This window comes from Chaetodon auriga, chromosome 7, assembly GCF_051107435.1.
Source record: "Chaetodon auriga isolate fChaAug3 chromosome 7, fChaAug3.hap1, whole genome shotgun sequence".
Classification (NCBI taxonomy): Eukaryota; Metazoa; Chordata; class Actinopteri; order Chaetodontiformes; family Chaetodontidae; genus Chaetodon; species Chaetodon auriga.
The window spans coordinates 28,463,368-28,751,725 of NC_135080.1; the positions used below are offsets into that span (position 1 = coordinate 28,463,368).

General features: G+C 41.4%; 5 protein-coding genes and 1 long non-coding RNA gene across 16 annotated transcripts; 2 read left to right on the top strand and 4 right to left on the bottom strand.

Annotated features, from left to right (window-relative positions):
- Positions 1 to 26,925: 26,925 nt before the first annotated feature.
- nf1a (neurofibromin 1a) lies at positions 26,926 to 189,482 on the top strand. 8 transcript variants are annotated; one of them, XM_076734334.1, is made up of 57 exons: positions 26,926 to 27,220; positions 34,252 to 34,395; positions 36,096 to 36,179; positions 37,754 to 37,944; positions 45,783 to 45,889; positions 46,767 to 46,834; positions 47,098 to 47,173; positions 49,932 to 50,089; positions 50,182 to 50,355; positions 51,201 to 51,329; positions 51,453 to 51,527; positions 51,619 to 51,750; positions 52,453 to 52,590; positions 52,969 to 53,082; positions 54,072 to 54,151; positions 55,843 to 55,966; positions 56,299 to 56,545; positions 58,491 to 58,564; positions 58,937 to 59,020; positions 71,790 to 72,224; positions 72,834 to 72,973; positions 84,117 to 84,239; positions 84,563 to 84,646; positions 84,841 to 84,957; positions 103,877 to 104,058; positions 104,156 to 104,367; positions 106,122 to 106,283; positions 106,406 to 106,503; positions 119,056 to 119,191; positions 123,433 to 123,495; positions 131,657 to 131,815; positions 133,540 to 133,637; positions 134,857 to 135,003; positions 135,110 to 135,256; positions 137,520 to 137,630; positions 167,822 to 168,254; positions 168,624 to 168,964; positions 169,937 to 170,139; positions 170,897 to 171,090; positions 171,177 to 171,317; positions 175,283 to 175,562; positions 175,780 to 175,994; positions 176,511 to 176,572; positions 176,666 to 176,807; positions 178,051 to 178,152; positions 178,692 to 178,832; positions 179,952 to 180,078; positions 181,402 to 181,533; positions 182,014 to 182,149; positions 183,107 to 183,267; positions 183,387 to 183,509; positions 183,605 to 183,723; positions 183,851 to 183,951; positions 184,655 to 184,797; positions 185,034 to 185,080; positions 185,948 to 186,164; positions 187,827 to 189,482. In XM_076734334.1, exons 1-57 carry the CDS (start codon positions 27,161 to 27,163, stop codon positions 187,967 to 187,969), a joined length of 8,376 nt encoding a protein of 2,791 aa, XP_076590449.1. In that variant the 5' UTR covers positions 26,926 to 27,160; the 3' UTR covers positions 187,970 to 189,482. The 8 variants fall into 8 exon arrangements, 7 of the variants coding, with proteins under 7 accessions (XP_076590449.1, XP_076590450.1, XP_076590451.1 ...); XM_076734335.1 differs by having other exon boundaries at positions 71,835 to 72,224; XM_076734336.1 differs by having other exon boundaries at positions 71,838 to 72,224.
- On the bottom strand, positions 147,937 to 157,967 carry LOC143322907 (oligodendrocyte-myelin glycoprotein-like). 2 transcript variants are annotated; one of them, XM_076734346.1, is made up of 3 exons: positions 157,538 to 157,967; positions 151,413 to 151,625; positions 147,937 to 149,586 (listed from the first exon to the last, which is right to left on the bottom strand). In XM_076734346.1, exons 1-3 carry the CDS (start codon positions 157,540 to 157,542, stop codon positions 148,596 to 148,598), a joined length of 1,209 nt encoding a protein of 402 aa, XP_076590461.1. In that variant the 5' UTR covers positions 157,543 to 157,967; the 3' UTR covers positions 147,937 to 148,595. The 2 variants fall into 2 exon arrangements, with proteins under 2 accessions (XP_076590461.1, XP_076590460.1); XM_076734345.1 differs by lacking the exon at positions 157,538 to 157,967 and having other exon boundaries at positions 147,943 to 149,586; positions 151,413 to 151,696.
- Positions 160,189 to 161,713, bottom strand: evi2b (ecotropic viral integration site 2B). Its single transcript, XM_076734577.1, is given in 4 exon segments — positions 160,189 to 160,392; positions 160,394 to 160,713; positions 160,716 to 161,429; positions 161,432 to 161,713. Coding segments are annotated over 4 exon segments (1,425 nt in total). The 5' UTR covers positions 161,619 to 161,713.
- On the bottom strand, positions 164,648 to 173,402 carry LOC143322908 (uncharacterized). Its single transcript, XR_013077363.1, has 3 exons — positions 173,016 to 173,402; positions 167,167 to 167,340; positions 164,648 to 166,880 (listed from the first exon to the last, which is right to left on the bottom strand). It is a non-coding gene; the product is annotated as an uncharacterized LOC143322908 (long non-coding RNA).
- Positions 189,483 to 201,905: 12,423 nt separating the features above from the next.
- Positions 201,906 to 226,211, bottom strand: LOC143322906 (uncharacterized). 3 transcript variants are annotated; one of them, XM_076734341.1, is made up of 3 exons: positions 225,717 to 226,211; positions 212,741 to 212,874; positions 201,906 to 211,850 (listed from the first exon to the last, which is right to left on the bottom strand). In XM_076734341.1, the coding sequence occupies exon 3, from the start codon at positions 205,816 to 205,818 to the stop codon at positions 204,253 to 204,255; it is 1,566 nt and encodes a 521-aa protein (XP_076590456.1). In that variant the 5' UTR covers positions 205,819 to 211,850; positions 212,741 to 212,874; positions 225,717 to 226,211; the 3' UTR covers positions 201,906 to 204,252. The 3 variants fall into 3 exon arrangements, with proteins under 3 accessions (XP_076590456.1, XP_076590457.1, XP_076590458.1); XM_076734342.1 differs by lacking the exons at positions 212,741 to 212,874; positions 225,717 to 226,211 and having other exon boundaries at positions 201,906 to 206,190; positions 207,552 to 207,684; positions 207,780 to 208,807; XM_076734343.1 differs by lacking the exons at positions 212,741 to 212,874; positions 225,717 to 226,211 and having other exon boundaries at positions 201,906 to 206,190; positions 207,552 to 207,705.
- Positions 226,212 to 244,125: 17,914 nt separating this feature from the next.
- Positions 244,126 to 275,321, top strand: akap1b (A kinase (PRKA) anchor protein 1b). The gene is made up of 11 exons (XM_076734744.1): positions 244,126 to 244,261; positions 257,326 to 258,962; positions 262,124 to 262,248; positions 264,097 to 264,223; positions 264,335 to 264,462; positions 267,312 to 267,489; positions 269,296 to 269,446; positions 272,054 to 272,121; positions 272,429 to 272,502; positions 272,591 to 272,656; positions 273,313 to 275,321. Exons 2-11 carry the CDS (start codon positions 257,351 to 257,353, stop codon positions 273,373 to 273,375), a joined length of 2,592 nt encoding a protein of 863 aa, XP_076590859.1. The 5' UTR covers positions 244,126 to 244,261; positions 257,326 to 257,350; the 3' UTR covers positions 273,376 to 275,321.
- The last annotated feature ends 13,037 nt before the right edge of the window (positions 275,322 to 288,358 follow it).

The window sequence follows — 288,358 nt, forward strand, 5'->3', positions numbered from 1 at the left end:
TGAGATGTGCTGTAATCAATGGATATGCAACCACGGACGTAATATGACAACTGTGCCCAATACTACACTTTTGGTGCAAGAAATGTTAGAAACAAGTAAAAATGCTTTGCAATATTATTTATTGGTGAAAATGACTCTCTCCACACAAATATTTTCAGTGCACACACATGTATTTGGCATTTCATATAATATTAATAAATAAAATATATAAAAATACATATATTTGTGGATTCTTATTGCATATATTTAAAACAATAAATATTTGTGTGTGCATCAGAAATACATTTGTGAAACTTTTTTTGTTATTTGTGGATTTTTTTTACATTTATATTAAATATCAAATATATGTGTGTGCACTGAAAATATTTGTGTGGAGAGAGTCATTTATATATAAATCTTAACATGTATTTGTGAATCCTTTTGTGTGCATTTATTAATATTGAGACTAATCTAACTCCATATAAAACTACACTAAATCCTTCAAACGCATCATGTTGAAGCATAAAACCAAAATAATGAAACAAGTCACTTTTCAAAGACTTTTAGAGGTCACTGTGAATGAACAATAGTGTTTTGCCTTCAAAAACACATAAGAAACATAGTAAATTTAATTTATCAAGTCAACACATTAAATTAATGCTTATTTCTCTGTGCCATCTGCAAATTTTGTTACAGGATCTGTAGAAAGACAGCCCATAAGAGCAGGGGCATCACAAGGTCCATCAGGGAGGGCTCCATATTCTCTGGGTCACACATTCCGTTGCCAAGTTGGCTGACAATCATGCACAGGTCAGGGTCCTTCTCCGTGTCTGTCTCTCAGTGTATTTTTTTTTATGCTGTACGAATGTGGCCTATTATTGCTGACCTGTTAAGACCAGATTAGCATGTTTTATGTAATAATCTAATTAGATTCTTCATTGTTGTTTTGTGATTATAATCAGGCTGATCAGTTGCTAATATACTTTTTTTTGTCTTAGTTTGTCACAGGGTTTGCAAAAGCGGCAAATCGACCTGATAGAGGATGGAGTATGTGGGAGCAGCAAGTCACTGACTCGGGTGACAACACTCTTACGAAAAATATGCGTTAAAGCTGTCAGGCGACTGGAGAGAAGACGAGGAATGCGCATTGGAGGGAGGAGAGCTTTTGTCACAATTGATGAGAGCAAATTCAGACACAAAAGAAAGGTACTCTTTGTTTTAGTAAAATTGTAATTTATGCTTTGAATAGTAGATTACATGTGAATTACCATGGCAATATAAATACCTATCATCAGTCATTGGTATTGAGATATAAAAATTTCATACTGTTTCATCTCTAGTATGTAACATGACCATGAGGGTGAATCTAACATGCATCATCATCCAACATCAAATGATACATTTTCGGTGGAATACCTTTATATATGACATGCTTATTTTTCAGTACGGATGTGGACGACGAGGACACACCTGGCAAAGGCGCTCATGGGTCTTTGGCATGCTGGAGGTGAAGAGGTCCAGACGACGTCCCATCTTGAAATTGGTGAAAAATCGGTCAAGAGGGCGATTACTGCCAATAATACAAAGGTATATTAGACCGGGCACTGAGGTGATCAGTGATTGCTGGAGGGCCTACAATAGTTTGTCCAATCAAGGGTACATTCACTATCAGGTGAATCACCAAAGATATTTTGTCCACCCTGGGACTGGTGCACATACGCAACACATTGAACGGGCATGGCGAAATTATAAAGAGGACATCTACAGATACCGGGGCAACTTTTCAGAGGAGGCTTTGAGGATGAACCTAAGGTTCATTGAATGGAATCACTGGCTTGGAAAAAAACACAAAGAGGGCATTCTTGGACGCTTGTTTGAAGATATCCAAGCATGTTACAAAGTGTAACAAACATACATAATGTTTCAGCGTTTTTTCAGACTATTATGGTCTGTGTTTTTAGTTCCTGTTTTATTTTGAAGTTCTGTGCCCTGTTTTCCTGTGTCATGGTCTGTGTCTTTTGGTCCGTCTCAAGTTCCTGTTTTATTTTGAAGTTTCGTGTCCTGGTTTCCTCTGTGCTCCCTGCTCGTGATGAAATAAAAAATGATCATGTATTACATAGTAATATATCTGAGCCTACATGGTACACGTTTGTGTTTATTTACCAGTGAGGTGAGTTATCTATTACAAATTATATGTGTAAGAACATGGTAATTACATGGAAACAAACAAGGCTTTCTTTTACAGTACAGTTTTAGTTTACTTACCAGGTAAATGATCATGTATTACATAGTAATATATCTGAACCTACATGGTACACGTTTGTGTTTATTTACCAGTGAGGTGACTTATCTATTACAAATTATATGTGTAAGAACATGGTAATTACATGGAAACAAACAAGGCTTTCTTTTACAGTACAGTTTCAGTTTACTTACCAGGTAAATGATCGTGTATTACATAGTAATATAACTGAACCTACATGGTACACGTTTGTGTTTATTTACCAGTGAGGTGAGTTATCTATTACAAATTATATGTGTAAGAACATGGTAATTACATGGAAACAAACAAGGCTTTCTTTTACAGTACAGTTTTAGTTTACTTACCAGGTAAATGATCGTGTATTACATAGTAATATATCTGAACCCACATGGTACAAGTTTGTGTTGATTCAATGGCAAAGGGAAAGTATCTACAATCTTAAGTATAATTTACCTAGTATACCGAGTATTTCAGCCGTAGATTTGCTGTTTTTACCCACTTATTACCAGTAGTGATTACCAATAATGCTTTATAATTTAGTGGGTAAATACCCAGTACTTTGCCCATAGTTTCATTGTACTTACCTTCTTATTAGAGTGGTTAATACCTAGTAATATCTTTTTGTTACCATATATTCACTGGGTAAGTAGCTAGTAATTAGGGGACTGTAGCTACCTGCTTATTACCAGCTTATAACCCAATAACACACTAAAATTTACCAAACAGTTACGAGGTAAATACCCAGCAATTTGTCCATAGTTTCATTGTACTTACCTTCTTGTTACCAGTTGTAATTACCTGGTAACATGTTTTTGTTACCATCTAATTACTGGGTAAATACCCAGTAATTACTGTACCGTAAAAGAAAGGGTTACCGACTATTTAGTTGTTTCAGTTTGTTATTTGCCAAATAAATAACAATAACATTTTTAGTTTTAAACAAGTTTTTGAAAGATTTCTAAAATATTTACGTTTTCTCGTTTTTATGACAGGTGGTCTAATAAATTTGTTAAGCACTATTATGTCCCTTGGTCTAGGGGAGGACCAGGCATAACGATAAGGGGCGATTACTATCAGCCGGAGTTTAAGTAGCCTCTGCTGATTGGCCGCCCAATCTACTGGCTTCAGTCAGATTCAAACCCTCCAATCCCAGGACTCCACCTGCAACACACATTTACTGAAGGGGAGGAGAGAGAGAACCAAAATGAACACACACACACCACAAACCACATGATCCAGGGTCATAACAAGCACTGTGTGTGTGTGTGTGTGTGTGTGTGTGTGTGTGTGTGTGTGTGTGTGTGTGTATATATATAGATATAGATATAGATATAGATATAGATATATCTCTTCTATTCTTATAAGGAGCACCTGTAACAAAACAATTTTCCCGCGGGGATCAATAAAGTATTTCTGATTCTGAATCTGATTAGTTAGAGTCTGCGTTATTCTTTTCCGTTTCATGTCGGTTGTTTATGTTTTGTTAACCATTCTCTCCATGTCTGCAGTGGAGGCGTGGCTGGGTGGTGGAATAAGCTAACAGCGCACCTGAGGCTGATCTCCACTGATTGTCTCATGATTTAGGCGGCACACTGCCAGATTGTCAGAGCATCTAGCCGAGACTTTCCAGCCATTTGATCTTGTGTCCATAGCTTCCTAACTTCAAACTGCAAACTTTATTTACTTATATGGCACTTTTCATACTTAAAAAGCAACACAAAGTGCCTCACAGAGGCTAAAAACGACAGAGAAGAAAACCCAGCCCTCCCGCCCCCATAACTACATACAGAAACACACACACAGACACACGCACATGCACCCATACGGATAAGATAAGTAGTAAGCCACCTTTGGGGGCCATCCACACTGAGAGGGCCCCCGGCTCATGACCGGGGGGCGCTGCCCGAGACCACCCCGACCCAGGCAGACAGAAGGCCCCACACCAAGGTGCGGAGGCCTCCAGCCATCCAGGCCAGAGCCGTCCCCTCAGCAGCGCCCCCATCAGTAGGCCAGAAGCAGTTCCCAGTGAGGGGGGCCCCCATGAGGAAACGCTTGACCTAAAAACCAAGGACCCCCATGAGGAAACACTGGAGCTAAAAACCAAGGGACTAAGACATAAACATAAAATTAAATAAAATGAGTAAATGAAATAAATAGCAATTAAACATGTCGTTAAAACATGCAACCAAAATAACAAAGATAGACATGCTAAGAAGCGTGATTAAAGGAATAAGATAAATCAAACAAATCAATTGAAAGCCTGATTAAAAAGGTGGGTCTTGAGCCTCTTTTTAAAAACATCAACAGTCTCTGCGGCACTGAGGCTCTCCGGCAGGCTGTTCCACAATCGGGGTCCGTAATAACTAAAGGCCGCCTCCCCGTGTGTTTTTGTGTTTCCTAGCTTAGTCGCTTTTGTGCGGATCTTGTTCTTGCTTTGTTTGTCATAGTACTGAGTCCTCTGTTTGGTTTCATTATAGTCATGTGTTTTTTCCTTCCTACCCGCTTGCCACGGTGTAGCAAATGTTTTTTTCTTCTTGGGATGATTTTATGTTCACTGGTTATTCAGGGTTTTGCAGTGTTTTGGTTTATTTTGTTATTGTTAATAAACTGTTTGTTTAAACAGCTCCCTTGGTTCTCTTGCTGCTTATCTGCCTCTTGGGTCCTGCTAAAAATATATTGATTTACAAATCATTACATGATTCTGAAGTTCTTCACCATTTGATTCAGAGAACAGGACTTCTATCTATTTTTACCATCACTATCAAGTCTGTTTTACTCTCCATCTTATTTTACTTCATTTTTCTATCCCTGTTTTTATGTTCCCTCTGTCTTCTCATGTTAAGTATTTCATGCATGTAATTTCTTTGTTGTAAAGCACTTTGAGTTATATTTCTTGTATGAAAGGAGCTATACAAATAAAGTTTATTGTTACTGTCATTATTATAATTAGGGTTATTATTATTATGCTATTATAATTCATATTTAGTTACCATTTAACAATTTGTGAAATTATTTCTCAGTACAATGCTCACTTTTTCAAAATACTCCATGCAGGTAGTACAGCAGTGTTCTGTTGACCAAACTCTTCATATTTCACCACTTTGATGGAAAATTTGTGTGTTTATCAATCAGACCTCTCCCTTTCCTATCCTTTGTCACTCTCTATGTACTACAGGTTGCCCTCAATTGTTTGAGGAGCTGTTTTCCCTCTGACTTGTTCTAGTGTTCCTCATCCACCATACCTCTTGGGTCAAGAAGTCTGTTTTGACAAGGTAACACACAACACTTAATAACACCACATGCAAGGTGCATGCCTATTTACATTCCAGATTCTGTGACAACAATGTTGATGACATCCAAGAGAGATATGTGAACCTCCACGTTTGGCCATTCCAAGCAGGCTCCCTGCTGGGAGAGGGCCTTTTAGCTGTGAGGCAACAGTGTTACCACCGTGCCACCGTGCCACCCTAGCTGGGCACCGGTGAAGTACTGGGCAGTTTTCACCACCTGTAGCAGGGCCTTGTGCTCGGAGGTTGCACAGCTGCCGTACCATACTGAGATGCAGTTGGTCAGGATGCTCTCAATGGTGCAGTGGTAGAAGTTAATTAGGATTTGGGGAACCAGGTTAAGTTTCTTCAGTCTCCTCAGGAAGTAGAGGCACTGTTGAGCCCTCTTTATCAGGGCGGACGAGTTGAGGGTCCAGAGAGTTCCTCAGAGATGTCGATGCCCAGGAACTTGAAGCTGGAGACATGTTCAACCTCAGTCCCATCAATGTGAATGGTGGTGTGACTGCAGCTTTTAGTTTTCCTCTAGTCCACAATGACTATGTGATGATGATGATGATGATCACAATGACATGTTAACGTAAAGTATCTTTCTGTAGCCCAGACATTGAGCTGCTAACTGTGGGGATGTAGCCTTATTATTTGCCTCAGGAGGTCACGTCCTCCATCACGATCACTGTTTACATCCCTCTGAAGGCTGACGGGGAAGCAGCGCGTGACATCATCCACTCCACCGTAGCGGAGCTACAAATGCAGCAACCAAAAACATTTGTAGTCATTACTGAGGACTTTCATGACAACTCTTTGGACAAAACTCTGCCAACATTCCGCTATTCCACTAATTTATTAACTGCCCCACCAGAGACAACACCACACTGAACCTACTGTATGCTAATTCAAAGGATGCATACAGTGCCACAGCCCTTCCTCCTATAGGCAGAGCTGATCACCACGTGGTGTTGTTAACACATCAGTATGTCCCTCTTGTCCAGAGGCAGCCTGTGTCCACGAGGACAGTGAGGAGGTAGACTCAGCAGGTTAATGAGTTACTGCAGGACTGCTTTGAGACAACAGACGGGATGTGTTATGTGAGCCACATGGGGAGGACTTACAGCCTGACAGAGTGTATCACAGAGTACATCAAATTCTGTGAACAGAACACTGCCGGGTGGCACACTGCCTTTCCAACAACAAGCCCTGGATCACCAGTGACCTGAAAAGAAACAAGCCAGGTCATGGGACAAAAAGAACTGAGGAGTGTACAGCCCGAGCTGAGGGAGAAACTGAGGCAGAGCAGAGATGCCTACAGGAGGAAGCTGGAGGCCAAACTCCAGCAGAACAGACTAAAGGATGTATGGACAGGACGAGAGGGCCAATGAGCTAAACCACTTTTTCAACAGGTTTAGCTCACAGCCAGGAGTGGCCTCGCATTCCCCCGACCCCTCACACTTCACCACTGTCCACGATGGCCTCCATAACCTCCCTGTGTTAAAGCTTTCTCTCTCCAACCCTTGACCCCCCTGGTGATCCCTCCTTTGGACTCAACTCCCACAGAACTCCCCCACCATCCCCCACAGGACTCCCTCCACTAGCACCATCCGCTGCCTGACTGCAGGCCAGGTAAGAAGACAGAGGGAGATGCTGCACCTGGGCTGTAGTCATTAGTTCCAGAGTCCTGAGGACTTGTGCCAGCCAGTTGTCCGTTATCTTGGGACACCTCTTCAACCTGAACCTGAGTCCCAGTGCTATGGAAGATGTCTTGCATGGTTCCTGTTCCAAAGAAGAAGTCTCCATCTGGCCTTAATGACTATCGACCCCTTGCCCTTACATCACTCATGATAAAGGGGCTGGAGAGGCTGGTCCTGGCCCACCTCTGACCGCAGGTGAAATAGTCATATGATCTTCTACAGTTCGCCTACCAACCCTATCTGGGCGTGGATGACACCATCATACACCTGCTGCAGCGTGCTCACCTGGACTGTAGCGGCAGCACTGTGACGATCACTTTCTTTTATTCTTTCGTGCTTGAAGAGGCTTTCCCAAGCACTAGTGGGTACATTTACATTTATTTATTTATTTATTTATTTATTTATTTATATACTTAGTTATATTGTACTTTAATTATATTATAATTTTATATAATATGTATTATATATTATAATACATATTGTATAACTACTTAGTTATATTTTTAATAATTGTCATTATTCTTGTTTACATTCTTATATTGTAAGAATTGCTGATATTCCATATTTATATACTTAGTTATATTTTTTTGAAAACATTCTTTTCTCTTAATTTTTTTCTCATCCTTATTCTTCATTAGTGTATATATTCTATGCTTATGTGTTTAACCTACTGCAGCAACAAAAGAATTTACCAAATTGGGATCAATAAAGTGAAAGTCTAAGTCACACACCATGATAATATCACACACCTTGCATCCAGCATACCTTAGAGGACCTTTTTTACAAGCTCTGCGGCAGGGATTTCTTTCTTCCTCCAGCAATACTGGCCCAACAAACGCAGGGTAGTTGGGCCAGTCTATCACCGGTGTCATCTCACCACCTCACTTTCTCTTGACCTTCCAGTCGAGCATGAGGCTTGCCAGTAGACCCAGTCAGCAATGCCCACCTCAGTCCTTCTGAAATTGGTCCTACTCGATAGAGGAGTTCTGTAATTCTCTCTATGACTTATAAGGGTCCTTAAACCTTTTCTGCAGTTTTGCAGATTTTATTTTTCAATACAGGATGATTCCATATTATATGGGATGGGTGGCAATCCTACTTCCATCAACAGGGTTTGTTCCAATGCTGAGAACAATATTGCTCTCATCTTCCTTTCTTTTTGTTGGCATCCTCTGTTTGACAAGTGACCATTCTGGACTGCTTATTTACTATCTGTGTGTGCACAATGCAAGATTGTTCAAGGCTGGTTTGAATTACATTGACTTGACACAACTGAATTGTGTTAGTGGAACAGCTTGAGCCCTGTGTGGAGTCAAAGTTAATTCAGTTTGGGCTTTTTCAATCAAGCAAAGATTTTATTATCAGCTTTGATGGAATACCCCCCCCCCCCCCCCCCCCCGAAAAGTGCTGTACAAATGAAGATGATGATAGTGTCAGCTCCACAAGGGAGCACCAGGTGGCAGTGCCCCCTCACTTCAGCCACTGTGCCCTCTCAAGGTTATGTATGCATGTCAAAAGTTTTCTCAGTTATCTGTGAAAGGGGTGTGACAATCCCGCACAGGATTGGCAGCCACTTCACAAAATGGCTGCCATGAGACACACTACAACTCCCAGAATGCCTCACCACTCACCCAGGTATTTGGGAGCTTCAGGGATGGCAGAACAAAGAAAGGGCAAAAGAAAAGAAACACCCAACTGGAGGGAGTGGGAGGAATACAAACTCAGAAACTAACACCAAGATCCAGGAAAATAGACAGAAGAGTAAATGCAAAAAGACACCAGAAAATGGACATTTGATTTTGAATGCTTGTGTGAATTTCTATTTAGCTTTAAAGGACCTTTTTCTCCTCTGGGATGTTTTGAGTTTGTTCACGGACTTTGATTTTGGATTAAAATAAATTACTTAATTTGTCTTGTTTTGCCTGTTTTTCAAGATAAATTGCACTGCTCTGCCTTAGCCTGCCATAGCAACCTCTCATGACGTTACAGGCGGTGAAGAATGTGGACACTGGGGCTTAAGTGTGGATGATTGGGAGTGAATATATTAAAGACTTGCCTCTACTTTTTTCAGGACTTCATACCGCTGACCACCCAATCCAAACAGAGCAATCTGTGCAGAAGATGTAGCAACCACTGAAGTCTTGTTGCAACAACAAGTAAAGGTTTATTACCAGAAAGAGAAGAATCTTCAACAGCCACCAAGGCTAAGGCCCAAGGCAAGTGACTTCATCTCTAAACTGGGAGTGACAGATGATGTGGAAGCTTACCTTCATGCATTTGAAGCTACAGTTGAGAAATCTCCACTTTGGCCGGACATTTTAAAAATGATCGTTTTCCGTGAAAAGACTCAGTTTGCGTGTAAACGAGAGGCCAAACCTCATGAAAACATATGCGTTTTCCCTAAGTGTAAACGTAGCATGAGAGAGGTGGCTGAAGACTCCTGGGTTAGACTCCTGGCTCCCTTTCTATCGGGTGAGGTACTTAAGTGTTCCAAGATTTAGAGACTGTTAAGATCCTGAGTCACCCCTGTACAGGAAGTACTGGACCAGCTCTCCGTCTAAAGCAGGGGTGTCAAACTCAAATACACAGTGGGCCAAAATTTAAAAAAATTGTTCAAAGTCGAGGGCTAGACTGGTTCAATGTTTATTGAAAACTGATTGAAATGACCATATTGCACATATTGAACCTGGAACTAACACAGCCTATAAGTTACTGCCCATAAAACAACATTAATGATTCATTCATTCATTCATATTCTATACCCGCATATCCCTTTCGGGGTTGCAGGGGGCTGGAGCCTATCCCAGCTGGCTGCCGATTGCAGCAGTGGCGGCTGGTGAATTTTTGTCTTGGGGGGGCGCACTTAATTTACCAAAACCAAAAAGCGGAGTTGGCAACGCCGGACCACAAGAAGTAATGTATATTATGTTTACAAATAGACAGTTAAATGCAGGTGAATGTTACCAGTTAGTGAATTTGAATTTATCTCCCCAGTGTTTGATATGTTTTGCTCCAGATACGATGATATTGGCACACACAAACCCTTAAAATCTCCTTTTCCATCATTAAACAAACCAAGAATGTATAAATATATTTTTTACCTCAAAAGTAAAAAGAGAAACAATTCATTTTCACAGCTTCCAAGAGTACCAAGTGCTTCTTCTGTCCAGCTAATTGTTTGGAACAACATATTTATATTTACATACTCAAATAAAAAAAGAAATAAAACAGCAAATACATACGGATGAAACCAACAAACACTGGACATTTTGTTTAAAAAAAACAATCAAACCATCATCAAACCATCATTATGTTTTCAGTGACTTCACTGAATTTTCACTCTTCAGTTTCTCCTTTTTCGACTAGCTAATAATCTTGTTTGCTAATTACTCCGACACTCTGCACTCAACGTCACTCGCTTGGCTCGTGGGTGAACAAACTGCTCGCTCTCTGCTGCCACCCCATGGCCGGTGGTGTGTATAGCAATCAGTCTCGTATCTCTTGTATTGAAGAGGAACGAACTGCGCATGTCAAAGTTATAACGGGAGTCAATGGGGAAAGATGTGTGCGCCCCGTGGCCGGATATATGTCAACTATTAGTAACTGTAGACAACGTAGGACATTTCTAATCTGACTATTTAGTGCAGATTTTACATTTTAGTAACTCACTTCAGACTAATTTATTCATTTTGCCTTTTTAAAACATAGAATATACTTGTAAAATTGATTTTAAAAAATGTTTTATTAAAGGAAGGGCTGTGTGATTCTACATGATGTGAGACAGAGGGGGCGGCGCCCTAGCGCCCTCTATCGGCCAGCCGCCCCTGGATTGCAGGGCAGCATAGACAGACATACAACCATTCACACTCACATTGAACTCCTCCTCCTCCTCTAGTAGCTGGTTTCTGTCTGGGCTCGTGATTTTCCCATCTTGTTTTCTGTATTTATTTTACTTTCCTTAAACTTGAAAGTTTTAATTTTTGGCTGAATTGGACATCTAAAGACATATTTTATGGACAAATATTTAAAAGTTGTGGATGACCCTTGCGACCTCTGATATTTCACGAATACACTCTGCTCTGGCCTACTGACAGAAAAAGCCTGCTACGGCCTACCAACAGAAAAAGCCTGCTGGCAGCTAAAGCTAACTGACTAGCACCAAGATGCCTCCTTTCTCCACAGATAACCTCTACAAACTTCTGCAGCAGGTTGCAGTGTTGGAAACTAAAGTTCAGCGTCTGAAAATAAACGCAGAACTGAACGAACCTTGTGGAAATGACAGCACTTTGCCACTGACTCCAAACAGCGGACTGGAGAATGCTAACATCCAGCTAATTAGCTCTGATACAGCTGCCATGAAACTAAAGGGCTGTGTACCGGGCAATAAATCTGCCAGTATTAGTCCCCCCTGGAATGCTCTCAGGGCAAAGCCCAAGAGTAAATCAGCTGATATGGGGAGACGTCCAACAGGTAGAACCCAGCGCCCAGAGATCTGTGATGCGACAGGCTGGCCTGTGTTATCATCCTCCTCAACACCTGTGCAGAGTAAAGCTTGGTTTAGGCTTCTGCGTCGCGGCGACGCCGTACCTACGCCGTCGACGCAGACCCCTACGCGGACCCTACGCCGTAGCCTGACGCGCACCTCCAAAAAATCCTGACTACGCGTCGCGTCGACGCGTAGTGACGTGAACGTCGAGGACTGTGATTGGTCCGTTCAGAACGTAATTTTCGGTTCGGTTGCAGCCCTATGGTCGCAGCACAACAACACCGCCATTTTCAAAGTTTCTGTGGTGAGAGCTACAAGAAAAACTGGACCAAGCCGAAGAAAGAATTATCGAGGAGGTACGCAAGTACGACCACCTCTACAACTCCTCTTCGCGGCAGCAAGAGCCCCCCGAAACCATACAAAGACACAGCCGCACCCCCCTAGCGGCTTGGCGGTGAATTGCGGAGCAACGCGTTCCCTCGACGCAGAACTACGAATGCTCAGTGACGGCGTAGGGTGTACGCCGTAGGTACGGCGTCGCCGCGACGCCGAAGCCTAAACCAAGCTTAAGACACAGCTGTGGATAAAAGCTGAAGGGAAGATGAGCAACAAAGCTCCCAAACCAGCTCGTGTGCAGTTACAAAATCGGTTTGCTCCACTACTGCAGGACCCTGGATCTCCAACTGAAAACCTGGATAACTCCTTGGACTCACAGAGAAGGGTAAGGCCTGACAGGAAGTCAGAAGCTAGAAAGCTACAAGGAAAGCTACTGACTGGTCCTGAGACTCTGGTTGGTGGTGATCTGCTATTAAAGACATTGGAAGCATGTACAGCAGAAATACGAAAGTATTGTGCTTTCCTGATGATACGGTCTCCAACATGACCGACAGAATCCTCAGTATTGTTGCAGAAATTCCAACTTTGAAATACCTTGTACTGCACACAGGGGCAAATGATATTGCGAAACGACAATCTGAAGTGCTCAAACGAGATTTAGAGAAACTGCTAAATGCAGTGAGCTCTCTGAATGCTGAGGTCTTCTTCAGTGGGCCTTTACCACCAGTCAGAGGAGGAGGAGAGAGATTCAGCAGATTATTGACAGTAAACAGATGGCTTTCAACTGCATGTGATATCCACTCAGTGCATTTTATTGACAATTTCAACTTTTTCTGGGACCGCAGACATTTTTTCAAAGGAGGACTTTCCCTAAACAAGTCAGGAGTAAAACTTTTTGCCTCCAACCTATCTTTCTTCCTGCGTAACACTGTTCCCACTCCCAAGGACAAGAGACAAGAGGAATCCAAACAAAAGCAGCAAACACCAAAACATGAAGGAGAACCAACTCTCCCCCCACCTGTATGCTCTAACCATGAAGGACGCCAGAGCAAAAAAGGGGATGCCTCATGTCCTCCACCAGGGGCCACTGCTCGTGAGGATTCACCGACTCCAACCACTAAAACTCCACCTAGGTCACCATCTCCAACCACTAAAACTCCACCTAGGTCACCATCTCCAACTGCCCAAACTCCATCTAGCTCATCATCTTCACTGGGTATCCCATCACCCTCCTCCCCCCTGCTGGAGTTTACTGGCCAAATGAACAAACTTGTCAGCGCTGGTATCAGACTTACTCCTCGCCCATCTGGGATCTTGTCCCCCCAAATTCCACCCCGCCCCCTACAACCACCCTGTCCCCCTCCACCACCACAGCGCCAACGGGCACCACCTCCACCCCCTCCACGGCTTGATCTGAACCTACTCCAGTCCCCTAGTAAGAGCCCAGCACAGCCACCTATTTGTGTTGGTAACTGATGTGTTCCGGGTCCAGCTTTTAAGGCATAAGCCTGACTTTTCCAAGGAAAAGCCAGGGCCCATTGTGCCGGAAGCTTCATTGATTCATGTCTCAATAGGTAGGAGGAGAAGATCGGCCCATCTCTCCAGAAACATTACATCATCGAATTTAACATGTATTCCACATCAGCCACAGTATGTGTCACGGTGAGAGGAAGGAAGGCCAGGACCCAGGAGCAGAGGCGTAATGAACCAAGATTTTTTCACAAAAGATATAACAAAAAATCACCTGAATCAGGCACAAAAGCTAATCAGCGAGTAAAACTGAAAATCACTGTGAAAATGCGAAGAAGAGAAAAATCAAAAGAGCAAAAGTACCAAAACAATATAACGAAAATTCAACAGACAACCGGGAGACCGTCAAACAATTAACTAAAGGCGACTGCAAAAAAGGCTACAGTGATTATCACAGGCACACAGGAGGAGCGAGACGAGAGACGAGCGATCACACAGGAGAGCTTGTGCAGCATGGAACCAGGAGAATAGTCTGGCACAGGAGTGGCGCATGAGGTAGCTTAAGTAGCTGCGTTAATGGCTGATGAGGTGCAGATGTGGATCCTGAGTCTGCTCCGAGGAGATCGGTCCGCCTCTCTCCCGCTCCCTCCTGCTGCGTGAAAATGAGAGAACAGAATGCAGTATCAGACATAGGGAGAGCAAAACTGACCCGAGACCACAGCCGTCACAGTATGTTCTAAAACATGGGGATGTTGGACTTTTTAGCACATTTAAGATAGCTCTTTTAAATGTTAGGTCTTTGGCAGACAAATCATTTTTAATCAATGACTTTATCGTCAAGCACAAGCTTGATTTTATGTTTTTAACTGAAACTTGGTTAGGACAAGATAACAGCGCAGCAGTTCTCAGTGAGTCAGCCCCTCCGAATTTCAGTTTCATAAGTGAAGTAAGAATGCATAAGAGAGGAGGTGGAGTCGCCATTTCGTTTAATGATAGCATTCAATTCAATAGAGTCTCTTATGGTCACTTTGAATCTTTTGAATATGTTGCCATTCAATCTAAGTCTCCCTGTCGATCAGTCTTCATAACCATCTACAAGCCTCCAAAATATAATGCAAAGTTTTCCAATGAGTTTGCCAATCTACTGTCCGTTGTTTGTCTTGATTTTGATTGTGTTGTGTTAGTGGGTGACTTCAACATTCATGTCGATAATCTCAAAGATGGATGTGCTAAAGAACTTTTAAACATTCTGGATCATTTTGGCCTATCTCAGCACGTAACACATTCAACACATAACAAAGGGCATATCTTAGATTTGGTTATTTCCAAAGGGCTTAATATCTCTGAGGTTGTGGTGACGGATGTTGCTCTTTCCGATCATTACTGTGTGTCATTTAAAATGGCCACACCTGCTCTTCTTAACAAAAGTGGAACAGAGGTAATCAAAAAGCGTTATATTAATGATAACACCTGTGCAGTCTTCACTCAGTCTTTTACACCATCACCATCACTGCCCTCAGCTTCAACTGATGACCTTGTAAATAGTTTCAGTTCCAGTTATGACTATTATTGAATCCATCGCCCCAGTTAAGACAAAAGTTTTATCAGGAAGGAAAAAGACACCTTGGAGAAACACCACACTGGTCAAAGTCCAGAAAAGAGTCTGCAGACAGGCAGAGCGCAGGTGGCGAAAAACCAAACTCCAGGTTCATTATGAGATTTACAAAAACAGTCTTCACACCTATAACCATGAACTAAAGAAGGCAAGGCAAGCATTCTTCTCAGAGATTATCAACAGAAACTGTAATAATGCCCGCACTTTGTTTTCTGTTGTGGATAGACCGACAAACCCGACAGCATCAGTCCCTCCTGAGCTGCTATCCAACAAGTCATGCAATGAATTTTCAGCCTTTTTTACAGATAAAATTTCAAGGATAAGACAAACAGTGTGCAGCTCCAGCTCAGGCAAAATGATAAGTCCATCTGTGCCTTCTTGTTCTCCAGTTAATCTAGCACATTTTAACCTTCTAGATCATACAAGGCTGACAGAAACTGTATCACAGTTAAAATCCACAACATGCTGCCTTGATACTCTGCCAACAAACTTTTTTAAAAATGTCTTTAATTGCCTAGCTCCAGATGTGTTGCAGATAATACATAATTCTCTTCAGTCTGGTCACTTTCCCCGGGCCTTAAAAACTGCAGTAATAAAACCTCTCCTAAAAAAGACTAATCTGGATGCTTCAGCAATAAGTAACTACAGGCCAATATCAAATCTTCCCTTTTTAGGAAAAATTATTGAAAGGGTTGTTTTTCAACAAATGCATGCTTTCATGATGCAGAACAATCTTTTTAATGCATTTCAGTCTGGATTTCATCCACACCACAGCACTGAGACTGTACTTATCAAAGTTTTAAATGACATACTTCTGAATAATGATGCTTCCAAAACCTCAGTCTTAGTATTATTAGATCTCAGTGCTGCCTTTGATACAGTTGATCATGACATACTTCTTGACAGACTGGAAAAGTGGGTGGGACTTACTGGTACTGTACTACACTGGTTCAAATCTTATTTACAGGACAGAGACTACTTTGTGTCAATTGGTGAGCATGTGTCTGAACGAAAAAAGATGATGTGTGGGGTGCCACAAGGGTCCATTCTCGGACCACTTCTTTTCAATATCTACATGTTGCCCCTAGCTCAGATTATGGAGCATCATTATATTTCTTATCATACTTACGCAGATGATACACAACTTTATATTTCTGTGTCATCACATGATTACAGTCCCTTACTTTCACTGAGTGAGTGTATTCATCAAATCAATGAGTGGATGTGCCAGAATTTTCTTCAGCTTAATGCAGATAAGACAGAAGTGATTGTATTTGGCCCCAAAAATGAAAGGTCAAAGATCAGTGCTCACCTTAATGCCATGTCACTGACAACAACAGAAATCTTGGTGTAATTATTGATTCTGACCTGAATTTTAACAACCATTTAAAGCTCATTACCAAATCAGCCTACTACCACCTGAAAAATATAACCAGAATTAAGGGATGTCTGTCCAAAGAAGACATGGAAAAACTGGTTCATGCATTTATTTTCAGTAGGTTGGACTATTGCAATGGAGTCTTTACTGGCCTAAACAAAAAATCAATTAGGCAACTACAGCTGATTCAAAATGCTGCTGCACGAGTCCTTACAAACACCAGAAAAATGGACCATATCACACCAGTCCTCAGATCACGACATTGGCTTCCTGTGAGTCAAAGAATAGACTTCAAAATCTTACTGTTGGTCTACAAAGCATTAAATGGTCTAGGACCGAAATATATTTTAGATTTATTAACTCCGTATGAAGCATCCAGACCTCTCAGATCATCAGGGACAGGTCTATTGTGTGTTCCCAGAATGAGAACCAAACAAAGTGAAGCAGCTTTCAGTTATTATGCTCCTCACCTGTGGAACACTCTCCCTGCACACCTGAGGTCTGCACCAACTGTCAGCTCATTTAAATCAGGGTTGAAAACATTATTATTTGCTACAGCTTTTACTTAAAGTAATTATATTTGCTCAATGACTTTAATCATTCTTAATGCTAAATTATTGTCTTTTACTGGCTTCTGTTTTTAATTTTCCTTTAACTGTATTTTATTTTTATTGTTTTTATTCTCTTCTAATCTCTTTCTTTCTTTCTTTGAAATGTATGATTTTAATGTACTTTTATGCTTCTGTAAAGCACTTTGAATTGCCTGGTGTATGAATTGTGCTATACAAATAAATTTGCCTTGCCTCACACTCACACCTATGGACAATTTAGAGTCACCAATTAACCTAATGAGCATGTTTATAGTCTGTGGGAGGAAGCTGGAGTTCCCGGAGAGAACTCACGCATGCACGGGGAGAACATGCAAACTTCATGCCCAACCCAGGGATCGAACCAGCGACCTCCTTGCTGTGAGGCACACGCACTACCTGCTGCGCCACCGTGTCGCCCCATTAATGATTCAAAATATGCATTCATTTCTCATGGCTTTATCTGCAGCTTTTCATAGTAATTTCAAATGAAAACATTTTCCGACAGGCCAAGAACAGCCAAAAAATAATTTCCTTCAAACAAAAAACAGAAATGCCCAAAGAGTGCAAAAAGTCAACATATATTAAACCTGAGTGTGCTGCTCTCTGAGGCGCACGAGTCCAAGCCAGATATTTGAGCCTGGAACTAACACAGCTGATAAGACCATTTTTATCTATAAACAACAACATTAAACACTAAATACAAGAAAAATCAGTTGCATTCATTTATTCTGGCTCTTTATGCAGCTTTTCCAGAGTAATTTACCTGCCACAGTGTTTCATGTAATAGTGTCTTCTTACGTTATATTCTGTCATGACAGCCACACTGTCTCCACACAGAAGACAAACAGCTCTGTTCTTCATATCTGCGAACACATACTCTGCCTCCCACCTGCCTTGAAAACCCCTGTTTTCAAAGTCCACCATCCGTTTAGCCATTTGTCGGGGAGAGGGTAGCTGAAAGTTGACCACAGGTAATGAGCTCCATCAGGCTGCTGCTGAACGAGTGGAGCAGGGACTCGCGCTTGCGGGCCTTTGATTGACGTGCCATCGCACTGGCAGTGCATTGTGTGACTTGTAGTACTAGTGGTGCATGCAATATACTGGCAGGCCAGCTCTAATAATAATTAGATATTATCATGCAAGCCAAAGATAATTCCTTTGAGTTTGACATATGTGGTCTAAAGGGTCAGATTCTCAGGCCTACAGAGTTTTACCCTAATAGGTTATAACTAAGAACTATTTAGGCTGGTGGCAAGGAGACATGCCTAGCTTCTAACTACCTACATCCGGGCACCTACCCTGCATCCTCTGATACCACACCTGACCGAATAGCCCTTGAGTCAGGAACAAGATATCAGGCACACCCATTACTGGCAGCTCTCCTCTAAATGATCTGGGCTCTTTGTATGGTGCTAGGGTGAAATTTAGTGGCTAGGGATAAGCCCAGCCTAGGGTCTTTTAATTTCTTTAAGCTTGAATAATCTTTAAGAACTATTAAGATGTTAGTCACACAACCTACAACATTTTACTACGATCAGTGAACTATAAAAATAACCAATTATCCCACACCTCACATAGAGAGAGAGAGAGGGCAAAGAAACAGCATTTTCTGATTTAAATCTCTTAGTGAATAATAATTGAAAATCAATGAGTGAATAAATCAATTAGCTGTAGCTAAATCATTAATCACCTAATTGAAAGAGGGAGAGAGATTGGTTATCTGGCCAGTACAACCTGTCTCTTCCTGCTAAAGTGTCGAAACTAGAGGAAATCCACGACTCTACCCAAAGTCCCTCAGTTCCTTCAAAAATCCACAGAAAACTGATGAGGTAAGGAAGATGTTGAACATAATTGAGCCCTGTAAGAGCGCCTGGTCCAACACTTATCGTTCTGACGGACAAACCAGACAACACAGTACTTTTCTGTAATGATTTCAGGAAATCAATGGAAGTGTCTGAATTTGACGCGTATCCAATGCCTTGACTAGATGAACCAATAGAAAGCCTGGGCAAGGCAAGATTCTTAACCACTCTTGATCTCACAAAGGGTTTTTGGCAGGTTCCCTTGTTGGCAGAATCCAAGGAGAGAATGGCCTTTGCCACTCCTGGAGGCCTTTGGCAGTACTGGGTGATGCCCTTTGGTCTGTTTGGAGCTCCTGCCACATTCCAGTGTTTAATAGATCAGAAACTTAAATCCCATTATAAATATTACTGTGTTTACTCTTTTTTTTTTTCCTCAGTATATATATTTTGTTTTATATTTTGTTTTATATTTGTTGTATATTTTGTTTTATTCTCAGTATAAATATTTTGTTTGTATATTTACTTTATTTATTTATTTATTTATTTATTTATTTATTTATTTATTCTCTTTCTCTTTTCTTTCTTTTCTAATTTTATTCTTGCAAGGAGCACCTGCAACAAAAACAATTTCCCCTCGGGGATCAATAAAGGAATTCCGATTCTGATTAGGATATATAGGATAACCTGTATCTAATGTTATTAACAACAATTTACAACCATTTAAAGCTGCAGTGGGTCACTTGTATAAAAGTATTTTTTTGTCATATTTGCTAAAACTGTCCCACCTACTGCTCTTACTGCGATTTGCAAGAATCGACCACGCCCAATACAAAACAACCTATCAGAGCCAGAGAAGCGTCTGAGGGAGTGTCTGACATCTGTCAATCACACCCCCTGCGAACCGCCCCCTCCCTCTGCTCATGCTGCCAGCTGCTGCTCAGTCAAACAGCTGTCAGGAGGCTAATGAAAGCTATAGCGGAGCAACAGCCACCCGCAAAGGAGTAACTGCCCATACTGTCGCTGCCAACAACAGCATATACAACTAAGACAACAAATAACCATAAAGCTAACATGGTGATTGTTACAGTAACACTCCAGAGCGCATACGGTATGTTAGCGACTGTGATGTAGCAGCTGGGCAGAGGTAGCTTGTTTCTAATGCTAAGGCTAACGTTACTGGTTGTCATGGCAGCCGCGCAGATGCCGCAGGGAGGAGGGGCTTGGAGGCAGGGCATGAGTGCAGCGGAGAGGGAGGGGGAGTGATGTGGAACTTGTGTTAGTTCAAATTTTCAGGCTAAGTCTGCTCTCTTCTTGATCTTACCTACTGCAGCTTTAAGCATGTTTTACACTTCAGCAGAGTGCAAACATGAACACCAACAGCAACTACACAGTCAACAACCCAGAACTAATGCATGAGAACTGCAAGGAGACAAAGAGGGAAAGACAGCACCTGTTCTGTGGTTTTTCAATTAAGTGTATAAACTCCACTGCAGACTGAAGTCTCTGGTAACAGTGACAGACAGATCTGCATTTAGGCTTCATGATCAAAGTTTTTATGTCAACATTTCTGTCCATATTCTCTCTATCTGATGTTTTTTTTTTTTATATAAAGCCTGGTTTTAGGGGTTGCTGCAGCCATCAACACCCTTACTTCTCTGCATCTGTGATTATGAGTACAACATTTCGGTCAATGTAAAACCTGTGTGTTGTCACATTTGCAGTTAAGTGATTTCTCCTGGTTTTCAATCTGACTCTTACCAAAACAAGGAGAATGCACCATTTTTTCCCTAAATATTGTGTACTGAGGAGCATACCACTGAATGGATTCAGTTTCACTATGCACGACTTGTCCTAACGCCGACACGGATGAAGACTGTAGGTCCCTCATGACAACGCTTTCATTTAGCGTTTTATTTTGGAGAGTATAGCCGGAAGTTTCCTTGTGTTCATGCTAGCATACTTGACAGCGGTATACCACAAGTAATCCTACTGCCTGCCACGTCGATCTCCTTCAGGAACAGCAGGCGTTTAACTTTCAGCACTTTCTGTACCACCCAGCCTTACGTCTAGGATTCGGAGAAACACTGGAAGAAGCTGCAAAAACAAATTTATCAGCGTCACAACACTGACTCTACCTGTAAGATAACACTTAATGCCAGTCATATTAAATCGTCAGCAGTATTTTGTCAATGTTGTAGCTCACATTTCCTTAAGTTAGTAGACGCTAAGTAGAATTATGAGCCACCGGATACAGGACCGTTCTCCAACTTCCTTAACAGCATTTGTAACACATGAGAGAAAACGAGAAGCCATGTGGCTAACTCCCAAACCAGTACGTCATCGTATTTTGCTAGCATGCTCTTCAGCCTAACATAGTCAACTGTAACAAGTATTTTTTGTGTAGGTACCCATGTTACGGCGTGTAGTGTTAAAGGTTGGACATGACTGTTGCTGGGCCGCGGCACTCATTAATATCCAAACCCTGCCACCGAGTTTGGATATTAAAGTTCTTACATTTGTCTTGTTTTTTATGGTTTGCTAATGTACAGGAAAGGTTACTAATAGTATACGATATATATATAAAAAAAAAAAAAAAAAAAAAAAAAAGTCAGACGTCGGTTTCAAAGTGGGGACATTGCGATCATGGTGGTACTTGTGTGTAGTCGCTAGTGTGTTGTGGACAGTACTGTTTATATTAGACTCTTGAAAGAGTCGTAGCTGTGTACAAAAAAGGTTAACAAGCTGTATTGCTTGCCAAAGAATGTGTTACTAAGTACTGTCCATGCAGTACTTAGTAACATTTTGAAACTGTAAAAGACGGAAAGAAAAAATAAGTCATCTTGCATAAAATCTTATAAAAATGTGTTGTTTCAACTTTCATCTGTTTGGACACCGAGACATACTCGCTTTGCTGTTCACACTAACTGAAATTTTGACCAAGGGTACCCAGACCTTTGTGCGTGTGTATATCTATATATCTAATTCACAAAACTTTTTGAAAAGGAAATGATTTGTAGCTTCTGTCCTTCTGTTTCACTCAGTCACATGAGCATGGTGCAGTCCATTGCAGGTCGGAAGGTGATAGTTCCTATTCGGTTCAGGTGAAATGCATCCTAGTGTATCTTCTCTGGAATATATGGATGCCTAGGCTAGTACTGTGTGCTTCTATCAGACTTATATCATTTCTGTGGAAATGGTAAGTACAAAGTTGTTACACCACGTTTCGTGATCAATGAGATCTTCTTCAGCTGTCACAACTGGCAGAGGGAATTTTATTCTAAATAGTACCTTTGGACGATTACAATTAGTCATTATGGCAGATGCTTTTATCCAAAGCGAGGTAGATATGAATTTGCACACCAATGGCACAGCATTGGGGGCAGTCTTTGGGGTTCAGCATCTTGCCCAAGGATGCTTCGGCATGTGGACTGCCGAGGCCAGGGATTGAACCAAGCACTCTACCTCCTGTGCTACAGCTGCCCCTTAGATCCCCACTTGATTCATCTAATTCAGACTGTTAACGCCTGAAATTAACTTCAGCTAAATTTGAGAATACATTTTTGCGCAGAATGAGAATTGTGAATTTTGTGTTCCCTTATTTACATTTGAATCACATTGTAAAAGATCTTTTGATGTTAACTATGAACAGGAGGATTACAACAAGCAAAACCTGTTTCAATGTTCATATGGACACCTGACTAGAGTCTTAAGACAGACTGCTACAACTGTAAACTTTTCCTTTAATGCACCACATCATCATTCTCTCTCTTGCTAATTTATGGAGAGCTTCTGCAATGTGTTTTCTTTTTAAAATTTAATTATCATACTGGCATATGTTGGTATGGAAACTCACACTACAGTTTTCAAGAAAATTGTGCCACTCTGACAGCTGAGTCAGAGTGTGTCATTCTTCCTTTCACTTCTAGGTGTGATTTTTGTGAATAAAGCATAATTTGAGGGTGTGGAGTATGCTAACAAATCTTAAACCTCTCCATGAACAGTTGACTGAAATTAATGATTTACAACAAATTTATTCAGTTAAGAGAGTTTGCCAAAGCTGACAGAGGACACTTGTATGAACAAACGTGACAGAATACAGTATGAGAGATTTAGGAGAAGAATGGCAGTCTAAAATATAACTTGAAAGCTGACTTATTATAGTATGTTTCTGTCTTTTTTCCAGTGAGTACAGTGAAGACATCATGAGACAGCTCAAAGGCAAACCCAAAAAAGAAACATCCAAGGACAAGAAGGAGCGTAAGCAGGCCATGCAGGAAGCCCGACAGCAGGTGGCCACTGTAGTACTGCCCACACTGGCCGTTGTGGTGCTACTCATTGTTGTCTTTGTCTATGTGGCCACCAGGCCTGGTGCTATTGAGTAGACATTGAAATTCTACCAAGAAGATGAACCGCCAAACTGACAGGGGTCTGACAAACTGACAATGGCTATATCCAAAGGATTACCCCCATCACCATCCCTCTGCAGGCCAGCGACTGGCCTACCATTAGTCTTGAATAAACCTCCTCCAAAGTGTGTTTCTTTGTTTGAATCTGCAGAAAGAAAAACCAAACTAAGTGGAGAAAGAGTTCCATTGTGCCTTCAGATGAATGATGATGATCAATTTAGTCCTGTTCATTTTAGAGCAGATGGTTTCATGTGTCACGATGTCTTACAAATGATGCAATATCATGCATACCAAAGGGCACATACACCGCTTGCCAAGGTTGTCCAGAAGTGTTAAAACAGTTAAAGTTAAAAACAGAAACAGTTTTCCTATTGTGACTCTTTTAAATATTTGAAGCCAATGCAACATGAGCCTGATCTCAGACATGTGCCACTCTTTTGACAGCATACACACCTGTTTGTATCAATGATATGTGTCAAAAGTGTTTTAGGGAAAAAGAAGGGTTCAGTTTGCTCATGCTTTGTGTGAATAGCTGAGTACAACTCTAAAGTATCTTCTTGAATGTAATTGTAGAATATGCTGTCGTCCATTATGCTGAAATATACCTGAATTTCTTCATCTTAAATGTGAGTGCTATTCTGTTTGCTTCCATTAAGTTATTGACAACCATACCTTTGAATCACTAATGACATCTGTGCAGTATATGTATTAAGGTGCCTTAACTGATATGCAGCTGTATTATCTCAGTTTAATAAATACATTTTTAAACATAATTTTGAGTTTGGTCAGTGTGTAGAATTCTTGTTTTATGTGCAGTTATCTGTATTTCTTTATATCAGCTAAAAGTGTATCTCAGTATTTGTAAAAGACCATCCTTGTGAGAATTGGTGTATATGTGTTGCTTTATCTTATTCAGTCAGGTTCATGAGGGATTCAGTTGGTACTGCGGAGGTGGGGATGGTGTCAGAAATGTTCAGATCTTATGCATGGGCTTTAATAATATGCATATTGTTGGGATGGGATAAATGCAGTTAGTGTTTGGATTGGATGAAGTATTGTACCTTTGTTGTTGCTCAGCACAGGTCCAAGTCCAAGCCCATTGGTTTACACTGAAATGTACTGTAAATCTTTTAAAAAACAGTACACAAATATGTTGGGCCAGTTTTGAAAAAAAGACCTTAATTGTCTAAAACAGCTGGTCATTATAGTTTTCATCAAACATCACATAACATGAGGTAAAAGTGTATTTTTGGGGACTATTTTCAGCAGCAGATTTAGCCCCATTTGGTGCCCTAGTCAGTATTTCTGGCAGAAGGAGTGTGTATGTGAAATGCAGTCAAAAGAACTTTAGTGCGTGTTCATGTCAGTGATGAAACATATCACCTGGTGTAACAGTGTGGCACATTAATGTGTTGTTAACACTTTTTGGACAACATGGCACAGATAAAGAAGATATATCAGACTTTGAATCCATCTCACCAGCATGTGGTGATCCCTTTACAGCTGTGCTCCTCTCTTCACAATGAAGTCAAGCGGTTGTTCACACATGGACAACACACACAACAAGTATTGCAGTATATCAAGTCAAGGTTTGGTTCGGTACATGGGATTTATTGACAAGAAGGAAAATATATATCACCAGATGTATGCATTAAGCTTTGTATGTATAAGATAAGACAACACTTTATTAATCTCCAATAGGGGAAATTTGGGTGTTAAAGGCAGCAGCAGTAGTATCAAAAAGTATAAAAAGGCATAGAAAGGAATAAAATACAAAATAGAAAAAAAAAACTGTATAGATACATTCTATACAAGGGTTCTATACAGTGTTTTTCAGTATTGCACATTAGATAAAAAAGTATGTAACAGTATAAAAATTATTATTGCTATTACTAAAAAAATTAAACAATTGTACAGGGAATAGAGAACTGCACATGGGTTTAGACTTGCACATGGTTCAAGTACAGTGTTTTTCAGTATTGCACATTGGTTAAAAAAATATGTGGCAGCATATAGAAGAAAAATATGCATATGCATAGACGATACAAGAAGATAGGAATGTATGTATGTATGAATGTAGATTACATTCATACACACACACACACACATATATATTGTCACAGTAATATTTTGCTCTACACACATCATTGTACAATACAGAGTTTATTTTATTACATTATTATTATACATGATGTGGGTAGTGAGGTGGTTGTAGTCTATGCCTACACAGAACTATTGATGATGAAGTTCTTGCTGATCAGGCCTCTGGACTGGAATAACTGTAGCAGAAAGACACTCGAAACTGCCAGCAATCCCTGCACATACAGTACAGCTCCGTCTCCATCCTTAGAGAAATTTATCATAAATATTATCAGAATTATTTTTTATTCTGTAATTAGTGCAGTTGACCTCCTTTTCTATGGTCTGGGAATTATCTTCTTCCCCTCCTGCAGCAGATAGTGGACCTCCGGTCAACAATTCAGGGTCTGCAAAATATACCCATAAACTACAGTTTCCATCATCTCAGTATTGTAAAAGATAAACGCAGATCTGTAGGAACTATTGAGGACATGAAGGTCATCTGCTTAGGAAACGTGGGGGTAATAATGATGCGAAGAAAAGTTACTATTCTACAATTACACACAAAGTAATTGGTGCTTTTTAGACTGATTCTGATATTTTTAAAATTACATATACACAGCACATGTAATAGATGTGAAATTGACAGTTGTGACAATCCAGCATCAGTGATGATGGAAAATGATGATGAATTAGAAGTGCCTGATTCCTCAAATTACTCAATTTTACACTGTAAACTACTGAGTGTTCAAATAAATAAACAGCAAACAGTGAATTAGGGAATAAGGAAGTGGTTGCTCATGTGTAAACCAGTACAGAGGACATGAGCTCAGTGTCCTTTGTGATTTCAGTCCTCATCATGACTATTTCGTTTCATGTGATATTTCTTACATTGTTCCTGTTCCCTGTGTTTTCATAGTGTCTATGGTCGAAGGTTCTTAGTACTAGTCTCACTGTCATGAGTCAGTGTTAAACGTATTTATTCACTAAACATTTAAATGGGAATTTTTTCTTTATTTTCACCTTTGCTACATTAGAGTAATACATAAGAAAATAACTTTTAAATTAATTTACATTCTATACATATAAAACCGACTATACACACACACACACACACACACGCACGCACGCACGCACACACACACACACACACACACACACACACACACACACACACACACAGTAGATATTGTAGCGGAAGTAAAGGACTCTTCAAAATAAAAATAAAAACAATGGAAAAAAGTGTTCTAGCTGACTGCGCAGAGCATCTAATAAGGTGCTACGTGAGGTTATTGCTGTGAATCGCGATGTTTTTTTAGGTCCTCGTCACAATTTTAGGATTCTTATCAGCAGATAAAATATTCTGAAATCTACACAAGGGGCTAGAAATACAGAAGCATGGGGCTTTCCAGTTTCTTTTTTAAATAAAAATCCTGATTTGACTTACGGAATGTTCTTTATTTCACGTTTGCATTAGTATGTATTATTTCGAAAAATATTTAATCAACAATTGTTATTTTGAAGATTGTGCCTGGAAGTTGTCTTTTTCATTCCAGGTAGCTTGACCCTGGTCTCCAACACCTCCCATCAATTTCTCTGAAGAAGACTTCCGGCGGTGTGTCATGGCGGTGGCATGGTGAATTCCACAGAAAAGGAAAAATACTCTTCCCTTTCGCCGTATTTCATCGATTCAGGACAGATTTTCATGCTTCAATAATCCTGTCAGCTCTGGCTTTATACCTTGGATTAACCAGCGCAGCGTTGCGGCGTTCCTCCGCCCGGCCATGGCGGCTCACAAACCAGTGGAATGGGTCCAGGCCGTGATTACTAGATTTGATGAGCAGGTAAGATGGGTTGATTCAGTGCATGGGTGTAGCAAGCTCTGGCAGACCTATTGAGGCCCCACCATTCTGGCTAACATTACATCTACACAGACGAGGTCCTTCTAAAGAACGACGTCAAGGAGCGTTTTCCCTTTAGAAATAGTTTCTGGTCTGAAATGTGTTCTGTATTGCTTTTCCCGGTTAAACAACACCGAAGATGTCTCTTTTCAGCTAGCGCCGTCTCCACGGTCGATTAGCAGATGTATCCTACATTTGTCCTGGGATTTGTACGGACCTAACGTTAGTCAGTCAACCGCAAAATACCCAGTAAATCACCGTGTCAGGGACATTTGAAGTTGCACATGACCGTCTGTGAATCAATTACGTTAAAGTTCCTTAGCTAACGTTCTCCTTCGTGCCAGCTAGGTAGCTAACATTAGCAGGCCCAGCCATCTGATGTAAACAAATAAGATGTGACTGGGTTTGTACACTGCATTCATATGAACAAACTAATTTACTGGCGTGTGGGGAAACGTTAGCAGTAACAGCTATTGCTGGTCTCCAGTAGCTAATTTCTTGACCACCGTCGAGTTGCCTGCCTTGATATGTCAGGGGAAATTAAAATAAAGCTTTATTTTTCCTTTAATTTTTCATAAGAAATTTGTAGCTACAGTTGACGTGACTAAATATTTTCATGGGTTAATAGTAAAACAGTTAATAGTTACTAGTGTGTTGTTTTGATTGTGATGTAATCCAGAATTTGCACCATCTGTTGTAATAAATGAAGACCTTTGTGTAAAATTCAAGCCATATACAGATTTAATAAACGTCACAGTCAGAAAAAAGGCAAATGTGGCTAATGGGTCATCACAATCAGTTGGCATTACCAACTTAATTTTCTGCGTTGTTTGAAGGGAAATCTGGCATCCAGTTTGTGTTGGTGTTTGCCATTTGGCCACAGATCATGGATTGTAGCTAGGGTTAAGCAGCTCTCCTGATTATAACAGTAGGTTTCGGGTATTACATTCACTTCTTGGTGTTTAACCAAACTCTAATGCCCTAAAGTCAGTTTAAGATTTTCTCTAAATAAATACTCTGAGTACTGTTGATGCAAAAATATTTTCCTCTTGGTGCTTGTTGTAGTGATACATATACAGTAATAAAAGAGCAGTAGTTAATATTTGGAATGGTATTTTGAATGGGGTGGTCTTAACCTACTTCACGTTTTGTATTCACATAATTGTATTTTTTCTACACAAAACAGCTTCACAGTGCCTGATTAAGTTAGTAGCCCAGCATTAAAAAAACAAAGCCAATCCCCCTATAGAACAGCCATCTCAGGAATTCTTTATTCAGAAAATATAGCCTGCATCATAGCTGTCCATTAATGAGTGATTAGCGTAGTATTTTAAAATGTTTAGTATAGTATCTCAAAAGTTGAGTGGATCTCTTGTGGAAGGAAGATTTGGAAAGCCTCTCTTCAACCTTGGGATGAACAGAATCCTGAAGTCCATCTTCAGGTTTTAACCAACAGAAGCACTTTGAAGCAGTTATCACATGAGAAATGTCACTGAAAGAGAAAATTCTGGACTGTATGCTAGTTATTTTTATTTGGTTGGATTATGTTTACTTCAGTTGCTCACACTGCAGTATTAAGGAGACAGTTCTGGCCATTTAATGGGGTACATGGAGGCATTGAGAGCTGGTGTAATTAGACATAAATGTGTTAAAATAACAAAGAATCAGAAATTGGATGAGTTTTATACATTTAATATCATGATCAGGTTTTTTGTATCTTCATCTGGTCTCTTAACATTTGCTAATACTGTGTGTTGTAAGTCTACCTATCTATCACATTTGTATAGACATCTGCAAATGTAATATTGTGTGTAATACTTGACAAAATATATTTATAGCAAGTTCCACTTGCTTTCAGTCACATCTCGTGGCCTTTCTTCGTGAACGATTTTCTCAGTTGTCAGATAACATTATTATGGAATTCTATCTTACATACTGAATTTGATCTATACTGTATTCAGTGAGGAATGCTTCAAGATGTGGCTAAAATGTTTTGGAAATTCCAAGCAAGTTGACTTTGTGGTGAGGCTTACTCTTGTTAAGATTCAATTTTCAAGGTCAAGAATGCACCTTCGAGCCCAATCTAAATATATTTGATAATATATTTGTTGGTTTGCATTATTGAAAATATGTGTTGTTCTTTACTGTTTTATATGCTATCTGTGAAGAGATCCAGACTGACATTCCTCTTTTTGCAGATATTATGCAAAATAGTACTGGTGCAGCAGGAAGGTTTGGACAAGAAAGTTCACATGTTCTATTAGACAGCAGTCCTTAGAGTTGTGGGGCTGTAAAATGTATGCAAGATGTTATTTTGTCCCTTTCAATTGCTGTCATACATTTATATAAGTAAATTGTATTTAGTGGAAAATTTGAGTGCCAAGTAAAAGGGTGTGAAATTAAATGAAATCCTCACAGGTATAAGGAGGAGTTGTCTATCTGTATAGAAAATCTGATCCACATTGGAGAAAACATTGCAGATATGTGGCCCACTTCCTGTTTACGCCCTCCTTAATGATTGTGAACTGTTCACTTGCTCCTTAAAGACACTGATGAGCCTATTCCACTGTCTTTCATTGTGGCTCATGAACAAATGAGTTACTTAAAATATTATGGGCGTCTCGCTCCAATCCACAGATTTGGATCAGGCCTGAGCCAAATATTTTTTAGTGGATTGTTATTGGCTACGTGGAGCCTGATTTACATGTGATTTGATATTTACACTAATAGGGTTTGTCATGAAAAAACCTGGAAAAGTCATGGAATTTCAAAATAGTGTTTGTCATGTCTGGAAATGATCTGGGAAAAATGTCAAATCACAAAAGGCATGGAAAGGAATGAAAAATGGTTTCAGAATTATTTTAACACTGTTTGACAAATACCAGTTTTAAGCGTGAGCTGTGTATTTTTGAAATCACAAATGAACTGGTAAACACTCAGTTGTAATGGTCATAGGTATGACATCATCTGGAATGACATCAAGTGTATGTGGCAGAAAATGCATGGACAAAACATCCCATAGCTCTGAAAAGATAGCACAAAATGTGGATTGTGTGGAAAGATATTTAGCATTTGGACATGGGAGAGGCTGTGAGATGATTCACTGTGGATTTATTATCTTTACACGAAAGGTCCACTGTCTACTGAAAGGACTCCTGTGTTTCTGCAGACAGATAACGACCTGGTTTATTCATTATGTCTTGATTTTGTACTTCAGTTACAGATTATAAATCCCTTCAGAACTTTCTCTTTTTCATGCATGCACTTTTTTCTTTTGCTCCCCCCATAAAATAGACACCCCAGTGAGAACTGTATTGGTGTAACAAAGTCTTTAATGCTTTTGCATCTATCTGTACAGCATTGCGAAGTGCTATTAGGCAGAGAGTATCATTGCAGTTGTTACTGCAACAGTTGTTACTGTTGTATTAGCCTGCATCAGATTTAGCTAAGTGAACCTAATAAACTGGACACTGTATGTATGACCTTTAGAGGAATGGCTAGTCGTAACTGTATAAAACAAAGAGCTCACTGACTGCGCTGTGCTGCGCTTGACTGCAAAAAGGCGTGGGCTGTTTTATTTTGTGTATTATGTTCATGTGATGGTGTGACAGTGTGACTTCATGATGGAACCATGGGGCTGTATTGAGTCCAAGACTTTGAATTAGGAGTCCAATTTTTAGGCCCGAAGCAAACTATTTTTGGACATAACTTTGGAATATGAGAGAAATGTGAAAGAGTGAAAGTGAAGAAAAAAGTTTGAAATTTAACAAAGCTTTCATGTTTTGTCATCACAAAATAATTGATTTGTGTTTTTTTTTGGTTTTTGTTTTCTGTATATCAACCACACATTTACCATCACCATCTCCAAAACTGAAAGAAAAAAAAAAAAAAAAAATGTGATGGACATTTTTTGTAATTTGAGACAATTTGTAGACCAAATTAATATATACACACAAACATTACATCTGGTTGCACTGGGCTAATTGATAACTTAATCAGATTCAGCTATAATTAAAATAATTAGAAGTTGTAGGCCAGATTTTGCTTAGCAGACCATAATGTTTGAACTTACAGTGGCATGTGAAAGTTTAGGTACCCCCGGTCAAAACTTTGTTATTTTGAATTGTGAGTAAAGGATGACCTGATTTCAAAACAGCATAAAGTTAAAGATGATACATAACTTTTTCTATTTCCATCTTTTTAAAGTTTTAAAATAAAAATGGGAAAAGAGGCCCGAAGCAAATTTTGGATACTCTGCATAGTCAGAACTTAGCAGCACCCCCTTTGGCAAGTATCACAGCTTGTAAATGCATTTTGCTGCCACCTAGGAGTCTTTCAATTCCTGTTTAGGGGATTTTGCCCATTCTTCCGTGCAGAAGGCTTCTAGTTCTTAGAGATACTTGGGCTGTCTTGCATGTATTGCTCTTTTGAGGTCTATCCACAGATTTTTCTCAATGGCTCGGTGGGGGGATCGTGAGGGCCATGGTGACACCTCCAGCTTGTACGTCTTGAGGTAGTCCATTGTGGATTTTGACGCGTGTTTAGGATCGTTATCCTGTTGTAGAAGCCATCCTCTTTTCATCTTCGGCGACGGTGTGATGTTTGATTCTGGAATTTTTTGGTATTTAATTGAATCCATTCTTCCCTCTACCAGTGAAATGTTTTCCATTTCACTGGCTGCGACACAAGCAGAAAGCATGATTGATCCACCCACATGCTTTAACAATTCTTTTCACAAAGTTTGGCACCCTTTTTTCTCCAAACGTACTGTTGCCCATTGTGGCCAGAAAGTTCCATTTTAACTTCATCAGTCTACAGGACTTGTTTCCAAAATACACCAGGCTCCTTTAGATGTTCCTTTGTAAACTTCTAATGATTCTTCCATGAAGGTTATATATAGAGGTGTTGCTCTACAGGAGAACACTGCACCACCACTCCAGAGTTTGCTAAACTCTTACTTACTCTTACTGATGGATGAATGAATGAACAAAGGAACCAGCAACACAAACTGGCCTGGTGAACTGGGATGCCACACCACACCCACCAATTAGCAACAACCCACAAGGAACCCAACAAATATGGAGTGTATTTATGATAACACAAGCTTCAGAAACCACATGTCACTGCACACAAGGAATCCATCACGACTGCACAAGAAAAGGTGACCAAACAGAAAGTAGAGTCATCCCAAACAAAAAGATCTCAACCAAGTTGCTGTTCAGAGTGCAAAAAATACAGGGAAACAAGCTGGAGAGAGAAAGTCCCCAGTGGGTGGCTGAGCTCGAGGTGACTTTAAACGCTGAACTCAGTGCATTAACGAAGACCAAAGATGTGGTCAACTGCAGTACACTTATGCATGCCCTCATTCAGGATTACCACCAAAAATAAGAAAGGCAAAACAGCAAGATGGGAAGCTCTTCAAACCCTGCTAGGTGGTTAACTACAGAGTGGCAGCCAAGCCAAAAACACAACTGAACAAGCAGCAACAGCCACACCTCACTTTATGGATGTTGATCCTGGACGAGCCCCCATTTGTTAGATAGATAGATAGATACTTTATTCATCCCCAAGGGAAATTCACAAATGTATGCCGTACCCTGAGACAAATAATGCTCCACTTTTGACCCAACTCGACAAAAGCACGTTTAAAACCACCAAATGACAAAATTTGACTATTTTTCCCCGGTGTGGGATCAGTAAAGTCCTGTCTATCTATCTATCTATCTATCTATCTATCTATCTATCTATCTATCTATCTAAATCCATGGAATCTATTAACGTAAAGACATACAAACATTTAAAACAGGAAATCGAGGCTAACGAAAGACACAAAGTCAAAATACAACATTAACACACATTACTTCCAAGTTGTGTCTAGTTTTTAAACTTCTGTCAGCTAAATTTAACCAAAAATACTTTGTGCAGGCCTGCCATGTGAAAAGCCTTTCAGAAAAGCAAGGCACTGAAGAAGTTAATGTGAAGTATCAATCCAGGAAGTGTTAAGTTAGTAGAAGTAGAAGCAACTGGAAATAATAAGTGAATGAAAGTATTTATGTCAAATAAGTGTTCTCACCAGAGTGGTGAGTATGACATGACTGTTATACAAATGGAGTTAGGGCTGTGGAAATTTACTTTACACTTTCTATTGAGACAACAAGGAAACACAAAAGAAGTGTTACATTTGTAATAACAACTAAATACAAACAGAAGCAGATTTGAAAAAAAAAAGGAGGCTCTTACTGAAATATGATCAATTATACTTGATTGATGATGGAAAACAGGAGTAAAAGCCTGCCTCTCTGCATTTGCCTTAATCAAATGTCCTCAACCACGATTACATATTATGGTAATTTCTTTTCAGTTAAATTTATTTTCTCTCTTTGTATCATCACTATTTTCTTCACAGTCATCACTGCATATATTGGTTCTTTTCATTACCACTTGATCAATCTCTTAGAGATTTAAGAGTGCTCAAAAGTAACAGTTCTGAATGATTTTGTGTCTAGTAAAATCTGTCCTATTGGCAAACCGTCCGACTCTTAACAGTCATATGTGAGAGAGTGAGAGATACATGTATGAAAGAGAGAGAGACAGAGATCACAAAATCACAGCTTACATTACACTGAGTTGAGGTAGAAAAAAAAACTTGAAAAAAATAAATAAAAAAATAAAAGTAGCTTTAGAATTAAGATAAAAAATTAGCTATCATGGTGCAAATTAAAGTTGAATGCGCAAACTCTCTGAACAATAAAGTCAAGAAATGTATTGGACATATTCAGTATAATTTGAATGTGGTTGCCACAGGATGTGATGTGTGTGTATGTGATGATTGCAGCATAATAAAGCTGATAATGTTGACAAACACAGTACATTAATCCATAATGGTAAATTGACTTCACTGTAATGTAATACCATGAGCTAAACAGTATTTTGTGTGTTGTCTGCATAGTCATCCTTTTTGTCTTTTCTTTCAGCTTCCCATTAAAGTTGGACACCAGAACACTCACACCAAAGTCAGCACAGAGCACAACAAGGAATGTCTGATCAACATCTCAAAGTACAAGTTCTCCCTTGTCATCAGTGGCCTCACCACCATCCTCAAAAATGTCAACAATATGGTGAGTGGGGTTCTTCCTCTTCTGTATAAGAGAGGACAGTGGACAGATTCAGTAGTTTTGTCACTGTTGAAAGAGTTAATGGTTGCATTAGTCGTTCTGTGTCTTCAGACTGGTAGTGGAGCAAAACCTTCCTAGCTGAGTGGTCACATGTTGACTGCTGGCAAACCCTTTCTGGACAATTTCTCATTGAAGGTAGTTATGGTTCTCCACTCTGTTGTTCAAACAGAAAGTGACATAAAATTGAAAAAAGGAAGAGATGAGTTCAAATCATGCCGACTCTCACACCTCTGCACACGAGGTCAGTTGCTGTATAAAGTGTGTGATTGTTGAGTCGACCATTTCAGAAAGATACAGAAATTGTTGGATGCAGTTCCCCCTGATTTTCTGCAAGAAGGATTTTGAAGGCATCTCTAAGGAAGAACCTGCTTAAAAGAAACAAAAGGAAACGTGATAATAGTGACAGGGTTTAGGTTTTAGTCTGCTTGAATACAACACTCCCATGTCATATGAATGCTGAGAGTTTTAAAGGTGGAACATGCACTCAATGACCACTTCATTAGTCACTCCTGTACAATCCAAGGCTGTGCAAAACAACAGCTCTGCTATTACATCTGTCTTCATGAAGCTAATAATGTTCTGTTTTTGATGACATTGTCAGAAATGTATAAATTCAATTATATGTTTATTTCTGAAGTCATGGTTAAAGTGCTGTTGTACTAGAGTACTTTATAATAAGTTATCCCAATATATTGCTGTCTAGTTTCTATTTTTTTGTCCTTTCTATTTACATACACAAGGGCCAGAAGATTAGAACCTGTGAATTTAATATAGTCCCATACAACACTAACTATGGCCTCAGTGCTAAAGCATAGAATTGAATAAATCCCTCTATGACAGTGTCAACAAAAACAGAATATTATAGGTATCATAAAAGTTGTCTTTTTGTGGCAGTTGTATTGGATTTCATTAGACTTTACAGATGTACCTAATAACATGGCCATTGAGTAGATAGTTAAAAGTCGATAGGATGTGAATTTCCCTTGGGGATGAATAAAGTATCTATCTGTCTATCTATCTAGGATGTAAGAAGAATGGGAGAAAAAGAAGTGGGTAAAGAGATTATAGATGGTATTTTGGCTAAGGGTCTAGAATATATCAGTTCTTGTTTGGTAATTGTCAAACTTTGTTAAAAACAATTTATAGTTTTCCATACATTGTACTGCTCAGGACTGAAGTTACACAAAGTCTTTCTGGAGGTGTCACCTTTGTATTAAAAATGTTAAAATCTGATTAAGTTCATTTATGCCGTAGATCTTCCAGAACAAAAGTATTGAGGAGCACATAGTGTTTGGCTATCATGTATGTAATGTCAGAATGAGAATGTTGAATATGAAGTTTGGTTTGGTACAACAATGGGGGGGGGGGGGGATCAGAAACCAGTCCCTGTATTCTCTCTGCCCTGACCAACAAGCACAAGTGAAATTTTTAGGTTTGTTAAGTTTGTTGATAATTTGTTGTATTCTCAAATGAGAAAACAGGCTTTCGCATCTGACTTGAATGTGGCTAATGAAGTGATCCAAATTCATAATGTGATACTGATGTGGTAGGTATGACAACACCAGACCCTGAGGTTTCATAGTGTTCTGGCCTAATATCTAAATGCTGAGTGAATAATGTTTTGATTGTGACTGTCTTCACAGCGAATATTTGGAGAAGCATCTGAGAAGAACCTTTACCTGTCACAGCTCATCATCCTGGACACGCTAGAAAAGTGCCTGGCTGGGGTGAGTCTTCCCCTCTGAACACCCTGCTCTCTTTAGCTGTAGATAAAAAAATTGTCTTTGAATCCTTTAAAAAATAGATTTTGGAAATGATCTGATCTTGTCTCTTTGAAGATCAGTGATCCAAACCCTTCATGACAAACTTTTGTATTGGGAGAAGGTTATTACCTCCATCCATGTGCATTATGATGAACTCAAACTGAGAAATTATTTATTTTCTCTGCCACTGTATTTGTGCTCACTGAGACACAAACCACTGTTCAGGTACTTATTCTCCATCAATCATTCCCTCCTCATCTCTGGGAGGTACCTCTGTAAACCAGCAGGCCCGAATTACATTTGCAGGCATTTGGTGGGAACCTAACATCTGATGGGAATTGCTCTCAGCTTCCTATACAAGTTTTTGTCAGTAGTGTTTGCAGTCAGATGGAAGCCAGGTACCTTCCCAGTATTTGTGGTTGGGGTTGTGCTTGTGAATTGGAATAGGTTTCTGAATTCATAACATTGTAAAGAAAGCTGCTTCACAATACAGCTGATGGTCCTACTGCTTTTCCATTATGCCATATGCCCAAACATTGTGCCACTATACAACATCCGAATCCAGAAAGTTGGGTGTGGCTGTGTAAAATGGAAATAAAAACAGAATGCAATCATTTGCAAACAAACTGTGTTTACCGACAATAGCTGTATAAAATTTCTCCTTTATACAATCATGTGTTTCATAAATTACTGAACCTTTTGAGGATGCCTCTGTCATACCCAAGCAACTGCAATTCAAAATATGGATATATTTACAAAAATGAGTGAAGCTGATTAAGTTAAAAATCAAATATGTTGTCTTTGAACAGCTTTCAATTGAGTTTATGTCAAAAAGGAAACTGTGGTTGTATGTGGATATCATTACATGGCCTGTGGCTGTCAACATTGAGCCTGAATGATATTGTTGAAAACTTTATCACTAGGGATATTTTTAAATATCAGTACACACAATATGGCAAATGTATGCTACGCCACATGTAGATTAATCACTCTGAAGGCCAAAGCAATTAACTAATTCCACTGCCATGCATTATATGATACCAAACATTTGGTATGTGTTAAACAAAAACATTAATATCTCATTTGTTATCATTTGTTGTCAATTGCATCTTACAGAAGTTTCTGTAACAAAATTAGTGAAGCAGTTTAAATATTTTTGACACCTGAAAGTGTAATTTATGTAGCAGATATTTATCATTAAAATACACAGGGATTGGTCCTGCGCCCTATCCTGTGGTACTTAGTGAAGTGAAATTGAATGCCTCAGGGAATTTTACTAAGGAGCACACTTGGAAAAACTTCAGTGGTTTACTAAAGTTGTAATTGAATGTTCCATAACTGACGGGACATGATGAGTTGTCCTAATATACACATAAAAAAAATTAACAGACAAGGTGGAGGCACTTACATACTATTAATGTGTATTATAGCACTAATAGCAGGGTGTGTCGCTTGTCATAATCTGTTAGAAAACGTCAAATTTCCACACAGTCAAAGAATTGAAAAGGGTGTTCCTCCTTTCTGTCCTCCCTCTTCAGCAATCAAAGGACTGTTTACGTCTGGATGAAACCATGCTGGTCAAACAGTTGCTGCCGGAGATCTGCCATTTCATCCATACGTACCGTGAGGGCCACCAGCATGCTGCTGAGCTCCGGGCCTCAGCCTCAGCCGTCCTCTTCTCTCTGAGCTGCAACAACTTCAACGCTGTTTTCAGCCGCATCTCTACCAGGTATTTTTGAGCTCTTTTTGAGTGAGACTCCAAACCTCAAGCTGTCTCTTTGGAGCTGTCTCTGTGATAAACTGTGGCATGCTGAATTTACCGAGTGTTGTCCAGGAGAGCTGAAATGATTGCTCAATGAATTGATTAGTTGACAGAAATTTAATCGGCAACTACAACCCTGTTTCCAAAAAGTTGGGACACTGTGTGTAAATAGAAGCACAATGTGATGATTTGCAAAACCGTGAAACCCCATATTTAATTGGAAATAGCACAAAGACAGCATATCAAATGTTGAAACTGTGAAATTTCGTTGTTTTTGAAAATGATATCCTCATTTAGAGTTTGATGCCAGCAACATGTTTCAAAAAAGTTGGGACAGGATCATGTTTACCACTCTGTTGCATCACCTCTTCTTTTAACAACCCGTTGTAAGCACTCGAGAACTGAGGAGACCAATTGTTGTAATTTTGAAAGTGGAATGTTTACCTACTCTTGCTTGATGTACAATTTCAGCTGCTCAACCATCGGAGTCTCCTTTGTCATATTTGTGTTTCATAATACGCCAAATGTTTCCATTGGGTGACAAGTCGAGACAGCAAGCAGGCCAGTTTAGCACCAGGACTCTTTTACAACAGAGCCATGCTGTTGTAATACATGCAAAATGTGGTTTGGCATTGTCTTGCTAAAATAAGCAAGGCCTTCCCTAAGAAAGACGTCCTCTTCTTGGTAGCATACACTATCAGTCAGAAGTTTTAAAGCACCCCAATTTTTCCTGTTTTTTATTGAAATTTACTCAGTTTAATGTCTCATTGCACTCTGAAATTAAAGCATAGTACAAATATGCATTTGGACTTAAAAAATCAATTTATTGTCCAAAATGTATTCTAAATTTTTGACTCATCAAAGTAGCCACCTTTGGCAGATATAACAGCTGAACACACTTGTGGCATTCTATCTACACTTGAAATCAAATATTCTTCAGAAAATTCTTCCCAAATCTGTTGCAGAAGTTCCCATAAATCTGTGGCACTTGTAGGTTGCTTTGCTTTCACTCTTCTGTCAAGTTCATCCCAAACCTGCTCGATGGGGTTTAAGTCTAGAGACTGTGCTGGCCACTCCATGTTTTCAAGCTTACCATCTTGCTCTTTTTTCCTGAGGTAGTTCTGGCATAGCTTGGACTTATGTTTTGGGTCATTCTTTTGCTGTAGGATGAACCCCAGACCAATTTGGCGCATGCCAAAGGGTATTGCATGGTGCTGCAGAATGCTGTGGTAGCCATTTTGGTTCAGGGTGCCTCTCACTCTCTACAATACACTGAAAACAGGCCCAGACCATCATACTTCCTCCTCCATGTTTGACAGTTGATGTCACACAATGTGGAACCATCCTTTCACCTACTCGACAGCATACAAAGATCCGGCATGATGAACCGAAGATTTCAAATTTTGATTCATCAGTCCATAATACCTTCTTTCAGTCTTCAGTAGTCCAATGGCGGTGTTTCATGGCCCAGGCAAGCCTCTTTGTCTTATTCTGACGTCTTAGTAATGGCTTTCTTGCTACAACTTGTGCTGTCAGACCTGCAGCTCGAAGTCTTCTCTTCACAGTTGAAACGGAGATTTGCTTACTACGACCACTATTAAGCTGTGCTTGAAGCTGTTGTCCTGTGAGCTGCCTATCACGCAAGCTGTTAACTCTCAGAAACTTGTCCTCTGATTCAGTTGTGGCTTTGGGTCTGCCAGACCTCTTCCTGTCAGAGTTTCCCCCCGTTTCTGAGTGCCTTTTGATGGTGAAGAAACCTGTACTCACTGACACCTTGACTTTCTTTGCAATTTCTCTCTAGGAAAGACCTACATTTTTAAGTGTTATGATGGTCTGTCTCTCTTCCATTGTTAATTGCCTTTTTCTTGCCATTTTTGTAGCAACACACTACTTTCTGCAGTACAATACTGTTCAACTGATGCTCATGAGGGTATGGTACCACAGTGTGATCCAACACTGCTTTTATGCAGACAGAGATGGTTGTAAGCAATCAAGAAAAGTTGGAACACCTGTAGGAATTATTAGCACCAGCTTTCAAGGCTTGATCAACCTTCATTGCAGCAGAACAGCTTTAAATTGTTGACCCATTTCGTGGTCCCTGAAAAAGGCCTTTTTGTATAACTCTGAAATGTACATTATTTTTCAGTTTTGGGTAACCTAACCTTTTTTTTTAACCTCTGGCAGTTCAGCACTTACCTTGTACCATTTCAAGCTTTTCATTGGATGTGAACGACTTGAATTGCAATGAATGACTGGAAAAATTGGGATGTTCTAAAACTTTTAACCAGTAGTGTATGTTGCGCCAAAACCTGTTTATATCTTTCGGCATTAATGTTACCTTCACACGTGCAGATTATCCATCCCATGTGCACACTTTACGGCAACAACTCAAAACCTACAATAACGCAGTTAAACAGGCAAGAATTTCTCATTTCTCACAACTCATCATAGACCACAAAAACAACACCCAGTTCCTCTTCTCCACCTTTTATATTTTAACAAGCGCAAATTTTAATAAAGCTTTGAACGTGCCATCAGACGCTTTGCGGACCACTTAAGAACCAAAATCAAGGACATCAGATCCAGCCTTTTATCCCAACAAGTTTTATCTGTTAACACACCTGAATTGTTGTCCTTGCCTGAGGAAACACTGGAGAGTTTTGCCCTGGTTGATGCGAGGACACTTGGTCGAGTTTTCTCCCAAGTAAACCCAACAACCTGCCTTTTAGATCCAATTCCCACATCACTTTTAAAATCATCTTATGGATTCTTTGAGGAACAGCTTTTAAACATTATGAATTTCTCTCTTCAGTGGGGTGTCTTCCCCACCGCCTTTAAAACAGCTGTGGTGAAGCCCCTTATGAGGAAAAGCACTCAAGACCCCAACGTTTTTAATAACTACTGACCTGTATCCAACTTACCCTTTTTAAGTAAAATTCTGGAAAAACTGGTTTTGAACCAAATCGACGACTTTTTAAACAGAAACAACATTTTAGAGAGACATCAGTCTGGTTTTAGGATGAACCACAGTACTGAGGCAGCACTTTTAAAGATTTTAAACGACATCAGGTGGAACTTAGATAACAAGAAACTCACAGTCTTGGTTCTACTGGATCTAAGTGCCGCCTTTGATACAGTAGACCATCACATTTTATGACACCTGGTTGGCCTCTGGTACTGTTTTTAACTGGTTCCACTCTTATCTCACAGACCGATGTTTTTATGTAAGTATGGATACTTGTTCCCCAGGAACCCATGAAGTTAGGTGTGGGGTTCCCCAAGGCTCAATTTTAGGTCCAATTCTTTTTAATCTTTACATGCTTCCCTTGGGGGATCTGATCAGGAGACATAGCATTGTTTCCATCGCTACGCTGATGATACACAGCTGTACATTGCCGTGTCTCCTGATGACACAGGGCCAATTGATACCCTTTTTAACTGCATTTTAGATCAAGTCATGGATGGCAGGGAATTTCCTACAACTCAACCAGGACAAAATAGAGGTTTTAGTTATAGGTCCTGAAGGCCAGACTGAGAAACTTTAACCAAAACTACAAGATTTTAAACCAACACAATCTGTAAAACACCTGGGCGTTATTTTTGACTCTTAGCTGACTTTAATCCCACATCTCAAAAATTTAACAAAAATAGGCTTTTATCACCTTAAGAACATAGCCAGAGTCCGCCTGTTTCTCTCGCAGGCCAGCACAGAGGTGCTAATGCATGCTTTTATTTCCTGCCGTTGAGATTACTGTAATGCTCTGCTCTCTGGTCTTCCCAAAAAGAGTATTGCAAATCTCCAATTACTTCAAAATTCAGCTGCTCCCTTGCTGACGATGACCAGAGGGCGAGCCCACATTACACCTGTTTTACAGTCGCTGCATTGGCTCCCTGTCCGCTTCAGGATCGCTTTTAAGGTTCTTTTTTACTAGTTTTTAAATGTCTTAACAGCCTTGCGCCCTTCTACTTATCTGACCTGCTTTTACCATATCAACCCTCGCGGACCCTGAGGTCCTCTGGCACTGGCCTTTTATCAATACCAAAAGCCAGAATTAAAACCCACGGCGAGGCGGCATTTAGCCACTATGCTCCACACCTGTGGAACAGCCTGCTGGAGAGCCTCAGGTTTTCAGAGTCTGTTGATATTTTTAAAAGAAGGTTAAAGACACCTTTTTAATCAGGCTTTTAACTGACCTTTAAATTCTTCTTACGTTCTTATCATTTATCTTATGTTGATGCCTTTTATTTTGCTGTTTTATATTCTGTAGTATTTTATCCTAATTAATCTACTTTTTTTTATTATTTTATGTATTTGTCTTCCTTTAACTGTTTCATTTATTTTAGTTATCTTATATCATGCCTTGTACTTTTAACTGCAATGCTTCCTGTTTCCTCAGGAGGGTCCTCCACACTGAGAGTTGTGTCTGGTCTGCTGCTAGGGGTGCTGGTCCCGGGTCCCTTCGGCCCGGCTGGGCGGGGGGCTCCCCACCTTGGTGTGGGGGTCCACCTGTCTGTTGGCCCGGGTGCTGGCGCCCCCTGTGGTCATAGTCTGCGTCGACTCCTCCCAGTGTGGACGGCCCCAAAGGTGGTGTTTTTCTCTATCCTCAGTGCCTTGCCATGTCTCACTACTGTGTATGTGTGTGTGCACGTGTGGGTGTGGTCGTGGGTGTGCATATGTACATATGGAGGTTGAGAGGGATGGGTTTTTGTCCGTTTTTATGTTTTCCTTTATAATGTTTTTAACTGTTGTTTAGCACTTTGTGCATTTTATCATGCATGAAAAGTGCTATATAAATAAAGTTTGATTTGATTTGATTTGATTTAATGCACCCCCATACTATCACGTATGCTGGCCTTTGAACTGTACGCTGATAACAAGCCAAATGGTCCCTCTACTCCCAGAGGATGTGGGGTCTGTGATTTCTAAAAATCATTAAAAATTTTCATTCATCAGACCACAGTACATTTTCCACATCTCCTCAGACCATCTTAAATGAGCTCAGGACCAGAGAGGGCTTATATACGATTTCACCTAACACTAGAAAGGTCATGGATGTCATGTACTTGTTTCTTTTGTGTCTTAATAAATTAACACACAGTTAAGTTTCAGCTTGCATTTGTGAATGCAGCAACTGTGTGAACAGACAGTGGTTTATGGAAGTGTTCTGAGCCCATGTGGTGATGTCCACTGCAGAATTGTGTCTGTTTTCAATGCAGTACCGCCTGAAGTTAACAAACCCCATGCAGTCGACTTCCTTTCACTGCTGTCCTCATTCATCCTCAAACAGGTCTCCACTGCTCCCACATGCAAAGTGGGCAATACTCTCAACCTAATTGTGATTCGAAACTGCTGCACGGCTAAACTAACTGTCACCCCCTTACATGTATTAGACCACTTCTTTATTTAATTCTCTGTATCCTTACCAGATTCTCTGTATCCTTCACGCTCCGTCACAAAGGGTTTCCTTCAGACATAACCTCCGGTCCCTCACACCGGCTCAGCTATCCAATCAGGACTCGACAACCATGCCTCTTCAGTGTTTTCTCCTCACTCCCTGTGAATGAGGCAACAGACACACTCTGCTCCTCGCTTGCCGCCTCTCTAAACAATCTATGCCCACTCTCATCCAAACTTGCTTGTAAAACCCCCACTAGTCCAAGTCTCTGAATTCCTTTCTGAGAATAGCCTGCATCATCCTAGCCAATCCGGTTTCAAATGCAGACACTCTACGGAGACTGCGCTCTTATCTGTAGTGGAAACACTACAATCAGCTAGAGCTACGGGTCAGTCCTCTGTTCTATTATTGTTCGACCTCGATCGGCTGCTTTTGACATGGATGACCACCAAGTCCTCCTCTCCACACTCGCTGAGGATCTGCTCTCTGCTGGTTTGAGTCCTACCTCTCAGGGAGATCCTTTGCAGTGTCTTGGAGGGGAGAAGTATCTCAATCCCACTGCTTGTCCACAGGGGTACCTCAAGGGCCAGTGGAAAAAACAGATCAGTATCAGTTCTGCTCACTTCCGCAAAATCTGCCAGAAACTTGGGCGTCATGATTGATGACCAACTAACTTTTTAAGAGCATGTGGCCTCTGTTGCTCGGTCATGCCGATTTGCCCAGTACAACATCAGGAACATCAGACCTACCTGTCTGAGCTTGCAACATAACTCCTAGTGCTGGTACTATCATGCCTTTACTGTAATTCCTTACTGGCAGGGCTCCCAGCATGCTCGCTAAAACCCTTGCAGATGATCCAGAATGCCGTGGCACGTCTGGTCTTCCACCAGCCCAAAAGACCACATGTCACTTTGCTGTTCATATCCCTCCACTGGCTCCCAGTTGCTGCCCGCATTAAGTACAAGTCCTTGATGCTTGCTTACAAAACTGCCACCAAAACCACTCTGACCTGCCTGAACTCCCTCATTCAGGTTTATGCTCCCTCACGCTCACTAGGCTCTGCCCAGGAATGGCGCATGGTGTTGCCAACTCAAAAAGGCCCTAAGGCTACGTTTACACGGAAACAATCTGAACAGAAAACATAAAAGTGGCTTTGGGTTCTCACTTTTTATTCCGCGTTTAGACAAGCGTTTTTGGGGGGAAATCTGCATGCATACGCAAGCCTGTGACGTAACAGCATTCGCGAAGTGAGCAGATCCAGAGAATGTAAGGGATGGGCTCTGGCAGATCGGAGCACACTTTTGTGTTTTTACCGTTTAGATGGGAACGCAACGGTGGAGCGTTTTTAAGATTTCACTTCTTGCGTTTTAAGCCCCAAAAACGCCATCGCCATCTAAACGAAAGGCACATCCAATAAATATTTTAATGTTTTCACCCGCGAGCTTTGTCACGTGAACAGGGCCTAAGTCTCTAGCCAGACTCATTTCTTCAGTGGTTCCCCGGTGGTGGAACAAGTTACCAAACTCCATTCGATCTGCAGAGTCCCTCTCGATCTTTAGGAAAAGACTAAAGACCAAGCTCTTGACTGAACACCTTGTTTCTTAAGCTGATTCTTTTAATGACATTATGCACTGTAGATAAGGAAATCCCCAAATTCTTGACAATTTTAGGTTGGGAAACATTATTCTTAAATTGTTGCACTATTTTGCCAGTGCAGTCTGTCACACAGTGGTGAACCTCTCCACATATTTATTTCAGAAAGACACAGCCTCTGAGATGCTCCTTTTATATCTAGTCATGTTACTAACCTGTTGCCAGTTAACCTAATTAATTGTGAGATGGTCCATCAGGTGTTTTCTTTTTTGAAATGTGCTGCTGGCATCAAATTCTAAATGAGGTTATCATTTTCAAAAAACAATAGAATTTCTCATTTTCAACATTTGATATGTTGTCTTTGTGCTATATTCAATTAAATATGGGGTTTCAAGGTTTTGCAAATCATCAAATTGTGTTTCTATTTACATTTTACACAGCACCCCAACTTTTTTTTTTTGACTCTTTGGCCAAACATTCATTGAAATATGTAGTTTTGCACATATGAAGAGTTGAGTCTCAAGCAATGCATAACAACTGAGCTAATTGCATGTGTATATTCATTTGCATATCAGGAAATATCATTTTAATATCATGGTATTTGTTGATGTTATCAACCATATGGTCCAGCAGTACTGGAAGTACATGTTAATGTTGAGCATGCCAATGGTGGAAAAGAAGTCGTGTGCTCAGCTAAAAAAAAAAAAATTCACTTCCAGGCTAAAAAAAAAAACCCTGATTCAGATTCCATTTCATGATGTCTTTGACCACATTTAAAGCAGCAGAATTCATGTGTGCATTTGTGGGTCAATTCAGGCTACAGGAGCTGACAGTGTGCTCAGAGGACAATGTGGATGTTCATGACATAGAGCTGATGCAGTACATCAATGTGGACTGCTCCAAGCTGAAGAGGCTGCTACAAGGTGAACTTCTAATGTTCTTAAAGTTTACATTGTCAAGATCAGAAAATCTTAAAAGAAAAAAATCTTATCTGAAATGTTTGACAACTTACAATGTATGTTGGCTGTCTTATTTTCTAAGAGCTGGTCTTAGGTATCTTTACCCAGTCATTGTTACAATCTAATAAAACAGTTCAGACTGTGTAAAGGACTATATCAGTGCTGCTTCAAGAAGTCAAATTAAGCCACAACAGCCAGCAAGTACGACTAAAAGCAAAAACAGTGGTTCAAGATAAAAAGTACACAGGATAGAGAATAGAAAATCAACTGTGTATATGTACATTATGTACAGATTCTAAAAATACTAAATGGCATAAAAAATACAATTGCCAGTATGGATAATAAGAAGTGTTATTGCAAAGTTGAGAAAAAAAAATAAAAACTTACAAATTGAAGATGAAATGGATAATGCGAGCATTATTGGCATTGATCACAGTACTGTAGAAAACAAAACAATAGGTTTATGATGTAGAATTGGGAAAGATTGCATCAACGCAGTGCTACATTACACGATGCTGGAGTTAAACAGTTTGACAGTTGTCGGAATGAAGGACCTGTGGTAGTGTTCTGTCTTACACACTTGATGCAGCATTCTGTTACTGAAGGAGCTGCTTAAGCCTCCCGCATCCTCCTCTCACCCACCTCCTCGATGGTGTCCAGAGGGCAGTCTACGACAGAGCCACTCCAGAGCTCTCCTGACCAGTTTGTTTCGTCTTTTTCTGTCCCTCTGAGCTTCCACAACACCATGTGAATGCCAGAAATGATGAAGAAATTCAGATAGAGGTTTGTGATGTATCTGTTAATTCTTTTGTTTTCCTTTATGCTGTTTTTTTTCTTTCAGAAACTGTGCTGAAGTTTAGAGCTCTCAAGAAGCCTGCTCAGCTAGCGGTCATCAACAGTTTAGAGAAGGTACTTCTTCTACAACAACGTGTCTGTCCCAAACTATAATACTTTACATTTGAATGGCTCTTACAAAACTTTGACTCAACTGTTGTCGTGTACAGTTACAATAAATTCAGTGATTTATATGCACTGTGGTGATGAATAACCGAAATGTCAACAATAATTTAGCGGTAGTCATCATTTGTGAGAAAGGATGGGTGCTGTCAGTTGGCTTATTCTAAAGTGGATAGTTTGGCAGTGTACAGGTTCTTATACTGTTCTGTCTACAGGCATTTTGGAACTGGGTGGAGAATTACCCAGATGAGTTCACCATGCTCTACCAGCGACCACAGGCAGATATGGCAGGTATGAATGCATTCAAACCATTCAGTTTAACTTAGACTTGATTGGTTTCTTTGAGCAAAGATTCAGTTCACTGTCAGATCTCACATTCTGCCCATGGTTTGATTTGACTTGAGTAAGTTTGTTTTTGCAAACAATGTAAGAGCTCTACAGATACAACTTGTGAAAAGCAAACAAACCAAGCCAGTCATCAGTAATTGAACATATGGACTTTAAGCACTAGGTGAAAGAACATTTACCTTAAAGGCCTTAATTTTTAGACTAAAATCACAGCTAGTGTAATCGCATATTTTCTAAAACAAAACAAAACAAAAATCCATTAGAATGGTGTTTATAGATATATGTCTATGATAAGATCTTTTTTGAATAATCCAGGAAATACCCAATAAAAAATGATACTGCATCACATTGATTAAAAAAAATCCTAAAATCTAATTCTGAAAAAAAGTAGTCCCTGACCACAATGGCCTCATATTACCACAGATATTAAAGAAGAGCCGCCTCAGAATGAACGCTGTCAACAAATCTGTGATGGTAAACACATCTCCACATCTACTGCCAACCCTGGACTGTCATTCACTCTCAAATCAGTGTGATGTATTTTTTTTTTTTTTTCGTTGTACCCTCCATATGGACAGAGTTGAAAGAGGAAGCTAAGACCACATTTTAGCTTGAATGTGCTACCTTATGATTTAAAAAAAATGGATTAGAATCCAGACACACACACACACACACACACACACACACACACACTTGACTCGTCCTTCCCACACTCATCACAGCTCTGTAGGTTAGCCTCAAAATGCCCCCTCCTCTCTCTTATTTTTCTTCTTCATTATGGAGCACAAGCAGTATGCATTGCTAAATGTTTTCACTGTGTTTATGTGGTTAATATACCAGTGCTCTTTAAATGAGCAAAATATCCAGTTCCAGTTGCTTGTTAGAAGACTGTTGGTACATGTCTTTCAAGATTTTCATTGGTGCATGGTACTTTTTAAGTGTTTTAAAAGGCTACTGGACTTGCTTGAGGTTGTAGAAGCCATTTCGCCTTTCATCCATAAAGCCTGGTTTACGCTTCTGCGTTGCGTCGACGCCGTACCTACGCGGACCCTATGCCGTAGCTTGACGCGCACCTCCAAAAAATCCTGACTACGCGTCGACGCGTAGTGACGTGAACGTCGAGGACTGTGATTGGTCCGTTCAGAACGTAATTTTCGGTTCAGTCGCAGCCCTATGGTCGCAGCACAACAACACCGCCATTTTCAAAGTTTCTGTGGTGAGAGCTACAAGAAAAACTGGACCAAGCCGAAGAAAGAATTATCGAGGAGGTACGCAAGTACGACCACCTCTACAACTCCTCTTCGCGGCAGCAAGAGCCCCCCGAAACCATACAAAGACACAGCCACACCCCCCTAGTGGCTTGGCGGTGAATTGCGGAGCAACGCGTTCCCTCGACGCAGAACTATGAATGCTCAGTGACGGCGTAGGGTGTACGCCGTAGGTACGGCGTCGCTGCGACGCCGAAGCGTAAACCAAGCTTAAGGCTTCTTCAGTTCTAACTTCAGTTCTGACTGGGGGGTCCCAGCCATTAATCCTCTTGCAGGATTGTTCACACCTTGAGACTTGTTGAGGTCACATGTGAGTCATTAGGGTCACATGAGTCACGGTTTGATGGGTGTTAAGTCTCTTGGGGAGGGATTTCAGGACTGCATTCTAAGTGGCTTATAAGTGGGGTTGTAGACCACCTCTGTGGTGATTGTTGTTCCACTTCGTCATAGATAGCTTCTGTCACTCGTCTTTCAAAGTTTGGTGAGGTGAGTGAAAAACAAAAACAATTCAATTCAATAAATCTTCGCCTTTAAGATGTAGATGGACTGCCGAGTCTTGATCTGAGGTATTGGCTCCTCAGTATTATTAGTAAGGCCCTAAATATTAAGTGAGTAATAAAATAAATATCAGTAGAATAAATAAACAAACAAGTAATTAGATTTATCAACTAAGTGAAAGAAATATTGTTAGCATAATCAATTAAAAAAATAAAAAATATTGTTGGGTGGAAGCTTGAGATTATGTTATACCCAGAGCTAGTATTGCAAGAATTTGTGGAAAACTTCCAAAGGAAGTTGAGCTAGGCAAATTTTGCACAAATTCAATATTAAAATGAAGTGAACTTCAATATTGAAAAATAGTTTTATTTATGTCTTTGTTTCTGGTTTGTTTCTATTCACATATTCCCATAAAATCCCATTAATTCCCATGGGACGTTTCCAACTTGAATATTTCCAGAATTTTGCAACACTCCCCAGAGCCATGTCTCAGTTTGTCTCAGTAGAGCTGGTTATACCTAACAGGGTATCAAATTATTGAATTTAATAATGTTGCATTCTGATAACCTTACACAGTCTGTGTTGACTGTGAAATAGTTTGGATGAGTGATTCTTGAGAAATCTGCAAGCCACTATACTGGAGACCAAGTAATCAGCCTGTTCTGAACAGGCATGTTTTGAATGGGCACTGTGCTAGTTTCATTATAATATAAGAATCTACTTCCAACCTGTGAACTCAAACTTGGTTGAAATAGATAATCCATCAAAATTAACATCATGTTCGGTTTTATCTCCATCTGTAAAACCACTGTGGCAAGGCAAATGGCAAATTTTTAAACACGATATGAAGGGTTTCTGATGTTCAGCACAATTGTGATAGTTATCAAAGCTGTTATTAATTGTCTACCTGTATATTGGTCTTGGTGTGCGTTCAGAAGCTGCAGAGAAGTTGTTCGACCTTGTAGACAGTTTTGCGGAGAGCGCCAAACGGAAGGCAGCTGTGTGGCCACTGCAGATCATCCTCCTCATCCTCTGTCCAGAGATTACACACACCATCTCCAAAGACACAGTAGAAGACAGCAAGGCCAACAAGGTGGGAGGAAAGAAAACATGCATGCACACACAGACAGATCAGAAATTGAGTCCAATACTCACATGCCTTTTCCCGTCCTGTTGTATCTGCAGAAACTCTTTTTGGACAGTTTGCGGAAGGCTTTAGCTGGCCAGGGTGGCAGTAAGCAGCTGATGGAGAGTGCTGCCATTGCGTGTGTCAAACTGTGTAAAGCATCCACCTACATCAACTGGGAGGATCACTCAACCATTTTCCTCCTGGTCCAGTCCATCGTCATGGATCTAAAGGTCTGAGCAGTCACTGAAACTGACTTTCCTCTTTATGTCATGTTTTCTTTTCAGTGTTCCTTCTTCGTATCAATTTTGGTCACAACAGCTAGAAAATTAAATCTTTTCATATTGAAAAATGTTTAATTTCTCACAGCAGTCAAATTAATTCTTTAAACTCAAACAAAAGGAGACAGAAATTGTCAAAAACAAAAAAACCAAAAAATAAAAAAAACCCATAACTACTTCCTGAGCACTACGAATCACAAAGTTGCTCTCTGCCATATGGACAACAATCTTGTCTGTATCATGACTGTCCCTACAATCTGCCATAAGTCAGTTGGTCCCAGGAACAGAGGATAAGTGTGAATATTTAGAATTCCAGGTGTAGTCTTACCAGTACTGGATTTTTGGGGCCAGACAAATAACGGTATTTGAGTGGGGCAGTTTACAGTGTTAAAATGTGATGTAAATGTAAAAAGACTTCAAACATACCTCTGACATTATTGTACTACATTTTCATGTTACTTATTAGCTGCCATACCACCTGGTGCTGATACCAATATATCTACATTGAGCTTATATCTGCTGGTATACAAGTTTTGAACATCATTCGTTCATTAATGCATGCATGTTTTCAGTCTATAGAAGATTCATGCTCTGTGGCCTTGGGGAGGGTTTTGCTTTTTTAAAAAATGTGAAACATAAGGTTCCCTCACCCTAATTAATTCACCTAATTGTGTAATGATCACCAGTTATTTCTCTCTGTGAGAGTAATGTGACAAGTCTACATTACATCTCACTAGAAATGTCCTTTTGAATGACCTGTGACTGCAGTGTGACACATGACCCTCCCTTTCCCACAGGCTCTGCTGTTCAACCCAGCAAAACCCTTCTGGAGGGGAACAGGCAGCCAGAATGCTGATGTGGAGCTCATGATGGACTGCTTTGTCTCCTGTTTCCGCATCAATCCTCACAATAACCAGCACTTTAAGGTGGACTGAAAAGAAGTGATATTAATTTGTTGTTTATAATGTTTCCCATACTTAACGTGGAGCAGATATATAATATCAGTAACTCTAGTTAATTCTTGTGAGTGTTTTCTTTTTGTCCTGAAGGTCTGTTTGGCCTCGTCCTCCCCCTCTATCTTTCACTTTGTCCTGGTCAACTCGTTGCATAGAATAATCACCAACGTAAGTCTACAGAGCTTTTTCACATAATAGTGATGATAGAATAGTTTTCTGCATTATTTGTCATATCTCGTCCTGTGTTGTCTACTTTCAGTCCCATCTGGACTGGTGGCCAAAGATCGATGCAGTGTACTGCCACTCTGGAGAGCTTCGCTTTATGTTCTCTGATACCCTCAACCGGGTTGTCCAAGGTGTTGGCACCCATGCTCCATTACGCATGACACCGGTGAGAGGACAGCAACCTGTCACATTACTTTACTACATGCCATAGTCAGTGTAAAGTTTAAGACTGAGGGTTAAGTCCTCAATCTGAAAATGCATAGAATGGATAAAAAAGTATCTTAGAATTACAGAATTTACTTTTTCAGTCTTAGGTCATTATCAAGGCAAATATCAGTTCCAGTGGTTTTGCTCATTGCATCCTTGTTCCCAGATGTCCACAATTAACTTATTTACTATGACATTAATACTGCTGAGAGGAATGATAACTAAGCCTACGAAAATAAGACTCATGTTGTAATAAATCGTAATTGTCCTTTAGTTTACCTTCAGTTATTTAGTAATGTATGTTTTTGTTATAATGTTTTAAAAAAGACAACAATGGAGCTATAGGGCTAAGAGGAGCCCTGTGGAGCTTGTGGACACAAACACAGTGCTTGCAGTAGATACATTTGGTGTTGAAAAATGTAGAATATATATCAGTGTAACATTTCTTCATTCTTCAGTCACCACCTAAATCAAATGGGAACCAATTTTAACATAATCAAATTCTTCTTAGAATTTCATCTGACTGCATCCATTTATAGTGAATAATCAAAACCTAGAATTTGTCTTCTCCTGGTCACAATTTTTTTTGTGTGCTCTAATGCAGTTTGAAAGCAGTATGACTGAATCTAACTGGAGTTCTCCATGTTTTCTGTTCAAGCAGAGTCTTACATTCAAAGGGAAGATGACCACCAGCCTTAAATTCAAAGAGAAAGCCACAGAACTTGACACTCGAAGTTACAAGTGCCTCCTTCTAGCTCTGGTCAAACTTATCCATGCTGATCCCAAACTCATGTTGCATGTGAGTTTGCCACAACATTCATGCCATGTCATATTTTTTTGCATGCACCCATATTCGGCTGAACAATATGAAAATATTTTCACAGATATTATGATCACAATGAGTTATGATTTTAGTGGGAATGACAATGTTGCATTTCATTTTCACTGGGAAAAAATTATGAAAACGTGATCTCTGCTGGGGTCTGTACCAAACGAGCATGTTTGCTTGCATCTGGACAATGTCATTTGTAGGCCAGGCGTCTCTGTAGCATTGTGATGGGTCATTTATGCTTCATGTACAATAGTATGTCATGACACATTTTATCTTTATCAAAAAATGACAGCTCCTGCGTTTTCAGTCCTACTTGTTGTTTTGTTGTGTGTGTATTGTTGTCAGAACCCAGTGAAGCAAGCTCCAGAAATGCAGAGCAGCACAGCAGAACTCATCACCGGCCTGGTGCAGCTAGTGCCTCTAACCAACACCAACCAGCTCTCACAAGAAGCCATGGAGGTCAGACAACAAACCCACTGATTCACCAAATGCACAACTAATGCTTCTCATTTTTATGGCAAATCAGAAATCAGATTTTTTTTTCACAAATCAGAATTTACATTAACATTAAGGACCTTAAGAACATATTTGTACTATTCAGTTCAAAGTGAACTCCGGCAAGGTAGTTTCTGTAATATGTTTTATTTAGTGGATTCACAAGAGACAGATAAGAAAAAGACTGCAGTACATTGGAGAAAGAGGTTGAGATATCCTGGCTTTTCTTTCAACACTTCCTGCAGGTGTTTCAATTTAAAAGCCCATCATAACTGGGAAGAATCACGCCTTTTAAATTTCTGGAATGATTTTAATGTGAAACATCTGTGCAGGAAGTTTAGAGTTGCATTCACTGTTTAGTTTCATTGAGCTCAGTAGTGATTTGAATAACAGTGAAATTGAGGCAACTGGAAATATTTAAAAAAAAAAACAAAGGCAGCCTTTGTGTTTAGTAGAAAGTGTCCTCAGCAGTGTGGTGGGTTTGACAGTTTTTTTGTACTGATGCAGTTAGAACTGTGAAAATGGACATTATCTTGACTCTATCAAGACTACAGGTAAATATGGAGGTGTATTCACAACAAACAGCAAATTAAAACAGAAGAAGATCAGAAAAAATTCTTACCAAAATATGATGAGATATAAAACAGAACAAATCAGAAATAAAGATGTCTCTGTAAATAAAGATAAATAAAGGTTTGGTTCTCTGTGCCGTTGGGGTAAGTAACTGCATACTTAATCTGTGTATTTGAGACATCACATAGATAAAGTCTCTTTGAAATGCAATTTAAGATGTTTCATTTTTGTTGTTTTTCTTCTTTTGCATTTACTTTTGGCGTTCATTTATTGTTTACTGTGAACCTCTGCTAAGCACATACAGTTGTTTCTATCACCTCCTCCTGGGTCTTTCTCTATTTCTTCTCTCATTTCCTCTCCACTGTTCTGTCTGTTTCCAGGCTCTGTTGGTACTGCACCAGCCAGAGACCATAGAGCTGTGGAATCCGGATTCTCCCATAGAGACATTCTGGGACATAAGGTACTCAACAGTCTTCTCATCTTTCCAGTGAGAAATGCCTCAAATCCACAGCTATACCCATGGAGCCACAGTTGTCTGCTCTGACTCAACCATGACATGCTGGTTTTGGTGACATGGTAGTTTTGCAGAATCTTCACATCTCTTTCCATTTTTTAATATTTTGTTTTGATTACCTTACATTTGAGAGATACAATATGTATTTTTGGATTGAAGCCAGAAACCTAATTGGACTTGATCTCTCCCTCTGTGCTGTGCTGTGCTGTGCTGTGCTGTGCTGTGCTGTGCTGTGCTGTGCTGTGCTGTGGGGTCTGCAGCAGAGATGGTGGAGTAATGTCAGGATCAGACTACACAATTTTTTTCGTCTGTGATGAAGGTCATTGTGTCAGATGTCACGATCGATACGATACGGCGACACAGTGCCATAAACTCTTGCCATATCTTGGTCGGGTAACTGGCAAGGCTACGTGCATCACAGATGTCATCAGAGAGGCGGTGAAGCAGCTGTAAATCAAACTGACAGAAGCCTTGTGTGTGACGCTGGCGGTCTTGTATACCAAAAAAGGAATACAACGAAAAAACAGCTGTAGGTGCGCTATACCATTAAAAGCAAATGCAAGACACAGTGTTAATTTCAGCCCATTCGGTCATTATTTATACATCCACTGGGTAGCATTCAGATAACAATTACAACAGGTACAACGAGTTTCACATAATTAGAATTTTATTTTCATGGTTATTTATTCTACAAGGAGTGTGCTTGGCTGTGTTAGCCACATCAAACAGGCTTCTGTAACATTTGATCTGGAATTAGTAATGATAAGCAGATTTCTCTAGTTAGGACCAGGGGTCATTTTTTGGTAGCATAGCCAGCTGCTCCCCTGGCTGATGAAGTGCTTCTGCTATTTCTTGCCAGCATTTGTCTTTTTTGACTCGGTCATGGTACTCCCTTGAGGAAACATCAAATAGGCAGAGGTACTGCTACCACAGCTCAATTAACTTTTCCTTTCTTCCATTTTCCCACCTGACAGCAGCAACCTCAGCATCCCTTCTCCTCTCCTCCTCCTCTTCTCCTCCTCTTCGCCATGGTTACCTGACTGTGCTCTGGAGAGAGCACCTGATTGGTAAACGCTCAGGAACATGTTGTGGGAGATGTCATACCAGGCGTGTCAAGAAAAAAAATTCTGCACTGCTAGTCTTTTCATAGGGGTGTCGTGGAGTGTTGTGGGGCATCCCAGACATTGCACTGCAGTTCGTTTAGCATGTCACACCACGCGGGTATAAACGCAGGATTGTCGTTCACAATGACGTTCGTAATTAGTTGGCCTCGACAAAATCGTCTAAAAATCGGGCTAGGTTTGTGTAGTCTGATCCCAGCATAAGTCAGTACAGCTGATTTGATATTGTTAGTAGGACAGGGGTAATTTGTGTGTCTGATAAACATTTCTAAGTAGCAGTATAGAAGAGTATAGAGTGTCTTCAACCACATCTGGTTCATTCATTGAAGCATGAAAAAAAGAGTAAAGATCAGCACTGGTGTTTTGAGATTTTGTAGTAAGCATTCCTTGTCCAGTGATACAACCTGTTTCCCACAATTAATGTCATGATTGTGTGAGAACAGCAAATCTTCATGATCCCTGATCTAAACTTGTTGTTGAAGTTTACAGAAAGTTGAAGTTTGCTTCTTTCTTCAGTTCACAGGTGCTCTTTCTTATCTGCCGCAAACTGATTGGCCAGCAGATGGTTAATGGGACAGAAGTTCTCAAATGGCTAAGGGAGATCCTCATCTGCAGGAACAAGTTCCTGCTCAAGAACAAGGTGCAGTCCTGTTCCTAAACTGTTGCAACAAGCTTCTTTCTTAGTTACCAAGAAAATCAACAGTTAGAGGTAATGACAGACAAGCTGACAACTGAACAAATTACCCAGTCTCCCTTTGGCCCAGTCGGTAGAAGGCAGTGAATATTACACAGGTTTAGGCCATATGCACACTGAAAAGTATAGTCATCTTGGGGTCTGTTTTGCTGACTGAGAAGCAGATTTTTGGTGGTGTGAAAGCTCAGAAACTTTTAGTATTTGGTATGACACCCTGTCCGTGAGAAAAACTGTGTAAACTATATTTATTTACTGTGTTTGGTCCTCAATCATTCCAGGAGTGTGCCACGATGGGTGGTGGTATTCCCATCTGCCGGCAGGCACAGACAAAGCTGGAGGTGTGTCTCTACATGTTCCTGTGGAGTTCGGACACTGAGGCGGTGCTGGTGGCAATGTCTTGTTTCCGCCACCTCTGTGAGGAGGCTGACATCCGCAGCGCTGCTGACGAGGTGCCTGTCCAGACTATCCTGCCCAACTATGCCACCTTCAATGAGCTGGCCTCTGTAAGCAACATGATGGGAACAGGTCAGTACTGCTACTCCCACCCTTCTTGCATAAAGTTTCTCACCTCAGATACAACAGCTTAACTGAAAGTTCAACACTGCACCTCACCTTCTGACATATGGTACATTGTTTTATTATTCAGTGATGTGATTTTTTTGCAGTTTCATAATATAAAATAAACAATACATCGTCACAGATCATTAATAGATGCCTATGTTCAGTTTCATTAAGAAACATTGTATAGTATAGAGGTGAGGCAAGAACAATCTAATAATATATGGCAGGGGTGACTAACAGGCGGACCGCGGTCCGAGTCCGGACCCAGACACCGTCCTATACGGACCCGGACCTATAACCAGTAAATTATTAAGGGATTTCAAATTTTGACGGGACACTTATATTTTAACCGGCACAACTTTTCTAGTCTTTACGGCACCGGTTTAGCGGCTCAGGAAACGCACAAACCAATTGCATGCGAGTTAAGCCATCCCACGTGATGCTACCCAGCCAGTCGCATCTCTGCATTGCGGACGATAAACATAGCAACTCTGACTGCAGTCAGATGAGGAGTGAGAAGCGAACGGAGAGACGATAGAAGATTAGAAAGTTAGAAAGATAGAAAAAGAAAGAAGCGATATAGGGCGAGAAGACGGAGAGGCGAGTGAGCGAAAGGCAGGAAGAGACAAAGAGGAAGAGACGAGTTAGCGGGAGAGAAGACAAAGAGGAGAGTGAGCGAAAGGCAGGGAGAAACGAAGAGGAAGAGACGAGTTAGCGGGAGAGGAGAGTGAGCGAAAGGCAGGGAGAAACAAAGAGGAAGGGACAGCAGAGAAAAATAAGCATTCATGGCGCTCTCCAAGAAGAGAAAAGTGGACAGTGAAAACAGAGCTTTCAACCCGGAATGGACAGACTCCTTCATGTTCATTCTTCCCACTGGGAGCACAAAACCAGTGTGTCTCATATGCTCAGAGACTGTAGCTCTCATTAAAAGTGGCAATGTGAAACGCCACTATGAGACAAAGCACAAAGTTTTTGACCAAACATACCCTCTGAAGTCTGAAGTAAGGTTACAGAAAATAAACAAGCTGTTGCTTCACTTTTACTTTTTCTAAAATTAAACACTTTCTTTTATAATGCACAATTTTTCAAAAAACATTTTATTTTCTCTATTTCATTTTTAAATTCAAATCTGCCTGGTTTAATGTTAAGTGACAATAAATACTGTCGAAATGTTTTTGAATTGTACTTTCTTTATTTGATCAGATGTTGATTGCATGCAGATGTTGATACAACTACTAGGCTACTTCAGTATATATATCACACAAATCATAACGTTATGACATTATGATGTTCCGGACCTTTGCTTTAGGAAATTTTCTCTAACCGGACCTCTTTGAATTTTAGTTGAATACCCCTGATATATGGAGAACAGCATGCTTCTGTCATTGGAGATATTTTTCAGCTTTGAAAATTTGTTGCCAGATCTTACATACATTAAATCTGAGCTTTGAGTGGTGAGGTTGAGTTGAACAGAGGAAGAACAAGCAATGTAGAAAGGCCACAGCCTCAGCTTGGTTAGCTGTGATCTTTACATACTGCTGGGTTACTCTGATTATGACCTTGAGATGCTTAGGGTCATTAACTGTGCAACATACATTTGAGGAGGTGTTTATAAACAGAAGGTCTCTAGCCAGAAACAGGACCAAAACATCTGGCTTTGGAAGCTTGGATCATGTCTGCATCTGCATCTCATCTATTCCTGGCAAAAGTGGTTTTCCTGGTCTGATGGAGCCTCTGTAGTACTAAACTAATTGTTAACAGTCCTAACATTTCTCATATTTGTGAGTTGCAGCTTGATGTGATCCAAGGAAGGAAATTATCAACATGAATTGTCTTGCATAAAATATCTACTAATTCTTAGGACTTAAACTGTCAGTTACAATAAATAGTTTGGATTTCATTTCCTCAGGCCGGTCCACCTTGCAGAAGAGGGTGATGGCCTTGCTAAGGAGGATAGAACATCCTACACCGGGCAACATTGAGGTAAAATTCAGTTCAAATTGCAGTGGGTTTTACCATTTTTTGTAAATGACTCATTGTCAGTGATCACAGCAAGGTGTCAAAATTCATCTTTTTAATTATTCAAATGAAGAAAGCAATGAATGCTTAATAATAAAAACCATTTCAATGACAAATTGTCACTTCAAAACTCAAATGTTTGTTCTGTTAAAAGGCATATTCGGAGACACATTTTGTTTACCGGCGCGCAGAATATGAACCAAATAGTACAATTCAAACCAATGTACTTCCATTTATGTGATTTCAGGTTACATTTTTCATTACTCAGATTTCTCAGGCCTCTGCTTTTGCACTGTTGTTAATTTACAGTTTATTGTTTGTTGGTTCCACCTTCAGGCTTGGGAGGACACATTTGCTAAATGGGACCAGGCCACCAAACAGATTCTCATCTCCCCCAAAAACAAGGCAGATGATGGGCAGGTAAGCAGGCAAGAGAGGGGATCTACCTCCTCTGTAACTTTTTGAATGATGGAGTTATGATCATTTGGTCTATCCCTATCTCATCGCGGCAGTGGTGTGATTTAGTTGAAACTTTACCTTCAGTGTGTCAATTTCAGACAATTTCTTTTTGACCTGAGACTAAAACCCTTCATTTGGCATGAAATCCGAGCCTGTGTTTCTTCTTAGACCTGTCCTGACCTCATTGTGAGCTGGTCCAGATGTCACCACAGTTTTCTAGCATGCTAAATTTTCTTGTTGCCAAAAAATGGATGTACTTGTAATCAGAGTATTTTGGAATTGAGTCTGAGACAAGAAAAGAACATCCAAGAACATCCAGTGAGAGGGCCCAGGAAACCAGAGACATGACAGGGAGGGACAGAAGTAGTTGACACACATACACAGGGAATGATATTGTTAATGTAGTAGTGGAAGAGTTATGAGGAATGAAAAGGAGATGGAGAGATGTAGTAAGACACATCAAAGTTACACAAAATGTACAGAGAGAAAGGCAGACACAGAGCAGGAGGCCCTGCAGCTCTGCAGATGGAGGTGGGATGGTGTTTGTATATCTAATGTCAGTACAGCAGTGAGGTAAACGTAGTAAAAAAAAAAATATCATACAAATTCGGCTGCAGCTAGTAGTGTATGCAATTCAATTCAGTTTTATTTGTATAGTGCCAAATCACAACAAAAGTTGTCTCAGGACACTTTGCATATAGAGCTGGTACAGACCATTGTCTTTATCTACAGATACCCAAAAATTCCCTCATGAGCAAGCAACAGGCAAAAACCTCAGGCAGAGCCAGGCTCTGGATGGGCGGCCATCTGCCTTGCCTTCATATTTCCTTGCACATCCACCCTTGGTTGAACTGGACGTTGTTCTGGTCCACCACCTTAAAGGATATGCAAGAGCAGCCTTCACGGAAGTCTTTTACTGGCTGAGATAACCCCTTATTTGATATCAGTTATTGATTGGATGCTGCAGCTGATCAGACTCATCTGATACATCACGATATCATGGGAGTTTCGGATCAGAGTGAAGACGGACAACAGATTAAACCAAAATATATCACTTGCAAGTTTTAAATTTCAAGTGTTCTGATTCACCATCGTGTTACAAATCAGCGTTAATTTTAGGTCTGTCAGAATGCAGGTTGTTAATCATGTGCAGGTGTTTGTTAAACAGGTATAGAGAAAAACACTGCTGCTCTGGCAATGAGGACTGTTTGATGAATTTGTGTTGCATGTGTGCACTGTGCTAAGACTAATAAAGACAAAGTCTCTGTAACTGTTAAAGACAATTGACAGCTGATATCAGCTGCCGACGTCAACAGAAAGGGGCATCATTTCATGTGATGCTTCAGAGGAAAGAACTTCTAATTTCTCTAAAACATATTTCCCCATTTCTTCTCTCCTCGCATAGTTGCCTTGCCCATGCATGCTTCTCACTGGGAGGGACTAAGACTCATAGAAAAGACACAAGTGAGGGACATGTGGATGCAATTTAAGACACCCCAGATGATGAAGATGATGTCAGACAAGAAGCTGGCAATCTAGCAAGTTAGCCACTCTGTTGTTGACTATTGTTTCTTCAAATTTCTTCAAATTTGGAACAAACATTCAGTTGGACTCATATGTCATAGGATAAAATGATGTGATGACAAAAAGCCAAAGGTCAACTTCACTGTGACATCATGTTGTACAAAAACACCTTTCTGGCCAGTAGTGGTCAAAGGTCACATTTTTCACCGTTACTCTAGAATTCATACGACTATGACACAACTTGACTGGTTGATGGAGGCACACAACTGTGAGGTGGTCATTCTAATTTTTTCTCATATTCCCTCTAAGAATCGTTTCATTCAAATTTTTTAGCTTATATTAATTCATTTATTTTGTTTAAATATGTTCTCTTGATAATTGTGTGATGTTATTGGTTTTTCTGATCATCTTTTCTCAACCAAAGTTTCTTTGTGATTTGCTTAAATACATTCTATGCTCTCGTTTGATACGTATACTGCATGTGTATGAATCACATTTACAGTCAGCCCCACAGTGAGCTCACACGTAAATGGACTGTATTTGTATTGTGCTTTTCTAGTCTGACGAACACTCAAAGTCCCTTTTACAACACAAGTCAGCATTCACCCGTTCGCATTCGGATGGCGGCTAAGCCACCTGCTCATTGTGGGCGTTGCCCATTGAGACATACTCACACACCGATGGCACAGCATTGGTGGCAATTTTGGGGTTCAGTATCTTGCCCAAGGATACTTCAGCATGTGGACCGCCAGGGATTGAACCACCGACCTTCTAATAGGTGGACGACTATTTTACCTCCTAAGACGCAGCCACCCATGATTTTTATCATAATGTCACAGTCAGTGTGCAAACTATGCCATGGCTTTCGGGGGAGCCAACTAAAGCAGGGCACAGTATAACTTACTCTGTAGTGATGTACTATATTCTAGTTTATCTACATGAATAAGACACAAATAGGTGACAGCAAAACAGCCTATAAACACACAACTGTATGAGCATCAAATCAAAAGCAGACAGCACCAGGCTGCCTACAACACATCTAGTCCTGATCAACAACGGTTAAAGTTACCACAGATGAGCACAATCATTTCTCTGTACAAATACATCAATGCGAGGGTCACTTATCAGCCGCCATGCTTCAATGAGGATTGCAAGAATAGTATGCATGCCGGTATCTTTATTTTGATTTGATTTATTTCTGGATCGAGACAATAGAAAACAAATCCAAAGGATGACATGCAAAACTACAATGGTTATTTCCACCATGGTCCTTGGTGTTACACACTAGAAACAAACAGACAAGGAGCAGACAAAACTCAGACTAAAAATACATAAAGTGAATTTATGAGAGTGAATCAACCTCATGCATGAATCATACATCAATAACAGCCTAATTAAATGCATGATCAACGAGGATGATGATACGGAAAGATAGAAATGCATGGCAAAAATTGCATATTGGCAGTATTTTAAAGCTCCCTCTGGCTCCCCCATATTTCACACCCTGGTCGCAGTCATTTTATGCAGTCATAGATTGTTCCAGGTGGCATTATCTTATCATCAGTACAGCTGATCTGAGATGAGTTGTGTAGTTTGCAACCCTCTTCAACATGACACAGCTCTCAGCAGTCTGTGACAAAAATGTCCTATAGTGTGAGGGCTACATATTGTCAGACAGAAAACAGGGTCTGGTGTGGACACCTAATGTGCTGACAGTGGTCAAGTTAAATTAATGATGGGACTGTGTTTTTGCACTCAGTGCTAGTGTCTGTTTGAACATAACCTTACCTGAACTTTTAAACCTTTGACCCATCTTAAACCTACACAAAAGACATACGAATAAAAGCCTGTACATAGTTTTCTATTTTTGCCATACTAAGCTTATTCTTTCAGTCAGCATCAAGAGTTACACATGAGTCAGGGGAACCTACCCTTTCTTTCAGGTGCAGTGTAAAGTCAGCTTCATTTTTTTTTTTCAATGTGAAAAGTTGTATTTAGGTGTTTTGGAGCTCCATGTGAAGTTTGACTCTTTGGCTCCTACAAAAGAGTAAATCTAATCTAAAAAATAGAAATCTAAAAATATGCAGCCTATCTATTGATATATGGAAGACTGTCATCATTAACTTTTTCAGGAAATCAAATTGTTATTCCTTGCTGCAAACACTAAACACAGACAGAAATGCAATGATGGTGACAGCTCATGATATATACATATATTTATGTATGTGATATATGTACTAGTTATGTACACCTAGTTATGCTGCCATAGGATTAAACTGCCCCAGTTTAATCCTATGGCAGCATAACTAGTGGCTGGTCCAAGGCAAGCTTGAGCCAGCGCTAATTGTAAACCTTATCAAAAAGGAAAGTTTCAAGCCTACTCTTAATTGTAGAGAGGGTGTCTGCCTCCTGGACCGTGACTGGAATATGTTTCCACAGGAGATGAGCTTGATAGCTAAAGGCTCTGGCTCCCACTCTACTTTTGGAGACTGCAGGAACCATAAGTAAGCCTGAATTCTGGGAACACAGTGTTCCAATGGGATAACAGGCTACTATGATAAGATGGTGCCTGACCATTTAGGGCACTGTAGGTAAGGAGAAGGACTTGAAGTTCAATTCTAGATTTTATGGGAAGCCAGTGTAGAGTGGCTAGTATTGGAGACATATGATCTCTTTTCCTTGTTTTGTAAGATCATGTGCCACAGCGTTCTGGAACAGCTGGAGACTATTTAGCAATGTCTTGGGACATCTTGATATTGAGGAATTGCAATTATCCAAATGCATGGACTAGTTTTTCTGCATCATTATAAGACAAGATGTGCCTGATTTTTACAATGTTATGTAGATGAAAAAAGGCAGTCCTTAAAATTTGTTTTCCATGTTATTTATGGGTTATATCCTGATCATAGCTAAGGCCCAGATTACTTACAGTGGTGCCAGTAGCCAATGCAATGCCATCCAGAGTAGCTATATCATCAGATAGTGAGTTTGTAAGGTGTTTAGGACCAAGTACTATAGCTTCACTTTTGTCCAAATTTAGTAACAAAAAGTTACAGGTTATCCAGGTCTTAATGTCCTTAAGATACGCTTTGAGTTTACTTAACTGATTGGTTTCATCTGTCTTTATTGATAAATATAGCTATATTTATGCATAGCAATGACAAAGGAAGGAAGCATGTATAGAGTGAATGGTATCAGTCCAACCACTGAGCCTTGTGGAACTTCATGACTGGCTTTAGTGTGCACAGAGGAATCATCATTAATGTGTTCAAACTGAAATTGACCTGAAAAGTACGATTTAACCCCAGTTTAGTGCAGTTCCTTTCATGCCAATTAAGTGTTCCAGTCGCTGTAATAGGATACCATGGTCAATGTTGTTGTGAAGAAAGTCATGCAACTGATTAGGGACTGCTTTCTCAAGTACTTAAGAGAGAAAGGGGAGATTAGGTATAGGTCTATAGTTGGCAAAAACCCCAGGATCAAGAGTAGGCTTTAAAGTACTGTGGTATATACCTTGATTTGATCATATCTCGTAACGAAGAAGCAATTGAGGGTAAAACTGCTTTGAGTAGCCTAGTTGGGATGGGGTCTAAAGTACAGGTAGATGGAAGATCCTATGGCATTTATTGCAAAGAGTAGGGGGTTCACTGGTGTCCTGGCAAAATTCCAACCTGATTCTCTACATCTGGTTACCTAATCATCCCCCAGTGTAATTGGCTTGGTGTTTCCCTCCCTCCCTTCACTTCATGCCTGAGGGAAATATCTCTCTTTAGCTGCTTAATGCTTCACTGTGTCCAACAGCTAGTCCCTAACTTTGTCTGTCAGCCATTTGGTATTATAATATATCTGCAGTACCTTTAGTAACAATACTATCAATAATATAACCTCTTGAAAATGTAAGGCTTTATAAACTGACCCCATCTGGCCTCCTTCAGAACAATGCACTGTGACAAAGTAGCACAAACAATAAAAAATGTTTTCTTAACAATATAAACCCTTGTATAATCAGGCGCGAAAATAAGCACTATCATTTAGACCCCAGTCTGAATCCTTTGGTCTTTTGTTCCATGGTAGAGATGTCCTTGTACAGCATGAAGAGAATACTAGATGTCTGAGGGAAACAAATCTATAGGCAGACCCTGCTGCGGCGGAAAACATGGCTACTGTTGAGCGATAAACAATTTACATAATTGATTGTGTTCAGGATTCTGCAACATGCCCCGTGACTACAGGACTCTACTTGTCATACCTATCTACAGTTTCTGTGTACCACCAGCCACAACACACTGTCAAAGAGATGGAACTTCCAGGTGGCATTTTTGTCACAATTTACGTGTGCGTATGTGCTTCTGTGGGCATAACAGTTGATCTACTCCATCCTATGATGCATTCTGAACCCCCTCCCCCTCGAGGTGAGACACAGCAGGTACAGCGGAGTTCTGTACCACTTGGTTCTTCAGTGCACAGAATAAATACTGGGTGAGCTGGTCATACAGGTTGACTCATAAACCATCCATACCGCCTCTTATTATGGGGAATGTGAGATCTCTCCCTAATAAGAAGAAAGTGCTAATGGCACTAACCAGGCTGCAGAGGGAGTACTTGGCGTCCAGCATTAGACACTGAGCAGCTAGCAGTTTGCATCCAGCCATATTACCTCCTCAGGGATTTCTCAGTTGTCATTGCGATCATGGTGTATGTCCCATATTGGCTGATACTGCTCCTACACATTGTTGTGAACTCCATCTGTTTAAAAGCAGATTTGATACTACCCCCTATTCCCCCCCACATACACCGGAGCCCAGACCAGACACCATTACGACTCCACACCCTCTCCTCCTCCCCCGGAGCATCCCTGACACCAGTGTCACCCTCCTTACCAGTTACATCACAAAGAGATCACAGTAGTGTCGGTTTGCGACTGTGTGTCTGATGTGGTAGTTTGGAGCACGGGGTCTTCGCAGGTACAGTGCTTTCTCCTTTCCTCTTCACCCTGTACACATGAGACTTCAGACACAACACCGACAGCTGTCATCACCTGAAGTTCTCTGATGATAGAGCCATTGTTGGACGTGTATCACAGGGGAATGAACTCGAATACAGGGAGATCATCAGCAACTGTATTGAATGGTGTGAACTGAACCACATGCACAGAAAAGTAGCAAATGAGATAGTGATAAACATCCACAGAAAGGTGCCACTGACTGCACCGGTGAACATCCAGGGTTAAGACACAGAAGTTGTGGTACCAGGTACAGATACCTGGGTATTCACCTCAACAACAAACTGGACTGAACCAGCAACACAGATGTCCTGTACAAGAAGGGCCTCCATCTGCTGAGAAGACTGAGGTCCCTCGGTTAATATGATTTTATGACACTGTGGTGGCATCTGCAGTTTTATGTTGTGGTCTGCTGGGGCTGTTAAATGTGTTTAAAGCAGCCTCCCACCAGTTATCCTCCAAATTCAATCACAGTTCACCCTCCAGGACAGCCTTCACTTTGGTCACTTTGGTTGCTAGTGAACAGTCATATGACCGGAGTTTGTTATAAACCCTAGAGATATATGACTTAAGGAGGTTGGAATTAAAAAAACTGACTGACTGTGTCTGTAATTTACGCTTCTCATTTAAATTAATATTACATTTTTAATAAAGTTGGAAATTTGGTAGAGACAGTTGGAAATTTGGTAGAGACAAACCACCACTGACTTTAAATCTTTGAAGCACAGACGTATGAATTCTGGGTGCCTTTCGATACCATAAAAAGGAAGGGATAGCTTGATGAATAGTATTAAAAAAATGTTCAGTAGGAATAAGAGGAGACGTTGGAACAGAAACAGGATTTTGGGCAAGATGTTTCCTTTTAACTATTAATTCTACCAATCAGTGACAGAAGTAAACTTCTCCATCTGTGAAGATCAGATTTCATTTTAGATGATAAATGGCTCAGCTTGAAAGGGACATCAGATTGTTGTAGTTGTAAGACAGGAGCATTAATAGGATAGCATTCACTTGTGTAAATATTAACGTTATAACCCAAGAAAGACCCATATCTCTGCAAGAGTGATGTAATTGCAAGTATGGAGAGATTTGAGTCTGACACATACAGTAATAAATTATCAGCGTAAAGTGACAGATTACATTCCATACCCAGTCGTGATATCCCTGTAAAGATGGGTGAGGACCTTAGACAGATTTACAAGGGCTCTATTGCTAGTGCAAACAATAGGGGGATAAGGGACAACCCTGTCAGGTGCCATGACGAGTGAAAAAACCGGATTGAATGCCGTCGTGGGAGGAACTGGCTTGTGGATATGCGCAAAGGAGACGTATCAATGAAATATATGTATTACCCAGACCAAATTTACTTAGTACGGTAAGATTTAGTCCCATTCCCATGAAAGGGTGCAAACATTATAGAACGGATCGCATTCCTTTATAAATCTGGATTGTACATCTGAAACAGTGGATGGGAGAATATTTTCCAAGTGATGGGCCAAAGAGGTCTGTCAAGATTTGGGTCTTTGCCATTTTTTTCAAAGCAGGAATGGAGGCTTGCCTTAAAGTGGAAGGAAGCGAGCCCCGCTAAGGAGATGCCATATATACAGAATGCAGTAGTGGGACCATTTTGTCTTGAAACCATTTTAAAAATTTCACCCAGAAATTTGTTGGGGCCTGGAGCTTTATTATTTTGCATACATTTCGTAGCAAGGGTGATTTCCTCCGAGGTTAATGGTGAGTTGATGTCTTTAAGAACATCATATCAGTGGTGTCAGACTAAGATTGACGTAAAAGAGGGTGCTCTACATCTGAAGTAGTGATCAGGTTAAATTCTGTCTGCCTTTCTACACGATGTTTGAGCAAATGGCGAGAGGGGCAAGTAGTAAGCTGTTGATCTAATTTAGAGATGTTAACAGAAAGCTTCCTGCAGTTTGACTTCACAGGTTTTATTCAAATGAGCAGAGTAGAAGATAATATCTCCCCATAGGTAAGCTTTTAAGGATTCCCACAGCAGTAATAAAATTGTCGATTGAATTTGAAGTAAATTTATTGAAGTTATCGTCCGACAAATGCAAAGAGTTGCTGATTATAACTGCAACTATAACTATAGGTCTGTTTAAGATTACTATGAATATCTTTTTGATGTTAATCTATGCTTTTTGCTCAACCTCCTGACAGTTTTAAAGACAACAAGCTCTGGAGGGAACTGTTTTTGTTTTGTTATCACTGTGTGTTTTTTAATAATTTAATAATAATTTTATAAATAGGATGACCTGTGAGGAAAACATAATTGTTTATTGCACATTATCTAGCAGACTTTAGGCATTCATTTTTATATTATTTATAAAAGTCAGTAACACATTCTCAGCCTACTTAATCAGTTCAAAATCAATTACAGTATCATGAAACTCTCTGAGAAAATTGTGACTAAAACATTTTACTAAAATTAAACAAAAATCTTGACAAAAACAAAAGACAAAAATTTGACTTAAACCAACTACAATTTTCAGTAAAGTGACTACAACTAACTAAATTTAGTATTATTTTCAGTAAGCGACTAAGACTATAACTAAATTTAAAATTCTTGTCAAAATTAACACAGTTTCATATGAGATACACATCTTTTGATAGGGCTCCCCATACTGTTAATGTTCAAACTCACAAATTTTATAGAAGAGCCATTATGTGGGACCCCAGAAGTGTTAGTAGTTGTAGCCGTCAGGCAGAAAGAGTGAAAATGACCGCTTAATAAAATTAGTAATAGTAGTACCAAACAACCCCCTCACCTCCGTTCCACCAGTCCACTTGGATCGACCCCATCCCCTAACAATGGAGAACTCAGTGCTAACTCCTAAAGGAGTCACATCCTTAGCCAATAAGCTTACAGTTTTTGACCTAATAGTTATACGGGGGTAGTAGCCTACATCATCAGCATCAGCCTACATTTCTTTTCTTAGTTTTTTTCACTTGCTCAGTGTCTTAACTCCCTCTCGACACTGCCGTGGAAACACGGAGGCATGACAGGTATAGCAGTCCAAATCACATTCCTGGTATCTCACAGAGCTAGCAGTGGATTTCATTGAAAGCAGGTGCAGACTGTCTTCACGGTATGGTCCGGAAAGATGGAGATGACCATGTCTTCTACCTTGATCCATTGCTAGGCTCTGGCCCAACGCAAAATGTCCACACAGTCCATTTAATAATGAAGCCGGGCAAGGACGTTTGCTGGGCTTTGGCTTCGGCTGGAGAGTGAGATGAGTGGACTCTTTCTCAAGCAACCCACTTAAAGAGAGAGGAGACAGCCGTTGTAGTGGATGATCAGTTTGAGTCCCCGAGAATACAAATGATCCACTTTAATGTGTAGCATGACAATCTTGTTGGTGTAGGTGGAGAGGCAGGTGTCCATCTCATCCACGGTTCTTCAGTCTCACATTGCACTGGTAATGCTGGCAGACAATTCTGATTTCACTGACTGTACTTCTGACTTGATAGATGACAAATTGTAACTCAAGGCTGCATGAAGTTCTGTGAATCACCGTGAGGTGGGGGATACAAGATTCAATGGAGGCTGCTGCACTTGAGCAGATGAAGTGCTACCCTGTTTAACTTTTGGAGGCATTTTTCAATTTGCAAGAGGATATTATTAAGTTGTTGTGAGAAAGGGCTTGCCTGGGGATTTTTCTGCCAAAGATACCAAAGTAGCATCTTCTCTCCTGTGGCTTTTTGACTTGTGCATGCCTAAAACCCTTCTCCTTTTTAATTTTGTATGTTTGGATCAGTTGTGTTTCTTGGAGGAAAGCTATTTGTGCATTCTTTTTTTTTTTTTTTTTCAATTTTCAACAAAATCGGACTTACTTTTTCTTAATTGAATTGAAAACCTCATTAACATTAAAAGAAATTAGGTCCTCCTTGTATTTTGTTCTAACTGAAGTAAAATGATCACTCTTTCTTTCCTGACAAAGAGTAAGCAATCCCCTCCCCAGAAAAAAACAAAACAGAACTAAGAAAGTGTTGAACATAGAACCATTTGTCTTGTGAGTTCCTTTCACTGAACTGCCTAAACTCTGAGGTATAACCTCTGTTTCTTCCATGACAACAGCCATGAAAAAAAAATCCCCCTTTTTTATGTCTAGACTATGTCACTATGAATTACATTGTTTTGTCTATTTTTAATTGTCAACCTTTACTTGAGCCAGAATGGCGCATTTCAGACAGTGTTCTTTATTTATAAATTAGTCTGTGTTTTCTCTTTGTTCACATCTGAATGCTTGCAGCTTTTCCTTGTAGCCTGGTACTGCCATGACCATCTCTGAATCCTCTTCAGAAGCAATGACTTTAATTGGCAGCCCCCAGTCTGCCAGCTCCAACGTTACCTCCTCCACTGTGTCTTCAGTTCTCGTCCCATCTTCAAAGTAAACTGTCAGCCGGGCTGGATACAGAGACTGGAACTGTATGTTGTTATCCTTCAGGTACCTTGATGCCTCCCCATATCCCCCCCCATCTGGCTAGGATTCTTGGTTTGTAGTCATGCTCGAAGGTGATTTTGCAGTTTTTCCATGTGAAGCATTTCTTTTGCCTTGCCAGTTTTAGCACTTCCTCCATCATTCTAAAGCTGAGGAATCTGACTAGAGTCAATCTGGGCGGGGTGCTTGCTGGAGGCTTTGGTGCTAACTCCTGGTGGGCTCTGTCTGTCTGCACATCATTTGTGTGAGGAATGCCAAGGTTCTTTCTCAGGAGCTTTTCCACGAAGGGAATCACTGACCTGGGATCGCCTTCAGCTCCTTTCAATGCTCTGTATATCCTCACATTTTCAATCCTTGAGGGCTCCTCTTGATCTGTTGGCTTCGACTGGAGCTGCTCTTGTATTTCTAGCATTTCGGCTAATGCCTCCTCCACGTTTTGCAGCCTCTCCTCGTTCCCCACGATCCTCGACTTTGTCCAACCCAGAGTTAGTTATTGTAGATTTTCCATTAATGTCCTCTAGGTCTTTTTTGTTTTGTCTGAAGTCCTGTATCTCCAGGATCAGTCGGTTCACCGACTCTTGCCTGCCATCCATTCTGTTGATGTCCAGGCTAGTCATGGGGGGAACTAACATCCGATGTTTTTAATCAATGTTCTGAGCTGGCTTTGTATTCTTATATTTAGATGCCTCGCCCCCTTTCTTAATACAGTAAACATAACCTGGTGCTTCTGTTATTTTGGCTTTGGGTCTGGTTTTTTACATGTCTGATGGGAGAGTTTTCTTGGCGTGCCATCTCCATGGTGTCATAATTGTGTTTTCATTATTTCCAAAGGGCTTGTCAATTTTTATTGGACTGATACTTTTAGATAGCTGAATACAGACAAACAGAGTGACAAACAAACATGCACAGTCCCGAACATTTGCTCGTTTCACATTATATTTCTTCTTTTTCATGCATTTGCCATGTTTTATGCCTTTAGGGAGCTAGTGGAAATTTCCACTCCAGTGACCAAGCAAACTTCTGTTTGTGCATCATATGATTGCATGCACCTTAAATCTGCCCGGATTGTTGTAAAGGCACCATACAAAGTCTTGGGAATGTCATGTTTCAGACACATTAAAAGCTTATCTCTATCATAAATGGTTCAAAAGTTATTTCATGTTTTGTAGAATGTGTGATGGTACCATTGGTTGGCTGGCTGGCTTAGTAAGACCCAGTTGAAGCTGCGGTTTTCCGGCTCCAGTCTTACAGAGTGTTCAACAGCGGTTCATAATTTTATACATCCTGTCAGTCTTGCCACGTATTACACCATTACACAAAGGTTTGCAGACACACATACACTAAACCAAGCATAATTGACTAACTAGCTTTATCATCAACTATTATTCAAGCTGCTATCATCTCGTCTCTGAGTCTAAATCTGCCTATAATTTGCAAACTTTGAATGTAGGCTGTTGTACAGACTGCCTGAAGTACCTTGAATAGAGAGCATTCAGACACCATATAAACTAATTATTTTAAACGTTTGTAAATTAATCAAGTGGAATAATTAAGTAATTATGTTGTCAAGTTAAATCACTCAACAGGAGTTTCCTATTCAAATAATGGGGATCAGTGATTGTTGTAGCTAATACACTTTCATGTCTGACTGATGACTTGTCATCTGAATGTGCTTTTGAGAAACTAGTATCTGGAGTTGTCGCTAGCTAGAATAAAAAGTTTAAAATAATTACATTCACAGATACAGTCTTTCTGGTGTGCTCCTGGTATCCCCCTACCCCAACAGCAGGAATGGATCAACATGACAGGCTTCCTGTGTGCTCTGGGCGGTGTATGTCTCCAGCAGCGTAGCACCCCTGGCCCGGCCACCTACAGCCCACCTATGGGCCCCATGAGTGAGCGCAAACACTCCATGATCTCCATGGGTCCCTGTGATGTGTCCAGCCCTGTGCCCTCAGCCTCCTCCTGCTCCTCATCTGCCGCCAGTGAGACACCTGTCAGCCGCTTCTTGGACCGGCTGCTGGCCCTGCTGGTGTGTGGCCACGACAGAGTCGGCCTCCATGTTCGCACGAATGTGAAAGACCTGCTAGGGCTAGAGCTCAGCCCGGCCCTCTACCCCATGCTTTTCAACAAGCTAAGGAACAGCATCGGCAAGTTCTTTGACACACAGGGACCGGTGAGTAGCACTGTGGAAGTTCTAGTGATAATGTAACAATTCTTTAACTCAGTTTGTTTTCTAAGTGTGTGTAAGTACATTGAGTGTAACTTAAAACTACAGTCAAATTCCTTGTTTATGTACACAAGCTTGACTGATAAAGCTGATTCAGGATTGATGAGTATAGTTCATTTAAACTCCATCCCAAATCTGTCTGTATTGATACAAGATTGAAGCAATTAAAAAAGTTGTAATTTATGTATAAATTGTGTTTTCAAAAAAATACTATGAATCTTGAGGTTTTTTGGACCCCATCTGCCCACTGCCCCTCTGTATTATCATGTCTACGGCTTGCTTATTCAGCTTTATGTATCTTCATAATTTCCTATTCTTTCCAAGGTCAGTTTTTGTGTAAGTTGAGTGAACCTTTAAACTAGTTGTTTACTGTGATTTGTATCAGCACACCTTGTGATAAATGCCTGATCTTGTGATGTCTTGTGAAGTACCCAAGGGTTAATGAAACTGCAGTATTTTTTATAATATTTAGTATTTTTGTGGCGTTTTAAGATGTGTATGGTACCACAAATATTTTTCTATCTGGAATGTACTCACTGGTTCTCCTTTTTCCAGGTTCCTATCAATGACACTAACACCCAGTTTGTGGAGCAGACCATCGCCATCATGAAAAACCTGTTAGATAATCACTCAGAGGGCAGTTCTGAACACCTGGGACAGGCCAGTATCGAGACGATGATGCTCAATCTGGTCAGGTCAGTACTCCCTGCTCCCCAGGTAGTACTTATCATAGTAACTAGTAGTAACTATCAGAGTCGAATTTGCTGTACTCAATGTCACTGCTACAACTTGAACCCAGTCTTCATTCAGTCTATGTGCAGTGCACTGATAGGAAATAGAATATAAGCACTATAAAAAAAGTAAAACATTAAAATTCTTAAGATTTCTGTTGTGGTGATTTTGATGACACCCATTAATCCGTTAGCTGTTAGAAAAACCAGCCATTATCCACCACCCTCTGTCTTCAACATTCGGCATGTGACCTCTGAACGCATTACAATCTGTCAGTCCATGCAAGTGTCTAAGTAGATTTGAATATTGCTTGGGACAGGTAGTCCCTGTAACTGAATAAAAAAAGCAAAAAAAAAAGTGATATAGAAAAATAACCAGGAAAGGAGCATAGGAGAGGTAGGCAACCTCTATCACGCCCATCTGATAAATTAACAGATGACAGATTTTTTTTCAAGCAATATCTGTCAACTATTATAATAACATGACTAAATGAAAAACAGGCTCCTTCACACACTCAGCTCCCTGGTATACTCCTGAGCTCCACCAAATGAAATCCTGTTAGCACCATCTTGAAAGACTATGCCAGAAAACAGTGCATCTCCTAGCCCAGGCATGTCAAACCTATTCCACAAAGGGCCGTGTGGCTGCAGGTTTTTCCTCCAACCAGTCAAGAGCACGCAGTCTGACCAATCAGCTGTCTGAAGACTGAGATCAGCTAATGAAATGATTCAAGACTGGTGTGCTGCTGCTTGGTTGGAAAGAAAACCTTCAGCCACTCAGCCCTTTGTGGAATAGGTTAGACATATGTGTCCTAGCCTATACAGACTACCTTCAACAAGAAAAAGATGCTCTAATCTCTAATGCTTTCCACAATAAAACAAACTTCTCAAACCTAGTGACAACACCTCCAATTCCCTCACAGTTAACACGTGCACGTCTTTCATCTACAGCAACCTGATCACCTCCCTTGCCTTCTCCACCTCCCCAACTTTTTCAGTAAAATATTGAATATAAATCTTAAAAGATAGTCTGCTGTCAAGTCAAATTCCTAAGTATTTCTATGACTTGACAAGAGTAATATAAGTGCCATAATATGAGTAAAATCTGAACTAAATGTGGGCAGATTAAGGGGGCACTTAGATGAAGAAGATAGGGCTCATGATTAACTGCACCAGTGCTTTTGCATGCTTTGAAACTAAGCAGAGTGTAGGGGAATCAAGTCACTAAACCCTTGGGTCTAATGTTTGCACTCGTGAATATAAAAAGAGGCACCAACCCTCCTCAGCTCAGAAGGATTTTATTTATTCTTTTCTTTGAATGCTGATTTAATAATAATTAATGAATTAATGAGAGATCAATCTCATCATCTGAAGCGCAAACTCTCGATACAGGGATCGTCTATTTCCAGCTCAAAAGGGTACCGTCTGACAACGACTCAAAGGAAAAATATTATTTATTTGACACAATAATGAGAATGGATATGAATAATGAATAATACGGCAAATAATATGGATTATATGATGAAATACAAACAACTGGATGAAGACGCTATAGCAAAATAATAAAAGGAACAAGTTTGGCAATAGTGAGAAGTAGTTTTGAGGAAAAATGAGGACGTGAATGTAGTGTTGATTTCTTGAATGAATGACTAAGCGAGTCTAATGAAAATTGCGATTATTATGGCCTATTATTATGCCTACTTCTGTGCCAGCGGTGATCCAATGGTGGTTGGTCCCAAAGTGAAACAGAGGGGCCCCGGGCTGTCGTTTGTGGCTCTGATATGCACTGTGGTCCAACGGGGGGAACCAGTCAATCCGCGGTTGAGAGCCGATATTGGACAGGGATGCTTCAGGAGCTGGACAGCCTCCAGTGTCAGCAGCAGACGAGGAACGTCTCTTTCGGCTGCTATTTGACCCAGACAGATGGGTGAAGGTTGGCTACAAGACTTCGGTCCGAAGAGGTTGATGGCCGTATGGTTAAAAATAAAGTTGAAAACACTTCCGATGGACTGTCAAAAGTATCTATAAAAATCTTACGTAATTCAAGATCAAGATCAATATTCCTTTATTTGTCCCGTGAGGGGAAATTCCAGAGAGAGCTGCTGTAACAGGCTGCCGCTCGTGCAGCGCCACAACGAGTAACGAGCCACAACGCCACATTCGGCTTTAATGGTTAAAGAAAAGAAGAGTTCGGCGTTAACTCTGGAAAAAAAAGTTATGCGGTTCAATGCGGTGAGCATTATCAAAGTAGATAAAAGATTAAAATAACATGCCAACAGGCGGGCAAATACGGAAGCCCTGAAAGGCAAGGTGGAAAAAAAAAAATAAAACGGGCAATGTTTACGTTTATCTCGTACGTACGAGATAACTCGCAATTATTTTTTTTTTTCGCCTTGCCTCTCAGGGCCACTGGCTCAGTTATTTTGGAGGGAAAAAAAAAATCTGAAACGAGAGGTTTAACCTTCTCAGTTACTTTAACTACAAATATCTGCTGTAAACCACAATGGGACTGAGAGATTTCTCCATAAAACATTTATATCACATAATTTTATATAGAATTATGAATGAAAGCTCCATGTGACAACACGTAGCTGTTCCGCCACTGACAGTATGCCACGTCATCCAGACTGACCTGCCATGCAAAAGTGAGCCGCAAGCGGCTCAAACATATTTGTAATCATTTTTGTGTTTGTCTTTTTCAATCGATGCTTTAAAGTAGTGGGCTAATGCACGTCATGTAGCCTACGGACTCTTGCGACAACAGATTTTAGATTCAGATCGTGGTCGATTTTTTTTTTTTTTTTTGTTGTTGTTTGTTTTTTTTACTGTGGTAACTAAGTGGCATGCTCTGATTGAGTGGAGATGCAATCTGTATCTATCTATCTATCTATCTATCTATCTATCTATCTATCTATCTATCTGAGAATGTCTTTTTATTTGCGTTATGTCGGTTTGTGTAATTTATGGTACCACTCAATAGGCTCTGTGCGCAAGCCTCGTGACGTACTTCCGATTCCACCTGAAATCGGCAAACCAGTTTCCGGTTTACTTCCCTCTCCAGTCAAAACAGCGCTAAAATAAATACAAGGAATGAAAAATGAATCAACATCCACGAAAGAAGACGAAGTATAATGTGAGAGGGACTTTTAAGTTCCAGAAGACGGTGGGTGGCTCTAATGAGCACTGTTGTGTGCCACTTTGTGCCGGCTCAAGTCGCTATAACAGCGAGCTTAGCTTCCACTGCTTCCCGAAGGACACCGAACTTCGTGCACAGTGGCTGTAGAAAATATGCAGGACGGGATTTTCGGTAACTCAGCATACGAAGGTATGCAGCCGACATTTTGAAAATGCCCAAATTCGAAATACCCCCAAAGGTAGACGGGTTTTAGCAGCAAACGCAGTGCCAACACTGTTTGAATGGAACAGTTACACAGCAACCAAGACAAGAGCCGGTGTTTGGGATCGCCGCCCTCGACTGACATCAAGCCCAGAAACATCACCTGTGCCCTGATCTTTGTCTGACACTGAAATGGACATAAAGTCAACACAGTTAGCACAACAAGTAACAGTAATAGAGATAGTATCTCGTACGTACGAGATACTAACTCATACGTACGAGATAGTCTCGTACATATGAGATACTGTCTCGTACGTACGAGATAAACTTAAACATTGCCCGTTTTATTTTTTTTTTTCCACCTTGCCTTTCAGGGCTTCCGTAGGCAAAAGACAACTGACAAGCAAAAATTGAAGTTACAAAAGCTAAACAAAAACTAAAATGCCAAAAAGTGGCTCGAGTAAAGAACAAGTAAAGACCGGTCTCGAACAAAGAAGTGAGATGACGGAGAGACAAAGAAAATGTCCAAGAAGACGTGTAACAAAGACAAAAGTAAATGCAAAAGTTGAAGTCAAACAAAGACTACTTTGTATCATTTACATTTATCTGAATGTTTCCATTTATTGTGCAACCACTGAAATAAGAGTCTGTTGACAGACGCTTTGGTGGCATGATGTGTGTTTCTGGTGAGTTAACAGCTCGATCAGACAGCACATTGCTCCATTGTTTCCAGCTCTCCATAGATGGTCTCCAGTAACTTTTTAGTGAGCTTTCAGACCTGTGAAACAAGTTTTTGTTTAGATATGTATTTTATGTTTTGTGACACATTATCTATGAATCAAAATTGACATCGTAGTTTGTGTCTGTTTATATAAAGCATCTCACCTATGCCCACTCACTGCTATGATCTCCCTCGCCTAGAGTCCCACATCAGACAGTTTCTGTATGGCAGTGGCTCTCAGGCTGTGGTTGGTGTAAGATGTGTGTGTCCCTGCCTCCTTGCACATCCCGGGTAACGTCTGTGACAGCTGGTTTACTCCCAGGGGAATGGCGGTATACCAGAAGCTGTCTGTCGCCACTGTTACCCTCCTCGGCTGCAGATACAGGGCCTTTGCATCAGGCGGAATTTTCTTTAGGTATTTTTCAAGTGATGCTACCGGGCAAAGCGCATTTCCTTGCTCCTCATACATAGCGCCCCTCTCTCGGTTTTTTCTCTCTCTCTCCTGTGGGTCTCTGAGTTTTTGTTTCTTCGTTGAACGTCATGGTCAAATATTTTGCTTACCAGGTGAGATCGGGGGGTGGTGTGTTGTTTTGTCCTCTCCTGCCCGTCTTATCTCTTTGACGACTCCTTCGAAAACATTGTTAGCTGGTATAAACTCTGGGTCCTGCATTAAGTTACATGAATGGCTAACTGGAGGTTCGTTGATCTAACGATTTAATCCAGCCGGAAGTCCAAGGTAGCTGCAGATGCTGTAGAGCACCCCTTTAGTTGTCCGGATCAATCCATAAAACTGCCTCAACACTGTGTTCCTTCGTCCTCCTCTGAGTCTGATGACCATTCATAATTTAGATCAAATGTTATTTGTGGAAATATGTCCATCTTTGCGATGCAAAGTTTGCCACAATCTAAGAAAGTTAACAACTGATGTAACGTTAATTAACGGTTATTAGAACGCCTGAACAGCGGAGTGATAATGTCAGTAAAAAGTCCCAGTGCTGTTGTACTCTATATCAGCACTCATGGAATGTTTCTTTGTCGGAATTAACTGTTGTATAAAAGCTGATTTACACAGATGGAATCTGGTCCCCTTCTTGAGCCTTAGTTCTAGGATAAGTGCAGTGAAGATTAATATGCTCCCCTGACAACTTAAGCTCTTTAGAAACTTACCTATAGAGGTGAGTGAAAACCAATTCAGGGAGTGGGACAAAATGGATCTCCAGACTTATTTGGCAGGGCCGGAAACCAAGGATTAAATATGCCACTCTTCAACTCACCAAGGAATGTGGAGGGTTGGGTCTCCCTTGTCTAAGGAATTATTATTATGCTGCACAAATAGCTCCCCTTCTATACTGGTGTAATGAAACATATATAGCTGGGTGGAAGGAGCTGGAGTCCAGTCTGTCAAATCAGTTCCCCATCCAAGCTGTAATAGCGGATAAGGGTCAAATGTGTCATTTTGAGAAGTTGGGGAACCCCTGGATGACCCACACACTTCAAGTCTGGCAGAAGGTAATTAGTACTTGTGAGATACATAGAATGTTGAGAATTTTCAGATGGTTTGTTTATGACTCAGATTGTATTCCCAACAGATACGACTCTAACTTAAAATCATGGACAATGTATGGTCTCACAACACTTCTCTCACTTATTCAAAGAAACACTGTGCACAGCTTTGAGACCTTGCGGGACAAACGACTTTGCACGAAACAAATTTCATAGATACCTGCAGTTATGATCATATATTGATTGTGAGTGTAAATTGACTGACCTTTCAGATGTTGAATCAGAATTTTACCACATTCTGAAAAATGCCATGACCATGACCCCTTCTAACTCCATTTCAAAGCTAAACAAAGCGCTTTCCCATGCCAGTGTTAATAACACTTTATACATTAAAGGCAAATGGGAAAGGGAATCGGGGATTGGGATTTCTGAGGAGGCGTGGGGCAACATCTGGTCCTTCCAGTGGTCAACATCTAACTCCATGAGCTGGAGAGAGCACTGCTGGAAAAATATTATTAGATATTTCAAGACACTGTATCAGGAGAGGTATAAAGGTATGCCATGCTGGAGACATGTGGCTGTGGATGTGGCTCGACTGTTGCTAACCACTATCATATCTTCTGAGATTGTCCCAAGTTAAATGTTTTCTGGAAGGGTATCCAGGCTTCCTTAAGCACAGTCTTTAATACTCAATACCTCTGAATTTTGATACTCTGTACCTGGCTCATATCTCTTTTTTGAAACATAGGAGTGAGATAAAGCTGCTGCAGTTACTCTTGGTGGCAAGTAAGAAAACAATTACAAGGAGATGGTTAAGCCCCATTCAGCCTACCCTGGATGATTAGATTGGAATTACTCTAGAGATATTTAGGATGGAAAAACTGACCTATCAATTAAGACTCCAAACGGACAAATTTTACCAAATTTGGAGCAATTGGATTTTATTCATAGCCCCCACGAGAGCAGACTTCATTTTATCTCACTGGTAACCTTGTTTTGTGAGTTATTTATTTAAGTTCTGACTGGTTATTGATGATTATTTCTATTGCAGCTGACTGATAATAATCTGGCCTCCTTAATCATGCTGGTGGAGATTTTTGTTACCTAAAGGTCACTTGATTTAGCCTTGGACTCAGGCTTTGTCTCAGTTGTGGATGGCATTAGAGAGTTGTGTGGAGAACTAAGGCCTCCGTCTGAATTCTGTTTTTTTTTTTCTTTTTAGGCCATGTCTGTCAGCAATAACATTGTGAAAAGTTTTCCAGTGCCATGGCAGGGTCAGTCATAGAGAAAATACTATTAATGTCAAGCTTCGTTACAAACAATTTGAAGATTAAATTGCTTTTAAAGGTCCCGTATTATGAAAAACTCACTTTTTCTGGGATTTGGAGTGTTATTTTGGGTCTCTGGTGCTGCCACACACAAAATAAGATGTATGAAATAAGATTGTCCGTGCTTTTTTGAGTGAGATACGGATTTCTGAAAGCACCCTGCCTGCAGCTTCCAAATGAGCCTATCGAATCCGGCGTGGACAATGATGTAACAAGCCCACACATTTGCATATTCCTACCCACCAGCCCCCAGCCCCCTCCCCATCTTCCCTCCCATTGAGGGATAAGTACGCTTTCCGTGGAATGCCCACAGAGGAGGGACATGTAAGTATACAAATAATTAGTTTCTTTTGGAGATTAGCGCGAACTCTTGCGTGTTGTTGCATGTGTTTTGCCATATAGCACAAGCTAACATTAACTGTTAGCTTCTAGTTAGCGATAAGCATGGTCTCCATATGCAAACCCAGCAAACCAGTCGGTCAAGCGATACATATACAGATGCTCCTCTGGGTCTACGCTTCGGAAATTTGTGAAAATAATACATTTGGATATGTTTTCTAAACTGGAATATGTTAGCATAGCCCAGGGTGAAACGAGTGCGTGGTTGAAACTGTTACATCGCAGCACAATTTACACTCCAAGCCAACCATTCTGCAATGAGTTTCTCCTCTTAGAGTTTAATTATGAGTGATCCTTTTTTTACACTGTATGCTATTGGGATAGCTATACATGTAAGATAAAGTTGATGTCACCTCTCCCTTTTTATACAGGCCAGTGCATCATTACAGTTACCTGCTGTTGATCAAGTGTAGCAGTGAGCTGTTGCAGCCTATAGTGCTTGAATTTAAACTGTAACAGTGCTGTCATGTTTTACTCCTAAGTATGCCCTGTTATCATACCAATATATTTTGTTACAGCTGTCCAGGCTTCTGTGTTCTGCAAGGACTAATGTTGTAATGCACTGCATTACAGCTAGAATGCTGATTAGAGGACAAGCCACCACATCATCAGGGGATCCTCTTTTCAAACTGAGCTTTCCAAAGTCCATGAAGGGAGAGTGCAGAGCCAAACCAGTGAAGACTGAGGTGATATTCGTAAGTGTTAACTTTTTTTTTTCCATTCAAAAAAATAAACATTTATATCGTACATGACACAAAGTACTGCAACTCGGTACTTTCAACACAATAAATAAACCAAAATACAGCCTAAAATACCTAAGAAACTACAAAATTCGAAGTGCAAGATGTTACTATATTAACAGTTGTTGAATAATCTAGTAAATAATACTTGCGATTCACTTCTGTGTGTGTATGTGTGTTTTGTGTGTGTGTGTCTATTGCACAGGGTATATTGATGATTTGATGTACATGATCATGAAGAAGGTCTTTGTCGACCCATCATGGTACAGAGCTAAGATTCTGAAGACAAGCATCCTGCCGGACGTGTCAGCAGCTACGTGTCAAGATTCAAAGGGGGATGGTGGTTGAAGTTTCTGTATCTTCCCTGGGCGTCAGGAAACTCCCAGCGCGTCCAAAGTACGACACACACGATGGGATGACTACACGTATCTTCCGCCAAAGGAAGCCCCAGCACCAGCTCACAAAACTCCTATAGGCTAAATACCTGACGATTGAGAAAATTGAAGATTATGTTAGTTAACAGGTTCTATAATGTCAACATCTATATCCACATTTTTCTAATTTGAATTCAGTGAATCCTTCACTTGCACTGTATTTCCATGTACAAATATTCATGACTGCGGTCAATAAATCTTTATTGTATATCTGTAAAATGTTTCATATGAATTCATGTGTGATGTACTTGTATTTGCTTAGGAAAAGCTTGGCTATATGTTCAAGAAAAAATGCAATCTGACTTTGTGGCATTGGCTGACTAGTTTATTATGGTGTATGAACATTGAAGTTAAGTAGGTTATTATAGATAAAACTCACTGCTCTATCCCCCGTAGCTGTAAAGGACTGTAGCCAGCCCTGTAAATGTTGCGTGTGTTCTGCAGTGAGAACACATTTAGGCAAACAGGTTCTAAACCTGGAGGGTCGATCATGCATGGAGGCCTTTAATCCAGCTGCTACAGCCATCTTGTAACCTATTACTCATCACGTAAGGTGAGTATCAGCGGTGGCATGTTATCTGCAATCATAAGTGAAGGTAAAGATAACGTGACCTGTGGAACCTCCTGACAGCACATGTTGTGCATTGTTGCACAATTTCCACATGTGCACTGATAGAAACAAATAAACAAATGGCGATTCATGCATGTGTAAAGCTAAAAAAATAAGAAACCTTGCATACCACTATTTGCAACCAATAATAGCACCCATGTTTTGATTTGAATGTGCGTGCTCTCGCTAGCTACTTTTTCACAGCCGGAGGTGAATGGCCAGTAGTGCTGGTCAGCAGTGTCCTCTGTGTGCGCTCTGCCCATTCATGTGTAAATGACAAGGAGCACTGAAACTAACAGCGCAGTTAGACTGGTCAATGTCTCAGCAACCCAGTGGTCAAATTTGATGATCGACACCTCTGTCAACCAGTCAAGCGAATCGAGGGGCAGCACCCAAGTTCACCCTAGAAACACCAATGACGATCCAGAAGGAGGTAACCCCAGAGACAGTATATTGCGTGAAGAGCACTCCCCCCACTCTAGACACCCCCTCCTCTTTTTCACCTTCAGACCTTCAGACTCTCTGCTTTCATATGATACCAGGCTTGTGTGGTTTGCGTGACATTGTGAAATGAGCAAACGCACTAAAGTGGACATACGCTATTTTCATGTTTTCGTGACATGCCCATATAATTTCTTGGGGTATGAAGTATGTTTCGTTTGGGTGGCAATGCTTGTTAGAGCCCTTTAGCTGAGTTTCTCCCCGTCGTTCTAGTATGCTACAAAGTACCATCGATGCTTCGTAGTGTGAGCATTGACCATCTGAACTGCGGGCATCTCACACTGCCCCCTGTACAGGGGGTGCTTGTATTGAATGGGTTAAAATATCGAAGTTCCAAAAAAATAGAAAGACATTTTTTGACTAACCATTCAGAAGCGTCCTGTTGAAACTGAGATTGAGATTTTGAAATTTGAGTGTTTCTCACAGGCACTGGGACAGTGATCACTATTGTCTAGGGCAAAAACTCAAAGGGAATTGTGTGGTCAGTTGATGATTATTGTGGAGTTTGAAATTTGGTCTGGTTGGGTTTGTCTCCAAAAAAGACTGTTCCAGGCACTGTCCACTCTCCTCAGACCCTGGTCACCTTAGCATTCTCCTCAACTTAACTGCAGCTTTCAATACTCTCAACCACGCCATTCTTCTCTCCCACCTTGAATCTTTAACATCACTGGTTTTCTCAGAAAAAGACAATAGTTAATCAACAACTGCATCGGGGTCTGGTGCTTGGTCAGCTAAATCCATCACCACTGCACCACCTCAAACTAAACTGTATATGTTGTGCTGTATAGTATAATCTTCGTCAGTCCAAAATCGAACACCTACCTTATGAAATCCATTTGAATTTTTCTCAAATTCTTTGTTTTCTCTTTAAATGTTTCTAAATTCTGTGTTTTACGATTTAGGCACATTTAGTTATTAGAATGCCTGATCATCTGGTGGATGAATAAAATTTCAGTAATTCAGAAAAAAATAGTTTCAATTCATTTGATGCAAATACATTATTGCACTATTTTTTTAATCAAATGAATCATCTGCAGGTCAACCTCCATATGCAGATGAACTGATAGTGGTTGTCACGGAGGCTACTCTCATGTTCAGGCAATGCTCCTCCTTGTTTTCATTTTTTCCCAACAAAATATCCGACTCCATGCAAGACTCAAGTTTGTTGAAGATTTTATAGTCTTCAACAAACTTGAGTCTTGCATCTGCTGATGTGGTTGCACTTCTGAGTCAGTCCAAGGAATTAGCTAATGTTCAATTCAATTCAATTCAATTCAATTCAATTCAATTCAATTCAATTCAATATTCCTTTATTTGTCCCGCGAGGGGAAATTCCAGATTACAGCAGCATCAGTAGAGCATGCTGCCTTGCTCTCACTTAACAGACCCCTTTGACATGACTGTGTGTATATGTGTGTGTGTTTCTGCGATATTCTGCGTTTTGCAGTTTCTTCTGCTAATTTTCATTATGTTTTGGCATAAGGCAGAACGTAGTAGTGTTCTGATGTATACAGACCTGTACTCCATCCCTCAGGTATGTGCGCATCCTGGGCAATGTGGTCCATGCGATCCAGATCAAAACTAAGCTATGCCAGCTGGTGGAGGTGATGATGGAGAGACGAGATGACCTGTCCTTCTGCCAGGAGATGAAGTTCAGGTCAGTGACAACAGCTGATTGTTAGGTATACACACATGAATGTGTGCATGTCAATGAAAAAGCTACCTCAGTGATCTTTCAGTGTGTTTTCTAGACCTTAAAACTCTGATCTGGATATATAAAATATGTTAATTATCTACATAATATATTATTCAATATATGAATCAAACTAATTTAAATGGTGAGCATGTAATGACAAACCTAAAACCTGGTTGATGGTTTTGTTTTCCTCTATTTGTCCTTCAGATGCTGATTTATTACCTTACCTTACCTTCCTGCTGGAAAGGGTCTTTCATTATGTTGTCTTCATCTGTTGTTTGTAGGAACAAGATGGTGGAGTACCTGACAGACTGGGTGATGGGAACCTCCAACCAGGCTGCTGATGATGACGTCAAGTGTCTGACTAGGTGCAGCTCTGTTACATGTGCTTAACTAAAACATGGTAAGGAACTGAGAGATCTCCCTCCTCACTATTGTCTCCTTTGTGTGTGTGTGTGTGCGTGTGTGCGTGCGTGTGTGTGCGTGCGTGCGTGCGTGCGTGCGTGCGTGCGTGCGTGCGTGCGTGCGTGCATGTGCTTGTGTGTGCGTGCGTAATGTGCAGGGACTTGGACCAAGCCAGTATGGAGGCAGTAGTTTCTTTGTTAGCTGGTCTTCCTTTGCAGCCAGAGGAGGGAGATGGAGTAGAACTGATGGAGGCTAAGTCTCAGCTCTTCCTCAAGTAAGAACAAACCTGCACTCAAATTTGACACAAGTTCACAAAAGTTTGATGAAGCGTACCCTCTGTTTTGGGAACACTTCCTTCCCACATATTTAAAGGGACCATATTATGCTCATTTTCAGGTTGATTTGTTTAATTTTAGGTGCCTACTAGAGAAGGTTTACATACTTTAATGTTCAGAACACCTTATTTTTCTCACATTCTGTGCATTAACAATTACTACATATCTTTTGTCTTAAACACCCCATTTTAGCCCCTGTCTCTGTGCAGAACAGGCTTCTGTATAGTTCATCAAAAAAGCAACATGAAAAAAGAGTTACCCACCTCCAACCTACTACTACTTATTTAGTTGGCTTCAAATGAGGCTTAACAGTTATTCTCAACTGTCCCTCAATATTACAACATTAATGCAACATCACCTCAGACTGCCGGAGTAGCAACAATAGCAGAGCTTTATTGCTTTATTGAAACCTTGTTCAGTGAGCACACACCGGACACTGAGTTACACCTACCAGGCTTCTGCATTTTCCAAGCAGACTTTCGGGGAAAACCAGGGGAGGCGAGTTGTGCTTCTACATTAATGAAAGTTGGTCTCCAGATGTCACAGTGTTCGAGAAATCAAACAGCCCTCACCATGAGACTACATGCATAAATTGCAAACCCTGTCATTCACGACGGGAGTTCTCCCTGTTTATTCTGGTCAGTGTTCACATCCCACCTCAGCTTTACAACTCCTGGCTGACCAGATTACAAACATGTAGCACAAACATCCAGAGTCCCACCTCACTGTTCTTGGGGACATCAACTGCTGAAATGTCAGCCACAAACTGCCAAAATAGAGCACATTAACTTCACACACTTCATGTGTGTTGTGTATGTGCCAACTGAAACCTTCTGTACATACAACAACAATAAACCATGGTCCTTGGGTAAACTTGGCCAGCTTTGCCAGGCTAAGGAGGAGGCCTACAGATGTAAGGATGGAAGGAATGAGTTCTGTCTATCCAAACCAGAAACTCACTGGCAAAAGAGATTAAAGCAGCAAAGAGGTGCTACAGCAGAGAGCTGTTCAGCCAACAACCCTTTGTCCAAGTGGAGAAAACTGCAGGACATTACAAACTACATGTGATCATCCCCCCGCACAGCTGAGAACCATTAACTGGCTGACAACCTCAAAACATTCTGCTGCAGGTTTGATAGGCCAACATCAACAACCATCACCCACCCTTCAAGTCAGGAAACAAAGAGGAGCTGAAAACTGTTCAGAGGGAGCTAAGAAGGAATATCAGGGAGGGGAAGGACAGATACAGGAAGAGAATGGAGGAACAGCTGCAGGAGAACAACACCAGGGGAGTCTGGAGAGGCCTGAAAACCGTCTCAGGCCACCAGGAGCCAAACTCCCAGGCAGCTGGGGATCCAAAGTGGGCAGATGAGCTGAACACCTACTTCTGCAGGTTTAAGGAAACATCTGCCCCTCCCCCAGCTGTACCAGCACTGCAGCAGCCCTCTTTTGATCTGCCAGCATCCCCCCACCCCACAGTATTCAGCTCACCGCCATCAACGCCACCCCCCACTGTTCCTCCCAGCCCCCCTTCCACTTCACAAGACACTCAGCCCCCCTGCTCCAACTTGTGCCTCACACCTCTCCAGGTGAGGAATCAGCTCAGGAGGTTAAAGATCAGGAAGGCTGCAGGATCGGATGGCCTCAGTCCCAGGCTCCTCAGATCCTGCTCTGATGAGCTGAGCGGGATCATTGGACATCTGTTCAACCTGAGCCTGAGACTGGGAAGGGTGCCACGCCTCTTGAAGATGTCCTGCGTGGTACCTGTGCCAAAGACCCCACATCCCAAAGACCCTAGCTGCTACAGGCCGGTGGCCCTAACATTCCGCCTCATGAAGGCCCTGGAGCGGCTGGTCCTTGCCCACCTGCGCCCCCTGGTGAGCTCTTCCATGGACTCGCTGCAGTTTGCGTACCAGCCTGGCATCGGAGTGGATGATGCCCTCATCTTCCTCCTCCATCGAGCTCTGTCTCACCTGGAATCGCCTGGGAGCTCTGTTCGGGTCCTTTTCCTGGACCTCAGCAGTGCTTTCAACACCATCAGGCCAGCCATCCTGAGAAACAAGCTGGAGCTTTTGGGGGTGGACCAACACCTCACATGCTGGATAGTGGACTACCTTTCCAACCGCCCACAGTATGTGAGGACACAGGACTGTGTGTCAGGGACTGTCCTCTGCAGTGTAGGGGCCCCCCAGGGAACGGTGCTGGCACATCGGCACCCCTACTCTTCACCATCACCAGTGAACATCCAGGGAAGGGACATTGAGATGGTGACATCTTATAAGTACCTGGGTGTTCATCTGAACAACAAATTGGACTGGACTCATAACACCACTGCACTTTACAAAAAAGGACAGAGCAGACTCTATCTGCTCAGGAGGCTGAGGTCTTTTGGGGTGCGTGGGGCACTCCTGAAGACCTTCTATGACTCTGTTGTGGCCTCTGCCATTTTCTATGGTGTAGTCTGCTGGGGGAGCAGCATCACAACAGCTGACAGAAAGAGACTGGACAAACTCATAAGGAAGGCCAGCTCTGTCCTGGGATGCCCTCTGGAACTGGTGGAGGAGGTGGGGGAGAGGAGGATGACAGCCAAGCTGTCCTCCATGACAGTCACTGACTCCCACCCCCTCCAACACACACTCACTGCACTGAGGAGCTCCGTCAGTGACAGGATGCTACATCCAAAGTGTGTGAAAGAGCGGTCATTCCTCCCTGCAGCTGTCAGACTATACAACAAAAACTGCTCCAAGTAATCAGTGCAATAATGTGTGAAATAATCCAGGCAATACAACCTGTACATAACAGTCTGTAAATACTATTTACAATTTTTTTAGGATGACGTTTCTTTTTATCTCACTGTTTTGTATGTACTTGTTTTTAATTTGCATGCACTTGTTATACTACTCTATCCTCTTTATTGATGCTGCTGTAATTTGGGATTTCCCCTCGCGGGACTAATAAAGGAATATTAATATTGAAATTGAAATTGAAATTGATCACCCACCCCAGCTCAGACATAAAAAACCATTCATAACCGCACTACTTCCACCCTTCTCCACTGACCCCCCACCAGCATTCAGGTCTGTGAAAAGAATGTGTGTCACTTCTTCTCGAGACAGAGGATCAGGAAGGCATCAGGCCCAGACAGTGTGTTCCCATCCTGTCTAAAAGTCTATGCCAACCAAAGGACACCCATCTTCACCCAAATTTTCAACAAATCACTGGAGCTGTGTGTCATCCCCTTATTCTTCAAACACTCCATAGTAACTCCCTAAAAAGTCTTCCATCTCAGGAGTAACCAATACTAATAATCGTCATCATCATCATCATCAACTTTATTTACACTGAACAAAAATATAAACGCAACACTTTTGTTTTTGCTCCCATTTTTCATGAGCTGAACTCAAAGATAGAAAACATTTTCTATATACACAAAAAAATATTGAATATTGTTCACAAATCTGCCTAAATCTGTGTTAGTGAGCACTTCTCCTTTGCCGAGATAATCCATCCCACCTCACAGGTGTGGCATATGAAGATGCTGATAGAGAGCATGATTATTGCACAGGTGTGCTTTAGGCTGTTCAGTTTTATCACACAGCACAATGCCACAGATGCCGCAAGTTTTGAGGGAGCGTGCAATTGGCATGTTGACCGCAGTAATGTCCACCAGATCTGTTGCCTGTGAATTGAATGTTCATTTCCCTACCATAAGCTGTCTCCAAAGGCGTTTCAGACAATTTGGCAGTACATCCAACCAGCCTCACAACCACAGACCACGTGTAACCACATAAGCCCAGGACCTCCACATCCACCATGTTCACCACGAGATCATCTGAGACCAGCCACCCGGACAACTGCAGCAACAATCGGTTTGCATAACCAACAGACTGCACAACAGACTTGTGTATATATATATTTATATTGCTTATTTTTTACTTTTTTAATAGCTTATTTTTAGTAAATGTGTCAAGCACCAACTTCAAAAAAGCAAATTCCTCGTATGTGTAAAATCGTACTTGGTAATAAAACTTTTCTGATGTCAAAGAATTTCTGCATAAACTGTCAGAAACTGTCTCAGGGGAGCTCATCTGCATGCTCGTTGTCCTCATCGGGGTCTCGACCTGACTGCAGTTCGTCGTCGAAACCTACTTGAGTGGGCAAATGCTCACATTCCACGTTGGAGAGGTGTTCTCTTAATGGATGAATCCCGGTTTTTCACTGTTCAGGGCAGATGGCAGACAGCGTGTGTGGCGTCATGTCGGTGAGCAGTTTGCTGATGTCAACATTGTGGATCGAGTGACCCATGGTGGCGGTGGGTGACGAACACAGGTGCATTTTATTGACAGCATTTTAAATGTACAGAGATACCGTGACGCGATCCTGAGGCCCATCATTGTGCCATTCATCCACGACTATCACCTCACGTTGCAGCATGATAATGCACGGCCCCATGTTGCAAGGATCTGTATACAATTCCTGGAAGCTGAAAACATCCAGTTCTTGCATGGCCAGCACCCATTGAGCATGTTTGGGATTCTCTGGGTTGGCGTATATCAACCATTGAAGAGGAGTGGAGCAACATTCCACAGGCCACAATCAACAACCTGATCAACTCTATGCGAAGGAGACACACCAGATACTGACTGGTTTTCTGACCCCTCCAGACCCCCCCCCCCCCCCCCCCCAATAAAGCAAAACTGCACATTTCAGAGTGGCCTTTTATTGTGGCCAGCCTAAGGCACACCTGTGCAATATTCATGCTGTCTAATAAGCATCTTGATATGCCACATTTAGACAGATTTGTGAACAATATTTGAGAGAAATCTTTTTTTGTGTGTGTATATAGAAAATGTTTTAGATCTTTGAGTTCAGCTCATGAAAAATGGGAGCAAAAGCAAAAGTTTTGCATTCAAAGTAAAATAAATTTGAATTTCAACAGCAGAATAAGATGTTAGCTGTTAGATAAAAAGAAAAGACACTTCAGGAGAAAGCAGTGTTAAAAAAGATGTCTTAAGATCTTGTTTGAAGGTGTCAACAGGAGCACAACATGAAAAGGGAGGGGAGACTGCAGATCTCCACAAAACCATTCAGTGACTGACAAACCAGTACAATAATTTTGAAATGGATTATGTGACAGACAGGTAACCAATGTAAAGATTTTAAGACTGGAGTAATGTGGCTTTCAGGTTTTTGTCTGAACATGTGCTGCGACGTTCTGTTGGAGCTGTAACCAATAACTTTCTTGGACACACCAGACAGAAGAGCATTAAAGTAGTCCAGCCTGCTGGAGATAAAAGCATATGTTAACTTTTCCATGTCTGCCTGGTAATATTCTTTAAATGACAGAAGGACACTTTTTCTCATCGCTGTTCATTCTGAGGTCATTCACGACTTTGACTAGAGCTGTTTCTGTACTGTGCTGGGCCCTAAAACCAGAGTGGAATTTTTCAAACGCACTTTTGTCACAGGAGACTAGAGGAGGAGCAGCAGAGCAGAGGAAGCCCCCTTGCTCCACAGGCTGAAAGACTTTAACTGCCACTGTTGTGTGTGGCTGTGACTACAGACACTGGCAGTAGGAAAGATAAACAAAGCTACGATTTTATAAACTTTTTTCAAAAATTTTAATCTTGGTAATTCAGTTAAATAATGATCAGACAGAACCACATCCATGACTGATGAAATGTCAACAGAAAATGCCTGTGTAATGACAAGGTTGAAGGTATGACCACAGCTATGAATTGGTTCATGAAAATGTTGTATGAAACTCAGATCTTCCAGTCAATGTAAAAGGTCAGTGGTTTTCTTGTCTGTGTTATTGTCAGTGTGTAAATTAAAGTCATCAAGACTCTAGTGTGATTGCTCAGGAGGTAGAGCAGTCATCCACCTATCAGAAGGTTGGTGGTTTGATCCCTGCCCTTGGCATTCCACATGCCGAAGTATCATTGGGCATGTTCTGCCAATTTTGTGTTAAAAAGCACAAAGTCGTCCGTTGTCTTTCTGGGAGTTTATTTTTATGCCTGCAGACAGACTCCTCCATGCCACCTCGAGTGAGACTGCAAGAAGAGAGCCCAGAACAGGGAAAATTGTCAGGTTATATACAATACATTATCTTGTAAATAGGATGACATTACCATCAGAACAGTGTCAGCACAATAGGCACGTTATAATGTGTTGTTCAGTCAGGACAGTGATCAATCAGCAGCTTTGAACATGCAGGATGTTCCCTTAATGAGTAGGTGAGTACATCCGTGGTGTCATGGTCAACAGATTAACACATACATACACCTAATCAAATGGCATAGTTAATCATTTGGCTTGAAGGTAGTAATGCTTGGACTGAGTAAAGAGAAGATGAAATAATTTGGTTCACGATTGAGGAACAGAGAAGATGAATAATAAGACATGCATTACATTCCCCATTTGAGCGTATTACGCTCATAAATCAACTATAATCAAACTACACTTAATCATTGAACACAAAAATGTCTTATCACCAATCATTAAGCAATGTTTCAGATTAAACAGATGTGTCAACAATCATGAAGGACAGCATAGGGTGGAATCCAGTCCAGAGAGGACCAGGAATTTTCCACAGTCCTCAGTGGGGAGTGAGTAGACTCAGGCAGCAAGTCCCTCCTCCTTCTGTAGTTGGATGTTCTGCAACTGCTGTTTGAGTTTTTGCACCTCTGTTGGTTGGTTGGTCTGTTGGTTAGGCTGATATGTGCCTTGGTGCAGGAGCAGTAGTGGGGCAATGGTGACAGTGTGTAGGAATATGCTGTGAATTCCTCTACATCTGTCACCCTTCCAGCGGCACTGTATAGTCATTGGCATCATCGCATCAGCCATGGCACCTCAGCTTCCCCCCGTATTCAGTGCGCCTGCCTCTTTGTGAGTTTGAGAAATGTGTGGTCCTAATTGTTACTCACAGCTCTCTCTCCCTTGCAAACACAAGGCGGGGGAAAGCGTTGGTTCACTTACTGACGCTCGGCACACTTGATGGTGTCTTGTTCGTGGGCATAGGAACGCGTTTGCAGTGGCTGGCGTGTATCCAGGTGGCCTGTTCTGCGACCTTCACTGCTGTTTCCGTGGTGAGGAGGATTTTCAAAGGTCCGTTCCACCTGCATGCTTTCCAGTTATTCTCCTCAGATCCTTCACTACGACCCAATCTCCTGGTTCTAGGTCGTGTAGTTTTTGCACTGTGGCTTTTGGGAGGGCATGCTTAGCCTGTTTATGGGTATCAAAAAGCACGGAAGACAGGTTTGCACAATAACGTAACATTTCATCTTCACACTGGCTGGCATGGTGTGAAGTTGCCTCTTAGTCGGTCCAATCCCTGTATTCATTGGCCGTGCAAAGAGGATTTCAAATGGGCTGAGGCCATTTCTGATTCTGACCCTAGCTCTCTTGTGCATCAAAACAATCGGTAGTGCTTTTCTCCAAGTTAAAATAGTTTCCTCACAACATTTAGCCAACTTGCTTTTCAATGTACCATTCTCTCTTTCGACAGCCCTGCCACTCACCGGGTGATAGGCACAATGTTGCCTCATTTCAATTTCACACTCACGGACGCTCTTCAGGGCCGTGCTCACGAAAGGTGTACCATTGTCAGACGAGATCTTATCTGGAATTCCCTATCTGGGAATTATTCCTCTAATTAAAGCTCTTGCTATTGCTGCTGACTTAGCGGTGGGAAATGCCTGCACCCACTTGGAAAACATGTCAACAAAAACTAGACAATATTTCTTTCCTTCGCTAGGTGTTAGCTCAATGAAGTCCATTTCTAATTGATCAAAGGTTTTTGTAGTTGTGGATGAGCACTGTATTTGGATGGCTCTGCCATTTCAGTATTTCACTCATCATACCCCCTTTTGACACATGATCCTCTTCATGTGTCAGCTTAGCATAATGAGAAAATAAGTATTTGGGCAAACATGGTTTGCCATTTGGTCCATACCACGCTTTGTTAGAAAAAGAGCATTCTGCGTTTTTTCCGAGTCAGCCTCTCTTCAGGGCTGGCTCTGGCCTGTAGGTCCTGCAGTTCAGCTGTGGGTGTCAGTGGTGGTTCAGAAATGGCAAGACATTGTGAGGTGTTTTTAGTGTTGTTAGTTGTGCTGCTGCCTTAGCTGCAGCATCCGCTCTGGCATTTCCCTGTGAAATAAAATCATCATTGATCAGGTCTGGGGGAACAAGCTTCAATTATGACTGCTACACAGTCATGTGGTTGTCCATCATCTGGTGTAGGGAGAAAGGTAGCAGGGTTAAGAGCAATGTATCTTTAAACAGTGATGTTAGGCATGTCAAGCAGAATTGTGTTGCATCTGAGCCACCTTGTTGTTGACAGGAGAGAGGTTTTCTGTTCAAGCAAAATCATTGAAACAGCATGTGGTACCAGTAGAGTGAGATCAGCCAAGCCTACAATGTCACATGACGCTGTTACAGCTTTTCAGCAGCTGCCACAACTCTGAGACATGTAGGGAGTCCTGCAGTAACTGAGTCAAGTTTTGCTGAAAAATAGGCCCACCCCATTTGTCAACAGTCTGTGTGAATGGTTTGGGCAATCTGGAAGGCCTAATTTCTGAGGAGATTGCGATGCCAATTTCAAATCCACAAAGGCTTTTACTGCCTCAGGTGTCCATGTGACTTTGTGTTTTGTTGTGAGGCCTTTTTCATGAGGAGAGTGCTTCATGGTGCCTCGATTTCTGCATAGTTTGGGATCCATTATCTGCAATTTTACGTCATTCCGAAAAAAACTCATAAGTTGTCTCTTTGTTTCAGGCTGTGGGATGTTTTTGATTGCTTCAATTTGTTTGGGTTAGAGGGTTTTGCCCTCTGCTGTGATCACATGACCCAGCTTGTTTAGAAACAAACTGAAGCTTTGACAAGCTGGCCTTGCGGCCATTGTCAACTAGATGGTTCAGGAGAGTAAGTGTGTTTTGAACACATGCTTCTTTTGTGGAAGAGCAAATTCTATATTATTCCACATGTAACACAAGCGTAAGGTGCCCCACAGCCTGCCCTCTGTCTTCTGTTGTTACGTTGCAGTTCATTGGTAGATGGTCTGAATTGTTGACAGAAAGTGTCCAATTGTGTTGCAAACTCATCTCCCCCATCCTGGACTGAGGCGAGGTGAGTGGCTGATTCTTTCATGTCGTTGTATGTCCGTGGTCTGAAGATTAGCTGAGGGCTTCGGTTCATCCATCGGTGCAACCAACACAGAGTCTGAGTGAGAGCTGGAATTTGTGTCGATTGACAGTTCAGTTCCACTACATGGAAACTGACAAGTGGCCCTCACTCTTTGCCCTACTTGAAAGGCAGCTTGCTCCAGAAGATTTGACTGGAATTCACTCAATGACCAGCTTTCTTTCTTTTCTTTCTTTTATTGTGGAATTTGCCAGGCCAATACAGGTGAAAAACCTTAAAATCCAAACACAAATAGAAGGTCAAGAAAAATATCACTCAAACCCATAGTCAATCAACATAACCCCAAAATCAAACACTTAATTTTTAAACTACTAGAAAAGTAGTTTTAATAAGTAGAAAATACCCATACTTAAAGCACCCAAACAACTTAAATACATTTTAAAGCACCATTCAACAATGACTCCATCCCCACAGGATATAAAATGCATCACATTTCAACCCAAATTCATTCACATGACCAGTCAGCTTACAACCCCAATGCACGCTGCAAAGACACATGACATAAAGCTCACCGGCTCCTTCTTCCTTCTTTGAAACAAGCAGTTTCTGCAGTCTCCTTTTCCTTCTTTAAACCGAAGTTTATTCTTGTGATCTCCTCTTTCCAAGTCGAACTCTCTCACACACTGTTTGCTCCTCTTTGTCCTGGGAGTGAATGCCTCCGAACCCCCCTGATTACCAGATCCTCTCCACCTGGTGCAGTCAATCAGCTGCCCTCAGGCTGGGAGACACACCCATACCTGATACACTCAAGCAGAGAGGGGTGCAGCCTGCAGCCCAACTCAACACCTCCCACTCGATCTTCCCACGGGACCCGCTGCACACAGTGAACTTGTGGTCAGAGATTCCCTCCTGGGCTTCCTGCCTGCTCCTCCACTGGCAGCAAAACCACCAGTCGGTCCCCCCAGATGCTAGATACAGGATGCTTTGATGCAGGATGCTTGGATGCTGATGCTGCAGGCCTCACCTCAGGGATACAGGAGCTTGCCACAACTCTGACATTTACATCCCGTACGATGCCTCTGGAGTCTGGGTTGACACTGATGACTCTCCCAAGCTTAAAGTGGTCCCTCAATGCATTTTGGTCGCACAGCCAAACAATATCTCCATCTGTAACATTCCTATGCGTGGTGTGCCATTTACTCCTCACAAAGAGATTAGGACCGGCAAGTTGGCTCCAGGCCCTCCAGAATCTGTTGACCTGGTGCTGCATTTCCCGAAGTCTCTTATAGGGATAGCTTGTGAAGTCAAATGTTTTCCAGTCACCACTCGATGATGCTCATCCCAACAGGAGTGTATTGGGTGTAATGTACTGCACAGTGTCTTCATGGCTCTGCACCCTGGCATCAATGGGGCACTTGTTAGAAAGATTAGCAGTAAGCTGAAATGTTGTCTGAAGTTTGCTGTAATTGAGCCCTGATTCTCTCCCAAGACTCTGGAACGCCTTCTTCACAATCCGAACAGCTGCTGAGCAGAGCCATTTCGATGAGGTGAATCAGCTGGCTGGATTTCCCAATGCCAGTCGGTTCCATTTTGAGCTGACTTCTCCTCTGGAACGAACCTGTCCAGGCCATCCAGAAACTGATACAACTCCTCCAGAACAGGTTTGGCACCAACAAAATTGGTCGCTGGATCAGACCAAATCTTCTTTGGATGCCCTCGAATTGCTGTGAACCTCTGATAAGCCATCAGAAAGCTTTCAGTCGACATGGTGTTGGCCAGCTCTGTGTGGATCGCTCTACTGGCCATACAGCAGAATACGACTCCCCAAACCTTCATCGTAACTCTCTTCCTTACATCATCTTTTGGCCCAGACAGGTCAACTGATGTGAACTCAAATGGAGCTGCTGGCCTGGTTCTCTCTTGAGGCAGATCGGCCATCACTTGCTGACATCTTCTAGCTCTGGCTTTCTTGCATGTCACGCAGTTTTCAATGACTTTTTGAGCAATTTTTCATTCCTTAATGACCCATGCTCTCTTTCTCACCTTCAGTAGGGTCGCAGCCACTCCCTCGTGACCCTTGCTGTTAGCTTCACGAACCAGCAATGTTGAGATCCGGCCATTGTAAGGTAAGAGGGGAACACCAACTCTGTCTTCATTAAAAGCCTGGACTCTCCCTCCACAAACCAATAGCTCAGTTCCTTCCTCTTTGTAGACTACCATCCGGTCTATTGTGGTGGTTGGAAAGGTCACGCCCTTTTGTGCAGCAAGGAAAAGGTCTCTTAAAGCATCTTAGCGCTCTGTTGCAGTGATGATCCTGGCTAATGAAACTGCCTCCCACCTTGGCGTTCCCAGGATCCTACTTTGAGCTGCAAAGCACTTCACTGCCCTCCAGACCTGGGCGAATGTCTTAACCAGGTGAATCAGGTTGCTGAACCGTCCTTCATCCACCAGGTTTCGGACAGCAGCACCAGCAGGTGGCCTCCGACACTCCAGATCTGGTGGCTCTTTCTTTGCCTGAGCTCTTGTCAGTGCAGCAGTGAATGATTTTTTCTGCATCTTTCCAGCACTCTCTCTGACAGTTGCTGATATATTCCTTTGCAGTCTTAATTGGCCACTCATCATCTGGTAGACTCAGGAACTTTGGCCCTTACTGCCATGATGAATTTCCATCCAAATCTTTTGGACCAGCCCCACGAGTTATAATATCAGCGATATTCAGTGGTCCAGGGATCCACCACCAATCCTGAACTTGCGTGCTGCTTTGGATTTCTCCAATCCTGTTGGCGAAAAAGGTCTGGAAGCCATAGCTCTCACGTTGAATCACACCGAGGACTGTTTGGCTGTCAACAAAGTGGTACCACTGCTTGAATCTAGCCATGTTGCTCAAAGTACTTCTTTAACTGGGCGGCGAATACTGCTCCACAAAGCTCTGCCTTAACTGCTTCCCCTTTGTGGTCCAAGGGAGTCAGTTTAGCTTTAGACTCCACCAGCCTCACTGTAGAACCTTGGTCACAGGCCTGCAGATACAAGATGGCACCATAAGCATGCTCGCTGCCATCAGAGAAGGTGATTGCATCAGGTTCAGCCAGCGCACCTGCTGGTGTCAGGGCTCTATGAAACTTGACCAACTGAGAGCATATTCTTCAAAGAGGCTGATGGCATCTTCTCTGAGCTTCCCTGATCCCAAGTGTCCTTGATGGTCCTACACTTGGGTCTGGCCTCCTGAAATGCTCTCCGAACCAAACTAGCCCCTTTCTGCTTTACAGGCGTCGTCAGACCAATCAGGTCATACAGACCAGAAACTTGGCTGAGTAATTCTCGTTGTGTCAGTGGGTCTGGCATCTGCACTCTCATCTGCTCCAGTTGAAGGTCGTGGCCAAGTCTCATTTTCCTCTTCCATTTGGTGAAGTCTTCCTCTTTGAGCTGATTCGGCAGAATCACAGTCCTTGGAGTAGCCACCTGTTCCTGTTTTCCAGAAGACTCCCTCCTACTTTGACCAGAGAAGACCCACGGCTTCAACTCGAACCCTCCTGCTTTCAGGATCTGCTCCACATTTTCTGTGATGACTTTAAGCTGGTCCAAGTTGTCATGAGAGGTCAAGAGATCATCTACATAGCTGTCTTCCTGTAGCACTCGATGCTCTTCCTCAAGATAGCTGAACTGGGGGAGATTAGCCGTCTCTCTCATGGCGAGTTGAGCGATACACCCGGCTGGCTTGTCTCCAATGTTAATTCTCGTGACTGCATATTCACCCAGCTCCTCCTCCTCAGAGTCACGCCACAGGAACTTATGCAAATGCACCTCTTGATCTTTTAACCACAATGAATTGTACATTTTCTTTACATCTCCCAGGGCAGCAAAAACTCCCCTCTGGAATTTGAGAAGCACAGCACGGATTGAGTTGAGGACGTCTGGGCCTTTTAGCAGGAGATCATTGGCTTATGTGCCATACTGGGCCAGTCCATGCATGCAGGGCATCTTTGGTCAACTTTATTGCGGCCCGGCGCTCGACCATCTTGTGAACTTGTGCAGCATAGGCGGCCTTCCACTCTGGCTCTCTGGCCAGCTGCCTCTCAGTCCTCAAGAATGTGGCCTCAACTGCACTCCTGTTACTTGGTAATGTGGCTGGATCTTCCACCCAAGGGTACTTGGTGTGCCAGTGAGGCCTCTCGCTGTGGTCATCAGCAGCTACATATGTGAGCCCACTCTTTATGACCTCCAGCTCCCTTTCTTCAGCAAGGATCATTTCTTTGCCGCCTGGCTGACAGTTTCCACAGTGACAGCCCCCACACCTCGGGACGCAGCCAGCACCAATGCTGTCCCATTTCCACCAGTTGAGGAAGTTGGACGTAGCAGCAGCAAACTGGATTGTTGAGGTTGGGCGGCAACTGGGGCTTGCTGGCTTTGTGGAGGATGAATGGGGACGACGCAGGTGTGTTCTTCACACTTCACAGCAGCAGTTCTCATAGACCTTGCAAAGTGCGTCCTCGATGTGTGGGCTGATACAGTGACCTCCTCAAACAGCTCAGGATGGGTGCCAGCAACTGTCTTTCCCACAGCACAAGGTCCCCCACTGTGCGGATTTTCTGCAGAGCCAGCTGACCCTCCTTGTGACTTACAAGGAGCTGGACCTCTCTTGGCCTTGCCAGGTCGCTTGTCGGGACATCTGGAAAGAACTCTTGCAGTTTTTTGGCTGACACATGTCTGTGGGTGTCTGCGATGCTGTCTAAGCAGTAGCAAACCAGCTGGTGGGACTTGAGAGTGCCTCTTGAGGTGTTAATATGGATTTTCAGGAGGTACCGCTTTGTTTTGACGAAGACTTTCATGCCTTCTACGCCATGGACCACAAGTGTGATGTCTTCGCTTCTGAGATTGAGCCGACCTGCTGCCTCATGAGTGACGTAATTGATGTCAGAACCTAGGTCAGTCAGGGTCCCAATTTTCTGCCCTGCATTGGCTGTTACCTCCAAAACCATCATGACAGGCCACTCCGCTAGCCCGCTCTCTGCCAGAAGACTTCAGTGACTCTTTGCGACATGGGAGGTGCTCACTGCTGTGTTGCAGAATGCGTCCCGGCATTGTTGGGCTAATTCAGGTGAGAGTTTTCTGAAGAATTCTTCCTGGGCCTTGGTGTAATTCCTCTTGTTGCCACCTCTCACTGTGCTACCTTTGCTCTTCTGGGCCACACTGCCTCTAGATGCTTCAGCATTGGGACACAGATAGTAGTGGTGGTCTGTGGCTCTCCTGTCCTCACACTCAGGATTTTTGCTGAGGAATGAAGTTTTGCAGTGATTATCATCACTATGGACCTCCAGACATTTCCAGCAGGCTCCCAGTTTTCGCACTGCATCCTTCTTCTCCGTGAGCTTGAGCGCACAGAACTTTTTGCAGAAGTACAGCTTTTTCTTATGCTTAATGTCCCCACAGACGATACATCCTGAGGGATGGCTACTTGACTGGTTTGAGGCTCTGGTTCTGGCTTGCCTTTGCTCATGTCAGATCTCTTTCCTTGGCAAGCTCTTTATCCCTCAACTGGTCCAGTTGTTCATAGATGCTCTCTTGACTCTTGAGGAAAGTCAGAAGACTGTCGAAGCGTTTCTCTGGATCAGCACTGCTTCTCTCAGCTGCATAGAGAAGCCACTCTTTCTTTAATGCATCAGGAAGCTTGCTTTCTATTGACTTTGTCACCAGAGGGTTCTTTAAAGCGCCAGTGTCACCAAGGTCACTCAGGTCTTCAAGGGCTTTCTCAACAGCTTGGATGAACTCAACAATTTTCTTGGGCTGGTGACTTTTGACAGCAGGAAGTCTCTGGAGCTCCTCAACTATTTCAATGGCAATTGCCGTTTGGCTTCCAAAACGGTTCTCCAGGACCCGAAAGATGTCGTCTGCTGTGTTATAGGTCATCAATCGATGATCTCTCATTATTTTATCATCCAAACTGTCAAGGAGTTGGAACTTCTTGACTTCTTTTGACCAAGCAGGTTCTCCTTGCCTCTGAAGGGCCTCTCAGTCTCTTTTCCAGCAATGAAAGTCTCGCCTGATGCCATTAAACTTGGGGAGGGAAGTAGGCTTCAGTCTAATGGCTGATGTTGGGTAGCTGGTGGGAGCTGCACTCACAACTCTTTCGGCGTCTTCTTTAGCTTTTGCTTCAATGAACTCCACTTTTCTGGACATAAACTTGGGAATGATCTGCTCAAACCCTCGTACATGCAGCTGGAAGTCTTTCTGCTCGGCAGGAGGGGCCCAACACTTCCACTGTGTGTGTAGCTCCTATCAGCTACCCGGTTTTTCACTGACAAGTGGCCCTCACTCTTGCGAGGTTTCCCTGCAGTTTCCTTTTCCTTCTTTAAACCAAGTTTTCTCCTCTTTTCAAGTCCAACTCTCTCAGAAACCCACTCTCCTGAACCCAGATTTTAATTTGGTCAGTGCTTTGTTCACCATAATTTGTGATCATAAACCATTACAGGCAAGATACTGACCCTCAATTGCTGTGCCATCGGTGTGTGAGTATGTTTGAATGGGTAACACTCGCAACGAGTAGGTGGCTTAGCTGCATACTTGTGTTGTAAAAGCGCTTTGAGTGATCGTCAAACTAGAAAAGCGCTATACAAATACAGTCCATTTACCGTAATTAGAGCTGATAATAAATAAGGGCTCAGAGAAATCCGGCAAGGCAGTGCTTTAGGTGGTTTATAAACAATAACTGCAAGAATGGGTGACATTTCAGTATGACAGCATGATACTCAAATGACCTAAAATTATCAAAAGAAACATCCCTTCAACTCAAAGCATCAAGTCATATGGTGGCTGTTGCTCCACCCAACTTCCCCTGTTTAATGTAGTGTGGGAGAAATTATAATTTTTTGAGGGAAGTTTCGGTAAGAGCAACAGATATGTCTGTGTTTAGCCAGGTTATAGTTAAAAATAAGCAGTCAATTTAATTCGGAAATAAGATCATTACTAAGAAAGTTTTATTGTTGAGGGACTTGATATTTAAAAGTGCCATTTGCAGATTTACTGTCTTGCTTTGTGGTTGACAACAGCCATTGGATGCAGGGATGTATACATTGCATCCCTGCATCCAACGGCTGTTGTCCAGTTAGGGTGTATTCCATAACTTCTAAATAACTGCCTGCGTTCCCAGAAGAGATGGAAATTTTTCATGTCAGAGACACTGTGGGCAGTGCAGGCTGACGACAGCTGGGTTGTAGAGACAGTGGCTGGCTGAAACACCAAACTCCATGGCCATAGGAGGGGATGGGGCGATCTCTTCAGTGAGCGTAACATGTGCACAAAGTTATTTTTCAACAGTTCCAACTGCGCCTTATGGATATTATTCATACAGACATGTGCAATGACTTTGGTAATGTCTGGTTCCTTAGTGAGGATCTCAATAGCTGATGTGAGTGTTGTCTTGTGGACTTAAGGATGGTCATCCTGGAGATGGAGTGCTGACCACAGGGACCAGAAGCTGCTAATCAAAGAGACAAAGCAAGAAGTGTGGAGGAGAGGTGGTTGGCATTGATAAAAAATGTAATTGCAATGTAGCTGAAAGTGTCCATGCCTCTGTGACATGCTTGTGTCTTCCCAGGAGAGAGCTGTAGGAGCTCTCGATATGATAAAGTCAATGCACATCAAAGATTGGATACATATGTGCATGTGAATTTCCCTTGGGGATGAATAAAGTATCTATCTATCTATCTAATATTGTTTATAAATAGTCTATGAAATAATCCAGGTAGACCATAAAATAAATCCATAACATAATCCAGGTAGACCATAAAATTAGCATCAACACAGTGATGCCAGGGCCCAAGGTGGACTTCAAACATAGCCTCAATCATCAAGAAGGTGCAACTTACTTCCAGTTCAACCTGCCTCAACAGCTGCTGATCCAGTTCTACACAGCCAGTCTGTTTGATGCACATTCATCATTGTCTGGTTTGGACCTGCCACCAACCAGGACAAGAACAAACTGCAACAGTCTACAAGGACTGCTGAGAAAATCATTGATGCCAACCTGCCCTCCACTCAGGACCACCAAACTGAGGAAACGGGCAGGAACCATCACTGCAGACCCCTCACAGACACAGCCTGTTCCAACTTCTCCGCTGTGGTAGACACTGCAGATCATTGAACAGCAAAACAGCCAGAGACAAAAACAGTTTCTTCCCAGAAGCCGTCACCCTGATGAACACTGAGCAACTCATACAGTGTCACTAACCCTCTGACACAAAACATCTACTGACTGGCTATTTATCATCCAATAATCCACAGTTTTGAACATGTACATTCATTAGTCACTGTCACTGTCAACATAAATCCCTGCACGTTGTAAATTTCTTTGTATTTATTGTTAATTGCCTCATCATCATTTGTATATACAGTTTATTTTAGATTTTTGCACGACTTAATGTATTGTTTGGCCTTTTGGGTCTTTTTTGTCCTAATTGAGCTGTATGTCTTTTTTCTATGCACGTACATTGAGCGCAGTGTTTAAATGAGAGTCAGATTCTTTGTATGTGCACACGCACTTCGGTCAATAAAGCATATTCTGATTTCTGAAAAGATGACAATTTTGTTACAATGATTTAGGTAATTCTGCATATCAAAGAAATAACTGTTCTGAAAATCAATATTCTGGCCAACAAAATAATAGCTAAGAGGTACATACTTTTACTTGCCTTATGTATTTATCTCAACTCTTGAAGTTGTTCACAAAAGGGTAAATTTATTCTGTTATTATCTTGTGTGTTCAGGGCCCTCTTGCTCTGTGTTTCACAACATCTTGCTTCATAACATGAAGGGAGGTCGGAGGTGTTTGTTTTGGTCTGAAGTGCTGGTGTTCTAGTGTGACATTTAGTGCCTGAAAATCTCATATTTATCCTTAAAGGTTTGTGATTCAAGTCTGGATCAGTGGTTCCAAATGTGTGTGGGCATTGTTTACAGAGTTGGGTCGTAATGAATGTCAAGCTGGTGTCAAAACAATTAATGGGAGCCCAACCATTAATCACATACTGTCTAAACACTGATAAACGGTAGCCTCCTTTTTTACTTTACTAGCATTTATCTCAAATGCAGTTCTTCATTGTTAAAGTAAAATGGACCATAACAGGACATGAAATGTTGACATTTTTGTAGTGGTCGCTTATAGTGGGTGTGATTATCCTTGTTAAAGGCCCTGCTTAATATTACTAGTAAATGAAGTATGGTGTGATGCACTGAGAGTCAGGGGCAGGTTATAGTCCATAGAGAGTCATCTCTAACTCTGAATCATATATTAAGGTATATAAAGTTCAGTCTAGATTTGTCACCGGGCAAAATTGTAAGACACTGTGTTCATTGTTGTTCAGGATGTTCAATTATTAGTGTACATTCAGCCTGCCTTGTACTCCACAAAATGATCAGTTGTACCCCCAAGTCCAAAGTCACAACCATATGAGAACACATTTGAACATGGCAAACTCCAACAAGCAGTGCTTACATGCAGTATTGAAGTTTGAACAAGCCAAACTCTAACAAGCAATGTTTGCATGCTTTATTGAGTAGGGTTGGATGACTAAAATGAAAATGTGAGGAATGATGAAATATGTCAAAGCAAAGCTTTGGAATATATTGAGAAAAGGGACGGTTTGGCACTCATTGCTCATGGTGAATTGTCTAAATGGAGAAACCTTTTTGTCATAAATTGTGTTTGTTTTTTGTGATGGTGTGCAGGTACTTCACTCTGTTCATGAACCTACTGAATGACTGCAGTGAGGTTGAGGATGAGGGCCAAGCAGTGGGAGGACGAAAGAGAGGAATGTCCCGACGCCTGGCCTCACTCCGCCACTGCACCGTCCTGGCCATGTCCAACCTGCTCAATGCTAATGTCGACAGTGGACTCATGCACTCTATAGGTAAGTCAGCCACAGCATTAAAAAAGGCACTTTCTACATAGCAGTTACCAACAGAGTTTTTTCCCATGAGTACCAGTGTTCATTTCTTCCTCACAAGGTCTGGGTTACCACAAGGACCTGCAGACTCGAGCCACCTTCATGGAAGTGCTGACCAAGATCCTGCAGCAGGGAACAGAGTTCGACACCCTGGCGGAGACAGTTCTGGCTGACCGCTTTGAGAGGCTTGTGGAGCTGGTCACCATGATGGGAGACCAGGGAGAGTTGCCCATTGCCATGGCACTGGCTAATGTGGTTCCTGGGTCCCAGTGGGTGTGTACCTCTTCTTGATTTAGGATTGGATTCAAATGTTATACTTCAAACTTTCAAACTTTATTTATTTATATGGCACTTTTCATACTTAAAAAGCAACACAAAGTGCCTCACAGAGGCTAAAAACAACAGAGAAGAAAACCCAGGCCTCCCGCCCCCATAACTACATACAGAAACACACACACAGACACACATGCACACGCACCCATACGGATAAGATAAGTAGTAAGCCACCTTTGGGGGCCATCCACACTGAGAGGGCCCCCGGCTCATGACCGGGGGGCGCCGCCCGAGACCACCCCGACCCAGGCAGACAGAAGGCCCCACACCAAGGTGCAGAGGCCTCCAGCCATCCAGGCCAGAGCCGTCCCCTCAGCAGCGCCCCCATCAGTAGGCCAGAAGCAGTTCCCAGTGAGGGGGGCCCCCCATGAGGAAACACTTGACCTAAAAACCAAGGACCCCCATGAGGAAACACTGGAGCTAAAAACCAAGGGACTAAGACATAAACATAAAATTAAATAAAATGAGTAAATGAAATAAATAGCAATTAAACATGTCGTTAAAACATGCAACTAATATGACAAAGATAGACATGCTAAGAAGCGTGATTAAGGGAATAAGGTAAATCAAACAAATCAATTGAAAGCCTGATTAAAAAGGTGGGTCTTGAGCCTCTTTTTAAAAACATCAACAGTCTCTGCGGCACTGAGGCTCTCCGGCAGGCTGTTCCACAATCGGGGTCCATAATAACTAAAGGCCGCCTCCCCGTGTGTTTTAGTTCTTACTTTTGGTATGGTTAAGAGGCCAGTACCGGAGGACCTCAGGGTCCGCGAGGGTTGGTAGGGTAACAGTAGGTCAGATAAATAAGAAGGCGCAAGACCATTAAGACATTTAAAAACTAATAAAAGAACCTTAAAATCTATCCTGAAATGCACGGGGAGCCAATGCAGCGATTTTAAAACTGGCGTAATGTTCTCCCGCCCTCTGGTCCTCGTCAGCACTCATGCGGCTGAATTCTGTAGCAATTGAAGGTTGGAGATACTCTTTTTAGGAAGACCAGAGAGCAGGGCATTACAGTAATCTAAGCGAGAGGAGATAAAAGCATGCATCAGCACCTCCGTGCTGGCCTGAGAGAGAAACGGGCGAACTCTGGCTATATTCTTGAGATGGTAAAAACCTATCTTTGTTATGTTTTTGATGTGTGGAATAAAAGTAAGCTCAGAGTCAAAAATCACGCCCAGATTTTTTACACGATGTGTTGGTTTAAGATCTTGTAGTTTAGGTAAAAGTTTCTCTCTCTGGCCTTCAGGACCGATGACTAAGACCTCTGTTTTGTCCTGGTTGAGCTGAAGGAAATTTTCTGCCATCCATGACTTTATGTCTAAAATGCAGTTAAAAAGAGCATCAATTGGCCCTGTGTCATCAGGAGACACGGCAATGTACAGTTGCGTATCATCAGCATAACTATGGAAGCTGATGCCGTGCCTCCTGATGACGTCCCCTCGGGGTAGCATGTACAGATTAAAAAGAGTTGGACCTAAAATTGACCCCTGGGGAACCCCACACTTATATTCACAGTGGACATAATACTTAAGTCCCTCCACTCAACATAGAGTATATGCTAATTCTTGTAGAAAGTCCTGAAACTTTTTCATGAGCACAGTAACAGTGCATGCAATATTGATGGAATAAAATTTGAAAATATTGCATTGACATTTTTTTTTTCAGCAGTCATGTGTTTCTTGTATTTCCAGGATGAGCTAGCTCGAGTCCTGGTGACACTGTTTGACTCCCGCCACCTCCTTTACCAGCTGCTGTGGAACATGTTTTCAAAAGAAGTGGAGCTTGCCGACTCTATGCAGACTCTCTTCAGAGGAAACAGCCTGGCCAGCAAAATAATGACCTTTTGTTTCAAGGTAGAAAACACAGCATGACTCCTGTCATGAAATGTAGAAATCCCCATGTCTGACAAAACGTCTGCCTAAAAGGGCATGTTGTATGTATATTATTTACTGTATTTTATGTTGTTTTATGTCAGGTATATGGGGCGGCATACCTGCAGAAGCTTCTGGAGCCTTTATTAAGAGGGGTCATCACCACCCCCGAACATATCAGCTTTGAGGTGGATCCCACCAGGTGAGGACCTGCATCTCAGCTCTAAAAAATGTCTATACCTGATTATTGTAGGATATCTCACAGTAAGATACTGAATGCCCAGATAATTATTATTTATCAATGACAGTTTGACTGCAGTGTTTCTGAAAAGGAGTTTTAGCTCTTTGCAGTGGTATATTCAAGCCATTTCAGTGATAAATATAGTCAAAGTTCTGGGTTCAAGCCCTTTTACGTTCAACAGAAAGAAGCAGCTCAGTGGGCCAAATTTAAAGTGGCAAGCAGCAACAAGTGGCTGTCAGGCTTTACAAAGGTGAGCAAAGTCACTTCAGCTAGTTTAAGTTTTTTTTAAGGAGACCAATCACACACTTGTTTCAAAATCACAAAGCCTGCAACATTTCAATAACACTCAAACTTCCGCCATTTATTCCCTTTTCATTTGATTTGAAGGAAATTCTGTATGTGGGTCAGTGACAAATAAGGGTTGGCAAGATGAGAAATTCAAAAACTTTTTAAAATTCTGTTTTAAAAGCATTTATCAGGTCTGTCAAAATGTACATTTTGTGTTCATGTTGGTTTCATGTCATTTGGAATCACATTTGTACCATTTTTTTTACAAAGATCACACGGAATGTGCCTGAAAATGTCACATGGTGTAACCAAAAAAGAATGCTAAATTTTAAATATTTAATCCACCCAGAATGCATATACATGCTGCAAAATAATTACCTGATTTTAAAATACCACATGAAAATAGATATTATAAGGATTACCTCCAAATTTAAATTTTAACCTTTTTGAAATACATTGAGTGGGACATATACTGTAATCATCCTTTGTGTTCTAAATCATCTTTGACAAATTATGTAAAAAATGTTTAAAAACATCTCGTTGCACTGCAATAGAGGGTTACTTTATATTCCACATTAATTTTTCTGTATATTGTAATATTTTCATGAAAAATACTGGTTATGCCAATTGACACTAACCAGTTACACCACCTGACTATGTTGCTTTTATAGTCAAAGGTCACTGTTTCTTGAAAAAATTGACACTGAAAATCAAGAATGACAGTCACATGAATTCAAGCTTGATTGAACTTTATTTTTTTCAGTGTCGAAAAACAGTTTAAAAGAGACAAAAACGTGTGTGTGTGTGTGTGTGTGTGTGTGTATGAGAGAGAGAGGGAGAGAGAGTGCATGAGTACATAACTGTGTGTGTGTGTGTGTGTGTGTGTGTGAGAGAGAGAGAGAGTGCATGAGTATATAACTGTGTGTGTGTGTGTGTGTGTGTGCGTGTGAGTGTGAGAGAGAGCGAGAGAGAGAGAGAACTACCTTTTACGTCTTATGATATCCAAGATGGCGCCGCATGAGTGGCAGCAAGTTGCAGCAGGTCTGTCTTCTGTTTTCCTCACTTTTGTGTTTTTTTTGTATTTCTGTGTGTTTTTCTTGTGTCCTTTCTTTTTTTCTAAAACCCCTATGGATATGCGCAAGTAGGGGTTCCACATTTTTCATTTCTGCGCTCTTTTTTCTGTTATTTTTTGGACTTTTTGAGCCTGCCTTTGAGTCTTTTGAGTCTGCCTTGGGAGACCCTTTCAGCCATGGTTCTATTGTCTACACACGGGACCAGCTATTAGCCCTCAGACACACTGGACTGCTCCACACTGGGAAACCAGAGATTCCAGCAGAGATAAGGAGGAAACGGAGAGGCTGGAGAGGGAGTCTCAAGCGCCGGGAGAGAAGACGGAGGTATAAACCATGTTTGCCGGCCGTCATCATGGGAAATGTCCACTCTCTCTCCAACAAGATGGACGAACTATCGGCGCTAGTAAGGCTGCAGCGGGAGTACAGGGAGAGCAGTCTTATGTGTTTTTCAGAGACATTGCTGAACTAGGACACACCGGACTCTGTTGTCTCCTTAGATGGTTTTGCCCTTGTCCATGCGGACCGGCAAGTGGCAGAGCGCGGTAAGAAGAAAGGTGGTGGACTGTGTGTGTTTCTTAACAACAGATGGTGTGACCCTGGCCACATCACTGTTAAATAGAAGCTCTGTAGCAGGGACATTGGGCTTCTTGCAGTCAGCGTTCGGCCATACTACATTCCTCGGGAGTTCTCACATGTTATTGTCTGACTGTGTACATCCCCCCGTCGGCTGATGCTGCTGTTGCCTGTGAGCGCATAAACAGCACATTGTCTACGCTGCAGACAAGACACCCACAGGCCCTCTTTCTCATCTCTGGGGACTTCAATCATGCCTCCCTCTCTGCCACTCTCCCCAACTTCACACAATATGTAAACTGCCACACAAGGGACAATAAAATTCTGGACCTTCTGTATGCTAATGTCAGGGACGCATACACCTCCACCCCAATCCCCCCTCTTGGTCGCTCTGATCACAACCTCGTCCATCTGCAGCCAGAATACACATCAGTGCTGAAAAGACAGTCTCCACAGAGGAAGGCTGTGAAGACCTGGACTGAGGAGGCATGTGAGCAACTGAGGGACTGTTTTAACACCACTGACTGGGACATACTGTGCAGCTCTCATGGGGAGGACATTGACCGTCTGACTCACTGCATCACGGACTATATCAATTTCTGTGTGGAAAACACTGTGCCATCCAAGAGAGTACGGTGTTTTCCCAACAACAAGCCCTGGGTGACCCCTGAACTGAAGGCTCTGCTAAATGAGAAGATGATGGCCTTCATCTCAGGGGACAAGGAGGAGCTGCGGAGAGTAAAGCGGGAGTATAACATCAGGAGGTGTAAGAAAAACTACAGAGAGAAACTGGAGCAGCACCTGGAGAAGAACAATGTCCGAGATGTGTGGAGAGGTCTTAAACATATCTCGGGCCATGGCAAAAGTGGGGATGGACAAACCACCACTGGAGATCAGACCTGGGCAAATGAGTTAAACTTGTTTTTTAATAGATTTGACTCTGCCCCCACTCCAGCCCCCTCTCACTGGGGCCCCTCTTCCTCACACCTCTCCAGGCCAGTCGTCTCCCCTCAGCTGCAGTCCTTAACACCTCAGCTCCCCTCAGACCACTCTGCTCCAACCCCCGTTGTCATCAAGGTCCCACCACCACCACCACCACCACCTACAGCTCTGGACTACCCCCCACAGTCACCCCCCTCTCCCCTCTCCATCACTATGGACCAGGTGAGGAGGGAGCTCAGGAAGACAAAGGCCAGGAAAGCCACAGGCCCAGACGCCATCAGCTCCAGGGTGCTCAGGGAGTGTGCAGACCAGCTCAGTCAGGTGGTTCTGTACATGTTCAACCTCAGTCTGGAGAGAGTCCCAGCCCTGTGGAAGACCTCCTGCGTGATGCTGGTTCCAAAAACAGCCCATCCCAGGGAACCAAGCCACTACAGACCTGTCGCCCTAACCTCCCACCTCATGAAGACCATGGAGAGGATCGTCCTCAGCCACCTCCGCGCCCAGGTGAGCTCTGTGCTGGACCCGCTGCAGTTTGCATATCGACCTGGCATCGGGGTGGACGACGCCATCACCTACCTACTACACCGGGCCCTGTCTCACCTGGAGTCCCCCGGGAGCACTGTGAGAGTCATGTTTTTTGACTTCTCCAGTGCTTTCAACACCATCCAGCCTTCAATGCTGCGGGAGAAAATGGAGGCGGCTGGTGTGGACCAACAGCTGGCTGCATGGACCATCGACTACCTCACTGACAGACCACAGTATGTGAGGCTACACAGCTGTGTGTCAGATGTGGTAGTCAGCAGCACAGGGGCCCCCCAGGGTACGGTGCTGTCACCGTTCCTTTTCACCCTCTACACCTCGGACTTCATGCACAACTCCACCCTCTGTCATCTGCAGAAATTCTCTGATGACAGTGCCATTGTTGGCTGTGTGTCAGAGGAGAATGAGCAGGAGTACAGGGGGGTCATCACGGACTTCGTGGGCTGGTGTCAGCAGAACCACCTGATCCTAAACACCAGCAAGACCAAGGAGATGATTATTGATTTCCGAAGAAAACCTTCCCTCACACACCGGTGAACATCCCGGGCTCGGACATTGACATGGTGGACTCATTTAAGTACCTGGGTGTTCACCTCAACAATAAACTGGACTGGACAGACAATACTAATGCCCTGTACAGGAAGGGCCAGAGTCGCCTACACCTGCTGAGGAGACTGCAGTCCTTTGGTGTGTGCAGGGCTCTACTCCGGACTTTCTATGACACTGTGGTGGCCTCTGCAGTGTTTTATGCCATAGTGTGCTGGGGAGGGGGCAGCACGGACAGAGACAGGAAGAGACTGAACAAACTGGCTTAGAGAGCCAGCTCTGTCCTGGGCTGCCCACTGGACTCCATCGAGGAGGTGGCGGACAGAAGGATGTTAGCCAAGCTGACATCCATCGTGGACAACTCCTGCACCACACTGTGAGGACCTTGAGCAGCTCTTTCAGCACCACCTGCACCACACTGTGAGGACCTTGAGCAGCTCCTTCAGCACAAGACTTTTACATCCCCAGTGCAGGAAGCGCTGCCCACAGCCATCAGACTGTATAACAGTGCACAATAACATCAACTCAAATGCAAGCCGTACTGATCACATCTCACATTTTTCCTGTTTTCATGTGCAATCGTCATTTTTAAATGAGTAATACATATAGGTAAATAAGGGTGTACATATTGTATATATTGTAAATTCCATAGAGTATATAATACGGTGCAATATTTTTCTTGTCCTCTTGTCCTCTGACTTCTTGCACTCTGTCCTGTTGCTGCTGTAACATGTGAATTTCCCCCCATTGTGGGATATATAAAGTCTATTTTATCTTAGCTTTTGAAAGTGGCATCTGTTGGGGGGGAAAGAGGCTCTATTATGTTGTATTAATTATGAAATAGCAGAAATTTAATAAATTGTGTTTTACAGATGTAGTTTTTAATTTTTGACTAACATTTATCCTATCACTGAATTATTGAAGTTTTGTCTTTTTAAAGCTGCTGTTCATGTTCAAAGGTAGGTGTCACTGTACACCCAGGGGCTGCTGGCCGATAGAGGGCGCTAGGGCGCCGCCCCCTCTGTCTCACACCATGTAGAATCACACAGCCCTTCCTTTAATAAAACGTTTTTTAAAATGACTTTTACAAGTATATTCTATGTTTTAAAAAGGCAAAATGAATAATGTAGTCTGAAGTGAGTTACTAAAATGTAAAATCTGCACTAAATAGTCAGATTAGAAATGTCCTACGTTGTCTACAGTTACTAATAGCTGACATATATCCGGCCCGGGGCGCACACATCTTTCCCCATTAACTCCCGTTATAACTTTGACATGCGCAGTTCGTTCCTCTTCAATACAAGAGATACGAGACAGCGGGGCGCAGGCTGACTGCGCCCCGCTCTCTCTCTGATCGCTGCACACACCACCGGCCATGGGGTGGCAGCAGAGAGTGAGCGGTTTGTTCACCCGCGAGCCTGTAATTAAAACTGCCAAGCGAGTGACGTCGAGCGCAGAGTGTCAGAGTAATTAGGAGAAAATGAAGAGAGCATTTCAGTGAAGTCACTGGAAACAACACCGTTTGAGAGGAGAAACTCAGAGTGAAGGAGCTCGGACCTGACCGGCCGGACGTCTTAATTAGACAGCAGTCCGACGACAGAGGGAGGAGATATACTTGCTCTTTTTCACGGAGCTGGTATGAGAAGACGTCTTGGCTAACTGGATGCAGTGAGGCTGGTGTTTTATTTTGCTTCCCTTGCCTGCTTTTCCAAACCAAGGGAACTGCACTTTTGGCTTAAAGCCGAATGGTTTCAGTTATTTTCTTTATACAAAGTTTTTTGTTGCTTTGATAGTCTTAAATATGAGGATTTTCTGTGTTTTCATTGTCATTTAAGGTTGTTAATATAAATGTTAGCTAACAGAAGCACTTTGGGCTTTAAGCCTGATAGTTTGATTGTTTTTTTAAACAAAATGTCCAGTGTTTGTTGGTGTCATATGTATGTATTTGCTGTTTTTTTTTTCTTTTTTTATTTGAGTATGTCAATATAAATATGTTGTTCCAAACAATTAGCTGGACAAAAGAAGCACTTGGTACTCTTGGAAGCTGTGAAAATGAATTGTTTCTCTTTTTACTTTTGAAATAAAAAATATATTTATACATTCTTGGTTTGTTTAATGATGGAAAAGGAGATTTTAAGGGTTTGTGTGTACCAATTATATCTTATCTGGAGCCAAACATATCAAACACTGGGTAGATAAATTCAAATTCACTAACTGGTAACATTCACCTGCATTTAACTGTCTAGTTGTAAACATAATATACATTACATGGCACCTCAAGAAATTCGAGCTTTCAGATAACTTTTACCAAGATCTCTGACCTTAATTAGCTCAGTAGTGCTTGGTAGCTTTTTCACAGTTATCATTAGGAAAGTCCAGGTGAAGCTAATTTTAATGTTATATGAATACAGTGTCTCCTCAAACCTTTTCCCAACAATCAGCAGCCATGTGCTCTAAGCAGCTCACTAGCACTTTGAAATAAAGATAATTGATGCCTACAAAGCAGGAGAAGGCTAAAAAAATATCAAGGAGTTTTCAGGTAGCTGTTTCCTCAGTTTGTAATGTAATTAGGAAATGGCAGTTAATAGGAAAGGCAAATCAAACTCGCATTTGACGGTAAAAGACCTTCAGGAACATTTAGCAGACTGGGGAGTGGTGGTACACAGTCCCACTGTGTCATGCCACCTGCACAGATATGACCATCATGGTAAAGTCAACAGAAGAAAACCTTTCCTGTGTCCTCACCATAAAATCCATCATCAAAAGTTTGCAAAGGAACTTCGAAACCAGCCTGATGCATTCTGAAAACAAGTCTTGCAGACTGATGAAATTAACATTGAACTTTTTGGTCAATGAGCAAAGGCATGTTTGGAGACAAAAGGACAAAAGGTTGCAGAATTTCATGAAAAGAATAACTGTCCAACATACTGACTTGTATGTTAGGAACACAGTAGCCAGCAACAAAAAGAGCGATGGACACTGCAGCAAGTACAACAAGCAATATTAGCAAAAAATGGCACGAAGGTGGACAACACAACGATGTACCAAGCAGCTGAAGCCATAAACACATTAAAGATGGGGAGCTGCCCAATTTTTACACACGTGTAGCGAGCACACATTGCTAGCAAACATAGTAGTTGTTGATGTGTCTGTAGTTTTTGCACACTCACCTGTCTGAATATCATTCCCTGAGCCTTGTTCGTGCCTCACCAAGTCCTCAACATTCTGCTCTTGGGTCATCTTCTTTGCTTGACCATTCTGAGTTCATATTATAAACACTCAACCTGTCTGTCCCAATGTGCTGAATGAGGCCTTGTAGTCATAACTGTGATAGAAGAAGTTCCTCAGCAATATAGCAAATGTAGAAGTCACTGCTGGAGGATCCACTGTGAGCACTTTAGCATTTAGCCAAGCCCTGCGTGCACCTGTGCAGGGGGTGGGATGTGTTGTCCATGATCAATGTCAGCCTGGCGATGTCCTTCTCTCACCCATCTCCTCGATGGTGTCCAGAGGGCAGTCCAGGACAGAGCCAGGTCTCCTCACCAGTTTGTTTAGTCTTTTCCTGTCCCTCTTTGAGTTTCCACAACCCCATCAGACCACTGCATAGAAAACTGCAGATGCCAGCACAGAGTCATAAAAAAATTTCTTCTTAGAAGGTGCAGATGACTTTGGCCCCTCCTGTACAGGGTATCTGTGTTGTTTGTCCAGTCCATTTGGTTGTTGGGGTGATGTAGTAGAAACAGAAATGTAGAAATAGTGAAACTGAATCCCATCGTGCAGAAATCCCATAGCAATCCCATGACCCAGAAGATTCCTGAAAAAATGTCAGCCTCTACTTCACAAGAATATAGTAAAGCTTGCACAACAATAAAGCTAAAAGTAACACATTATTAGTAAGCTGTCTCTGACCAGAGAATAACCTCTTACTTGAGACCACTTTGGGGAGTGATTAATGTGTGTTTTTGTCCTACTGGTTGATCTGGTAGAGTTTCTTAAAGTTCGAACAATGACTGGGTGTTCAGCCTGGCCCTCATATGATAGTGGAGGAGACAGCAAAAGAGGATTTAATTTAAATACTGTGGGACATAGAAGAAAACATATAATCTGTATCTTCCTTCTGCAGGAAAGGTGAGACCGTGGACTGCACAGTGATCTTTCTGACAACACAAACCTGTTCAGTGAACACAAAACAGTCTTATTTGCGAAACAGTAACAGGTTTACCAAGACTAGTTAATGTAGAAACGTTTGATTAGGAACGGAATACCTCCTGTAGCAACTTGATGTTGCAGTGTAAAGGCGATGTGGAGTGGGGTGCGTCGATTCTTTTGTCCTTTGTGACATTATGGCTGTGTCGCACCGAGTTCCGGTGGGTCCCATGGGGAACCAGGGTTCGTATTCAAAAATAAAAAAATAAAAAAATCTTCCACTTATAAGAGGATTAGTGGTTCAGTCCCTGGTCTACATGTCGAAGTATCCTTGGGCTAGATACTGAATCCCAAATTGCCCCAGATACAGTGCCATTAGTGTGTGTGTGTCTGTGTGTGTGTGTGTGTGTGTGTGTGTGTGTGTGTGAATGGTTAAAAAAGTTTGTAATGAGCAGGTGGCCAAGCTACCATTGTATGAATGTGTGTGTGAATGGATGAATGCAGACTTGTGTTGTAAAATCACTTTTGAGTGGTAATCAGACTAGAAAAGCGCTATATACATACAGTCTATTTACTATTTCACAATTTTTAAATGTTTTTAGTTAATGCTGGCTATCAGTAACAACTCACAAATGTGCATGCATTTGTTTTGTTTGTGCTTTTTTTTCCAGAAACCTGAGAATTATGCATCATTATGCTGTGTATTTTACTATTTCCATTTTTCAAATAAAGGGCTTAAATATAAAACAAAACATTGCACACATTCATGAACTGCTCATCAGATTGCTTAAAAGGCTAATCAAAGCTCCTGTTGCAAAAGGTCTTCATGAAGATTAAGCTGACTGTAGTGGTGGTACATTGTTCTACTGTGCACCGACACCTGCACGAAGAGGAATGGAAGAGTCATCAGAAGAAAACCTTTCCTGCATCCTCACCTCAAAATTCAGCATCAGAAGTTTGCAAAGGAACATTTAAAGAAGCATGATGCATTTTGGAAACAAGTCTTGTCGACTTATGAAATTAAAATGGATCTTTTTGCCACAGAGAGCAAAGGTATGTTTGGAGAAAAAATGGCGCAGACTTTTTTTCAAAACAATGCCAAAGTCAAAGTCAGCTTTATTGTCAATTCTTCACATGTACCAGACATACAAAGGAATCGAAATTACATTTTGTGAGTGTCTTGTGTTTTGTGAGACAAGACATTTCTGACACTAAAGTAAACAGTAAAGTCCACAGGCAGAAAATAGGAGTTCACAGTGTAAATGTAAGAAGTAGCAGAAAAAGTTTTATATATAAGTTAGAGTTTGTAATAGTGCAGAGACAGTCAGTAATAACAGCAGAAGTTTTCTGTTTGACACAAGTGTGCAAGTGGCATAGTAGTGCAAAGACAGTCATTATGTGGGTCAGAGGGTTCAGAGTCCAGAGTTTTTTCTTTTGGGGGGAGAGGGTAGAGGGGGGAGAGTTCTTAGCTTTCTGACAGCCTGTTGGATGGAGCTGAGGGTAGAGAGGGGATAGAGTTTAGCATCCTAACAGCCTGGTGGTTAAAGCTGTTGGTGAGCCTGGTGGTGTGGAACGGAGGCTCCTATACCTCCTCCCAGAAGGCATGAGGCTGAACAGATTGTGTGCAGGGTGGCTTGCATCGCTCACAATTGTGATTGCTTTGCGGGTGAGGCAGGTGGTGTATATGTCTTGCAGGGATGCGAGTGGGGCACCAGTGAGCCTTCCAGCTTTGTTCACTATGCGCTGCAGGGCTTTACTGTTGTAGTCAGTGCAGCTCCCGCCCCACACAGTGATGCAGCTGGAAAGGATGCTCTCAGTGGTGCCTCGGTCGAATGTGCTCATGATGGGTGGTGGAGCACTAGCCCGCTTGAGTTTGCGCAGGAAGTGGAGGTGCCACTGGGCTTTCTTCGCTAGTGATGTGGTGTTGGTGGTCCAGGAGAGGTCCTCACTGATGTGCACCCCCAGGAATTTGGTGCTATTCACTCTCTCTACAGCAGCACCATCGATGGTCAGTGGCGTATGTTGGGTGTGGCCTCTCTGGAAGTCGACAGCAATCTCCTTGGTCTTGCTGACATTCAGCAGGAGGTTGGTGTTTCTGCACCACGTGGTCAGAAGGTTGACCTCCTTCCTGTAGTAAGTCTCGTCGCCCTTGGTGACGAGACCCACCAGAGTTGTGTCGTCCGCAAACTTCACTATGCGATTGGTGCTGTAGGTTGTTGTGCAGTCGTGTGTCAGCAGGGTGAAGAGCAGGGGACTGAGCACACAGCCTTGGGGGGCCCCTGTGCTCAGTGTGATGTTGCTTTAGGTGTTGTTGCCAACCCATACTGCTTGTGACCTCTAACTGAGGAAGTCCAGCAGCCAGTTACAGAGGGAGGTGCTGAGTCCCAGTTAGTCAAGTTTACAGATAAGTTGTTGTGGTATTATGGTGTTGAATGCTGAACTGAAGTCTATGAACAGCATTCTCACATATGAGTCTTTTTTGTCCAGGTAGGTGAGGGCTGGGTGAAGGGCAGAGCAGATTGCATCCTCTGTGGATCGTTTGGCTCCGTATGCGAAATTGTAGGGGTCCAGGGTGGGGGGAGGGGGGAGTGTATTTAATGTGTGACATGACTAGCCGTTCGAAGCACTTGGGTGTCAGTGCCACAGGGTGGTAGTCATTGAAGCAGCATGGAGCAGCTTTCTTCGGCATGATGATGATGGCGGCCTTGAAACATGATGAAACAACGGCCTGCCTCAGGGAAGTGTTAAAGATGTCCGTGAAGACATCTGTAAGCTCCTCTGCGCAGTATTTCAGCCCACAACCAGGGATGTTGTTCATGCTGGCGGCAAACAGACACAGAGTCAGATCGTGTGGAAGGGGTGGGGTCTTCTGTGGGCGTGTGTTGTTTTGTGTTTCAAAGCGTGCGAAGAACCTATTCAGGTTGTGGATCAGAGAGGTGTTGCTCTCGCAGCTCTGTGGCACGGGCTTGTAGTCTGTGATGGCCTGAATGCCCTGCCATAGGCTCTGTGCATCTCTTCTGTCTTTGAAGTGGGAGGCTATCTTGTGTGCGTAATCCTGTTTTGCTTTCCTGATGCCGCGGTACAGGTTGGCTCTCGTTGTTCTCAGGCCAGATCGCTGATCTCAGGCCAGATTCATCCCCGGCTCTAAAGGCCTCTCCAATTGCTAAGCATGGGGGTCAGTCGACCATGTTTTCAGCCTGTGTTGCAACCAGTGACACAGGGAAGAATGAATGCAATTAAATACCAGCAAATTCTGGAAGCAAACATCACACCAGTCGTAAAAAGGCTAAAGATGGAAAGAGGATGTCAACAGGATGACCCTAAATCACACCTCAAAGTCCACTATGAACTACCCCAGTCGGAACAAGATGAATGTATCGCCATGGCCCTCACAGTCTCCCAACCGAAACATCATTGAAAATCTGTGCAAGGAAAAACGGAAAATCCCCCAAACAAGAACTGGAAAACTTTTAACTACCTACAAAAACCCTTTACAAGCTATGATACTTTCAAAAGAGGATGTTAGGGTAAATGGACTGTATTTGCATAGTGCTTTTCTAGTCTGACGACCACTCAAAGTGCATTTACAACACAAGTCTGCATTCACCCGCTCACACACACATTCATACAATGGAAGCTAGGCCACCTGCTCATTACGGGCGTTAACCATTCACACATCAATGGCACAGCATCGGGAGCAATTTGGGATACTTTGGTACGTAGCACATAGACTGCCGAAGCCAGGGATCGAACCACCAACCTTCTGATAAGTGGAAAGCTGCCCCTTTGTGTTTCTACTTACTGACCATGTATGGTGCATGGTACTTAAGTACTGACCATACAGGGTGCCCAAACTTTTGCTTTGAGCCTTTTTTTCTTGTAACGGCTGGAAATAAAGTAATCTTGCTTAAAATATTAAACAAATTTGTCATCTTTAACTCCATACCTTTTTGCAGGTCTTTTCCTTTTTTAGTTATCCACAGTAACAGTCATTTTGGTTCAGGGTACACAAACGTCTGCATGCCAGTGTATACTTCTTTAACCTCTGAGATTAACATGAATAACTTCCTATAATATACCTGAGGTAGGCAAACATCCTCTCAGCTTCAGTAAATTGACACATCACCTTTGGAGGCCTGCCATTGGCTGATTTAGTGCTTGAGGGAGGGTAGTGCGGGTAGACATAGTTGTACTCCTTATTATCTAACAGTGCTTAGTCACTGCTGTCAGCACTAAAGAATTTCATGAACACTGAGATCAGAATTACTGGCTTCTTTATACAAAGATTTTAGTTCCTATTTGTTACTTAAAGTTTGTAGGTTTAAGCTTTTATTCTGGTCCAGATGTCCTTCGAACATAAGAGTTAAAAGCCTCGCTGACAGGAGCTCCTTGTTTGTCTCATCAGGCTGGAACAAGGCGAGAACCTTGAAGAGAACCAGAGGAACCTTTTACAGATCACAGAGCGGTTCTTCCAGGCCATCATTGGTTCATCCAGCGAGTTCCCTCCACAGCTCCGCAGTGTCTGCCACTGTCTTTATCAGGTACCCCCACCAATTCACCATGACCCCCAGCTGCTCACCCAGCCTCTCTGCCCTTACCTGTGTGTGTGCAGTGTCACTTGCACATTTGAAGCTCTTCACTTGGGAGTCTCCGGATTCTGCTCAAATCACTGCTCTCTGTATCACGCGCATCAGTGCACAGCTGTACATACCTTTCAACTATATACATTCTGCTGGACCAATACATTAAAAGCTTTCCGCTTCCACATGCTCAGTTTTTATGTCTCAAGATTTTATGTATGTCAGGAAAGACACCTCCTTTACCACCATGGGACACAAAACTTGTACGTGATTCTAAAACGGGACCTTGTTTTCCTAGCTTTTGCCATGATGACCTTTCAGTGTTTCCCTTACCATCCCCTTTTGTTTGTGCGTGCGTGCGTGCGTGCGTGCGCATGTGCGTGTGCTTGTATTTTTTTATGTTGAATTCTTCAGGTTCATAGACCTTCATTTTTTTTTACTTTATTTGAAAAAATTACAGTTTTGTTACAGCTTCCTTCTCTTTCTCCTCTTCCTCTGCTTTGTGTTTCTGCTGACGTCGGTATGGTAGTTAGACATGCAGAAATCACTGATGTTGTAAATTTTAATATTTGTGTTATCAGGTTCATACAGCACAATAACTCTTATGATGTTACACTGTCTGGTGGATGTTAAGTGTATTTACTGTACTGCTCTAATGTCAGTAAAGACTAATTTCAACAATTAGCCTGTTTAGAAAGTAGCCTCACAAAGTGTTGAGCTAAATGGCTAGCCTAGCTAGCTTCCCCTGTAGTCCTGTGAACACACGTTTTCAGTGTTATTATCGCAATTGTGGTTATTGCTACAGTTCATGATTGGTATTCACAAAGTTACACAAAGAGTATGCCAGTCTCAGCTTGCAGTACTTAAAGCTGCAGAAGGTAAGATTGAGAAGAGAGCAGACTTAGCCTGAAAATTTGAACAAGTTCCACGTCACTCCCGCTCCCTGTCTGCTGCACTCATGCCCTACCTCCAAGCCCCACCTCCCTGCAGCGTCTGCGCGGCTGCCGTGACAACCAGTAACGTTAGCCTTAGCATTGGAAACAAGCTAACTCTGCCCAACCGCTACATCACACTCGCTAACATACCGTACACGCTGCGGAGTGTTACTGTAACAATCACCATATTAGCTTCATGGTTATTTGTTATCTTAGCCGTATCTGCTGTTGTTGGCAGCAGTGGTATGGGCAGTTTCTCCTTTGTGGGTGGCTGTTGCTCCGCCATAGCTTTCACTAGCCTCTTGATGCTGCTCACAGAGCTGTGTGACTGAGCGGCAGCGGGCAACAAGAGTGGAGGGAGGGGGCGGTTTGCAGCATGTGTGAGTAGTGATTAACAGATGTCAAACACTCCCTCAGACGCTTTTCTGGCTCTGATTGGTTGTTTTGTGTCAGGCGCGGTGGATTCTTGTAAATCCCAGTAGGACCAGTAGGTGGGACCAGTGAAGCCGTTGGTTTTAGCAAATATGACAAAAATTACTTTTATACAATTTACCTACTGCAGCTTTAAAGGCTTTTAGTTAATGCTGATTATCAGTAACAGCTCAGAGATATATATGCATTTGTTTCTTTTTGCTTTATTTCAGAAACTCGAAAATTATGTAACACTATGCTGGATGTTTGTACTACTTGTACTGTTACTATTCTGGAAGTAAAGACCTTAAATCTAAAACAAAACATGGACAGACGACGGCCGCCACCACCACCACTGTCACACAGCCCATCCAACCCCCAAGCAGTTAACCTAAGGGACACTGCAATTAATTGTTCAACCACCACACCGTAGTTTGATAAAAGTGCTGCTTTCCAGTTGTACAAAAACAACATACAGTATATGCATTAGCAGCAGGAATTTTACTCAAATAGAGCTGCTGTAAGAATGATTTTCATTATCCTATAAGCTGGCAAGTAACGTTTCAATTAATCAATCATTTGGTCTATTAAGATAAAAGAAAATATTGATATAAGGGCCATCACTATTTCTTGAAGTCCAGGATGATGTATTGAAATTCAGTTTTGTTAGTCAAAGACCTAAAACATTCTCAGTTTATTTTAAAAATAGACATAATAGATATTATTTGTGGGCAAATTAACTTTCTGTTCATCAATTACTCATGTTTCAGCCCTATAGAGAAATACTGGGCAGTTGGTTCTACATGGAACAATACCAGAAACAATGAGGATAAAGATGTAGTATAGCTAATGAGTTCTGCTCTGCCATGAACGTGGTTCAGATCTTATCATATTCCATTTCAACAAAGAGATGTCATTTTAATGGCACAACACATACACCATTTCTGCTATACAGCTGTATACTCATACATACATCTCATAAATACAGTGTTATCCACAGTACATATGAAAATAATGGCTACTACATTGTTGACAGTGCACTGTAGACTTATGTCAACATAAGAAAAGATGTTTACGTCATTGACATCAACTCAGACATTGGACAGCCCCCCCCCCCAAAAAAAAGACACAGAATGCAGATTTTGAAAAGGGAAAGTAGCATTCACAGTGTAGGCTTGGTGTGTTGTTGGTGTGTAATGCATGGCACATTTTCACAACCAAGAATAAAACACTAACAAGAGCACCAAAAAGTTGTGCTGCAAAAGGTCCCATGCAGTAAATGCTGACACAAGGCATTACAACATTCATGATACAGGCTCGTCTGAACAGTGATGCTGCTCAGCTTTGTGCAATAAACATTTGGGGTAAGGTGATTTCTGTGTTTGATGCTAATGGAAATTTTATGCCACTTTTACAACAAAATTAGTGTGTCTATGCTATGTTTATTATATGCAGGTAAATGTCACAAATGTGCCACAAAACAGAACAGTTAATAGCAGCATGGAGGCCAGCAATGTTACGGTGGTTACTTTTTTTTATCTTTTATTTCAGTGCTGACTGAATGATTACTCTCAAATCAAGTGACTTCACTGTCTTGCCAGTGCAAGACTGTCTTGCGTCTTGCACATTATGAGGAATGAAATTACCCATCCACATTGTTCCCATAGAGTGTAAAAATCAATAAATAATGTTCTTGGCTATCTACACGACAAGGTCTGGAACTTCAAAGTGCGGTGCAGCATTGCAAAAACTAGCATGTCCACCTGTATGTCACTAGCAGTTGGAATTGGAGCAGATAAATATGTGACTACTGCAGAGTCATTTACCCAGGAATTAATGCAGATTGTACCCTTTCTCACTGAAAACAAAAGCCAAATGTTAGTGGGTGTTAGTGGGGGGTTTTTGTCCATTGTCGAAGGAGTTGCAGTTATGTAGTTGGATAGTAATGGGCCTTGTATATTAGAGTACATGCAAAGGCCCATGATCAGATGCTGTCCAGATACAGATCACATGCTAATACCAGGTGGACATGGGGGCTTACTGACAATGGCAAAAGCTAGTAAAGTGAGGCTCTGGTTGAAGAAAAACAAGTTCTGGCAGGGTAAAGCATGCTTCATGCTTGCTTTTTCAGAATATTGGGTAACATTCTCCTTGACCACACAGTAATGATAACCCTGTCAGACATATTACGGTGAAAATAATCACAGCATAGGAAGATAACAACTGAGTGCCCTGTATCAATAGTATTATAGTCTAGCCTCAATACACACATATCCTTTCCACTGAACACTGAGTTTGACTGTCTTTTCCTCCTGAATGAAAAACAGCTTCACACTACTACTGCTGCTGCTGCTGCTACCTTGCCCATGCTACTATGAAAAAGAAGCTATGTCTACTCACACTCAACAGCTGAATTAATAGACCTAATTGTTGATGTGTTATTTTGTATACTAATTCAAAATGCTTCATACCCACACCCTTAAAAAGTGGTCTGGGTTTTTGATCAGAGATTTTCTGTTGCCCATGTCTTGATATCTTTGATTTCTCATTCTCCATCTTGGATTTCCTTTTGCAACTGTGTATGCGAGCACACACTCTCACACTAATACAGCCTGCTGAAGTCAAGCTACACCAGCGCATGCACTGATGCACTTTAAGTCCCTTGAGCAGTGTTTTCTAACAGCAGTTTTGATTTTTCTGTGTATTACAGATTGAATCTGTGTACCCCTTCAGGGGTTAGGGTTGTGCTGCCAGTATGTGTGTGACTGTGTGTGTGTGTGTGTGTGTGTGTGTGTGTGTGTGTGTGTGTGTGTAGCTAGTGTTGTGACCATGATTGTGCTCATCTCTGTTCTGTAGGCTACTTGCCACTCTCTACTGAATAAAGCATCAGTAAAAGAAAAAAAGGAAAACAAAAAAGCAGTAAGTTTGGAGAATCTACTTTCCCTCAGACACTTTTCCCCTTAAAGCAAAAAAGCCTTTTTTGCATTTTATGCATTTGATTTTTTTATTTCTTCATTTTTAAAAATTTGGTTTTAATTTGGTGTTTCTCTGGAAATGTTTTCTTCCTTCCTCCATATTCAACTTTGTGTACAACCCTCTCTTAAAATCATTGTACTAATATCGGCGCCATTGTATGTGTTTTCAATTAACAGTTCCCTGGAAACTGTGGCATCCTTTTTTCTTTCTGGACTCTCTGCACTTCAGGAGACATTTTGTCAGAACATTTCATCTACACTCAATCATACTTCTCCAACCTATATGACTCACGTTAATAAATCAACCCTCACACACACACCTGCTCATCTGGCTCATCTTACATGGCTTAATAAAAGATATGAATGGTCTTTAGATGAAATATTCTGATAATCTGGCCTCCCTCTATCATGGGTTGGATTCCTCAGCTGTATGGACTCCTTTTCCCTGCCATAAATGAAAGGCAATATTTTTGAATTTGATAGTGTGATTTTTCTATTTCTCAATATTTTTTTTTGTCCAGTGTCCTCACTCAGAACCATGTTACTCGCCCTCAAATAAAAGTTATCATGGGCAAATTTCCAAATCCAATTCTTACTGCTCACCACTCCAGTGACTCTTGATCAAATGTCTGCCTCTTTCACTTCTTTCATCTCAAAAATCCTCCACCTGAAACCAGTATAAAATGTAGTAATCAGAATCAGAATCAGAAAAAACTTTATTGCCAAGTACAATTTTACACATACGAGGAATTTGTTGTGGTGAGGTTGGTGTATGACACATCTACTAAAAAAAGAGTAAAGATATATAGTATAATAGAAGAGTTTTATATATATGTGTGTGTATATATATATATATATATATATATATATATATATATACACTACACACACACACACACACACACACGTCTGTAATGTAAAATTACAATTCCATACATGCTCATTGTGTATGAAGCTGCAGTTTTGATGTGTATATATATCACTAAAGCATATGATCAGAGATGCCAGTGAATCATTTAGATTTTGTGTTTAATTACTTTTCAGAATTAATGTGAATTAACCACAGATGATGTAATCTGCTGCCAGACATATTTATCAGTTTTCAGTCAATAAAAACTGGTCTGTGCTAGCTAAATAGAAGCCTGGTTATGTTACCTAAATGACTTGAAGATGACTTTTTGCAGATAGAAAGAACAACCAGAGATACAAAGATTCCAATAAGATTCATTGCACCATTAGAATAGGAACTCAACTAGTCTGGAAATCATGCCAAATGGGAACTGGATCTATAATAGAACTGGCTGTTGGAACCCAACCCTAATTGCAAGCTGCATTGTTCACACATTTGCATGCTTTGTGCGTACCAGGTTTTAAATGGATGAAAAATTATATCCACTGAGAAGGAGATCAGGGCTGAATCATTCCCGGCCAACATCAGAATATCATCTCTGAGAACTTCAGATACACAAAGTAAACCTACATGGTGACACTCAATGATGTTACAGTGTTAATGTTGAGATCTCAGAAGTATAGTCTTTAAAATGTTCTGCCTTTTCCACTTTAAACCTAACCCATTGTTAGAGCACAAACAGCCAAGGCTCTGAAGGAAACCAGGTTAGCCATCATGTTCACAAATGCAGAATTATAAGCAAGTGTATCAGAGGTTATTAATAAAACAGCAGTTGAGGCATGCATTTTGTTCACCTTGATATCAGCCTCGGTCCTATAGCACCAATGCCTCTCTACCTACTCAGTGCCAAAAATAATGACAGTTTCGCACCTCACTCAGTACAGACATATTTTGCTGCAGTGTCTTGATCAAACCATTAAACAAAGTGGATGTCAGTGTTACACATATCTTTGCTTCAGTGACTCCTACAGCAAATCTGCTTCTGTTGTCTCCTTAATGTCTTTCCATTGTTTGAATGTTTGCATTCATGCTACTTCTGAATTTATAACTGATCAGTACCTCACGTGTTTTTGTGGCCCTATAAATTTGTTCAGAGAATGTTATGGAAGCAGTCCAGTCTTTGTGGTAAGATACTATAAGTTAAACATGTCGCAAGACTCAATTCTGTGCCAGAAACATAGAAATCAGGCTGATATCTATTGTATATTCTCAACAGACATAAGAAATATAAAAGCTTTTCATAATTCAAGTATAGGATAATCAGATAAATTATGTTTTGGGTGGACTCACTTTTACCAGGTGTTTTTGCAAGGGCAGTAGTGCTTTTGGATGTTGGTTGCCTGCTGTACTTCATTGTTGCTCTATTTGTGAATATTCCTGCATCTAAATTTAGAGGACAGCTAATGTTGGATACAATCATCAGTGTGGAAACATTATTGAATGAGGCCAAGACAAAATGATAAAGTTAAGTCACTGAAGCTGAATTGAAGGAAATGTAGAGACTTGAAAGATGGCTTTAAAAAGTTTGTAATTGTTCATTGAGGACAGCAGCTGCAGTCAGCCTGGATGCACAATTATTTGCATTGAATTCCAGTGGTGGCTCAGAGCCAACTGAAAAATGTCAAAAAGCATTACACCATCCCTAGCAATGTCTCAAAACACTTCTGCGGCACAATCTACTTACCCTCCATTTATCTTTGTTTCTTCACAACATTACAGCATTGCCTCTTCATAGTTCTGAAGCTCCACCAGAAAGGGTTCTGTATTCAGTAGAGGCTATAGAATCAATGACTGCTTTAACATCTGCAATTTTATCAGTATCAGTGTGGCCCAGTTCAAAAATTTCATGTGACTGAAATCTCATTGGAAGCCAAATTAGCAAACAGGTCCAGCATTTTTACAGAATTGAAAGCTTACAAGCGCGACTGATATGGCTGACCCCAATATTGTCTGCCAACATTAAGGACAGCAACTAGTGATTATTCTTATCATTAATTAATGTGATGATTTACCAAATGTCCATGTCTAACAGCAGTCCAAAACCAAAGATGGTTACTATAATGTAGGTGAGCTGCCAAGGCTCTCCAATTACAATTTTTAAATAAACTAATTTACATGCAAGTGATCCCTATAAAAAATGTTAATTTACAAAAAGAAATATACATCAGTATGTCATTGTGCAATTTTTAAAGACTTGAATTTTCATCATCATCAACCTCAAAAATCCAGTACCAGTTGGGGTCATTGGATCCAATGATTAAACTGGGGGAGGACATTAATGGGTTTCTGTCTGCCTACCCCCTCATCAAATGCCACGTCTTGGATATACATGTGCACCACATTGTTCTTTTTCTTTTTAGCCAAAGCAATACCACTGTGTTTCACTGATATGTGGGATGATTACTGTATTGTTGACTGTACAGCACTGACTGGTACTGTGGGAGTGCAATTTGTCAGATTTTGTTCTCTCAGGTTCTTGTCACAGTGGGCAGAATCACCACGGGTGTCATACAGTGGACAGAGTCTACACCGTTGAAATGTTGCCACCGCACCCCTTTCGTCTTTACTACAATGAATGACTCAATGACAGCATAAGTGACAAAGAGCAACTGTAGGTGATGCTTTGCGAAAGAAGAACATGTCAACAGGCTTAGACTCAAAGCAAGATTGATTTGATCCTTTAGCAGGATTACAAAAACGAAACTGGCATGTTAGAAACAACTAAAGTCTGCGTTCTATGGAAAGTGTCCTGAGACAACTTCTATTGTGATTTGGTGCTAAATAAATACAATTGAATTTACGTTTAAGGTTGACCTGGCTGAAACTGTTGTGTTTATCATTTTAATTGAATCAGTTTTCAGTCAGAACTGTCATGAAATCAAATCAGATATATGTTGATTTCTTTCAAAACACGTATGCCATGCCACTTATACCACGCAATGTGGTTTTAATGTTTCTTTTGCCAATAGCATTGCATCATATTTAAGCAATTTTTAAGCCGTAACAGGATTCCCAACTTCCTAGAAAATTGCGCCAAGTTAAGATCCTGCGCCATGTTGTCACACAGGTCTCATGAAACTGTTCTCGTACATCACAGCAGCAATTGACTGGCAGTTACAATGAAGGGGAGGTGTAGCTGCAAACATGCTGGTACTGACCTTTATCTATATGGAATCTAATTAGGTTATTGAATAATTCTGACAAGTGTATCATGTATTCTGCTGAATGAACTCAAATCAAATTTTCTTCCTCACTTATCAGTGAAGAAAGTAAAGCCATCCCAGTTTTTATAACTAAAAATGTGCTGGAAAATAATCTCCTGAAAAGAGAGGAAACTCTGCATAGGTAGAGCTCTGGTTTGTTGGATAGTGAATGTATGGGTGTGTGTCCATGCATGCACATACAGTATCTGTTGTGCGGATTAATGCCAGTACTCCCTTTATCGGACATGACTCCTTCTGAATTATGTGCTTTTTAGTCTTCATTTGAAACAACATACTTTTACTTTACAGGTCAGTCTTGAACTGATACTCAATCCAAAATGGCCTCATTTTGGTTCAAGTATGAGTGGTATGGATATATTGAGTATGCGAGTAGTCGGAAAACAAGTGGAGGAGATGTTTAAGAAGCTTCTGTGGAAATTTGAATAATTTTGGCTAGTGACAACATGTCACTACTGCAGTTCATTGTGACCAGTGTAATTCAGGCATACTGCAGCTGCTTTCAGGCTTACATGGGGTGAGTGTTTAATATTGAAAACAGAATTTGGGTGGTGTATCACTTCAAGACAGAAAGAGTAGATAGTAGCACATTTGCCATTACTTCAGTCTCCAGCTGTTTAAATGTTGTATTTAAGAATAACTGTAGTCTTATTCTCATAGTTTTGACCATCATCTCTATGAGATATGATAATATTGTATCCTTGAGATTGCTGTGATCTGGGAATGTAGTGATGTTGCTACAAGGTCCGACAGGTCAGTAACACAAGCATTCAAATGTTCAGACAGGTTGGAAACAAGCCTCACGTTAGCCAGGCCTGCTACATGGTTCCTTAAACATTGCTCTCTTTGACTGCATGTAAAATCTTGTTGATGATGAAAACCCCACCAGCAATATGCCAATGTATTTTAATACTTGAGAAGACAAAGAAAACAACAACACACACAGCAAAAGCACAGTTCCCAAAAACAAGAACAAAAAGCAATAATAAAATAAATATTACTTAAAATAAGCAACATTCCCAGGTGAAAAAATAGTATACTTAAATTACATTTTTTGAAGAATGTACCAAGTACATTAAATGCTAATTTTGTCACCTTAAAGTATATATAGTTGTACTCAAAGAGTCTTTGAGTACAAGTACATTTGTCTCAATACAAAGCAATTCTGACTTCAACAAAGCAGTTTTGTAGTGGTCAGTGTTGCTCAAATAGCTTTGTAATTCTGGAAATTCCTAGTTGCAAACATTAAATCACTCAGAACCAGTAATAAAATTTCAGTAAGGATGTAATTTATACATTATAATATCTTATCAAGACACAGACGTGCTCAAATATGTTGGTACCATATGTTGTGTTTGAATGTTGTGTTTCATTCCTCTTAAAAAGTGATGACATTAAAAGCTATTTCGTCATATATACTTGCATGCTTTTTGTATGTCATTGAATAAAGCAAAGAAGCTGTGAGAAGAGATAAATTATTGCTCATTCTACAAAGATGTTCTAAAATGGCCTGGACACATTTGTTGGTACCCCTTAGAAAAGATAATAAATAATTGGTTTATAGTGATATTTCAAACTAGTTAGGTTCTTTAATTAGTGTCACACATGTCTCCAATCTTGTAATCAGTCATCCAGCCTATTTAAACAGAGAAACGTAGTCACTGTACTTTTTGGTATCATTGTGCGCACCACACTGAACATGGACCAGAGAAAGGAAAGGAGAGAGTTGTCTGAGGAGATCAGAAAGAAAATAATAGACAAGCATGGTAAAGGTAAAGGCTACAAGACCATCTCCAAGCAGCTTGATGTTCCTGTACTGTACGGTCCTGTCCTGTACTGTACTGGAACTGTAGCCAACCTCCCTGGGCGCGGCCGCAAGAGGACAATCGACCACAGATTGACCAGAAGGATAGTGCGAATGGTAGAAAAAGAACCAAGGATAACTGCCAAAGAAATACAAGCTGAACTCCAAGGTCGAGGTACGTCAGTTTCTGATCGCACCATCCCTCGCTTTTTGACCAAAAGAGGGCCTCACTCCACTTTTGAAAGAAAAGCATAAAAAAACCAGGGTGGAATTTGCTAAAATACATACAGACAAGCCACAATCCTTTTGGGAGAATGTCCTTTGGACAGATGAGTCAAAACTAGCTTTTTGGCAAGTCACATCAGCTCTATTTTCACAGACGGAAAAATGAAGCTTTAAAAGAAAAGAACACCATACTTAGTGCAACATGGAGGAAGCTCGGTAATGTTTTGGGGCTGCTTTGCTGTGTCTGGGACAGGGTGCCTTGAATCTGTGCTGGTCACAATGAAATCTCTATCAAGGTATTCTGGAGCGAAACATACTGCCCAGTGTCAGAAAGCTTGGTCTCAGTCGCAGGTCATGGGTCCTCCAACAAGATAATGACCCAAAACACACAGCTAAAAACACCCAAGAATGGATAAGAACAAAACTTTGGACTATTCTGAAGTTGCCTTCTATGACTTCTGATCTGAATCCTATCAAACATCTATGGAAAGAGCTGAAACTTGCAGTCTGGAGAAGGCACCCATCAAACCTGAGACAGCTGGAGCAGTTTGCTCAGGTGGGCCAAAGTACCTGTTAACAGGTGCAGAAATCTCACTGAGAGCTACAAAAAATGTCTGATTGCAGTGATTGCTTCTAAAGGTTGTGCAACAAAATATTAGCTTAAGGGTACTATCATTTTTGTCCATACCATTTTCATTGTTATATTTTTTTTAAATATTATGTTGAAAAAAAATAAATCAAAGCAAAGCCTGATTTCTATTAAATGTGGAATAAACAATGGTGGATGCCCATTGCTTTTGTCAGTTTCAAGTTATTTCAGAGAAAATTGTGCATTCTTCATTTTTTGTGGAGGGGTACCAACAAATTTGAGCGCGTCTGTAATTAATTAAGGACAAAAAGCTTCAAACCAGTGAAATGCTCTAACTGTGTTGCAAGAAAATTTACCTTGTCAGACAACAAGCAAGCATGTGTTGACGCCTTGATTTAAGATATTTCATATTAGATTTTGTTTTTAGCAGTAGATATGCTGCATAATGGTAATATGTGTCTACTGTAAACATTTTACCAAAGAGTACAGCTTTTCTTGCCTTTTTCAGTTTCAAGAGTGGCCCACTGCAGTGTCATCGAGCAATGAATTAAAAAAAAATAAGCCCAAATTTACATCCCTTTCAGTAGGTACTTGGGGAACAAAGGATTACAATCTTACTATTAAACCTTGGAATCATCTGGCTCTGATTGCATGTCTGAGAGATTTGCTTTGTTGTCATGCGTAAATTTTATGGATTGAAAGCTTGACGAGGAACAGAATGAACTTTCAACCGCACTGACTGTCCGATTCTGGAACTTGTGATGTTACGTTGTAACCCTCTGGAATGTGTCACACACAGCCCTGCTTTGCTTTAAAGCAAGATATGATGTGTGGGTTGTGGTGTTTTGGATGGTCATCCACTGTTTCACATCACAACTCATTGCTCATTTGTCACCACGGCCTGCCTTCCTTTTTTGTGATGACTTCCAGTTTTCATTTGTCACCAAAAGAAAGGAGTTGGTTGGGTGTCTTGCTGTTCCTGTCTTCTCTTTTTCTTGGGCTGTAATGCAGTAAAAACCTTTCTCACTCTTATTACAGCCCAGAAGAAATTGAGATTGTGTCTAAATCTCATTTCATATGTCTTCCTCCACTGATCCTCCTCCGGAATCTGATATCTTTAACTGTTTTGGCAATGGCTCACCGTACTCTGCTCTACACATGTTGATACATGTAAATTTTGTTGTTCCCATCATTCCTTCATTTGCTCTCTAATGTACTGAAATCCATTTTCAATATTTTGTCCTTCCCTTTGCTCCAACCTGGTCCCCTGCTCAAACAATCGTCTTCTGTTCCACATTTCCCCTTTGTTTTCCCCTCCTTTTTTCTCCCCTGCTCCCTCCATCTTCCATCACACAGGTGGTGAGTCAACGGTTCCCACAGAACAGCATTGGTGCAGTGGGCAGTGCCATGTTTCTGCGCTTCGTCAACCCAGCAATTGTGTCACCCTATGAGGCCGGCATCTTGGACAAGAAACCCTTGCCCAGGATAGAGCGGGGTCTCAAACTCATGTCAAAGGTCAGGCAGATGAATATGATGATTTAGTGATGCATCTTACAAAATAGCCACATAGGTTACAGCAAATCTGCCAGATCACTCCATAGTAGTTATCATTGTGTTTTTTGTTTTTTATGGTTTTTATGACAGTCTTGTATCATGGTATTACAGAAATTATTTTATTAGCAATAGGAACATATCTTAGGAAAGAAAAAAACGATGTAGAAAATAGGTGTATTTATTGGCTACAAATAGGAATCAAAATAAGGTATAGGCCAACGTGTTTTGGCAGGAGAAATGTGCCTCATAATGTATAGTAATTTGTAAATGTAATGTGATTCATTTTCAAGAGTTAGACAGTGATGAAACCCGTATGCTGCCCACCCCTATCCATAGTGGTGGCTAATAATATGTGCTTGTTAATTTTGACCACTTTGACAGAAAAGGGCATGATAAGTAGAGTGGAAAGCTGTGGAATTATGATTCTTACCGTCATAAGTCCACTGACTTCTGTGGCCATCGGTTGTGTTGAAACCAAGCCCTAGTGTCAGTTTATAATCGGTTTCAATACTAAGAAATGAGATCACAAAATTTCCCTGGAAATCGTACCTGCTGGAGCATGCAATGGTGAGCATTCGTGATGATGGTATAAACCAAACAATATTGCGCATAGGGAACAAAGACACCTCCTCTAAACCTCATTAATGCTACCACACAACTGTTGTAACATGAAATGTAGTTATTATGGCAATATAAAAAGACCAATGTTTCAGCTGCAGGTTACTTTTCATGCTGCAATGGCTGCTTACAGTCCGGGTGTGTGGTTAAATATTGTATATAATTGGTGTGAAGAAAGTGGATGGCAAAATCTTCAAACTGTGGTACTGACAGTTGGCAACAAGTGACCTGATTAGACAGGCAGGATGGAAGCTTCATTCCCAAATCAGAGTACAGAGTAACATTCAACAGGTTTAGCATGAAGTGCAACTTAGGTCCAAGGTCCATTCTCACCTTCCTCAAACTACACAAGTCAGAATTGTTGCATGCAACCACCACTCCACACAGTGCTTGGACACATCAAAACTGGTTATGTTGGGAATGTAGTAGCCAAGTTCTGTATAGGTTGTATTGGGCTTCTTCCACTTCATAGCAACTATGAAGTGGAACTATGTCCTATCACTACCAAAAATAGCCACAGAAAATTTGAATAAACATCCCATTATGATTTGTTATCCACAGTTATTCTGATTGATGCCAGCAATGTGCTTCAGGCCACACAGACAACAAAAGTTTAACATTTGTGTAAAGCTCAAAAAACACCTGTTTGAAACATTCCACAGATAAACAGGTTCATTGGTAACAGATTATGGTATCATGATTTGAGATGAAAGGGGAATCCTAAAAAAATTCAGTCGTTCGCGAGCAAGCATGGGGCGAGGGTCACCACTTTGTTAAACACATGGTGACATGATTGTGTATAGGATATTACTACATTCTAGTAAACTACTACTACTGGCAAAAATGTTGTAAGCACAGTTGGTTCGCAAATGATTGCATTCTGTTTTTATTTATGTTTTACATGGTGTCACAACTTTTTTTGGAATCAAGGTTGTAAAATAATGTGACAGAAGTACAAGTAACCAAGGTTCATCAAGTCTATCAGTTACTTGAGGTGAGGACCTGTTTCGACAAGCGGTTGGATTGTTTTTAATATATGTGTTGTATATTCCTTTCTTTTCCTTAAGATTCTACAGAGCATTGCAAACCATGTCTTGTTTACAAAAGAAGAGCACATGAGGCCTTTTAATGACTTTGTGAAGAGCAACTTTGATTCAGCCAGGAGGTAAGGCACTTGCAGCATGATGCTAACTCCCCTCATTAAGTCTCTGAGAACAGAAATACCCATCAGTCTTTTTTCTTCGCATGACCTAGATTGTTATTAGTTACTTATTTGTTTTGAAAACTATCCAAAGAATAATTTCATCACAAGTATTGCACTGGTTCACATTACCTCTGCTGGCCTCTGAAAGGGTTCAAACTAGAAGCTGTCAAGGCTTCAAGGAAATGGGCCAATGACACTGTTTAACCAAATTCTGCGCACATACATTTTTAGTTAGTAAATGATCACTTAATGTGATGTTGAGTAAATCAAATTAATTATTAATGTGTAATAAATGTAAGATGCATTGTTATGAATGTTGCATATGAGTTTTTACTGTATCAAGCTATGATCTTGTGTGATTAATCTTTACAAGTGATATTGCTGCCACTTTTAGGCTACATTTTTGTGGGTAGTTTCTGTCCTGTATTTTCCTTTTGGCGGTTTCATGGAAGTTATCTAGGCTATTGTAGCCCTCTCACAAAACCTACCCAAATAATAATAAACTTTATTTCTACAGCACCATTCATACAAGAATTTCTGCTCAAAGTGCTTTACAACAAGGAAATCACATGCACAGTGCTTCACATAAAAAAGACATAGAATGAACATAAATAGAGGGATAGAAACATTATGTTAAATAAGATGGAGAATAAAACCCATTTGATAATGATAGTAATAAAGTGCAGCAGTGCCATAAGTGCGAGGCAAAATGCAAGAAAATCATAGCAGGTTAACGGCTTAAGTGAAGGATAAGTGTTTAGATTTCTTTTCAAACTTTCAGCCTACAACTGTGTGTTGTAATGTGCAGGGGTTTGAATAGGTTGAAGTTTTTCAGTGTTTTTTTTTTTTTTTTTTTTTCCGGGAGGCCAGTAAATAGTGCATTACAGTTATCAGGTCGGCTTGAAATGAAGCCATGAATGATTTTTCAATATCTTATAGATTTATGAATGACCATACCATGTTTCTAAGGTGGAAAAATTCTATTTTTGTCACCTTGTTGATGTCAGACATGCTACTACATGACATACAAAAAACAAAGATCCTTTGAATGACAACATTGCCCTACAGCACCACTGGTGTACAAACCCCCCTACAGTGTATCTTTAATTAAAGCAGTGAAGGACCTGGTGTAGAGTGTCTTCTGTCTGTAGGTTGATTGTGTACTCTTCTCACTTCTCAGATTTTTCTTGGACATAGCATCTGACTCTCCACCCAGCGACTCCGTCAACCACAGTCTGTCCTTTATTAGTGATGGCAATGTACTGGCCCTCCACCGCCTGCTGTGGAACAATCAGGAGAGGATCGGCCAGTACCTCTCTAGTAACAGGTCAGAATAGATTATTTGGTGACGCACAACACTGTTATGCTCTGCTGTATAATCTCAATACTGAACTCATTTTTAACACATTTCTTTATTATGATCCTACTTTCAGGGACCACAAGGCTGTAGGCAGGCGACCTTTTGATAAGATGGCGACCCTGCTAGCCTACTTGGGACCTCCTGAGCACAAACCCGTGGCTGACACTCACTGGTCTAGTCTCAACCTGACCAGCTCCAAGTTTGAGGAGTTCATGACCAGGTAGCATTCCTAGTAGTGTCTCTTCATGAACTTGTTTTTTTTAGGGTCACATCTCCCAATACAAGTGTGTCACTCCAAGTAGATTCTTTTTCAGTAGTCTCCTCTGAACCTCATATTGTTGTGTCATTCTGTAGCTGTAATATTTAATTTTAATAGACAGATAAACTTCATTGTCTTCAAGAGTATGTATTTGTATTTCCACAGAACATGCAGTGGTCATGTACATTATACAGTTAGACTATATGGATGAAGTGATTCACATATCACTGATTATCAGCTGTAGCATTCAGCCTTCTTAGCTATGGTGGATTCTTTGATTCGAGTGTTAGTTCATTGTACGTATGAGTCCTCTGTGGGAAATGTGTTTTAAACCTCATTTACTTACCTCATGAGTTGCTCAAAGGACCAATGTGCAGGATTTTGTAGCATCTTGCAGTGAGTTTTCAGATTGCAGCCAACTGAATAATAGAACCTATGGTAGCTGCGAAACTCGTGAAAAATGTTAAAGGCGCTCTATAGAGCCAGTGTTTGGTGTGTTTGTTCTGGGCTAGGGTAGGAACATGTGAAACATGGCAGACTCTTTAGAAGAGGACCTGGTCCCTCTGTAGATGTAAAGAGCTCATTCTAAAGTAACAAAAACACATTTTCAGGTGATAATGCACTAATGAAAACAGGCTGTACATTCTAAGTCTTGCACACTGGTCCTTTTAGAAGAATGTGCATCTGATTCATTATCTCAGTAAAGTTTCAGAAATCTTTTGTTTTCTCCATTGTCATTTCTCAACATCATCTCTTTCTTCTGTAGCCACAGCACCAACATCCCGTCATATTCTGACTCTAAATTCATCTTTTTGATGTCTAAATAACTAAATTCGGGATGGCATTCTTAATGACTCACTAGCAGTAATACAAAATCATTTTTGGGTGTTTTTTGTAGCTTTGGCTCTGCCAGTTCCACTGTTGTATTTGTTGTCACAAATTACAGAAGACTTGTATTCATTCCCTGCCGCTGTTGCTTTAAGATGTCTTCTAAAATTGGTTTTCTGGGTTTAGGTCTGTTTCTGTTTCCCCTTTTGTTCCTCCAAGGAGCAACCGCTATGACTTCATGTTGAAATGAATGCATGGTGTGTGCTGCTGTTTTTCCAATCATCACCATGCTATCCACATAGACAGGTTCCCTCCATATATCTTGGAAATCTGTAATGTGATGTGATGTGAAAATTTCTGTCGATATTCTCGGTTGATGTACAATTTCTTACAATTTTCTTACAATTTTTTACTATTTCTTTCTTTTATTTTTATTTAAAAATTCTCATTCTTTTGTATATATTCTGATGTTGTTTCTAATTTGTGTGCACTTCTTATTTTAATCTGCTCTACTGATGCTGCTGTAATCGGGAATTTCCCCTCGCGGAACAAATAAAGGAATATTGAATTGAATTGAATTCTAAGATAAAGGGTTATGTACAACTGAAAACCAAAAATATAGCAATTTGTTAACATTTACAAAAAGTACCGTCTGAGATATTCTGTGAGTTTGGCTTGGGCAAGTGCTATGGACAGATTTCCCCATGGGATTATAATATAATGTAATGATATAAACATGGAAAATATAATATACGATTCTGCATTGTCTGCTAGTTACTGTTCATTTTACAAGGAAACTTTGTTGAAGTCAAAAAATATAGTCAAATCTCTCCAGTTATAATATTCAGTTGAAAATTATTTGTTGAATGTGAAAATATTCTGCCGAAGCACTTTGGTTCTTAAACTCCCTCTTGCTCCTCTCCTGATATTTTCATGTTTAACTAAATTAAGGGTTTATTCCGATCAAACCAGAGTTGGTGATTATGGGTGGAGCAGCAGGATAGAATGATCTGATTAAACAAAAGGGATCTTACTCCTTAACAAAGATTTTTCTATTATTCTATAGATTTTTCCATAGTTTTTGTGAAACACTAATAATAACAATCTGAGCCGGTCAATAACAAAAACATTTGTAGTGGATGTACATTGACTGTATGCAAAGAGCTGGAGGGATTACATTGGAATATGTATGCAGAAAATATTTGACCGGAATTTCTCTTGTTTGCCCAGGACATTGAAATCTTCCAGGACACGTGCACTGACACCATTTTTTGTAATGAAATCTCTAATACACTCTTATTCTAATCCCACCTGGTGTATTATACAACAGCACTAAGTCTTAAACCCTGTCAAATTCATAAAGCTTTGACTGATAGCTCTCTGCTTTGTTCTGTAGGCACCAGGTCCATGAGAAAGAGGAGTTCAAAGCCTTAAAAACCCTCAACATCTTCTACCAGGCAGGAACCTCCAAAAACGGCAACCCAGTGTTCTACTACGTGGCCCGCAGGTAGGACCTACGAGTCCATGTTACTTTTACTTTTTTACTACTAAATTCCTACTTAAAGGTAGGCCTGTTCATAATCGAGCGTTAACGCTGAACTCTGAAAGGCTTTTCTTTCTCAGCACTTCAGCAGTTTAGAATTTTGTTTGTGTCTGCATTTCAAATATGAATGTATTAAATAAAAATAATAATAATTTGAGAATTTATTTATAAAGCACATTTGATGCATGAAATGCAGCACAAAATGCTTAACGTGTGACAAAATAAGGAAAATAAAATAAAGTAGAATTAAAACAACAGGATAAGACAAGCTAAAACAGCAATCAGGTGAAAAGAAAAAGCACTTCAAGAGAAAACAATGTTCAAAAGATGTGTCTTAAGATTTAATTTGAAGGTGCCAAGTGATTTAGAGCCCCAATGCAATGTAAAGATTTTAAAATGGGAGTAATGTGGAGTAATGCAAGAATAGCCTTCTTAGACACCAGACATTAGTAAATAGTTGTCCAGTCTGTTGGAGATAAAAGCATGTATTAACTTTTCTGTGTCTGCCTGGGATAGAAACGGTCTGTCTCTGACAATATTCCTGAAATGACAGAAGGACATTTTATCCATTTTTCTGATGTGACGTTCATAATTTAGGTCAGAATCAAAAATAATAATACCAAGGTTTTTTAAAAGCAATAAATGTAACATATACCGTACACAGTGAACAGAAAAATAGAAACAAGAAAGATACAATGATAGTGGTAGTGTCAAAAGTGTTTCTAATATTTTTGTTTCTCTCTATATTGGCTTGACAAAACATTAGAGACACCTTCTGGTGTAATGATTATTGAGTCAAACCACAAACAGCTACATTTGCAAGCAGAAATTTCATTCTTGACTTTGGAAATAATAGAAATCCCAACTCAGTGTCAACTCAGTTGCTTTTTGCTTACCTTTCAGCTTGGGGATGTTTCGATCAGATTTTTCGGTTTCATCATGATCCAAGTCCTTTAATATCTGCCCCATCTGATGCTTTTATTTGTCTATTTAATGATGATGACGACGATGATGATCATCATCATCATCGTCGTCATCATCATCATTAAATATGTATCTGACACACTGAGGAGCTCTGATAGCTGATCTAGCGGAGTGCCTGTGTCCTAAGGTGTGTCCTTACCACAGCAGCCCAGGTTGAGTTGCAACCTGAAGCCATTTGCTTCATGCCATCCACATTCTCTTCCCCCTTTTCTATCTCTCTCCAGGTGAACGATCAAATAAAGGAAAAAGTTCCACGAAGTTCCAAGAAAACATACATACATACACATATGCATATATACATGTGTGTGTATGACGCATTGAAATAACAGCTGTAGCTACTAAATCTGGCACCTTATTTTTCTAAGAGCTACTTGATCCAAATAAAGAAGGTCCTGGTTCAAAAATATGTAAAATACGTTTATAAGATTATTGATGTGATATGAATAGAATATTTAACTGGAGAATGTGAAACTGACGTGATGTGATCAGTTAAAGAGAAGACATCTCTCTTGGAGTTGTTGGAACCACAGAAGCATTCCGTCCACTCTAAATGTATAGTAGTGGTGCAGAGGGAAGCTTCTTTCTTTGGTTGAGTACAGACACACAAACTGACAACAAACAAGATTAATTTGGACCTGCTCTTAAGTTGCTGACAGAAGAAAAAAAAACATTAATTAGTACCAGCTGATATGACCTAATGGCTTCTTTTAACCGGTGAAAGTGACGGTCAGCACCACCTAAAAATGAGAAGCGCCTACCTGAATGTTTGTACACTGAGTTAAGCTAAGAATAGGCTGCATATGCAGCGAACCATTTGCACCATAGGATGACACATAGGAGATAGAGAACAGTCCCAAAATCACAGTGTTTTCACAGCAAGTCTGCCTCCAAAAACAATTGCTCTCCGAGCAGCAGTGCTTCCTTATTAGACATGAAAGGAAACAGAGATGAACTCTGACACTAGCAGGCTGAAATGGACAGGCTTTGTTTTGGCAGTAAGCAAACCCTTAAAATATGCCTGGAGGGGCCAAGGGACCAATCCATCTCTACTTTCAAACATATCTAACAGTCTGCATCAGCGATGGAGTTTGTTAAATTGGAGATGCATCTGTTGACATCAATAGCAGATGTATTCATGTAACTCAGTTGTTTCATCCTGGTTAGTGGCTCTGACACTCCCTTGTCCTTGGTCCACCCAGTGTACAGTCTCAGGGTGCTGGACTTGTGATGAAACCCTCCATGCATTTTGAGAAGCTTCCTTGTCTTGATATCAGTGGCTTCTGTCTCCTCCTCTGACCTGCTGATTATACCAGAGAGGTATTTGATAACTGGCAGTGCGCATGTGTTGATAGCCCAGACCTTTCTTTTCAGACTACTCTTCAGACCTGCCTTACTTGTCGTAGGTATTTACTGTAACTGCTGCTGACTTCCTTGCAGCCTCCTCATGGTTCCCATTTGTCTGTGGTAGCCCTATATATTTGTAGCTGTCCTGAACATCTGCAATGCTGTCTTCGGGTAGTTCTGGTAGTGCCCTGCACGGGCCTATTATCTGGGTCCGTGTCTGGCCCTGGCCCGAGGTGGTGGAGCCCGAGCCCGGCCCGGCCTGACAGGTTTTCAGAATTCTCAGGCCCGAGCCCTCTTTTTTTTAAACCTCCCATAACAACCTGTAGGCTGTTAATGTTGCAGACATTAAAATAGTTTAATTGTGGGGTTGGTATTGAGCTATATTCATTATAATTTTTGATTAAAGGATAAAGTTAAATATGAATTTATTTAACTTAATGACTGTTCTCCTATTTAATGACAAATGGTGCATAGGTGCAGTCATAGGCGGCGGATGAGACTGAAGATAGGGAAGGCTAATATGAATGAAGAGAGAAAAATCTCAAGAAGAATCCATCAGAAAACTCACACCAAGATAGTGGATGCGCTTTATAGCTTTGCTTTTTAGCTGAGTAACTTTATTGATCCGACTGTCTGACACCGCACCGCGCACCGCACACTGTGCCCGTCTCCTGACGCACCCACAGCGTCTGAATGCGAGCGGATTATTGGATTTTTCGGGGCTCAAACCTTGACTTTGAAAGCACCAAACTACATTCCTTAACGAATGTCATTAGTTTATAATTTGAAGAATTGTAAATTATCACTTTGAGTCAGACTGAGACAGATCGGAGATGAACTTTTAGTTCACAGATGCGGCAAAGTTCAGGCTGCTGTTGTGACCTCTGACTTAACAGTTTCTGGTGGTGGTTTTGGGATGTAATCGCTCACACTCAGTTGTTTGTGACCGCCGCTGGATCCGCCGCCACAGGAACGATCAAAATGTCTCTGGAGATGTGATGAACCAGTTTTTTTGCTGTCATATGCCAGAACGACATTGCAAACGCTACACTGAACAAACCCGGTTGGCTCATCTTGAAGGGTTGTAATGAGTTTAAACTTTGTCCAATATGTAGCTTTTCCCTGTTCCCTGTGGTGTTGTTCACTGTCTTTAGTTCGCCATTCTCAATCTTTTTCTTCATGTTGTCTATGTTTGTGGCGGGAGTTGGGACCATAGTCTGCCGGGATGCATGACTGGGATGTGAGTGACGTAGGCAGGAGGGAGGGCAGAGCGGGTGCTGCGTTCAAGCATTGCCATTTAAATTCATTAAACACAAACACAACACATCTCTCTAATTGTCAGGTTAAAAAAAGAGAGCCCGAACCCGGCCCGTGTCCGAGGTAATGCTACGGTCACTGGCCCGAAGCCCGGCCCTCGGGCTGTCGGGCTGTCGGGCCCCTCGGGCCTCGGGCTCCAGTGCAGGGCTCTAAGTTCTGTTCATCTTTTCCTCTTTGATACTATTTGCCCACATTTATCGAGTCTGAATGACATCCCAGTGTCGTTGCTGTAGATCCTGGAGATGTTGATCAGAGAGTCATTGTCTAGCTCATTCCTGGATGTAGAGGAGGTGGCTGATGGTCACTTCACTTCGGAACCGGTGTTCGTAGCCACTCTTTGCAATCATCTGAGGGAGTTCAGGCCTATGCAGAACAGCAGTGGTGATAGTGCATCACCTTGGTATATGCTGCACTCGATGGTGACTTGTGCAGTTTGCTTTGAATTGACCTCCAGAGTCATTTTCCACAGCCTTATTGAGTTCTTGATGAAGGTGTCCTGTTGATGCTGTACAATTCCAAGCATTCCAGGATCCGTGTGTGGCATTGAGTCAATCCAGGCAGTGCCCAGGTTGGTTTGTCTGGTCTTGCAGTCTTTGTTGACTGCTCTATCGACCAGTAGCTGGTGCTTGGGTCCCCTGGTGTTGCTACTAATTCCTTTCTGGACCCTGCTCATGTACTGAGCCTATTCATTTTGGCTGCTATGATAGAGATAGAGAGCTATGAGTCATTGCAAGGCAGTTTCTAGTGCCTCTGGTAAGAACAGTTGGTGATACTTCCTGGGAGCCCCTTTCTTCCCCACACCTTTCTGGAGCTCTGAGAGTTGACTAACTTCTCTCTGTGTTGCCTTGATCTTGGTCTCTAGTCTCCTCCTCCATGAAGGGTATTGCTCCTTGTGGCTGTTCATGCTGTTCATCTTATAGCCAAGCATCTCTAGAATCTAGAACCACTGTTGCTGTGGTGTACATCTTGTCTGGTAGCATTCCAAGAGTTCCAGGTTTTCTGCTCTTGTCCATCTATGTCTCGTTCCAGCAGCCCACTTCTCAATTGTACAACATCAACAGGACACTAAGAGTGCCCAAGATCAATGCAACACATACTACCTTAACAGTATTAATGTATGAGCGCATTACCACTCTTACATCAAAATGATAGCTTCAACAAGGGCAAGAATTACTGAACATATAGCTATATGTGAAGATTCTCATTCATCCAAGTCATGGTGCTGTTAGATTCTTTTATTGGAAGCCCAAGAACAGACAAGAGAAATCTTCAGTTCACAGCCGAGGTCACAGGTAAAGTATACTAGCACTGGGCTTGGAATGAGTGAGCCCAGAGCTCTGATAAAAGTTCACATATATCTTCTTGGGTTGAGCCAGCCCCGTACAGAATTTGGACTTTCGCGACCGAATGTAGTTGGCCAGTTACCAAGACGTGGACACGCCAACCACTGTCCACGTCTTGTCCTAGGAATGTGATAAGCAACCTGTGTGTGAGTGTTGTTTAGGCGTGTATCTAATGCAACAGACCTCACTGACAGAAAAGAGAAGTGTCATCTGCCTTCTGTTATCCAAACTGGCTTTCACCAGTCATGTTATCTCACAGCTCTGAACAGTACAAGGACATTCATTAGGTTACACAAGTGGAGTAAGAAAGTACAGAATAAGAATACATAAAATCACTAGACAGAGCCAAATTGTTACAGGACTTGCACTTCCACTTACATTGTTGTGGTTGAAGAAGACAACTTGCCTCTTATCCAAAAGGCTTCTTCAGTTCTAACTGACTAACTGACCAGGGAATTGGCACTTGAAGAAGGATTTTCAATATGCACCAAATCCCTATTCATTCACAACCAGTAACACGTTGAGGCAGGATCTTGTCTATCCTAAGTACAAAACACCCAGACATCCATGTCAAACTGGAAAGATCATCACTGAACAGATGAGGTGGTCTAAGACACTGCTTATGAGGCACCTACAATACAGTCCTGAGATCTCTCCGCAGGCAGCATAACAGCCATTCGCACCGGGACTCACATGCCCCTGTCATATTACATAATGGTTGGGCGGGTTGATGACCCACCCATTCTCACCCATCAACACCTATTGTGCCAGCCACACCTTGATTCATGTGACTCTAGTGACCTGTATGATGCTGGGTGGAGCTATGATCCTGCAAGTGGACAAATGCCTGAGACTCCCAACAAGTCAGTTAGAACTGAAGAAGCCCATACATTTTTCCATAAATTCCAAGTCATTTGGCATTCATAAAGCAAGTGTATGAATGTGCCTCTGCTCCTGTCACATGTCCAATGTGTCCCATAGTTTTAAATATAGCCATTTGACAGGGAGTCCAATAACCGCTGTGAATAATCCTAGATGTTATTAACAAAGTCTGTAGTTCCCAAGATGTCTTACACCAGGACCAGGCAATTTCCTTTAGCTCATTAGCTATCTTCCCTTCTATACCAACCTCCCAAGTTCTCTTGAGACCATCAAGTTTTGGTGGGTTATACTGTCTCATAAGATTAGAAAATCTGGATGCCCCACCATTGGTCAACTGGCTGCCCTGAAATATTTCCTGTATCACTGTTTGTGGTATAGAGGGAGTTTCCTTTGTATAGATATTGGGGTTTTGCATTTAGCCATCATCTGTTCCAATTACATAAAATTGTCATCTTCAAAAAGATCTTCAATAAAGATATTCCCTTTTCAGCCCATGAAGCTTTTTTGCCCACTTTTAGTACTTTATTTTGCCAAAGTGATGACTTTGAGGAAGGCTTTGTCCCTGTGACCTGGCATAATACTCTCTAAGTTTCTCTCCCAAACATCAACATTGGGTTCATAAATGGGATTTCTCCCCCTGTTTGTGAGATAAAAGCCTGAATGGGAAATGGTTTAAGTTCCCTTTCAATTGAGACCCGTGCTGCAGCTTGATCTTCAGCAGTATACATTTTGGACAACTGATTGAGGGAAAAAGCATAGTGTTACCAGTAAACTCTTGGTAGAGTGAGACCCCTGTCTTCATTAGCAGCACATAATTTTGTTCTGTTAAAAAAAGATCCTTTACCTGCCCATAGAAAAGTATTTACTGTCTTATTGAACTTTTTTAGTAGTAGGAGAGGGAAACTCAGTAATTCAAATTTTTTGATTGTTCATTTTATCCAACAAGGGTAGCCCTATTTAGCCCAATTTTGTAAAGTCCTCTCTATTCTCTGTATAAGGGGAAGAAGGTTTTCTGTCATTATGCTTTTTAGCTTGTCATTGATCCATCTGACAAAGCTCTCTACTATCAGTCCTCTCTGCTCCTCTGTAAAAGTAGTCTCTAGGTGAAGACAGCATGTTTCATTTCATCAAAAAATACACTTAATACCCTTTATTAAGTTCCCTCAAAGTCCTCACTATTCATATTACATGAGCCTGTACAAACATGGATGTAAACTGCAATTTGACTGGTTGGCAGAGACATACAACTACAACTAATTCAAATGAAGTCATTGACTTTAACTAAAAGAATAGTCATATATGGTAAGATTGAGTGATTGGATGAATATATCGGCAAGCAATTGCCAATTTTTGTCATTTTATGTTGCTAATTTAATGGTCCGCCTCCTAGGAATGAGTGATTCAGCAAGTGCGATAGCACAAAAGCCCAGCATCAGTAGAGAGTGGCAGTGGGGAAAAGCTGCCAAAATATTTGCCAATTTTTGGAACAGTGAAAAGACTAACATAGACAGTTTTGGTGAGTTTCATTTTGTTTCTGTGGACTTTGAATGTTGAGTGTTTTTTCCGATGAGTTGGCAAGTCAATTAAGCTAGTCTTAGCTTGGGAAAAGAGAGAAACTTAAATTCAGAATGTGTATGGTTCTATTTTTCTTAACATTTTGTTAGTTTAATTTGTTCATTAGACAAAAAAGAAGAAATACATACAACTATAAACAGTACAAAAGTATTAGGCAGCTATGAAAAATGCTGTAAGATCAGAATGCTTTCAAAAATGTGTTAATAGTTTATTAATTAACAAAATGCAGTGAATGAGCAGAAGAGAAATCTAAACCAAATCAATATTTGGTATGATCACCCTCTGCCCTCAAAACAGCATCAGTTCTTCTAGGTATACTTGCACACAGTTTTCAAAGCAACTCAGCTGGTAGGATCTTGGAAAACTAACCACAGACCTTCTGTGGATGTAGGCTTCCTCAAATTCTTCTATCTCTTCTTGATATCCGAGACAGACTCGATGATGTTGAGATCAGGGCTCTGTGCAGGCCATACCATCACTTCCAAGACTTCTTGTTATTCTTTACGATGAAGATAGTTCTTAATGACATTGGCTGTATGTTTGAGTTTCGTTGTCCTACTGCAGAATAAATTTGGGCACAATCATATGTCTCCCTGATGGTATTAGATGATGAATAAGTATCTGCCTGTATTTCTCAGCATTGAGGACACCATTAATCCTGACCAAATCTCCAACTCCATTTGCAGAAATGCAGCCCCAGACTTGCAGGAAATCTCCACCATGCTTCACTTTTGCCTGCAGACACTCATTATTGCACTGCTCTCCAGCCATTGCGCGAACAAACTGTCTTCAGCTACAGCCAAATATTTCAAATTTTGACTCATCAGTCTAGAGCACCTGCTGCCGTCTTTTGGGTCCCCACTTCCTATGTTTTCGTGCACAGTTGAGTCACTTGACCTTGTTTCCATTTTGTAAGTATGGATTTTTGGCTGCAGCTCTTCCATGAAGACTTCTTCTTGCCACAGTTCTTCAGACAGTAGATGGGTATACCTGGGTCCCACTGTTTTCTAACAGTTTTGAGCTGATGGCACTGCTGGACATCTTCTGATTTCAAAGGAAAATAAGCTTGATTTGTTTTTCAACTGCAGCACTATGTTTCCTTGGCCAACCACTGCATCTACGATCCTCAACATTGCCCATTTCTTTTTGCTTCTTCAAAAAAGTTTGAACAGCACATCTTGAAACCCCAGTCTGCTTTGAAATCTTTGTCTGGAAGAAGACCTTGCTGATGCAGTATAACTACCTTGTGTCTTGTTGCTGTGTCTTGCCGTGGTGTATGACCTGTGACATGAAACTGTCTTCCACAACCTCACCTTGGTAGCAGAGTTTGGCCTTACCCAGTTTTAAACCTCCTGTGAACCTGTGTTTCAACCTACATCTGAAATTGATGATCATTAGCACCTGTTTGGTATAATTGGTTGATCATACAACTGACTATAATCCTAAAAAAAATCCCTGACTTTGTGCAAGTCTACCTATAAGAATTAATGCTGGTTTGAAGGCAAAGGGTAGTAACACCAAATATTGACTTGATTTAGATTTTTCTTTTGTTCACTGACTTTGCATTTTATAAATTGATAATAAATAAACAGTTATTATTTATATTTTTGGAATCATTCTTACTTTATAGCATTTTTCACACCTGCCCACACCTAAAACTTTTGCGCAGTACTTTATATCGGCAGTTGCTGGTTGTTGGGCTCATACTGGCCAGTTAGAAAATTTTTTCGTATTTCCTAACCCTACTGTGTGGCCATTCAAGGTTCTAATTTGATAAAAATGTGAAACTTAGTACATATTTGGACATGCTGAATACTTTTACTTCCAGGATCCTCCACTGCTGCATCCGCTGCCATTCTTTTTCTTTGTTTGGAGGGAAGATCCAAACTGTTGATGTTTGTCCCAACATTGCCACAGACTGTAAAAGGTTTGAATCATCAGCCAGAAAGCCCGCTAGCAAGAAGTTTTACAAACATAGTCTAACATTCCTATCAGCCGAAATGGAATAGAAATGTGGAAAGGAACGATTTGTAGAAGGGAAGGTCATGCGCAGCCCTTTTTGTTTTATGTTGAATGCTTGCAAGATCGCCATTCCATTCGTGATCCTGACCAGACCACTTCCTTTACTGCTGTCCAGTGTAACTGCCACTGCAGCTTATAGCTCTGCAAGGAGCCATGCAGAGCTGCTATTCTTTTTCTTTGTTTGGAGGGAAGATCCAAACTGTTGATGTTTGTCCCAACATTGCCACAGACTGTAAAAGGTTTGAATCATCAGTCAGAAAACCCCCTAGGAAGAAGTTTTACAAATTTAGTCTTACATTCCTATCAGCTGAAATGTAATAGAAATGTAGAAAGGAACAATTTGCAGAAGGGAAGGTCATGCGCAGCCCTTTTTGTTATATGTTGAATGCTTGCAAGATCGTCATTCCACTTGTGATCCTGACCAGACCACTTCCTTTACTGCTGTCCAGTGTAACTGCCACTGCAGCTGGTAGCTCTGCAAGGAGCCATGCAGGAGGGCTACTTTTTATCACGATTTGTCAGTTAAGGTAACAAAATACTAAAAGTACTGTCAGCCCAGCATTGAATGGAGTGTTTAATGGCCTCACAGTAAAAAAAGCACCAACATTATGATTAAGAAACATAGTCACAGCTTACTAACTATGATGACAGAAATCAAAGAATTTGATCTTATATTAACATTTTGAGCATCTTTAGCAGGAATGCAAAACAGTTCGTTCCTTTGACGAAATTTTGATGGGCCGTCTTACTCAGTACTGTCTTTTTAACATGATTATTTGTTTTTATACATGTTTTTTTCTTTTCTGGGTTTATTTTGCTGTGCACTATATACATCATAGAGCATTCATTGCATTGTACTGTTGTAATGCATAGATTTTTTTATTATTATTAAATTTTCATTGCAAACAAGAACACCTAAAACTAATTTTTTCTTTTTAATTCTTCAATTTAACTAGCTCTTTATTGGCAACTTTTTTTTTCTGTTTTGCTTTTCACATATTTTTAGGCTCCTCACTACTTGCATCAGATGTGCAAATAGGGGCTACGGAATGTTAGGCAATGTGTATTGTCAATCTTTTTTTCAGTGGCTCTGTAGGACCAAATGTAGTGCAAGCATCGCTGTTTATAGGAAAGCATTAAGCATAGCAGTCTGTCAGTGTACAAGCATTATACTTACAAGTGAGCATTGACATTAGCACTGACTTCAACCATATATTTGCAGTTGTTTTCTGTCTTGTAGGTTAATACAGTTTATGTTTGTATACAAGATTTTGAGAGTCATTGTGATGTTGTAGATGTTAAAGCAGTTGACAAGATGATGATAAACTTCATGTTGGCAGAATGTAATAACAGTGACAACAGTTTTTACAAGGGAAATGAAAATGAGCTAGTAAGTGGAGTTACTTGGACATACATTCACTGTCCAGACAAAGTAATTTATTTTGTGTCCTGTCAAGATTGTTCAGAAGATGTTGTATGCTGTTGAAATAATAAAAATAGTCAAGGTGACAGTTTGTGGAGTCTCAGTGAGGAGCCCCCGACCGTTATTTTGTGAGTTAGCTACTTTGGGTTTCTTGGTTAAAGACATTGGGTTTCTTGTTGTGCTTGTGTGGGTGGAGACACTGCCAAAACTTGTGGAAGATGTCCAGACAAACACCATGTGGTCTCCAGACTCATTCACTCCTCTTTTGTCCTGATGTATTCCTGTCTCGAGAAGTGCAGATTTTACCTGATTACTAGATGTGACCTCTGCAGTTCTTGCAGGTGATTGACCATCATGCCTTTCACCTCTGCTATTCACCCAGAGTGGTGGCTCTGTGAACAGTGCAGAGTGCCACTCCCTCGCTGGTGTTGCCTGATGGGTTTGCCCACAGATGGGTCTTGTATAACAGGGGCAGCCTAAGACAGTTGCACGGGTCTGCTCAGCCCATCTCAGGAGCCTTGTTATGTTTTCTTCTTCTTCACAAGCCCAGGGGTTGTCCCCGAGAGTCATCACCTCCAGCACCTTCAGCTTATCAAAGATCCCTTCAGACAACCAGGAGAAGCGATTAGCATGCAAATAAAAGTGTGCCAGCCTTGGTAGTAGATCCAACGATCCAGGCAGAATCTGTGTCAGATAGTTATGTGACAAATCAATGGTCTCCAAGTTGTGCGGCATATTCGTGGGCACAGTCCAAAACCTGTTGTGACTAAGGTTGAGAGCTTGGAGAGTCGGCAGTGTGTTGTTGATGAATACCACTCTTTCCAGCTCATTGTACGACAGGTCCAGTACTTTCAAGTTCCAGTGGTAAGCTGTGTCATTTTTGTCCAGCCAGCGTAGATGGTTCCCCGCTGCTCGGATGTCCCACAGAGAGCGTGGCAAGGAGTGGGGCATGCTTTCCAGGCGGTTGTAGGACAGGTCCAGGGTTCGCAGGTGGGCATAGTGGCTGAGCTGGCTGTCCAGAGCCTGCAAGCTGTCAGAAGATTATTTAAAAAACTAACTTATACATGTGCACGGTCAGTAAGTTTTTTATTCTGACACTATTTATAACTAGAAAAGAGTTATAAAGTCAGCAAATTGACTCTGTAATGTCAGTTACATAGCATTTTCTGTGCTAAGTTTGCTAACATTAGCCACCATAAATTACTGCTTATACCTGACCAAGTTAGGTATAAGCCACTTATTATTAATTATGATTTCAAGTTTTCACTTGTAAGAGAAATGCGTTGTTATTTCTCTCAGAAGTTCCATAGATGCACTTAAAGTACTTCCCCTCTACAGCAGATTGTTATCTGTTACTGTTATCATTCTGACACTTTATATTGCAAGTGTGAAAGCATTTGATGGATGATGCTCTATTCTCTCTCATTAGGTCAAGTCTGAGGCTCAGACAGGTCATATTTTTTACAGTAAGGCTCTGCATTATTATGTGAGGTGACAAAGATAGTTTGCAAAATAGTCAAAAGACCACTACATGCAAATGTCCCTGAAGATTTTGTTAGTGAGGAGGCGGGGAAGGCTGCAAATTAAGTTGGCTGTTGGTGCCCTATAATCGTGAAAAGTTTAGCATTTTACCTGTAGCTGTTCTGCCATCTAAAAGCTGGCCAAGTATCCCTTCTTTCTAAGCCTATCCTTCACTTCTTTTAGAAAAGAGTACATTTTTGGGAACCTGCTTTTTTGATTGCATAACTAAATTTGTACCTTCTGTTATCTCTGACATGAAATCCAGTAATTGTCATAGAGCATGCCCGTAACTAGGGATGCACATTTTGGATTTTTTTTATGACCGATAACCGACGCCCTTTAACGATTAATAACCGTTAACTGATAAGATTTAAATGCCCTTCCATGCTGCCATTCCGACATTCCGTCATTCCGACATGCTGCCATTCCGACATACCACCATTTAGACATATCACCATCCCGAAATACCGCTATTCCGACACACAAACGTATCACCATTCCGACAAGGCTTTCAATGTAAGGAAAGGTTGGAATCAGAGAGTCACTGACTCGGCGCTGTCCGGTGCTGAACTGCAGATTTACGATGACGGCAAATAGTTAGATTACTCATCTAAAATGTAAAAAAAAAAAAGCTACAAGCTTTAGATATAATTAACAGTACTGTAGGCTTCAATCGTCTGCTATTGCTTTTTAAATTATGTCGAGAGCGAGCGCGCTGGTGACTTCTTTAATTGTGTGTTCTGCTTCATTTCCAAAATAAAGTTTGAGCTTCTGAAATCTGATTTTTAAACAGTTCTGATGGAGCTCAATGTTTATCTGGATGATGCGGCTTCATTCCGAACAATTTTACTGTAAACCTGGACGACCCGCGACGTGTCTGGAGATAAAAAAAATCTTCTCAGACCGCCACGCATCACACTTTCTCCCGGCCATCATGGAGGGCAAAGTTCGCTGCGATGGTCCTCCATCGTCTGATGCTGGATGCTTGTTTCTTAAGTGGTACTGCATTGTACTCGTACTGCTCGAGTATTTCAGTGCTGTACCGCATAATTTGCAAATGACCTCCTCCCCTTTCCGGTCGAAATTGTCCCACACAGAACTCCTTTTTGTTCTCTTCATCTTCGCTGTAACGTGGGCTGTGATGGAAACCACGTGATGGCATGTGTTGCACCTGTCGACACGCCCCCCTGAGTTGATTGAATTACGTAGCTTAAAAACAAAATTGACTGTTAGTATTAATCGGTTAGAGTTACTGTTATCGGTTAACGGTTAAACGGTTAACCATGTGCATCCCTACCTGTAACCAAATAACATTGCAGAGCTGCAGCTACTTGCCTATTAAAAGAGAGGTTGAGAACACGTATGTTGTGCTGCAGACCAGGTGGTAGCTTGGTTAGGCCCCGTGAGGAGCAATCCACCACACGGTGTCCCCAGCTGCAGGAGCACACAGAGGGGCAGATAGACAGCACCCAACCTCCCAGCAGCCCACACAGCAGCAGGAGGAGCAGGCAGAGCAGAGAGGCAGAGCAGGCAGGCATGGTCAGGGCTCTAGAGGATGAGAAAGAAGTATTGAATAGAAAGTTAGTCATCTTGACTTAATTCTAGGAAAAGAAGATGACAGAAAAATAATTTCACTCACTTTTTGTGTGCAATGGATTTGATTTTCAATATTATGGTAATTGTTTTTGACAAACCAACATAGTGGTTAACTTTAGTTTAAGTTATTAAGCTAATGTTAGCGAGTTACCTTCAATGAATTTTGTCAGCCCATCCTTAGTAATGCCCTAGGAACCAGCTATATGGGGTAGCTGCCTAGCTTCAACATTCATTTTATCAATAATAATGATAGCGGTAAAGATTCATTCATTCACTGTTACATCTGGATGAAAAACTTCTGGATTCGTTAGATTTCAATGATGAGGCGTTTCTTTCAGCATTCTCTTCAAATGCTTATAATTTTAGTCTAAAATGGCATTTTTTAACTACATATTTTGACATTTTTAATCCATAAAATGGTTGTACATTTTGCTTTCATGTGTGCAATGTGTCTTTGACCCACATCCAGTTAATTAACAAAAAAGGAGAGAGAACTAATGATCATCATTGGCACATATTTTGGGAGCTGTTCAATAAACTCTCTAAAACTGGTGGACTATTATAATACTGGTGGGCACATGTTTTTTGTTTTTTGTTTTTTTTCCTAAAAATGCGGCTCCTCAATTCGATGATATTGAGAAAGTTGCAAGCGGCAATACCGGAGGCCAAGCAATAGTCCCAGTCTGAACAGGAACATTTTGAATGAGCACTGCACTAGTCAAACTGTAAAGAAAGGAATCTTTGTCTGTCAGACTGTCGTTTGATTCCCTCAACAACCATTCATCTGATCAAGTGGTTTTGATGAATGGTTCTCAAGAAAAGTAAAAAGAGAAGTTTAAATGACAGTGGGTGGCTGTGTTATGTCAATGTTATCTTTGACAAAGGGGCATGGCAAAGATGGTTGTGCTCAGTCAAAGCATGGATTCCCCCAGAGAAGAAGCTGCAGCTAGAAAACATAGTATGGGAGTATTTCAGACAGAGACCCAACAACGTGGTGCTCTGTACGCTTTGCAAATTGGAAATGGCTCATCACAGGAGTACAACTTTTATGCAAAGTTCTTAACTGTTTGTCCTCACCCAAGGATGATATATTAAAATTATCAACACTCAAAATGTGTTTCTGTTAGTAGAGGTGACTTAAAATTGATTTTCTAAATGTTTATTTAGAAAAAGTAATTTCTGCACCTCTGGTGTAATGGCAATGTAACGCTACACCACTCGTCATCTAACATTGTTTTTCACCGTTTTATATTTTCTGCTTACTTCAATGATCACATATAAGTGAGAAAATGACCAGAACTAATGCTACAGACTATTGTTAGAGTCTGTAAAGCATTTCAGTTATTTTCCATGCCCCACAGGAATGCAAAACTCAATTTGCCAGTGATTATTGTAACTGCTTAATACTGCAGTGATGAATTCGTCCAGATTACAATCATTTAAATTTTAATTCAAGTACCTAAGTAAGAATACTGATTCTCAAGTTCAAGGAAAGAGTTGCTATTACATACTATATGATTAGGCATCTGACAAACAGGGTCGGTTTCCAAAAAAGTTGGGATGTTCTGTAAAACTTAAATCATAACTGTTTTCCAAAAAATTGAAACCCCATATTTAATTGAAAATAGCAGAAAGACAACATATCAAATGTTGAAACTGAGAAATTTCATTGGTTTTTGAAAATCATATCATTCAGAATTTGATGCCAGCAATATGTTTCAAAAAGTTGGGACAATGGAAATAAAAGACTGGAAAAGTTGTGAAATGCTTAAAGGAAGCAGCTCGTAGAACATCTGAACAATTAATTAGGTGAATTGGCAATAGGTTAATAATATGACTGGGTGTAAAACGAGCATCTGAGAGATCCTGAGTCTTGCTGAAGTAAATATGGGCAGGGATTCACCACTATGTGACAGAAAGATTTGGGAGATTTCCTGATCTACCGTGAATAATTTCATTAAAAGATTCAGAGAATCTGAAGAAATCTCTCTAAGGGACAAGGCTGAAAACCAATACTGGATAGCCGTGATCTTTGGGCCCTCAGATGGCACTGCATTGAAAAACAGACATTATTCTGAAGTGGGCATCGCTGCATGGACTCAGGAACACTTCCATAAACCATTGTCTGTGCACACAGTTCGTCGCTGCACCCACAAATGCAAGTTGTAACTCAACCATCCAAAGATGAAGCCATATATAAAATAGATCCAGAAATGCTGCTGCCTTCTCTGGTCTCGAGCTCCTTTAACATGGACTGAGGTGAAATGGAAAACTGTCCTGTGGTCTGACAAGTCCCAGTTGGAAATTACATTTCATGGATGCCATGTCCTTCAGGCTAAAGAGGACCATCCGGCTTGTTATCAGCACACAGTTCAAAAGCTAGCATACGTGATAATACAGTTGTGCTCATAAGTTTATATACCCTGGCAGAATTTATGATTTCTTGGCCATTTTTCAGAGAACCTGAATGATAACACAAAAACTTTTTTTTTCCCCACTCATGATTAGTGGTTGGGTGAAGCCATTTATTGTCAAACAACTGTGTTTACTCTTTTTAAATCATAGTGACAACAGAAACTACCCAAATGACCCTGATCGAAAGTTTACATACCCCAGTTCTAAATACTGTGTATTGAACCGGTTAACATCAATGACAGCATGAAGTATTTTGTGGTAGTTGTGGATCAGGCTCTTTATTTTCCCAGATGGCAAAGCTGCCCATTCTTCTTGGCAAAAAACCTCCAGTTCCTGTATATTCCTGGGCTGTCTTGCATGAACTGCATGTTTGAGATCTCCCCAGAGTGGCTCAATGATATTGAGGTCAGGAGACTGAAATGGCCACTCCAGAACCTTCACTTTATTCTGCTGTAGCCAATGACAGGTCGACTTGACCTTGTGTTTTGGATCATTGTCATGTTGGAACGTCCAAGTATGTCCCCTGCGCAGCTTCCAGGCTGATGAGTGCAAAATTTCCTCCAGTATTTTCTGATCACATGCTGCATTCATCTTGCTGTCAATTTTGACCAAGTTTCCTGTGCCTTTGTAGCTCACACATTCCCAAAACATCAGCGATCCACCTCCATGTTTCATAGTAGGAATGGTGTACCTTTCATCATTGGCCTTGTTGACTCCTCTCCAAATGTAACGTTTATGGTTATGGCCAAATAGTTTTGATCTCATCACTCTAAATGACTTTGTTCCCGAAGTTCTGAGGCTTGTCTCTGTGCTGTTTGGCATATTGTAAGCGGGATGCTTTGTGGCATTTAGGTAGTAATGGCCTTCTTCTGGCGACTTGACCATGCAGCCCATTTTTCTTCAAGTGCCTCCTTATTGTGCATCTTGAAACAGCCACACCACTTTTTTTTTTTAGAGTCCTGTATTTCAGCCGAAGTTATTTGTGGGTTTTTCTTTGCATCCCGAACAATTTTCCTGGCAGTTGTGGCTGAAATTTTTGTTGGTCTACCTGACCGTGGTTTGGTTCAACAGAATCCCTCATTTTCTACTTCTTAAGTAGAGTTGGAACACTGCTGATTGGCGTCCTCAATTCCTTGGATATCTTTTTATATCCCTTTCCTGTTTTATACAGTTCAATTTTCCGTAGATCCCTTGACAATTCTTTTGCTTTCCCCATGACTCAGAATCCAGTAACGTCAGTGCAGCACTGGATGAAAGATGCAAGGGTCTGTCAGGAGCCCAGAAACTCACTGACCTTTTATCCACACACACTGTTTACAAGCAAACAGATCACATGTAAGGATGGTTACCTTTAGTAGCCATTCAAACCCGTTTGTGTCAACTTGTGTGCATGTTATCAGGCCAAAATCACCAGGGTATGTAAACTTTTGATCAGGGTCATTTGGGTAGCTTCTGTTGTCATTATGACTTAAAAAGAGTAAACTCAGTTTTTTGACAATGAGTGGCTTCACCCAACGACTTAGACTTAGACTTAGACAAACTTCATTGTCATTCAGTACACAACCACTAACCATGAGTGGAAAAAAAGTTTTTGTGTTATCATTCATATTCTCTGAAAAATGGCCAAAAAATCATAAATTCTGCCAGGGTATGTAAACTTACGAGCACAACTGTATGGGGGTGCACATGCCATGGATAACCTGAACACTGGTGAAGGCATCATTAATGCTGAATGATATAAACAGGTTTTGGAGCAACATGTGCTGCCAAGAAGAGGACATCTTTTACAAGGAAGACCTTGTTCATTTCAGCAAGACAATACCAAACCACATTCTGCACATATTACAACGGCATGGCTCTGTAGTAAAAGATGCTAAACTTCAGAATTGTGTAAGTTGAATATTGGACCGGAATTGGCTTTGAAACTAGCTGTGATGTCACAAATCATGGTCATAGGCCCACCTCATTAAAATTTGATTTTCAATGAGTGCAGAGAAACAGCCTTCTAGTGACACATATATACATACACAGACTGTGCACATACATCATTCTGTTCAGTAAAGCTCAAACATTCAACTGTAGGAACAAGAAGAAAATACATTTGGTAAATTGTTACATATGTATATTATTGAGTAATAAAAAATAAAGACAAAGAAGATAAAGATTATTCATTATTCAATTATGAATGATGAAAAATCTTAATGTCATTTTAGTTCTTTCCGTTGATTGAATGATGTATCATTGGAAGAAGAATGCTGATTTTAGCATTTAGTTTTAAGAACCAAGTGCCTCAGTAGTATTGTTGCAGATATATCCAGTTATGGAACAAAGGTGAGCCACAGATTTGAGTTATGTTGTTTTGGACTCTTAAAAATGTAGTTTTCAAGTTGTGTTGCTTTTCTAAAATGTGACTACAACATGTAGCTAGCTACTTGGTGGGCCAGGTTGTTCTTGCTTTTGCATTTTGTCTTCTGCAACGTTTTTGTTTAAAATTAGGTTAGATATATGCTTTCTACTATTTTTCATGGTCTTGTCTCTGGGAATCCTTGTCTGTGTCCTGACAATGAACCTATTCAGCATTATTTGCTCACCACACAACTCATACCAAGTGCTTGGGGCACTCCACTGTAAGAACTGGAGTCCTCACCAAACTTCAGCTTACCCTCCCCTTGCCTTTGCTTGTCATCTAAATAATTTGTTTGAGACTTCCATTGTGACCGAAACTCCATGTTGTCACCATGTTGTACCACAGACAGTTTGTGTTAGTGAATTAGTAGAATAGAAGAAGATTTGCCTTTGAACTGCAGCAGAAATGGAGAGCACTCTTGATTTTTTTTGACTGTCAACACATCACTTCAAACCAAGAGTGTCCATCTGACTTTCCTGTTTCCTGCCCATCCTGTTCTGAAGTTGGACAGATAGCTTAGCTTTCTGCTCCTGATGCATTTTGAAAGGCTGCTAGTCGCCCTGAGTCCCAACTAGTTTGAAGCTCTGCCAGTGGAACTGGAGCTCAGAATACTGCAGTGAGACTCAGTTCATTCACAACGATACACAAACGATATGTCTGCAACTGCAGATGTTGTGAGCTGACTCAAGGTCCATGTGTTTGTGTTTTCTAAAACAGTACTGTGGGACATGTTAACACCCTTAACACCCTTGAAATGTGTTGTTCATTTGATGGCAGCTGATTCTCTTCTGTGATTGTGCCTTACATCACTAAGTTCCTTTGTGTTTGTTTAAATACTGTCATGTTACTTTTGCCAATGTATCCATGGAATACTAAAAGGAGAAATCTGCATAGTAACAGAGCAAGGAGTAGTTTCCTCATGATCCAGCACAACATTACACTGTAGTTTACTGCATTATCAGGATCCAGAATGAAATGCCCTTCCCATCTGGTGTATATGGGTCATACATTTTTCCTTATCTTTCCATTTCAAATCACTCACCTCATCCTTACTGGTGTTGGTCTGTCATCTCTCCTTTTCTCCTGTTGTCTCCTCCAGCTCCGTTGCCTTTTTTCTTTGGTTTGTTCAGGGTTTTTTTTTTGTTGTCGTTTTTTTTCTCCTTTTGTGCTTTATTGGTTCTCTGCTGTTGGATAGTAGTGGTCTCAAGCTCTTATTTCTGGCTGTTGTAGCCTGGCACTAAACATGTTGCCTGCTAGCACAAGACGCGTTCTGCTCACCGCTCTGCAGGCTCCAGATACAGTTGGAGGTGTGGGTTAGAAGGAGATCTGTCGAGGAGAGGGAGCGAGAGAGCTGCGAGAATTGCAGTATCGAGCCAGCCCACTCCGCTGCTGATGAGGCAAGCTAGAAGCAATGGCGTGCCTGCCTGCCTGCCTGCCTGCCTGCCTGCCTGCCTTCTTTCCTTCCTTCCTTCCTTCCTTCCTTCCCTCCTTCTTTCCTGTGAGCATGCGCAAGCACATGCTTTTGTGCATGTCTGCTGACAGTAGCATACTTCAGAAGCTCTCTCTCGAGCACATGCATTCTCATACACACTTTATATATACTGGATAAAATGACTGTGTAATGCGAAAGGTGTCATTCATGTGACACTGCCCACAAACAATCATCATAAACCATCCACCTCCTCTTACCTGTGTGTCTTTACAGCACACATATTTTGTTTTGGTTCAGTGTGTCTGCTTTTAACAGACTCACTTTCAAAAACAGCAGGTGCTTTTAGGAAATGCGCCCTAGTACTACCTGGATTAAAGCAACTGTAATGCATACATTTACCATTCATCCAGTGTATTAAATGACAATGTGAATAGGTGTCTCTGGTAGTAATGAACCAACAGTGAATTATCAGCTGTATCTGCAGCTCCCCTCAACTTTACACAGTTTTTACAGTCTGTTTCATTGCATTGTTTAGCTCTCCAGCCCACAACATTACTGTTTTTGTTCACTCTCACTGCTCTCATAGCACCATTTTATGCTGTCAGCAGGCAGGTTTTCATAGAAACAGCTTTGAAAACCCACTGTATTCTGCAGTACCTGCTGAGCACCGGAAGTAGCTAGTAAATATTGGGGAGAATTTAGCAGCTAAAGAGACAGATATTTTAGACCAGACCAGAGATAAAGTGATAATGAATATTGACCTTGCATTAAATTTCAAAAGAATGCGAATATTGCTTTGTGTGCTGAATATGTGAATATGCAACTGTTTGCCATATCAGATTAATGAAGTGACAGTATGCCAAATGATCCATTAATCAGAATCAGAATCCTTAATTGATCCCAGAGGGGAAGTTGGTAAATGTATCTTTAAATTGTGTTACAGTTGTGGTTTTCAACACTACTGTGAGAGTTTGCAAAAATATAGCTGGTGGACAAATAGTGATGATCAAGGAATATAGATTTGATTGACTTCTGTTTACAGCATTGAAGTGGGTAAAAATCTGCTTGAGGCCCTGTTGCCTAAGTTCTTGTGACTTCCTGAATGTGATCATCACAATTATCTCAGGACACCACATAATTCACCATTGAAAGCCAATTAAGATTACCCTTCGTCTAATGTGTGGCACATTGTAATGAAAAGGCACTCTAGAAGTTTTCTAGGTTTCTTCTAATGATTAGCCTAAATTCAGAGTAACTGTTTGAAGTATATTGTTACTGCATAAGACATTACATAATCACTGTTGTTTGACTAAAACAGATAAGCACATGATGGACATTAAGGTTTTCTACCATCTACTGTCTGACATTAGCACATGGTGTTAACCAGTTTGGTTGGCTCATTGTTATGCAAATAGGGTGTATCAGAATGTGAACAGAGGGCCAGCTCATAGGTTACTATCAGGCTGGTATATGTGTCAGTAAACCCACTGAATGGTTATCAATTCAATAATATACAGTAAAAGCAATAAATACAATTGCAATGAAGTCACTTTTACCTTTATCAGATAGGTTTTAATATGTGTAACAACTCATTTTAAGCAACCAGTTAGTGTACATCTGTAGAATTATTTGGTACGTGGAAGTGGGTTTGCTTTTAATATGTCATCCAAAACAACATCCACAACCACTCAGAGACATATAACAGAAACCATTTCACAAGACTTTTTTCTTGCCCAACATTCAGCCTAGAAATGGCACGTTGTGAAAACCACGTAACCACACTGAACAGCAGCACTGAACATATGAAACAGTTAATCCATAACCGTCAGCAGTAGGTACAGCTGAAAAGTGCTGAGTGTGGGGAAGATGGGGGAGAATGCCTGAGCATCCTGTAGCCAATGTTTTATGATGGTGGTGCCTACATTTCCTCTAACACACTAGAGGAGCAAAGCTCTTGTGAGCAGACAAAATGTAATGCAGTTATTGTTTAGACATAATTACACAAGCCTCATAAAACAGTGTCACTTATGACTAACAAATATGAAAGTCAGATATTGAGAAATGTGCTCCTCTATTCTGAAAGTTTTGAAACATGATCTGTAAATTAAAAAACACGTAGATCTAGGGCTGAAGGTAAAGAACCTTCTGTTTTATCAACTGTGCATGCTACATTACTCTGCACATAGTAAATCAGAGATAAACAAAATATGTGTAGTCTTGACTGTCAAGTGGACTAACTATCTTCTATGTCAGATGAAACATTAGAAACATGTTCTCACTATTACATATCCTTTTACATATCCATTAAGTTCACTCAAGATTGCCCCAAGCCGTTTTTCAGATAAGCCAGAATTCATGGCTCCAGACAGAGTAGGGGGATTTGCAGGATGGTCTTCAATAAGGTTTGTAACGTTTGTATACAGTGGGTCATTCGTTTGTGAAGAGGACACAGAGACAGAGTTTTTAAACAGGCTCTGCAGTATCACCTTTTCTTTTCGTTTCTGGAACAATTACAGCAGTCCCATTGCTTCTTTGTACATCATTTCCATCCATCTCTGGAACAAATATACTCTCCTGATGTGTATCTCCAAATGTAGTAACTGATGTCATGTCTTCTGACTCCTCATCTTTTCCTGGGAGCAAGGACATCCTTTTGGACAGCCTCTGAGGCAGGAAGCTGAAGAGAGGAATTCGGTGAGATGACCTCAGTGTTGCCTGGCCATTGTCTGCTCCACCCTCTAGAAATGGTGAAGGACCAATCTAGTCTCTAGGTGTTATCTGCTGCTCTGAAGCTTCTGTTTCTTTATATAGATTAGCAGGAATCCTACCATCATCATCACCAGGGCTCCACTTACTAGCCCTGTCACAGCTTTGCTGTGGTTTGTTCTGTTTTTGAACTTTTTTTTTTCTGGAGGACCTTGTCTATTCTTTGCCTCAGTTTGGATGAGTGGTGTCTTTGCTGTGGCCAGTGAAGTTTTGTATAAGCCTGTGGACTGTATAACCTCACCACCTGCGACTGTGCTTGTACTTGTAGACTTGTTTTCAACATGCTTGGAAGATGTGGTTGTAGCAGAGATGAAGTTTATAAACTGTGTTGGATGTCTAGATGGATGGGTAATTTTATCACTGGTGAATTGGCCGGTCAGTGTGTTTCCTGTGTCTTGGCTTTGGGTGGAGCTCCATAGCATTGAAAGTACCCTTGTAATTCTGGTTGGGTTGCTGGCTTGACTTGTTACGACTGTTGTTGTTGATGTTGTGACTTTAAATTGTATTTCTGTCACGAATTTCATGTGTACAGTTGAGCTCTTCAACTGAAATGATATGGAGGTGGGTGGAGTTGCAGCTGTTTGAATTTTTGCTAACAATATTTCAGAAGGCATCGTTTGCGTTGTTTGCAGTAAAGACTTTGTGCTGTGTTTTGTCAGTTTTTCCTCTGAGAGTGGATTTAAGATGGACGCCTCCTGTGTTGTCAGCTGGTCGTGAGGGAATTTATTTCCTACCTCCCTGTCATAACATTCATGAAGTTGTGATTCTGGCCAAATGTCACTGTGCTGCTTGCTGTCAATGGGCGCAACCATATGAAAAGTGGGCTTGCAAAATTGATGGTCATTGCTTTCTTCAGTCTCCTGGGGCTTTGCTGTGTCTTTGTGGCTACAACACAGGAAGTTATATTATCAGAGACGCATAGCATACAGTCTAAAGCAGTGATTCTCAACTGGTGGGTCTTGACCCACTTTTGGGTCGTGGACTGGTTTTCAGTGGGTCCCAGGCCTTTCCCTGGGCAAAAAAAAAAATGTTAAGAACAAAATCCTGTGCTTCAATTTTAAAGGGGATTTTTTAATGCAGCAGAGTGCCGTCTTTTTTCCTCAATTTGGGTTGCAGCTTGCCATTAAGGGGTGGTGGTGGTCCCGAAGCCAGACCAGTTGAGAACCACTGGTCTAAAGCAGTGACTTTCTGATGAGGAAATAGTTATGAGAGTTCAAGCAGCAGGGGATGGTGTTGTGAAATGCCGGCTGGTCTTGCATTGTTTCCTCAAAATGCAACTTTAAATAAGCATGTATTTCAAAGGTATATACTGGATATATTTAAAACACTACAGTCAACAATTTCATCTGATTTACATTAATTTCTCCACTTGTCTTTGGTTACATTTTACAATGTTAAAATATATGAATCAAAAGGAGATTTTCAGTTTAATCAAGGAAGTCAGTTAGTCAGAAGTTATTAACTCATTTCTCAATCAGAAATTGCTTCAAGGTGCCATAGTAGTGATTAAATTGTGGGTTGGGACTGTTTCAATTCATCAGATACATGCAAGTTTTCTGTATATAGATTTGTCAGCAATTCAATTCAATTCAATTCAATTCAATTCAATTCAATTCAATTCAATATTCCTTTATTAGTCCTGCGAGGGGAAATTCTAGATTACAGCAGCATCAATAGAGCAGATAGAGTAATATTAGAAGGCAGTATTACACTTTTTTGTGGACACACCCATTAAGCATCAATCCAAAACACTTCAGATATAAGCTAGACCTAAGGCTATATTAATAGTTTAAATGATTAAAATGCGCTTTCCAATGACTTTACACTGATGACGTCTGTAACCCTTTAGTTGTGTGGTTCCCGGATGTTATGAGTGAAGTAGTTGTAGGATTATTATGCTGTTGCCTGTCTGGCAGGATGTCTCTTGAGCAGACACAGAGGGCATGGGTGGCTCTTCTCTGCTAAAATGTTGAGACTGATTCTTTCCTCACTTACAGGAAGTGTCACATGTGAAACCGATGACAACCCTATGCATGCTCAATCTACTGTGCTAAATATAGTAGTTCCTGTTTCACCCCGAATCCCTGCTTGCTGTGCATTCGTGAAAACAGGACATATGACATACGTGAACACAATATAGGAACATCTTGAGGGAATTTCTTCTGATTTGGCACAAACATTCACTGGACTCAAGGATGAACTGATTAGATTTTGGTGATCAAAGGGCAAGGTCACTGTGACCTCACAAAACACATTTTTGGCCATAACTCAAGAATCCATACTAATCCAATCCATACATGCAAATTTCAACAACATTACACAGAAATGCCTCATCATAATGTCCTGCAAAAACACTCAGGACAAGAAGGGGAGATTGTTACCATATTTTCACATTAGGTTGGACCATAATTGGTGATGCTAATCGTGGTTGCCCACCGTGAAACTGTGGTGATTGTATATCTTCAGCAGCAAAGTCTGTGCTGCCGGGTTGGGTTGAAGTTGTGTGTGAAGCATCAATTTACGGTCTGTGGCTTCTTTGCAGCATCATGTGCAGGTGGGCAATATGACCTAAAATTTATATGATGGTATTTATTTTTTTACAGTGACGGTATTATATCATGGTATTAAAGAGGAAACTCCATTTAGCCTTCTTAAATTAATGTCTTTACGATTGCAACCCCCCAAAAATCTATTTTATTATACATAGTGAATGCACAGTAAATGCAATAATTCTCCATAATAATTATAAATATAGCAGTGATTCCGGGACCAAGCCCTTTTGTTTTAAACAGAAGGAAGCAGCTCAATAGGCCAAAATTAAGTAAAATAAAAGTAAAATAGCAAGATTAAGGCTTCGCAAAGGTAAGCAAAGTTACTTTAGCTAGTTTAATTGTGTTTAAACAAGTTGTGAGACCAATCACACACTTGTTTCATCATCACAAAGTTTGCTGCATTTCAGCAATTGCAAAGATCCACGTTTTCTTCCACCTTTGTCAGATTTGAAAACAACTTGATGTGTATTTTCAGGAAAGTGGGATGTCTTCAGTGTCTTCAGTGGCTTTAATCATGATTGGGTGGCACGGTGGCACAGTGGTAACACTGTCGCCTCACAGCTAGAAGGTCCCAGGTTCGATCTCACTGTGGGCGCCGGAGGCGTGTCTGTCACCATGCCTTCGGTGCCTGCTGCTTGAGGAAAAGGGCCTTTCTGTGTGGAGTTTGCATGTTCTCCCCGTGTTCACCTGGGGTATCCTCCATAAAAATACCCCCACTAAAAACATGCAAGAAGATCACCACCTGACCAATGGTGACAAAAAGACCTGGTCCCCAGGTGCCGGTCGGATGGCAGCCCACCGCTCCTGGTCTGCCACGGAGGAAGGACGACCAGGATAGGTTAAAAGTGGAGGACAAATTTCACCAGTGCATGGTGTGTGTGTGCATGTGGATGTTACTGTGTGACAAATAAAGGGGATTGTCCCTCTGATTCTTCTTCCCTCTGATTGCTCAAAGGCATCTTGAGTTATGAGTAAATATGTGATAGACCACGCCTACTTGCAAACCTTGCCCACGGAGTATACACACCTAAATTGGTAAGATTCTGTCCTCTAAGTTTTGATATACACATTTTTGGTTTTTGTGGCACCAAAATTAAAATTTTGGCTCTTAATTACAGGGCCACCATCCAGTCAATTGGGCTCTTATTCCTTGGGAAGCACTTGCCTATCATTTCCAGTTATGGGGCTATGTTTCATATTTCTAGCTCATTCTAGCTCACAGCACTTTGAGAAACAGCATAAAACGGCCCATTCAGGGCTTGAACTAGAATGCTTTTAATGAACCAGCACAAACACAAAAAAGTTCTACAACTTCAGGGCTTCAATCCTAATAATAGATAAGAATAAATACAGGCATAGTGACTTAAATTCTGGATATTAATTTGAAACACAAGGCATTGACTCAATGCAAAATTCATTTATTTAAAACCTGACATGTTAATAGGCTTTTTTTCACGTATACAAGAAAAATAAAAGAACAGTAGTATAAGGATGTCTGCTGTACAAGTAAGAAATCACAAACGTCTAAATTGACAGACACAGAGTTCAACTGAGATTTATTAATAAAGGACTGTTAACAGACAATGAGCCCAACTTTCAGACAGCCACTTCAACACGGCTTGGATCCTCTTCCATACTTTAAAAGTGTGTTGATTTTCTTGTTTACCATTTGTCTCTTTGTTTCTTAAATTGTTGTCCACTCAGTTTTAAAGTTATAAAACCAGAGAATTGAGCCAAATCACACAGTTGTACAGCAAGTATTGAAAATTTTAAGCAAAAATATGTAGTATATCATATTAGATGTTTAAAAGTTATATTTAATTACTTTTTATTTAGTTATGTTTTCCTAAACAGTATAGATATTTTGAATAAATTCCACGAATAAAATACAGTATATACAGTACACATTACTAGAACTGGGCATTGAACCATGATACTGTTATGGTGCGGACCAAAGTGGCTGTAGCACTGAGCATCAAAAACTGGCATTGAATGCATTGTCAGATTTGAAAACCTGTGAACTTATTCTTTGGTCAGATAAAAGCATATTTTGCCAGATTCAAACTATATGTGTGTGTGTGTGTGTGTGTGTGTGTGTGTGTGTGTGTGTGTGTGTGTGTGTGTGTGTGTGTGTGTGTGTGTGTGTGTGTGTGCGTGCGTGCGTGCGTGCGTGCGTGCGTGTGTGTGTGCGTGCGTGCGTGCGCGCGTGCGAGAGAGAGAGAGAGACCCCTAACTTATTTTCTTGAGTGAAAAGAAGTTTATGTTGAAAAATGTACAATCCTGTTTCCAAAAACGTTGGGACACTGTATAAAGCATAAATAATGATGGGATTTGCTAATCCTTTTCATATACTCAATTTAAAACAAACACAATATATATAATCTTTTACCTTATAAATTTCCATTGTTTTTTGTAAATATGTGATTATTCTAATTTTGATGGCAGCAACATTTTTCAACAAGTTGGGACAGGTGCAACAAAAGACTAGGGAAGTTGTGGAATACTCACATAAGACCTGTTGGTAGCTTTTCCCAGATAAACAGGTTCAGTGGTAACATATGATAGTACCGTGATTGGGTATGAAAGGGGCATTCTCAAAAGGCTCAGTCATTCACAAGCAAGGGTGGGCTGAGGGTCACCCCTTTGTGAAACACGATTGTGTAATGGATCTGACTACTTGGACAGTTTTTTTTCCCCCCAAATGATTGCATTCTGTTTTTATTTACATTTTACACAGCATCCCCATTTTTTGGTTTGGGATTATTTTTCTCAATATAAGATATCGAAAATTGGTATGTGTACCAAAACTTAGCTAATGTATCCGCACTAATATTCAAAAAATCCAAATTTCCAGCAGACCTAATTTCAACAAGGTGAAATGAATTGGAAAGAACATGAATTAAACACACCAAGTTAACACAGTTGAACTGAGAGGTTGCTGCTTGTCTTGAGTGAAGTGTCTGGTTTACTGAGGTCAGGTTATTTCTTCACACAACGAGGGGCATATCTTCTAGATCCCTGGGAACTTCCAGGCAGCAATCCCTGGAGCTGGAACTTGGCATATGACAGGCTTTCTCTTCATGATCAAGAGACATTGCCATGGCCCCTTGAAGTCCTTCCCCAGCTTCCTCCCCTGCCTCTCGTATTTCAGACTGCCTGTCTTCCTCCATCTTGCTGTCTGCTCTCACCTCCTCGAGCATGACACTGGCATCACACGGCCCAACCAGTCCCCCGACCTCAGGCCGGTTAATGCCCCAGTAGCCTGCACTGCTCACCAAGTCCATGTTGGACTGGGAGGTTCGGGAGGCATAAACCCGGTGCTGAATTTTGCTGACCTGGCATGCCAATACCACAGTGGCAACTAGAAGACAGACTAATAGTCCCCCCGCTGACCCTATGGCAATCAGACCCATTTCAGTGTCGATCAAGCAGTCACCACGAGTGCCATTGGTGTCTGTATCAGAAGAGTTTGTGTGGTCAGTGGTAGCGAGGGTCGGCTCCAGGGCAGGGGTTGAGCTGCCACCATGACCCTCTGTTTTGTACAAATAAGGCTGGGTGGTTGAATTGGCACGATAGAACAGCAGCAAGTTGAGCAGGACAAACAGCCAAAGAGTTCTGGTGCTTTCCATTGTGCTCTGAGATAGAAAAAAATGTGTGTAGAAAGGGTAAATCCAGTTCAGAGATGCAAACCTTCTGCATTACTAGCAGCATGCAACTTAACTGTTTAAGATGAATTTAAATATACTGAAACTCTCTTTGCCCTGATGAAGCTGCTACTTAAGTACATCTGTGTCATTGCAAAAGATTCAGACCAGAAAGTTGAGTCTAAGTTTACTACTTAATAATTTTTGTGGTATCGTATTTACTAAATCTTTCACCTTGAATGTGATGAAAAGCAGATCATATATTGACAATACTTACTCAAAGAAGTCTTATTTGGAGGTCTTGATGAAGGGATGCAGTGAGACGCCTGCTGCAGTCAGACTTTTGAGATGCTCTGAATTCACTTCCTCAACCCCTTTCTGGGTCTTTTTCTGATCTGGTTATTTCAGGGCCTCCGGTTTGATACCACAGAAGCTTAAGACCTTACAAGAACTGACAGACAAAAAAGAAATACAGTTTATCAGAAACTAAAAGATAAGGATTTAAGATAAGATAAGGTAAGATATACCTTTATTAGTCCCACAGTGGAGAAATTTCAGGTATTACAGCAGCAAAGTGGATAGCAAACATAGAGGGCATCAGTAAAAGGGACATTAAATATCAAACAAGCAATATAAACAAGATAAACAAGGAATAATGAAATAGTGTTTCATTAGTGTTGCATATTTTTCTATGAATAAATTTTAGACTTGTGTACAAAGAGAACCCTAAAAACAGTAATGCACCGTTTACTACAGAAGGCCAGAATTTGAATTTGAATTTGAATTTGAATTTGAATGTCTTTATTGTCATTATACAAATACAGTGAAATTAAAAAATGCAATCCTTAAAGTGCACACTAATATATAACAAATAAGTTATTTGATAAGAATTTGATCTTGTCTTATTATTATTTTTAATCTCTTTTCTGTAGGTTCAAAACAGGCCAGATCAATGGTGACCTGCTCATCTACCATGTCCTCCTCACCCTCAAACCCTACTACGCAAAGCCTTATGAGATAGTAGTTGACTTAACACATGTAGGACCTAGCAATCGCTTCAAGACTGACTTCCTGTCAAAGTGGTTTGTGGTCTTCCCTGGCTTTGCTTATGAGAACGTAGCAGCTGTCTATGTCTACAACTGCAACACTTGGGTGAGGGAGTACACCAAGTACCATGAGCGGCTGCTGACTGGACTGAAGGGCAGCAAACGGCTTCAGTTCATTGATTCTCCGGCTAAGCTGGCCGAGCACATTGAGTCCGACCTACAGAAGCTGCCTGCAGCCACGCTATCTCTGGAAGAAGACCTTAAAGTGTTCCACAATGCCCTCAAGCTGGCCCACAAAGATACCAAGGTTTCAATAAAGGTGAGAATGCAGCCTTAGTAAGTTTTACAATAAGGTGCCATGAATACAACCGTGATTCTGTCTTTAACATGAATAAAACAGAATGTAATAATTTGCTCATCCATGGCTCACCACTTTGTGAAACACATGGTTGTATAAAGTATATTACTACATGGGTTCAGGAACACTTCATAAAAACTGCTATCAGTGAATGCAGTTCATTTGCAAATTATTGCATTCTGTTTTTATTTATGTTTTACACACTGTCCCAACTTTTGTGAAATTGAGGTTGTACATCTACTGAAAGGATTAGATTTGCGAAGGTTAGTAATATCATTAAAGAGCAAGCCTTGGAATTCCTAAAACAGTGTATGTTTTCTTGCTGATCAGGTGGGCTCGACAGCAGTTCAGGTGACCTCAGCCGAGCGGACCCGTGTCCTGGGCCAGCCCGTCTTTCTCAATGATGTATACTACGCCTCAGAGATTGAAGAGATCTGCCTGGTTGATGAGAGCCAGTTCACCCTCACCATGGCCAACCAGGGAACACCGCTGACATTCATGCACCAGGAGTGTGACACCATTGTCCAGTCAATCATCCATATCCGGACACGCTGGGAACTGTCGCAGCCAGATTCCATCCCACAGCACACCAAGATCCGGCCAAAAGATGTTCCCGGCACCCTGCTCAACATCGCTTTGCTGAATCTTGGCAGTTCTGACCCCAGTCTCAGGTCAGTCCTTCAGGGAGGTATTCTTAGCAAGAGTCTTTGACCCTAGAAAAACACAGTAACCTTACCTGGCTTTATGAAAAAAGTGGGGCTGCAAAAGAAAAGGGGTCTGATCCATGTACAGCCCCCATTCCAAAAAAAGTTGGGATGCTGTTTAAAACATAAGTAAAACAGACTGTGATAATTTGCAAATCCTTTTTGACGTACACTCAATTGAAAACAATACAAAGACAATATATTTATTGTTTTACCACAGCAACTACCGTGATTTTTGTAAATATATACTTATTCTGAATTTGATGCCAGCAACATGTTTCAAACAAGTTGGGATAACTGCAACAAAAGACATAAAGTTACTGAATGCTCAAAAAACACCTGGAACATTCCACGGGTAAACAGGTTAATTGGTCATGATTGGGTGTGGAAGGGGCATCCTCAAAAGGCTCAGTCATTCACAAGCAAGGATAGGACTTTTTTTTTTTTTTTTCGCGTTCATCTGTTTTTTATTTATGTTTTCTACACTGTCCCAACCTTTTTGAATGAATTATTTTTCTTTATGCCAGACAAGTTGTAAGTTCTGCTATGGAGTCTTCCCAACTGGAGGATGTGAGAATCCACACTAAAAAGTAGACTCTATATTATTGTCTAAAATGCAGCAAGCAAGTGCCCTCTTTCTAGAGAAAGCTAATTTGTTTTGTTTGTTTGTTTGTTTTGTTTGTTTTTTATCAAGATTTGTAGGTACCAAAATTTCAGAAATTTTCTCTTCTGAGCTGCAAATGTAAAATTACCTTGTGTGATTTTAACATGTAGACACTCAGGTTGAGTTAAACTATGCTACATTGAGAAGCTGTTATTTTGGTCCAAAAGTATTAGGGAAAAAATGACAGCTGAGCAATGATAAAACTGGACAATGCTTTCTGCACTACATTTTGTCATTCCTTAACATTGTTTACTTGTTGCCCGTCTCACATCCAGGTCTGCAGCTTACAATCTGTTGTGTGCTTTGACCTGCACCTTCAACCTAAAGATAGAGGGCCAGCTACTGGAGACATCTGGCCTCTGCATCCCAGCCAACAACACCCTTTTCATTGTCTCCATCAGCAAGACTCTGGCTGCCAATGAGCCCCATCTGACACTGGAGTTTCTGGAGGAGTGCATTTCAGGCTTCAGCAAGTCCAGTAAGTGCACATAACAGAGCTCACTTTATAACTCACTCTTTTTACCCTTTCTAAACCTAATAGACTCATTGTACTGAAATGGATGTCTTCTGCTACTCACTGAAAAGCATTGTGTTTGTATAAAACTGCCTTTTCAGGGTTCATGATAAAAATGCATATATTGTTGATCACATCAGGAGATTCTATGAGAAGGTCACCTGTTCATTAATTAAAGCGATTATTCTTGGTCCCCCATTGTAGACCAGCACTGAGAATCTTAAACCCCTGCTTGCAACTCTGAGAGACTATGTTGATTTTGTGCTTTTTACATTATGTGAAGCAGGTGTCGTGTTTCCAGTGTGTGACAGTGATTCTTATGTTTGGTTGAATGCAACCAGTAGCATGATTTCAGTAGACCCTCCCTGCCAGGTAAATGCAAGGTGGATACACTTTTTTCAAACTCTACTCCTCTAGTTTGCAACACTGACTTCCTGTCATAAATTTGTAGAGTTATTTCCTGAGACTGACAAAGTTCCTCCAGAGCCACTCAAGCCATTATACAACTGTTTTGAGGCTGAGTGAGTACTCATTGTGAGTAAACTGATCTTCATGTGGAACATCAGTGAGTAGCACTTTAAATAGAAATTATGTTAAGATGGTGCTTTGTTGAACTTCTTTAAGTCACAGACACTATTTTCACCATTGACCCAACTATGAACTTGGCTGTATTAAACCGGTAAATCACATGGTGTGTTCAGAAGAAGTTTTTCTATTGCAGGTATTGAGCTGAAACATCTCTGCCTGGAGTACATGACACCCTGGCTGCTAAACCTGGTTCGCTTCTGTAAACACAATGACGACGCCAAGCGCCAGCGTGTCACTGCCATTTTGGACAAACTCATTACCATGACAATAAATGAAAAGCAGATGTATCCTTCTATCCAGGCCAAGATCTGGGGTAGCCTTGGCCAGGTGAGTCTACCTCACCAACATCTTGACAAGTAAAATGTAATGTGATGTAATGTGGATTTGACCTCTAACTTTCTCACTGTCTTCAGATAACAGACCTGTTGGATGTGGTGTTGGACAGCTTTATTAAGACCAGTGCCACAGGAGGTCTGGGCTCCATCAAAGCAGAGGTCATGGCTGATACTGCAGTGGCTCTGGCTTCTGGGAATGTCAAACTAGTCTCCAGCAAGGTGAGACTCTCCACTCTGAGCTATTACATGGTGGAATAATATTTGCCCAGTTACCCAGTGTTTCCCATAAGATTTTGTGAGACTTTTGGAAGGACTGTGATTTTTGTGAGACTGTGGCATGCATTTTACATTTTAATATTTAAATGCATCAATCTGGTGCACTTTGAGGTTTGATCTATGAAAAACATTGTGTTCTTGTGAACAATTTTGTGTTCTAGTAAACAATTTAAACATAAACACATTGACTGTAAAGATATGAGTTTAACACAGTTCACAAATGGTCAACACAAAATCTACTAGAGCATTCATTAAGCCATCAAAGAAATGGAGCAAAAGTGGTTAATCACCATCTAATCAGTAATAGCAACAGGCAGTTCGACTTAATCAGCGCCAGCTTATGATCCACACTTATTGGGAATTCATCATGATCGATGATAACTTCTGCAGTAATGTTCTTCTTGCTGTCATACATTGATAATGATAAAATTTCGTTTGGACTAGTTGATACTGTAAAGTTAGTTAACATTACGTACCTGAGACGTTGTGTCCTCAAAATGCCTTGATGTCTCAGATGCAGCCAGGAATGTTCCAGTGTGTGTGTGTGTGTGTGTGTGAGCGTGAATGCCTGACTGCAGGACATTATGCATGTCAAAACAAATGCTCCTTTTATTAAAAGTCAACACACCAACGGTGTCTTGCTGTGTGTCAGAAGTCATTTTTTAGTCACATTTGTGATAAGGCAAGGCGAGTTTGTCTATGTAGCACCAACATATTCAAAATGTCTACCGCTAAAATGCTATTGTACCTACAGACATTTTTCAAATGCATCAGGGAGAAGTGGTCGAGGAAGAAAAATACTAAACAACAAAAATAACCACATGCCAACATGGCCAAAATACTGAAATGCACTTAGACATAAACCAGCTGAACTGAATCACTAGCTACCTGCAGTAGCTTGAGCTTAAACAGGATACCTTATACCTCTATTTTCATCTCAGAGTGCACCAGAATGATTAAAGTGTATGTTCAAAATATAAAATTCTTCTTCAGACCCCAGAGGTTTTGGTTTATATCTCCTCAGTTTTTCATTCCGTTTGAGTTTCCAGGCCTGCATACAAACACCACCATTCTTGGCTACCTGGACCACTTTGACACAGTCCCTTGGGCAACACCTTATGTACTTAATCTGCAATTATTTTGATAATCGATAAATCAGTTTGAGTATTTTTTTTTTTTTTTTTTTTTCAAGAAAAAAAGTCAAGATTCTCTGATTCTAGCTTCTTAAATGTGGATTTTTCTGTTTTCTTTCCTCCTCTATGATAGCTGTGGGTTGTGAACACAACAAGACATTTCAGGAAATCACCTTGGTCATTGTGATACACTGATAGACATTGTTTGCCATTTTCTAGATGAAACAGCATATTCTTGATTAGTCGAGAAAATAATCGACAGATAAGACTGATAATGAAAATGATTGTAAGTTGCAGCCCCAGAGTTATTACATTATTACATTCAGTGTGATAATACTTCCATCTTGCTTAAGTAAGTGTTACACTTCATTACAATACTGACATGGTTTTACTAATTATTGTTAAGTGACAAGATAAATGAATTGAACTTTTGTCAATGGTTTAGTGTCTGTACCAGTTTGACACTGACACTAAAATCACAATTAAATGTAAAAAATTAATTACTTACTAATGGGACAAATAAATCCAAAGCTGTAAATCACTCCTTAGAGTATCCAAACAGACAAATTCATCCAGTCACTATCCATCATCTGTGTGGTCTGGATCCAAATTCAGCCTGGTACTCAGATAAACACATCATACACAGACCGACACAATAGAAAAGCCAGGGCCCGGCTCCTATTATGGAAGACAACAGCTCTGCACTGAATAGTGGTCATTGTGAAGATTGTTGACTTTTAAAAAGCCAGTCCATATTTAAGTTGAAGTGCTGCTCCCTTCAGTAATTTTAACCAAAGTGTTGTATTGAATTTAGGAATATCAAATTAAAAAGTATACATGACTGTGGGACCATACATGAGTGTTTGTGTTGGTGTTATCCACAGGGTTGCTGTCTGATGTCATGGCAGGACAGCCTACTAAACACAATGGAGCCTTGTCTGCTGATCTTGAACTCTTTGTCACCCAAGAGTTGAATAATGCTGTGTTCTAACTGGTTATAAACATTGCCATCTTGTAATATGTATCAGCTTCATAACCAAAAAGACAAGCGCAGTGTTTACTGCGGGACTTTACTGTGGATTGTTTCATTAGAATCATATTCGTCAGTAAGCCTGTTATATGTTCTTAAAGGTTCTGATCAAAACTTGTTTAAAGTTTCAGTACATTTCTACATGATGATATTGTACATGACTCATGCAACTTAAACTTGATAATAGAATTTATTTGTAACTTATGTGAAACTACAGTCTCCAACATTTAACTGAGGATAAACAAAAACTTGCTCCACTCACAGTTTGGAAGCGTTTTTAGATGGTTGAATTTCAGTGATGGTATAGAAGGTTTGTGCCACTCTGCTCATTATTTTGAAGTTAAAAATGAATGAGATGATTAGGTGGAATGTGGAATAAGTGGGTTCTTGCAATTCCCCTTACGTCTAGAATGTTTTGGTTTCTGTTAAATATAAGATAAGATAAGACTTTATAGATCCCACACCGGGGTAATTAAGTCATTATAGCAAGCAAGTATTAAAAAAAGCAAAAACAGTGTCACAGAAGGGTCAAGATAAAAAAGTATACAGGATACAGAGTAGAAAAACAACTAGGTATATGTACATTATGTGCAGATTATAAAAGCAAAACTAAATGGTATAAAAATATGCTACTGCCCATTAAAGTACTATTGCCAATAGTCCTATGAGAGAAACTACTAATGTCATATGTTGTATTGCACTTGAGACATACTGTTGCATAGAAATCTTGAAAGGACAGTGAATTTCACAAGCCTATGCATAAGCACAATATATACAGTTTATAAAAATACTGTTGCCAATGTGGATAATAAATAGTGTTGTTGCATAGTTGAGAAAAAATATACAACTTAACAAATTGCACAATATGTAAAGATATTGCACCAGATGAAATGGATAGTGTGAGTTAGCACTGATAACAAACAGTGCTACATTACATGGTGCCTTAGCTATTAGTTTTCTGGCCCACAAACTCTCCTCTCATCACCAATTAATTAGTTGATTAGCTGGTGAACATAGTAGAGCATTTAGCAGCTAAGGACCCACATACTTAGTGGATATCAAAAACAGAGCTAAAAGACAGACAACATTGAATTTTTACCCAAACACAACTACATATCAGTGATAATTTTGCTTTGTGTCTGCTGCATGTGTAAATAAGCAACATGTTTGCTAACATGATCACCGTAACAGCTTTATAAGTTGTTAACATGTCTGTTGTGTTTCCAGCTTGTTCTGCTGCCCTGAAGTGGCCAAATAATTTCACATTTTTAGACAGAAAGCAAATGTGAAATTATTAAGGTGTTAATTATTGTATCTGTTTTGAGGTAAAATTAAAATGGCACAAATTTAACAACAAAAATATGTAGTGGTATAATGAAGCAGGGGAAGTCACAAGACATGCTGTGTTTTCATTTGGACACTGTAGCAAACAGTCACAACCCAATGTTGGCAAACTTTCCAGCAAATTTACATTACTTTCCCTGGGGCTTTTGACTGAAATAGTCTTGACTCAGTTTAGCAGAGACAAGTCATGACTCCTGAACACAGCTGCTCAGTGAGATCTGATCTCAGGGGAGACATTGTAGTGATCCTATATGGGATTTGCCATGATAGCGGCCTACATGGAGTTCACTCATATAAAGGAAGACTCAACTATTTGCTGAGTAATGTTTTATTTATGTTGTTTGAAAAGTCTGGCTTTTGCCTCTGGTATTTCAATGCTGGTCTCTTATTCTGTGTGGCAGGTTATTGGTCGGATGTGTAAGATCATAGACAAGACATGCCTGTCGCCAACACCCACACTGGAGCAACACTTGATGTGGGACGACATCGCCATCTTGGCACGCTACATGCTCATGCTATCCTTCAACAACTCCCTGGATGTTGCAGCCCACCTGCCCTACCTATTCCACGTGGTGACCCTGCTGGTAGCCACTGGGCCACTGTCTCTCAGAGCCTCCACTCATGGTTTGGTTATCAACATCATCCACTCCCTCTGCACCTGCTCGCAGCTCAACTTCAGTGGTGAGGACATTTGATTAAGCTAGTAGAGTGATGTCGTCAAACTCAACAATTGTACAGTGCATTGGAATGGTGTAGGTGACTAATATGAGAGCAATTTGAAAGCTGAGAATACTGTATACTGTATACTGTAGAGTTTGTGGAGAGCACACACAAAAAAAGAAATAAAGGCAACTTATGTCATATTAAAATAAATCTTTGATGTGTTCATTGTTTTCAGAGGAGACAAAGCAGGTTCTGAGGCTGAGCCTGACTGAATTCTCCCTGCCCAAGTTCTACCTGCTGTTCGGTATCAGCAAAGTCAAGTCAGCTGCCGTCATCGCCTTCCGCTCCAGTTACAGAGACCGCTCCTTCTCACCGGGCTCCTATGAGAGGGAGACATTCGCTCTGTCCTCTTTGGAGACCGTTACTGAGGCTTTACTGGAGATCATGGAGGTCAGCAGAGAAAATCAAGTTAACTAGACATTTGTTTTTCCACTCCTTCTGCGTTGCCCCAACACATCTGTTTCATATAGGAATAACCAGCGAGTTAGCAGGTTAACCAGCATGATAGCTGAAAATGATATTGTATGAAATATTTCTTACAATATACTCAGTTCATTAAATACTTAATTTGATTGTGGAGCAAAACAGTAAAAGAAGGTGAACAAGGCTGGAATGCAACAAGAAATTCTTAAACTGTATTATCAATATATAACTGCTAAAATTTAAATAGTTGATTGGCAAACTTTCTTTGTGTGGGAGGTTAAGCGAAATGTGGTGTTCTCTGTTCTTGTCCTGTAAAGGTTTGAGGGTCCAGGTTTTCCCTCTCGTTGACACATTATTTTTGATAGATCTGCCAAATTTACGACACTGGTCTGCACCTTGCTGTGTGTGCATTTTCAAAGTAAGAGATTTGCCATGTCTGTCAGTTTCTTTCATTCTGTTTGCTCTGTGTTGTCTTTTCTCCAGGCTTGTATGAGGGACATCCCAGCCTGCAAGTGGTTAGACCAGTGGACAGAACTTGCACAGAAGTATGACCCTCCTCCATTTCACTTTAACGCATCTATTTTAAGAACATAAATGTGCACTGCGGGACACATCTGTTTTGCGTGTTTGGATTCCAGGTTTGCATTCCAGTACAACCCATCTCTCCAACCCAGGGCACTGGTGGTGTTTGGTTGCATCAGTAAGAGGGTGAGCCATGGCCAGATTAAGCAGATCATCCGAATCCTCAGCAAGGCCAGCCCTCTGCTCAGCATAGACCGGGTGAGAGCGCACATTTACACATACAACCCTCTCTGTCAAACCTATGTTATGACCCATGATCATGACACATTTCAAAATAGAGAGCAATCTGCACTGTTGTCAAGTGGAGCTACTTCGCCTTCACCTGTTACTTTCTTCCCATGCCCCAATACCAAATCCTTTTTCATCAGGAGATGGACACATTTCCATTGCCTTTGCTTGTGTATAGTCAAATTGTAGGGACCATTAAACACTTAAGCCAATTTTTACAACACCTCATAGCAAGTCAACAATGCATTTATTTAACAGGCATCATGAAGGGTCCATGTTCTAGAAAACCTGTTACTGGAGATGTTTATAAATTCAATCTGAGCTCTGCAGTGCCCCTATACTGCTTGATAGATTTTGCCTGTTATTTATTCTGCATGTCACGTCTTTATTCTGAATTCACTCTCAAAGGTCAATATTTCAAAACAGGAGCCTTTCTTGTATTGTGAAGATGGAGTAAACCAGACATGCAGTCTAATGATTATCTGTAATGTGTTAATGATAATCCTCTTCATATACATAGTTTGTGATTTAATCACCAGAGATTTCTTTTTTTTTTTTTTTTGCTTGCTACTTTCTTTGATATACTTGGACTGATCATGTAAAACATGAATAGAGCATGATGTGAACATTTGTTAATATTTTTTGGCATATACTGAATTGAAAACAGTTAATAATATTTCATGTTTTACCTCATTAATTTAATTGATTTTCATAAATATATTCGTATTCTGAATTTGATGCCAGCAACATGTTTCAGACAAGTTGTGACCAGGGCAGCAAACGTTTGGAACATTCCACAGGCTTTTTATTATTGCTGAATATATGACCAATTTCACATCATACAGAGACATGTGATTGAATGTTACTTCAATGTTGATTGATGCAGGTTTGAAGAGGCCCTGTACACTTTTAAGTTGAGCTGTATTTATCAAAGATGCTATTGGTTGGTATCAGGTTTTTATGTAACAAAGGGTTGGTACACAAATGTCATGTATTATTTTCATCACAAGCTTTCTTCCAGTGATGTTAATATTCATATAGTATTGCTTGGATTGGGGTTTGTAATAGCTAATCAATATGGTGAATGCATAGTTGAAACCTCTTTTTCACCTATGAATATTTCCTATTGTTATGCCATGTGGTGAATTACTGTACAATTTATTACTGTCCCTATTTATTTTTTCCTGTCCTCTCATTTCCCTCTTCATCACAGGGTCTGGAAAGTTGTCTGAAGGGACCGGACAATTACAACAGCCAAGTATTAATAGAGGCCACAGTCATTGCTTTGACCAAGCTGCAGCCTTTACTAAGCAAGGTATACAACCATTGTAGCTCCAGCGCTAGCCACAGCAAATTGTCACAACTCCATTTCATTACTGCTGAACATTAATACTAACAAGGCAAACCATTGTTTTTCAGTTTTCTTTAACCTTACCTGCAGCTGTTAGTGTTGGGTTGAAGGGTAGTCTGCGCCGACTTCATTGCTTTTTCTCAGTTTTAACAAATTAATAAAGATGATCTCTCAATATATGAAATTTTAACTATTTGTATGCCTGATGTGTCTCTGGTTGATATTTGGCTACTCCTGCTGACTGGCTTGAAAATTAACAAAGCACAGACTCTACAGTGTATGTAGCAATTTCCACTCTCAGTTCTGTCAAGCAACTTAGCAGAGTAGGTGTGGCATGGTCTCCCCTTCTGGAGGAAAGATGGAGCAGCCATCATAACTGGTGTTGTTGATTGTTATTGTGTGGAATATCTATGCTAAGCCAAATGACTGAACTTGGTAGTTCTAAATTGGTTGAATAGTCAGCAGTTCAATAGTGCCAAAGCCAACCCCATGTGTGCTTGCAGGAGTCTCCCATGCACAAAGCTCTGTTCTGGGTGGCAGTTGCTGTGCTGCAGCTGGATGAAGTCAACCTTTATTCTGCTGGAACTGCCCTGCTGGAGCAGAATCTTCACACTCTGGACACAATGCGTGTCTTCAATGACAAGGTAAAACACACACTGTAAAACACACAAGGCACAAGGTCTCCTTAGCTCATCATTCCAACAGTTTAATGTTGTGTGTACTGAAAACCAGTAAATTTTGAGCTTGACAGTGCTTGACGTGCTGAGAGGTGCTCAAGGTCACATGAGAGTTTTAAAAATTAATTTCACACTAAATCTGTATGTAGTCTCATTCTTACAACATCATCCCAGTCTGTAGTCTTCGTTGCAATGGTAGTTTGTTTTTGTTTTTATTTGTTTTTTTCTAGAGAAGTAAAGTTGCCTAGCACACTACACCCAGAATTACAAAGCTTTCTACTTGTCCTACCACTGCTAGTGGTGATGAGTGCATTTGCATGCATTCTTTGAATATGTATAATATGTATGTAATAATATGTATTTCATTTTGTATATTGTTTATTTCCTCATCATTTTTTGCATTTATTTATTTTTTGCACTGCTTACCTTATTGTTCAATCTTAAGTTTTTTTGTTTATCTTGTTTGTCCTTGTTGAGCAGTATGTTTCGTTTTCTAAGCAAGTACATTGAGTGCAGTGTTTAAACCCGCAGCAAATTCCTAAAATGTGCACACATACTTGGCCAATAAAGCCGATTCTGACTCTGATTCTGATGTGTGAAAGGGGTGTGTTCAAGATAAACAGGATGTTAAGTTGCTCTTTAATCTATTATCATTGCTGATGCACCTCTGACAGCTTTAAAAGGCCACATATAGAGTATTAGTGCACATGTCGTTAAAAGTCTGACAGTAAAAGAAGTTAAGCACCTCTGACAAAAGCTCAAGAACTGTACCAAAGACGCATTTTGGATGAGAGGTGAAATGTCATCAGGAATCTATAGTAAGTCAAGAGACCTCTGAAGTGCGGTTTCGCAATGAGGTACCAAACAGTCACGTGAATCGTCTTCTTTGACGGTACGGAAGATTTAACACACTGAACTGAACTGAACACAAAGTTATTTCATTTAAAAGAAATTTAAGAACTGATTCTTCTTGGACTCATTAAGTACATGAAGAAACCTACTATTATGTGTTAAAAGTGAGTTTATTTGTTTTGTTTTGTTTTTTTCATTTAATCCTGCTCTTTTCTTCTTCATATGCTCATCTAGAGTCCAGAAGATGTGTTCATGGAGATCAGGCATCCTTTAGAATGGCACTGTAAGCAGATGGATCACTTTGTCGGCCTTAACTTTATTACCAACTTCAACTTTGCACTGGTGGGCCACTTACTCAAAGGTAAAGCAATCAATAGAGATAAGCCTTCACGGGCAGTTATTCAGTGTTCAATAAAATGTGGTCTTTGTTGGATCTGTGGTTGTTTGTATTCATATCATTTACATACATATATAGAGAAAACAGATTGACCAACAGCAGAAGCAGAGTTGATTCTTCTTTCAGTGTAAGTTAACAATGCATTTTAAGGTATGCACATAGTTTAGTTCAATTGCAGTGGTTCAGGAACCAAGTCAGAATGAATTTTAAACAGCTATGCTGCACAGCACAACATGTAGTATTATTGTTCTGTCTAGGTCACATATGTCAAATTCAAGGCCCGCAGGCCGGTTTTGACCTATGGGCCCTGATGGAATTATCTTTGGCCCGCATGATAATATCTAATTATTATTAGAGCTGGCCCGCCGATATATATTGCACGCACCACTAGTATTACAAGTCCCACAATGTACTACCAGTGCGTTGGCACGTTAATCAAAGGCCTGCGCGCGAGTACCTGCTCCATTCGTTCATCAGCAGCCTGATGGAGCTCGTTACCTGTGGTCAACTTTCAGCGACCCTCTTCCCGAAAAATGGCTAAACGGATGGTGGACTTTGAAAACAGGGGTTTTCAAGGCAGGTGGGAGGCAGAGTATGTGTTCGTGGATATGAAGAACAGAGCTGTTTGTCTTCTGTGTGGAGACAGTGTGGCTGTCATGAAAGAATATAAAGTAAGAAGACACTATGAAACGAAACACTGTGACAGGTAAATTAGTCTGGAAAAGCTGCATAAAGAGCCAGAATAAATGAATGCGACTGATTTTTCTTGTATTTGATGTTTAATGTTGTTGTTTATCGATAAAAACTAACTTATAAGCTGTGTTAGTTCCAGGTTCAAGTATCTGGCCTCAACTAGTGTGCCTCAGAGAGCAGCACACTCGGGTTTAATATATGTTGCCTTTTTGCACTCTTGGGCATGTTTGGTTTTTGTTTGAAGGAAATTATGTTTTGGCTGTTGTTGGCCTGTGGGAAAATGTTTTCATTTGAATTTACTATGGAGAGCTGCAGATAAAATCATAAGAAATGAATGCAACTGATTTTTCATTTATTTAATGATTAATGTTGTTTTATAGGCAGTAACTTATAGGCTGTGTTTGTTCCAGGTTCAATATGTGCAATATGGCCATTTCAATCAGTTTTCAATAAACATTGAACCAGTCCAGCCCTCGAATTGGAACAATTTTTTTAATTTTGGCCCACTGTGTATTTGAGTTTGACACCCCTGGTCTAGGTGGAGTGTTTCATTGATTATTTTAATGCAGAAGTATTTCTAACTTGTGTCTGTAGGCTATAGACACCCATCGCCCACCACAGTAGCAAGGACGGTGAGAATCCTGCACACACTGTTGGCTCTCATCAGCAAGCATCTGAAATGTGACAAGTTTGAGGTCAACACCCATAGTGTGGCCTATCTGGCTGGTACGTAACATGCCCAGTGGCATTTTATACATCCTCATTTATACATTATAGCACTGCGCTACACTTGCCCATTGCACCATATGAAATATCTACAATCTACTAAAATTCTATTCAAATTTAATACTGTTACCATATTATGTTACTAAAGAGACATGGTAAAGCTAAGAAAAGTTGAACATAATTAAGACTTGTGTAATGGTATGTGAACATTTGACTATCTTGGACCAGATTTTTTGTTTTATAGATTTACTAATGGAAAAATTGGGAAAAACAATGTATTTTGCATGTGAGAAAGTTAAGGGACTAAGTTAGTTAGTATTATATTTACCAACACCTATTTTGTGAGTTGTCAGCATCCAGTCATTTCTTGTATCAGAGGGCCTTCACTTATATAGAATAAGCCTGTGAACGATTACCTGTTCTTTTGGGTCTGGCATGCTATTGCTGAAGACCATAATCCCTCCTTGTTGTTTTGTGCAGCGCTGCTCACTGTATCTGAGGAGGTCCGAAGTCGCTGCAGCCTCAAGCACAGGAAGTCACTACTGATTTCTGACCTTTCCATGGACCCAGTACCCATGGACACCTATTCCAGTCACATCACTGATCCCAGCTGCAGGTGAGGCTGTGAACCAAGAATTAGGTTGCCTGATGTATCCACAACGAAATGGGTAGATTATTTGAAATTCAAGATGATGAGCATGCTCTTGAGCTTAGTCACTTTTAAGAAGCAGATTTCTGTTTTCAGAGTCTGTAGTATACTTCACATTTTTTGGTATACGACCTCAGATAACCTAGCATAATCAGAGCAGGGCACTACATAGGTATATCCAGCTTTACCTCTTCTTATTATTGACTGTTCTGCAATATCCATCAGGTGTGACCTCTTAGTGACGACCATAGAGGTTAGCTATGAATAGTTTCTGATCTTAGTAAAGTTAATGTTATACCTCGTTTTACAAAACTCAAGAGTATCTAGACTGGTGACCTGATGAACAATCAACTCTTCTGGGTAGGGTGGACCTTTATGTGATCTATATACATACTTCCACGGCTGTTCTGTTCCATCAAAATACCCCTTGAGATGTTGAACATGGTAAACGTGGTGAACATTATACCTGCTAAACATCAAGACACAAGCATTATCATTGTGGGCATGTTATCATGCTGATGTTAGCATTTAGCTCAAAGCACTGCTGTGTCTAAGTAGAGCCCCCAAACCTGCTAGCATGGTTCTAGACTTAGTCTAGTTAAATTAACCTACCTAGTAGTCATTAGTGGTTCTTTATCTCTGAGCTCTTCTGCATTGTCTTCAGCTTCCATTAAAACAAATGCTGCATTAAAACAAATAAGGATCATTTTAGAAAAGCTGTGCCTTGGGAACAGAATGAACTTCTCTGAGATCAATGTGTGTATAACCTTGATAGATAACTAAAACAAAGTGAGAATAAAAGCTAGTGAGAATTCCAGTATGTCATAGATTTATTTATATCATCTATTGTCCAGGTTTTACATTTTGAATTACACATCAAGTTGTGTTGTGTTACCTGACCATTGCCATTTACCTTCCTCTCAGAACTCTGCGAGAGACTCAGCCATGGACATCACCCCAGGTTTCAGAGCGATACCTGTCAGCCCATCACTACCCCACCGTGGGCCAGATCAGCCCACGAACACGCAAGTCCATGAGCCTGGACATGGGTCAGCCCTCACAGGCCAACACCAAGAAGCTCCTAGGTATGATTTATCCATTTGCTATGTACAGCACAGCTTTTCTTTGGAAGAGCATCCAATAATAATAATAATAATAATGTTACACCTCCAGATTGTACATGTATTTGTTGTGTGTTTGCCAGGCACCAGGAAGAGCTTTGATCATCTCATATCGGACTCGAAAGCACCAAAGAGACCAGAGATGGAGTCGGGTATGACCACCCCTCCAAAGATGAGACGTGTAGCAGAAAATGACTATGAGATAGGTCAGAGTACAATGCTTGTCTTTCCTTCTACGTCAAATATGATGTAGTTTGTTCCATGAGATATTTAATGTAGGTCATCTGTGTTATACTTACAGAGACACAAAGAATTGGAAACTCTCACCTTCGCAAGGTGTCTGTATCAGAGTCCAATGTTCTGCTGGACGAGGAGGTGCTGACTGACCCAAAGATCCAAGCTCTGCTAGTCACTGTGCTGGTGAGGAAACACACTACGTGGCCTTTATAAAGTTCAGACCAGTCAAATATCACAGTAATCAGTGCTGTTACTTTTTTTTCTGCTTACTGACTTTGCTCATTAACAGACTGTTGCTCTGATTTTCCAGGCCACCCAGGTAAAATACACCACTGATGACTTTGACCAGCGAATTCTGTATGAGTACTTGGCTGAGGCTAGCGTTGTCTTCCCAAAGGTTTTCCCAGTTGTGTAAGTAGCCATCTATCTTTCTAAATATTGGAGTTGGAAGAGTTTTTAGAGTCTAATGTGGAGACTATCATGGGTACACTCTGTTCCTTAGTAACTGAGAGCTGACCTGGGATATGAATAGAATGCAGTTTAACATAAATGTAGACTAATCAGGTACCTGAGTGGATCCATTGGACTCAGCTCTGATCACACGGCTGTTCTTTACTTGGAGCAGCATACTTAATTGAGTTTAGTTTTCCATAGGCTTTGCTCCTCTATTTCGGAACAGATCCAAGATGGCCTGTGAAGATCTCTTGTCTTGATGTAAAAGCTTGGGAGAGCAAATGGCAAGTGACAAAGGAGCTGCTGTTCAAAAGTTGTCACAAGAAGACATTCTGTCAAACTTTGTTCATGAGTATTGTTGAGTTTCTACAAATTTGTAGAGCCAAATATAAACCCACTGTATACATCTTGCTGTAGTAGTGAAAGATTCATGTAGGTTCTCAGGTTGCTGCATCAACTTTTAGATGTAAGATGAACCATAAATTCAACAACTGCTCAGCTATTATATTAGAATATCAAAATACTTGTGCTGATACAAAAAATAGAAGTCTAATTTAGTGAATGCCACAGTGTAAGCTGTCCACCTGTGGTCATGCACTTGTATAGACTATGATTTATGCAGACTTAACAATAGGTGCTTGTGTACATGTCTCCTCCTCAGCCACAACCTGCTGGACTCCAAGATCAACACTGTGCTGTCCATGTGTCAGGACACCAACCTCCTGAATCCTGTCCATGGCATTGTCCAGAGTGTTGTGTACCATGAGGAGTCACCCCCCCAGTACCAACCTTCCTATTTACAAAGTAATACATGATGACGTTTTCATATTCTGTACAGGCCAAGCATGTTAACTCCACTGGTCATACAGTTGGGACACAACCTGTTGCTTGAAATAGTAATTTTCCTACAGCTGTGACAGTAAGTTGAAATGGGTAACCGCTCTGTACTATTGTGAGTAAACATGCTGTCTTCCCCATCTTCCATGTCACCTCTGCCACTGACCCCTCATCTCTCCCTCCTTCCCTTCTACATTTCACAGGCTTTGGTTTTAATGGACTTTGGAGGTTTGCTGGACCCTTCTCTAAGGTACGGAAGCAATTCTTCAAACAAAAGCAAAAAACACATTTTTATCTAAAATTTGTAAATCTACAGTTAGTCAAAAAAAGCTGGAAGCAGTCTGTCACTGAAGGAGCTGCCTAGTGCAGTCAGAGTGCCCCATGCAGGACACTATGAAGTTTGATAGACTTTGCCAAGGAAATTCAAGAGAATAATGTTAATAAGAAATATTTGCATGTTAACATTTTACTAATGGAAAGTGTATATGTGTATGAGAAATAATATACATACATATACAATACAGATGTATTTCAGAAAATTTTCACAAACTCCCTGCAATATTGATGTAGACAACAGACCAATAGTTGAAATACATTTTCTTAGCAGAGAGATGGTTCCCAGCTTGTCTAGCCTTAGGGTCCAAATTACCCATTAGAAATTACGCGACTGGCCACACATCAGCTAACTTACTGTAATGGAAAGCAGTTCTTCAAACAAAATTAAAAACCTATTTGCGCTGAATTTCTTTCCAAGATTATCAGTTTATGTATTGAAAGTGAATGTGAAGGCTATAGACAACAGTGACCCCAACTCCCCAGTACATTACTAATTACATAAAAAAGAGTCATTTGAATGATTAACAATTAATCAAGTTATGTTTACATATAATACATGCAAAATCACCCGTCTTGACATGAACAATGTGTTTATGTGGTTAATATGGTGTAATACTCTGATAGTTGTATTAGAGTGGTTATACATGAATAATTAGGTTATACTCACTGAACAGATATTTGATCATCAGCATATTTGATCATCAGTAGAACAGTCAACATTGTTGTTGGGATTCATAAATACTTGTCAGCCTAACATTTTTCACACCTGCTAACCTTGCAGCAAACACAGATACCAGACTATGCCGAGCTGATTGTCAAGTTTTTGGAGGCATTAATTGACAGCTACCTGCCAGCGGCTGATGAGGAGCGAGGGGAGGAGCAGCTGAGGACCCCCACATCCCCCTACCCACCCACCAGCCAGAGCCAGCTCAGCATCACTGCTAATCTCAACCTGTCCAACTCCATGACCTCACTAGCAACCTCACAGCATTCACCAGGTCTCAAACACACAGACCCTCATTCTTATTCTTTCCATGCACTAAATGGGAACTGCTGACTCTCCAGAATGTTGCTGGAGAATCAACACTGCTCCACAGTTCCCCCTCCCATGCTGTCATGTTCTCTGTCCCTGTCAACCTAGTCAAGGTCAAATTAAAATCTGCAGCTGATTCCAATTCAAGATTCCAGGGCCAGAAATATATTTTCTTTTTTTTCCCCCAGACTGTTGACATTCACATTTTTGTCTTTAATACTCTGATATTATTTGAGCCCCAGCAGAGACTGACTCAAGGTTAATGTTGCTGGAATTCAGCTGCAAATCTAGAGTCAGTCTAAAAATGCAGGAAGCAACTTTTCACTGAAGGAGCTGCCTAGTGCAGTCAGAGTGCCCCATGCAGGACACCATGAAGTTTGATAGACTTTGCCAAGGAAATTTTGAGAGAATAATGTTGTATGTTAACATTTTACTAATGGAAAGTGTCAATTTTTTTATGAGAAATAATATACACATATATATATTTCAGAAAATTTTCACAAACTCCCTGCAATATTGATGTAGACAACAGACCAATAGTTGAGATACATTTTCTGAGTGGAGAGATGGTTCCCAGCTTTTCTAGCCTAAGGGTCCAAATTACCCATTAGAAATTAGGCCACGGGGGCGGCATGGTGGCGCAGCAGGTAGTGCGCGTGCCTCACAGCAAGGAGGTTGCTGGTTGGATCCCCGGGTCAGGCAGGGCCTTTCTGTGTGAAGTTTGCATGTTCTTCCCGTGCATGCGTGGGTTCTCTCCGGGCACTCCGGCTTCCTCCCACGGACCAAAAACATGCTCATTAGGTTAATTGGTGACTCTAAATTGTCCATAGGTGTGAGTGTGAGCGTGAATGGTTGTTTGCCCTGCAATCGGCTGGCAACCGGTTCAGGGTGTACCCCACCTCTCGCCCATTGCCAGCTGGGATAGGCTCCAGCCCCCCGCAACCCTGAAAGGGATACGCGGGCATAGAAGATGAATGAATAAATGAAAATTAGGCCACTGGCCACACATCAGCTAACTTAGCACTCACTCAGTTTATTTCCATTCATCCATTTTGCCATTTAAACTTCTGTTGTGCTGCTTCAGTTTTATTACACAAAATGAAAAAAAAAATCAAAAGGTCAACTTTCAATTTAGGTTTCAAGACATGCAGGTATTCTGTTGCATACTCTGTTCTTTTTAATGTCCTTTGTAAGTAAAACCAAGTTTAAAATATTGTTTCAATATTGTTCACTTTGCGTTCTGACTTCTCCATCTCTATGTTGAGTTGCTTGAAAGAACTGCTACACTCAGTGGACATACAGATCAAAAGATCACACTCGCTCTGCAGCGGGGAAGAGCTGTTGTCAAAATTTACTTCTAAGCTTGAGGAATGACTGCCATGCTTGTGGCCCACTCACTTTTAGACCATGACCTACAAGTTGGGAACTGGTGATATAGGGAAAGGTCCAAGGAAATGTTTGAGTTAGAATTTTGATTCCCTCCCAAAATTGTTAAACAGATGTTGACCTCATTCTCGTTTGAGAAATGATACATATACAGCACTACTTTATGCTGTAGTACTGTAAACTGGATGCTTCTAAAACACATTTAAACAGTATGTTATCTGTCTTCCCTGTGGTGCTCCAGGTGTGGATAAGGAGAACGTCCAGCTGTCACCTAGCTCTGCTCTGTCCAGCGGTGGCCGCACTCGCCATGGTTCAGCCAGTCAGGTCCAGAAACAGCGCAGTGCTGGCAGCTTCAAAAGACCAAGCATCAAGAAGATAGTCTGATCAACCAGAAAACACCACACCACTGTCCTCCTCCTCTCTGCTCCTTTCCCAGCCTGCCAGGCCTCATGCTGCACTATACTTTTTACTCTTTTTGTTTCTTCCTTCTACATGGTTGTTGCTTTGGCAGGAAAAGAATCAATTTTGTGTTTGCATTGAGGAGGAATGTTAGCAAGGGCAAACCTGAATTTTGTGCTGCTTGAGATTTTTTCAAATCTTTCATTTGAAGAAAAAAAAAAACATTCTGTGGTGGGAAAAAAGCTTCAGTTGAATCCTTTATGTTGTTCTCTGAAGTCTATGTTTAAGCCCTTCTTCACAGATGTTCGGCAGCAGATTGAGTGTCCTGTAGCAACAGAGGTCATATATGTGAAACTATTGAACAAAAATTCCCTCCGAGGGTGATGGGAATACAGCCTGGACAGAAGGGTTCACTGTAACATTTTTTGGACAGTTTACGCAGGGAGGGACCAGAAACTGAAATTCTGTCTTTATGCTGAAGTTTGATCTGTAAGGGTGAGGGACTTTGAGACAGGACCTTCACTCTGGACCTCCTTGGACATGTCAGCTTCCTCTCTGTACATATTTACATATAGTATAACTTGTCTCCTTAGTGCTAATTTAGTTGTTGTTTTCTCCATGGTGTGCCTTTGTCAGGGGTTTTCAGTGTGTACAGTTATGTAAAGTAAAATTGTACCTTGCTTGGGATAAAGAACAGATACTAATTATAGAGGCGAGCCGTCCATATCACCACAAGTTCACCCGAGCTGCCTCAAGACCGGCCTCCAATGATCGTCAAATATACAATCATCCATTTACCCTGTCTCCTGAAAGTATTTATCCTGTACAGCTAGATTGTGAAAAACATCTTCTTGTCAAACCCTTTCCAAAAATCTTCTTTTCAAACAACTTCCATGTATCAACATGAAAATTGCAAAATACTGGGGAAACACAACCATGTAAATAGCTCCAATCTTTTCTGTTTTTGTTTATTCTTTGAGCATTTCACTTTTTTTTACCTGTTTTACATTAGTTATATTTAGAATAAAATGTATTTTCAGCAGCCTAGCATTTTAAGTTGTTTACACAGTGACAAGGAAAATAGGCAATAATCCTCAACTCTCCAATTTTGTCAACCACCAATTTTATTTATACAGCAAACAGGGAGAACACATCACTATGTCAGTTCGGTGCAATATGATGCCAACTTCTGTGTTTCCTGTTAACATAGAGATTTAGCTCTTACTGATTACCTCCAATGATAATTCGAATAGAAAAAAAGGCAGTGGGCACACACACACACACACACACACACCTCTTCATGTGTTTCACCTCATCAGCCTGAGCTGGACATACAACCATCTGAGTTTTGCTGCTGTGGGCTCTTAAAAAGAAAAATCCACCCTAAAAGAGATTTTTACAGTTTTCATTGGGGCTATGTATATTTCACAATAGTGGTGACCATATCATTCTGTTTATAGCAAGATGAAAGCATAACATTTTCTGAACCCAAAACATTTTTCAACAAAAAAATCATTATTTTTAAGAACAAAAACCAGTCTGACCTTCCTAGTTAATGCTGTGAGCAGTTTTGGTTTTTTGGTCACAACAAAAGAACAAGATGGGTCACAGCATCAAGACTGTGAGATGTGGTTAAAAGCTCTGGAAAAAGTAATACCTTTTTGATATCACTGAAACCGTCCTCTGATTTAAACCTTTACCTGTCACCTCAGGACATTGGCCATGTCTCCTTTGAACTTTGTTTTTTAAAACTACACTCATACAGAGTCACTAATGAACTGGCACACTTAAAATAAGACAAGCTTCCCAGAGCTATCAGTGTTTGATGTTATCTGAGCACAGTCCGCCTTAAATAAACTGAATTTTGAAAATACAAGATCAAAGAAGTTGACAAGAAATTGTAGTTTAGTCGGTCATCGGACAGAATTGAGCTCTTTTGTTTGTTGTATTCTTATTGCAACACAATACAGTGTCTGGCTGAGGGTTTTCAAGAATTCTTCAATATGGTGAAATAATGGGATTTTTTTATACATCTAAACTTAAAAGAGGAGACTCAACCCGGACTACAGATCATAAAGGATCATCAGATCATCACACCCCTGATCCAGCAGATCATCACACCCCTGATCCAGCTGACATAGATTGATGAGATTTCTCAGTGGAATTTTTTTTCCTTCAAGAGCTTTCGTAATAATCTGGATTGTTATTGATGCAGAGGTTAGCTGTGTCATTTTAAACCTACCCTCAGATTACACCTGGGAGCGGCAGATTCTCTGCACCAAACACCTGCTCTACACAACACAAGGCATCTGCTTTCAAAAACATGATTGGGGCATATCTTGAGAATTCTCTACAAGGCAGTAGTTTCAATTTATTTACTTTAAATCAGATTACTGCTGACTGCTTCCCAAAGCATGCTGTAGTATTTTTAGTAACTGAGTGTTTCTAAGCTTCCATGCAGCTGTTGGTTTTAACACTTTTACAAAATCAACAGTCAGAGAGTTGAAACTTGCTTAATTACAGTGAACACCATTTCTCCTGTCAGTGTTTACTTATAATTGCTTGTGAGAGTAACAGTGCACACTGACAAAACATTATGCACAAGAACCCAGCAGAGACATCTGCATGACTGACACCATTAGCCAGTCTTAGCTCATCACAGATCTGTCAGTGTCTGTGTTTATGTCAGCAAAAGAGTAAGAAAAAGTGCCATCAGAGAACACTGACCATGTTATTTTCACATGGTAAAATACTCCATATGTTCAATCAGTTCAAAACATCACCATCATTATTGGGCTCGCAAACCCATGTCTGGTTATGGTTTAATCTGGATTACCATACCACTATAATTCCCCTTTGACAATAAAAACAGACTTAATAGATATTGTGATGGATTACAACTGCCTACAGGGTAATGAATGTTGCACTGAAATGAATGGGATCCAATGGTGCCCTGAAGGGTACAATGACACACTGACAGATCTAAAACATTATGGTTTGCTGTGGGATGGGTTTAAACATACAAATCCTGTGGCCTGGGCTTGTAAACCAGTTGTGTACACATGTAGAATGGGAATTCACTGATCAGTGCTCCACTCACAAGCCTCCATCAACAGCTCAGCCGGGTTGGTTTGTCAACACGCTTTTATCCTGCCTTAATATCTATGCATGACAAGAGTTGCGTATTGTTGTGCAACTCTGACTTTCGTTTTGTCCAGGCAGTGTCTCCACATGTCTGCTGCTCAGAGTCTGACTGATACAGTTTCTTACTATTGTAATTGGTTTTTTTTGTTTTTTGTTTTTTTTTTTTTGTTTTTTTTTGGGGGGGGGGGGGGGGGGGCTTGTAGTTGTGAAGGGGATGTCATTTTCTCATTCATTAGTTTAATTCCATGGAAAGGGACATTTTCATCAAAGGCCATCTTAGAAATTGTGTTTATACTTCAGCCTCAAAGAACGGCATAAAGGGAAGACTGAGTTTACTAAAGAGAATGATGAAAAACTGAATTCCGTAGACCAGTTTGAGCTGTGTAGTTTAGCAGATGAATGGGTCCAGAAACATACTTTTCTTGCTGCCCTCTATTACTGACATGTTTTATTTAATAGGTTTGCTCATATGAAGGGAATGAGGACCAAACCAGGAAATTTGTTTTTGGAAAGTTCTGAAAAATTTCAAATTGCAGATCTACTGATTTCATTATTGTAAAGGTGGTTTCAGATGCTATTAGACAGTCCAACAAGCACTTGGTTTGAAGCATACTGAGGCCTTCAGCTACTGCAGTTATTGAACAAATAAATGAATATATGCCAAAATCCCACTTGATGTCAGGTTTTCCAGACTATTGTATAATTTTGTTTGACCAGCTGAAATGTTGTTTAATGAAACATCTGCCCTCCTTCCCATGTAAATATGCCGAACCCTAGTTCAGAGTCAAACATGGCATTTCATCAACTTTAAGTTGTCACATTTTCTAATACACCAGCTGTCTGAAGCAATGATGGGTCACCACAGATGGCCTATAAAGGTTGAAGCTGGAAGGATTTTAGAATCAGGGCCACTGTTAGGTGCCACATGTTAAGTCAAATTTCAGTGTCAAATTCCACAGAAATGTCTCATAACTTAATTGATCATCGCTATATTGTCCAACTGTTTTTAAAGCTACACCTGCTGATTTTCTTTGAAAAAGCATTCACAAAAACATAAATAACAGAATCAGTGAGTGTATCTTTAACAAAACACAACCATGACAAATCTGAAGGCAAGTGTTATTTGAGCACAGTGTTAACAGATTGCCATTGTTTCCAGGATTTTGTTTGACTTATGTGCGAATGGAAATATTAAGGATTATGTATCCATAACCTCTTAAACAACTGGCTGACTTGCACTAATTTAAAAACAGTCATGGATTTGTAAAGATGACAAACCTCAAAACGTGGCATGTTTTATTTGATGTTATGCAAAATTTAATGTCTGTAGAGTAATAGTCTGAGTTCTGTTTTTAATGCAGTATGTGTGACAATTGTAAATACTTTGTGTACAATTTGAGATGGTATATTTACTACACTGTACATACATGTGATATTGTATCATTTTGTTTTTGTAAAGCAGTTAGCTTCTGTATAATAATATACAAATTGACCTATTCCAGTGTTAGTAATAAAATGTTTTGCTCTCCACAATTGTGTAATAACACAAACCAGCTTTCATTTTACAAGACACTTTCAATTTCCCCCTTGGGGGTTTATAGAGTTTGTTATTATACATACAAATGCACACATAGGACCCATAGAGATGTGGTTACTGGGAAGAGATGTGAGAGTGATGGAGCTGTTCCCAGCTACAGTCCATATGTAGTTTGGGGGGGGGGGGGGGTCCAGTACAGCAGGCTGAAGTACTCAAATCTCAAATCAACATATAAACTGACCTATGAGAGGCGAAGACCCTTGACCACTGTTAATCCACTATTAAAGGAGCTTACAGGTCTATACCATATCCACACTTTGGAAAGTTTGACATTGCTTCATACGAACACAAGCCCATTGTGTGTCCCCAGTCTTGAATATTCATCCTTCTATTCACCACCCTTGTACCTTTCCCATGTTTCTTCCTGTTAGAACTGCAAATTAAAATGGATTTTATAGGAGTTGTATGGTATGGAATGGAACAACAAACAGCATCATGAAGACCAAAGAGTTCACCAAACAGGTCTGGGACAAAGTTGCAAAGAAGTAAAAAGCAGGGTTACCCAAGTGAAAAAAAAAAATACTTAAACATACTTGACATATTTAAGATAATGGCAGACAAATATTTTTCTAGTATATTTTGAGTAAGTGTTTTAAATGACAGCATAAAAAGTTTTATGCTATCCTGACAAAAGTATATTTTTACTCGCTAATCTGTATATATCTATTTGCCATTCAGTGTAGCACATACAGATGTACCAAAGCATGCACTTACAAGGTCTAACTCAAACATTAACTTATTTCACACTTCTCTCGCAACAGACAATGCTAGTTAAGGGTCTCATTTTTAAGGCTTGTTTTATTATCATCTAAAGATCAAACATCCAGAATGCTGAATCATGCTGTCAATGACGGGAAAAATATGAAGTGACCAATAAAAAAATCTTATTTTGGACAATAAGAGGGACAAATATTTCAAGGACAGGCAGACATTAATGTGCATTGAATGCATCATGTATCTGAGGATATGCAGTGGTGTGAAAAAGTGTTTGCTCCTTTCCTGATTTCTTATTTTTTTGCATGTTTGTCACACTTAAATGTTTCAGATCAAACAAGTTTAAATATTAGACAAAGATAACACAAGTAAACACAAAATGCTGTTTTTAAATGAAGGCGTTTATTATTAAGTGAAAAAAATCCAAACCTAAATAGCCCTGTGTGAAAAAGTGATTGCCTGCTCAAGCTAATTGGTTGGGCCACAGCTGCAATCAAGCGTTCGCGATAACTGGCAATGAGTCTTTTACAGCGCTGTGGAGGTCTTCATTTTGTTTTTCTTGAGCCATTCAGAGCTGGACTTCCTGGTGTGTTTTCGATCATTGTCCTGCTGCAGAACCCAAGTGTGCTTCAGCTTGAGGTCACGAGCAGATGGCCTGACATTCTCCTTCAGGATTTTTTTGGTAGATAGCAGAATTCATGGTTCCATTTATCATTTATCATTTATCATAGGCTGGATGCCTCAACACTTTATTATGCTCAGTATACTAATATTTAGCATATTTTAGTGTTTTTGTTTTGTTTTCACTAGAGTGAAGATACTGGCTAAGGTCCTTGCTGGGTGGTTGGAGGCAGTCTTACCTGAATTACAAATTTTGTTTCATTCACCTTTTGTACACAACCACCGAAGCTTGTGTCTACATCAATGACATCAGCTTAGACTGTTTTGCCAATGAATGCAGTACACAGCAGTGCTACCCTTGGTCCCTTGTACTATTTTTACGCTAGCTATTTAGCCTCTTTTAGCCTGCAGCTATATGTGCTTCCTCTTCCTGTGTGCAATGCAGGACATCTGTGTATACGACTGATTTATCACTTAAAGTTAAGAATCCTGTTGCCTTTTTTTTTTTTTTTTTGGACTCATTAGTCCAGCTTTAGGTTGCCCCAGTTGTGATAGGAGGGGGCTGGCCCATTGTGTGGTTGATCCCATACAGAACTGCTCCCAGACTATAGGAAGGGGGCCAGTTTGTTGGGGATTAATGGTCAATGATTTTATGTGATAGGAAGTGAGAAAATGAGGAAAAAGTTGACCAAGCCTTCCTTCCCCATTCCAAAAACAACCATCCAAGTGGCCCGACTGGAGCTCCATGCACCAGCAACAGGGTGGACCAAGGGCCAGATTAACGTTTTGCTGTACCCTGGGCAACAATATTCAAGGGCCCCATCATCACGACCCCAGGATCACCAGAATCTGGCAAAATACAGAATAAATTACAATAATATATAGTGAATATACTCAATACTCAAACTGTCATCAAGTGCATTTTGATGTACAGATGTGCAAATGCTGATAGAACCACAAATGCACCACATGTCCTCTTGTCAAGACCACTCACTCACATATGTGACCCACTACATAGAGAGAGAGGGAAGTGTCCTCCATTTTCACAAAAAAATAAATAAGCAACCACTTTCAAACCATCCAATATTTATTTAACAATACTTACTCCCAACACAACTGCATTCAATTCATAGAGCCATCACAGAGGAAGTCCATAGACAAGATACAAACAAAAATCCATAATCTGCGAGAATCAAGTAACTTCTTAATCTTAGTCTTCAGCTCATTTTAAAGAGAAATCACCTGTCACCTCAGATTTCAACAGGATCAATCAAGTTATAGTGCAATATAAACATTTTGAAATCTGACAGTTCTCTCTCAACAACAATAAACTATTTACAGCATTTTCATGGAGCCACCACAAGGTAAAAATAAATAAAATGCAGTATCATCTGCTCAAATAAACATTTTGGTCCTAAGCACATTTCAACTTGTTTTAAAACAGAAAACAACCTGTCACATCACAACTCAACAAGACAGGCAAGGGTTAAACATTTTAGTGCAACATAAATATTTGGAGATCTGTCAATTTGTCTCAATTAGACAAGACAAAAAGATGCTACATAATCTGGCAATATACACAATTTTAATCCCAAATAAGGGAGAAGTGCATGTTTAAATTTGAAATTCTTGATTTCATTTGCCAAACACATTTTACACTGGATTTTTTCTGGATTTTGAATGTGCTAACTGGTGTACAATATCTTCAGAATCAAGGCTACTAACAAGTTCATGTTCGATGGCCAAGAGAGAAAGTGCAGAGAGCCATTTCTGTGACATTGAGGTCCTCAGCTCATTTTTAACTCGTTTCAAAACAGAAAACGACCTCTCACCCTCACAGTTAAACACAGGCAGTCTTAGTGCAACATAAACATTCGGAAATGTTGTCTTAAGTCCATGTCTCTCAAGAGCTTGCAGTAGCTGTAAAGATGAAGTCTTATTCTGCACAAAGTGCTTGAAATTAATAAGTTCGTCTTACAAGGAACCATCCAAATCTGTTGGATAAGTGGAGCTCAGTTTAGCAGCTCGCACACGCACATCACAATCATCACAGTCCCTCTCAAATAAAACTCCAAAGAGATCACACACGTGTGTAGGCTTCGATGGTCTTGGATAGGCACGAACAAAGTCTGTCAATGATGACATAATATGTTTCAACCTTAAATCTCTGACTACTATCAGTAAGAGCTATTTCACTGTCATCGCCAGACTCATCTGCAAATTTCTTTCTTTTTCTAACACGTCAAGTGTCAAACTGGTAATTTGTGTAGCACTGACAGCGCATGCTGATTCTTCGAGCTCTGCAAACTGTTCTCGTAGAGTGCCAACATATGAATGCAGTGACCGCAAAAGGCCAAGAGCAGTATCTAAATCCATATCGCTGTTTTGGAGTTGGTCACTTATTGCCTTAAATCTATGCAGTACCCGGTCCCACAACATAGTCATTATTACTGTCTCCAGTTCATCAAGTTTTGCGACCAATGCAGCAGCTTTGAGTTTGGTTTGTGTTTTCTCATCAGAGTATGAAGCTATTTTGCCTAATGTATCTCTAATTGCTCCGTAATTTTCATCGCGAGCTTTTGTGGAGTCTGCTCTGCAACTCCATCGAGTGGTGCTGAGGGATTTTAGAGTGTATCTAATGTAATGTTCGCTGTTATGGAAAACTGTATTCCAGCAATGTGTTTGATGTGCTGCAAAATGTATACAGAGACTGCAGCAGTTCAAAAAAAGAGTTAACCTCCTCACAGCAATTATCAATGCAGTTAACACCTAGGAGGTTCAGCGAATGGGCAGCACACGATGTATAATGAATTAGTGGGTTTTGTTTTTTCAAGTGTGCCTGGAGCCCACTGTATTTGCCAGACATGTTGCTAGCATTATCACAGATTCAGCTAGGCTAACACCTGTGTGGCTGTGGATGGGCTCAAACCCGATGAATCTTTCCACTACTCTGCCATCTGCACTGACAAAACGAAAAACAAATGTGAGCTGATCTACGTATCTAAATCTGGTGAATTGTTGATGGTGTTGATTAAAGAGAAATATTTAGCATGTCTGATTTCCTCTGCTATCACTTGCTTAGTTTTGTCACCCATTAATGAAATTAATTCTTCATACACAGTTGAGGACAGATAATATGGCTTACCTCTACCCTTATTGCCATGCTTGTCAAGGTGCCCCTTTAAAAAGGGGTCAAACTCTGCTATCAGTTCAAGCAGTCCCAAATAGTTCCCCATTGTGCGCGGAGCCCAGCAGTTCATTGTCGCCTCGAAATTGCAGTCCTCTTGCTCCCAAAAATTTAATAACAGCAACCACACGACTTCTTTCTAGCACTGCTGTTCTGCCTCACACTGTCGAGCAAGAGAAGCGTCTAGCGTATTTAGACCTGTGCAATAAAGAAAGCATGTTTTGTCTATGTTCTGCACTCTTTTCGTGATCACTAATCCTCTCCGGGTGTTTCCAATCACAGAATCCGCTGATAAATGCATGTTTTTGGGATGACAGGAGTTTGCAGGCATAGCAATAAACTGATCCAGTTGATGGCGAGTAAAGAAGCCATCCCCTTGGCACAATTTGGTTGTTTGGGAGACGGCAATGAAGCAAATCATTGGTGAAGGAACGTGTCCTACTCCCAAGTCCGGACTCCCTTACTGAATCAGAATACTAGCCCAGTTCTGGAAAGCTGCAGGCCCTCGGTAGATTGCCTCTTCCCGGAGCTGCTCCATAATGGGCCCCCACAGTGCAGGATCCCCAGGGAGTAGAGGCGTTGAGGTACAGGGACTGTTCGCAGACTCGATGAGCGGCTCAGATGGCGGTGAGACTCGACCCATCACCGTTTCCCTTAACGGTCACACTCGCAGCACAATCCGGGCTGTCAGTTGAAGATGCTGCCAGGGGCTCTTCACTCTCCAGGCTGTAAACATTAGCTAGCGCCGGCAGTGAAGAAATGTCCTGGCTAGCTGAACTGTCCTCATTGACAGAAGCTGCCGTAACAGAACAGTTGGCAACGTTAACTGGAGTGAAGAAATTACCTATTTTAGCTATATACTTTAAATTTTCTGCGTTTCTGATGTCCTTGTCCTTTTTTAATTTCTGTTTAGCGCTCCCACTTAGCTTCTCCATGTCTGCATTTTTTGAGTTGTGTAGAGGCGCTCGACATGCAACCATGGCAACCCGCTGCACACTGATTGGCATCACCTTTGACCCACCTCATACGGGCTGACCAATGAGGAGAGGGTCTCACTGTTTTTTTTCATTGAAAATATGTCACTGCCATTACGAAGAATGGAAGTCTATTTTCGGAAAGGCCGGGTGTAACTGATCTCTGTGCAGCGCAACGGCTCCGTTGGACAGTTTAACATATAACTGAGAGATAACCAGATATTTTGCTTATGCCCTTACTGCCCTGGGTCCATTAGAGGTCATGGGCCCCTGGGCCATATGTTATGGCCCTGGCTGTATTGCTCTGTTTGTTTGTTCCTGTGTGGTCCTGTGGTGTCCTTTTGTCTGGTCCATGTTTCTGTCCGTGAGTGTGCGCTCTTCTTTTTTTTTTAGCAGCTGTGCTGGTCCTGCCCTCCTCCATACAGCAAGTGGTGTTGCTCTCCCATTGGTCCCTGCTGCCGCATCCAGTTTTAAACCAGGGATTTTTCATTCACCGGGGGACTCAGCTTGACAGCAGCGGCTTATATGTTTCTGGTGTGTAACCTAAGAACTTTGTCCCCTGATCTTCGGTGTATTTTGTGATAGTGTTTAGTGTTAGTATTGTGGTTTTTGGTGGTGGGTTTTTGGATATTCTCCAGGTACTGGTAGTTGGTAGCACTGTATATATTTAGCACTATTTTTGTTTTGTTTTGGCTGTGGCCCTTTTTTTACCTGAACATCAGGCCTCTTTTTTTTTTAAAGGAATAAATTTGTGGTTTGCTGTTGTACCTGTTTTTGCTTAGAGTGATTTTTGTTGATTTGGAGACAAAGTTTGTTTTTTCACTCTTTTATGTTGCGTCCCTGCTCCCCTAGACTGGGGCGTAAAACCATATGGTTAATCCGGCCTTGGGTGGACCCCAGTCCCAACAACTGATCATGTTATATGATAGAAAATAGCACAAAGACAACATAACAAACGTCGAAACTGTGAAATGTCATTGTTTTCTGAAAATGATATCCTCAATTAGAATTTGACACCAGCAACAGGTTTCAAAAAAGTTGGGACAGCGGCAGCAAAAGACTGGAAAAAGAGTGTCTTTCTGAAGTATAGATGGGGAGGGGTTCACTGCTCTCTGACAGACTGTGCTGGCAAATATACGGCATGGGTGACCTGATATGCACAGGTTTTGGAGCAACATATGCAGCCAAGTAGACAACGTCTTTTCAGGGAAGGCCTTGCTTATTTCAGCAAGCAATTCCAATACCACCATCTGCACATAATACAACAGCACGGCTCCATAGTAAGAGTCCAAGTGCTAAACTGGCCGGCCTGTAGCCCTGGCCTGCTCATTTCCCCCTCTTTTCTCTGCAAGCTTTGTTGCCCTCCTCACACGCTTTGGCTCATGGGCAGGATTAAAGCTGTTGAATGAATGACTGAGCTGTCTTAATGTTCATCTGGGGAGGAGGATAACCTAGGGTCAGTAGATTCCTACTTCAAAGATGCAAATGAAGTTGTGGACTTGCAATAACTAACTTTTTCTATTACTTCTAGGAAGCAAATATTCATGAATTCTTGAGATCAACATACAAACATGTCCTATAATAACCAGTTTCTGGTGTCAGCAAGGATTTGGGATTGTTGCTTTCACAACTCTCTTTAACAATACATCCTGTGGATGCACTGGTATGCGTCATCAGTGATGTAAAATGGGGTCATCAAGTGTTTCAGGTCTTTCAACATCAGACACTCTCACCCAGGCAACCCAGCCAGAGGTGCATCCCAGCAGCAGATGACCACAGGTCCTCCCTCTTCAGCCAAAGCCATCTGGTGGCTTTCTGTGCAACATCAGTAAAAAACTTGATGGCCCTCTTCTTTGCCAATCCCACTAGATGGACTTTGGTCAAAGTTTTGCAGAGTGAGTGGCAAAGCCCTGGCATCCCTACTGAATAGGTTCACGGAGGTTTTCCAGCCCTGCCTCCTACATTGCTCCACCAGCTCCTGGTTCTTGGAGCTCCTCCCAGGGTATGGTGAGCTCCAACATGATCACCTGCTTTGTGGCATTCAAGATGATGATCATGTCTCGAGTGTTGTTGGGGCAATGTGCTTAGGAAACCTCAGCTCCTCACCCAGGTTGCCTTTGAACTGTCAGTCAGCAGCTGAGGCAAGGATGCCTGTTGTAGATGATTTTAGCTAAGGGTGTGTTTATGACCCCGTCCAGGGACAATGGCAGTTCGTACGAAAAAAGTTTATCTTTGATATATTCTGCCAACCCATGCATGAAGGCATCACGAAGAGTGGCCACATTCCAGTCACTTTGTCTGGCGTTGGTGTGTAAGTCAATGGAGAACAGGAGCTAACTGTAAATGATAACATTTTTGAAAAGGATGTTGTGTGCACGATGTTATTTTTGAAAACGGAGGGGCTAAAATATCAATTTTCCAAAATCCCCTGCTACATGTAAATGTAGCCTAAGTATTGCACTGATTAGTGATGAGTCCCATTTGTGTGTCAGGTGATTGAGCAGGTGGGCGTGGCTGAGCAGTGAAGAGAGCTGGCTGAGGAGGTGAGCACATGAGAGGTGAGAGGCAGCAGGTAAGAAGTCGATGGATGTGACACACAGAACAACTGCGGAGATTTACACAGGACATCTATAGAGTCAGATAATGGGTATAATGAGAAACATCATTAAAGCCTTGTCACAACCTGTTCCGAATGACTCCTGTAGTATAATCTTTTCTAACAGATATGTGACAACTTGAGAGAAAACACTGTAACCAATGGTGGCTGATAGTAGCTGATTTGTTGAGCACGATAGTAGCTGATTTGTTGGGCATGATATTGTAGTGGAAATGATTTATTGGATGTGATATTGTGATAATAGCTGATTTGCTTAGAGTGCAGCTGATGCGCTGAGTATGACACTGTAGTAGAAATAGAGTGGAGAGATCATGCAATCATAGAGCATCATTATCAGGGCTTTCTGGGACTTTCCATCACCTTGCTGGTGTCTTGGCAGCTGCTTCTTCTTTGTGTGGTGAACAGTATATAAGACCAAACACAGACCACTGCAGGCCGGAATCCTTCAGGCTTGCATGCTGTGCATTTCTGAACACATTTTCCTTTATTGTCGACAATAAAGTATTTTGCTCCTTGGACTTCTGACTCCTGCAGATCTTTATTGAGCACCTTCAAGAGGATTTTTCCTGAACAATTGGACAGCTGAATTTGAGTTTTTTTGGGCCCTTTGTGGTTTGTAAATTCGGTTTCAGCATTCCACAACACTCCCCTCTGGTAGGCACTACAGAAGACTGTATGTCAACATAGACACAAGACCAGTTTCTTTCCACAAGCCATCACTATGATAAACAGTTAATACCAGTCATGGTGCCAGAAAAGATAAGATACAGTATAACTTTATGAATCCCATGCTGGAGAAATAAAAGAGGCTCATGGCTTCCACCTCCAGCTCCCGGTTCCTCACCTCCACCTCCCTTATGCACAGGGTTATTCTGAGCTCTTCTGCCGTCATGGCAGGTCAAACTGGGAGAGCATGGAGTGGGGTAGGAATACCAGATACCGCACCGAGCCCAGCTCCCTCTGCAGGGGCTGGCTCAACAAACAAACCCCCCTCACTCAACTTTTTATGCAGAAGCTCTTTCAGCTCCTGCTTCTTAATGTTTAGCGGCACAACCACATCAAAAGCATTGGCTATCAAAATCAAATCACTTTTATTGCATTAATCAAATTTAGCAACGGTAGGATTGCTAACAAATTCCTCCAATTTAAACTCCATGTTGCCACACCCAAGAAGGAAAAAACTGCCAACCAACAAGCAGAGACCAAGAGGAAGAAATCAATCAAACTTACCGGACAATGACAAACTACGAAAAATCATCCCGGACGAGCCCCCAAATCATGTTATGCCCCGGTCTAGGGGAACCCTTGACATAACAGATGCGCTCCCTCCAGTCTTCCCACTCCAAAGAAGGCCAGCAACTGGATAAGCCAAATTCAAACAATGTGCAGTTTATTTAGCTTCAGGGGAAGAACAGGCCAACATAACAAACAGAACAAACTAAAATCACCCTACACTTTCCTAATAAACAAAAGGAAAATAAATGACAAATTTGTAACCTAAGCTCCTGACACAAAAACACAGGAGAAAATGGGTTCAAACAAAAGGCTTCTTCCCCCTACTTCACTGCCCTGACTCAAACAATCCAAACATCCTGCTGGTTGCCTCGTGGTGGAAATGCTGGAGAGAGGCCAGAGTGCAGGCTGCCGGTGTTCAAATAGACCGGGGATCCACCCCCTGACCAATCGCGCTGCAGCAGCCATCATCATGCTCCATTCACACTGGAGAGAGAGAGAAAGAGACACACACACACCGGGGGAGGAGACACTGCCGCAAAGAGAAAAAAAAACAAAACATACACACTCACAAATGACCCACAGGGTCATAACAAAGCAATAATAACAGGAACAAAAGGAGACATAGAAAAGAACAAAGAGGAGACTATAAAAAATTTGATCAAACTACTGATCAAAAACATAAATAATAACTGTTCTTTTTTTAATCAATTTACGAAATGCAAAGTGAGCAAACAAAAGAAAAATCTAAATCAAATCAATATTTGGTGTTACCACCCTTTGCCTTCAAACCAGCATCTTATAGGAACATTTGCACAAAGTCAGGGATTTTGTAGGATTATAGTCAGATGCATGATCAGCCAAATATACCAAACAGGTGCTAATGATCATCAATTTCACATGTATGTTGAAACACAGTCATTAACTAAAACAGAAACAGCTGCATAAGAGGCTTAAAAGTGGGAGAGGAACAGCCAAACTCTGCTACCAAGGTGAGGTTGTGGAGGACAGTTTTATGTCACAGGTCATACACCATGGCAAGACTGAGCACAACAACAAGACACAAGATAGTTATACTGCATCAGCAAGGTCTCTCCCAGACAAAGATTTCAAAGTTGACTGGGATGAAGATGTGCTGTTCAAGCTCTTTTGAAGAAACACAAAGAAATGGGCAACGTTGAGGATTGTAGACACATTGGTCGGCCAAGGAAACTTAGTGCAGAAGATGAAAACACGTCATGCTTATTTCCATTTGAAATTGGATGTCCAGCAGTGCCATCAGCTCGGAACTGTTAGAAACCAGTAGGACCCAGGTACACCCACCTACTGTCTGGAGAAGTGTGGCCAGAAGTGGCCTTCATGGAAGAGTTGCAGCCAAAAAGCCATACCTTTGACATGGAAACAAGGCCAAGCAACTCAACCATGCACAAAAACATAGGAACTGGGATGCAGAAAAATGGCAGCAGGTGATCTGGACTGTTCTGGCAATTTTGTACTAAAAAGCACAGAGTCGTTCGTTGTCTTTCTGTGAGTTTATTCTGACGCCTGCAGACGGACTCCCTTCTTGTTGTCTCAATTGTGAGATGACAAGAAAGAGCCCGGAGCAGGAGAAGTTGATAGATTATATACAATATATTATCTTTGTAGACAGGATGACTTTGTTCTATCATCAGAACAATGTCAGCACAATAGGCACGTCATAATGTGTTGTACAATCAGGACACAAGGTTCACTTAATCAGTGCATAATAACATACTGTATGTGGTTACATGGTCAGCAGATTATGACATACGCACGCACCTAATCATATGATATGGTTGTTCATTTGGCTTTAAGACAGTGAATACTTATGATTAAGTACAGAAAAGCTGAATAACAAGAATTCCCATTACATTCCCCCATTTGAGCGTATTACGCTCACAAATTAACATTACAAATTAACACAACAAACTAGAATTAATCATTGAAACTCACATTTTATGAAAATTAAAAAAAAAATAATAATAAAGTAAAAAATGAAAATTGAAAATTGAAAGGAAATAAAGTAAATAAAGTCTAGATTAACAGTTAGAAATTACGACGATTTATGAAAACTCAACTTAATCAAAGCAAGCAATATTGCTAGATTAACAATTAAGAGAGTAATCAACATAAGCAATATTGCTAGATTAAACAACAGTGTTAAAAATCATCAAGATTAGCATAGGGTGGAACCCAGTCCAGAGAGGGATCATCTTCAGACTGAATCATGAACTGTCCTACAGAGGATTTGACTTGTGAAGTGATCAAAGCTTTGATGCAAGGTATACCACAACAGATTACAATCATAAATACTGTCAGGAAAAGGAGAAAGGGTGTCAGTATTTTCAGCAATGTCACTTTCCATCCTCCGTCAGTCAGCCAAGACCACAGACTCCATTTCTCCGAGTCTTTGGTCTTTTCTTCATGCAGCAGGTCATTCAGGTGTGATACAACATGAGTCATGTTGTCTGTGATGTCTGGAATGTAAGTGCAACAGTCCGTACCTATAATGTGGCAGACTCCTCCTTGGCTGGCAAACATCATGTCCATTGCCATCCTGTTCTGCAGTGCCACATTTCGGATGCCTTGGACAGTGGGGGTGAGGGCAGAAAACCCAGATGACACTAAGGCCGTCAGGTTTTCTAATTCCACTGCCAGGTCGTCGATCTTAAAGGCATTGTTTACAGTTCCCCACCAGGGGAGGAACCCTCCAATTCCTTTCTGCCACTGAGGAACTCTCTCTGTGTCACGTCTTGCTCTATGTGGTATGTAGTAGTGCGTGTAGTGAGTGTGGAAGTGGCTTAGTGTGGGAAGAATAGTAACAGATGACACCAGCTTTGCAAGATAGCAGGTGCCACACCATCCAGGATGAAGAGACTGGTACACATGTTGTCCACACACCCAGACATGCTCTTTCAGTGATCTGTAGCCATCCCCATTTGGCAGAAGTAGTACAGGATTGTCGTAGCCCGGGCGGTTTAGGCTGACAGTGTCTGTCAGATTCAAAGAAGCGATGTATGGTGTTCTGTTTCTGCATGAGGTTGTGTTACCATTTCCCCATGATACGCCGCAGGTGGCCATGACTGTCTGCTTGCACGGTGATATCCCCAGAAAGTGCTCCCGCTCAGTGAAACATTTCCTAGTGAAACAGACAGTTCCTTGTTGTTTGGTGGGGTTTGTTGTCATGATAGATTGGTGAACTCCTACTTGTGTCACTTGTGTCATGTTCCAGAATCTAGCTGTTGAACCTCCATAATTGGTGATGCTGATATTGCACATGTTAATGCTCTTAGTCATGTCTGTCACAGTTCTGTTTCGCAGGGAAACCCCCAGGGTGAAGGCTAGCATGACGCCTAAGGTCTCAGAAATGTTCAGTGGTCGTGGCGTCACAGGTATTGCGTCCCCCACTCCGTGAGGAAGTTGTGTGCAGACATAGCAGCTGTCGTTTGTAATCCTTCTGGCTGTTGATAGTACCACAGTGTACCAGGAATTTTCCTCAGGCTTCAGTGGGGAGCGAGTAATCTCTGGTAGCAATTCTCTCCTCCTTCTGCAGTTGGATGCTCTGCAGCTGCTGTTTGAGTTTTCGCACCCCTGTTGTTGATTAGGCTGAGATGTGCCTTGTTGCAGGAGCAGTAGCAGGACGATGGTGGCAGTGAGCAGGAATACGCTGCGAATTCCTCTACATCCGTCACCCCTCCAGCGCCACTGTATATTTGTTGCCGTCATCGCATCAGCCGTGGCACCTCAGCTTACCCCCGTATTCAGTGTGCCTGCCTCTTCGTGAGTTTGAGAAACGTGTGGCCCTATTGTTATCCACACCCCTCTCTCCCTCACAGACACAAGGCGGGGGAAAGCGTTGGTTCACCTACTGATGCTCCGCACGCTTGATGTTGTCTTGTCCGTCGGCTCAGGAACGCATTTGCAGAGGCTGGCGTGTATCCAGGTGGCCCGTTCCATGACTTTCACAGCTGTTTCCGTGGTGAGGAGGACTTGGAAAGATCCGTTGCACCTGCGTGCTTTCCAGTTCTTTCTCCTCAGATCCTTCACTACAACCCAATCTCCTGGCTCTAGGTCGTGTAGTTTCGGGGCGTCCTTAGCCTGTTTGTGGATTTCAAAAAGCACAGAGGACAGGTTTGCACAATAACGTAACATTTCATCTTCGCACTGGCTGGTATGAGGGAGTTGCCTCTTAACAGGTCCAATCCCTGTATTCATTGGCTGTGCAAAGAGGATTTCAAATGGGCTGAGGCCGTTTCTGCTTCTGACCCTAGCTCTCATGTGCATCAAAACAATCGGTAGTGCTTTTGTCCAAGTTAAACCAGTTTCATCACAGCATTTAGCCAACTTGCCTTTCAATGTACCATTCTCTCTTTCAACAGCTCCCCCGCTTGCTGGGTGATAGGCACAATGTTGCCTCATGTCAATACCAAAATACTCACCCACGCTCTTCAGGGCTGTGCTCACGAAAGGTGTACCATTGTCAGATGAGATCTTACCTGGAATTCCCCATCTGGGAATTATTTCTCTGATTAAAGCTTTTGCTACTGCTGCTGAATCCTGTTTAGAAGTGGGAAAAGCTTCCACCCACTTGGAAAACATGTCAACAAAAACCAAACAGTATTTCTTTCCCTCGCTAGGTGTTAGCTCAATGAAGTCCATTTGTAAGTGATCAAAAGGTTTTTGTGGTGGTGGATGAGCACTCTGTTGTATCTGGATGCCTCTGCCTGCATTGTTAGTAGCACAGATCACACAACTTTGACAAAATTTTTGGGAGAAGTTAGAGAAACCCTTTGTGAACCAATATCTCTGTATTTCACTCATCATACCCCCTTTTGACACATGATCTCTTCCATGTGTCAACTTAGCATAATGAGGAAACAAATATTTAGGCAAACATGGTTTGTCCTTTGGTCCGTACCACACTTTGTTAGAAAAAGAGCAGCCTGCTTTTTTCCAAGCCAGCCTCTCTTCATGGCCGGCTCTGGCCTGCAGGTCCTGCAAATCGGCTGTGGGTGTCAATGGTGAGTCAACAATGGCAAGACATTGCATGTTGTTTTTAGTGTTATCTAGCTATGCTGCTGCCTTAGCTGCAGCATCCGCTCTGGCGTTCCCCTGTGAAACAAAATCATCATTGTTTGTGTGTGCTTGGCATTTGCAGATAGCGACCTGTTTTGGAAGGAGGACAGCATCGAGAAGTGCAGCAACCATGGTGTGATGGGCAATGGGTTTGCCCGTGGAAGTTAAAAAATCCCTGTTGGCCCAAAGACGGCCAAAATCATGTACCACTCCCCATGCATATCTGCTGTCAGTATATATGTCAACTGTTTTATCAGAAGCAAGTTTGCATGCTTCTGTCAGTGCAACCAATTCTGCAGCTTGTGCAGAATAATTTGAGGGGAGTGGCTGTGCAACAATTGTGTCATGTAGTGTTGTAATAGCAAAGCCTGCTTGGTTTTTACCGGTTGTTTCTCGAGGCTGAACCGTCCACAAACAGTTCTAGGTCAGCATTCTGTAAAGGTGTGTCCTGCAGATCAGGCCTGGGAGAACAGGTTTCATTTATGACTGCCATGCAGTCGTGCGGTTGTCCATCATCTGGTGTAGGGAGAAAAGTTGCAGGGTTAAGAACATTGCATCTTTTAACAGTGATGTTAGGCATGTCAAGCAGAATCGTGTTATATCTGAGCCACCTTGCTGTTGACAGGTGAGAAGTTTTCTGTTCAAGCAAAATCATTGAAACAGCATGTGGTACCAGTAGAGTGAGATCAGCATAGCCTACAATGTCACGTGATGCTATCACAGCTTTTTCAGCAGCTGCCACAGCTCTAAGGCATGTAGGAAGTCCTGCAGCAACTGAGTCGAGTCTAGATGAGAAATAGGCTACAGGTGTCGGAGGAGATTGCAATGCCAATTTCAGGTCCACAAAGGCTTTTACTGCCTCAGGTGTCCATGTGACTTTTGGGATCCACTGTCTGCAATATGACGTCATTCCTAAAAAACTCATAACTTGTTTCTTTGTTTCAGGCTGTGGGATGTTTTGGATTGCTTCAATTCGTTTGGGTGAGAGGGTTTTGCCCTCTGCTGTGATCACATGACCCAGAAAAGTGACTTGTTTTGAAACAAACTGAAGTTTTGACAAGCTGGCCTTGTGGCCGTTATCAGCCAGATGGTTCAGAAGAGCAAGTGTGTCTTGTTTGCAGGCTTCTTCTGTGGGAGAGCAAATCATGAGGTCATCCACATATTGCAAAAGGGCACTACCAGCTGGTAAACAGTTGTGTTGCAAAACTCTTCTCCCCCATTTTGGACAGAGGGGAGGTGTTTGGCAGCTTCTTTCATGTCGTTGTACGTCCATGGTCTGAAGATTAGCTGAGAGTTTCCGTCTCCTCCAGCTACTTCAACCATCGGTGCAATTAGCACAGAGTCTGAGTGAGGAACAGAGTCTGTTCGCTTGAAAATGGTGCCTTGTTGTGTTTTGTGCGCATCCCGTGGGGGAGGGGTATGCGGTGCGCAATACTTGGTAGCATAAGGTGGAGGTCTCTCTTTTTCCCCTCTTGGGTGAGGTATTGGTTTCTCAGGCCGTGATGGTGTGGCTTGGGCTGTGGCTGTAGTTGTTTCCGGGGCGCTGGCTGCTCCTCCTCGGTCCACAGCTGGTGCTGGCCGTTGTCTGGGCGGAGCCGAGTCCAGATCAGGATCTAGTTTGAGGCACTGAGATGCAGAGGTTAGTGTAGTTTTCCCTGCCTTTTGTTTTCTGTCCCTGATGTTGGCTTCAGTGAGCCAACAATCAAAAGCTTCCCAGTTTGCTTTAAACAGTTTTCCTTTTTTCTTTTGCTTTGTCTGACTGATTTTTTCCTTTGCTGTTAGTTGGACTCTCAAGTGTTCTAATTGGTTTAGGCTAAAACTGCCAGTGCATGGGAACCCACACTCCTGAACCCAGATTTTAATTTGGTCAGTACTCCGTTCACCATATTTTGTGATCATAAATTGAATATTGGGAGAACACATCAGAGGTTCATTTTCAGATGCTTTTTCTTTACTGCTGTTGGAACCCATTGTTGAAAAGGAAAAGGAGAAGAAGAAGGAGAGAGAGAGAGAGAAAAAAAATTGTTTTAGATTTTTAGTTTCTTCTTCTCTTTAGGTGGATTTGTAAGGACCTCGGATTTTTATTTTTATTTATTACCAGTTCAACTAATCAGTGTAGATATTTACTATTGGTTTTCTCTAGAGTTTTTTTTTTAACCTTAATTTCGTTGTTTTTATTAAACTCCCCACTTTTTTAATGTGCACAGGGGCTGTACCTATGAGTCCCAGACTCTTCAACGGTTTCCCCCCTGGGTCCCTGACCCGAAGCTTCCTTGATCCTACAGCGGTTTCCAAAACCTGCCCTGTTAATACGTCTATTACAACACACCCCAGGTGGTGAGGATCGTTTACCTTTTCCGGATTTACTCACCAGAAAGACAAGGTTGTGTGCCAGAAAAGGTTCTCTGGATCACGCCAGTGAGTGGGCGTCAGTCCTCACGTGCCAGGTCCCCCGCTTCTCTACCGTCTTTGATAGGGAGGTTCAGGGTTTTGGAGTCCCAGACTCCAGCTGTACAGACTTAAAACCTGCAGCGCTGAGTCCCGAACGTCGCCTCACGGGTGATCCTGCCGACAACGCCAAGTTTGTTCTGGCAATTTTGTACTAAAAAGCACAGAGTCGTTCGTTGTCTTTCTGTGAGTTTATTCTGACGCCTGCAGATGGACTCCCTTCTTGTTGTCTCAAGTGTGAGACGACAAGAAAGAGCCCGGAGCAGGAGAAGTTGATAGATTATATACAATATATTATCTTTGTAGACAGGATGACTTTGTTCTATCATCAGAACAATGTCAGCACAATAGGCACGTCATAATGTGTTGTACAATCAGGACACAAGGTTCACTTAATCAGTGCATAATAACATACTGTACGTGGTTACATGGTCAGCAGATTATGACATACACACGCACCTAATCATATGATATGGTTGTTCATTTGGCTTTAAGACAGTGAATACTTACAGAAAAGATGAATAACAAGAATTCCCATTACAGGACTGATGAGTCAAAATTTGAAATATTTGGCTGTAGCAGAAGGCAGTTTGTTCACCGAAGGGCTGGAGAGTGGTACAATAATGAGTGTCTGCATGCAACAGTGAAGCATAGTGGAGGTTCCTTGCAAGTTTGGGGTTGCATTTCTGCAAATGGAGTTGGAGATTTGGTGAGGATTAATGGTGCTCTCAATGCTGAGAAATATAGGCAGATACTTAACCATTATGCAGTACCATCAGGTAGGTGTATGATTGGCCGCAAATTTATTCTGCAGCAGGACAACCAGCCCAAACATACAGCCAATGTCATTTAGAACTATCTTCAGCATAAAGAATAACAAGATGTCCTGGAAGTGATAGTATGGCCCCCACAGAGCCTTAATCTCAACGTAATAGAGTCTGTCTGGGACAACATGAAGAGACAGAATGATTTGAGGAAGCCGACATCCACAGAAGATCTGTGGTTAGTTCCCCAAGATGTTTGGAACAACCTATCAGCCAGGTTGCTTCAACAACTGTGTGCAAGTGTACCTAGGAGGATTGATGCTGTGGTGAAGGCAAAAGGTGGCCACACCAAATATTGATTTGATTTAATTGATGAAAATATATTATGAAGCATATATTATGAAGCTTTTTCAATAAGTTACATAGGTCTATGATTTCCATAAAACATGTTTTTGAAGCTGTATGCTGGAAATAGCTTTTAGGAAAAGATTCTCACCCCCCTCTATTTCCCTCTGTTTCAGTCCCTTTCAGAATGTACTGTTTTTGGTGTCTGTAGCTTTAAATGCAAATGAGCTGCTACTGCCCCACCCATAAAGTGTTACCATGGTAATGGGGAGAGCGTAGAATCACGTAGCACTACCCATGTGAAAGTAGCGGACATGGTGGCAATGAACAGACCGAGTGCTTTCGTAGTTCAGCCGTATATGTTCGAACCTAAATCGGATCCTGATGAAAGCGAGACTCCTACAGAACCTCAGACTGAGAAATTCAGCAGGACGCTTCTGAATGGTTAGTCAAAAAACGTCTCTCTATTTTTTTTTCTCCGATACAAATGCTAGGAAGCACCAATCCTAACTTGTAGCATACCAGAATGACAGGGAGACACTCAGCTAAAAGCCTCTACCAAGCATTGCCACCCAAACAAAACACAGTTCATACCCCAAGAAATTATATGGGCATGTAACGAAAACACGAAAATAGTGTATATCCACTTTAGTGCGTCTGCTGATTTTGTTACTGCCGAGTGGAGTGACCGTGACAGTGTGTAACACCACCGGTTTCTGTTGAGGAGCAGACACACCAAACAACAAATGCCAGGAGAGGATTTAAAAGTTGTAAAAGTTACTGAATATGTTCATATAATGGCTGATGGTGGGATGACCAAAGTTGCAGTTTTTTCTTTCAGGATAACAGTTGCAAAAAAATAAGGTGGCAGCAACAGTTAATGTGTATTGTCTCGTCACAGCATACTTTGTAGTAAAAGTAGAGGGGTACTTATCTGTAAGGGTGAAATGCGTCCTCACCCTTCTGCTTTTATCCAAGGCTTCCCCCTCTCCCACCGTGCATCTCCGTTGTCTCTCGGTGTACTGGCGACTTGGTTTCTGGCATCAGCAGCAGCAGCTCCTACAGTTCCGGCAGCAGGTATGCACGTCCTTGTCCGAATCACTTCTCTCACGCTGTCCCCCAAACCTGGGACAAGGTGTCACTCCGCTGTAACAGCCATCCGACCAGCGCCTCGTCAACAGCGATCCTCCACTGCGTCTGTTTGCCAGACGCAGTGGAGGCCCCAAACAGGCCCCAAACTACCCACACCTGTGACCTAATTACAATCATGCTGCATCAGAGGGGATTTGTGTCAATTAAGGTCAGGCAGCACACACATTGTATTTCTATGGTGAACTTGGGTCCTGCCCCTTGATTCTCTTAACTCTGACTGGTCGATAAAGGTGTCAATCATTAAATTTGACCACTGGGTTGCTGAGACATTGATCGGTCTAACTGCGCTGTTAGTTTCAGCTCTCCTCGTCATTTACACATGAATGGGCAGTTCGCACACAGAGGACACTGCACACAGAGGACACAGCACTACTGGCCATTCACCTCAGGCTGAGAAGAAGTAGCTAGCTAGAGCATGCACATTCAAATCTAAAATGTGGGTGCACATGTGGAAATTGTGCAACAATGCAGTCAAAGCCTGAGAACATATTCTGCCACATTATCTTTACCTACACTTATGATTACAGTGTATGATTGCACATAACATGCCACTGCAGATACTCACCTTATGTTATGCATAATAGGTTACAAGACAGCTGCAGCAGCTGGATGAAAGACCTTCATGCATGATTGACCATCCAGGTTTAGAACCTGTTTGCCTAAATGTGTTCTCGCTGCAGAGCGCATACAACACTTACAGGACTGACTATGGTCCTTTACAGCTGTGGGGGACGGAGCAGGGACTTTTATCTATAATAACGTACATCATAATAAACTAAATATAGTCAGCCAATGCCACAAATTCAGATTTTTAAATGTTTATTTTTTTGAGTGAAAAAAAAAAAGAAGAAGTTAACACTTACAAATGTGGCCTCAGTCTTCACTGGTTTGGCTCTGCACTCTCCCTTCCTGGACTTTGGAAAGCTCGGCTCAAAAAAAGGGGATCCCGTGATGATGTGGTAGCTTGTCCTCTATCAGGACACAGTAGCCTGGACAGCTGTAACAAAAGTATGTTGTTACGATAACAGGGCATACTTAGAAGTAAAACATGACAGCACTGTAACAGTGTAAATTCAAGCACAAAAGGCTGCAACAGCTGATTCCAAGAGAGGAAACTCATTGCACAGAATGGTTGGCTTGGAGTGTAAATTTTCTATGTGATGTAGCAGTCTGAACCATACACTCATTTTGCCCTGGGCTATGCTAACATATTCCACTTTAGAAAATATTTCTAAATGCATTATTTTCACAAATTCCCGAAGCTTCAACCCGGCAGAGCATCTGTGTCTGTATCGCTTGACCGACTGGGTGCTGGGTTTGCATATGGAGACCATGCTTATTGCTAACTAGAAATAGCAGTTAGCTTTAGCTTGTGCTATATGGTAAAACACTACTTGGTTAGTTCGTGTAAACCTGCAAAATGAACACAGCTAAATATTTGCAAATGCTGGTAGGGCTGTCACAGATTGGCTGGTGCTCTTCTATGTTGGCTGGGAAGATGGTGGTAAGCTATCATGCAGCGGCTCTGAGCTCTCCCTTTCGGTGCTTTTCGTTTGTTTCCTTTGTGTTGTATGTGTGGTTTTTGTTTTTCACCCATACAGTTAGCTGTGCGCACCCTTTTTACAGTCGTCAGGATCTCCTCAATATTGGATTAAAATGTAAACACTCTGTAAGCAATGGCTTTATTCATAGTCCCCAGGCTCTGTGTGGACTACCATCCCTGCAGGATGGAGGCGGAGATGGCGCAGAGAGAGGAGGCAGAAGCAGGGCTGTTGGGCTGGTATCTTTGTACAACTAAAGAGACATCCACACAAGCTGCCACTTCCCAGCATCTACCTGTCTAACGCCAGATCCATCACAAACAAGATGGACAAACTCAAGTTTCAGATTGCTAGAAACAGACTCATCTGGGACTGCTGTATACTGCTGATCACGGAGACCTGGCTGATCTCTTCCATACCCGACACAGTTATCGAACTAGCAGGTTGCACAGCCCATCGCCAAGACAGAAACACCAACTCTGGTAAGAAGAAGGAAGGGGGGTATAACTGTATGTGGACAATAACTGGTGTACCAACAATACCATCATCGTCACTGCTCCCCTGACTTGGAATACCTAACGATTAGATGCAGACCATCTTATCTCCCCTTGGAGTTTACCGTTTTAGTGACGGCTAATGCTAGCCAGGCCCTCAGTCACTTGTACAACGCCATCAGCCTCCAACAGAATAAATATCCAGATGCAGTGCATATTATTGCAGGCGATTTTAACCAAGCTGATTTGAAAGTTGTGCTTCCTACATCAACACATCAAATGCGCCACCAGGGGGGCAATACTCTGGATAAAGTCTACACAAACATAAAACACCTCTCCAGGTGAGGAATCAACTCAGGAGGTTAAAGACCAGGAAGGCTGCAGGACCGGATGGCCTCAGTCACAGGCTCCTCAGATCCTGCTCTGATCAGCTGAGCGGGATCATTGGACATCTGTTTAACCTGAGCCTGAGACTGGGAAGGGTGCCACGCGTCTGGAAGATGTCCTGCGTGGTACCTGTGCCAAAAACCCCACATCCCAGGGACCCTAGCTGCTACAGGCTGGTGGCCCTAACATCACACCTCATGAAAGCCCTGGAGCAGCTGGTCCTTGCCCACCTGCGCCCCCTGGTGAGCTCGTCCATGGACCCGCTGCAGTTTGCATATCAGCCTGGCATTGGAGTGGACGATGCCCTCACCTTCCTCCTCCATAGAGCTCTATCTCACCTGGAATCACCTGGGAGCTGTGTTCGGGTCCTTTTCCTGGACCTTAGCAGTGCTTTTAACACCATCAGGCCTGCCATCCTGAGGAACAAGCTGGAACTTTCAGGAGTGGACCAACACCTCACATGCTGGATAGTGGACTACCTTTCAAACCGCCCACAGTATGTGAGGACACGGGACTGTGTGTCAGGGACTGTCCTCTGCAGTGTGGGGGCCCCCCAGGGAACGGTGCTGGCACTGTTCCTCTTCACCCTCTACACTGACTTTTCACACCTGTCACCCACCTGCCACCTGCAGAAGTTCTCTGATGACTCTGTCATTGTCGGCTTCATCACAGATGGGGACGACAGGTCATACAGAGGACTCATCCAGGACTTTGTGGACTGGTGCCAGCAGAACCACCTCCTGATTAATGCGGATAAAACCAAGGAGATGGTTGTGGACTTTCGTCAGCGCCCGTACTCTTCACCATCACCAGTGAACATCCAGGGAAGGGACATTGAGATGGTGACATCTTATAAGTACCTAGGTGTTCATCTGAACAATAAATTGGACTGGACTTATAACACCACTGCACTTTACAAAAAAGGACAGAGCAGACTCTATCTGCTCAGGAGGCTGAGGTCTTTTGGGGTGCGCGGGGCACTCCTGAAGACCTTCTATGACTCTGTTGTGGCTTCTGCCATTTTCTATGGTGTAGTCTGCTGGGGGAGCAACATCACTACAGCTGACCGGAAGAGGCTGGACAAACTCATCAGGAAGGCCAGCTCCTTCCTGGGATGCCCTCTGAAACTGGTGGAGGAGGGGGGGGGGGGGGGGGGGGGGGGGGGGGGGTGACAGCCGAGCTGTCCTCAATGAGAGACAATGACTCCCACCCCCTCCAACACACACTCACTGCACTGAGGAGCTCCATCAGTGACAGGATGCTACATCCGAAGTGTGTGAAAGAGCGGTATCGCAGGTCATTCCTCCCTGCAGCTATCAGACTGTATAATAAAAACTGCTCCAAATAATCAGCGCAATAGTCTATGCAATAAGCTGTGCAATAAAACATGTACATAACAGTCTGTAAATATTATCTATCTATCTACTATCTACAATTTCCTACAATTTTTTTTACAATTTCTTTCTTTTATTTTTATTTAAAAATTCTCATTCTTTGTATATTTTGATCTGATGTTGTTTCTAATTTGTGAGCACTTCTTATATTAATTTGCTCTACTGATGCTGCTGTAATCTGGAATTTCCCCTCGCGGGACAAATAAAGGAATATTGAATTGAATTGAACAGGGATATAGAACCACACAGCTACCTCACCTGGGCTCGTCTGACCATATGTCCCTGTTTCTGATACCAGCATACACCCCCCTAAGAAAAAAAACACCCCCCACCATAAAGTCTGTTACAACATGGCCAAATGGTGCCTCACAGCAGCTGCAGGACTGTTTTGAAAATACCAACTGGAACATTTTTAAACACCAGGATCTTGAAGAGTATACCTCCACCATACTCTGTTACATCAGACACTGTGTTGAAACTGTCACAGTATATAGGTGTATTCGGGTGTTTCCAAACCAGAAGCCACAGATGACAAAGCAGGTCCAAGTATTGCTGGAAGAGCGGAACACCGCTTTCAGGGCTGGCCAGAACCAACCTAAAAAGAGGCATCAGGGATGCCAAGACAGCATACAAAAGGAAGATAGAGGAGCATCTGAACAGCAACAACCCATGAGAGGTATGGCAAGTGGTGCAACACATCACCAATTTTAAGTTCAGCAACCTCCAGTAGCCGATGGTGACACTGAGTTGGCAGAGGAACTTAACCATTTCTTTGGTCGCTTCGAGGTCAAGTCACCTGGGGCAGACACACTACAACGTCCAGCCCCCAGCAGCCACATCCTCACGGTGCAGGAACATGAGGTGAGGAGCATACTGCGGGCAGTGAACCCAAGGAAAGCTGCTGGGCCAGATGGTGTGACAGGGAGGGTGCTGAAGCACTGCGCGGACCAACTGGCTGGTGTCTGCACTGGGGTAGTCAACCAGTCCCTGTCCCAGTGCACAATCCCACCCTGCCTGAAGTCCTCTACAATCATTCCCATACCAAAGAAAACCACCATAAACTGTCTTAATGATTACCGTCCAGTGGCTCTTACACTCACCATCATGAAGTACTTTGAGAAACTGGTCTGGAATCACATCACTACAAACCTGCCATCCACACTCGACACACATCAATTTGCCTACAGAAGAAACCGGTCTACAGAGCATGCCATAGCCACAGCTCTTCATACAACACTGTCACATCTGGAACAAAGGGGGAGCTATGCTAGGATGCTCTTCCTTGATTTCAGTTCCGCTTTTAACACCATCTGTACTAAGTCCTAAATGAAGTCTAGTACTGGTTGCTGAAACGGAGGATTTAAGTTTAGACATGCGCCCAGTGCGCTAGAACATAGCAAAACGGACAGCTCAGTAATGTTACAATTATTTCGGATGTTTTAATTCCTTTCTAACAGCGGCAATAACTTTAGCTCATAATACACACAACAAAAACAACAAACCGAATTGCTCATCTTCCATCCATGACCCACATGGTGCCGTGGAGTCCGCAACCATGACCAGGTCTCCAGGAACGAAACTCCTCTTGGTTCCATTTTTGACGCTCCTGTAAAAGCGGTAAGTACTCACCGATCCACCTCTTCCAAAGAGATCCGAGATGTACTGGGTTTGTTTCAACCTTCTCCTTGCGTAAACATCCCTTTTGTCAAACAGTCCTGGTGGGAGAGAACTAGTTTTCCTTTGAGGAGTAGCAGATGGTTTGGCGTCAACGCCTCAAGGTCTTTGGGGTCCTCTGACAGACTTGTGATGGGACAGTCATTGAGTAGAGCTTCAGCCTCACAGAGCACCGTATGGAACCCTTCATCACCCAAGGTTTGCTGACGGAGCACAGAGCACAAAATCTTCCTGATCATCCGTATCATGCGCTCCCAAGCACCACTGTGATGGGACACAGCTGGAGGGTTAAAGCTCCACTTGATTCCCTTCTTGGACAAGGCTCTTTCAATGTGGTCATGATTCAAAAAGGCTAAGGCTTCTCACAGCTCTCTTTCCGCACCCACAAAGTTGGTACCATTGTCGGATCTCAAGTGCGAGACTTGTCCTCTTCAACAGATGAATCTACATAATGCGTTGATGCATGAGTCTGTGTCAAGAGAATAGGCCACTTCCTGGTGCACAACCCTGCTTGTCATACAAGTGAACACTACTCCATATCTTTATCTCCATATCTCCATATCACTCTCTGTTCTGGCAGGTCTGCCATTTTTTGCTCACTGGTTTTTCCACCATGGAGCTTACAGATGAGGCATCTTGATATGATCTTCCTCGCTGCAGTAGGTGCACTTGTGATCCAGTATTTTCTCCTTGTAGCGGAAAGAACATGATTTCTACCTCCATGTCCAAGCTGTAGATGGAGGTGATGGAGGATAAGGTTGGAGATGTGCTGGTCTTTTGACAAGATGAGGGGGTGTTTAATGTCTTCAGGGATTGCTGCCTTATTCAGCCGTCCCCCAACTCGTAGAAGTCCTCCTTCTATAACCAACTCTTTTCTTACTCAGTTTGAGCAGAGTTCCTTTCAGCTTAATGAGCCATGCAACTGCAACCTTCAATCTTTGCCAAACAGAGAAATGGGTCATCAGTTGCGATGTGGTGTTGGTGTCAACAAGTATTGCATCGACCGTCAGACTTCTCTTTACTTCTGGGTCGTCAGCAGTGACACTTGTATCCACAGGAAATGTTGGCCACGTTTCTTCAGGTTCCCGTAAGAATTCTGGGCCTTCCATCCATCTTTGCTTCATAAGATCTTCTGCCTTCAATCCACGTGAAGCATCGTCAGCAGGGTTCAGGGATGTAGGAATGTATCTCCACTGCTCAACTTCTGAGTTGTCCTTGATGATGGTTACCTTGTTTGCGACAAAGGTTTGAAATCTTCGGTCCTCATTCAGTATGTACCTAAGAACTGATGTGCTGTCAGTCCAAAAGCAGGTTTTCTTCAGTGGAAGCTGGAGCTCCAATCAAAACATCTTGTCCACTTGCACTGCAGTGAGCTCCAAACGGGGGAATGGTGACATGCTTCAGGGGGAGCCACTCTGGCTTTGCCAAATAGGAAGGCAACATGAACCCTCTCATCCATGTTCTGCATCCTCAGGTAAGTAGCCGTGCCATATCTGTTCTTACTTGCGTCGGCAAAGTGATGCAATTGGGCGCTGACAGTTCTCCCAAATCCTTCAGGCTTCACACATCTGTGGATCTTGAAATATGCCACCTTCTCAAGATCTGTCAGCCATTTGTTCCACTTCTGCTGGAAAGCTGGAGGTATTGGATCGTCCCAATCACACTTCGTCCTGAATATCTCCTGCAATAGCAGCTTGGCGGGGAGTACTAGAGGTGCCAGGAATCCCAATGGATCATAGATGGAACTGATGATGGATATGCCTCTCTTGGTTGGTGGCTTTTCCTTGACTTTCAGCTTGAATTTGAAATTGTCCATTTCGATACACCACTGCAAACCCAAAGCTCTGTCTAATGGCAGCTTATCCCTGTCCAGATCAAGCTCATGCAGGTTCTTGGACTTGAGATCCTCTGGGAGGCTTTGAAGCACTTCTGGACTGTTACTGATCCATTGAGTGAGGGTGAAACCTCCTTTGCTGCAAATGGTTGTAAGGTTCTTAACCACGGTGACTGCATCCTCTTCAGAGGGCAGACTCTTCAGTAGGTCGTCCATATAGAAGTTTTGGTTGACCGTTTCGATCACTTCTGTTGGAAAGCTGGCCTGGTTGTCTTCAGCGGTCTTTCTAAGAGCAAGGCAGGCAACACTGGGTGATGAAATTGCTCCAAATAAATGGACAGTCATGCGATGCTCTACATGGTCTTACTCCAGGTTACCTTGAGGCCACCATAAGAATCTTAAGAAGTCCTGGTGTTCCTCTGCCACCTCAACCTGGTGGAACATAGCCTTTATGCCTGCCATTATGGCCACTTCAGACTTCCTGTCTGAACCTCATGAGAACTCCAACTAACGAGCTGGTGAGGTTCAGTGCTTGCAAGAGTTTACTGTTGAGTGAGACCCCTTTGTACTCTGCTCCACAGTCAAACACCACTCATAGTTTATATACCACACCTTCCCTGTTAGCATTTCGAGCTGATGCTGTGGGACTTCTTCGGTGTAGCCATTGCTAATGACATCAGCAAGAAAGTTCTTGTATTCCTCATGAAAGCTTACATCTTTCTGAAGTCTCCTTTTCAGACCACAAACACGTTGCATGGCAACACAGAGATTGTTCGACATCAAAACATCTTTCCCTTTGAAAGGCAGCTGAAACGTGTAGTGTCCGTTTAGAGGCTGAGCAGAGCTTTCCATTATCTCCAAAAAATTCTTTTCTTCCCTTGACATTTCTTCCTGTGCTGCAGAAGCTCGCTCATTGAAGTCGTAGTTGCACCGGCTGGTTAACAGTTCTTCAGTTCTGTCAATGGCGATTCTGTTGGCATAAACTGAAGGGTGGTCACTTCTACAGTCGCTACTTCTCTGTAATGGACCATTTATTACCCACCCCAGTAGGGTTCTGATCGCGTAGGGTCCATCTTCACCTTCACGACTGTTAATCACCTCCCACGGCTCCATCAACTTGGAGGCATTTGTGCCAATTAACAGGTCAACATCAGTGTTTATGTGTGGAATGTTTACATCCTCTAAATAAGGCCATTTTCTAAGCTCCCTTTTGTTGATTATGTTGGCTCTGGAGACAGGCATCTCTTTCTGGGTACACACTTTGGGAAGTGGATAGAAGCACTCACCAGAAAATCCGGAAATCCTCCAGACTGTCAACTACGGAGCTTTCTACCGAGTTATTATGGCCCAAGGTGCAGATATGAATCATGAATTTGCGTCCTTCCATGTTCAACTTGTCAATGACCTTCCTGGTGCAGAAAGTTCCTGTACTCCCTGGGTCCAGAAAGGCATAGGTTTCAAATAACCTTGTTTCCCTTTGAGCACTTTACCTTAACAGGCAAAATGGGAAGAAGTCCATTGCAGTGGCCAGCCCCTGTAAGACCACAAGCAAAGGATGTTGTACAGCTGTCAGAAGTCTTTGACTGCTCAGTATTCTTCTGATCCTTCTGAGTAACCCTTTCCTTCTCTCCAATGTGCAAAACACTGGGGTGCGTTCAGTTGCACTTTTTGCAAGTGATGCACCTGTCGCAATTCTTGCTCAAGTGTCCTGTGCACAAGCAACTGAACACAGACCTTTCTCCTTTAGATAGTCCAGTTTCTTCCTGTGTGTCTTTCTTCCCAGTTTAAAACATTGTTCCAAAACATGATCACCAGCAGCACAATACAGGCAAGAAATAGAATCAGTCTTGGTAAAGGATGTCACTTTGTTCTGAGCCTTTTCCTTCTTGTCACCATCTGTTTTGCTTTATCCATCCTCGTTCTTGTGAGCATCTGCTTTGCATCCATCCTCAATGACCACCTGTGTTGCAAAGCTGTTTCTTCTCAGCTGTGGTTTCACCTGTAACTTGCTTGCTTTTGTAGCTCCTTTGATAACAGGTGAAGTGTCCTGTATGTCACCAAAGACTGGATCTGAAGTGATTCTGACCCACTGCTTGATGAACTTCACAATGTCTGAGAATCGTGCTCTTCGACCAGTTTTCCCCAGTATCTCAAATGCCTTTGCTCTCCACTTGTCTCTGAGTTTATATGGAAGCTTCTGACTCAGAATCTTTATGTTTCCTGTCATGTTAAGTTCCTCCAAATACTGAAGATCATCCATAGCATTGAAACACTCACAGAGGAAAAGTCCATAAGCTGTAAGTGCTTTGGTGTCCTCAGCTTTGATACCTGGCCATCCTGTGACCTTCTCCATGTAGGCCGCTGTTATCTTGAACTCATTTCCAAAGTGCTCTTTGAGCAACTTCTTGGCAACAGCGAATGCTTTATCTGCAGTCATATGAAGGCAGCTGTGTACAATATCCCTTGGCTGCCCCCTAGTGAATTGTTCGAGATAGTACAAACTGTCTCCTTTACAGCTAGTCTTTGCTTCCACACAGTGCTCAAACGCCTTCATAAATGTGTTGAGGGATCTCCATCATAAGTTGGAATTTCTCGGCGCGGCAGCAGTTGTGACGTTTGCGGAGGAGAGCTGTTATGTCATTCTGCTGTTGCAGCAGACTGTAGAGACCTGCTGTTTGATTTTGGACTTGCAGAGGTTGAAACACTTGTTGGCCTAGAGTAGGTTGAAAGCTTTGACTGAAGGTTGTCTTTGATTGTAACTGAGGGGGTTGAGAGCCTTGACTGACAGTTGGCTTTGGTTGTGATGCAAATTGAGTGGGAAAAGATGTTGAAATGGCAACTTGTTCTTTCACCAAATTTGGTATGATAGTTGGCGTTACCAATAGTGAAACATTGCTTTGCAGTGGTAGAGATGCATGCTGCTGTGAGGGCAGAGGCACAAATATTGAGGCCTGTGGATTGAGAGAGGTGAGCGGGAGCTTAGATCTAGCCCCCTTCCTTATGTAGGAAGCCATTCCATCAGATTGCTTTGAATGGATGCTGCTACCAACCTGTAGCACTGCTAGCTTAGCAGAAGTGGCAGCTATCTCAGTGTCCAGCTCAAGCTGCTCCCTTTTTCTCCTCAAGATGAGCTCCCGCTCCTCCAATGCATGCTTATCCTTTAAAGCAGCTCAAGCCAAGAGTGCGGCCTGTTCTGCCTCTGCATTGCGTCTGGCTGAAAAAGTGGAGGATCTGCTACTTGAAGATCTGCTACTTGAGCCATGGTGCCTTGACTGCATGTTTGAAATGCTGTCTTGAGGTTGAATCTGATCCTCCTCTTCCTCATTCTTTCCACTAGCAGCTCCATTTCCACTGCTGGCAAAAACCTCATTTCCATTTCCAGCATTGACATCAACAGTTTGAGGATCATCCCTTTCATGTTCCTTTAAAGTGTTGTCAACAACCGTGTGTGTTTCCGTTGGTCCAATTTCATTTTCACTTTGGACAGTTTGAGTTTCATTTTGACCCGGCAAGTCATCATCATCATGATTATCACCCACTTTGGTAGCTGGACAAGCTTTAGTGTCAGACAACCATTGATTTGTACCCACAATAAACTCATTGACATTCAACAATTTAGCTTGGTACCATATTTCATGTTTGTTTGCTTCATCAGCAGGCAATAAACCCAATAAAGATGTATGCACCTGCTGTATTTTGTCACACAACCCATTGAACTTGTTAAATTAATTTTCAACCTCATTTACATGCTCTTTATCACCCATCAATTTAGCAATAGATTCTTTTACTTTTGACAGTTTATCAAAGTTAGACTTTCTTTCCTTTTCTAAAATGCTTATTTTTTCCAACAAAGCTTTGGGTGTTACTTTAACCACGCGTTTTTCAGTTACAGATTTTACCCCTGCACCCACACCAAATTCAGTCTTGAGGCCAAGTTGCCCTTTTTCCTCTTCGTCCATAATGACCACGCAAAGTGAATTAGCTTATTAATCAATACGCCTGCAAATAGTTTGTGTTGCGCAATATCTCGTCTCGATGCGCAAAGTTATTTTTAGACGGTTGCGAGCCTCCTACCAATGCATTGGGTTTACGCGAATGTGTGCACACAAATTACCATGGCCATTCATAATATCAGCGCTGATGAACACATACCCCAATTGAGCGTTGGCCAGCTTTGATGAATGGTGTCCCGGTGTGATGATGCTGGTATTCCGCTGGCCCTGTGGCTCGCTCCGGTACAGCTCCGATAAACAATCGGCAACTCCAAACATTTGCCCTCCTCACCTCCGTGGTTTCCAAACAAACAGGTAAATCCACAATGTAACAGGTCCGCATCCTCTTGATGAACGGAAATCCAAATCGAAGCAGTTTTTCGACCTAAATGTACTGACTAAGTCCTGAACGAAATCTAGTACTGGTTGCTAAAACAGGCAACGTGCACCAGGAAGTACACACTCTTAAACATCCGGTAGGGGGTGTGCTGTGAGGTTTTCACTAATCAAGTTAGCATTTATCAAAAGGCTTGACTGGTATTAGCATCTAGATCACATGATTTGGTTCAGACTATCTTGCATCGTTTCGTCAGCCTGATCATAAAACTTCATGGCTGCCAGTGGTGGAGAACCTGCTTCCTTGGGGGTAAGTAATCATATATTGTTCATACTTATTTTCAATATAACAACAATAGAAATTCCTAAAATTAATTAGGACATTTGTCTAAACATTCTGATGAAGAAATGTTCCAACTGTGTTTGTGGTGTTACCTAGCAGCTTTTGAAATGTACGTATCCCCTGAGATACGTTGCCAGATTAGGGGTAGAAATTTGGTCAATGTGCATTATTCAAAATTTTGCTTCAAACTGGAAGGCATGTTAATAATTACTGCAGTACCAGATATTATCATGCACAGCTGTGCCTATTACAACATTATAACTGTATTTTACTTAAAATATCTATTTATTTTCAAGCATTTCAAGTATGTATGTAGTAGTCAGTGGCTTGCACAGGCTTTTTGAAGGGCAGGGGTGAAAGAAAAAAAAGGGCACATCTGTGTTTTGGTTTCCCTGGGTTAAAAAGCCTACCTGGGCTGACCCGAGGTCGGCTGAGCCACACAGCAAATACAGCCCTCCTAGTGGCATGGACAAAATTACACAAAATAATACAAAATGAATATGGCTCACACACCATCATTCCAAACAGACTGGTGACAAAACTTCAGGACTTGGGACTCTCACAACACATCTGCTACTGGATCAAGGTCTTTCTGTCAAATCGCCCCCAGAGAGTCTGAGTAGGTCCCCATCCTCTCCTCAGTATTGAAGCTCAGCACTGGCTCCCCACAGGGCTGTGTGCTGAGCCCCCTACTGTATACTCTCTACACACATGACTGCACTTCCATCCACCCGAGTAATGCCATCATCAAGTTTGCTGACGACACTACTGTTGCGAGGCTCAGGAGGAGATGAGACAGCATACAGGGAGGAGATCCAGTGGATGGTAGCATGGTGTGCAGAGAATAACCTGATTCTCAACACATTCAAAACCAAAGAACTGACCATTGATTTCAGGAGAAACAAACTGGACACTCAACCAGTATGCATATATGGAGACAGTGTGGAGAGGGTTTCAGACTTCAGATTCCTGGGCACCCACATCATGGAGGACCTGACCTGGTCAGTAAATTCAAAAGCAATATAAAAGAAGGCTCAACAGAGGTTGTATGTCCTGAGGATACTCAGGAAAAAACAGCCTCACAGACAGACTGTTGTCCTTTTACCAAAGCTCCATTGAGTCGGTGCTGAGTTACGGCATCACACTGTGGTTCAGCAGCTGCACTGCTGCCGAAAGGAAAGGGCTCCAGAGGGTGATTAACAGCAGCCAAAAAATCTGCGGACGTCCTCTCCCTTCCCTTGAGGAAATATACAACAGCCGCTGCCTAAAGAGGGCCCAAAGCATCCTCAAAGACTCATCCCACTCTGAGCATCACCTCTTTAAATTGCTACCCTCAGGGAGGCGGTTCAAGACCATAGCAGCAAAACAAACAGACTCAGGAACAATTTTTACCCCAGAGCCATTACTGCAATGAACAACGCCAAACACAGATAAATACTCCTGGAATAGTCTTTTTTAATTCTCCTCATGGATATATATTTTATGCAGTTTTTATCTTATTTAAATTATAATGCGCCTGTGTCTGTTGTATTGTATCTTTTATGTCCTTTAATTAGCACTGATATGAGAGTTCTACCTCAATTTTGTTGTACCTGTGTAATGACAATTGAAGATATTTGAATTTATTTGAATTGTATCTCCCTGGAACATGCATTTAATCATTTGCAAGATCAGAAATGTGGTGTGATGTACCTAAAGCTACGGTAGCAGCTAGCTAACCTTTGATGGCTGAAGTCGTAGTCTTGAAGCTAGTAGTTAGCCTTACATTGTTGTCAATGGCAAAACATGCAAGAATTCGCACTAATCTACAAAAGAAACACACAGCTAATTATTTGTATACTTACATGTACATCATCTGCAGGAATTCCATGCAAAGTTGGAAGTGACCCCTCCTTTAGAAGAAGCTTCCCGGCTAATCCTGCCTCGTACTGACCGAGGTAGGAGAAACAGTCAGTCTCGAAGTGGTTAGCACACACCAACAGGTTTTTGCCAACTGTGGTGGGGACGTTGCCTTCAAAAATGAATTCAATCCACGCCGCTCTTCTGTCCTCTGAGGCTGGGAGCTGATGGAGCGTTGTGCTCGTCTTTACAGCCAACAACAGAACACTGCATGTGATGCCATGACATGATTCTTGGCATGATGCTTTCGATAAGAAAATGGTGGATCTGTGAGAACGTAGCGCTGTATCTGGTGGGTGGATGGCAGAGGAGATGGAGAGGGGGATGGTGGCTGGTGGGTGGAAATATGAAATGCTTCTCTTGTAAGAGTAGGTGCTGAATTCGATCAGCTCGTGTGGAAGCTGCAGGCAGGGTGCTTTCAGAGATTCATATCTCACTCCAAAAAGCATGGACGGTCTTATTTCACACTTTGTGTGTGTGTGGCAGCACCAGAGACCCAAAATAACACCCCAAATCCCAGAAAAAGTGAGTTTTTCATAATATGGGACCTTTAACACTTCTTAATTTACAGCATTTTTCACACCTACCTAGCACCTAGTACCTAGTACTGTAAATATATATATACTGTGTGTATATATATATATATATATATATATATATATATATATATATATATATATATATATATATATATATCTACCTATCTATCTGTCTATCTATTGTAGGAATTAGATGACTTACTTATCCCAGGAATCAGTCCATGAATTAGTCTTTTTGTCGTCTTTCTCGCTAAGGTGAGAAAAAGGACAAAAGGACATTCAATGAGGGAAACAGGATGAAGGGGGAAGTTTAAGGTGCAATTATGGTATAGTATGAACCCTGGTAAACAGGATGAGTGCACTCCCCAAATAATCATTGTTTTAAGGGACTGATTTACCAATACCAGGTGCATGTGACAACCAGTTGTCCTTTTTGTTGCCAAACAGTATAAAAGCCAAGACATTGTGGAGATCTGCAGAGAACACTCTGCATGAGTCTTCCCTCCATGCTGCATGTATTAAAGAGACCTGATTCATCACACCGAGTCGCAACTCTCAACGAGCAACAAGGAGAATTTCCCTTACACTAGCTATCACACATATATCAATCCAATCCAATCCATTTTATTTATAAAGCACAATTTTAAATAAACACAAAGGTTTCCAAAGTGCTGTACAGTAAAATAAACACAATAAAACATAATAAATAAAAGATTAAAAAGATAAGAAGATAAAATGATAAAATATCTGTGCACATAAAATCAACAAACTAAGTGGTGTGAAAAGCCAAAGAAAAAAGGTGCGTTTTAAAATTAGACAGTGAAGAGGCCTGTCTAATATGCAGTGGCAGTTTGTTCCACAATTTTGAAGCTGCAACAGAAAACGCCTGATCCCCTCTGAGCTTCAGTGTTATGAGCGGCAGGAAGAGCCTGGACCCAGTTGCAGAGTCGTTGCAAAAAGGCGTTCATTGAAGAACAAAAGGATCACCTTAACAGGGAAAACCACAGGAACCAAAAACACCACGGCGGGGAAAGTAGCAAATAAACGATAACACAAAAACACCACTAGGGCGATAACTCACTCAGGAGGCAGGGAAACAAAACAACTGAAAGTGTCTAGGAGCAAACTCACTAGCAATGGTAAAAACTGTCAAAATCAGAGTGTCTAGGAGCAAACTCACTAGAGGAACACACAGCAAACCAAAACACTGGAGACGTGTAGCGAGAGAGAGACTGGAGATCAATTCGGGAGCTGGACTAGACTGCCGAGGGCATAGAGAATAGTCTGGCACAGGAGTCAAGCTGGAGCTGGCTTAAGAAGCTGGTTGATTAGCCGATGAGGCGCAGGTGTGTCAAATGAAAGCCCGCACCTGAGGAGGGTCATGGTGTAAGCTGGGTGGCCTTCGATGAGACGGGGGGGGGGGGGGGCAGCAGAGGGGCAGGTGGCTGGAGAGGGCTGTCGGTGACTGGCTTGAGGAGAGAGACGTGAAACACCGGGTGGACGTTGAGAGATGCCAGAAGACGGAGCTGGAGGGCGCTGGGGTTGACCACCTTCTCCACAGGATACGGGCCGATATATCTGGGCATCAGCTTGCGACAATCTGTTTGGAGGGGGAGATCTCGTGATGAAAGCCACACTTGCTGACCCACCTTATAAATGGGCACAGGGATCCGGTGGCGATTGGCCAGATGCCGATTTCGCTCAGCTGTCCTCCCGAGAGTGGCTCTGGTCTCCCTCCACACTCGCCGGACCCGGCAGAACTGAGCATGCACCGAGGGGACCGCAGCATCGGACTCCTGACTGGGAAACAGGGGGGTTGATCACCGGCGTTAATCATAAAGGGGGACATACCTGTAGCTGAGCTGATCAATGAGTTGCGTGCGTATTCGACCCAGGGGAGGTGCGTGGTCCAGGAGGACAGGAGTTGGGAGGTGACACAGCGTAAAGCCGTTTCCAAGTCCTGGTTGGCGTGTTCCGCCTGGCTGTTGGACTGGGGATGGTATCCAGAGGTGAGGCTGGTCGTGGTCCCCAGCGCCCGGCAGAACGCTTTCCACACTTGGGAAGTGAACTGGGGACCCTGGTCAGAAACTATATCCTGAGGGATGCCGTGGATTCTAAAAACATGGGTCACCAGAAGATTAGCCGTCTCCAAGGCGGTGGGGATCTTAGGGAGGGGGACAAATGTACTGCCTTGGAGAACCAGTCCACAATGGTGAGAATCGTGTCGTTGCCTTCGGAGGGGGGCAGTCCGGTGATGAAATCCACAGCGATGTGGGACCAGGGACGCAGAGGAATGGGTAGGGGTTGGAGGAGGCCCGTCGGGGGTCGATGCGAGGGCTTGCTCCGAGCACATACGGTGCAGGCGGCGATGAAGGTTTGGATGTGTGCGGCCATCGAGGGCCACCAGAAACGCTCTTGGACCAGGGTGAGGGTGTGGGAGACCCCTGGGTGGCAGGCTATCTGAGAAGACGCGACCCCAGGTGAGTACAGAAGACCTAGCCTAGCATCCCAGGAAAAGAGCCCACCGGGCCTGGCGGGAGTTCAGCCGTCTCGCCGTGCGGAGGTAGGACAGGTTCTTGTGATCGGTCCAAACTATAAAGGGTTGTGCAGCCCCTCCAGCCTGTGACGCCACTCCTGCAGGGCCATAACCACTGACAACAGCTCCCGGTTTCCCACGTCATAATTGCGTTCCACGGGGGAGAGTGCCGTCGGGAGAAGAAAGCGCAGGGGTGGAGTTTGTTGTCCGCAGGGAGGCGCTGGGAGAGGACGGCCCCGACCCCGGTGTCCGAGGCATCAACCTCGACCACAAATTGCTGCTCGGGATCTGGGTGGACAAGCACAGGGGCGTTAATAAACATGGACTTGAGTTTTTCAAAAGCAGAGTTCACAGCTGGTGACCAGAAAAAGCTGACTTTGGGGGAGACCAGACTATTCTGTTATGAGCGGACAGAGAGGGAGGAAAGAGAACACTGTTAAATCAGGGAGGGAACACACCAGAGCCGAATCATGACATTCAGCCTAGTTTTGGAACCCTCAGGAGCAGCTGGTCTGCTGACCTAAGAGATCGGGTGGGTGTGTAGCGGTGCAGAAGCTCAGAGAGGTACGATGGGGCAAGGCCATTTAGAGATTTACATGTAAATAAAAGAATTTTAAAATGAATTCTAAAATGGAGGGGTAGCCAGTGGAGTGAAGCTAAAATTGGATGAACTGTGCTCAAACTTCCTTGTACCAGTTAAAAGACGTGCAGCTGCATTCTGTACCAGGTCTGGCTGTCATCAGCATAACAGTGGAATAAAATGCTGTGCTTCCTGAGAATGGAACCAAGAGGGAGAAGATATAAAGAAAATAAAATAGTGGGACCCCACATGAGAGAGGAGCAGTGGAGGACACAGAGTCACCCAGGCTGACACAGAATGTCCGATGAGACAGGTAGGACCTGAACCATTCCAGCGCCAAGCCCCTGATGCCCACTCACTGCTCCAAACGAGCAATCAGGATGTCATGGTCCACTGTATTAAATGCCGCAGAGCACAAGGATTACACAGTGACCAGAATCAGTAGCTAAAAAGATGTTGTTAAAAACTCTTAAAAGCGCAGATTCTGTGCCGTGCAATGTTTTAAAACCAGATTGGAAAATTTCAGGAACATTGTTGTTCATTTAAAAAGTCCATGAGCTGAGAGTAGACAATCTTCTCTAAGATTTTGGAAAAGAAGGACAATTTAGAGATGGGCCTAAAATTAGCCATAACAGCAGGATCCAGTCCAGGCTTTTTAATCAGTGGCTGCACAACTGTATGTTTAAAATTTACAGGAACCACTCCTGAAGACAGACTGCTGTTAATAATGCTGTGTAAATATGGCCCAACAGTGGGAAAAACCTCCCTAAAAAGTTCAGGCTTATACTTCAGCTCCCGCTTTACTCTCCGCAGCTCCTCCTTGTCCCCTGAGATGAAGGCCCTCTTCTTCTCATTTAGCAGAGCCTTCAGTTCAGGGGTCACCCAGGGATTGTTGTTGGGAAAACACTGTACTCTCTTGGATGGCACAGTGTTTTCCACACAGACGTTGATATAGTCCGTGATGCAGTGAGTCAGACTGTCAATGTCCTCCCCATGAGAGCTGCACAGTATGTCCCAGTCAGTGGTATTAAAACAGTCCCTCAGTTGCTCACATGCCTCCTCAGTCCAGGTCTCCACAGCCTTCCTCTGTGGAGACTGTCTTTTCAGCACCGATGTGTATTCTGGCTGCAGATGGACGAGGTTGTGATCAGAGCGACCAAGAGGGGGGAGGGAGGTGGAGGTGTATGTGTGTATGCGTGTATGCGTGTATGTGTATGAAGGTGCTGGAGAGGCTAGTCCAGGCCCACCTCCGACCGCAGGTGAAATGGCAGGACCCTCTACAGTTTGCCTACCAACCCCATCTGGGTGTGGATGACGCCATCAAACACCTGCTGCAGTGTGCTCACTCCCACCTGGATTGTAGGCAGACTCGGCAGCACTGTGATGATGATCACTTTCTTTGATTTCCCCACTGCATTTAATATCATCCACCCGCTGCTCCTGGGTGAGAAGCTGTGAGTTGACACGCTGACAATCTCCTGGATCACTGACTACCTGACAGACAGACCATAGTTTGTTTAACTGGGCAGTTTTCTGTCTGAGACCGTGGAAAGTAGTACGCAAGTGGACTGTTTTGTTTCCTTTTCTCTTCACCTTGTACACTTCAGACTTCCAGTACAACTCCTCATTGTGCCACCTGCAGAAGTTTACGGATGATTCAGCGGTGGTGGGGTGTATAAAGGATGGACGAGAGGAGGAATACAGAGCAGTGGTAGACAATTTTGTGGAATGGTCTGGTTGAACTCACCTGCTGCTTATCATGGCCAAGACCAAGGAGATGGTGATTGATTTCAGACGCAACAGGACGACCACACAACCACTGTGTATTCTGGGGGAGAATGTCACAGTGGTGGAGGATTGCAAATACCTCGGAGTGCACCTTGACAACAGACTGAACTGGAAAACTAACGTCAACACTGTCTACAAGAAGGGGATGAGCAGACTCTTTTTCCTGAGGAGGCTCAGATCATTCAATGTGTGCAGCAAGATGTTGGAGATCTTCTTCCAGTCTGTTGTTGCCAGCACACTCTTCTTTGCTGTAGTATGCTGGGGGAGCAGCATCAGAGCCGCTGACACCAACAGACTGAGCAAACTGATCAGGAAGGCTGGCTCCATTATTGGCTACAAATTAGTCACCTTTGAGGAGGTGGTGGAGAGGAGGACATTGGTCAGACTGTTATCCATCATGGGTAATCCTGAACATCCTTGTGGATAGACAGCGAAGCTCCTTCTCCAATAGACTACTCCAGCTCACAAGGACCGCTTCAGGAAATCATTCCTGCCACAAGCCATCAAACTATACAACAGTAATTTAAACAGTTAATTTCCACCAACCTAACAAACTCCAATAGTTCAATGTTTATATTTTATTTGCACTACTGCAGTATTGCACTTTACTGGTAATTGTTTACATTTATTTATCACTTGCAATTTGCCCATATTTTTTCTGGTATTTTTCTCTCTTTAACAATTGCTGTTGTGACACACACAAAATGTATGGTCACATTTTATGTTATTTTGTTAATGGTTTTATTTTGAAAATGCTGTGAGTATTTTAGTGCTGCCAGCAGGAGGCAGTGTGGCGCTGTGCTTCCCACCACGGACTCTCTTTGCAGATGGACTCTTGTTTGAATCTTCATTCTGCTGAGTGAAGCGGTACTGAAAGGAAGTGCTGTCGCCTGTCTTATTCTCCTTTACAGGTTGGTGAAGTTAAGAAAACTGGTAAAACTGCGTTTGCACATTGTGTATCATTGACATAAAATGTCAGATTGACTTTGTAGAGGCACATTTAATGGTTTTGCAAACGAGTAGACACAAGTCAGGGTTTTTTTTCTGCGTTGCATGAGTGGCCCAAAATGGCACGACTGTGAGTTTTTTTTGTCAAGAAGAGAAGATTTCTAGTTTAGCTCTAGCACATTTCACTGTAGGTCAGATATCATTCTTGTTTATGTAACCTCTCTTTTGAAATGTTTATTTTGTTGCTGTTACAGGTTTAAAGTGTTTTTCAAGTTTATATTGTTGAATATAAGGATTCTGAAAATGTAAGTTTTGTCTGTCTTCAGCTCATGCAGCCTGACTAAAGTGACAGTCATTACCAGCAGTGTGCTAGGTTGTTTTTTTTTTTTTTTTAACACTTTAGGTTAAATTACTGTGGACGAAAGAGGAAACTGAAGTGACCAAGATAATGTGCAGTTCATAAAAATGCCTTATGTTACATGGTTGTGAACCAATTACAAAGTGACTGAGACTAATTATACCGTGTGTGTGGGGGCCTCTGTATTGAAGGAATAACAATTGAATATGGGGAAGAAAATACAGAAAAGAAAAAGTGATCAATGTTGAAATTTTGTAAATAAATTCTCTGAAGCGGTGCTGAAAGAAGTGCTTTCGCCTGTCTTATTCTCCTTTACAGGGATCTTATCTGTTCATGGGTCCTCAGCCTTGGACCAGTTACACTGCTATTCTTTGTTTATATACTTAGTTATATTTTAAGAATTGCTGTTATTCTATGTTATATACTTGTTAGAATCTGCTAACTTGTCTGGTCATAGTGTCCTCTTTTTCCCTTTCTCCTTTGTGTTATGTGTCTTTCTGTCTGTCTGTCAGTTCCCCTGTCTGTTTTAGCTGGGTGTGTCCCTGCACTCAGTTGGCTCTGCCCTACCAGCAGCACACCTGGGGTGCATCAGCCTGATCTCTTCCATGAGTTTCCAGAATATTTCCCTTGTGAGTATTTTCCCAGTCTTTTTTAGTTGCTTCTTCATGTGCTTTAGTAATACTTATGTTAGATCTTTTCTTTTTTTGCTACTCACGTGTGCTCTTTTGTTTCAGTGCCTACCAGCCACATCCAGCGTTTGTTCAGCCTCAACTCATTTGGTGGTTTTCTTTGGTTTGTTTGTTCCACTCTTAGTGTGTGCATTTTGTGGTTGTTTGTCTTCACTCTTTTAGAGTGCATTTTTTTGTTGTTCTTTTTCCACTCCTTTTCAGTGAGCCTTTTGTTCACATTTATTGTTAAATAAATAATTTTCTTTCTTACTCTTGTCTCTGGTTTGCATTTTTGAGTCCAAGAAAGGGGTTTAATATGATGTCGGCCCACCCTTCGCGGCTATATCAGCTTCAACTCCTCTGGAAAGGCTTTCCACAAGGTTTAGGACTGTGTTCATGGGAATTTTTGACCATTCTTCCAGAAGTGCATTTCTGAGGTCACACACTGATGTTGGACGAGAAGGCCTGGCTCTCAGTCTCCGCTCTAATTCATCCCAAAGATGGGTGTTCTATTGGGTTGAGGTCAGGACTCTGTGCAGGCCAGTCACAGGCCAAAATCTCTTGGTATCCTGAAGCATTCAGATGTCGCACTGCGGAAGTATAAGTTATTTTTTTTTGTGCAAACATTCTGTTTGTATTGTGTATGATTTTATATTTTCTTGCATGATTTTATTGTGTTACTAGTTTGTAGTGGTGTTTTTATTTTGTTTTATTGCATGGTTTTAGCATGAAGTGATTTTGAGTTTGTTTTACTTCCAGCCGGGGCATCCTTTGTCATTGGGTTGATAACCTGCACCTGTGAAGTGCTTTACCTCTAGATAGACTGGCCAATAGGACTGGAGAACGGAGCGGTGAGAAACCAACTGGATGCGAGGTGGAGGGACTTAACGGGGTGCACACGGAAACAAGAGTAGCAAGAGCGGAGCAGGTGGACAGGGGGTCACACAGTGCAGAGACACGAGTGGCAAACATTAAGAGGAGGAGTATGACGATACCGACACAGCAAGCAGTGGAGAGACCGCCTGAGAGGGCTACGCCTGAGACAGCCGTGGACCAGAGACCGGACAGGAGGTGGTGGCAGCAGCCGAGCCAACGAAGCCAGAGTGTTACAACACGACCTTACAGCAGCGGCAGAGTGAGGAGCTCTGCCTAGCCGCGTAAGTCAGTAACACTCTGGCACGCGAAAGGAAGGCGTCTTAGCTGTACCGTGTTGTGTACCCCCCCACTGCCGCTGTGGTTTTTTTTTGTTCCAGGTATCTTGGCTGATGGTCTGTCCTCCCACGGAGTGAGTCAGAGGAGGAAGCCAGAGAGCGGCGTGGTGATGGCACCGAACTAGGAGCAGGAAAGCCGCTGTTATCAGGTTTTGTTTTAGATCGGAACTCTGGGCCTTGTACATGTGTTTTAGCCAGACTTTTAACAGATTTTAAGCCGTGTATTGAAGATTGTTTGGCCTATTTTAGAGACCTTTTAAAGGACACCTCTTTTTAATTCTGCTTATTTTAAAAAAAGAGCTATTGACGTGTTCTGTGCCTAAGAACGGGTTGTAATAAAAAAAAAAAGCCCAACTCTTGAAATACAACCCCACACCATAATCCTCCCTCCACCAGACTTTACACTTGGCACAATGCAGTCAGACAAGCACCGTTCTCCTGGCAACTGCCAAACCCAGACTCATCAATCAGATCACCAGATGGCAGAGATGGGGACTCGAGTTTGCGACTCGGACTCAGACTTGACTTGGACTCGTGCTCAAAAGACTTCGGACTCGACTTAGACTCATGTTTTGGGACTCATTATGTTTTCCTTTTTCCTTTCTTCTTTTTTTTTGGTGTATTAACATTGGGGAAACTCTCTGTCATTCCCTCCTTTTTGACATGGTAACCATGGTAACCATATTATGCATCGGGTGCGCGGCTCGTGGCCCCACGCGTTAGTACCTCAGATGACACTATGGCGACCTGCAGCTGCTGCTGTACCCTTTGTAATTACGTTTGGTTATAAAACCTTCAAACAAGACGGCACCAACAAAAGAAGCTTTTACTGCAAAGTCTGCTGTACCAAGATTAAGGACGCTGGATCAACCACATCAAATTTTATCAGGCACCCGAAAACTCACCCAGATAAGTCACATTAGCGCATATGGACGGTTAGCAAACATGTTTAGCTCAGCATCAGCTATGTTTAACTTAGCTTGCTACCAGCTTTGTAACTGAATATTTGAATAGATGAGTGAATGTTAGTTTGCTTGTCACACTTTTTTGCATGAAGGGGTGTTAACATGACGTTTATTGGGTAACGTTATTTATCTACGTTCCTACAATGCCTACAATGCCTTTGACTGGGTGAGGTGTGTCATGACCTGGCTCAAAACCATGACAAAAACGAGGAGACGTATGGTTTTTAAAGTAAAAACGAAATGATTTTATTACTAACAATGTAAACTTAATAATGGGCGACATAATCAAACACTAACTCAATCAACAAGTAAACTAAACCAAAACATAATGCGCAGAGGGATCGAGGCTGCAATGGTGCAGCCACACCAGGTAGGTCACCCAGCAGAGCAGAGCAGGGCAGAGCAGAGAGAGAGTATGAGAGGTAATGCCAGCTCTTATACACCTGTGGACTGGCCAGGTCCACCCAGGTGTGGCAAGCCCCACCTACGACCTGCAAGGGAAGACAAAACAACACAAGAGGGAACACAGAACACAACAGCAGGCCCTAGAGGCAAGAGGTCGTCACAGGTGTAACATTTTCTATATTTTTGTTCTTATTATGGCCTGACTGAGCCTGCACAATAGGGGGCAAGATATATTGTAACTGTATGTTCATGTTGGAAGAATACAGTCTCCTTTAAAGGAAATCATTCATTGTGTGTTTTCGTCATATTGCATTGCAGTACCCAGTTTAAAGTGATCATATAACAAACAACTAATCAGTACTGATACTTTGTGCTAATAGATAAAGGAGGGATAATACAGTAGATGCTTTGAATTTCTTAGATATAGTTGTGCAATATTCTTAGTAGACTGAATAGCAGCAGATGATAGAAGGCTCATTAAAACATAAGAGACATGAGAGATTTATTTTTTAGAGACTTGAGACTTGACTTGGACTCGTGACCAAAGACTTGAGACTTGACCAAGTCTCACCCCACAAAGACTTGAGACTTGACCAAGTCTCACCCCACAAAGACTTGACTTGGACTCGTGACCAAAGACTTGAGACTTGACTTGGACTTGCAAAAAAAGACTTGTGAACATCTCTGCCAGATTCGTCACTCCAGAGAACGCATCTCCACTGCTTTAGAGTCCAGTGGCCGCGTGCTTTACACCACTGCATCCAGCGCTTTGCATTGCACTTGGTGATGTATGGCTTTGTGGCAGTTTTACCTGCCCAGTAACCCATCACCCCAGCACACCTCACCAACACTCAGTTCGGATGCCACATGTTAGCCAGGTAGCATGCTATGAATAGTTTGGTGGGTGCACACACTGAGCTACTTTCAACAACTTAGTAAGCTTCTTGTGCTATTTCTTTTTGTTCCCATAGTTTACAAAATCACACAAAACCATTATAATTGTTTGAGTTAACTTTTTATTATTTAAAGATTATAGATTATGGGTTTGTTTACATCTAACTATGTTCTTTTCTTACCACAGTGCTTCCTGGTTCTGGGCAGGGACAAAGGACCTGAGCATAGCATCAGGCTGTCTTTTATAGTGCCTGAGTACAAAGTAGGGAGCATGCTCAGTCCATCTTACTGCACCATATGACTTGATGGGAGTGTGAAATCAGGCATTATGTGGGTGCTTTGCGTTCTTAATGTATGGTAAATAAATGTAAATAGTTTCTGATCTGGAAGATGATCTGGGGGTTGAATTGATTATGTAATGGAGTCCAATTAAAGATGGTATGGTCCAGTGGGAGGGGCCTAGCCTTTAAATGGAGAGGATCTACACTAGAGTCCTGCAACGGGCCGGGTACCCACGGATATCCGACGGGTACCCGCAATTGACGGGTACAAACGGGTGGAAAATATGCATTTATAATTTTACGGGTACGAGCAGGGGCGGAACGGAACCAAAAGCGGGCGGATAACATTTTATTGTGTCATGAAAATCACTAGTTTCAAGCAGCATGACGCAGCGAAGACACTGCCCACTGCGCAGCACGCACTCTGACCTCCAGTACATAAACACACACGCCAGCAGCAGCGCGTGCACGCGCGGAAATAACAACAAAAACAGCATGGAGGAGAAGGAGATACGAGCTAAGTTAGCAAGCGGTGAATATGAAATAGTGGTGCGTCTGTGTGTGACGAGTCAGTCTACTACTGTAAGACTTCGCTGAGAGCGTTAATGAAGGCCGCTGTCCTCTTGTGTTAAAACAGGCTTGAAAAAATAAAACGTTTTTTTTTTTTTAAGTGAGAGACCGTCTGTTGTAGGCTATTTAGTGCATGTAATCACGGGTAACGGGTCGGGACACGGGTCCATTTTTTGACGGGCGGGGCGGGGCTGGTTTGACATTTGATGTAAACACGGGTAATGGGTCGGTTCACGGGTCTGATGATTGACGGGCGGGGCGGGCACGGGTTTCGAAAATTGGACCCGTGCAGGACTCTGATCTACACTGCCTAGGCAGTCAGAGAAGGGCTGTGGTGGTGTGTAGACCTGAGGGTGGTACTTTGTAAGTATTTTTTTTTTCTGCTGAATTTTTGTTATATCATTTGCCTCCATTTTGTATTTGACCATCCTAGAAGGGCAATAAAACACTTTATTATTTATTTTTTGCATCAAACAGCCTCTGTTTGCTACCTTTCTTTAGATTTTGAAAGTTAAATTACACCTTTTTCCAGTCAGCTTTTCGCCAGATTACCTTCATTCAAGAACAGAATGTGATGCTGCATCCAAGCATCCATGGGCTTGGATGCAGCTGCTCAACCATGGAAACCCATTCCATGAAACTCTCTACGCACTGTTCTTGAGCTAATCTGAAGGCCACATCAACTCTGTAAGACGGAATGCTACCGCAGTTCCTTCATTCCAACTGCAGTCAGACTCTTTAACTCTAATTTTGTCTGATGCAGCACTGTGTTTTATGTACTTACTGCTCTACACTGTTTTGCACTGTGATTCTGTTTTCATTATCATGCCATTACATCTCATGCAATATCTAGTGCAATATTACATTTTTTCTTCAATATTACATTCCTATCTTCTTGTATCAAGTCTATGCATATGCATATTTTTCTTCTATATACTGCTACATATTTTTTTAACCAATGTGCAATAGTGAAAAACACTGTGCTTGAACCATGTGCAAGTCTAAACCAATGTGCAATTCTGCATTCCCTGTACATTTTTTCACTAGCAATAATATTTTATATAGTGCTACATCCTTTTTTTTTATCCGAAGTGCAATACTGAAAAACACCGTACTCCCTTGTATAGAATGTATATACACAGAGTTTTGATTTTTTTTTTCTTTTCTATTTTGTGTTTTATTTTTTTCTATGTCTTTTTATACTTTTTCATACCACTGCTGCTGTCTGTAACACCCAAATTTCCCCTATGGGGGATTAATAAATCTTATTCTATTGTCTCTTTTGCCTCTCCCTGTGTGGCATTTAACATACTAGGTGAAGCTGGGGAAAGTGGAAGACAGAGAAGCATGACTGAAGTCTGCAGAGATGAGGAGGAGGGCCTGATGTTTGCAGCTGTGAAAACCACATTGTGTAGGAGCTTGTATGCTGCCGCAGCATTGGCGGGGAGATGTGCACTGTTATTGTGATGACATGCGAGAACTCCCTTGGGAGATAATATGGCAGAATGATAACAGCTAGCAGCTCTATATCTCTCGAGCAACATTGCTCCTTTACATTGATGTGCCCTGGGTTGTACCATCTGTTGTTCACAAACATTGCTGTGCCCCCACCCTTCCTCTTACCACTCTCCATTGCTTTACTGTCGCAGCAGTTGAAATCCGTCCAAAGTAACATACGTGTCCAGAATGAGTTTATTCAGCCATGTCTCCGTGAACCACATTATGCTACACTCCCGGTACTTCCTCTGCAGGCTGGTTAGTGCTGTTAGCCCTTCCATCTTATTAAGGAGAGATCTCACATTCCCCATCATAAGAGACAGTATGGATGCTTTGTACCATCTTTTCTTCTCATGGCACTTTGCTTCAGCTCTGCATCCCCTCTTACCTTTTTCTATGGGGATCTCCGGTCTTTCCACTGGGAGTACTTTCATGCTGCACACTACTATTCCCATGTATGAATAATGGAGCTGTGGCTAAACGGATCTCCTGATGTGATTTTAAATAGTCCAGAAAAATGTCAAAAGCATGTCACTATTCTCACCCATAGGTATTCAACCAAGACTAGTGACAGATGGAACACAAAATAAGCACAAAAACACACTAACACAAAGAAAAACGGTCAGAGCTGCTGTAACTTCTTCTTGTTCTTCTCTCTCTTTGAGGTCGACTTCCGGGGGGGGTGTTTTCATGAAGTGGATAGGAGAATGCAGCCACAGGACTCCAGCAGTTCCAAATCACCTTGTTAGGTGAATATGTACAGATCTACTGTATATATTCACCTATTTTATGTACATAACGTATTACATTAATCATTCAATAATTATTCCAGCACTCTTTGCACCCTTGCACTATTTTTATATTTGTTTACAATTTGCAGAAACATTGACTTGTATATGGACATGGTATGTTGTTATTCATTATTGCTTTTCATACAAACTGAAACAAGTCAAACTCCTTGTGTACACATACTTCAGGAATGAAGCTTATTCTGATTAAGTTTTTTGTCTTCACCCTGAAACCCAGTGCAACTCCTAGTCAACAGTCCATAATATTTTACAACCTTCACTACTGTTTCTAATCATGGTTTGCCCCAATTAAACCTTGTGGATCAGAACAAAATCATCTATCAAGTGGGCAGCCTTTGAAATAATGCACACCTTTGGTTCGTCTATATATGTAACAATATGGTGCGGCAATGAACTGCTCACACAATCAGCTTTCCACACATCTTTCAATGTGTCACCATGTGAATAAGTACACTAGTGAGCAAAGTAAGATGCTTGAGGTCATGCTTCTGTTACCAATTCAGTCTTTAGGAACATTAGCTTTATCCAACTGGTAGGCACCACTGTCAGTAACACTGCCTCCTTGGCCTTGCCAGTGAGCCCACAAGGTGCATTCAGCACCAGACCATTTATGTGAATCTGTTAAATGCTCAAACAAGAAAAAGAAAATGTCTGGGTCCATTACAAAGATTAAAATAAACATTAAAAGGACCCCACCTTTTATCTGTGCTACACAATAGTGATGAGAATTCCGGCTCTTTTGAGAGAGACAGTTGTTAAGGCTTGGCTCTCTTAAAAGAGTTGAGTTGGCTCTTTCAGCTCCGAAGTGGCTCCTCAGATTTTTTGTTTCTTAATTTATTACCAAAAATAATGTAAAATTCTGTGTAAAATGAATTACTAATGTATATCAAATTTTACTGCATTTCCTGTGGTCACTCATGTTCTCACCTCTGCAGTTCTGTGTGTATGTGTGTGTATGTGTGTGTGTGTGTGTGTGTGTGTGTGTGTGTGTGTGTGTGTGTGTGCTGAGTCTATAACCCCTGCCCCTCCTCCTCCTGCTCAGTGCATACACACAGAAGCCACCACACATCATGTAATTGACCAATCACGTGCGGCTTGAACAGAAAAAAAAAAAAAAATAGAGACAACAAAACAAAAAAGTAAAAAGACTCTGGCTCCCAGGCAGGAGATGGCTCCAGTCGTTCACTTCAAAGAGCCGGCTCTAAGAGCTGTTTCGTTTGTCTGAGCTCCACAGCAGGCAGCAGGCTTATGTTTGAATTGTGACTGCAGGAGCTTGCTATATTATTACTACATTAGTAACTTTGCTGAGTACTAGTACTAGGAAATGCGACCTGCACAGCAGTTTCCCTTACAGAAGTTTAAATTAAAGTGGACAAAAAAATTTGATCACTCAGGTTAGCAGTCCATCTTTGGGCAGTTGATCTGGAAACCCTTAAGTGCTCTCCACTTTCAGCAGATCCTCCCTTGGGAATGAGTTAACATTTTAACATCCCTGGTTTCCTCTGGACAGTGAATTAGGCTTGCTCTACCATCATGCATACATGGGCAGTGATACAAGATCGAGGTGGCTGCAGTGTTTACAGCCAGGCAGTTCTCAAAGTTTTAATGAATAGAGAAAAAATAATCAACAGATCCATTTTGTTGCTGCTATAATTACATTATTCATAAAGTTTACAAAGTCATGAGGCCAAATGATAATTAAACATTTGGTCTCTCTTCTCCTCATGTGCTACTATGGCTCATTTTGTTTTGTTATGTTGTTTTTTGTTTTTCAGGTTCTGACAATAGCCTACCCGAACTTCCTGTTATTGTAATGTGAACCTTCCACAACATCCAGACTGAGACCACCTCTTTTTGACAGACTAAGATTCAGCTATTTGATCAGAATCGTAGTCTGGGGGAGGTGTCACACCTCGAATAACCTAAAAGTCCAAAAGTTGGGACCAAACAATGTAGGTGTGAAAGGGCCTTATAAAAAAATAACTGAAAAATATATCACTTTTGTTATGAAATGCATAACATTGCTATCATCATCAAACTGTTAAATTCTGTTTCTTGTCAGTTAGACCCTTTTCTGGGATTTTACCCTTCTCTCCTGCTGTCCTGCCATTTCAATAATCTCCTGTAAATCTTCTGTTTTTTTTTTTTTTTTAACTTTCCTTAGAAAAAAAAAAGGTTGGCTGTAACATTGATGGAAGGCATAACCACCTTTCTGATGTGTTGATGCCAAATTCCCCTCTGGTACAGCAGGTGGCAGGACATAGTGCATTAGCTGTAGTATCTATTGATAAGGAGTCATTCACTGAAATGTACTTGCCGATGGAAGAAAAAGAAGCAGAAGATGAAGAAGGAGGAGGAGGAGCAGGATGAAAGTGAGAAGGATGGAGTACCTGCCAAAAAGGCTCAATGTTTTTGTAAGTATCCCACCAAATGGAAGGGGGCTTATGTGTATGTAAATAAACTAAGTGCTGAATTTATATGCTCTCTTGTGTTTTCATTTGTACATTGTAGAGATGTTCAGGGCATTTCACTGTCAACCAGGTGTCTAATTCTGACCACCTAATTATATTCACCCACTGAATATAGGGAGTAGTTAACTCAATCCTTGTTGTTCTGATATTTTAAAGCAACTGGTTGCCCCATGGTGATTTTAGGATTCACTGTGTGTTACCCTGCTGTCCCTCCGACTCACTCCATTTTCATCACGTTATGCACAAGGGAACACACAACAGTGGCTCTCAGTGAAATGTTTTCTGGAGAAGCAGCACACGTGGGATGGGGTGACTTCTCTCCCTATCTCATGTGAGGTAGAGGAGTGGGAGAAAGTTTGGGCACATTGCTGTGACTGATTTTTTTTCTTGACATCCTGTGCTACCATATATTCTCAGGCGTTGTGTAGGTATGGCACCCATGCTACCCGATTATGTATGGCATGGGTGATCGGTTTGGTATTAATGTTGTAAACGGAATGGTGGCGGTACGGTTATTGTTATGGTAATGTATAAAAATTACAGTTACAATTACAATTATTGATGGTATTTAAATGCACAGAGATATCATGATGAGATCCTGAGGCCCATTGTCATACCATTTATCCATCACCTCATGTTGCAGCACGTTACTGCATTGCCACATCTTGCAAAGATTTTTACACAATTCCTTGAAGTTGAAAGCATCCCAGTTCTTGAATGGACTTCATACTCAAGAGACATGCAATTTATTGAGCATGTCTGGGATGTTCTGGTTTGCTCTGGGTTGGTGTGTATGGCATCGTGTTCCAATTCCTGCCAATATCCAGCAACTTCACACAGCCATTGAAGAGTAGGGGACAAACATTCATTAGAGAATGGCTGCTGGAGACTGGGGTACCTCAAATGAAGTGGCCTGCACTTTCTCCAGACCTGAATCCCATATAAAACCTATGGGATCAGCTGAGTCGCTGTTTAGAGGCTCGTAACTCAGTACCCCAGAACCTCAATGACCTGAGGGCTGCCCTTCAAGAAGTGTGGGATGCCATGCCTCAGAAGACAATAAGTTGACTTATGAACAGCATGAGACGTCGTTGTCAAGCTATAGTTGATGCTCGAGGGCACATGACAAGTTATTGAGACATTGACATTTTTTGTTGTGGCATACTCACCACTGTTGCTGGCTTTTGTTTCAATAAATTCACTGAGATGAGGAAATCACCATTGCATGCTACTACTTAAATGCCCTACTTTCATGATATAATATCACTGTAGCAGGAACTTTTAACATTTTCCATAAATTTCACCCAAAAGTCAAATGTCCTTAACTTTTTGTGAGTAGTGTAGAAGTGCTCACTATGGCAGATTCAGATTTGAAAAGATTTGTTTATATTTTTGTTGAATGTAAAAATAGCACTGTCACAGTGTCCCGATTTTGTGTATAAAAGGTAATAATTAAGAAAACAAATCTACAATGGTGATTTTCCAAGGAGCACATTCCTTGTGTGTGTGTGTGTGTGTGTGTGTGTGTGTGTGTGTGTGTGTGTGTGTGTGTGTGTGTGTGTCTGTGTGTGTCTGTGTGTGCGCGCACCTGTTTAACTCTGTAAGTGATAGAGAAATGTTTTTGAGAGGGCAAGCCTAATAGGTATGCAGTTGTAACTTTTACGAAAAAGTGACAAGGGTACTTGTTCAGAGTCCAACCTGTTAAATTGCAATCAGATTAACGCAAGAGGGTGCATGTCTGAAATAGGTGCCTTTACTGGCATTCTCAATTGCCGCGAGACTACAGATATTTCGAACGTCTGAACATCGCGAGATTTGACCAGCTGATTCGTCTGTGTTTTTTTCAGTGTGGTGCTGGTCGGTGAACACGTGGGGACGTGAGACTGACTTTCCACAGGGACACGGTTGAAAATCTTACACAATAGATAGTATTGCTCTCATCGTGGCGGCACCGAGGACCCCTAAATATTGTAAGTAAACTAAAAACTCTGGAGAGAAAAAAAACCGCATTTTGCAACTGGGGATAGACCAAGCCGATAGCCATCTACATCATTTTCACACGGGGTGATTTGGTTCAAAGCACACGCACAATGTGTGTGTGTGTATGTATGTATATATTCGTGTAATTGTCAATGTTGCTATATATATATATATATATATATATATTTTCCACGCGTCTCTGCAAACTGTCGACAGTTTACTGTGTCACTGCCTGAGTGCACTAATCCCATGTCATTGAACAACTAGCCTACTCTTTCTCCAATTTAACAGCTGTTCCGGCTAGCCTCTTTCACTGTTCTCTAATTTACATTACCGTAATGCCTTCTTTTCTTAGACTTATTAACAACAGGGTCACGTGTCTTGCATAGTAACGTTAACAAATGCTTGTAGGTTGTGAGCCGTAAGAATGCACTTGGCTATCAATTTTCGCCTGGCCGGCTAGCAAGCTAACATGAAGGTCTGAGGCCCAGGCAGAAGCACTCTTTAGCTTAAAATGTTCGTTAACGCTGCGTCAGTCTGGCATAAGCCCTCAGTGGTGCACTGGTTTAGTTTAAAGCTGTACGACGCATTGCCTTTATGTTGTGGTCTAATGCAATGGCTAACGTTAGTCGGTGAAATGAAACTTTGAAGTGGCCTTTAACACGAGGCTTAACGTTAGTCATACAACCAACCCACGGTCATGGGTCTTTGGATCAAAAATAATGCAGTACAGGGAATGTGCGATCACCTGCCTTGCTTATTAAATTAGTATCTGTTAATAAACGTTTTAACACTATTAACTGGTGTCCAAGGCTAGCTTGCTAACTTCATACTTTTTGTCCTGCACTGCGGCCTCCTTACCAGCTATGCTGTACTCCCAGTAGTATAACGCTAGTGGTAGATGACAAGCACCACTGGTAACAGATTTCGTTCTCGATAATGTTAAGCCAAACTTCATGTATATGTTTTGTCAGTTAATGCTTCCTATCTTATTAGCAAAACGTATTGATTTTTATTGCTGGGCAGAAGTTCTTCTGTGGATGTTGAGCGTTTTCTGATAAATTTGGCATTCGAAGGAGGCACCTCGCGGAACATATTGGCGAAGTTTCAGTTTTTCTAACTTGTTCTCATTGCTGATTTACCACTCGCTAGGTTTGTTCCCCCCCCTTCAAAGATGGGTTTTACTGCGTTAGCTAGGGCGCACAATGTAGCAGCATTGACAGTGTGTTGATATGTGCCACGGTAAAGACACACGTGTATACTGGTAGCAAAACGAATTGAATCATATTACCATACTGTTCCCCAATTCACTGCAAATAAACTTTAAACGTTGTGTACGTACGTTGTGTTCTTGCTTGCTAATTTGCTAATCTCATTTGTCAGTCAGTGGCCTGTGTTATGGTCAAATGAGTTTACACGATGTTTTTTTTTTAAATCATTATTGGCCGCACAAAGTCATATCGTGGTATGTTATATTATTATATTATTAGCACGGAGCTAGCTGAAGTGGTCTGGCATTTAGCCAAGTCGACTTTGTTGTCTCGTAAACAGTAACGTTAGACAACGTGCAACTTCTCATCGTGTCATGGGGTTATAAACGAAAATAAATAAGATTTTAGTTATGCTTTTGACTGAATTGAAGGTTTAACCTGTTGTTGTAGCTAACTTCAATGGTAGTTAATTTGAAACTTGACCATAGCAATGAAGTCCCTGTACTTTCCGTCCCATCTTTTGGCCAAACTGCATGCAAAATTAGAATGTGTACTGATGCGTTATCGCCAGAGAGGGACTCCATAAAGTTTTTAGTGAAAGGCTAGGGCACTTGTGCTGGAACAAGGGCCACTGTACAGTTCCGCTTGCATGCAATTTCCATGTTGGTTCGTTATAAAATGTCACCTCAAAAAATCAAGTAACAGTATGTAACATTATCATAATATATTATAGAGTGATACATTTTAATACAAGAGATATACAAAGGCTACTCTGTATCCATTGTGAAAGCTGCTTAGGTTGCCTGTGCTCAGCATGTTGTATGGTATGTAAATTGTAAATGCAGCCTGGCCTCTCTTGTATCTGAATGCCAAGGTCGCAGTCTGAATCCTGACTTTAAGATCACGAAAAACACAAATCTGACTGGCAAGGAGGGCTTTAGATTTGTTTTAACTGCCTCCAACTTCTGTTGTAACCTTGTCCAAGGTGAATGTAGTGTGGGCCACCATTTCATAGACACATGTGTACAGGCTATCTGCAGGCTACCTTTCTGTTTTAGTTTAGGTGCCAAAATTGAAAGATTTCAGTTGCTGATTTGATATGAAATTGTATTGCACATTAAATATTACAGGTGACTGCTTTAATTACAGAAGTCATTTTTATCATCTGCACAGAGATAATTTCTACTAAAGCTGGAGTTGGAGGACCGTCACACCCGCAGGTTCAGACCACATTTATTTGTTGTTGATGACTGAACTCCAAGATTTTTGATTTTTCATGTAAAGCACAGAAGTTGAAAGATAAGCCCAGGTGTACTCTACATTAAAAAAACAAACAAAGATAAATCTGTTGTAATTGTTAAAATATCTTTGCTTTTGGTGGCACATGTTCATGTCAAAAAATACTTAATGCAATACATAGCCTGACTTGAACCAGAAACAGGCCTGCAGTAAGGTCATTTTTAGGGCAAGGCCAATTTGGCTTTTGATAAGTATAAATTCATTGGGGCATCATGGCCAATAAGAATGGTGCAATAGTAATAAGTGAGAATTATATTATTAAGAACACGAATGGCATCCAATCAACAATCAGGAGTCAGTATTGAGTTTATTGAAGTTATAACCTGAATATTTGACTTTTTTTAATGTGAACAACTCATTAATCATTATGTTTTCATGACAGATAGTCCTTATATGTGCTCAGGGTGATCAAGATTAATCTGAACAAGTTTCAGCACCCATGCAACTTTTGGCATTTGGGTCTGACAACACAAGAGCAGTCACAAAAATGATTAAAAACATTTTTTACATGTTAAACATTAACCAAACCGTTAAGAAACTTTTCAAGGGGAGACTACTCATCTCTTCTTGTCTCTAGATACATTGGAGACAGACAGCAGTTAACAGAAAGGGGAGCTATTACACAGGTGAATATTAGCTGCTTGGGAAGCTGAAAAGAGTGCAATGACAATGCTGAGCTTGCAAATTTCATCAGGAACCATTAATAATACCACCAAGGAAATCATGTTTAGAAAGTAATTTAAAATAACATTTACACAAAGTGCAGCCATTTAGGGCATACTGCCATTAGAAACTGAGTATAATTAACTGATAATTAGTCTGATCAGCCACTAGACACACATTATTAGACTGTAAACCATTAATCAAACAAATAACTGTCCGCAGTCACTGAATGTCAGACAACCATATCATACTTTAACAGTTACCTAATCTTTCTGTGGTGGTATATAATGTAAAAAATATATACATACATGTTGAATTCAACAGGAGCTCCCCTGAATGCGTTAATAGTAAGTTTAATGGGTCTGTTTTGATTTGAACTTAGGCCTCATACCAGTCGACATCTCAGGAAATTGAAGATAGCTGAATTCCATGTACAGTGTAGAAGTGGTCAAGTCAGATCTCACAGCATCCTATGCAGCAATATGCTTGTAAGCTTTGAAACACCAGTATTAATACTAACACTGTACAGTGTTAAGCGCTTGTACTTACCGCATAACGTTAATTGTTAGCCAGTGAGTTTGCTGTTAATGTTTACGGAGTGGGAGGAATCTTGTGCTACTGTTAGTGTCCAGCATGATTTCAGACACTGGGAAACCTGACTTTTTTTATTTACTGCACCACGTGTTGTTTTAAATGAGGAAATCTGCAACATTATTTTACGAGGACAATCACAGTTCAAGACATGCTAAACTGGCCGTGAGGTAGAAGGGGCATTACGGTCACATCCCGGGCATCCATGGCACTAGCTGTTTGCCTGTGGCATAATCCATAGGCAAACAGTGTCCCCCCAAAATTAACCTACCTATTTTAATTAATTTCTGCTGTAGGTCTTCCGGTTGGCCTCCAGTCTCGTCAGTCTGGTCTACGAGCATAAACCAGGTTGATTTTTGCAAACAGACTGAACTGCCATTAGTTATTATGAGATGTTCTGGCAAATTAAAAATGAGCCTACATCAACAACCTGTTCCATCGGTGTTAAATCCAACTTACCTTGCATTACTAGTAAGTAATGTGACACAATGACCCTCCTCAGGTTGGCAGTGTTGTATACAACATCAAAACATGTCTATAATATCTCATATCTCAAAATATGTCTGTCATATAACATATCTCCGTTACACTACATGCTGGAGAGTTTATTTATTTATTTATTTACCCCGAAGGATGGCGTTACCATGGTGCTGTTCCCATAAGGGCTCCAGCGCAATCATATGCCTTTCAGAAGCATTATAATACAGTGTTGAACTGCATTGTATTTTTGGAGCTTTGTAAAATAAATCTATAATTATAAGTCCAACATGATTGTCAAGTTGTACTAGGCCAAAGTATTTCTATTTATCTTTTTGATGTTGAGTAAAAGTTTAAAGAAAAAGTTAGAAGAAAAGTTGAATTGCAGTGAGCAGTAAAAACATGATATGTTACTTTGGTGCTGCTACACTCATTCATGGGCTCTCATGTTACGATCAAGGTGGCGCCGTGGATGGCTGCCTCAGTCTGTTGGTGCGCGTTGTTTTGATTTGTGTTTTAAACCTGTTTTTTGTGATGGTACTGTGATTGCAATTTCAATTCTTTGTACTTCATCTCCCTGAGATGCCTGACTTCCCTTTATCTCACCAGGATGTCAGGTCTTTTTGTGTTCTAAATTGTGATGTCTAGACCTCTTAACACCAACATACAAAATCCTGCAGGATCCTGTGTGAGCCACCCCCTAGGGAGTCGGCTCCGATACCCACAGCAGACCAAAAGGTGCGAATACACACCTTTGGGTAGGGGAGGCGTTCCTAAGGTATAAATGTTTAGCTCTCCCCATGCTTGGGGTCTTTCGTCATTCTACCGCTCGGGTGATGATTGACCTTTTCTTTGCAAAGGAAATAAAACCTTGTCGGCCGGCAGAAGTCTCTATTTCATTCTTCACCAGCAGCAGAGAATTTCCACAACAGTACCCAGAGCTCTTTCACCAGAGAAGAGCTCATGAACATCAGGGGAGCAACACCAGAGGATTTATTTCCTAAATTTCTGCTCCCAACAGTGGAAATTTTGGACATCCTGGTCAAAGGTGTGCTCACCTTTGCTCGCGCAGTGAAACGCCGGAGGAGAGGAAAATGGGCCGGCGCGCTCATGTGCCTTTGCCTGCGTGGATTAAGCACAGCGTTCCCGGGAATATTTCTCTCTAATGTGCGTTCACTGCCCAACAAACTGGAGTAATTGCAACTGCTGTTGGTTAAAAACAGGGACCTTTCTTCGTCTGCAGTTTTGTGCTTCATCGAGACATGGCTCTGTGGATTAATATCGGACTCTGCGCTGCAGCTGGCTGGCTTCCAACTCCACCACGTGGACAGAGACATGGAACTTTCCAGCAAAAATAAAGGTGGTGGAATCTGTTTCTACATCAACAGTTGTTGGTGCAACGATGTGACAGTGATCCAGCAGCACTGTTCTCCCGACCTGGAATCTTTCAGTAAGCCTTTTTATTCACCCCGTGAGTTCGCTTCATTCATTCTGGTCGGCGTTTACATCCCGCTGCAGGCCAACGTGCAGGACGCACAGCATATGCTCGCCGACCAGATACTGTGTGTGGAGCGGACCAACCCGGACTCTTTAGTTATTGTCCTTGGCGACTTTAACAAAGGAAACCTCACCCACGAACTCAGGTTTTTCTTGAGGAGGACCCCTTACTAACTAATTTTAAACGGCTCTTTTAAATTTTGTTTTGCTTCTCCCCTGTGCCAGTGCCCACCTCAACATCCAATGGGATGTTGCGCTTTTATCCTCACTAAATACAAACAGTTTACTAAATGCCCGACCAGAGAGGAGAATATTCTGGATCACTGTTACACCAGTCAGGGATGCTTATCACGCCGTCCCCTGTGCTCCACTGGGCCACTCTGACCACGTCATGGTACACCTGATTCTTGCATACAGGCAGAAACTAAAGCTCTGCAAACCTGTAGTGAGGACATCAAGGAAGTGGACGAGGCTGTGGAAGATCTCCAGGCATGTTTGGACTCTACTGACTGGGATGTGTTCAGGACTGCTACCAACAATCTGGATGAGTACACGGAGGCTGTGACGTCCTACATCAGCTTCTGTGAGGACTGCTGTGTTCCATCACGCACCCCCTCCCCACCCACCTCAGTGACGACTCTTGCCATCCATGAGAGGGATGTCAACAAACTCTTCAGGAGACAGAACCCCCGGAAAGCAGCTGGACCGGATTCTGTCTCCCCATCTGCCTTGAAGCACTGCGCTAATCAGCTGTCTCCAGTGTTCACAGACATTTTTAACACCTCACTGGAGACATGTCACATGCCAGCCTGCTTCAAGTCTTCGACCATTATCCCTGTTCCCAAGAAGCCAAGGACCACAGGACTTAACGACTTCAGACCCGTCGCCCTGACCTCTGTGGTCATGAAGTCCTTTAAGTGCCGTGTGCTCTCACAGCTCAAAGACATCACTGACCCTCTCCTGGACCCCCTGCAGTTTGCCTACAGAGCCAACAGGTCTGTAGACGATGCAGTCAACTTGGCCCTCCACTTCATCCTCCAGCACCTGGACTCCGCAGGAACCTACGCTAGGATCCTGTTTGTGGATTTCAGCTCTGCCTTCAACACCATCATCCCAACTCTGCTTCAGGAGAAGCTCTCCCAGCGGAGCGTGCCTGACTCCACCTGCAGGTGCATTACAGACTTCCTGCCTGACAGGAAACAGTGCGTGAAGCTGGGGAAACACGTCTCAGACGCAAAGACCAACAGCACCGGATCCCCCCAGGGCTGTGTTCTTTCTCCTCTGCTCTTCTCCCTGTGTACAAACAGCTGCACCTCCAGTCACCAGTCTGTCAGGCTCCTGAAGTTTGCGGATGACACCACTGTCATTGGACTCATCTCTGATGGCGACGAGTCCGCCTACAGGTGGGAGGTTGACCATCTGGTGACCTGGTGCAACCAGAACAACCTAGACCTCAACGCTCTAAAGACAGTGGAGATGGTTGTGGACAACAGGAAGAACTCAGCCTCACCTGCCCCCATCACCCTCTGTGACTCCACTATTGACACTGTGGAGTCTTTCCGTTTCCTGGAAACTATCATCTCCCTGGACCTCAAGTGGGAGCCGAACATCAGCTCCCTCATCAAGAAAGCACAGCAGAGGATGTACTTCCTACAGCAGCTGAAGAAATTCAGTCTGCCAAAGACAATGATGGTGCACTTGTTCACAGCCATCATTGAGTCCATCTTCACCTCCTCCATCACCATCTGGTACGTTGCTGCCACCGCCAAGGACAAGGGCAGACTGCAGCGTGTCATTAGGTCTGTAGAGAAGGTGATTGGCTGCAATCTCCCATCTCTTCAGGACCTGTACGCCTCCAGGATCCTGAGGCGTGCAAGAAATATTGTGACCGATCCCTCTCACCCCGGACACAAACTCTTTGGGACACTCCCCTCTGGCAGGAGGCTGCGGTCCATCAGGACTAAAACCTCATGCCACATGAACAGTTTTTTCCCGTCTGCTGTCAGCCTTATCAACAAAGCCCGAAACCCCCCCGACACTCTTCACACTCCACCTCTGCCTCATCTTGTCACATTGACATAGACACAACTCTATGCATTACATTAATGCTCAGCTTGGACTTCTTTCTGAAAAAACAGACTGTGTTTCCTGGAAAAAAAAAAGACTTGTGTATTTATATTGTTATATTTTGTTCTTCAATAGCTTATTTTTAGTAGATGTGTCATATACCAACTTCACCAAAACAAATTCCCTGTATGTGTAAAATCGTGCTTGGTAATAAAGCTTTTTCTGATTCTGATTCTGGTGATGTTTCAATTGGGCGTGGTTGAGTCATGTGTGAAACCTTATAGGAAAATTCAGTATTACCAGAGATTCACCAAATCATTTTAGTGTTCACCCAAATACCTTCTTCAGTTGTAAAGTGACAGGAACCAATGTTGTTGTATGATGTTACATCATTGGTTGTGTGTGTCAACCACACTGAGAGACTGAGGCATAACCATACTTTGAGTGACAGAAAACAACGTAATCTGGAACAGGTGTGCATGTGTTTTAAGAACAAGGATGGATTGTACCAACAGAAACATAGCTGTGCTATAGAGTTAGGGGTTAGGTTGTCAGCGTCCTCTGTTGGCAGACATTTATAAGGAAGAAGTGGAGAGAAAAGTGTTGGACACCTAAAAGAGTGATGCCCCAAGCAGCTGGTTCAGGTATGTGGGTGACGCCTTGGATGAGAATCAGGAGCCAGCAAATAGGCTCTTTTATGGATCACATTAACTCAATTGACAGGAACATTAACTTCACAAGCGAGAAGATGAATGGAAACAAACTACCATTTATAGATTGTACTATAATGGTGGGGTAAGAGGGAAACCCTCAAGTGGAGGTATACTGGAAGCCCACCCGTTCTGACCAATCTCAGTTTTGACTTTACATTGTGGTTATCCAGAGTGGGCATTTATCAAAACACAAAGTGATATCTTGACAAGTGAGTAAAAGGGAGTCACCAAAGAAATCAAGTTGTCATTCCATATGCAGCTGGAGTTTCCAAAAAGTTCCAAAGGATTTACTCAAAGGACATCCCTGTGTTTTCTAAACCTGTGAACACACTAAGATGGCAGTTGGTCCATCCAAAGGACTGGATTCCCAAACATCTCAAGAGTAATGCTGTGTGTTCAGTCAAGCGCAGTGAGGACTGTAAGGACAAATTGTATAAGGGAACTTACAGTTTCTCAGTTGACATTGTGTGTATTTCCTGTCATTTTACCACTGAGGAAGGTGTTTGGATGAACATAAATAATAAACTTCTAACTGCTGTAGTACTGCACAAGCAAACCAATAATTTCCTACTGCTGCAGCTTCACTTAAGAAGCATTTAACTGACAAAACACGAGTTGGATTTTATCACGAAGTAGTCACACGATGCAGTGTGGTTGTCCGTGAGCTTTGCACTTACCGTTAATGATTAAAAATGCGTCTACAAAATTAGACGAGCGTCGTTTTATCGTTTTTTATTTCTTTGACAGCAGATCAGTTTGAAATATTGCAGGGAGTTATGGAACAAGTATGAGCAGCAACAGGGAGCTGTTACTGTAGATAAAGATAAGCTGCAAACCTCCAACTTCTCGGTAAAGTAACAAACTCCTTTCAGTTTCACTGTGCCCTGCTGTGTGCAGACTTCTGCCATGTGCAACATCATGGTTGCTCACAGAATGATCGAAAAAGGGTTATTATTTTGTGACCTCTGTATTAATATGACAGTAGTTTGTTATACTGTGCTCACAACTATGTGACTTGTAGTATTAAACTGCATTTGCTGTTACCACCTAGAGCTACAGGTGTCTTTAAATCAACCAGGACTGAAATCTTTGACATTGCCACTGTACTGTACATTGATCAAATATTAGTCTCAGTTTGGAGCAGCACAATATGTTGAAAAATGTAAATATTTGAAATCACAGGAAAAAATGTACAGAACATTGGGGATACATTCTTTTAACTTTTTTAAATATGAGAAAATACAATGTGCCACTGTAGATTAAAGTCAGTAATTAAAGCTGACACTACCTTCAACATCTATAGGAATAACACGCAACATGCATGTTAATATTAATCAAAATATAACATATATAATGGTAAAACACTAACAGGGATCATTTTATTACAGACTGTGTACCTTTACTTTTGAAATTTCAAGTCACTTTTATCTTTTGCTGATATACTCATACTTAAGAAATCCCGCACCCTCAACCACGGCATAAGGTTGCATATCTTTGGCGATGAAACACCCCAGTGCTTTCGTTATGCCCTTCGCCCTGTCTGACTCGTCTGTGTACGTTTGTTTAAAAGCCGCGGGGAGGAGAAGTCGTGCAGCCCTGCCCGGCTCTCTGCCCGGCTCCCCGCCCCTCCTTCTTGCGCTGATGAGCCAACATGTTAGATGTGTTTCCTTTAGCATAAGCGGTATGCGTTGCACAGTACTTGCACACTGTGGCACCTTTATCCACAACTTTCTTACCGCCTTCATAGGTCACCCTGAATGCAAAATGCTCCCACACACCAGACCTATATAACGCTGCTGGCGCATCCTCCAGCTCCGAGTCTTCTCCGCTCGCCATGTTCGCACCTCCTCTGCAACTGATTTCCCGCAACACACCCAAAGTTGTGCGCGAGTATGATTCGAACGGCACGCACGCGCACCGAACCGGGAAGGCCGACCCGAACGGTTCGGCTCGGTTTCATTAATCGTCCCATCCCTAGTCCTAACTATAAGATTCATCAAAAAGCAAAGTTTTAAGCCTACTTTTAAATGTGGAGACAGTGTCTGCCTCCCAGACAAAGACTGGAAGATGGTTCCACTGAAGAGGAGCTTGATTGCTAAATGTTCTGCTTTGGAGACTTTAGGAACCATAAGTAAGCCTGCATTCTGGGAACACAGTGTTCTAGTGGGGTAATAAGGTATTATGAGCTCTTTAAGATAAGATGGTGCCTGACCATTTATGGCTTTGTAAGTAAGGAGGAGGATTTTAAAATCTATTCTAAACTTTACAGGGAGCCAGTGCAGAATGGCTAATATTGGAGGAATATGATCTCTCTTTGCCGTTTTTGTCAGAACACCTGCTGCAGTGTTCTGGAGCAACTGGAGGATATTCAGCAATGAATTTGGGCAGCCTGAGAGTAAAGATTTGCAATAATCCAACCTGGAAGTTATGAATGCATGGATTAGTTTTTCTGCATCATTTTGAGACAGGATGTGCCTGATTTTCGCAATATTGCGTTGGTCAAAAAAGGCAGTTCTTGAAATTTGTTTTACATGGAAGTGAAAGGACATGTCCTGATCAAAGATAGCTCCCAGATTCTTTACAGTGGTGCTGGAAGCCAGCACAATGCCATTCATAACTGCAGGTCATCCAGGTCTTTATGTCCTGAAGACACGCTTGTAGTGTAGTTAACTGATTGGTTTCTTCTGGCTTCATTGATAAATATAGCTGGGTATCATCTGCATAGCAATGAAAATTTATTGAGTGCTTTCCGATAATGTTCCCTAAAGGAAGCATATATAAGGTGAATTTGTCCAAGCACAGAACCCTGCGGAACTCTGTAGCTGACTTTAGCAAGCAAAGAGGAGTCATCATTAACGTGTACAAACTGAGAGCGATCTGAAAAGTAGAATTTAAACCAGCTTAGCGCAGTTCCCTTAATGCCAATGAAGTGTTCCAGTCTCTGCAAGAGGATACCATGGTCAACTGTGTTAAATGCAGCGCTAAGATCTAATAAGAAAACTACAGAGACAAGTCCTTTATCTGATGCAAGGTCATTTGTAACTTTAACCAGTGCTGTCTCTGTGCTGTGATGCACTCTAAATCCTGACTGGAAATCCTCAAATAAACTATTGTTGTGTAGAAAGTCTGATTAGCGACTGCTTTCTCAACAATTTTTGAGAGAAAGGGAAGATTGGATATTTGTCTATAGGTGGCTAAAACCCCTGGATCAAGAGTAGCCTTTTTAAGTAGAGGTTTTATTACAGCTACTTAAAAGGACTGTGGTACATAGCCTGTTGATAAAGACAGATTGATCATGTCTAGTAAGGAAGAGTCAATTAAAAGTAAAACTTAAAGCAGCTTAGTTGGGATGGGGTCTAGAATACAGGTTGATGATTTTGATGAAGAAGTTATTGAAATTAATTGGTGATGGTCCACAGGTGAAAAACAGTCTAAAACTGCGACAGAGGACAAAACAGTACCTGTTGACGGCAGGAGGTGATGAATTCTATCTCTAACAGTAAGAATTTTATCATTAAAGATGCTCATGAAGTCATTACTATTCAGAGCTAAAGGAATACATGGTTCAACATGAAGTGGTTGGTAGTGACCCGTGGGCTTCAGCTCAGGACTATGCTTCCTTCCAACAGTCACCCAGCCTTCCTGGTTCCCCTGCTGCTTGGGAGCTGTCGATGGACAGCTAGCCGGAGCTGCACTTGGATGGTCCGCACCGGCTATGGGGGACTGGCTAACTACAGCTGATGGTTTGATTTCCATGATGCAGAGCCGTGCTTCCAATTCACTAAGCCTCGCCTCCAACTACCAAATAAACTACATTTACAACATCTACCAGTATCACTAAAGGAGGCAGAGGAGTAGCTGTCTCCGTTCCCCTTTACCCTGTACACTGCTGACTTTGCCTACGAGTCTGCAACGTGTCACACTCAGAAATATTCTGATGATACAGCAGTTGTGGCATGTGAGAAAGGGGAAGATGAAGGGGAATACAGGGGACTCATCTCTGCACTCGCTGACTGGAGTAAGAGTCTAATTTTTAATGGTCTTATTTTGAATACATCAAAGACCAAGGAGATGACTTGTGGACTTTGGCAAGAAGAAACTCCCCCGTCTGCCTGTCACAATTGATGGAGAGGTCATTGAGGTTGTTCAGTCTTATAGATATCTAGGAGTGCACCTTGACAGCAAACTGGACTGGTCCATACACTCAAGTGCGCTGTACAAAGAAGGACAGAACAGACTTTTGTTTCTAAGGAGACTAAAGTCCTTTGATGTATGTAATTAAGTGCTGTACATTTTTTACCAGTCTGTGGTTGCCAGTGTTCCTCTCTGTGGTGCTGTCTCTTGGGGGAACAGTATGACTGTTAGAGACAGTAACAGGCTGGATTCATTCCTGCTGCCGTAAGACACAGAATCAGAAAAAGCTTTAGACTGTATAACAGTCTGACTTGGTTTTCCAGATGTGCAACAAAGTTATATTCAGTATACGGTGTCTTTCAACTAATACAAATCTGTGTGTGTGTCTTATGTAACTTTCAGGTGTAGCTGTTAGCGTCCTGAAGAAATGCCACTGAGGTTTCGCTCTGTTGTGCCCTACACGCTGCCTGGAGTCCTGGCACTTATCAGTTGGTGGTGGTATATCTCACGGAAGAAAGAGCGACTCATCATCCATGACAGCCCAGAGGGGGCACCAACTGCTATGGGCCTTAGGTCATCTCTAGCAGAGGGTAGCAACGGTTTGGTTGAGAAAGGCACAAAAGCCACAAATGACATAGAAAGCCCCACCCACATACCTCCAAAGGTCAGTAACCAGACAACAGAACATGAAAATATTTCCCAGGTCCATGTCCAGGACACTGAAGCAGAATTACTGTGTTCTAGTGAAGGTGTGAAGGTGCCTTCACTTGAACATAGTTCTAATGAAGTTGCCCGTCACCTTGGCAGAATAAGACAAGAGGAAGTCCATAAACCCTGTGTCTTGCCTCTACCATCACCTGGCAAAGAATACAGCCTACAAGTGTCAGTAAAAGACCATAAAGACCCAGAGAAAAGCTCATCACCTGCCTTAGTAAATGAGCCAGAGAAACACGCAGGCAAAGATCCAGCTATAGTAGCAAAGATCGTCTTGCCCCACCATTCTACCAAAATTATGAGCTCCTCCCCCACAAAAGCAGACCTTTCTGATGCTGAGAGGCCTGAGCCAGAGGGGGAAGTTGCTAGGCAGCATAACACTGTTAATACACAAGATGAGATGGTTGTTTGTGTAGTCACCCCAGCCAAAGTGCAGAGAGTGATCCCATCAGAGGCCATCTCTCTAGAGACACCCCCTTCAGCGCAAGATTTCTGCCAACACATTCTAACCAGCACACCCACCTTCCCTGCCCTGTCCCCGGCCTCCACAGCCCTGACCACCATCCAAGACTCCGCCACCACATCGCTGACCCCAGAGGACGTGAAGTTACACAGTTGTAGTGGAGAGGACCAGGATCTGGAGCTTCTGGCATCTGGACTCATAACTGAGGTCATCTCAGCAGCCACCAAGGAGATCCTTGGTGTCACCAGCTGCCAGCTCACAGACAACAGCCAGCCCTGCTGCAGTAGCAGCACAACACTGGGTAGTGGCAGACTATGCCCCCCACAGCAGCCAAGCACAGTGGCACAGCAGCACCACAATCTACTGACAAGCCCCTCTGAGATAGGCTTTGAGTCTAGAGAGGCAGCAAACATAGAAGAGCAAGTGATGCCCAATGGATGCTCCCTGCTAAGTCACAGGGTTCATCAGACAAACACTGTACAGAGAGGCCATTGGCCAACATCATCGCACCAAGTAGCACAAAGTGCCCCTTTGCTAAATATAAAACTGAAAGGTGACAAACCAGCTGTAGTTACTGAAGACTCAGCCTGCAGCATGTGCCACTCTGAGGATGGCATCACCAATGAGGACCTCCAGAACAGCATGTTTGACAACCAAATGGATGTGATTCAGGTTACAGACTTGTCAGCAAGAGAAGCCACACAGCCTCAATCACTGGTTGAGACTGTCACAGAGGTGATGGTTTTGAGTGAAACTGAAGAAAACTCAGTGGATGCTGTGTGTGAGATAAAGAGGCTCAATGGAATGGGCATGAGGAATGGAGCTCATGGGATATGTGAGATGGAAACAGACCAGTCTGGAGGTGAGACATCAATCTGTTCAATCTGGTTATTAGTAGCAGGATTTTCCCTGGATTTTTTTCAGCCAAAGGTGACAAAGGGTGGAGAACATGCATGGCATGTGCAGCATACACAGTGTGTGCTCCACCTTTACAGTGTTGTGCACTAAAGTCAAAAACAAGTCATGATTGACAGACCAAAGTGTCCATAACGATTTGAATTTTACACCAAGATGGAACAAAATGATTAAAAACAAAGATTTGTGATTAATTTATTTAGTAAGCAGCATAAAACACAGTTGTGTAGTAACTTTATGTGCACATTTCATTATCCTGCCTATCCTGCCATTTTTTTGATAAAACGAAAGGTCACAGAGTCGGATGGAAAAAGTGAAGACAAGAATGATCTAATGAGCTTTCCAATGTCACCAGTCAACAGATGGTTCACATAACATGAAAACTATAGGGAAAAAATGCTGAATTTTTATTAAAAAAAATAATACAGAATAGAAGCAGTAAAATCCAGTTAAAGACTTGTGTCCCAGTTGTTGAGTATAGTAATTGGTTTGGTGTCACTGGGTCACATAACATGGAAGCTATTGGAAAAAAAACAAAAAAACAAAAAAAACGTATTTTCCATTCAAATATTTATGTAACATAAATATATCTTAGCAATCAAAGATGTGTGCAACATGAGTCAGCACGAAAGCATTGGAAATAATAATGCTTTTGTATCATTCAAATGGGAATTTATTTATGAAACCACAGGGGTTTCACTTAGGGACCATCAGTGAGGGCTTGGAGGGCTTGAAACTGTAAACTGAGGAAGAAAGGAAATTGCCGCTGGATCTGCATTGAATGTTTGTCAAAACACCAAACAGTGCATTGTTTCTTTCAGCTGCTCGATGCAATGTCTTCTTATACTCGTATTTTACTTTTTCCATTTCACAATGTCTTAATATTCTTTAGTCGGTGTTACTTTGTTTTGTTTTGTGTTTTTTTTGAGCACTTTGTGAGGTTCTGTAATATCAATAAAGTTACTGACTCTGTTGCTGGACATTACAAATGAGTTCAGCCAGTCACCTCCTGGCATGTGGCGTTATGTAGTAAGCAAAAAAGTGTAAACGAAGCAAAATGTTTTGTATTTTGGATTCTTCAAAGTACCCACTCTTTGCCTTGATGACAGCTTTACACATTGCTGGCATTACCTTAACCTTCATGCGCTTATCACCTGGAGTCCTTTTAAATCAACAGTATGCTGTGTCAAAAGTTGATAAATTTGTGTTGGTATACAGTAAAAAGCTCTATTCAACTGCTATCATAATCCATATTATTGCAAGAGCCACAGCTAAGTCAAGAGAAATAACAGTCCATCATTACTTTGAAACATGAAGATCAGTCAAGCTGAAAAATTTCAACCACTTTGTATCTTCAAGTCCAGTCCCAAAAATCATCAAATGCTGATGAAACTTGCTCTTATGACAACTCAAGAAAGGAAAACCAAGACTTTTTCTACTGTAGTGGGTAAATTCATTACAGTTACGAGTCTCAGAAATCGCCAATTAACGGCACCTCAGATTAGATCCAACATAAATGCTTCAGAGTTCAAGAAGCAGACATATCTCCATATCAGCTGTTTGGAAGAGACTGTGTGATTTGGGCCTACATGGTCAAGTTGCTGCAAAGGAAACACTACTGCCACTACTGAGGCAGACCAACAAGAAGAAGAGACTTAGTTGGGACAAGAAGCAAAAGGAATAGACATTAGATTAGTGGAAATCTGTGTTTTGGTCCAAATTTGAGATTTTTGTTCCAGCAGTTGTTTATGTGAGAGAGACAGAAGGTGAATGGATGGTATCTGCGTGTGTGGTTCCCGCCATGAAGCATGGAGGAGGAGGTATATGGGGGTTTTGCTGGTGTCGCTGTTGGTGATTTATTCAAAATTGTAGACACACAGCATGGCTACCACAGCACCCATCCCATCTGCTTTGTGTGACATGGGACCATCATTTGTTCTAACGGGACAATGACAAAAATAAAACACCTCCAAGCCTGTGTAAGGACTATCTGAACAAGGAGAGTGATGGAGTGCTGCATGAGATGACCTTGTCTCTACAATCATGAAGCCTAAAGCAACCGAGGGAGTTCAGGATAAGTTGGACCACAGTGAAGGAAAACAAGACAAATACTCAGCATATATGGGAATTGCTTCAAGATTGTTGGAAAAGCATACAAGGTGACTACCTTGGTAATACACACAGCTGTCATCAAAGCAAAAGGTGTTACTTTGAAGAATCTAGAATATAAAACATATTTTGCGTAGTTTACACATTTTATGCTTACCAGATAATCCCATGTGTTATTTAATAGTTTTGATATCTTCAGTATTAATTAAGCATTAAGAAGTTAAAAAAAGCAGTTGAGCAGATCAGAAAACATAAGGCCTCTTAACAGAATATGAGAAAATAATTGGAACTTTAGTCCTGACTGTAGGAACAGCAATGTAACAACCGCTTGCTGAGTTTTTCTGGAGCTGACAATTTGCATCTTGTGGTTTTCATCAGAAATTGCTCAGTTACTTGGTTCAGTTGTCATGTGATCCAGGTATGAAACTATTTTCACAAGAAAACGTGGTCTTCTGTGGGTTAAGATTATTTCCTAGTTTATAGTTTTAAATTCAGTGAAGAGCTGCAGGAAGCTAAAGGAGGACATTGATATCTAAGGCCAGAGACCATCTTTGCACAGAGCAGTTGAGTTACAAATTATTCAAACTGAGTAGTTTCAAATATTGAATGTCCATGTTATTATGTTAAACAATTGCTAGTGGTTGGAAAGTTTTGAGTTGTAAAGCAGTAACAAAAATAGTAACATATACAACCGAAGTAGAGAGTATATGAAAATGCAATTTGCTATCCATAATGTTAAATACTTGTTGAAGGACATGATTTGATCCTGAAGATTATTGTGGGGGAAAAAGTGATTTCCTGCCAAATGTGACTAAGTGGCATGTGACATAAAATACAGTGTATTTACATGCTGTTCTTTTTTTTTTTTCCCATTTCCAAACAAATTGCTCTGGATGAGCACTAGATTTGGAAACGTGTGTTGTTGTAAATATTGCTGGTGAAGGCAATGAAGATTTTATCTATGTATGTATGCATGTCCGTCCCTGTCCGTCCACCCAGGCTCTGATGTGAACAGTATGGACTCAGTGGACAGCGGCTGCACTATGGGTGCTGTGGAAACCCAGAGCAACCACACTGCCTCCTTGAGCTCTGAACTCATCATCTGGGAAATTGAGGTGCCAAAGGTGAGTCAGAACAACTGACATTTCAGTGGGAAATGGAACCAAGCAGCTTCCTCTTTAGCCGTCTCAGTGGAGTATTTTAATGTCCTCTCTTCAATAATAATATGAAAGGCTTTTACACACTTACAAAATGTCAATGTTTTGTCTAACCAAGGTCATATTTGATGTGAACTGGTATTGTTCACATTCACTGAAATACTATACAAGCACAAAATTGTTGCTACTTGCAGGTTAAATAAAAAATGGCTATTGGTATCAGTCTTCGATTTCAGGGTATGATTGCATGGGAAGGGTGAGAAACTTTCTGACTGGCTTCAAAGACTACATGGTGTACCTTACTGGTAGCCTGCATTTGCACTTTTCCCTGCCAGAGCTGGAGATCTATCCATTTCTTATGTTGACCCTTGCTGCCAATTGTCACTACTGTTATCTAATATTGAAATGACATTTTAAATAAATTACTTGATAAAATTTCACGGTGTGGTATATGCCCCCCCAAAAAAAGCACAGGTGGCTACCTCATGAAGCTGGCTGAGAGAATGCCAATAGTGTGCAAAGCTGTTATCAAAACAAAAAGTGGCTACTTGGAAGAATCTATAATATTGGACAGATAAATATTTTTGCTTAATTGACACTTTTTTTTTTCGCTTACCAGGTAATTCCATATGTGTTATTTCATAGTTTTGATGTCTTCAGTGTTCATTTACAATTTAGAAAATAAGAAAAATGGAGAATCATTGAGTGACAAGTTGTCCAAACTTATGACTGAAGATGTTGAGTTTGCATTAATAGCAAATTAAAGTGGTGGAGAGAAACTGTCATGGCTTCTTCCCAAAATACAAGAAAATATTTGGGTTTGAAACTTGGATTTTTCTGCAGCTGACAACTGCATCTTGTGGTTTTCATCAGAGGTTGCTCATTTGTCATATTTGTTTCAGTTCTTGTCATGTGATCCAGGCATAACACTACAGTCGCTTGAAAACACATGGCCCAATACTGATTAAGAGAAGAACAGTTTGTAATATCATCATACTGTATATATCACACTTGATACCATGTAGCTTATCTTTTTAAAGAAGAATTTGTTGGAGCATAATACCAATAATCTGATATTAAAACTCAAGACTCGATAGTCTGATAGTCAATCAACAATGGCAGCCATTAGTGCAAAAAAAAAATAAAAAATATATATATATATATACACACACACACATAGATATACATATATATATATATACATATACACATATATATAGTCCATTTGAGTCTTGACCTTAAAATTAAAAGTCAAATCAAATAATGGATTTAGACAATTGTGATACCCCTATTATTATCCAGTATAGTGTTTTTCATACAGAGGGAAATGCTGAAGAGGCAGCTAAGCCTTAAGAGGATGGCAAAGCGCCCCCCCCCCCCCCTCTTCCCCCATAAATAAATAAATAAATAGAGATAAAAATGAAAATGAAAATGCACCATTTCCTCCTGTTCCTCCCGGTAACGCTTACTAAAAACTGCAGTGACTTGCTGTTTAGACCTGTTTTAAAAGCGAAAACTGTATATTTGCATGCCGCTTTTAAAGAGTTATGTCTTCAGTAGGAGCTAGTGGACTTCGGGGCTGGGTGACACAGAATGGGAAGGTATTAAGTATTGAGAGATGGACTGGCCATTTTTGGTGTGGGTCTGCTTATGAGATTTGTGGCAATTAAAAAAATAAGGAGCAGCTATAGCCTATTTAGAAAGGCCAGAATTATGGCTAGGTTCCAAGGGTTTGATTCACTTTCTAATAAAATTTGTATTAATTAACTTCCTTTTGACATGTTGTTGTGTCTTCTGTGTGTCTTACTTTACCAGCATCTTGTAGGGCGGTTAATAGGGAAACAAGGGAGATATGTGAGTTTCCTGAAGCAGAACTCTGGCGCAAAGATCTACATCTCCACCCTGCCTTATACACAGGAGTTTCAGATCTGTCACATAGAGGGTGAGTCAGTAGAACAAGGTCCCCACATTTCCTTATGTCTTTTGAAGGGGTTGGGCATTTAAAAAAAAACAACAAACATTGAACTTTGACTTGTTGCTGATCTCTCTCCAGGTATGCAGCAGCAGGTTGACAAAGCCCTGTCTTTGATAGGGAAGAAGTTCAAAGACCTGGACTTGACCAACCTGTATGCACCTCCGGCACCCCCACTCACATTACCTTCACTTCCCATGACCTCCTGGGTAAGGATTGGCTGTTTGGCTGCTTCGTGCCACTGTTTATGACTTGATTGACTGGAGACTTGATTTTTAGCCGCTACAATATATTGCCGGACTGGCATGACTGATAGTACCTTGAAAATGCCCGCTTTTTAACGTTTTCCAGCATGTCAACCCAAAAGTGAGAAGCAAGCTTTGCCATTTTTGCAGTATGTTTTTTCAGTGCTGGTTGGAGTTTATTTATAGATAATTGTGGCTATAGTGTCTGACGGATGAGGATTCCCCAGTCAGGAGGAAGTTTCAGTAGTTTGTTTTTTGCATCTTTTGATTTGCCTTCTGTAGAGTGAACCCCTCAAATGTGATGAAAACCTATATATGGTGAACAACAAGCTGTTTCAGTATTTATCTACCATCCATTGTACCATCTAACATCCACCCATATTTGTCTACCTTCATGTTAAAGTAGTAGTGCAGAGATGAGAAGCACAATGGAGGATGTGTTACACACCTCTTAGCACAAGATGGCAGTGAACGACACTGAGACGCAACACTTTTTTGTAGAAGGAATAATCAAATACCAATTTTGGCCAGTTTTGACAGCCCTATAGAGCTGTGACAAAGTCTGTGGTGAAAACCCATACCTGTAAGAACAGTAGAATCTATGTGCTATAGGTATGATACTGAGTGAAATAAAGAGTACATACTTTTACTCATTATTTGTCTTCATTCCCCACCCAACAAAAACGAAAAGAATTTGATAAAGGATTATTTGGATAAAGTGGATTCAGAACTGTTTTCATATTCTATAAAATGATGTCAAACTATAGACATAGGGCAGAAAACAAGTCTACAGCTTGTTGGTGAAAAGATGAAATACAAACCACAAACGGATCATCCAGTTAGAAGGGTCACATGTACAGTTTTATTCTTATTTTATATAGGACTGTACAACCCTGGAAAGTGAATACAACAGTAGTCTTTCTTCTACGTCTCTTTGCTCTGAAGTTTAACAGTAAAATTGCCATATAGGTGAAACTCGAAAAATTAGAATATCATGCAAAAGTTCATTTATTTCAGTAATTCAACTTAAAAGGTGAAACCAATATATCATATAGACTCATTACATGCAAAGTGAGATATCCCAAGCCTTTATTTCTTATATTTTTGATGATTATGGCTTAAAGCTTATGAAAACCCCAAATTTAAAATCTCAGATAATTAGAATATTGTGGAAAGGTTCAATATTGTAGGCTCAAAGTGTCACACTCTAATCAGCTAATTAATCCAAAACACCTGCAAAGGATTCCCAAGCCTTTAAATTGTCTCTCAGTATTGTTCAGTAGAATTCACAATCATGGGGAAGACTGCTCACCTGACAGTTGTGCAGAAAACCACCATTGACACCCTCCACAAGGAGAGAAAGCCTCAAAGGGTAATTGCAAGAGAAGATGGATGTTCTCAAAGTGCTATATAAAAGCACATTAGTAGAAAGTTAAGTGGAAGGAAAAAGTGTGGAAGAAAAAGGTGCACAAGCAGCAGGGATGACCGCATCCTGGAGAGGATTATCAGGAAAAGGCCATTCAAAAGTGTGGGAGAGCTTCACAAGGAGTGGACTGGGGCTGGAGTTGATGCATCAAGAGCCACCACACAGAGACAGATCCTGGACATGGGCTTCAGATGTCGCATTCCTCTTGTGAAACCACTCCTGAATTACAAACAACGCCAGAAGCGTCTTACCTGGGCAAAAGAAAAAAAGAACTGGTCTGTTGCTCAGTGGTCCAAAGTCCTCTTCTCTAATGAGAGCAAGTTTTGCATCTCATTTGGATACCAAGGTCCCAGAGTCTGGAGGAAGAATGGAGAGGCACACAATCCAAGATGCTTAAAGTCCAGTGTGAAGTTTCCACAGTCAGTGTTGATTTGGGGAGCCATGTCATCTGCTGCTGTCCACTGTGCTTTATTAAGTCCAGGGTCAACGCAACCGTCTACCAGGAAATTTTAGAGCACTTCATGGTTCCTTCAGCAGACAAGCTTTATGGAGACACTGACTTCATTTTCCAGCAGGACTTGGCACCTGCCTACACTGCCAGAAGTACCAAAACCTGGTTCAGTGATCATGGGATTACTGTGCTTGATTGGCCAGTTAACTCACCTGACCTGAATCCCATAGAAATCTATGGGGCATTGCCAAGAGAAAGAGGAGAGACATGAGACCGAACAATGCAGAGCTGAAGGCTGCTATTGAAGCACCCTGGTCTTCCATATCACCTCAGCAGTGCCACAGGCTGATAGCATCCATGCCACGCCGCATTGAGGCAGTAATTTGTGCAAAAGGGGCCCAAACCAAGTACTGAGTACATATGCATGATTATACTTTTCAGAAGGCCGACATTTCTGTATTTAAAATCCTTTTTTTATTGATTTTGTGTAATATTCTAATTTTTTTGAGATTTTGAATTTGAGGTTTTCGTAAGCTGTAAGCCATAATCATCAAAATGATAACAAATAAAGGCTTGAAATAGCTCGCTTTGCATGTAATTTGCCTACGTAATATATTAGTTTCACCCTTAAAGTTGAATTACTGAAATAAATGAACTTTTGCACGATATTCTAATTTTTCCGAGTTTCACCTGTATTACAAGCTACAACCTCTACAAGGTGTTCTGCCTTGTATATTTATTGGTCAGTGCATTTCATTGCATGACAGTGTTGCATTTAAATGTGATATTTTTTACTGTTTTTCTGCGCTATTATCGTTAAAATAATTGATGCTGCTTTTGTACGAAGTGTGGTACAGCTTTGGGGAAGGAAGACTGGATCACGAAAGCCATTTACTGGAAGATTAAGAGTTACTTTTGTGTCATTGTTCCTCTCAGCTTCTTCTCCCTAGCGGAGTGACAGTTGAAGTTATAGTGGTGAACATTGTGTCAGCCGGTCACGTCTTCGTACAGCAGCACACCCATCCTACCTACCATGCTCTAAGAAGCCTCGACCAGCAGATGTTCCTCTGTTATTCCCAGCCGGGCACCCCTGCTCTCCCCTCACCTGCTGAAGGTGGGTTAAAGTCAATGCACACTGATAAATATTTCTGTTTTAGCTATTTCTGCCTCGTAAATAATGGACTTCTCCCCGTTTGTTGCCTTTGCAATCAAAAACTCCGACCAACACCACAGTTTACCAAAAAGTCGAATAATTCTTATCCACATTATAGTAAACAGCAGTATTGTTAATATTGAGCCGGGGCATATAAAGTGTTATTTAAATTATTCATACATTTGTGCTGTTCACAAATAACAATCCTTACTTTACTTTTTTTCACTTTGATGTAGACTTCAACCTACTTTTGTCAGTGAAAGACACCAACAACTTGTCTGATATTAAAGGGCTTCCCTTTTCCATATTAGACAGGCCTCATTGACACTCTCATCAGACCTGGAAAAGAAATCCTACGCAGGGTTTTAAAGGAACAATGAAAAAAACATGACACTCTTCCAGGCCTGGAAGGCATCTAACTGGTGTTAGGCTGATGTGGAAAATTAGAGAAAGTAATACATCCTGGAAAATCCTGGAAAATTCTTTCAGCCTTCTCCTATCTGCGTAGTTTATGGACGAGAGTATTTTGAATAGGCTGCTCTCAGTTATGTTCTGGAAACACTGTGTACATACCCCAAAGTTATGCCACATGGTTGCACATGCAAGTCGGTTGACATTACAACTTAAGTGGCTAAAACTATATATAATGCAAGTCATATCTTTACTTTCGTAGAATTGTCTCTTCAAACACGACGCTGCATTGTTACAGTAAAACTAACCATAACATGACATGAAATGTTTAACTTTTGTATTGTTTTATCACAGTGGGTGTGATTAACCTTGTTAAAAACTCCACTTAATATTACAAGTAAAAGGGCTAAAGTATGGTATGATATACTGATAAGAATCGGTGGCAGTTAGTAATCATAACAAGCTCAAGTCTAACTATGAATCCTACATTTTTTCAAGTTCAGTCTGGATTTGTCAGAAGGCAAAATTGAAGGCTACTATTTGTTTTTTTGGTGTTCAGCCAGCAATGGTTCACATATTTCGACAGGTCCAGTTGCGTTTGTTAAGCACTTAGAAGTACCATGACCTGGATGAATGAGAATCTTCACAGACAATGGGTCATATAATCCATAAGAAAGAAGGAATTCATTTTATGAATTAACAATAACATTATATTTTATTAACGTAGCACTTGACAAGCATAGTGCAAAGTGCTTTCCAAAATAAAATGTGATAATGGGATACTATAAAAAATAAAAGGATAATATTAAAATGTGATTAAGATAAGGCAAGGAGAAAATAAAACTAAGAGATGGTAGTCAAAGTTACATTACAGAGTTACTCTTCACACAAGTCACACAAGGTGGATAATCATTAAAAATGTCCTGGAAAAGTCCTTGGGAAATTGATATCTGGAAAAGAGTGGGACCCCTGACAGATAGCATCTGAGTACAGACAGATGACAAATTGGAGGAAAAACCTGAATAGTTGAGTGGACCATCATAATGAATGCAGATGCTTCCATGTCATTTTTCTCTATTCTGATATATATCATATATAGAAAACTAAGGTGTGTTTGAATGCAGGGGGGTTAAAGTATTGGTATTTTGTCCTTTCTTGTCTTACAACCAACAAGGCATTTTAGCTGTGCAGTAACTTTATTAGAGGAAGCCAGATAATGCTTTGTGCCTTTCAGAATTTTGAAAATGTACACTTGTATTAAATTTAGCACATTTTTTCCTTGCCATGACTAAAGGGTAACAATGTTTTACTGCTAGTTGCAGTTTTGATGGTCTTTCTATCCCTGTCTGTCTCCAGTTGGTGTAATCTGTGCAGCTCCAGCAGTGGAAGGAGCCTGGTGGCGAGCTCAGGTCATCACCTTCTATAAAGAAACAAATGAAGTGGAGATTAGATACGTTGATTATGGAGGCTATGACAGAGTTAAGACTGACTTACTACGGCAAATAAGGTGAGTGTCAGATCTCGCTGCAGGGCTGGGCAATAAAACGTTCTTGATAGGGAATCATAATGACATTTACGTCAATAACAATGATTTACCTTCTATGGATGGGTCTAATAGCCTATTGCACAGCAGATGTACATGTGACAACAGTCTGCAGGTTTTGACTTGCTTGTAAAAGTACACCCCACTTCCTACTGCACAGCATTGTTTGAGCGTCCGTTGAAGGTCCAACAATCATTTTCATGCTGGAAAAGAGATAAAATAACGCGTGTAACTGAGGGCCACAAAAGCCTACAACAACCAGGCTTTTGCCTCTCTGCCTCTGCGCTCTTTCTCATTCCTATCCACACAAGGGCAGGCCTGAGCTCTTCACACACGGACAGTGGTTAACAGTGAAACTTCAGAGCAGAGCCACAGCAGAGGGATTGAAACAGGCTTCAGGATATACTTTAGTGGAGTCAAAGACAACACTCATCCATTAGAGAGAGTATGGTCAATTTATCAAACACCTATTGAACAAGCATAACACAAAATTGCAGAGATTTTAAATCTTAGGCAGCTCTTCCTGCAGTAACTTTCTCCCCTGTCTTTAATCCACACCCAGTCTGTTTTACACAACCATACTTTATGTCAAAGTGCTGAAAGTGAACTTGCCTTATCCAAAGCTGAGGACATTGTTGACAAAAAGGGCAACATGACATCACTTATGTCGAAGTGGTTTGGATATCTCAAAAGTGACAAAGCGCAGATGAAGACAGCTGCATTATGTGCCACTGGTCTGTGCCATCTTAAGACAAGGAAACACAGCAAATCTTCATCACTTGAAAATGTACAATCCTAGTGACCAGATCATTTTAATATGTTACAAGGAAAGCTAGCCTGCATTGTTTTGGTAAGACAGATAAAGAATGTTTGCAAAAGGAAATCTTTGCATTTAGATGTTTTTCTAATATATTCTTCTATCAACAAATATGTTCTAAACAAAGCCATGTTTGCACAGTTAAATGTTTACATTATGCTATTCAATTTTTTATGTTAATAAACTATATTCTGATGTTTAACTGCTGAACCCTGTGGTTTCTTCAGCCATTATCAGAATACTCTTTAAACTGGCAGCATTATCAAGTAATATATTGTGATAATTATCGATATTGATCAATACGAAAAAAATATTGTGAGATTTTTTTCCATATCGCCACACTGTATGTCACTGTAGTAAAACAGTGTAATCCAAAAGTACAAAACAATCTGGAATACATCAAGTGAAGTGCTTCTCTGAATATAGTTTCCTTCCAATGCTGGTCAACATCAGCTTTGCAACACTTGCCGTGGAAAAGGTATGCCAAACACTGCCATCTGGGGCATTTTTTTTTAAGTAGAATTAAGATTAGTCCTAGACTGAAGATGTTTTAAAATGCATATGTGTATTGAATTTTGTTTCAGTGTTGGACCAAGTGCAATCCCTATCCAGGTAACCAGTTATACTGTTTGTATATAATCACAAAAATGCGTTTCTTAATTTTTATTTTCCATGATTTTTTTTCCTCGTGTAAAAGAAATCCCTTTATTACAAATATTGTAATATTACTCACTTAAAACATTAAAGATTATAGACTCATTTCTCAACAAATGTAACAAAATACAATAATTGCAAAGAGATGAGATTAAATCCCTGGGGTTGTTTTCTACTAAATTCCTCCTCATGGTTTCCTCCTGAATTTTAGATTTAACATTGTCATTGTCAGAGTGCAACACAGAGACAACGAAGTGCAGTTTAGCATCTAACAAGAAGTCCAAATAGTCATAATATCCAACAATATAAATACATGCAAGTAGTGCAAGTGGCATGAAGTGGAACCCATTATTGACAGTCTTCTAGAATCCGAGAGCTGGACCCATTAAAAACTGAAGAGCATCACCTGTTTTCTGGCTATGTGTTGCTCCTTGGTCTCCATCCTCTCACAATGTAGCTCCACTATGTCAACATTCGGCATTGTCTTCCTTTTCCCTCCGGCAGCTGGCTGTTGAGCTCTTGTTGACATACCCTCTCGCCCCTCTCTGTCCTGCCTCAAGTTCCTGCTCCTCTGTGCAATCTATACTATATGATCAGTCAAAGAAGCAGTAAATGAGAAGGAGAGCAATATTGCACTTTTTCAGACTTGGTATATTTGAATTTATTTCCACAAAATGAATAAAGATAATTGACATACTGACAGTTTACTGACATACTTTAACACTAAAATATAGCATGTATGGTGTGAAATGTAGCTCATTTTGGAGTTAAAGCAAATTTCTGTACATCTTACATTTACAAAAATGCATTCTTCTCAGAGGTTGAATCAGTTTTTTTTAGTGACACTCTGACCTTTCCTCTACTACCAAGATTAGGTTAAAAATTTCAGTTCTAATTCTAAGCCTTATCATCGTCCCATCAGACTGGCTTAAGCACAAAAGCTCCATACATTTCATAGCAGTAATTACTGCTATTTGGGAGTTCAACCAAAGGAAAAAACAAACAAAATTGTATGGCTACAATGTGTATATAAGTGCATACTGAATAAGATAATATTTCTGTTAATTTTCTTTAACGGATTGCTCCTTTTTATTTTCCAGGTCTGATTTTGTAACACTACCGTTTCAAGGTGCTGAAGTATTGCTTGATAACATCGCCCCACTTCCAGGTACAACATTGTGTTAACACATACTTTTAAAACCTACAGCTAACCATTCAATACCAATTTGACAGTGACGGTGCTAGTTGGTTGTCTATTAATCACTTAGAGTATGTAAACAACAGTATATCCAGCATAGTTTCAGTTCTTCAGTTCAATGGTAGCTTAATTTTAAATGGTCGTATTGTACTTGTTTTTCCTTCAAAACTGATTGTACAAACCAAGTCCGAAGTTTGCTGTCTGAAAGTTGCACATGTTGTGTGGAACAGATGTTCATACTTTGTTGTTCTGACACGTGTAAAATATCCTTCATCAGGAGAGGATCGTTTTTCAGCGGAGGCTACATCAGCATTGGAGGAGATGACCAGAGGAGTGGCATTGCTTGCACAGGTAGGCTCACTTTCCAACCAGTAAACCACTCCACAGTGTCAGTGTCAGCTATAGCAAACTGATCATTTGTCTTTTTCTCTCTGTACAGGTCTCAAACTATGATAACAACACAGGCCTCCCACTCGTCCACTTGTGGAACATGGTCGGAGATGAGGTACAATTCTGGGTTACACATGGTTTGCAAATTACCTACAGAATACACTATTCCAAACTGTATGTGACATGTATTTTTTTTAGGATTTCAGCATTTTTGTTGGATACCTGTGCTGGTAGTTTCAAAGTTGTGGGTGTACCCATGTGGAATAGCAATAAATGACTACTTTCGTGCACAATTCTAGTTTCTTTCAATTAGTACAGACATGTTGATACTACAGGTTTGCCTTAAAAGCAGTAGTGTCAGTATATGGAAATCAGTATGTACAATAAAGTGGAAATAAATGGATTTGACCATGTTACAGTCCCATTAAGGTTTCATACTACAAATTTCTCTGCTTTTATTTACATCAGCTGCACCTTTTTTAAACATGATTACAGTGAACACAGTCCGTATTTGTAAAAGTTTGTTAGTCACATCTGTATTCCTATCTATCTCTGCTTTAATTTATTGTTGATGCTGTTTGCTGTGAATATAAACATCACTTCTTCCCTGTTTACACTTTTTCTTCATATAGGACATTAATATAATGCATTAACATTTCGACAGCACATTTCCATAATTTCATTAGTACAACAACAGAGTAATGTAGAACAGAGCATAGCAGTCATCTAATCACCATTTGAATCATCTGAACGTCTCTCTTTTTCTTCCAGATAATATCAGTGAACCGTACACTGGCGGAGAGGGGCCTGGGTGTCTGGGTAGATGGATTTTGAACTCCATGGCCTGACCTCCTCCCCCTATTCTCTTGTGATCAATCCCAGGACCCAGGTCCTGCTGGGGTCCTAGCCCCACTGCACACATCACTGGATCTGAGAAGATTGTTTTTTCCCCTCCGATTCTTTTCAAAATAAATAAAAAAATATTTGCAGGCATAATCAACAAGAACACAGCGCTGCTTCAGAATAAAACACTGTCCCCTTTTGTTCTTACAAAACAAAAATGACACAAAATGAAATTAAAAGGAAAGGAAGAGCTACAAATTCAAAAAAAGAGAGAAAAAATTAATATCTATATTGTAACTTTTTCCTCCATCCTACCATAATTTTTGCCCTGGGCCTTTGCTCACTGACTATGGATCATCATGCTGTGTGGAAGGACACACCTCTATCAGTCTGTGTAGACACTTATAAATGGTTTTGAGTTTCATTGACACTGAGGCTTTCTTAATTTGTACATCTATACATTTCAAGTTGATTCAGCTGATTTGTGGGGTTCTTGTGTGTATAGCATGTGGGGTACAGAAAAGCTATAGAGACTGATGGGTGCTGACACAAAAAAAGAGCAGAGGTCAGAGGGTGGTCCCTGGAGCAAAGAGCACCCAGTTGGTTTGCCACAGCCGTGTGATCTCAAGAGACAAGAACTTATCTAGGGTCTCTCTCCAGAGCTGCTGCTGCACTTCTAAATAGGACAGAGGAGCATTGTGGTCGCCTTTGCTCTACTGTTTTCCACCAACCTACTAGGCAAAATGCAGTTAAGCAGTTTTTCAAATTGAAACTCAAAGCACTGACATGACTCCAAAAGTCCAGATTTTGTTATTGCAACACCAAATCACAAAATTTGGTGTCCTCAAAATTAATTAAAAAGATTAAGACAAAAAACATTGCACATAAGATTCTGATCTCAAGAAAAACTAATTCTGTTAAATTTTTCATTTTATCACCACTATAACCACCAGAGTTTATTTTGAATCTGTCAGAACACTTAACAAATGTTTAAACATCTAAATCTGAAGGGAAACAAAACTGCTAGAGGTCTGTGTTGACTAATCTTCACTTATGTACCATTAGCAGTATTTCATGTTAGTCAAATAATTCTATGTCATGATTGTCCTCTGGGTTAATAAGCGCTAAGATTTTTTTTTTTTTTTTTTTGAGCTGGGATGCAACATTCGTATACTGTTTGTGATTAACCTGGAGCAGAGTGGTAGACAGCTGTTATCCTGAAACAGCTCTACAAGCACTTTATGCATTGATGGAACCACTCAAAAGTGACATGTCAAAGAAACATCACACAAGACTTACTCTGCTGTGCTGCTCTTTTGCGATGGCTTGATATTAACTGTTAATCTAAAACCAGTTTGTGTCATTAGTATGCACGGTAAACCAGCCCAGGAGCACCTCTACTCTTCACTGTGTAGACATCTGTGGTAAAGTTGAAGCTGAGTGTTGAAAGTTTCTGTGGTCTGTCGGCCTGTGGTAAGTGCATTGTGATGCATTACAGAGCACGGCCTTGTTATTCACATGTTGATGACTGAGTTAACTTTATTAGCAATTTGACGCAAGCATCAATTTTTCATTTTCTTTGAAAGTGGCTTTAAGTTAATTTTGATCTGAGGTCATAGTTCTAAGGCCTCAACCTCAAACCTGATTTTTGATAGAATTCTGATTTCAGGGGCCTGTATCATGAAGCAAGTTCAACTTAGTCTGGTTCTCTTTGGGATCTCTGGATTCACTGAGCTGCACATCAGTGATCCTAGATAACTGGTGTCACAAAGCTGCTTATCAAATGGCTTTATTAACTGAATTTTCCAGTCTGACTATGAGCACCTCAAGAGGCAGACTTGTTAATAACAAACCTCATCAAAACCATGAGTCAGTTAATTAATATGACATAAGATGAAATGCCGATACCCACAGAGAGATTGGGTTGTTAAGGCAGCAAAAAAATAAATAAATAAATAAAAATAATGTATTCAGCAAGGGGAAGTGTACACAATATAAATGCACTACTTGAACAAAATACAAAAGAGAAAATATTACAGTTAATTCTAAGGGTAGAAATACATGTAGAAATTATTTTATGTGTTTTTCATTATGTTTGGCATTTAATGTAGTATACAGTGAGCACTTCCTCCCAAGATTAACAAAAATCCTAAATTTGTGATATACATGTAAAGTTTGGATCATTGTAATGTCCTGCTGCCAAAGCAGGGAGAGGACCTGATAAGGTTCACCTGACCAAAATGGTGCATTTAGAATTTAATGGGAGCTAGTTAACACACTGTGGATTTCTTTTTCTAATAAAAGATGATCTATTGTCATTTTCATCCTAAAGTCACTTCATGTTATCCTGACCTGCAGTGATGGACAGCATCAACAAAGTCAGGAATGAAAGAATCTGCAATCAAAATACAGATGTAATTACAATTACTTATAGGCTATTTAGTGTGGTAAACAATCCTCTTGTTTGTCAGGAGCTCTCTTTTAAACAGTAGACACCTGGAAAGCCTGGAACAACAACAGTGATTTTACTGATTTATAAAAGATTTGTGGCTCTTGGTGATCTACCATGGTAATTTACCTCAGTTTAAAGTGAACCAACAACATGATGCAGGAAACCTGAGTCAAGCCAAAAGAAAGCCAGCTAACCCACTCATCTTTGATAGAACCCCCAGATGAGAACATTTTCATTACCAAGAGTCATCAAGATGCTATGGTTTATTAGCAATCGGGTTAACAGGCTTAATTTGAAAATAAGAGCAATAATGTCACTTAAGATCTCAATCCTAGACTGGCAACTTAAACTGGCTGTAACAAACCAAGCCTGCTGGATGAAAGTTAACAAGATCATTTTAGCAGGCTAACATCAGATTATCCTGCAGGGAGTTTCATAAAGAAGGATTAGAAGAGCACGGTTTATTGCTTATCTTGGGAGAGCCTAACAAACCAGTATTACATTTTGACTAACCCAGCCCAAAGCTAAACTGAAACAGTTTAAGAACATAGACATAAAGCACAGCTCATGTCAATTCAGTGAAGAAAACACATGGAAAGAGAACTTGTATATGAACTTAAGAAACAGCTCAGTCTGAAAATGAACCTACCAAGGATGAAGTACTAAATTTCCATGATAACTGAAAATTGATTTACCTGGTAATCTGCACTAATGACACACTCCTCTGGGTTAGTAAAACCACTTGAACAGGATGGAACAGAACAGAGCTGAGCAGAGAACCACAGTCCTACAACATATTATAACTGCATATTCACCTTTGCTTTTAAGTTAATTCCACATCAGAATGTCTTGTCACTGTCATGTAGTTTTATTTTTTTCAGACACTGAATAGTAATGTGTTGTGTCATGAAGTCTGAAGGGACTAAATGAATTGTGTAAGGGATTAATTTTCACAATAACTTGAAATAGCGGTTCCATGTATTTCTGATTTTTTATTGAGTCTTTTTTCAATGGGAATGAAATCACTGTTTCTCTAGCAATAAGGCAGCTTTATTTTGAAAAATTGAAGGACAAAGGGAAAAGGGTGGGCTTTAAGTGTTACATTTGATACAACAAAGAACTAGGAATAACATGTAAATAAATGATCCTCAATAATACTTAAATTCAAAAATATATCTCAGGAATGGTTAATTTGGTTGAGTTGTGGATCAACATGCTTTGGGGTAGCTGATAGAGGAAGGGGCCATGATTTTGCTTGAAAAGATAAAATTCAGATATTTAGGAAATTAGGCATTTTGACAATGAATCACATACAAGACATGTATGAGTTGTTGAAGAAGGTGTCCATATGTTGGTGCTGGAATTGGAGCAGTAGCCATATTGTCTGTTGTTGGCTTGTGTACATCTTTCCAGTTTTACATGAACCATCTGTCCTTTTTTCTTTCTTTCTTTTTAAAAAAATCAAGATTAAATATGACATTCGTATATTTCCACGTTCTTTAAGACAAAAACCCAGAAACCCTCACCACACCTTTAAAAACTGATCAATCCAGAGTTTTGTTAATTTCTTTGTAAATAAGATGTTTAACTGTACTTTTCTATAACACTGGAGTGAAAGTTATTAAGGGAACATGTTTTTTGTTTCAGTTTGATTTGTTCTGCATCATCCTGCCTCCCCTCTTTCAGAATCACTCAGTGTTCTCAAGCTGTGACTTATTTTTAAGTGTTTTAAGTCATTTGGTTATTTAAATGGGTGTGAAGCTCTTGCACCCGAAAGCATTTAACATGTTCAGATCAGATTTTGCTGAGCTCATCTTAGGTTTGTTTTGGTGATTGTACAGATCTATTAGCGGGAAAAATAAAAGTTATTGAAAGTGTTTAAATACTTTGTTTTTCTATGACTACATCGGAGAACATCAACAATTTTGTACTACATGGCAGATTGATGGTGCAAAATAAGTGTTCTGGATCCAGACGAAGTAATACAACAGGCATTAGCTTTGGAAGGGGATGTTGTAGGGGCTAAATTTTGGTGTCCTTTTTTGTTTTGAAAGAGCAGCATCTAACCTATAAACAACCCGTGGTGCTAAGCAGATACAAATAAATGCTTGGAGCTGTGTAATTACTGACAGGTTCTCTGACATCTACATGATGCATCAATAATCACATGTTTAATAAAATGTCACAAAGTAAGTGGTAAGCAGCCAGTATATATTAAGTGTAGTTAATATATATTAGTCATATGTTTTCATATGTTTTCCTTTTCAGTTTTGTGGTTTTGACTGAGCCAGCAGCAGCTAAGCTTGTTGCAGGTTAAAATATGCTTGGATAATATTATTTCTGAAATGTTTCACACAAGTTTCAGATTTCTACGGTGACACTGAGCTCAACTTGAACTAGAACTTAATATGCAAATAGACAGGACAAGCAAATGTAGGAAGCATTTCCACCAATTTGGCAAAGCATGAAGCATTTAGAAAAATTCTGCAAGGTGAGAAAACACAACAAACCAGAGGTCTCATTCTCATTAGAGGAGAATACCTCATATTTAGCCATAGTCATATCAGCCTCAGTCTCAGACCCAGTTCACTATGTCACTTTCACTGCTGAAGAGGTTTGACAAAATCTCATTGGTAGAGGTCATTTTCAACTGAGGGACAGCATACATAGAGAGCCCCCAGAAGAACAAAAATAAATGGTTTAGAAGGCTGCTGTGAGAGCTTTTATACAGTTCCCCTCATATTTCCCCTCGAGCACTGGATATATCAAGGTTCTTGACGTATTATGCCTCTCCCCACTCCCACTCCACTGCAATTATGGAGGGAAATAATGCTATTGGGCATGATAGCTATCATTTGTGTGACAGTGACACTTGATGTTTTTCATTATGTGAACTAATAGTTTCATAAAGAGTGGGGAAAGGACCAGATTCAGAACGGAACCTTGTGGCACTCTATAAGTGATGTGAGCCAGATCTAGAGCAAATAAAACAGCTGTTTGTCATCATAAAAATGGCATTGATACCTACCAGGTACTTTGATACCTAAAAGGGGAGGGGAAACAACACCACACCACCTGTTGCAACCCGTGCTGAAAGGAAGAGCAGCAACATCAACCTGGCTATATATTCAACCCAACAATTGGCAACAAGGGAGTGGGAGGGACCAAGGCCTGCCTAGCACTATAGTAGCCCAGAAGGGACATTTCACTACTGGCTACAATGGCAAACACTCAACCTTGTGGGGTTGATCTCTAGGCTGCTTGGTGTTCATGAGGGGCTGATGAGTGGAAAAGGACATTTGAAGAGGAAACAGTGGGTAAACTGTTGGCCATTAAAGCTGTGTGGGCTCAAATCCTTGGAATGCCCACTATGGAGAACCTGCTATGGCATAGTGGCAACAGGTGCATGATCAATCACATGGCAGATGGGACTGAGCTCAATGTTTATCAAGGTGAACTGTGGAGAGCAAAAATGTCCAAAGAAACCTTGCAAAACTGCAACTTGGTGATTTGCAAAGCAAGAACAAAACAAAGATTAAAGTGGCCGCTTCCTTGAGAATTATCCAGGGCCACAAACCGACCCTAACTGGATGGGGCGCTCTACCCTTTCAACATGGAGGTGTGGGCCCAGTAAACCTGTGGGCAGGGGCAAAACATGGCTATTAGGGGTGCCCAGAGAATCCCAGAGGGGAGGGTCAGGGCCCTAGTCTAACAATGGGAGCTGACAAAGAACCAATTTTGCATGTTCAAGTTGAAGACACATTTCAATGTTGGTTGACACTGGAGCAATTTACACTTGTGTAAATCGAGATTTTGCCATATACCTCCCCATGTCTGGAAATTTTGTCAAGACAGTAGCATTCTCAGGAATAAAGCAAATGATTCCAATGGCAGCTCCAGTACGACTAGCTACAGAAGGTTGCGAAACCAAAATACCAATCCTAGTATCTGACCAGACTCCCATCAATTTGTTTGTTGGGAAGAAATGCAATGTGGAAATTGAAGGTCAAAATTTAGTACCTACCACGAGGGGAGTATGTTGAGAGTTCTGGACTAAATTCTTAAGTATACTCACAATCAGAATGTTCAAAGGTTTACTGGCTAGAAGCAATTACCGACAGTGACAAAAGTGTTTGAAAAGTTGCAAAAATTAATTCAAGCTCACATTCCAAAAAACAACTGATCCTTTGACTGACTATCACTGTCCAACTATGATCCTTCATGTAGTACAATATTTGAAGAAAAATGGAATGAAGCAACAAAAGACTTAAAAGTCGAACGAATAACACAGTATGCTGTAATAGGTTCACAAAGAGCGGCTTTAAATGTACAAACAAATTCGTTCATTTTTTAATGGTGTAACAAACCCAAGTCTACATCACACATCACCTCAATAAAAACTTTGAATCAAAAGATATCAGACCAATGATGCATGTTGCAGCTAAAATTGAATGGTGGATGAATCTAAATATCGATTGGTTCATGTGTCTAAAACCAGCCAAAGCTGCCGTTTAAGATTGGCTTGCAGAAGTGCCAAATCCTCATACACGTCTCACAAATGTGCCCTGTAATGGGAATTCTTGTTATTCATCTTCTCTGTACTTAATCATAAGTATTCACTGTCTTAAAGCCAAATGAACAACCATATCATATGATTAGGTGCGTGCGTATGTCATAATCTGCTGACCATGTAACCACGTACAGTATGTTATTATGCACTGATTAAGTGAACCTTGTGTCCTGATTGTACAACACATTATGACGTGCCTATTGTGCTGACATTGTTCTGATGATAGAACAAAGTCATCCTGTCTACAAAGATAATATATTGTATATAATCTATCAACTTCTCCTGCTCCGGGCTCTTTCTTGTCATCTCACACTTGAGACAACAAGAAGGGAGTCCGTCTGCAGGCGTCAGAATAAAACTCACAGAAAGACAACGAACGACTCTGTGCTTTTTAGTACAAAATTGCCAGAACAGCCCCCTAATGCAAGTTTTTTTTTTTTTTTTTTACTGTAATTGATTTGTGCTTTGCATTTTTATTTCTGTGTTCCACTATCTGAAGACACTTGATATCTTTTTGCCTTCACATATTGAGGCAAAGAAAAGCAGTGCAATGAAGTACATGTTGATGGTGATTGAAGTTTTAGCCATTGGGCTGAAGCAAGTCCAGCTAAAGATCTCCATTGTAAAATTCATAACCAGGGAAGTTATCCCACAATTTGGAATGCCATCTGAAATAAGTTCTGACGACAGATCAGAATTTGTGCAGAAAATTGCCAAATGTATCTTACAACAGCTAAGAATCTGGGAGCTGTGTATTACCCTCAAAGCCAAGGTTTGGTTGAAAGTATTAGTGGAACTTTCAAAGCTGAGCTAAACAAGATCTGTGCTAGCACTAAGTTGAACTGTGTAGCTGAACTGGCCTGTAACTGACCCTCTTTTCCCCTCTTTGCATTCCTCAGGAGAAATGGAGTTATAAAACAATCAGACTTTTAAGAGTTATTGACCATTTGGAAGGCTCACAGGAAGGTGTGAATTCGGAGAGACAAGATGTCTGGTTGTAGAACAACTTCTCACATTCTTTCAGGGCAACAAGAGTCACTGATGGCTCCCACTTCAAAGGGTATCCTCTGTTCAGGACATTCTCATGGAGGTGCTAACTCTTTCTTGATAGCCCATGGGAGTTAAGGACAATAAAACTGCCTGGATGGACAAATGCCATGTCTCAGAGTAATCTATAAACCAGATAATGCTGATGGGTTGTAAACTAGACATCCCTGAAGCAAACTGTGCTGTATGTCTGTGTGCCTTTTTCTTAACCTACTGGGATAACTAAATCTCTATGTTTGATTTAACTGTGGATGTTTTTACATGACTATGCCCGTGATCTGTATAATAATAATGCTTTTCTGGTGTTTCTAACTTACAGGATGATAAAACTGTGATTTTAACGATCCCAAAAAGTTTCTCTGAGTTTCTACCATGAAACCATACTGCCATCTAGGGGTTCATAGTGGTTAGGTTGAGTGTGCTTAGCGGGAGACATTTATTAATAGTAACCATAATAGCGATAATCATTTCGGCAAATATAGTCTGCCCTTCTTTATTCCCTCATCATATTAAAGTAGTCATACCCTTAGTCATCATGTTTATTAGGATTAGTATTAGGAAATGTTATCATGTTTATTGTTGAATGTTGTCATTATTCATCCAAGGTATCTGAACGCATGCTGTGAACTATGTCAATATGCCATTGAAAATTGATCATTTAAAATATATTCGATTGACCATAGTGAGAAGCAGATGAGCCCCTCGTATGAATCATTAATTAATTCTCGCTCTATGAGGTGAAATCACGTCGCGCGTCCGTGACCCATCCCACATGCATGACGGCCTATTGATTAGACATGCCCTGGAGCAAGTGTATTAGCTGCAGCATGTTGCGGACACTCAGTAAAGTGTTTGTGTTAAGTTTGTGTTAAGTTTTAGTTGAGTAGGTTCGTCTTGTTAGTCTTCAGTCTTCTTTTTGTCTTTGTCTTAATTCGTCGTCATTCGTCCATCCTTCTTTATTCAGAAAACATATTTTTCTAGATTTTAATCTTCATGAAACTTTAATTTTTGCTCGCGTGATTTGTTTTGTTTTGTGTTAAAATTCTAGTAACGTAATAATTATTTTGAAGACATTCTCGACCGGCCATCGAAGAGTTTCTCAATCTTATTATTAGTAGTCTTAAGTCTTACCATACAGTTGCCAACCAACTGTCCGCACTGAAGACCTGCAGCCAGCTACTGACCTGTTGGTTCGGGCTAAATAACCATCAGAAACCGTTCCTCATCTGTAGCGACACCGAAGATCCTCAGCTCCCGAGACATCCCTGTCCAACATTGGCTCTCAACTGTGGTTTGCTTGATTCATCTGGCAGACCATAGCACAGATCAGAGCTACGGATGGTAACACAGAGCCTCTTCATGTCAGTTCGGAGCAGACATCTACAGGAGCGTCGCTGACAAAGTAGGCATGCTTAAGCGGTTTTGAATAAGAGTTGTTCCGTGAGGTTAAGATACTGTCAATTTGTCTCTCAACCGTTCATTCCACAAATTAACTTTGCATTCGCGTCCCCATTTTTCCCTTAAAGCCTACTTCTCACTATCACCAAACTCATTCTGCTATTACTTTGCAATAAGTTTCTCTCTGCAGTGTTCGTGTTTCTTCGTATTATCTATATCATCTGTCGTATTCTCCATTATTCATATTCACTTCATTATTGTGTTGAATAAATAATCCTTTTCATCAAGTCATGGTCAGACGGTGTCCTTTTGAACTGGATATAAGCAATCCCTGTGCTGAGAATTTACGCCTTAGATTATCAGGCTGATCTACTGTTGGTTCATTCGTTGTCACTACATCAGCATTACAAGACATGATACATAAAACCTTCTTAGCTGAGGAAGGTTGGTGCCCCCTCATTTTATTAACGAATGCAACATTAATTTAGAGGTTTAATAACTAATTCCCCTACAACTGGGTAGATGCTTTGCTTCTTGCGCTTATGAGCTATAGCAGCACGCATCTAACACCGCTTGAAATGCTAACTGGTCAACCTATGCCTGCACTACAGCTAAGAGGCCCTTACAAAGGTTCTCCACTTAAACAATTGCAAACAGGACTGAAAAATTGTGTGAAACAGCTATCCACAAGTCTATTTGCAGGAGAAAGGGAAAGCGCAGAATTCAGACCAGAAGACTGAAAGACCAGTTGCACACAGAGATCAGGAATACATTAAGGTCTTCCAGAGGAAGTGGTACAAGCCAAGATTACAAGGCCCTTACACAGTTGTGCAAGCAACATCAATGGCAGTCCACGTGGAAGGAAGCACAACGTGGTACCACCTTAGCCACTACATGAAAGCTGAAGACAAAAACAAAGGCAGTCTGAAGAAAATGACAAACAAAATGACTGATGTGGGTGACAGGCAATCACGAGAAATTGAGGAGTTGACTGGTGAGGACACCAAAGATCCTGAATGTGAGCATCTGGACAGTAACTCAGCCACCTTGGAAGGAAGCCAGAGCCCATGAATCAAATGAGTATGATGCAAACAAACACATTGTTACGATCCTGCAGACCTGTCTGTCCCTAGTGTTTTCGTTTTCCCTTTTCCCTAGTGTTATTTGTTGTCTGTTTGTTTCCCCTGTCTAGCAGGGTTTGCCTCTACATCCAGCCAGCACCCACCTCCTCAGGTGCACACTTGACACGCATGATCCTGATTAAGGCACAGGATGAAAAGGGAGAGCCTTCTCTTACCTGTTGCCGGATTGTCCTGAATCCTTGTCAGTTTCCTTGTTTGTTCTAGTGTGAGTGCTAATCTCTGATACCCTCCACTCGTGCTTACTTTGTTAATGTTGGATTTTGTATGGATTGCCACTTACAGTGCGCTTTATACTTCAGTGCCTTCCTGCCTTGTCAAAAATGGACAACCGCTTGAGGGAACGACAGAAAAAAGCTTCACAAGCCTCTGCCCAATCCCCTCCTCACTCCAGGCGACTTTCACCTTCCGTCTCCGGGGCCAGAGCCAACCCACCACTCCCGCTTCTCAACCAGCAGTATGTATAACCTGTAGTCACTAGTCAGTCACAAGGGCGGTGCACTTTGACTGATCTACCCCCGCCTTCCTCCACCCGGTACAGTCTGCTGTTGGTCATACACTGTAAACCCGGATAAAGTAGACTCTACTTAAAAAATCAAGGTAACTCGTTGCCTTAATTTTTTAAGTAATGAAGCATTAATTGAGTAAGTGAAGTGGACTACGTTCAATGTAATTGAAGCTCCTAATGGAATGGAATAGAACATTTAAGTTGAATATACTAACAACCGAGTTACAGTAAATGAAGATACTTAGTTTAAACAATCGTTCCCCACCCATTTATTTAACTCAGCTTGTTTAGTAAGCATTACTCCATTACCAGTTCAACTAAATTGTATATTCTAACTAACCAAACTTAACTTTTTTAGTTCCTGAAACTCAAAATATGTTTTTCAATCAGTAGAGCCGTGTAAAATACATACACTGCAACATTACATTGATCCAACTTTTTTTATTGAACATATCTTTTTTTAAAAAACAAAATAAAGAAACTTTTTTAGTTCCTGAAACTCTAAATGTCTTTCAATCAATACAGCCATGTAAAATACATACATACTGCAACATTACATTGATTGTAGTGGCTACAGGTTATAAGTCCCGCAAAAAAGTGACACAAAAAACTCAAGGTACTCGTAAAATATAGTTTCTCCAAATGGGTTTGTTATTTTGGGTAGTTATCATCACTGTAATCTATGTCCAAGAGTCAATTTCTCCAGAAAAGATCGTTGTTTATTCGCTATTTGACACTATAAACAGACTTTGACCTCCTCAAGCTTTTATTTTGGTACTTCCGGTTGCCGGCATCTTGAATTTGCATATTAGTTAAATATTTAGTTTCACCCAAAACATTTAGATTAAACATTTAGATTTAGACTTAGATTTAACATTTAGGCATAACATTTAGATTTAACATTTAGATTTAGATTTAACTTTCAGATTTAGATTTAACTTTTAGATTTAGATTTAACTTTTAGATTAAACATTTAGATTTAACATTTAGATTTAGATTTAATTATTTAATAAATTTTCAAAGTTAACAAATATTGTGTTAAATGTGCTAAAAAGTGACTTTCAAAGATTCACACCACATGATTTGAAGCTAAATGTGACAAAATGTTGCTGTTATTTTCAGCATGACCAACTTTACAAACGGCACCCCATATGTATGTATTTGACCATATTGATAATATGTATGTTAGCTAGACAATGGGAAAAATATGACAAGACAGCCCTATTTAGGATTTAGGCTTTGACCAACAGGGCATTACCATAGCCAAAGTTGGTTTATTTAATCTCAAAATAAAAATCAAAGTTCAGTTCAGATTAAAATGAATAAATTCGCAATCATAGTTCCCCATTTCGAATTTAAACTAACTAGTTCACGGACAGTTCATTTAACATAGTATCTTAAAGAGTGAGTAAAAAGGGTGAGAGTGTCTGCCCTTATCTTTTACAATAAAACGTCTTCAAGTAGCCACGAATTAAAATTATGTCCTGACTTGTTAATGCGCATTTTTGCTGGTTTTCCACCAGCAGATGTCACACACTTTTAGCGACTGTAGGTTGCACTACTTTTCTATAGCAGTGTTGCGCATGCAAACTAGATATTCAACTGTAATAAACTTACACAACACAGCATTTTTGTGTCAGAAGCCTAATGGGATGACTAGACACGCAATTAAAGCTAAATGAGGCCATGCAATAAAAATCTCGTGCACCATGTATTTTTTTTGGCAGAGATGAAGAGCTCAAACTCCTATGATTGAAGAAACAAAGTGATTGCACATCAGCTATGAGAGATATGGCCCTTCCCCAGTCTCTCCCAAAAGCCATACTACTGAATACACCCCTGTCTGACAAATCAAGCTTTAAATACAGTAACTTTATCTGTATATGCAGTCTCCCTTCTTTCTATATATATACAGCTCTGACTTTTAGCGAATGTATCAAAGGTAGTGAATGGAACATGCTCTGGGCTACGACGGTAGCACTAGTAGAGAGCTCTGTGCTCCAATATCTTTGGTAGAAGATCTGCTAACGTTACCACGTCACTTTTAATTAAGTTAGAATCTTGCAGTAGCAATAAGCAATGGACACTGTCTTGTTTCTTGTTCTGTTCATGTAATGTATTTGTAAGTGTCATTTCAGTAAATACAATGTAAACCACCAAATTCAGTCTAATGAGGGACTGTTAGCATTGCATTAAGCCACTGGACTCCTTGCTAAGCACACTGTGTCAAAAAACCAGACGCTATTCACCTTACACCCTCCTTGATAGTGCACCCTCCAAATAACATTGTTGGCAAATGGCAATACAATTAACCGAATAATATACGATACAACTGTCAGATATTCTAATACTATGAATCCTTCATATTATGCTCACACACTGTAGACATCAGCAGATGGCAAAGTCCTAGGCTAATAGATTCTAACTGTTGAGCAAACTAGCTCTCTGGGTGACGGTGACTACCCACTAGCCAACCATTAGCAGCATTTAATGTAGCATGTCACTTACTTTTCTGGGTGCAGTCTTGCTAGATGTCGGTTGCAATTCGAGGTAGTCGCGGCTGTCTCCTCAATCGTCTTTGAAGAGAGGGAACATTTTGCGTTCCATTTTTTGCCATGGGACGTGAAGTCTTTGAAAGCAAAATGGACAATCTTTGGGACATTGTCTCCTGGCATTTTAGTTAACGCAGGGCTCTCAAGTCTCATGCATTGAGCGTGACAGTCACGCTTTTCGGTCTTTAGTTACGCACTCCTGCCACACATTGTATTTCTCATGCAGAGAAATGGCCAGGATAACGTCCACCAAATTTCACCCCTATTTTTTATAACATTGCAGTGGAACAGGTAGAGGAATTAGTGATGTGTCGTTCGCAAATTTATGTGTAATTTATTAGATCAAAGCTGCCACCCCCTAGTCACCGCCTTTGACAAAATGTCACTCTGAACTCAACCCCCCCCCCCCCCCACACACACAAAAAATTTAGATATTTATATAATATACCAAAGGAAAATTATAGCTTAATGACATATTACCAAAAAAAAAGTTGAGTCAAAAAGTTGAGTCCTTTTGAGTCATCGCAAGTGTGAATGCACGAGTCCAAGTCCAAGTTCAAGTCATTAGTGCTGAGGTCCAAGTCAAGTCACGAGTCTCTAAATTTAACTCACAAGCTGGACTCGAGTCCGAGTCCCGGACTCCAGTACTACAACACTGCCACAAGGAGATTTTATTTCTCATCATTCATTCTCCACACGGGACATCCTGATCTTTTCCCGTTCCCTAGAGGAACACCAAACCCATGTTCGACAGGTGCTCTCCCACCTGTTAGAGAATTGTCTTTTTGTCAAAGCTAAGAAATGTGATTTCCACACTAACTCTGTGTCGTTTCTAGGCTTTGTCATCCAGGAAGGCAGTCTCAAGGCAGACCCTGAAAAGATAAGGGCAGTGGAGGAGTGGCCAGTCCTGGAGACCCGAAAGGAGCTACAGTGCTTTCTGGGGTTTGCTAACTTCTATTGAAGGTTTGTCCGGGACTGCAGTAAAATAGCCATTCCGTTGACCAAGCTGACTTCTTCCAAAGTGAAGTTTAGCTGTTCAGCACAGGCTGACAACAACACTTTCAATAAGCTTAAGGCTGATCACTTCTGCACTTCTACTGGTGCAACCCAACCCCGCTAAACCATTCATTTTGGAAGAAGATGCGTCTAACACCGGGGTGAGGGCAGTACTATCTCAGTACGCTGAACCAAATAATTGTTTGCACCCTTGTGCCCTCTTCTCTTGCTGTCTTTCTCCTGCAGAACAGAATTATGATGTAGGGGAATCGTGAGCTGTTGGCCATCAAACTGGCCCTGGAGGAGTGGAGA

Bases quoted from the DNA above. Each gene is read 5' to 3' on its own strand.
- nf1a (XM_076734334.1), top strand. From the start codon at position 27,161: ATGGCGGCTCACAAACCAGTGGAATGGGTCCAGGCCGTGATTACTAGA. The intron at 46,835-47,097 runs GTACTTCTTCTA...TTCTGTCTACAG, and splicing joins TCATCAACAGTTTAGAGAAG to GCATTTTGGAACTGGGTGGA. The intron at 133,638-134,856 runs GTAAGGCACTTG...CTCACTTCTCAG, and splicing joins AACTTTGATTCAGCCAGGAG to ATTTTTCTTGGACATAGCAT.
- LOC143322907 (XM_076734345.1), bottom strand. From the start codon at position 151,666: ATGACTAACTTTCTATTCAATACTTCTTTCTCATCCTCTAGAGCCCTG. The intron at 149,587-151,412 runs GCAAGTAGCTGC...ATCTTCTGACAG, and splicing joins CTCAACCTCTCTTTTAATAG to CTTGCAGGCTCTGGACAGCC.
- LOC143322906 (XM_076734341.1), bottom strand. From the start codon at position 205,818: ATGACGGCAACAAATATACAGTGGCGCTGGAGGGGTGACGGATGTAGA.
- akap1b (XM_076734744.1), top strand. From the start codon at position 257,351: ATGCCACTGAGGTTTCGCTCTGTTGTGCCCTACACGCTGCCTGGAGTC. The intron at 258,963-262,123 runs GTGAGACATCAA...CCGTCCACCCAG, and splicing joins GGAAACAGACCAGTCTGGAG to GCTCTGATGTGAACAGTATG. The intron at 264,463-267,311 runs GTAAGGATTGGC...TGTTCCTCTCAG, and splicing joins CACTTCCCATGACCTCCTGG to CTTCTTCTCCCTAGCGGAGT.